At 50.6% G+C, this 275253-nt stretch overlaps 10 protein-coding genes and 1 pseudogene across 41 annotated transcripts; 5 read left to right on the top strand and 6 right to left on the bottom strand.

Moving 5' to 3' along the window:
• The first annotated feature begins 39031 nt into the window (after positions 1–39031).
• C1QL1 (complement C1q like 1) lies at positions 39032–47137 on the top strand. Its single transcript, XM_045888028.2, has 2 exons — positions 39032–39892; positions 45751–47137. The coding sequence occupies exons 1-2, from the start codon at positions 39296–39298 to the stop codon at positions 45928–45930; spliced, it is 777 nt and encodes a 258-aa protein (XP_045743984.1). The 5' UTR covers positions 39032–39295; the 3' UTR covers positions 45931–47137.
• Positions 47138–55856: 8719 nt separating this feature from the next.
• KIF18B (kinesin family member 18B) lies at positions 55857–75386 on the top strand. 11 transcript variants are annotated; one of them, XM_064583729.1, is made up of 20 exons: positions 55857–55941; positions 61307–61376; positions 64160–64486; positions 65099–65256; positions 65555–65659; positions 65832–65942; positions 66024–66221; positions 66379–66555; positions 67128–67202; positions 67343–67443; positions 67919–68108; positions 68456–68583; positions 68920–68985; positions 71164–71363; positions 71601–72132; positions 72540–72653; positions 73074–73163; positions 73649–73752; positions 73963–74066; positions 75208–75351. In XM_064583729.1, exons 2-20 carry the CDS (start codon positions 61334–61336, stop codon positions 75214–75216), a joined length of 2832 nt encoding a protein of 943 aa, XP_064439799.1. In that variant the 5' UTR covers positions 55857–55941; positions 61307–61333; the 3' UTR covers positions 75217–75351. The 11 variants fall into 11 exon arrangements, 7 of the variants coding, with proteins under 7 accessions (XP_064439799.1, XP_064439800.1, XP_064439798.1 ...); XM_064583728.1 differs by lacking the exon at positions 75208–75351 and having other exon boundaries at positions 55858–55941; positions 73963–75161; XM_064583730.1 differs by lacking the exons at positions 73649–73752; positions 73963–74066 and having other exon boundaries at positions 75208–75386.
• Positions 75387–82470: 7084 nt separating this feature from the next.
• Positions 82471–92279, top strand: GFAP (glial fibrillary acidic protein). Of its 2 annotated transcripts, XM_045888029.3 has the most exons (10): positions 82471–82931; positions 84164–84224; positions 84420–84515; positions 85265–85426; positions 86860–86985; positions 87178–87398; positions 87957–88000; positions 88389–88508; positions 89797–89882; positions 90710–92279. In XM_045888029.3, the coding sequence occupies exons 1-10, from the start codon at positions 82471–82473 to the stop codon at positions 90749–90751; spliced, it is 1419 nt and encodes a 472-aa protein (XP_045743985.1). In that variant the 3' UTR covers positions 90752–92279. The 2 variants fall into 2 exon arrangements, with proteins under 2 accessions (XP_045743985.1, XP_064439535.1); XM_064583465.1 differs by lacking the exon at positions 88389–88508.
• A 483-nt stretch (positions 92280–92762) lies between these two features.
• FAM187A (family with sequence similarity 187 member A) lies at positions 92763–94224 on the bottom strand. Its single transcript, XM_045888031.2, has one exon. It carries the CDS (start codon positions 94222–94224, stop codon positions 92983–92985), a length of 1242 nt encoding a protein of 413 aa, XP_045743987.2. The 3' UTR covers positions 92763–92982.
• Positions 94091–99341, bottom strand: CCDC103 (coiled-coil domain containing 103). 2 transcript variants are annotated; one of them, XM_064583181.1, is made up of 4 exons: positions 99155–99341; positions 97896–98047; positions 97338–97470; positions 94091–94226 (listed from the first exon to the last, which is right to left on the bottom strand). In XM_064583181.1, the coding sequence occupies exons 2-4, from the start codon at positions 98036–98038 to the stop codon at positions 94221–94223; spliced, it is 282 nt and encodes a 93-aa protein (XP_064439251.1). In that variant the 5' UTR covers positions 98039–98047; positions 99155–99341; the 3' UTR covers positions 94091–94220. The 2 variants fall into 2 exon arrangements, with proteins under 2 accessions (XP_064439251.1, XP_045743988.1); XM_045888032.3 differs by lacking the exon at positions 94091–94226 and adding an exon at positions 94243–95915.
• A 132-nt stretch (positions 99342–99473) lies between these two features.
• On the top strand, positions 99474–141384 carry EFTUD2 (elongation factor Tu GTP binding domain containing 2). The gene is made up of 28 exons (XM_045888757.2): positions 99474–99610; positions 102445–102553; positions 109921–110086; positions 111553–111631; positions 113076–113151; positions 113632–113697; positions 114490–114525; positions 116572–116662; positions 117845–117927; positions 120730–120896; positions 123126–123250; positions 128404–128467; positions 128846–128936; positions 131045–131180; positions 132303–132430; positions 133319–133512; positions 134717–134828; positions 135215–135355; positions 135985–136086; positions 137025–137107; positions 137685–137771; positions 137958–138084; positions 138282–138369; positions 139013–139131; positions 139287–139381; positions 140088–140241; positions 140383–140490; positions 140818–141384. Exons 2-28 carry the CDS (start codon positions 102449–102451, stop codon positions 140911–140913), a joined length of 2919 nt encoding a protein of 972 aa, XP_045744713.1. The 5' UTR covers positions 99474–99610; positions 102445–102448; the 3' UTR covers positions 140914–141384.
• Positions 115791–116175, bottom strand: LOC123854662 (large ribosomal subunit protein eL22-like; annotated as a pseudogene).
• A 437-nt stretch (positions 141385–141821) lies between the features above and the next one.
• Positions 141822–143420, bottom strand: HIGD1B (HIG1 hypoxia inducible domain family member 1B). Its single transcript, XM_045888758.2, has 3 exons — positions 143280–143420; positions 142521–142655; positions 141822–141886 (listed from the first exon to the last, which is right to left on the bottom strand). The coding sequence occupies exons 1-3, from the start codon at positions 143377–143379 to the stop codon at positions 141822–141824; spliced, it is 300 nt and encodes a 99-aa protein (XP_045744714.1). The 5' UTR covers positions 143380–143420.
• A 7976-nt stretch (positions 143421–151396) lies between these two features.
• On the top strand, positions 151397–194255 carry GJC1 (gap junction protein gamma 1). 10 transcript variants are annotated; one of them, XM_064583122.1, is made up of 4 exons: positions 151397–151755; positions 190030–190200; positions 191449–191524; positions 192650–194255. In XM_064583122.1, exon 4 carries the CDS (start codon positions 192670–192672, stop codon positions 193858–193860), a length of 1191 nt encoding a protein of 396 aa, XP_064439192.1. In that variant the 5' UTR covers positions 151397–151755; positions 190030–190200; positions 191449–191524; positions 192650–192669; the 3' UTR covers positions 193861–194255. The 10 variants fall into 10 exon arrangements, with proteins under 10 accessions (XP_064439192.1, XP_045744716.1, XP_045744719.1 ...); XM_054510784.2 differs by lacking the exon at positions 151397–151755 and adding an exon at positions 152535–152782; XM_064583123.1 differs by lacking the exons at positions 151397–151755; positions 190030–190200 and adding exons at positions 152535–152782; positions 153267–153308.
• An 18082-nt stretch (positions 194256–212337) lies between these two features.
• Positions 212338–230473, bottom strand: ADAM11 (ADAM metallopeptidase domain 11). Of its 4 annotated transcripts, none has more exons than XM_064583373.1 (26): positions 229768–230157; positions 221546–221622; positions 221285–221351; positions 219973–220058; positions 219808–219883; positions 219333–219399; positions 219197–219264; positions 218778–218852; positions 218629–218700; positions 218264–218430; positions 217654–217738; positions 217454–217544; positions 217270–217321; positions 216671–216770; positions 216518–216589; positions 216315–216407; positions 215821–215901; positions 215227–215277; positions 215023–215086; positions 214694–214793; positions 214352–214471; positions 214091–214259; positions 213887–214001; positions 213709–213799; positions 213047–213064; positions 212338–212524 (listed from the first exon to the last, which is right to left on the bottom strand). In XM_064583373.1, the coding sequence occupies exons 1-26, from the start codon at positions 230020–230022 to the stop codon at positions 212509–212511; spliced, it is 2328 nt and encodes a 775-aa protein (XP_064439443.1). In that variant the 5' UTR covers positions 230023–230157; the 3' UTR covers positions 212338–212508. The 4 variants fall into 4 exon arrangements, with proteins under 4 accessions (XP_064439443.1, XP_045744721.1, XP_064439442.1 ...); XM_045888765.3 differs by lacking the exon at positions 212338–212524 and adding an exon at positions 230392–230473 and having other exon boundaries at positions 212868–213064; positions 229768–229943; XM_064583372.1 differs by lacking the exon at positions 212338–212524 and having other exon boundaries at positions 212868–213064.
• Positions 230474–235614: 5141 nt separating this feature from the next.
• Positions 235615–268475, bottom strand: DBF4B (DBF4B-CDC7 kinase regulatory subunit). Of its 8 annotated transcripts, none has more exons than XM_064583375.1 (13): positions 268203–268475; positions 267690–267755; positions 257835–257989; positions 252599–252784; positions 251937–251987; positions 251112–251199; positions 248941–249083; positions 247282–247315; positions 245297–245342; positions 242738–242854; positions 239321–239429; positions 239069–239193; positions 235615–238229 (listed from the first exon to the last, which is right to left on the bottom strand). In XM_064583375.1, exons 1-13 carry the CDS (start codon positions 268222–268224, stop codon positions 237608–237610), a joined length of 1764 nt encoding a protein of 587 aa, XP_064439445.1. In that variant the 5' UTR covers positions 268225–268475; the 3' UTR covers positions 235615–237607. The 8 variants fall into 8 exon arrangements, with proteins under 8 accessions (XP_064439445.1, XP_064439447.1, XP_064439446.1 ...); XM_064583377.1 differs by having other exon boundaries at positions 268195–268474; XM_064583376.1 differs by having other exon boundaries at positions 268231–268473.
• Between the last annotated feature and the right edge of the window lie 6778 nt (positions 268476–275253).

Genomic DNA, 275253 nt, shown 5'->3' with positions numbered 1-275253 from the left:
GAATGGCACCCAGGTCTCCCTGGCCCAGAGGAGCACCGCAGAGCCATCTGAGGGCCTGGAAGCTGGGCACAGAGGGAGAGCCTGTGATTCCACACCCAGCCATGAGCCAAGGGGATCCTGGGAGGGCAGGAGAGGGGGCTTGACGGGGAGGATGGGAGGAAAGGGGCTGCATCCTGCAGCTGAGTGGACCAGCAGCAGCCTCACTTGGTGAAGGGGTAAGTCTGGAAGCCACCCTTTTACCCCAGAAGGTGAGGCCCAGCAATGTGGGAGGCGGCAGGGCTTCTTCCTCACTTACCTTCCAGGCCCTCTGCCTTACTTCCCACTGCTGGGTCTCCAGAAGCATCCACTCCAATGGAAGGACCCCAACTACCCTCCACTGTTAATCCATCTGAACTTACCCCTACCCTCCACACTGACGTGGATGTCTCTTTGCCACCCCCACCTCCAACCCTCATCACATCTTTCCGAGAACTGTCTTAACCCACCCCCCAGGCTGCCCCACCCAGCCGACCCTGAGATCCCTCTGCTTTGCAACACCCAGTGATTGATTAGCAACCCTTCCCAGCCTCTAGGGTCTCTCCCCCCAAAGAAATGAAGGATCACTGAGGGACAGAAACTTTCCTGAGGACTAACTTGCCCAGGGGGTGACTATTGTTGCTATGTTCCTCTTGAACCCTAAAAGAAGGCAACTGTGACCCAAAGATCCTTTCCCTGCCCCAAAGATCCTTTCCCTGCCCCAGGCTGTAGCCCCCTCCCTAGGACCCCTCCCCAATTCCCCAGCATCTCACTGCTCCTCCCAGTTCCAAACCCTCTCCTTCAGACCCCGCCAGGGGTGGGGCGTGGGTTGGATTCACCCTCAGCACTTAGGCCAACCCAAGGGTGGACAAATGGGCAGACATAGGAGAGGAGATGGACCTCGGAGTCCGGGCACCAGGCACGCAGCGGCGCCCGGGGAAGACGCTGAGTGAACGCTGTTGAAGGGCAAGGCCATCATCAAAGTACCTCGGTGGGCGCGCTGGGAGAGGGGGTCAGCGCCCTGGGACCCCTCCTTCCCCGGATCCCTGCCCGAGTACACAGGCTTGGACGTTCGGAGTGGGGTGTCCAGGCTGGCCCTATTCGTGTCCCCCGCTTGGCACACAGTGGGCGGCCCGCGCTCAGCGGAGCTGATTAAGCCGCCGCTCCGGGCTCGAAGCACCGCCTCCGCCTGCCCTCCCTCGGCTCTGCCTCTCGCGGCCGGGCTCCCGGTGCTCGGCGATCCGGAAGGGGGCGCCCGCCCCGCCCGCGTCCGCGGTGCCCCTCGCCCGGCGCGCCGCGCTCGCAGCCCGCAGGCTCCGCGCCATCGATCTGGCCGCGGCGACCCGGGCGCACCGCCCCTCCACCCCTCGCTTTTCGCTTTTAATTGAAGTTTGTTTGAGCAGAGTGCGGAGCGGGCAGAGGCAGAAACCAAATATTTAGTTGCTGCAAATTGGCACCTCCAGATCAATTACCCGGCCCGTGTCAGGGCCCGCGCCGCCCCCCGCGCCCCGCGGAATCTCAATGCCGCGCAGACCCCGCCCGCGCCGCCTGCCTCCGTTCCGCGGCACGTTTCTCATCAGCTCCAGCCATACATCACCCGTGGCCGCGAGGGGAACAGATTTTCAATGGGAAAAGTTCCCCGGGAGGGTGCTCGTTGCTGATTCCCGCCGCGCCCCGCGCTGTCTGGCCCCCCGCCCTCACCCAGCCTGTCTGATGGGGACAGCCCCCGAGTAGGAGTGAGCTAAAGAGTGAGCTCAATAAAAAAAAAAAGAGTGAGCTCCAAAGCAAGGACTTTGGGTCACACGAACTTGACCCCATCCTAACTCCTCTTACCCTCTGGGTGACCTAGGAGAAGTTACTTATGCTCCCTGAGCCTCAGTTTCCCCAACTGTAATGGAAGGCTCAACCTTCACCTCGCAATGTTACTGTGGAGGTCAACAAGCACTGGGGGGAGCACATGGTGGCTCTCCATAGATCGCAGTTCTCAGCCCTGCTAGGGGGTAAAATAAGTTCCAGAATGAAGTGAGAAACACCGGGTTGGAAGTGACTCAATCAAGCCACTGGGAAATACCAGAGGGAAAGCAGGGGCCAGCCAGCCTCTCAGGGTCCCCAACAAAGGCTGAGCAGGCAGCTGGACCCCATCAGGCTCCATCAGGGAAGGGTTTGACACCCCCTCCCCCAGCCCAGGTGCATCTGGGTACAACCAGAAGAGGAACTGCTCCTCACTGTCAAGGACAGAGAGTTAGCTGGGCCTGGAGTGAGCAGACAGAGCCATGACCCCAAGGCTGGGCCAGGGAAAGAAAGAAGCTGGGAGGGTTCTGAAGGTCACAGAAGGCTGAGTGCCAGGAGGCTATGCCCCCATGGCTGAGGGCGAGGCAGTGAGCCCTGGGAACAGTCAGGAAGCGGGGCTGTAGCTGGGGCCTGCCTTTTCCCAGCTATATGACCCCGGGCAAGTTCCTTAACCCCAGTTTCCCCATGTGTAAGATGGGGCCAACACTCTCTACCTCCCAGAGCAGTTGTGAAGAATAAAGGAGACAAGGTGTATGAGGGGGCAGGAAACTCACCGACAGGCATTAAGAAGATGGTGCTGGGGCAACTGGCTGGCTCGGTTGGTGGAGCACACGACTCTTGATCTCAGGGTTGTGAATTCAAGCGTCATGTTGGGTGTAGAAATTACTTAAAAAAATAAAATGGGGGCGCCTGGGTGGCTCAGTTGGTTAAGTGTCTGCCTTTGGCTCAGGTCATGATCCCAGTGTCCTGGGAAGCTTCCTGGGATCGAGCCCCACATCGGGCTCCCTAATCACTTCTCCCTCTTCCTCTGCCTCTGCCTACCTGTCTGCCTACTTGTGATCTCCCTCTCTCTGTCAAATAAATGAATAAAATCTTAAAAAATAAATCAAATGAAATCTTAAAAAAAAAAGAAGATGGTGCTGGGTTCGTGAGTTCTCATGCTCAACGTTGTTTCCATTCCAAGAGCCCCTTGAGGGAACTGGAGTCAAATAGTTTGGCATTTTTAAATGGCTGCCTTGCCAGACAGAGTGACAGGCATTCTGGATGGGAGGAGAGGTGTGGAGAGGCTGTGGGGCCCAGGCTTAGGGCTCTGAGAGCCTTTCCTTCCCCCATCCTACCTTAAAGAATGAGAATCTCCAGACTGTCTCTCCTCCCCCTGGCTTCCAACACCAGCACCTTCTTCCAGGCAGAGATCTATGCGCCCACCTTGAGTCCTCAGGGCAGGGGTCACCCGTGCCTGGAAGAAAGGTTCTTTCCCATCAACTTCCAGAGTCCGGATGGAAAGCCGAGGCTGATCTGGACTCTGGAGCCCCAGTGGGAAGTCAACTCACTCCCCAGCCTCTCGATTTTCCCAACTGTGAGACGGGACCGCAAATGTCGAGCCACTAATTACCAGGTGCTATTTGGACTGGTGGGTGACCTCTAGGAGTTACCGAATCCGTTGCCCCACCTTCCACACAGGCTCCTACCCATCTCTTTCCCCACCTGCAACAGGACTATCTCTGCTGGCAGGACAACTCCCCCAGCCTCCTTGGGGATGGCAGCCACTGTCAAGACAGGAAGTCCTTCTGACAGTCTGTCTTAAATCCCTCACTGCCTCCTTCAGGGAGAAGTTAAAGAACAAACAACAAAAGATAAATGTTTATGGATAGGCAACACCACACTATTTTTTTAAAAAAATACCCTCAAAGAGGGCAGGGGGTGGGAATTAGCTTCGGACACAATGCTCTTTACACTAAACATCTTGGTGATAAATATAGCTGTGTAATTCTTTTTTTCTCCTTGGCAGAGAGAAAGGCTGAGGCTGGGCAGAAAGGCAGAGGGACCCAAAAATATAAATCAATATGTGACTTTAATATATGTGCTCTCGGTGTCTGTGTGTGCTGGGGGATTATTAGTAACCTTGATTCCAGCTCAGTGTCCATGTGAGGCGGGGAGACGCGCGGCCCCCAGGGAGGAGAAGAGAAATTAGGAAGCCAAATTCTTCTCCTGATTGACACCTGGGTAAACATTATCCCCGGCAGAAGGGGAAGAAAAAAAGATCAATGCCGGGTATTTTTATCACGTTCCAGGGACGGACAGGGGGGAAATTAAAGATACAGTCCCCTCGCCTCATTGAATATGCTCATCTCCGAGGAGAAGGCAGACCGGGTGGAACCCAGGTGGACAGGCGTCAGCAGAGGACCAGGATCACAATGGGGAGAGAAAGTGGGTGCGCCCCAGGGAGCAGTGCCCGCTGCTTCCTCTGCCCTGGGGGCACTTCTGTGAGCGGCAGCAGGTACAAAAGAGCACGTTCTTAATGGTAGGGCAAAGGCACCAGCTTTGCTGGCGAGAATCACAGGCCACGGAGTCTAATGTGAAATAAGACTCTGGCTTCAGGGGCGCCTGGGTGGCTCAGTTGTTAAGCGTCTGCCTTCAGCTCAGGTCGTGATCCCAGGGTCCTGGGATTGAGCCCCGCATCGGGCTCCCTGCTTGGCAGGAAGCCTGCTTCTCCCTCTCCCACTCCCCCTGCTTGTGTTCTCTCTCGTGCTATCTCTGTCAAATAAATAAAAAAAAATTAAAACAAAAAAAGACTCTGGCTTCAGTGGAGGGCCAAGAGGCATCTGTCTTCATGGGGTTACCAGGGGGATGTTTCTAGTGGGAGGTTCCCGTAGCATGGGGAGGGGAGAGTGGTGTCAGCAGGGGCCTGGGGAGAGGGAGGGGGGTGGGGGAGGGTCAGCGCCAATGTGGAGAGAGGGGCATCTTTCTGGATTGTCTTGGGAAATGGGTCTCAGTTCTAGAGTCAGGAAAACCTGGGTTGGTGTCTGGCCTCCACCCCTTCCTGGCTGTATATGACCTTGGCGAAGTCATTTGACCTCGTGGGGTCTTACTTTCCTTACCTGTCAAACAGAGGCAGGTCGCCCCCACTCCTCTCTCACAGCTGTCAGTGAGATTATACAAAATGCTGCACAGGGGTGAGGGGGCTATTGCTATCTAGAGTAGCACTGTCCGGAAGAAACATAAGGCAAGACACACATGTGCTTTTCAATGTTCTAGTAGCCACGTTGAAAGAGTCCAAAGAAATGGGTGAAATTAACTTGAATCATTTTTTAAACAATGTAACCCAATATATCCAAAATATGATCATTTCAACCTGTGGCACCAGTCACATTCCAAGGGCTCCATCCCCACGTGTGGCGAGAGGCTACCACATTGGACCAGCACAGATCTAGAATAAGAACCACAGGGTAGGGACTTTTGCTTCTATGACAGTGTGGGGGCAGAGGGAAAAGTGTGCCCCTATGATCTAGGAAAGAAATTGACGGCTGCTGGAGGGGAGGGGAGTGGGAGGGAAAGGATACTTGGGTGATGGGCGTTAAGGAGGCACTTGACCGTAATGAGCACTGGGTGTTCTATTCACCTGATGAATCACTAAATTCTACCTCTGAAATGAATAAAAAAATAACAACATAAAACAAAAATATTGTACCGATAGGATAATTCAGTAAAGTCATCAAAAGCATATAAAATAAAACTTCTATTTATGATCTTAAAAAATGCAGACTGCCCCTTTGTGGCCCCAGCACCCCAGCAGGAGGCTCTCTGGGGGGAGGCCGACTGATGGCAGCATCTTCCTTCGGTGGGTCACCACAGGTCCCCGGCTCCCCTGGGCAGGACCTGGTGCCGGGTGGATGCCGAGCTTCCTGGCATCCCTGGGCACCTGGGGCAGCCTGGTGTGGAGGGACAAGCCTGCCAGCTGAACTTGGAAACTCTTGTCATTCCTGGTGCCTCTGCTTCCTGGGGGCGGGATCTAAGGCAAGGCCCCTCCCTGAGCTTGACCGGCTATCAGTGGGGATGGTCCTGAGCAGCTCCACTTCAGCCAAAAAAGAATGTATACTCTGTAGGCCATGAGCCTGTGTGAGGAGAGGAGAAAGTGGGGAGGATGGGCCGCCCCTTCCGTGGTGGCTATTGCTGGGCACGTTCTCAGGGTCTGCAGGGGGCCACCCTACTCCTGGGGGAGTCAGGATCCAGCTGGAGGAAGAGGGTAGCGGCAGAGGCCCAGGAAGGGTGTGATTCTCCAGGAGCCACACAGCAAACCCAGAAACGGCTTAGCGGAAGCTTCCAGGTTTGGAACCAGGACACCTGGGTCCTGCTTCTCAGCTGTTCTCAACACTAGGATTTGTGGGAAGGAGTGAACGGGGCTTATTTCAGGGCAATGCAAAGGGTGCTCGGTGCTGGCAGGGAGGCAGCCCTCCTGGGTCCAGCCTGACATTTTCTGCGGATGCTGGGAGCTAGGGAAGGGGAACCAGCAGCCTGGAGCTCTCACGCCTGGGCTGGCTGGGCCTGAGCCCGAGGGGCCCCTGCCCTATTGCCCAGCGGTACTCCCAGTCCTGGATGCAGAATTGTCCTGCCGGGGGACAGGTGTGGGGAGAGGCACCCAGCTGCCCAGGACCAAGTGCCCCCCGCACTCCCGCGGGGTCCCGAGAGCCATGCTAAGCTCTCAATTATACCTTTTGCAGACTCTGCAGCGAAGGGGAAGAGCTGGGATTTGGGGAGATCTAAACCCTAGGAGGTCCAGCACGTGGACTTCAGAAGATTCAAGGGCACGCCTCCCGTCCCCTTCATCAAAAGCAAAACCTTGAGTATGTGCACTTTTCTAAGCTAAGGGTCTAAACTTCTGTGACGGCTTAGAAGGGTCTGTGAGTGCGAAAAGGGTAAGAACTAGTCTAGACACACACTCACAAATACACACACACATGATATAAACAGACTCATGCAGACACACAAATGCATATACATATCCACACACACACACGTACACACACACACTCTCTCTCTTTCTTCCTATTTCAGGTTTCTTCCATCTTTCCATCCTGCACAGAACTTCCTCCACATACATCCTCTCTGCAAAACTGCTTCGAGCCCATTCTTCCCAGGGAGAGACTCGTGGTGATCCCTAGTGCCCACCAAATGCATTTCAGGCGTGTTGGTTTGGCATTCAAAGGGCCCTCCACCATAAGGCCCTCTCTCCCGGACACAGACGGGAGCCTCATTTCCAGGCCGGCTTGCGAGGCTCACGGACCCTGCCGTGTGTGCCGTCCACGCTCCCTGCCTTTCCCCGGGCGATTTTCCCTCCCTGCCATAGCTGTCCTCTCCTTGCTCACCTCCACTTGCTACGGTCCCACCCACCTGCGGGTCCCCCCGCTCACAGGCCACCTCTTAGGACAGCCTTTCACAGCCTCATCTGAAATGCCTGCCTTCCGCGCATTCATCCCGCAGAGTCCCTTGCGTGTCCCCAGCCCTGGACCCTTATCTCTCAAAGCCTCACACTCTGGGTCTCCGGGGACTGCACCCAGCTTGCCACCCTGTGCAAACTAAGCCCGTGAGGGGGCAGGGTCTGTCGGGGGTGTCCGTGAGTCTTCTCTGAATCCATATCCCACCATCACCCTTCCTGCACTGAAACCCCCACCCCCCAAGGTAATACCAAGGTCAGATATAAGAAAAAATAGAGGAAACAACATTTTGCAAATCACGGGGTAAACTCCATTCAAGTGCTCCCTCCTTCCCAGTATTCTTCCTGGACTCCTGCCTGCCCTTGGCTCTGGTTCCCCTGGCCTCTCCCCATCCCCCCGGTCCAGATGTCCAGAGCCTGACTCAACTCTCAGCCTGGGTCTCTGTCTGTGTCTCCAGACATCTGGTCTCCCCCATCAGACTGGGATCACTGGGAATGTGAGGACCTACCTTTTTTTTTTTTTTTTTTTGGTCTTGTTTTTTCTTTCTTTCTTTCCCCCACTCCATTCAAATAAGGATTTCAAATAGCTTTCAGACACACGTGACAAGATAAAAAATGAGAGAGGAAGCCAGGGGTGGAAGAGGTCCTGCCTTCCCCTTCCCCAGGCTCTGTCTCTGGCACCCAATGAAGGGCACCTTCCAGAGCAGCGCCTCCTGGGCCTCTACTGAGCCCATTCATCCACCTTTGCAGGGACCTCTGGTGTGGCCTCGGCCAGCGCCCTCCTCCCTCACCAAACCACCAGGCTCTGCCGCCAGCCACCGCTCACCTGACCCGGACCTTCATGCTCTGGCTCTTTCTCTCCGGCCTCCATCTGCAACCACAGCACATCCCAGCTGTCTGATTAACTCAATTGATTAATTAAGCTCTAATGGGAGCTGTGACTCACCCCTGCAGCTGCTCACCAGGAGGCCAGCCATGCCAGGAAGGGCTTGGGGGCCACAGGCACGGGCCTCGGAGGGCCCAGGTGACAGGAAGCTCCATGGCAGGTGCCACTGGTGAGGGAGGCACAAAGCTCGCCCGTGGCTGGGTCTCCTCCAGAGCCCTCGTGGGCGAGGGGGTTCTGTGGGCTCTCTGGGCCAGCCAGTCAGCTCCGGAATGACATATCTAGCACCGAGCCTGCTGAAGGCAGGGAGGGCAGAGCAGGGATCGACTGGCGGAGAGGTGCAGGGAGACGACTAGATCCCCTCAGTCTCACTGTGACTCCCCGGGGCCTGGACTGCCCAAGGGCCCAAGGGCCAGAAGGCACTGGCCACGTGGAAGCTGGCCCACCGACCACAGAGGCCAGGCCCAGCCCCGCTGGGAGCCACCAGCTCGGCAGTTTCTGGCCCCCACAACTCCCAGCCGGGTGATCTCCTGGCTCCCAGTCCCAGGTAACCTCGAGGGCTCTGCAGGGCAAGTCCTGAATTCCAGTCCCCCCCCACCTCTAACCTGCCCACCAGGCCTTACCCCTGACCGACCCTCCCCCAGGGTTCTGCCCCCTTGTCTGGGGTGGGGGACAAATGCCCCCCATTAACAACAATAGTCATCTCATCATCATTTTCCATCTCACAAAGAACATCCATATCCATTCTTCTCCAGAAGCCTGTGAGGCAAACAGAGCAGGGAGCCCATTCTAGAGATGAGGAAACTGAGGCCTCCGCCTGCCCAAGATGATACCTGGCTTTTTCTTGCTCCTCGGCATTGGCATTCATTGTGAGAAAACACTCCTCTTCAGCTTGGAGACCTCGGCTTCGGGGTCACTTCAACCAGGAAGCCGCCTGTCTCCCCGGCTGCAGGAAGGGACTTCCTATCACGTCCCACTTGGGAAGTTGTTCATGTTGGCCATCAAGCCATGAGGGCAGCTGCCAGTCTGTCCATCCCGACTTATCCCTGCGCCCTGCTCAGGGCCTCACGTGCCATGAGGCATCATGAATATTTTCGGGAGGAAGCAGAGAAGGAAGAAATGAATGAGCCACCACAAATGACAGATACTCTGATCCCCAGCCTAGGGCTGGGAGAAAGAATGCTGCAGAGGACAGGCAAGTCCGACTGCTGTGGGCATTTCAGCTGAGGGTGTGCAGGGAAATCACAGCAAGCTGCCCCCAGGACCAGGGAGCAAGCTCAGAAGCCCTTCCACTCCACCCCCTCCCCCGGAGAGAGAATGTGGTGGGGCCTGGGGTGGGGGATGGGAGATGGTAGGTGCAGGGCAGGAGAGGGTGGGGAACGGAGTAGCTCTGGGGCACTGGAGCTTCCTTCAGGGGAGAAGGAAACCTGGGGTGGAGACAGAGCACTGGCCGGAGAGGAAGACCAGGTTGGAGTCCTCGCTTTGCTTGACCCCCCCCCCCCCCGGGTGACTTTGGGCATGTGGCCTCCCTCGCTAGACCTGTGAATTGAGAAAGTCCCATGACATGGGCTCAGGATCTGTCGTCCTCCCCTGGTCTGGGAGCCCTGCAGCCGCAAGAGGCATCCGTGACCAGGGGAAGCGAGTGAATGGTGATGGGCAGTAGGAGCGGGGGTTGTGACACAGCCAGGAGCCTCTGATCCCCACCAAGGACCCCCTCCACTCCTCCCAGCTCCTCTGATTCAATTACCAGCTCAGCTTTCAAATCGGGCTCCAGCCAGTAACTTTACTAGAGAAAATGACTATGTGATTATTGCAACCTTGCTCCAAACACCATTTTAATTGGATCTGGGAAAAGGCTATTTGGGTACGGACGGGCCATTTGCGGGCAGGAGCAGAGCAGCACGGGAATGTCAAGGAGGGGCCCGCTAGCCCCTGAGCCTTAAGCAGCAGTGGATGCTTCTGAGCCACTCTTCCCAGACCCCCACCCTTTCCCTGATCTTCATCCTGGACCTGGGTTTAGCTTTAGCAGGAAAGAAAAAGTTGGTGGTGGTAGTGGGGGGGCTTCACAGGCAAGCAGGTTGGGAGCGGGGGACGATTCCAGCAACTGAGTTTCCTGCCCAAAGCAGTCCTCAGCACCTTAGGAAACTGCTTTTCTGCCAATCTCCTTTCTCTGCCTTCAGCCCCAGCCCATCTGGGAGCAAACTTTTGCTCCAACACTAGCCCTGAGGAAGCAGAATTGGAAAGAACATCTGATTTTCCAGAATCCTGCAGAGGCTTCTAGAGGGATTTGGGATTATCTGCTCTGGGGATCACTCTGCCAGCTTTCTCCCTATTAGGCAGATAATTGGGATTTGACTACATACTAATCTTTCTGAGCTTCAGCTTCCCCAGCTGTCAAAGGGACAGCTGGTCCTAGGTGACCCGGAAGGCGCCCTCCCAACTCAGAAGGAAGCCGTTTCAGCTGATTCCCCATGTGTCCTCCACGGAGGACTGGAGAAGCCCAACCCCAACTGCTCAGTGGCCAGTTCTGCGGACGGGCTCCAAGCCTTGCATGGTCCATCGACCCGGGCAGCTAAGATATCCCTCCCCACCCCTGAATCGGAGCTCGGCCAGGGGCAGGGGGAGCAGGCGGGGCGGCGGGGGTAGCGTGAGCCTGGGATTGGGGCAGGAGGGCAGGCATGGGCTGTACCCCAGAGGTTGAAGCGTTGGGAGGAAGGACCCAAGAAAGGACCCCCACACACATCTTGACTCCATCTTCATGTGTCTCCAGGTCTGGCCTTCCCAGGGCTCTCTCTAATGACTTTTTCCCATTTCCTTAACGAACACTGTGTCAACGCTTTTTAAAAAATTGCTTAAGGGCGCCTGGGTGGCTCCGTCGTTCAGCGTCTGCCTTCAGTTCAGGTCATGATCCCGGGGTCCTGGGATCGAGCCCCGCATCAGGCTCCCTGCTCCACGGGAAGCCTGCTTCTCCCTCTCCCACTCCCCCTGCTTGTGTTCCCTCTCTCGCTATGTCTCTCTCTGTGTCAAATAAATAAATAAAATCTTAAAATAAATAAATAAATAAATAAATAAAAATTGCTTAAAAGCCGCCATTTTGGTGAATGGCTCCAGGAAGCTACTCACAGCAGGAGTGAATGCGCCCCTCTGCACCTCCCACCAAGACATGGATGCTGGGACTGCAGGACAGACTGGCTGGGCCCTGGCACACCCCAGCAACAGCCAGCCACCAGCAAGCACTTACAGGGTACCTGGTGGGCATGGGTGGAGGCACAGTGGGGCAGGTACAAAGGGAATAGAAAATGTTGGTTAAATTCATCCACCTGAATTTAGCACCTCGTCGTGGTGCCAGGGATGGGGCCAGTGTGGCCCCAGGGAAGTCGACAATCTTGTCTGAGAGGCAGGATACGCCTTTCCTGGAATAACCTGGAACTTCAAGACATGGCAGAAAAGAGGGCAAACTTAGGAGCCATCAGTGTCCCTAGGATGAAACCCAGGAGGACTTCCTGCAGGAAAGAGGTCTGGGCGTGATTTGGCCACGGGGACATTGGTGGGCATTCCGGAGGACCACACAGCTGGGGTGCACAGGGAGAAGAAGCCAAGTGGGAGAAAAGCAAGCAAGCAAGCACCCTGGTTGTGTATTGTGCCTCGCAACACCCGAGAGAGGGGGCAATGGTTATCTCCATCTTAGAGACCAGCATCCAGAGATGAAGAGAGGCTCACACACTTGCTGGGGCCACGTACCGCCAGAAGGGACAGAAAGAAGGTCTGCCTGCACCTCTCCCGGAGCCCCAAGCGGGTCGGCCTCATGCCGAGAGCACCAGCTAGCAGAAGCCCAAGGCTCCGCTGGGAATTCGGAGGCCAGTGCCCTGGGGATGTCTGGGATCCACAGGATCCAGGAATGAGATCTGAGACAAACAGGACCCCAGCCCTCCAGGCGAGTGCCTGCTTGGAGTAGGGGGGTTCAAAGGCACGGATGAGGGGAAAATTATACTGTCGAAGAGGAAAGCTGGGGCTGCCATCCCTCTTTCACTCATTAATTTCTGGGGAAGTATTAGCTGTCAGCAAGTAGCGGCCCTCCAATTCAAATTACAGAATTTGAATTCTTAATTTCTCCTAATCCATCAGTGAGCTGCCTTCCCTGGGCTAATATTAGCAGCACTGGAGAGGCTCATAGGACCGTCATCAATGTCTCCCCCACCCCCAAGAAAGCCCTAATCGATAGGGCTGGGCTTGGGGTGGGCCCTCGGCAGCAGGGACCCCCTCCCTACTCCTCAGCTGCCTCCAGTCCCAGGAAGAGTGCGGAGTTTGGGGGAGGTCCCTGGAGAGACAGGAGAGCAAAGGAGAGATAGGGAAGGCAGAATCAGAGCCTGAGAGACTTGGAACAAGAGAGGGAGGGAGGCTGAGACCAGGGTGGGGCCAGGGGGAGAGACAAAATTAGCGAAACTAAGAGAGGTGGAGGCAAAGTGATGGGGAGATTGGGCCAGAGGCCCAAGGAGATGGATGGAGATGAGGTGGAAGAGGAGGGAGGGAGTCCTTCAGAATCTAGGGTTGGAGCAACCCACACACTGACTTTGTTCACAGGAAAACCAAAGCCCTGTGGGACCCCACAGGATCATGAGAGTATTCTGTCCCATAGATAACATGGAGCCCATAGTCCACTTTGCCTATAGATGTTCTGGAGTCAGTCACTTGGAATCAAATCATAGCTCAAAGGCCTCCTCTGCCAGGAAGCCCTCCTGCTTTCCATCTGGCAGCACTACCTCCCTACCTTCGGGCAGTAGCGCCCTCTCCTGGTCAGCTATCTGGGTCCTGGAGACACTCTGTAAGGATGCTTCTTTGCACAGGTGGATTGAGAAAGACAAGACAGGTGGGATGGCTGCTAGGCAAAGCACCTTATGTGCATTTCTATCTCTCTCTTCAACAAGGCCATGAAGTAGGAACTATTCTTTCCCCCATTTAATAGGTGAGGAAACAGGTGTTAAGTCACTTGCCCAAGGTCATGCAAGTGTTGGGATTTGAACCCAAGCAGGCTGACTCCAAAACAAGATGTTTAACACCATATGACAGAATCTTGAGGGAAACCTCCAGGGGATTGTACATGGTGCAGTCAGTCCCTGTCCTTGTTGAACTATGGAAGGGTGAAGGACACGTCAGGCCAGCCCCATGATTTCCTCACATGACCCTGCTTCCATCAGCCAGTCTTATTAACATTCAGATAGTCTTGTACCTTCCAGCCCCCTCACCCAGCTCACACCTCTCTTTCCTGCTTTTCCATCTCCCCAGATCCGACCCTTCATCCAGACAGGCCTGGTTCAAATCAGGCCTTCAGCTGGAAGCCTTCCCGTAGCCCCATCTCTGACCTCCACAGCCTGTCCCTCCCTGGCCCAGTCTTCCTCCTTTCTGTGAATGTTCTGCCTCCTCAGCAAGTTGTGAGGCTCCCTGTGCACAACCCAGTTGCCCTCTGATGTCCTAGGAACTCAGCCTTGCCCAGGCGAGTGCTCGTAAATATTTGTGGACTTTTCTACTGATTGGGGAATAAAGGAAGGAGGCTTGGGACAAAGACATCTCAACTGAGCAGTGTCCCTCCCATCCTGAGTCCCAGGGAAGTGTTCGGGAGCTGGAGACACACAGATGGGGACTCCAGGCCCCCGCACCTGTAAATGGCCCAATGTGGGCCATGCAGCTCTCCAGACTACTCTCCCAGCTGCCCCTTGAGGGATCATGTCCCCCCAGGCTGAAGGATTTGGGAATATGAGTGGGGAAGGGAGAAAGAGGGGCCCATCAGCTTGGGAAGGGAGCCCTGCAGGTGGCTCTTAAAGCTCCTCTTTCCTCCCCAGGCTCTTCCCAGGCACCCGAGCTAAAGGCCGACTCCAGGATCTCCCCCAGGGTTGAGGTCACTGCCCCCACTCCCTTTGCTGCCCTGGCTATTCCTCCTTCCCTGTCTGAGAGGCTGGGCCCGAACAGAACTATTTCAGGCCAAACCTCTGAATTATACATGCTCTGGCCAGTGAGGCCATCACTCCTGATCCATGGCAGTGGGGGTTGGGAGTAGGCGATCACTGCGTTTCACTTTGGGCTCAAGTGTTCTATGTTTGTGCCCATACCAGAAGGAACGTGATGGGGTTGCATGCATGTCTAATGTAAAGTTTGTGACCAAAGGATTGTGGGTGTGCATGAATAATTGTGCGTTTGCGGGTAGGACGTATAGATTCTCTCTCTCCGAAGCTCCAGGATGGTGCTGGCCCAGCACCTTGTGGTCTTCCAATCTGTTGTTGAGGCCAACATACAGGATGAATGGAGGCCCAGATTCACATGGGATGATACCACAAGTCATTCTGCCTTGGCTGGTGGTGGGATCCTCAGGAGCCAGCTAGACAGAAAGGATATATTACCTCATCAGGACCAGACACAGGAGAAGTGAAGGATAGGCCTTTAACTGCCTGAGAATAATGGCAGTAATGGCCACTATGAGTGGAGGGCCTCCTCTGGGTTCAGACATTTTACATATAGGAACTGCATTAAAAGTCACAACATCTCTGTACCATACATACTATTATCCCCATTCTACTGATAAGGAAGTAAGGGTCAGAAAGGCTAAGCAAAGGGGCGCCTGGGTGGCTCAGTCGTTAAGCGTCTGCCTTCAGCTCAGGTCATGATCCCAAGGTCCTGGGATCGAGCCCCGCATCAGGCTCCCTGCTCAGCGGGAAGCCTGCTTCTCCCTCCCTCACTCCCCCTGCTTGTGTTCCCTCTCTCGCTGTCTCTCTGTCAAATAAATAAATAAAATCTTTAAAAAAAAGAAAGAAAGAAAGGCTAAGCAACTAGCTCAAGATTGCACACAAGGAACTAGCAGAATCAAAATTAAGACAGCTAAGAAAATAATAGGGCGAGCCACAGCCTGGGAGAAATTATTTACCATACCTATATCTGACAAAGGAATTGGATGTAGCAAACTCTTACAACTCAATAACAAGAAGACAACCTGGGGCGCCTGGGTGGTTCAGTTGGTTAAGCTCAGGTCTTGATTCCACGGTCCTGGGATTGAGCCCTGCATCAGGCTCCCTGCTCAGCAATGAGCCTGCTTCTTTCTCTCCACCCCCAACCCCCTGCTTGTGTTCTTGCTCTCTCTCTTAAATAAATAAATAAATAAATAAATAAATAAATAAATAAATAAATAAATAAATAAATAAATAAAAATAAGAAGATAACCTAACTTTTTAAATGGTTGGGAGAAGATAGAGAATGACTGATATGCACAGGAAAAAGATTTTCAACATCATTCATTCATTCATCATTCAGGAAAATACAAATTAAAACTACCACGACACACCCCTTAGAAGTCTGACCACGCTAAGTGTTGGTGAGGTTGTGGAGCAGCTAGAACTCTCATACACCGAAGGCAGAAATGAACAAGGGTGCAACTACTTTAGAAAGCAGTCTGTCAGTTTCTTAAAAAGTTCAACATACGGGCGCCTGGGTGGCTCAGTCATTAAGCGTCTGCCTCTGGCTCAGGTCATGATCCCGGGGTCCTGCGATCAAGCCCCACATCGGGCTCCCTGCTCCGCGGGAGGCCTGCTTCTCCCCCTCCCACTCCCCCTGCTTGTGTTCCTGCTCTCACTCTCTCTCTCTCTGTCAAATAAATAAATAAAATCTTAAAAAAAAAGTTCAACATTCAATGACCATAGGACCCAGTCGTTCCACTCTTAGGTATTTACCCCAGAAAAATGAAAATATACATTCATGCAAAGACTTGTACACACACGTTCACAGCAGCTTTATTCACAAACAACCCAAACCTGAAAACAACACGAATGTCCATCAACAGGTGGCCAAATTATCACATATTCATACAGTGGACTCCAACTTGGCGATAAAAAGGTATAAACCACTGACAAAACAGCAACACGGATGAATCTCATAAACATTATGAAAAGTGAAAAGCAGCAGACACCAAAGAGTACATATTACATAATCCCATTTATATGAAACTCTAGAAGAGACAAACCTAATCTATACTGACAGAAAGCAGATCAGTTGTTGCCTGGGGCTGGGGGAAGGCTAGGGATCGACTGGGAAGGGGCATGAGGGAGCTTTTGGGGATGATGGAAATGATCTATATCCTGATTGTAGTGGTGGTTATATGTGCGTAAAAATTTGTCAAGACTCATCAAACTGAATACTTAAAATGTGTGCATTTCGTTGTATGTAAATTATACTTCAACAAAATTGAAAAGAGAAACCCAGGTAAGCTGAGCTGAAATCCACACCTGTAACTATGATGTTCTGTGTCTCTTGAGATAGTGGCAGGTGAGTAGTGGGCAGGCGGGTGAGTAGGAGGAAGAGAAAGACCTGGAGATCTAGAATTGATTACCTGCCCCCACCAGGAGGAAGTTTCGAGCTTTCCTTTGCCTTACTGCCCCCTACCACTCAGGCTGTCTGTGGCTTTCCCAGGATCTGGGGAACTGACCACCTGGGGGTGTCTAGTCTCCTGCCAGGGGTCCCCTCTTTGACTCACAGCATCCTGTTTGGTGGGTCAGGAATCCCCAGGGGAGTCAGTATTTTGTTTCCTTCGACCTCTAAGGATCAAGTCTAATCTGCGTATCCCCCCTGAGAGGCCTCTCCTCCCCACCACCCAGGGGACTGGTTGGTGCTGGGCCTCCAGTGCTATGGGAGGGGGCATGGGCACTCTGCACTGGGGCAGGCATCAGGCTCACCTACCCAGGAACCCCCAGGAGAGGCGAGCGTGCCTGTGCTCAGAGCCCTTGGTCCTTGCTATTATCATCAAACGTTTCTTTTTTTAAAGATTTTATTTATCCATTTGACAGAGAGAGAGCACGTGCATAAGCAGGGGGAGGGGAGAGAAGCAGGCTCCCTGCTCAGCAGGGAGCCGAACTTGGGGTTCAATCCCAGGACCCTGGGATCATGACCTGAGCCGAAGGCAGACGCTTAACTGACTGAGCCACCCAGGTGCTCCTCATCAATTGTTTCTTGAATGCCTATTGGGTGCTAGGCTTTGAATTAAGCCTTATGCCTGCGTTTTCTCCAGTAATCCCCTGGGCAACCCTAGGAGGCTAAAGCTGTTACTGCCCTCGTGTTACAGACGAGGATGCTGAAGCACAGAGAAGGTAAGTAAGGGCACACAGCCAGCGGGTGGAAGGAAAGCTGACAGCAGCCAATGCATTTCATCTCCCAGCCACACCTGCACCAGCCCCATTCGGATCCCCTGAAGGGTTGTTTTTTTTTTTTAAATACAGATTCCTGGGACGCCTGGGTGGCTCTGTCAGTTAAATGTCTGCCCTTAGCTCAGGTCATGAGCCCAGGGTCCTGGGATCGAGTCCCACGTCGGGCTCCTTGCTCAGCGGGGAGTCTGCTTCTCCTTCTGTCTGCCGCTCCCCCTGCTCATGCTCTCTCTCATTCTCTCTGACAAATAAAATCTTTTTTAAAAAAATACAGATTCCTGGACTGATGCTTTGCCTTGTCCTTATTTCCTCTAGATTCTCGGGAGTGTACCCAGGTAGAGGATCAGCGCTGGCCCCTCCGGGCCGAGACACCCCCCACCCCCAGGTAATGAAAACTAAGCTCCGTTTGGCTGGGTGCAGTGCCAGTCCATTTGACTGGGGAGGGAGGCAGGGCCGAACCTGGTCAGGATGGACTAGGGTTGGGGGCTGGCAGGGAAGGAAGGTCTACAAATAGCAGCAAATTGCTCATTGATTTCTGTCCTGTTGGGGGGAGCCCTGGGACCAGCAAGAATGGGATTGGGTTTTAACTAGGGAAATGGAAAGGGCAGGCGTGCAAAGTTAGCAGGCAAGATACCGGGGCCCCTGTGCCCCTTAGGTACCAGGGCCCCACCCCCACCCACCCCTGAGGATGAAGGATCCTGGAGGCTGGCCCCAGAATCCAACTGGTATGATCTGTAACTGGGGAACAGGTGAGGAAAATGCAAGAGTTGCCCAAATGTTCCACTGCCCCAAATACCCGCTTTTCCAAGATGACCCATATTTCAAACATCCGCCCTATCAGACCCTTAAGCACACAGACCAGTCACACCAAATGCCCAGATTTGGGGATCAGAAAATAACCTGCATGCCTGGAAAGAGCATTGGAGAGGTCCTCTAAGTCTTCCACGTCCTGCCAGCACTCCAGGCTCCTTGGAGTTGGTTACATGTTCCACATGCCTCCCCCACCCCAACCCCTCCGTGTCTCTGCACAGGCTCTTCCTTCTGCCTGGAACATCTTCTCCATCTCCTCTCCACCAATTCATGCCCTGGGCCATCCTGAAGACCCAGACTAACTCTGCTTCCCGCCCAAACCTCCCTAGCGGTCAGTAGCCTTCTGGAGTACTTCCTCCCCTGAAGAACCTCACACCTGCTGTCTCCTTTGTGTGCATGTGTGCGTATGTGTGTGTGCGCGTGTGCGTGTGTGTGTGTGTACAAGAGGAGGCTCAGTGAATGCTGCACTCCTGGGGTTTCTTGGGCAGGAGTCCCATTTCCCCCACTGGACAGTAGGGGCCTGGGCACCAGGAGCTATGCCTTAACCATCCCCATCATGCCCCCTCCCACAGCAGACAGAACAGCACACAGATGCTGCCTGGTCAGCCTTAGACTCATGACCTCAGAAACCCCTGCAGCTGGAAGGAACCACAGCAGCATCTTGTCCCCTTACCCCTGCTCAGAAAGTTCTAGCAATGGAGGGCTGTCCTTGCATCACTCCAGGAATTTCTGCCCTGTCATCTGGGATTGACAGATATCTTGACCTTGGTCTGCCTTTCATCTCCTCCATCTCCAATTCCTTCAGCTCCCAAGGCCCCCTATGATTCCCCTGACCCGTCCTCTGTCATGACCCAGTGGGCCCCAATCTCACCCTGCCTCTGTGCTTCAGGAGGATGGTGACTCTCCTTGGATCCCTGAGATGGGGCTAGAGAGCAGAAAAGGGTAGGAGAAGCCAGGAGAAGCCACTGCCATCAGGCTCAGCCTTGTTTTCAGCTCGGGACAAGTTATGGGCCCTCTGGCCAGGCCCAGGAGAGGAGAGGAGCCCAGACATCACCCCTCGGGGCAGTGGGGGCAGCAGCCTTCCTCCTTGGAATGATGGGGAAACTGAGGCCTGGGGAAGGGACATGACTTGACCCCGGACGCACATGTTGGAGTCCAATCCAGGAGCCAGTTTCCCACCTAGGGTGTGGGGTCTGCCGCGCCCCAGCTCCAAGGTCGGCAGCAGTCCGTGTATCACGACGGCAGGTGCAGCTCCCTGGGCAAGCCCCACAGAGGATAAGGGTGGACAGAAAGCCTCCCGACAGAGCTTTCCCAGACAGACTGATTTCCTGTCACTTGGCCCCTAGGCCCAGAGCCCCTGCTCCCTCGTCTAATTAATGGCCCTGGTTCCGAGTCCTTGATGAAGGGGGATCATAAGCAGTCACTCTCTATGAGCCTCCATGGAGCCTTCCATTAAGCAGGGAACCAAGAGGGACCGGGAGCAGCCGAGGCAGCGCACAGGCCCACCATGCCGAGGACTGCACCCCCTTCCCGCCTCTCATCCTCTTCTCTGCCCCTGCCATTCCTCAGCTCCTCACTCCCTCCTCCCCTTGGCCATGCTGCCATCCATCCGGGGCCCTTACAGGCCTCCTCTGCTTCCAGTTCACCTTAGCACCTGCCCCCCCTCAGAGCCTGCCCCTAACTCCTTCACCTTGAGCCCCCCCCTCCCCCCCTGCCTGGCTTCAGGAAGGGAGTGGGCAGGGAGAGGTGTCACCTTCTACCCAGAGCTCACATAGAGAGCAGAAGTCTAGGGGCTTTCCCTGTGAGATCAGCCCAGGCCAGAGCCATGATCCTCCATAGACTGTCACTCCTAACAACGAACACCCTGGCTTGGGGGTGGGGGGTGGGGTGATGGAAGCATCCAGCAAGCAGCAACCAAACTTTTCTGGGCACAGCCCAGAGACAGTGAGGAAAACCCTCCCAGCCAAACTGCAGCTGGTCGGTGCCTGCTGGGAGGAGTCCTCAGGGCCTGGTCAGATGAAAAGGAGCAAGACCAGAGATCCAACAGTCCACCACTGGCTGACAGGACAGGTCCCAGGAGCCAGAAGAAGTTTAGATTAGTGCCCAGTCAGGGTTAGGGCAGTCCAGCTGTGACCAGCAGACATCTGAAGAGTGGTAGGTAAAGCACAGGATCCAGCAGAAAGCAACAGGTGACAGTCAGTGACTAAGGGGTAGGGTCCTTGTTGGATACAATCTTAGATGGCCAGTGGAGAGTGGGTTGGAGTGGTTAGTCTGGGGAGCTCTGTATTTGAGGGTCACGACTGGATGTTGGGGTAAAGAGGTTGGTACGGGCGGCCAGTGCTGAAAGGATGTATTAACATACTGATGTTGGGCCATTAGGTGTGGCTGGTCAGTGATGGATTGTTGACATTGGAGAGCTGGTTGGGCTGGGCCACCAGGGTTGGGAGGTTGGGCTGGGTGAAAGGGTGGTCAGGACTGCTGGAGATAGTCACTTGGCTAGTCAGTGTTAAGAGGTAGACATGGAATGGTCAGTATTTGGAGGCTGGGGCATGGCACCCCCTTTCCCACTCTGCATGATGCATAATAAAGCAACTCTGAGCTCAGCCCCTGGTTCCCTGCCCCAGGGCTTCCTCCAGTCCCAGGCTACATTCCTGCCTTTGTCAAAGCAAAGCTGTCCTGGGGCTGAGGTGGGGGCTTAGTGTCAGAAGGCAGGTCCAGGTCCCGAGAAGTGATGGGGGGTGGGGGGGGCATGGGGGGAGGGCAGGGAGCTGAAGTGCTTAGAGATGCAGCAAAGCTCCACAAGGGCTGTGGGCCTCAAGGCCAGGATGCTCATTGATGAATTGATTCCCATTATTGATGCTGCTTGGAGAAGTTTCAAAAGATGGAGCTGAGGGAGAGGATGGAGTTCTCCCGGAGAAAACCATAGCACCGCCTGGCTACTCAGAATACAAATAAGGCCCATCTGCTCACCTGGCCCTACACGGCTGCCCCCAGTGGTGCTGATGAGAGGCGGGGGCATGCACTGAACTGCAGACGGGGGTGCCGGGGGATCCAAGGTCAGCAGTGGGCTACAGCTCTGGGGGGCAGCACCCCAGCTCTGGGCAAGCTGCAGACTTGCAGGCAGATGTGTGGGGAGCATCAGGTTTGCATGCAGCTGTCACAGGGGATGGAGTTCAACCGCCTGTCAGAAGTTTTTCTAAAAAGCAAGTCGTTCTCTGTAAGAGAAAGCTTCCCTACTTCCAGACTCATGGAGTGCCCTGGACTGAGTGTCCAGCAGAGTTTGGAAGACCCCACTCAAGAGCCCCCAAGTCTAAAGGGAAAGAAAGACTGTGCCTGCCCTGAGTGTATTCACAAGGAAACAAGGAAACAAGAAAGACTGTGCCTGCCCCGAGGAAAACAAGACGCAGGTTGTCCCCAGGCACCGGGCTGGGTCAGTAGGTGGAGCCGGCGACTCTTGATCTCAAGGTTGTCAGTTTAAGCCCCACCATGGGTGTAGAGATTACTTAAAAATAAAATCTTTGGGGGAAAAAAAAAAAGAGGCAGGTTGTCCTGATTGGAGGAGGTGGTGGAGCCCCAGACCTGGGACTGGAGGCAGGAATGTGGAGGCCGGCCTGGTGCCGAGTCTGTAGGGAGAGGGGCGGGCTGAGGACCCAAGCACGCTGACTTGCTGTCTCCAACTTCCCGGGGCTGGCCTCAATTCACCACCACCTGCTGTGACACTCTCTACCCCCCCTTCTGCTTGCTGTTCCCAGCTCCTCTCTGTCCCTGATGAATTATTGAATATACTCAAACCAGCAAGAGGCCGGGGCTGCCCCTCCCTGGCAGAGAGGTGGCCTTCTCTCTGTGTGCCTCCCTCCGCCGTGCACCCTGCCCGCTCTGGCTCCACACCACCTCCCAGGAGGCCCGACTTGTCCACCTAGTCACCCCTCACCCAAGCACCCCACCCACAGGAAGTCTCCAGGGGGATTTCGGCTCAGAAGGTGCCGCAGACCTGAATCTGCAGCTGAATTCTGGCAACTTGTTTTGGGACTTTGGACAAGTCCCTTTTGCTGTGTCCCTCTGGACAATGAGTGGGTTGGCCTCCCAGATCCCTGCAAGCACAAACCCTCTCTGAGCAGGAGTGATTAGGAGTCGTCTCTGCTTGAGGTTCTACCTGAGCAACCTGTGACCTCGGACAGTGACTTAACCTCCCAGAGCCCCTGTTCCCTGTAAAATGGGCACAAGGGGGAAAAAGTGGGCCCAAGAGCTGCATTTGCCTCTTGGAATCATGGTGAAGAACAATGAGATAAAAGCAGGAAAGTACTTGGTACAGGGCCTGCCATGTGGTCACCTGCTTGATAAACGTTGTATTTATGGCTCTTGTTGTTGTTATGATTCTCCTGCCAGGAGTAGTAATATCTCTGACCACTCTTCTTTGGATCCCGTTCCCCTTCTCCAGGCAGCTCGGCCACGGCTGGGCCTTCTGCCCAATTCTTGTCCCACGTGATCAGCGCCCGCACAGCCTACCGTCCCGTTTCCGTAAGTGCCACCTTCACCCAGCTCCCCTTCCCAGGGACAAGGCTGCGCAGCCCCCTCCCTATGCACCTGCTACCACTCCTACCACGCGGAGGGCCCCCTCCTGGCCCCCCTCTCCTGCAATTATGTAGAGCAAACAAGAGCAGCTGATGGGAAAGTAGCTGCTATTAGCTTAACCTTTTGGGACTGGAGCTGCTGGGACGATGTGGGGAGGCCCATGGAGAGGGGGCTCCTGGAGCAGGTGGGGCCGGGAGAGGGAAGGCAGAGGAAGGGAGGCCGGGGGGGCTGGCACACTTACTCTGAACTACTAATGGGCAGGGCGCAGGCCCAGAAAAAGCAAGAAAAGGGACAGAGAACAAAAAGAAGACATGGAAGTAGAATGAAGGAGACTGAAGCAAGGAAATAGGTATGGAGAGTGGGAGGCTGAGAGAGGCTAGGAAAATAAAGCCCAGAGCTGTGCTGTAAGCTCCTCAAGGGGGTCAGAGCACAGTGCCCCTTCGCACAGTCAGATGGGACGTCAGAAGTCACAGGCAGGTTTTCTCCATCTGTCACCGTGGAGAGTTGTAGAATGAGGATTGCAGAGCTGCAACAGGCCTTGGACACCACATGGCCCAGCTCTCCCACTTTACAGATAGGGAAACTGAGACCCAGAGAGGGCTTTTGCCTCTCCCAAAGTCACAGCAAATGCTCACAGAAACCAGGTGAGCATTTAGGTTCCTGACCTCATGATGCTGAGCTCTTCCCTCTATATCACTTCCCATCCATCCTTCTGTCTCTGCATCCATCCATCCATCCGTCCGTCCATCCATCCAACCACCTATCCATCCAATCCATCCATCCATCCACCTATCCATCCATCCACCTATCCATCCATCCATCCATCCATCTATCTATCCATCCATCCATCCACCTATCCATCCATCCATCCACCTATCCATCCATCCATCCACCTATCCATCCATCCATCTATCTATCCATCCATCCATCCATCCATCTATCTCTCTAAGCAGACCAGCCAGCCAGGTTCCCAGTCTGAAGGAATTAGGATATGGTTGGGGCGACACCACAAGGAAACAAAATACAGGATGGAGAGAGTCCCACAGAGAGACAAAGTTCCCACCAGGCATGATTGCCTCTCCTCTGTAAATTTAATATTATGAAAGTGTGTCAATATGTACTGTGAACAAATACCTCCTGCCGTGTGCATCAGGGCGGCTTTGGGGAGGAGGTGACTTTGGTGCGAGGCCTGAGGGATGAATCAGAGGAAGCTGTGACAATTGCAACTTTCCCGGCAGAGCCAGGCTCGGGTGCTGCTAGAAGCGGGGGTTTCAGGGAGGCCCTTCCTCCTTTCTCCTCTGAGTTCTGGGTGGGAGAATGAAGCAGGTGTTCACGGAGCTCGGACCTTGGCTACATGCAGGCCTCTCCATCCAGGCGGGCAGGATGGTGGATGGGACCGTCGATGTGAAATTGGTCAGGAGCTGGGGGTGGGGGCGTTGCTGAGGGTGGTCAGGTAGCAGAAGGGACTTCTCTGCCTTTCTTCCTGCTCCCACCCGTGTCTCATTCCCAGCTCAGGTGGGCCAGCTGAGGCGGGGGTGGTGAGTCAGAGACCTGTGGAGCCTGGGCAAGAGGCTTCCACCTGACCTGAACTTAGCCAAGCACTGAGCCTGGCTGCGACCCCTTCATCCCGCAGCCCACTCAGGGGGCCAAGGCAGGGGCGGGGGAGGGGGTGGGAGGCTTGACTCACACTTAGCCCACAGCCTCGTCGAGACAGCAAGGAATATTTTTAGGAGCTCATTAAACAGGGAAGAAAGAAAGGGAAGGGAAGGAAGGAAGACGAGGATTATGCATTATTTTTCATCCAAGTGACAGCTCTGAGCATCTCCACTGGAACTGTCATGCAAAAGAAATGGCATGTCTAATATTATTACAGAATGGGTGTGCGTGTGCGTGTGTGTGTGTGTGTGCACGTTAGTGAGTGTGCCCGGGTGTGCAACCCTGTGGGGGGGGGCCTCCGGTGAACCTGGTGAGCCCACGTGGGTGACACCGGCCAGCGTGCTCGTGTGTGCAAGCAGCGGGGGGCGGCTGTGTGTGTGTGAAGGCGGCGTGTGCACTGCGTGAGGGGACAGGAGCCCCGTGACTGTCACTGTGGGGGAGACTCTGCGGAACTGTGTCTAATGGGGCATGCACACTGTGTACAACTCTGTGTAATTGGGTGTGTATAACTCTGGGTGCGTGAGATGGTGCTGTGAAGCTTGTATCTCCCCACCACGAGAGCTGTGTGGGGTGGGCATGGGGGTGAGGGAGGGCACAGCATCCCAGCTAAGGGGGCAATGAGGATGTCCGGCAGGGTGGGGGTGCGCAGATTGGGGGGGAGAACGGGTGCAGAGGGGATTCAGAGTCACGCCCCCCAAAAGGTGATGGGGAAACAGGAGAAATGAGGGGGACACTGGGCCCACCTGCCCTGTCCCCGGTTGACCTGGCTGACTATGCAGATGGAGGGTCCCTGCCCCACTGGTGCCAACCTCAGCGCTTTGGTAGGCACCGCGGGAGATCTCCTTGGCTTTCCGCCGCCTTCTGGTGAGGCAGGGACTATCATCCTTTCTATTTCATGAGTGAAGTGCTCACAAGGTAGCTGAGGCTCAGAGGGGTTCAAAAGCATCCCTGACCTCCCAGAAGCCGGCAGGGAGCTGAGCTGGGATTTGAACCGGCCTCTGCTGAGTCTCCATGTGCTTGTGGTCTCCAGAGTTTGCAGAGCTGAGCCCGTGGTCTGGGTCAGTGGGAAGGGGTCAGCCAGGGAGGCTGGGACCATGAGCTGGGAGTTTAGAGAGATTTGCAGGGCTTTTTTGGGGTTCTCAGGGGTCTATCTGGATGACAGGTGCCCAGCAGGGGGAGGCCCCCCCCCCCCACCCTGGGAGAGCTGGTGGGACGCACAGAGCAGCAGGCCTGGTGGGGTGTGAGAGCTTTGCTGCTGTCAGCGGCTGAGCTGTGGCGCGGGCCCTGCCGACTCGGTAACTAAAGCCAACCTCGTAAGTGGCTAATTGATTTCTGTTCCCTGATTAAATGTGCGGCACTTTACATGGCAGCAGAAGGAGGTCAGCGCTCCCCCCACTTCCCCAGCGCCGCGTGCGGAGAGACAAAGAAATTGATTTTCCAATCGATGCTCTGAGCAATGATTAAATGTTCTCTGCACAGCGGGCCTAATGAGTCCCCGAGGGGCGTGCCGGTCCTTTAATTAGAGACTCCCATGGGGGCCTGGGGTAGGGACTGCCCTGGAGTGAGTGGGGTCCAGCCAGGAAGCAGACCTCACCCCCAGGGGCTGGTGGCCGGGGTCTCTAGGGGAGCACCCTGGTCTAAGAGATGCTATCTAGGGGCCCCTGGGCCTAGAGACCCCGTGGAGGGGTCCCTGGGGGCACAGGCCCATGCCAAGGCCTCTCGGCCCCCTGACCCCAGCATCCAGGTAGCCAGCAGTTCTCCCTTCGGTGGGTCAGTCCTGCTCCCCCGTGGCGGGGGTGCTGGTGACGGTGGTGGTGGCAGCGACGGTAGCCGTCATCAGACCGGACAGGAAATGAATCCCCTGTAAGCAGCTGCGTTTTCATTACCTGGCTGCCCCATTGGAGGCCTAAAGACTTTAGAAATTCAAATGAGGCTCTCCGGGGAGAGCGGGGCTTAAACATTCCCCTGCGCAGGCGGCTTTATTGAAGGAATAAACTATATTTGCAAAGTAAGATATCGAGGCTGTCAGTATCTCTTAGGGATATAATGAGATCCTGGGAAGGAGGGAGGCCAGCAGGATGGAGCTCCCGAGGGTGGGAGGCCTAGGCAGGAACTGGGGTGAGCTGCCAGCCGTGGGCCAGGAAAAGTGGCCCCCCCATTCTGTGACCACCAACTGGTGGGACCTAGACTTCTTCCACAGATCCATGATCCCCACCTCCCATCAGAGCTCCGAAGAGAGATGAAGGGAAGAAGATAGTCAGATGGCACTGCTTGGCCATAGAAACCTCAAGATAGTGGAGCCCCTTAAAGTACCCCCCTCCACACACACACACACACACACACATACCAGCTCTCTTGTATGTATAGAGTTCTGCCTCTGGAGTCAAGACTCTGGTGTGGGGCTGTGGCTGAGTCTGAGTCTAGGTTCTGCTACTTGCTAGCTGCATGACCGCAGGCAAGTTACTTAACCTCTCTGTGCCTCAACTATATTATCTCTAAAATATTCGTGCCTGCCTCACTGGGCTGTTGGGAGGATTAAATAAATGATTACGTATAAAGTACTGAGCATGCACTTGTTTTATGGGCAACATGCAATAAATAGTAGCTGTTATTAAAGAGGTGGGGAAAGAGGTAGAGGAAGGTAGTGATCAGCCAAGCTCCCCTTCTCCCTCCAGGAGGCCTTACCTTATTCTAATCATCCAAGAGCTACTATCACAGGCCCTACAGCACCACCATCACTGCCATCTCCATCACCTCTACCACCTCCATCATAACCACCATCTCCACAACCAACAACATCACCACCAACCCCACGACCCTGCACTCACCGCCACCACCACCACCTCCAACATCATCATCACCATGACTCAAGACTTAGAGTCAGATAGATAGTTTTGAGATGGAAGGAATGGTCAGAGGAGTCAGAGGGAATGGAACTGTGGGATGAACCCCGGAAGGCTTCCTGGGGGAAGAAGTTTGTGAACGGTGTGCAACCTAGGCACAATTCTTCTGCTCTTCTTCCTTTTTTCACTAACTCCTGGTGGGTCAAGGTGCGTCCTTATCTGTAAAAGGAGATCGTAATCTCTGTGCATTGCTATGAAGATGATGCAAGTACCACAGGACCTGGCACACAGTAGGCCCTCAGTGGATCAGCTAGAACTGAGCTCTCCCCTAGCTCTCAAAATCTGAGCCTAGGATTCTGAACTGAGCTCCTACACCACCATCATCTACCCCAGCCATACCATCATCACATCCATCACGACCTTCGCTGTCATCATCACTACCTCCATCACCATCAACACCACCTCCACCATCACCACCTTCACCACCACCAATACCATCAACACCTCCACCATCACCTCCATCAACACCTCTGTATCACCACCACGCACTCACAATAATGCTTTCTTAAACTTGAGAGCCAGAGAGAGGCGAAATAGGATGAAGAAAAGGGCTGTTTCTCTGGAATGTTCAGATAGTCCAGGAGGCAAAGCCAGGCCTCTCCACCCTCTTCCCCTCAAATAAGAGGCTCCCCTCAGAGCAGAACTGGACTTCCTGGGAGGATGGCATGAAGCATCGACTCATAGTGCATGGACCCCCGGGTTCTCCTGCACGCCCCCCACCCCAGCTTCTTCCCCCTGCCAGTGAGGAGAGATGCAGTGTATAACACTGGAAAAGGGCCGGTGGGGGGGGGGGGGCGGCTAGTATAAGCTGAGGTCCTACTGTATGCCAGGCACCATCTTTGGTGCTTTATATACTTAATCTTATTTGATGCTGATGGTACCACTGTGATGGGTACTAGTTACTGTCTTTTAACAGAGAAGGACACTGCAACTGGGAGGGATGAATGATTTGCCTGAGGTTACCCGGGCAGTTGAGATTCAGTCTCACCTTCACACTCTGTCCACCATCCTCAGATGGTCTGGCTGCCCAGGAGGCCAGACCTGTAGATGCAGGAGATGTGGGGCAGGGATGGGGGGAGGGATGTTGACCCTGGGATGAGAGAAGGATTCTGAGTCACTTTCAAGCATTCAGCTGGAAGAACAGGACATCTGGGTCCCCAGGCAGGGCACTTGGACACGGCTCCCTGGCCTCCTGGGGGCATGATGCTTTGTTGTGCATTTGTTTGTCTTCTTCGATCAACTCTAAATACCGCACAGACAAGAGCCCTGGCTGGCTTTTGCAATGGCTCCCAGGACGCAGCACAGAGCCTGGCACCTGGATGATTCATGGCCGTTGAGCAAATATATGAATGAACCCGTGAAAGCATGAATCAATCAGGACGTCAAAACCTGGGTGGAAGGCTGCACCGACGATTGAAAAACAGGAAAACGGCAGCCAGTGCAATTTCCCCTGCTTTTTATTATTACTATTATTTGTTTGCCTTTCTGATTTTATAGAAATGGTCATTCCCAGATTTCAGAGCACACAGTGACTGATTGATGCCCCAGAACTAATATCCTGAGACAGACCCGAGGCAAGAGGGATGATTATTTAACACAGCACCCAGAGGCCCAGAGTATAAAGACATCATTCTGGTGCATGGTAAAGCAGATGAAATAAAAAGTTTATACCAAAAATATGTTTGGTTCCTCATAGTGGCTTTCTTCCCCAACCCCCTCCTCAAGCCCCTGCCTGACGCACAGGTTCCTGTCCGTGTCTGGTGGGTCCTGGGTGCCTGGGAGCAGAGAGCTCACGGTTCCCAAGCTCAGATTCAGTGGCCAGGGGGCCTGGGCAAGGTCTTTTGGAGAGGAGGGTCCAGTTGCCTCCCTCCCCCTGCTGTGGTCCAGTGAGGTAAGGGCGGCTGGGCCGGTCACTGGTCTCAGCTGGACCCCTGTGGGTGATGAGATGGGCGCTGATGGGTGAGATGGCAAGCGGGCCAGAGTGGCACAGCCAGCCGCCCTGGGCACTGTCTTCTCTACTTGTCACCACTCCCGGCTGCCCAAGCAGCAAAGCAAAGCCACAGTGACAAGATCCAGAGGGGAGAGGCTCCAGCTGGGGGGCTGGTGCTGGTCTCACAGGCCACTGGAGCAAGAATGTGACAGCTTTTCATCCAGGGGGACCCTCTGTCCCCAGTTCCTGTCCCATTTGTCCTGATCCCACTCAGTCTCCATTTCTCTGTCTTGCTTCTGTTCCAGGCTGATACCAGCTTTGAATGGCTCTTGGTCCACACCTCTATCCACGCCTCCTCCCTCTTCCTCACCCCCTGACCTCAGGGCTGATGCCCCCACTGCTCTCTACACACACACACACACACACACACAGCCCACCTCACACAGGAAGCAGGAGGTTCCCTCCCAGGACCCGTGACTAAGACCTGTGGGGAGTGGCTGGGACCTGGGAATCCGGTGGTATCGTAAGTGTGAGTTGGTGTGCGTGCAAAAGTGTGAGCACGTGTGTGTGAGAGATCAGTGTGGATGTTAGAAAGCGTGTGTGTACACGTGTGAGCGTGACAGCGAATGTACATGAGTGCTGAAAGAGTGTGTGTGAGGGCGGGTCAGTGTGGCGATGGGTGTGTGAGCACGCGGGAGCTGGGCTGGGGCTGGAAGGAGGAGAACGACTCTCCGTGTGGAAGCAGAGCCCAGTGGTGGAGAGACAAATGCATCTTTTGAGCCTGTGGTTCTGAATGTGGAGGCTGCCGGCCCCATGCCCTGCTTGATCACCCCCATCTCTGTCATCCTGGGCTCCCTCAAATCAGGTCAGGGTGTGGGGAAGGGGGGGGATGAAGCTACTGAGCTCCAGGCAGGGCCCCTGACTGCTCCTTGGGCCTGTCAGCCACTGATCTTTCCCTGTTCCTATAAATATTTACAAATCCCAGCTGCTGAGGAGCAAGACATCCTCCACCAGCTGGGGCTCCCAGCCTGGAAGCTGAAAGGGAGGGAACGTGGGGGACGGAAAGGCGGGGCTGCACTGGAGGGGCCGGCGGCCGGGACTCCTGGGTTCAGCTCCTAGTTTCGCCAAAGGTGAGCCTGTGTGCCCCAGTGTGTCCCCATCAGGAACCGTGGAGCCAGAAATCTCCTCAATCTCCTCAGTGCCTCTGCTTCAGGAAGCCGGCACCACCCCTAACTGACAGGAGGGGCGGCGGGGGGGCCCTCCTTTATAGCCAACCTCCTGCCTCCTATTAATGTCTCTCAATTAGGGGTAAAAGGAGGGGGTCTTACTTTTTAAAAGATACAGAATTCTCCCTGAGTCCCTGGAGGGTGTAGTCTCTCTGAACTCAAAATCTTCCCCAGGACACCTTGATAAATCTATCTGGATCTTTCTAAACTGGAGGCTGAGGACTTGCAGCTTGGGGACTCCAATCACAAGAGTCCCTTCTGTAGACCCCGCAGGAGCTAAGGCATTTCCATCTGACCTCACGCTCCACCCCAGCCAGCCCTGTCGCTTCAGGAGCTGGGCTCGCTGCGGGACCTGGAGGAGGCTATGTTAGGTGAGACCTGGGGGGAAAGTATCCCTTCTCGGGCAGAGATTATCAATTATTGATCCTCTATGCCTGGTGTCCGGCCGTATCAGGGCATAACATAGGCCCTGGAGCATTGGTGTGAGATTATCAGCCATATGCCAGGATCTCCAAGTCAAGGTTTCCTAATGGCACTTGGTGGCAACTTCCAACGCCTTCCAACCCAGAAGGCATTGTGCCTGTGGGATGGCACCAAAGTCCAAGGTGACCCGGGTCTCCCAGCTCAGACAGGCCCAGCACAGACACAGGAATCCCCAGCACCAAGTGAGCTGAGATCTCTTCCCCTATCTTAACTAGAATTTCAGATTGATTGATTGATTGATTGATTGATTTTTTTAGAATGTCAGATTTATTAATGGTGGACCTTCCTGGGCCCCAGTGGGACTACCTTTGGCCTTGCCCAGGTAATGCCTGTATTTTGGCCTAGATTTGTCCAAGAAGCCAGGCATTGGAGTGCGAGAAAAAAGTAGAGAGTGGGAACCCCATGACATTGTGGGGTTCTGGCTGCTTGTGTGGGACACCCAACTGGAAACTTGGCCCTCATGGGGCGTTAAAGTCAAGCAGGCAGGGGCCTGCCAGGGGGGAGAGGCCATGACTGTGGTTTCCTGTCTTCACCCAGGGGCCCAGGTCAGCTGTTCTCACTATGGCCGGGGAGCCTAACCATCCCAATTGCATAGGGTGAGAAGAAGGAGCTGGAGAAATGCTAAAATCTGCCAGTCTCCTTAGGCCAGAGCCACGATGAAGGGGAGAGGGAGAAGACACAGGGCAGGGCAAAAAGGGGAGCTCAGGGGGCCAGAGATGGGAGCTTTCCTTGGAGAAAAGCATCTGGCCTCACATCGGAGAAAACTGTGACCTTCTCAGCTGCCAGAGAGGAAAAGCAGGGACGGGGGGGGAGGAGGGATCAGGAGGAGAACGGTCTGGAGCTGGCAGAGAGGCCTGGTGATGGCAGTGGCATGGGAAGAGTTAAGAATATTCCTAAAATAGCCCAGCCAGAGCCTAAACCAGCCGGCTAGTGCCTCTCCTGGAGAGCAGATCTATAGCGGGGAAAAGTCAGCCTGCTCTGCGCCCACCGCCCGCTGCCTGGCTCAAGCTGCTAATTAAGCCTCGCAGCCCACCCCACCCCGCGCCAGCCCCTTCTGCCCTAGCGGGGGCCGGGTGCACACCAGCAGAGGGCCCATGTCTCCCCAGGGGCCAGGGAACTCCAGCTGGGACCAGGAGTTCTGTGTCTTGGCACCCACCTCCATACACCCCGCCCCCCGCCCCCCGCCGGGGTCAGGGATGGGCAAGCGGATGGACAGACGGGCAAAGTGCAGGCCTATGGATGAGAGGGAGACTGACAGGTCAGAGCAGCCAGGTTCTCCCAAGGCCCCCCCACCGCACCATGCACAGTCCGCCGTTGTAGGGTGGGGGCCCTCAAGTGCCCTCAAACGCCAGCTTCCCCTAGCTCTGTGCTCCCCTCCGCTTGGGACACCCTGCGGTGAGGTTGGGGCAGGGAGAAGCCAGGGGAGCCCCTCCGAGAATAAACCACATCTCTGCTTCTGTGGCGGGAGCAGCTGTGTAATTTACAGGACCCAGGCTGAGAGGACACTGTGGAGCCCCTGTTCAAAAAGGAGCTTCGACACAGTGACAGCAAAGCATAAAAGCAAGCGCGGGTCCCTTCTGAGCGCAGGGCCTTTGTCAGCGCACAGGTCGCACGTCCTCGGAGCTGGGCCTGTTTCGGGGGTTTGGTTTAATGAGCATTTACTAAGCACCCGCTGCTCTGCTCTCTGCTCTACGGGCTCTGACACCTCGGAGCTCCGGTCTCAGTCACTCAGAGACATGGAGGCGAGGCGCTCCAGTATGAGCACCCGAATATGAAAGTGGGACAGGGCCACCTCTCACCCTGGCCCTCCAAGGATAGAGTTCCAACCGCCACACCCAGCTGCCAGACCTCTCTGAGCTGCACCCTCCAGGACTCCCCTCAGAGGATCTGTGGGGACCGCCTACTACGGGGGTGAGCGATCAGCCCCTCTTCCCCTTGCCTCCTGACCCCCACCAGTGGGGTCCTGAAAAGAGCTCAAGGGGCTCCCATCTGGCTCTGCCTCAGATAGATATGACTTTGGGCAAGCCACTTCTCCTCTCCGGGACTCAGTTTCCCTGTCTGTCAAAGGAGAGGTCTCTAAGACCTTTCCAGACCTTAAGTTCTAAGTCTCCTGGGGTAAGAATGCGGGGAAGGCTTTTCCTAGAAGAGACAGGGCTTCCAAAGAAAAGGCCCTCCCCAGTCAATGTGGGGAGTAGGAGGCTTTCTCCCCAGAACCCAGGAAAACCAGCTGCCCCCCCATTAGCCCAGGTCCTCCTCCACTGCCCTCTCCCCAGTCCTTCTCTTCCTCCCTGCCTTCTACTACCCGGACTGGGAGCTGGGGGTTCTGGAATAGTAGATGCCTGCAGGAGGAGGCGAGAAGCATGTGGACCCTGCTGGCCAGGCAGGGGCCTTCTCCCTGCTGCCTCTGCAAGAGGCTCAGCATAATTGCACTGCCTGTCACTCCCGCGTCCTGCTATCTGTCTCTCAGGCTGACCCTGCGCACCCGCCATTATATTGGTTCCTGTTGGGGCTGCAGAGCCTCATTACTTATACATGCAGCTGGGAGATGCAGGCTGGGTGGAGGGGAGATGCACCTCCTCTCGGGTCTCCTGTCCCACAGCTGGGGCCTTTTCAGAGCTGCCTCCCCAGTGTTGGGTTGGGATGGACAGCAGGCAACTGCTGGTCTGAGGTGGGAAGAGAAGGAGGTCCAGGGCTGAGCAGGTCTCTGGAGCCCCCAGGCACAAAGCCCAGGCTTCTCTGGAGAGGGAACATGTGAAAACCCATGACTTGGGTACTTGGGCTCTGCCCCCCTTAATCCCATTCACTCCTCATCCGGATATGGGGCTGGGGGAGGGGCTCCTAAAGAAGGTTCCTCACCAGCCTCTGAGACCCAGCCAGACGGAGGAATTCTGAGTCCCAGCCTGGTTCAGCCCACAGAGGTGTGTCCTGGCTCTTCACCCCAGATCACGACACAACCTGCATTCTCCCACACTTTCTGACCAAATGTACCCTCTCCAAAGGGGGCTGAAATTATGGAGGCTTTTCTCATGGAGGATCTGGAAAAGTGAGTTAAAATGTCATAAAGGGATTTTAAATATTTGAATGGATGGCAATGGGGAGTTTTCTTCAATATGAGAATCACAGGCTCTCAGAGCTGCCCTGGACAATTCTCCAGCCCAGAGAAAGAAATGAAAGCCCTAAAATGTGATGAGACTTCCCCAAACACACACAGCAAGTAGACGGCCTAACAGCTTGGAGAGCCAGTCTCTTCCTCTTGCTACCTGGCTCTCCAGCCTGCCCAAGCCAGGGCCGTAGGCCAGTGGCGTTCAACCCAAAACCAAAAATATGCCTTTTATACACTGGACCTTGATCCAAACTGTTCTTTCTCACTCAAGTGCCTTTCCTTGATTTTCCTACCAGGTATGTACCTGTTGGGCCTGTGATAAAGAGCCCCTACCTGGGGTCAAGCTGACTTGAGTTCTAATCCTGACTCTCTCTCTTACCAGTTGTGTGACCCCAAGCAAGTTACTTAACTTCTCTGAGCCTCCACATCCTCATCTCCAACGTGAAGATGATCATGCTTATTCCCTAGCCTTCCAGTGAAGATTAAATGAAATAGAGTAGGTACATCAGTACCCAGGTAATGACAGAAACATTCATCCATCTTCACTCATTTCATAAAATTTCAAGATCCTTCTAGAAGCCTGGAAATCTCCTGCTCCCCACCCCACTCCCATCCCATCCAGATCAGGCCCCATCAGCTCTCACCTGGATCGCTGCAACTACCTCCTACCTAATCTGCCTGTGATACTCTTACTTGATTTTAACCCCTCCACCTCACGGTAGCCAGAGTGAGCCTTCTAGTCTGAAAAATCTGATTGTATCACTCACTCAACGCCTTTCAGTAGTTTCTAATGGCCCTTAGGATGAATGCAAGCTTGTCCTTAGCCCATGCTGTTCCCTAGGCCTGGAATAATCTTCACACCCTCCCTCTTAGCTCCACCTCTGGTGGCCTTCCTCTTCACCTTGCCATCCTTCCATCAGGGCTTAACTTACATATCACCTCCTCCAGGAAGCTTCCCATGATTCTCTCCCTCCAGATGAATTTAGCCGACCCTGCTGCATGCTCCTACGGCACCCCACATATTCCCAGGCAGCTTGTCAAGCTACACAGCAGTTGCTTGTGTAATTGTCCAGGTTCCTGCCATACAGTGTAAACTACGAAGGGTCAGAAGCCTTTGCATGCTCATCACTGTGTCCTGTGATAACAAGAGATGTGGGGGACAGTCAGTTAATATGAACTTACAGAATGGATGGAGGATGGATGCATGGGTGGATAGACAGATGGAAAAAAGTGACACCTCCCCTGTGAAGTCTTCCTGGAGTCCTCTGGGCAGGGAATTTTTCATCTGTGCTTCCTAACAGTGCAAACCTCCTCCCAAGCCTTACTTTTTCCTCAGCTATAAAATGGGGAAAATAACACTGCCTACCTCATGGGGTTACCGATATTAAATGATATAAGCCATGTAATAGTTTTAAGTCCAGGATAATAGGTTGTTAAATTTAAATAAGATAATCCACTTAAAGTGCTTAGAACAAGATCTCGCCCTTAGTAAGTGCTCAAAGAACGTTAATAACTATCATAACATTTACCATTGCTTGCCGCCTAAGTCACCTGTCAAAGAGTGAGCTCCTCAGGGGTATGGTTTAGGGCTTCCTCATTCGGGAGACACCAGCACGACCACATCACAGTGCCTAGCTCGATGTTTGCAATAAGGGGACAAATGAATGCAGATTTGCCAGCCGATGATTCAGGGCACAGCACCCTCGTCATCACTCACAAACCCAGACACACGCTAACACAGACCGTCTCTTACACATTCACACCCACTCACATTCATTCAAAGAACCCCAAAATACCACGGAGCAGCCACCTGGTTTCCTAAAATCCGCCATGTGTAAATGAAGAGTCTTACTCATTATACTGCACCCTCCACACACCACCACAATGCCCAGCAGCCCCCTCCCCCAAAATGATAGGGACTGTAGGAGTGAGGGGGGCGGAAAGGAGGGAAAGCAAAGCTGGGTCCTCAGCCCCCAGCATGGCAACATCCCAGCCAGGGAGAGTGCTGCTCTCCCCCTCTTCCATCAGGGCTCACCTCTTCCCGATTCTGTAAACCTGGGTGCCTGGCCTTGGCAGGTGGTTGAGGAAGAGGCCAAAAAGCCAGAACACAAGGGGTCCTTCTTCACTCATCTAGTCTTGTCTCTGAACCTGGATGCACAGGCCATTGTATCCCTATCCTAGCGCCAAGCACAGCAACCTGTAGGAGGAAGTCTGGAGGAGACCCAAGGCCTAGGGTGGTAGAAAGGACTTCTTAGCCTGGGGGTGAAATAATTATATGAGCCACCATTTACTGGGTGCATAACCAGATACCGAGCCCAGTGCTTTACATACATCATGTCTCATTGAATTCTCACATCCCTTTTTCCGGAGGGGGACACTTGAAGCGGTCCAGGTTAGACCATCCTCAAATCACCAGCTGGGACTGGCACGCAGGTATCTAATTCCAGAATCCTCAACCACCAAGCTCTAGAGAATTTGGGGTGGGTGGAGTGGGAGGGCTGGGGGGGTCCTCAGTCAGTAAACTGGGGGACTTCCCCCAAGGCAGCGCCCGCCCCCCAATCGGCCAAGTCCTGACTTCCCCACGGAAAAGGGACGCCGCGGTGGGGGTTCGTTTCCCTCGGGGGACCTGGGCGGGGCCGAGGCGGGGCCTGGGGGGCCCGGGGTGGTGGTGGGGGAGGCGGGAGCCGGTGGCCCAGGCTCACAGGCCAAGATGGCTGTTAATTAAAGTGCTGGCACCAACTCCTCTCTGCAAAGTTTGAAGCCGTTATTTTCCACTCCAGCGAAGCGGGGAGAATCCGGCTGGGCTGACAGAGACGCCACACCGCGCCAGGGAGCGGGCGCTCTTTCGGGGGGCGGGGGGCAGGCAGCCTCGCGGCGCTGAGCGCGCCCCACGGACGCGGCGAGAGCTGCGGGGGGGCGCACCCGCCTAGTCCTCGGCCTGGGGCGTCCGCCGCACTTTCCCGGCGGGTCCTGGGAGGGCTGCGGGTGACAGCCGAGTCCCAGCTGCACAGCAGGGGAGAGACCCATGTGCCTGAGAACCTGGGGAAGGGGGACGTGCAAATCACACGCTAAAGACCGCGCATTTGTCCCTCGGGTCACTAGCCCTGTCACTCTTCGAAGAGACATATTGAGGGAGACCAAGGTGGGAGACAGTAGGCAGACTGACAGCTGAAGATGACTCTTTCTGAGCCTGGGAGGTCTAGCTGCTCAGCCTAGCGCCCCCTCCTCCCGGACTTAACACTTTCCTCCCTTTGGACATTGAATAGTACCTAGAGACACAATCGCGCCCGGGGTTGGAAGAGCCTGGAGGCGGGCTGACGGTTTGAATCCCGACTCTACCACTTACTAGTTGTGTGACTTTGCACAAACCTTTTAACTTGCCAAAGCCCCGGTTTTCCATCTGTAAAATGAGAAAAATGATGGGTTTTACCTCTAGGGCTTGATGTGAAGATCCAGTGTGATCATGTATGTAAAGCATTCAATACAGGACCTGGCACACAGTAAGCCCAGAAGAAATGCTATTTATTGAATTGGTTTAGCTCCCTCCTTGGTGGTTGGGGGTCCCTCCAACTGGGCTCTGCCATCGGTGCTTGGAAGGTCCTCTCTCGTAGCCCCTCATTTGATATTCTCATGTCCCTTTCCTCCTCCCAGCTCTGGGTGGGGGTAAGCAGTCTCATCCTAAGGTAGAGAAAGCGCCAGAGAATCATAAGGACAGTTGTGACCAGTCAGCATGGGGCGGGGGAGGGGGGGGGAGGGGGGAGGGTGGCTCTCAGGAGAAAAGAAAGAGGCTGAAGGGTCATCCTTTAGCAGCGGCCAGAGGACCCCCAAAGCAGAGCCCTCCCCAGTGGGCTGCATAAAGCAGGGTGAAGGAGGAGCAGTGGGGCAGCACGAGCGAGGCCTCAAATAATGTGACAAATATTTTGATGGAAGCAGACACATTTCCGTTTATGCAACCTAAACACTTCACTGCACTTGAGGAAGAGGATTGCCTCACGCAACCTGATGGGGAGAAGAGTTAGGGGGCTGCTGAGGAGGCTAGGGTGGAGGAGGAGCTGAGGGCCTGGGTGAGACCAATCTCCCCTCTTGGAGGCTGGAAAAGGGAGCTACCACCCAAGGACTGTTTGTATTGGCCGGAATGAAGAAATGAGGTGGGATGCCCACTTTCTTAGGGCCCTCATTTCTCCCTGATCTAAAAGCAGGGATAAGGGGAGTGATCAGAGGAAAATGGAGGACCTCCCCACCCCTAGGAATAAGCAGCCTTGTCTGGCCTGGAGCTCGGTGAGGAAGAAGCAGGGGCAAGAAGGTATGGGTAGAAGATCCCGCCCGTCCCGGGGGAAGACGGGGCCAGGGAACAGCCAGGAGCCAGAAAAGAGGAGGAGCAGCTGCTGTCAGTTGTTGGGGAACTCGCCGGGCACTCCGACAAGCACGCGATCCCCAGATCTCCTGGACGGGTGGTCTGCGAGGATTGGGCGCAGAATGGCCCCCTCCCCCATTTTCCTTTTGCCTTCCTCTCATCTTCCCTTTCACCGTCTTCCTTGTCCCTTTTGTGCTCCCCACTCCATACTCCCCTCAATTGCTCTTTGTCCCCAGCAGACTGGGGAACGTCCACCCCGGCCTCCGCCCCTGCGTGCGGTGGCCCCTAGAGCCTCCCTCTCAGCTTTCTTTGCAACCGACCCTCGAGGCCTCTCGTCTCAGTCTCCCTCGGCGCTCCCTAGCTCTCCCTGTGGCCCTCTCTTCCATTCGGTCTTTGGTCCCTACTCTCCCCTTCCCTATTGGAGACTCGACTGTTTCTCAGACTCCAGCATCCTCCCCATTTCCGAATCTCAGTCTCTATAGAGCTCCCGGAGTCTGGCCTTCATCTCCGCGGCCCCGCCCTCAGTGGGCGGAGCCCTACAGCCCGCGGCCCAATTAGGTGCCGCCCCGCCCGCAGCCCCACCCCTCGCGGGCGCCGAGCGGCCCGGAGCTGGTGGGGCGGGGCGGGGCGGGGCGGGGCGGAGGGGGCGGCGGCCCGAGAGCTAGGAGGCGGGAGGAGCGGGGCAGGACGCGGCGGCCGCGGCTCTCAGTCCGGCCGCGCAGCGGGAGGGAGGCGCGAGGCAGGAGCCGGCGGCTGGGCTCGGCAGCGCATCCAGCGCAGCGCGGCGCTCCGGGCCCGGCCCCATGCCCGCAGCCCCGCCGGACCGCCCTTGAGCGCGGGCGCCCTGCCCGCGCCCCCCGCCCGCCGGCACCATTGCCCCGACGGCGCGGCCGGGCGGCCCGGCGCTCCCCAGGCTCCGCGCCGGCCGGAAAACGCTGCTGGCGGCCGCTGCGGGCGTGGTGATGCTGCTGGTGCTGGTGGTGCTCATCCCCGTGCTGGTGAGCTCGGGTGGCCCGGACGGCCACTACGAGATGCTGGGCACCTGCCGCATGGTATGCGACCCCTACCCCGCGCGGGGCCCCGGCGCCGGCGCGCGGCCCGACGGCGGCGACGCCCTGAGCGAGCAGAGCGGCGCGCCCCCGCCTTCCACGCTGGTGCAGGGCCCCCAGGGGAAGCCGGGCCGCACAGGCAAGCCGGGCCCCCCCGGGCCCCCCGGAGACCCGGGTCCTCCCGGTCCTGTGGGGCCACCGGGGGAGAAGGGTGAGCCGGGCAAGACCGGCCCCCCCGGGCTGCCGGGTGCGGGGGGCAGCGGCGCCGTCAGCACGGCCACCTACACCACGGTGCCACGCGTGGCCTTCTACGCCGGCCTCAAGAACCCTCACGAGGGTTACGAGGTGCTCAAGTTCGACGACGTGGTCACCAACCTGGGCAACAACTACGACGCGACCAGCGGCAAGTTTACGTGCAACATTCCCGGCACCTACTTTTTCACCTACCACGTCCTCATGCGCGGCGGCGACGGCACCAGTATGTGGGCGGACCTCTGCAAGAACGGCCAGGTGGGCCCGGCGGGGGCATGCGGCTGGCCTGGGGGCGGGGCACCGGGGAGCCCGGGGCGTAAGGGTGCCGGCGGGCACAGGTGGACACCCTACCGCGGCCCCGCTTAGGCGTCCCATGCGGGATGGTGGACCGGTTGGCGCCAACTCCTCGGTTCCTGGGCCCTGGCTGCCAGGCCGACGCTGCTGGGCACCCGCGCGCCGCATGGAAATGCGGGAGATAAAACCAAAGAGCCAGAGCGCAGGGCTCCCAGGCGCGCGGACTGGTCCTTGGGGGCTTGGCCCTCGGGAAGCGCTCTCTGAGAGCCGGGGTTGTGGTTGATACCAGCGGGCGCTTAGGGGAGGGCAAAGATGGGCTCTGGGGGAAGGCAGCCTCGGGCGCCCGCGGGCGTCCAGGCGCACCGCTCCGCCCGCCAGCCGAGAAGGCGAGCTGTAGGAGACGTTTGGGGCACAGAGGCAAAGGGGGCCAGGGGCGCAAAGCCTTAGCCGCAATATATCCTCGGTCCCTGAGAAGGGTCCACTGGGCCGACCTGACACCCTTGCAAAACCCGGGACATCCCAGTCGCTTCCCACGGTGTCAGAGCTGCAGGCGCAAAAAGGTGGCCTGGGGCGGCGAGGGGCGGCGGGGGTGGGGGTGGGGGGGGAGTTTTTCCTCCTGAGGCGGGGCAAAGAGATGGAAACTCCCCCTCCCTGGATCTTGCAGCTGCAGCTCCTGACTCCTGGAGTGTCAGGGGATCCTCTTCGTTCCCTAGCCCCATTGCAGAGACCCAGGCTGGCGCCAAGCTGGTGGTACCGGGAGGGTAGTGCATGGTGTTCTTTCTGGAACTGCTGCCCCTGGACCAACCTCGACCAAACTCTGCCCCAGGGTGACAGTTTTGCCCAGCTCCCTTCCCTTTTTTTTTTTTTTTAAGATTTTATTTATTTATTTGAGAGAGAGCACATGAGAGGGGGGAGGGCCAGAGGGAGAAGCAGACTCCCCGCTGAGCAGGGAGCCCGATGTGGGACTCGATCCCGGGACTCCAGGATCATGACCTGAGCCGAAGGCAGTCGCCTAACCAACTGAGCCACCCAGGCGCCCTCCCTTCCCTTTTGATACACCCTCCCTTTCCAGTGCTCCCAGACCACAGTGGCCTAAGGCACCCCCACCCCCCAGTGCGGATGGGGGTTGGTGAGGCCTCGAATTCCTGTGGAAGAAGGAGACCAGCAGGGGTCCCAAGTAAAGCTGGGATGGTGGGAGTTGGCAAGGAATCTCCTACGCCTGGTACCCAAGACCCTGTTGGATCCCTTCCTACTGCAGTATTACCCTGAGGTAGAACCTGGCTTGGAGGTGGGGGAAAGGACAGGCCTGGGAGTCAGCACAAAGACTACCAGGCACTTGTAAGTCTACCCCCTCTTCTTTCTCTCCTGCCTGCCTCTTTTTGCTACTCTGTCTCTTGTCCGTCTCTCTCCTGTGTCCACCAGTCCTACCTGCCTCTCCGGGGTTTCTGGCCTCTCTCCCCTGAGCTTCACACCCCTCTTTATTCCCTGAGTGTCTCTCTCCCACTTTTATCTGTCAGGCTTCCTGCATCTCTCCTCTTTGTCCTTGGTTCCTGACCAAATGAGAGGCCTCAGTATCCAGTGAGGGCTCATTCTGCAGACAGCCCCACGATTCCCCTTATTAATCACCAATAAGGGATGAAGCAATGTCACCTTCATCAATGGAATGTCTTCCTTTCCCAAAGAAAGTTTGGGCTGGTCCTGAGCTGGGGTTTCAGGGGGCCGGGGGCCCATTTTGCCTGGATAGGGAGCTAGTCACCAGACGCCCAGTGGGCCCTAGACCTTGCACCAGCTCAGGAGGTTGAAGCAGGGCCCCAGAGATGAGGCCCGAGGCTGCCCCGAAGGTGATGTGTGCTCAGGCAGGGACACTAGCTTTAGTCACTGGGAGGTGAAACTGTCTCAGAGCTTCTCCTTTCCCCTTCAGCAGGGGCAGGGCATTGGCAGAGCCTGACGAGGAGGAACTCAGTAGAGGTGGGACCACAGGCTAGTAGATAAAAAGAGGCAGCTTTAACTAAGGGCTTCACAGACCCAGCATTTTAACAGTTACTCAGACCATTCTCCCTCACAAAAAAGTGGGGCCTATACCCCTCTCCCCTACATCCTCCGTGACTTCTCTTTCCAGATTGCTCAAGAGACTCATTAAATCTCACAAGTCATTCCACATATTCATTTTGAACCCCTACTAGGAGCCAGGTATGGAGCTAGGTAGCAGGGGTTTGATCCACCTGCCTTCCAGGACCTCACAGTCCATGAAGGGGAGACAGTAGTAACCACAGGACAACACACCCCAGCGATTAGTGTGTTAGAGGAGGACCAGGAGCCCAGGGGCTACTCCTGTCCCCAGATGTGTTAGCTGGAGGGAATGATTCGGGAGGGAACGATTGCCCCAACTCTGACCAACCTGGTCAGGGGAGAGGTGAACCCGGGTCGACGTGGGAAGACATGGCTAGGGAGAAAATAAAAAGATCAAGTGTAGGGGCGCCTGGGTGGCTCAGTTGGTTAAGCGACTGCCTTCAGCTCCGGTCATGATCTTAGGGTCCTGGGATCGAGCCCCGCATCGGGTTCCCTGCTCGGTGGGAAGCCTGCTTATCTCTTTCCTACTCCCCCTGCTTGTGTTCCCTCTCTCACTGTGCCTCTACCTCTCTCTGTCAAATAAATAAATAAAATCTTAAAAAAAAAAAAAAAGATCAAATGTAGGAAAAGGCTGCCCTAGAGGTAGAAGAGGACATTCAAGTGAGCAGAGAAAGAATGATGGCCCTGGGCCATGGACTGGAACAGAACAGAGGGGCTTCTGCCTCCCCTGACTTCAAGACCAGGGCCAATGCTGGGCTCTGCGCTTTTCCTCTCTGGCTTCCTGCCTGCAGAAAGGCTTCCAGAATTTCCTCAGGAAGGCTGAGCTGCAATTGCTCCCTGGCCTTTCCCTGGGCAAGACGGGGGGAGGTTGCACTACCTTCCTGCCTGGTACGGAGGCCCCCCTCTCTGTCCTTGCCTGAGGCCCACCACCAGTCCCTCTCCCTAAGGGGGCCTGGAGTCACCACTGCCCAGCCTGATGGCCCCAAGCTCTGGTCATTGGGACATGGGGATCTGAGGAGCCTGAGGAAGGGCCTCTAGATTGGGGGTGGTGCCCTGAGTGAGGTAAGCCCCCTGAGGCTGTCTCGAAGGCCCCCAGTTCAGATGGGTCAAGGAAGACATGAAATTAAGAAACTGGGCCGGGAGAGAGGGGTGGGAATGGGCCAGGGCCCATGGCCAGAGTGCCAACTGTCCAGGGCAGGGGCTTTGGGAAGGTGAGTGTATTACAAATGGGGAAGGGCTCAGACAACAGAGCCTGAGTGCGGTGAGAGGTGGGGTAGTGTATAAACTGAGACTCCTGTGGAAAGGCCTCACTGGACCCCGGAGAGGGGCTCCTGCCGTCCTTTTCTCGCCTTGAATACCTTTCATGGCACAGAGCGCAGTGCCTAGCACAGTAGGGACCCAGTCAATATGTGACAGCATGAGTGTCCCCAGTGGGCCCAGCTGGCTGCCTGTGGGAGCCACTCCTGCACATCTGCCACCCCCCATTGACCTGGGGGCAGGGGTATGCTTCCTGGGTTCTCCCCCCCTCCTCCTTCCAGGGCCCTGGTCAGACCACTGCCTCAGTTTCCCTTCCAGCCGCACTCATGGAGGTGACTCTACAGCGCCCCCTCGTGACAAGTCCCAGACTTGCTTTCCTGCTTCCACGGCAACCTCAATTCCCCAAATTTCCCCTTGGCCCCCAGGAGGAGTTGGATGCTCAACTATTTCCAGTCTCGGGCAGAGAATCAGGATGCCTGGGTTCCGTTCCTGGATCCCCCACCGTCTAAGGATGGAAGGGCGTAAATTCTCCCTGCCTCCATTGATAATTAGGATAATCACAGCAACAATCATGGTGATGAATAAATAATAAACATAAGCATAACAGTTCTGATGCCTGTCACATCACCAGGAGATTCCTGATGACAGATGACTGTATTCGAATGGATTTGGCTATTAAGAAGCACACTGTTTTAATGAGTCAAGGCTAAATTAATCTGGGTAATAAAAATAATTGTTATTAGTAGTAATTTATTAGCAAAGATAATGAAATGCATGCGTATTAATAAATGCTACGAGGATTAGGGCCCAGGGAACAATACAGAAGTTGGCTGCTTGCTTTGAACACTTGCCTAGTAGCACAACGCCCCATCAAGATTAAAATTCTTTTTCTTCACCATGGAAAGGCTTTTATAAAGGTTGTAGTGGTGAGGCAGGATCTTCTTATCCATCTTCTAAACAGAGAAACTGAGCTTCTTGACAGACAGCATCTTCCCCTCATTTGATTTTCTCTACCTTTAGCTGAACTATGGGTTTTCCCAACTAAGTGCCCCCCCAAACAGTGCCTTCCCTGGGGGGAGGGAAGGGGCTAGAAGGATCTGGACTTTAAATGGCAGACAGCATGCAAATGCTTTGGGTCCTCCTATTGCAGTCTTGCTGCTGAGCCAGCGGCTGTGGGACAGCTGAGCTGCAATTCTGCCTCCCACCCAGGAAGGAGAAGGGGCCCTTCCCCTAATTTGGCTTGGGCCAGCCCAGACCATCAGCCCTTGGGAGAGCTGCCTTCGGGGAAGGGCCAGGATGGAGAGGGGCTGTTGAGGAGCCCGGCTGAGAGAACCCCACTCAATGCAGCCTACCCCCCGCAACACAAGCCTGCACCTTGGAGATGGCCCCTGTCTTCCCGTTCTCCACCCAGGCTATCCAGGAGAGGCCCCAGATCCTATGGCTCAGGCCTTGTGTTGCCTCAGTTGTTGGCGAGGCATGCCTGAAGGGAATTTGCCCACCACCACCCACTCTCAATATCTTATGATTATAAACAGAGCCCCCAAAAGTGACAGCAGGCTTCATATCCAAATGCTGGTGCTCTCTTGCTTCATCGTCCTGCCAGTCCCTCCCCTCCCCCAACAAAACAAGGACCAGCAAGGATAGCAGATCAGACTGAGGATCACAGAAAGATGTAAAGCCTGGATTCTCTTCTTCCCACCTCCTTCCTTTCTACCACCCTGGGGCAAGATAGGGGGAGGCAGCAGTCCTCTTGGAGTGGGGTAACAGTCACAGGTAGAGGTACAGCTCTTTGGAGGCCAGTATGCAGGCTCACTCTGAGCCTTGGGAGGGGAAGTAATTACCAGGACTTCCATCTCCACTGCTCCACTGTGAAAGACTCCAGAATGAACTACAGACAAGGAGTCTAAATATTGGTTTCTGGTACTAGGTGGTTGCTTAGTAGCAGCCTGGCGCTAGTCTACCACCTGACCTTTGGGGCCAAGGTGCACCCTTGTGTCCATCCACTGACGTAAGAACAGGTGGGTATGGCTGAAATGTAAGGCATTATTGTCACAATTAAAGCAGAGAGGAAGGAATGATAAGGAGGGAAGGGATGGCCCTCCATCCCCTGGTATTCCAGAGAATTCCTCTTTGCAAGGAGGGGAGTTCCAGGCTGGGACATCCTGGAGGCATTGTTGAGGTCGTCTAGGTTAGACCTAGAGGCGTTAAGGAGGCCAACTCCACCTTGATTCCTAATTCAGACCCAGATTACACCTGCCCTAGAAATCCAGGGCTCCTCTATAACCGGGTCCCAAAACACACAGTTAGGATTGGAAAGGGTGGGGGGATGACGGGAGAGAAGCCAGCTGAGAGCTGAAGGCGGGGCTTTTAGGGCCCCCAAGATCCTCCCCAGGTGACTGCCTTTACCTCTGACAGTCCCCCTCCCTCCCCGACCCTACTTCTCTCCCTCCTCCCCCCTACCCTCTCACACACCCCACCCCCTAACCCCCCCGCAGGTGCGGGCCAGCGCCATAGCCCAGGACGCAGACCAGAACTACGACTACGCCAGCAACAGCGTGATCCTGCACCTGGACGCGGGCGACGAGGTCTTCATCAAGCTCGACGGAGGCAAAGCTCACGGCGGCAACAGCAACAAATACAGCACATTCTCCGGCTTCATCATCTACTCCGACTGAGCGCCCCGCGTCCCCCTCCATCCCGATCCACCCGCCCACCCCACCCCCACCCCGGGGCGCTCCCCTCCGGACGGGCTGAGGACCACCCAACCCCTCGCTGCCCAGCCCCGGCTGCTGGCCCTCCCCGGCTATGACGCCCCCGGCCCGCCTCACCACCACCCGCAGGCTAGGCTCTCCCGCCCGCTCGCCGCAGAGCCGGGTCCAGAGCGCGCCTGTCCCGGTCTCCGGGAGGCGGTGTCGACCGCCCCGCCGCCCCGGCCCGCGCTGTATATTTGTACTATAGGACTGTTCACTGCCCACCCTGCTCGCCAGCCGGCCCCAGGCTGGGGACAGGTCTCGGCGGGGGCCCTTCCCGTGCTCGGATGCGCTGCCCTCCCGCTCCTGGGAGAGGGGTGGATTGGGGCTGGATAGCGTCCCAGCACCTGCTAAAGCCCCAGGCCGGCTGCGCCCCCCGTCTGACCAAAGCTCTAATAAAAACACTTCCACCCCGCTGGCTTTGGGTCTGTGCCCTGGAGAGGAGTTGCAGAAGGGGTCCATGAGCCCTGCCTTCTTCCAGAAAGGAAAGGGGTCTGCTGGAAGTTTCCCGTGAATCTGGGGGCAGGCAGCCAGGTGCCAGAATCAGAGCTGCTCCAGGAGGAGGTGGGCCAAGGGGCTGATGCTCACCACAGCCCAAGGGGGCCTGGGCAGCAGAAATGGGAGCCCAGTTCCATCATCACCTTCCATGGTGGAAAAGTTCCATTTGTTTGTCCTTGAAAGTGGCATCAGCAAGGTTTAAACTGCGACACACAGGCTCTCAATCCAGTACCACTGTGTATGATCTTGGGCAAGTCACTCCTCCTTCAGTTCTGGGTTAGTGACAGCAATGACAGGAACACACTTTGCACTAAAAACTGGTTGACTTTGGCCCAAGTGCTTCAACTCTGGGCCTCAGTGTTCTCATCTTATAAAATGTGACAAGACCTACCTCGCTTGAATGAGGATTCAAGAGGTATCATGTTAAGTGTCCAATAAACACAGCTTTTATTATTTATACATCATTGAAAGTTTGCACAACGGTATGGCATCTGGCTCAAGCCTCCCGAGAGCCTGAGAGGTTGGGTGAGTAGATTTTCTTCTTCTCTCAGGGAGGTGAAATATCTTGCTTCATGTGACATAGTCACTAAGTTCTGTGATTGCACTTGAATCCAAGAAGACCACTCCTTGAAGACAACACACTGAGTCTCCTTGTCCTGCCTCTGCCTCCCTTACCTTCTATAACTGGGACCCTTGACAGTTGCAGTTACAGCATTCCTAAATAGTAATAGCTAATATTCAGGGGCGCCTGGTGGGGGGGGGCACAGTCAGTTAAGCATCCGACTCTTGGTTTCAGCTCAGGTCATGATCTCGGGATCCTGAGATCGAGCCCCACATTAGGTCCTGGGTGTGGAGGCTGCTTGGGATTCTCTCTCTCCCTCTCCCCTGCCCCTCTCCTCCCCCCACTCTTGCTCATGTGCGCTCTCTCTCAAATAAATAAAATAAATAAATCTTTAAAAAAATAAGAGTTAAGATTTAGAGAGCACCACTCTGTGTCAGGCACCACATGAGAACTTTATAAATACTATCTCACCGATATGTGGGTGGGGTGCGGTGGGGTGGACTGGCAGGAAATGCTCACGCGCCCTATAACATGGGCACTGTTATTTTATCCATTTCAGATGGGGAAACTGAGATTCAGAGAGGTTAATAACTTGCCAGGGTCACAGAGCTAGGAAAAGGCAAATGTCAGTATTTGAACCAAAGACCTTGCTCTTAGCCCGGATGCCCTATTTCCTAAAGATTTGGGATCTCTAAAGCAGAGCTGCGAAGGCTCTGAGGCAGCTCCGTCCCTGCTGTGCCCAGCCCTCCCACTCCCATCCCTGCCCTGCAGAGGCTTGATGTACTTACAAGCATCTGCCCTGGGCAGCAACCCTGGGGTGAGCCTCTTGGAGAGTCCCAAGGCTCTATATTGAGGAAGGGTCCCATCTGGCCTCCCCTCCGCCAGCCGGCTCAGCTGGAGAGACAGGAAGGAGGGGTGGCCTCCTTCCCAGTCAGGCCCCATGTATGGACCCTTGTCATGGCTGACAGCCTTGAATGGCTTTCTTTATTCTCCCTTCTCTCCCCTACTTCCCCTAACTGCCAGCTGTGGCCATTTAATAAAATTAGCTTAATGCTTGTTCCTTCCCTGTGGGGTCTGGAGATTGAAATCCGCGGGTCCCCACAAACCCAATAAAACCCCTGGCAGGTCTGGCTGGAATGAGAGTTTCCTCGGGAAAAGCGATTAGATTAGAAGGAGCTTTCCCCTGCCCCCAGTGCCACCCACAGCCCTCTGTGATTCTTTAATGGCCACATTGGCCTGGAATCACCCAGCCACACACCTGGGGGGCTCCCCACCCCTCCCCAGAGACCACAGGGACTGGGGTCTGGGACCTCGGCTACAATAAAAAAGCATGTTAATCATTTCTGTAGGGAGTGCCTGGCTGGCTTGTTTGCTTTTGCTTCTGGTGACCAGACGATCCTCATGTCATTTTGAGAGATGGGCCTAATACTCCATTTTGCAGATGAGCAAATCATAGTCTGATGAAAATTCGTGACTTGCCCATGGTCATGCAGCAAGTGTGTGGCATAACTAGGACTGGACTGAAGCCAAGGACTTCTTTTTTTTTTTTTTTTTTCCTTTGCAGGGCACCCGGGGTATCCTGCAGTCACTCAGGCAGCTGGGGAAACTGTTGGGAAAGTGTCTCCCCCGTCAGACAGGGATACCTGAGGGCAAGGACTGTGTCTCCACCATCAGAATGGGAAGCTTCCTGAAGGCAAGATCTTTGTGTCCTCCATCAGACTGGGTGGGGGTCCTCAAAGACAGTGTTTTGAGTAAGTTGAGGTTACGGTACGTATCTCCACTGAGACCAGGATTGGGGGGTTCCTAGATGCAGAGATTGTGACTCTCCTCTCAGGAGGGTAGATTGAAGGTAGATACTGCTTTTTCTATTAAACTGGGGCATTCTAAGACCAGCCCCTGGGACTGGGGGTACCCTGAAGGACAGACTCTATCTCTCCATCTAACTGGGGGGATCTCTGAGAGCAAGAGCTGTGTCTCCCCTCAGACTGGAGGCTCCCTAAAAGCAGGGCATGTGTCTCTCCTCCCCCTCCGTCAAGGGCTTTCTGGCACAAGAACATTCCAGGGGGTAGGACTGGCTGGGTGGTAGAAAGGAGGCTGGCCAGGCAGAATGGCAGTCCCACTCTGGAGGAAGGAAGGACGAAAGCTCCCCAGACTGCCTCCCCTTTAGAAAGATGTGTGATTAATTAATGAATAATGTCCCTGCCAGGGGGCTCTTAGGATGGAGGTGGTCCTGGAGCTCACCCACACAAGGAACGGTAGGCCATCCTGTGCCCAGGCAGCTGCTAGCCCTAAGGGCTAGAGCTGCCCTGCTTTCTGGGGTCATGGGCACCAGAGGGGACAGCAGGAACCCACCGCTGGGGACTGTCTTAATTGGATGACTTTGCAGGATGGCCAGGCAGGTGCGCTCAGCTCGCCGCTTCAGCTCGCTACAAACACATCTGCCACGGCGAGGTCTGGGGGTTAATTGCCTCCCGTCTCACTCCTGGTAACCGATATTCCATTTACTGCTCGGAGGGGAAGCTGCCCCGAGAATCAATCCCGGACAAGCACCCAGGAGACAGGGGAGCTGCGGAGGCATGGGAGCTGTTTCCCCGGAGGATCTCTGAACGCCAGAGGAGGAGGCAGGAGGCAAAGGCCCAGAGAAAGCAGTCAATTGCTCCAGGCTACTGGGGCCTCACCTGCGTTCTCTTGACCCGGACAGGACCCCACGGGTCAGGAGAAAATCCCAGGGACCCAGAGGCTGTCCTACCCCAGCTACCTGTGCTTTCTCGCCTGCCCTGGTTCCCTCTGCATTTATTTATCCGAGTGTCCCCATAAGCTGTAGCAGGTTAGATGCTGTTAATAAGGTTCTTTTCACAAGCAATGAAGGTATATTTGAAAAGCGGAACTGGAGGTGTGAGCTCCTGACTCCCTTCCAGGTAACAAACCTTAAAATCCTACAAATGAGGTGATAATAAAGTGGAAGCGAAAAGTCTACACATGTTGGGAACTGGGAGGAGGTGATAGGGTTACTGAGAGGTGGCAGCTGGGGGCTGGAGGGAAAAAGGGAGGGGGGTTACCCTGCATGCTTTCAACATGCTCACCATTTGTTCCATCCACCAAAACTGAGACTCTAAACCACTGAATGGGTAACTCCCGTTACACAGCTGGGAAAACTGAGACCCAGAGAGGGAGCCAAGGTTGCTCAGGTTGGTTCAGAGACAGCAGAACCCAGTAGACATGCAGCAAGTGGAGATGGAAGAAGTGGGTTCAAGTCCTGGCCATGCTTGGCGTTTCAGGAAAAGACACGTGACCTCTCTGAGCCTCAGGTTCTTCATCTATATAACGGGGCCAATCAAAATATCTACTTGGAGGGCTGTTGTGAGGCAGTGCGTAAGAACTTGTTTTGTAAGTTATAAAGCAAAATGCAAATGCATTATTAGTATGACCACCCAAGTCTCCCGAGCCCCGTGATTTAAACATCCTTTGGTTGCACTTCAAAGCCTGGGATGGTCATGATGCTCATCGAAGAAGATGAAGATTCCTGGGGTGTTCTCCCACCCTGGTAACCCCAAAATGAATGTGGGGCACTAGGGAAAGGGTCAGTTTGGTGTACCCAAGATGTGGAGCTGTTGAGAATAGGCACACTGAGTCCTCCCATGTCCAACGTGGACCCCCTCTTCTGTTCTACAGCCTCCAATTTGGGATGAGAGCACAGGGATACCCCGAGACCGTGGTCCACCTGTCTCTACTTGCTCTGCTTGTTTCAACATTACTGAACATCTTCAATGGGTCAGGCCCTAGCTTGTGTGGATTCAGAAATGCCTAAGAAACCATCCAGAGATTCAAGATACCCATAGGGATCAAACAGACACATCCTACACAGTGCTACTGGAGGGGCAGGGAGGTCTCTCAAACTGTCAGGAGGGCTTACTCTGAGGGAGCTCGACTGAGTGGAGGCTTACAGTTTTACTTACATAATGTTTGGAAAGGTTTTACAAACTGTCTATCCCTTCGAAATCTGAGCCCTGCCCCCCCCCCCACAGGTGCCCCTTTCCCAAGTTGTTGCTGAAGCTGTCCTCTTGGTGATGGGGTTGGTGGGGATAAAACCCAGGGAGCCGAGCGTTTTCTCTTCTCTTGTCCAAGGACTTGGGAAATAATGGAGCTGGAGGAATGACATATGCCCTCATCTCTGTATCAACCCCTAAGTTATAAGAACAGCTTATGTACTATCCTAAGAATTTTTTTTAAAGATTTTATTTATTTATTTGTCAGAGAGAGAGAGCACAAGCAGGGGGAGCGGCAGGCAGAGGGAGAAGCAGGCTCCATGTGGAGCAAAGAGCCCGATGCCAGGCTCGATCCCAGGACGCGGGATCATGACCTGAGCTGCCCAGGTGCCCCCTATTCTAAGAATTTTGAATGCATTCATTCATTTAAACCTCACAGTGATCCCACAAGGTAGTTACCATTGTCACACCCATTTTGGGGAGGAGAAAACTGAGGCACAGAGAGGTGAATTAATTCACCCAAGGTCACATGGCTTACCCTCCCGGAACAGCCCTCTTGACTGGCCATTCTCTGGAGTAGGAGAGGGGTTGAATCTTGCTCCCTCCAGCCAGAGCCGTCTCCCCAACCAGCTCACCTGGCACCCCTTTCCCCAATGCTTGCTGCCTGGCCGGCTTGTGCAGGGGCAGGGCTCCTGCCTTTCCCCAGATGGTGAAGGGCAAATTTGAGGGTCCCTTCCCAGGACCCCAGGGCACAGGCCCCTTTGCTCCCTGAGTGAGGACCCCAGCCTGGACGTGACAGACCTCTCCTGCCTGTCCACAGCCAAGGATGGGTCCTCTAGGCCCTGGGCTACTTCCACGGCATGCAGAACACCTGCTCATTATTCAAAGCCCAGGTCCCTTGCCCGCTCTTCCATGAAGCTTCCTGAACTCCCCTGGCAGGCATCTGCTGGTCTCCAAGGCCCTACTGAGAGCATCTTCCACATAACAATGGCTGACTCGGGCGCATAACACTGTGCCCACCACACAATAACCACTCTACCACAACAGCAGCTATTCGAACATCTGTGACACTTCTACCTCCTGATGATGGACGCTGTGATGCACTGTTCAGGTCTCCTTCAGGACCAGAAATCCCCGGCTGCTGAGAGTGCTGCCAGCAGGTGGCTCTCAGCTAGCAGCCCCCTTCAGGGATGGCGTCTGCTGATGGGAGCTGCCTTGCCCAGTGTCCCGGCCACTTCTCAGGGCAGCCTGTTTCCAGTGACAGATCCACATGGGGGTTTAAAGGCCTGGTCCCCTAGCAGGGCCCTTACACTCAGGACAACTCTGAAGACTCTCCCCAGCTTCAGAGCTCCCAGCTCAATTTCCCTCTCTGCCCAGTCCTGCCTCCCTTCCTTCTCTTCCATGCATGTTCGTTCCAAGAGCACACCCCAGTAAACTTCCTGCACACTGATCCCCACCTCAGAGTCTGCTCCACAGAGTACCCAATCTGTGACACCTACTCCCGATCTCTTCCATTCACTGATTCCTTCAGCCTGTTTTCTTGAGTACCTATTATGTGTCAGGCCTGGCAGCAAAGGCAGGAGATGGAGCGTGAAGCTAACTATCCAATGGGTAATCATATCTCCTACCTCCCACCAACCTCTACCGTAAAATCCACAAACTTCTCTGCATCTGGGCCTCTCCTCTCCTCCTTTGTGTCTCCATGGGAGAGCTATCCCCCTCTTCCAGGGCCCAGTCTGCCACTGTGCTCTGCATCCAAGGCCCTCCCACCAGGATGACCAAATCTGTCCTTGTTTGCCCAAGACTGTCCTGGTTTTCAAACTGAAAGTCTCATATTCCGGTAAACCCCTCAGTCCCAGCTGGGCTAACAGGTGTGGTTGATCACTGTATCTCCCACCTTCTTGGGGACTTCACCTAATTGCTAATCACACCTCTCCTTACTCTTCAGCTGCTCACTCACTATCAGCTCCCTCCCATCATTTAAATCTCTCCTTAAAAATCCTCCCTTGACCCCACCTCTCCATCCAGCCTCTACCTCCTTCCTCTGCTCCCCTTGACAGCCAGATGCCTTAAAAGAGTAGTTACTACTTTCTCACCTCCCACTCTGGCTGTTGTCTCTTTATTGCAACTGCTCCTGCCAAGGCCACCCACAACCTCCTTGTTGATAAACCGAGGGGACACTTTTCCGTCTTCATTGCGCTTGACTTCTGTGCTAGACCAGACCGTGAACGAGGTCTTGGATTTGGTTGAAGGATCTTTTAAAATCGCTCTAGGGCGCCTGAGTGGCTCAGTTGGTTAAGGGTCTGCCTTCAGCTCAGATCATGATCCCGGGGTACTGGCATGGAGCCCCACATCGGGCTCCCTGCTCCGCGGAGATCCTGCTTCCCCCTCTCCCTCTGCCTACCGCTCCCCCTGTTATGCTCTCTCTCTGTGTCAAATACATTTTCAAAAAAATCTTTTAAAAAACCCAAATAAATAAAATCACTATATCTGAAGCAGCAAATGCCCTACTTGGGTGCAAGGGATGTGCAGTGAGAAGTGTGCAGGTGAGAGAACGTGCCCCCCCTCCTCTGAGCACCTAGGGTCGGGGATCTTGCCAGTTGCGGATTGTGAGATATCCACAACATATTGGCCGTATCAGCTCAAAAATATCTGCCACCATACAAGGCAAAAATTCTTCACCTAACCCTTACATCTGGGTTCTAGGCCTTGAAATTCTGATTAGGTCAATGCCAGGCTAATCCCCCTTTATTGACATCGGTAGTGTAGGGTCCACGGGTTTTCCATTTGTGTCCACTAAGGTGGGCCTGGCCACGTCCTACCAAAACTTCTCAGCGTCATGGGCTCCTTTGACTCTCCTGCAAAATTCCTTTTCCTTGGCTTCTGAGATCCAAGGAACAGCTCCTTTTGCTCCAACTTGCATGCCAATTCCTCCTGACCCCCTTTACTGTTCTCATGATAGCCCATATATCACATCGTTTTTAGTACTTGCTTAATTGTCTATTTTCTCCCATAGAGTGCAAGCTCTGTGAAGGTAGGAGGTGGCATTTATCACTCACCACTCTATCTTCTGGGTCCACCAATAAATACTTATTGGATGAATGAACACAAGAACACCTAGGACCATTTCACCGAATGTCCGCAATGTGCCACACTTACATTATTTCTAATCTTTGTAACAAGCTAAGTGTCCCCTTCCCGTTGCCCACAGCTGGGACAGCCTCAGCTCCCTGCCTCATCTCACTTTCTCCAGCTAATTGTCCAAACCAGAAGTGGATCAAGGCAAGACCTGGCTGACAAGGACACAAGAGGAATTTGTTCCCCTGGTGGCTCCTCAACCACACCCCTAACTTCTGTTAAAATGCATACCCCTGGGTGCCTGGGTGGCTCAGATGGTTAAGCGTCTGCCTTCGGCTCAGGTCATGATCCCAGGGTCCTGGGATCGAGTCCCGCATCGGGCTCCCTGCTCGGTGGGGAGCCTGCTTCTCCCTCTGCCTCTCGCTCTGTCTCTTATGAATAAATAAATAAAATCTTAATAAAATAAAATAAAATGCATACCCCTGTGAGAGGGAAGGGGCCCCTAAGCTGGAATCCATTCTTTAACAGTTATATTTCTCTTGGGTAGTGCAGATGGCAAGAATACCCTAGTTTTCTTGTAGCTTTACAGTGACAGCACCTTTGCATCATTTTCTCATTTTATTCTCCCCCCAAACAACAATGCTATCCCACTGTATAGCAGGCGAGGGAGGTCCAGGAAGGTGAATGAAGAGTTTGAGTCAAATCAACCAGGTATTAAATAGTGACTCCACTATCTTGATGTCAGGTCCAGGGAAGTTTGCCTCTTGCCCTCTTGCATGCCTGTTCATTGTCCCAGTGTGGGGACAGATCGGGTGAATGAAACTGGTGAGCAACGGGCTTCCTGGCAGCCACCACCCGTTTCCTCCTGATCAGATTCATACAAAGCTATCCCCTTACAAATGCTGGTGGTTTGGAGGGCTTTCACATCCAGGCTGTGTTAGGTGAGTGGGAAGGGCAGGATATTTACCCCATTTTATGGATGAGGAAACTGAGGGCAGCAGTGGCTTCCGCAGTCTCAGCACTGATTGGTGATTCAGCCACTAGTGACTGGAATCAGGCTCCCTGATTTCAGTGCAGGGCTCTCTTTGACCTCCACAACCTCCAGCGTTGAGGATCAATATGAGGTTGGCCCACCAGAATCCATGCAGCGAGCGGTTATGAAGGATGGAGGCCGAGCCTCGTATTCAACAATCAGTCCAGGATATTCCTGACACCGCTGAAAGGGTGGAATTGCCATTCTCTGTCTCCGCCGGCTTTTCCACACCAAGGTTGTTCTCAAAGTTCATTCTTGAGATGGTCGCGGAGCGAGAAGAGCCCCTGGACAACGGCTAAAAAGTTCCTCTTGAATCAGTAGATGCCGTCTTAGCCCACAGAAAAAGATCTGAAAATGTATTTGATATCTGGTTGCTGCAGCTGGTGATGAACCCAGCCCCAGGTACGACAGGGTGGGCCGCGCCTTCCCGGTACCCCAGCCCCCTACAGGTTTCTGCGGGTCTGGTGCAGGACAGCCCCGGAGACAGTCTCAAAACCAGCAAACGGGGAGGGGAAGTGCGCAGGCGCACAGTTGACTGCACCCGCCCCCTCGGAGCTGTACTTGGTTACTTAGGAAACAGCCAATCAGCGATCCGGACGGGGACCAATGGGAAGCGCGGATGAGCCGACCCGGCTAATTTGAACGCGCGGCGCGGGGCCCAGGTTGGCGCGGGTGGGGAGGAGGGTGTGGGGCGCGCTTTCGGGTGGTCTGGGGCTCCGGACTGCGGCGGAGGGACCCGGCTGCGAGCGGCGACAGCAGCGGCGGGGAACCGACGAAGGGTAAGCTCTGGCCCACGGCGGAGTCTGCCCCGCGGGCTCCGGCGCTCAGGTGGATCCCGCCGCCCAGGGCGGAAGCAGCTTTTGTGCCAGACGCAAAGGTGCAGCGTGGAGACCGAGCCGGTTCTGGGTGGTTCCCTCTGAACAGGACGGGGGCGGTGCGGGGAGCAGGGCTCTTCCTTCCACATCTGCATGGAGATCGGGATCCCTCTGCTCATTTGTACCGGACCTGGACTGAGTCCACACAACCGCACGGGGTCCGGCCCTCTGTGCACCCGCTCTGTGGAAGGTCCTCCTCCTCGCTAGAACTGGAGACCTGGGACCCCTGCACATCTGTGTGGAGTAGCTAAGACCCTCTCCGCACATCCATACGGAAGAACTGATTGCAGAGCTGTGCCAGCGGCCGAAACTTAGTTATTGGGGCACTCAGTAAATATTTGATTGAATAAAGGAAGGAATGGAAAGACTACCCGTATGACAGAAAACCATGCCTTCTGCTACTGCTCCTAGGATGCCTCTCCTCTTAGCTTTGGCACTTTTGGCCCTTTAAGATAGAACAGAACAACAGAATACATGTGTAGGAAATTTTTAAAAAGGAGTTCGAAGAAACTAATGAAATAGAATTTTACTATGTAATAGAATTAACTTAACCAAAAGCTGTATCTTGGAAAAGACTAGTAAAAGAAGCCAAACCTCTGGCAATATTGATTATGAAATAAGGAAAAGAAACAGAATGATCTTAGGAATGACAATAGGGGCATAGCTTAAGTTACTTGGAGACTAAAGAGAAAGAGGGACTTCAGTGGAACACCCTTTTGACAATGCTTTTGGACAATTTTCTAGAAAAAAAACAACAGGAAACTGACTCAAGAAGTTATGGAAATTTTGAACACACCTAGGACCATTGAGGAATTGAATTCATTTAAAATATCCCCATTAAACAAAACAAAAAACCAAATAAGCAATTGGAAGAAATTATTCTAATCTTACACAACCTCTCCCTTAAAAAAAGAGAAAACAGTTCCAGTCTATTTTGTGATACCAATAATCAGACAGAAAGTTACCAGCCAGTCTTCCTTTATAAATGTAGTTGTGAAAATCTCAAATAAAATATTAGCAATCAGAAGCTAGCAATATATATATAAAAAATATATCATGACCTTTTATCTCAGGAATATGAAAATGGCTTAAGATTAGAAAATCTAATACAATTTACAGATTAAAGGAGGAAAATATCCCATTAGGCGCAGAAATAGAATTCAATAAAATTCAGTACCCATCCATGAATTTTTAAAAATTTGATAAACTAGGGGCACCTGGGTGGCTCAGATGGCTGAATGTCTGGCTCTTGATTTCAGCTCAGGTCATGATCTCAGGGTCGTGAGATCGATCTCCGCCTCAGGCTCCAAGTGGAGTCTGCTTGAGATTCTTTCCCTCTGGTCCTGCTCACTCACGCTCTCTCTCTCTCTCTCAAAATAAATAAATAAAATCTTTAAGGGGTGCCTGGGTGGCTCAGTTGGTTAAGCGTCTGCCTTCAGCTCAGGTCATGATCCCAGGGTCCTGGAATGGAGCTCTGTGTCGGGCCCCCTGCTCAGCAAGGAGCCACCTTCTCCTTCTCCCTCTGCCGCTCCCCCTGCTTGTGCTCACTCACTCTTTCTCTCAAATAAATAAATAAATAAATAAAATCTTAAAAAAATTTTTTTTGGTAAACTAGAAACAGAGGTAAATTTCCTTAAACCAACAGAAAGTGAAATAACAGGAGCATCCCCTATGCAATTAGGAAAAAGATGATTGTTTACTATTGTTGCCGCCATTCAAGGTTGTACTGAAGGTCCTAGCTAGAACCATAAGACAGGAGAAAGAAATACAAATAAAGTTAGAAAGAAATAAACAAAATTATCATCAGTTACAGCCTTATGATTGTCTATTTAAAAAGCAAAAGAATACAGCTCCTTCCTCAGAACGACACCCGTAGAAAGAACCAGTGGTCTTTGGATAGTGCCCTGTGGGTGCTAAAGTAAGGGGAGGTAGGAATTGCAAAAGCCAGGCTACAGGGCAGAATAGCCTAGGATGACTGATGAGTAATGTCTCTGGTGACAGTCAGAACAAGGTCAGGCTCTGGCCTTGCTACTTACCATCCCTGTGACAAGTTCCTTCCTGAGCCTCAGTTTCCCTTGTACAGTAGGATTGTAACAATTGTATCAGCAACTACAGAATGAGATTGTTGTGGAAGTTAAATGACACCATTTGTAAAGCAGTTAGCATAGTGCCTGATGCATAGTTATGTGCTCAATAAATGGTAGCTATAGTAGTAATTATTTTTAAACTTTTGGATTCAGACCCTGCTCTTCTCTGGCTTTTATTCATTCCTAGGACAAACACCATACAGCATCTACTGTGTGCTGGGTCTGGTGCCTAGTTATCTGGGGTGCACAGACTACATCAGAAGGGGGTCCTGCTCTCTTGAAGCTTGAGGACAAGACACACACACGTGAGAGATGTAAGGGAGTGAGGAAGGGGGCTGCAGCAACCCCTATGAAAACAGAACATCCACCTTCACCTTCCCAGCTCCCAATGTCTGCAGGCAGATCCCAAGTCCTCAGAAATTCTCCAGGGGCTTCTAGGGAGGTGGGGCTTGTTCAGCCTGTCCCTAAGAGAGTGGGCAGAGGAGCCTACCCCGAAAACAACTGAATCTCGGCTTCCCAGCCCCAGCTCAGCAGCGAACTAGCCTCTGGGTTTTAATGAGCTGCCCTGGGTTAGAAACAGGACGTGACTGTGGCTGGCTCAGACCCTGAAGATCTTATTAAAGAATCATCTCCCTTGTACTTTGGGCTGAAATGCTCTTTCCAACCGGGGATCAAAGCAAACTTGACAAACGTTCTCTCATTAATCTCCCCATCCCCCTGGGGTGGGAGCAGATCGGTAGCTGTTCTCTCTGGCTCTCAAAGCGGGGAAGCTGAGGTGACATTGACGTGGTGTGGCTGGTGGAAAGAGCTCCTCACTGGTCAGATGCAGAGCCGACACCAGGACCCAGGCGTCCCAGCTGCAGCCCTGCCAAGTGTCACCCTACCCACCCCACCCCCACCCTGTGCCCCCAGCGCAGTCTCAGGAAGAAGGAAAACATCTCATTAGGCAAACAGTCTGCCTCACTGGCCCTCAGGAGGCGGAGAGGAGAGGACTGTAAAGGTTATGCGCACTCCGTTGCCAGTGCCCTTTTTAATTTCCTGCTTAGAATGTTAGGCTGCTCTGTGGCTCCTCCTCAGCTCAAACCCTCCCCGTGGGGAGCTTGGCACTGCCATTAAGCCACACAGCGTAGCCCTAGATGGTGGGGCCAGGCACCACCCTCCGCCCTCACTTCTCTGGGTACAAGAGTGGGGCTCCCTGGGGGCAGGAATGCAAAGATGGGAGACAGGGACTCTCTCCGGGTGTTGAAAATTAGGTACAGTCCATATATCTGAAAGTGTTTGCAGAATACGTAATGCCAGTTGCATAAAAGGGATTATAATTATTATACAAACATATGGGAATATTACAACAATGTGATCATGAGGACGTAATATATAATATCATTATAAGGCAGAGTAGAGCAGGTTCTGCAGTCAGACTGCCTGGGTTGGAACCAAGCTCCATCACTTACTAGCCCTGGGATCTTGGGAAAGTTGCTTACCCCTCTCTGTCTCAATTTTCTCGTTGAAAAATGAGTCTAATAATAGTATCTGTCTTGTGGGATTGCGATGGAGCTGAAAAGGAGATGGTACGCATAAGGTGCTTAAAACAGCCCCTGCCATAGAGAGCACTTAGCTCTTCTGTTTATTGTGGCAATCCGATGGCTGGGACAGGGAAAGAAATACGCAATGTAACAAGATGATTATTGGTTGATATCTTTCCCTTATTCTGCTTGAGGAAGAAATTAAGACGTGTGGGGGTAGGGGACAAGAGTTTCAAATCAGCTCAATTCTGCCTCATTCTCAAAGGAAAACCCAAGTTACTTACTGGAGTATTAGGGAGAAATCTCACTTTTCTTTGCTGAATGACCTGGGTCCTATCAGTGGGATCTAATCTTTCCCGGGAAAACATTCATCTATTCATATCCCTCAGAAACAGCCCCTGTTCCTTAGCGCTGTTAATATATCCCAAGAGTTGGGCTGAACTTTTCCAGGATAGCCATGACTCCTGCATTCCAGAAATTCCATCTCTACCCTTGGTAGGCTGGCTTGAAAGAGAAATGAAAAAAGCAGGGAGAGAGGTGTGAGGGGGATACAAGAGGGAATAGATAAATGTTTGGAAATATTACCAGGTCAACATTAGGAAATCTGTCTATGTCACCCCCTGTATTAACAGATTAAAGGATGGAGCACCTGGCTGGCTCAGTTGGTGGAGCATGGGACTCTTGATCTCAGGGTCGAGAGTTTGAGCCCCACATTGGGTATAGAGCCTACAAAAAACAAAAAGAAAAACAACCCCCCCAAAAAAACAGATTAAAGGAGAAGCACTGTTATCATCTCAGCCCACGCCAAAAAAGCATTTGATAAAATTTAATGCCCATTCCTAATGGGCAGTGGAGGGTAGGGAACTAAATAAAGAAGAGCTAAAAATAGAAAGTAACTGTCATTATTTGCAAACTACAAAATCATTTAATTGAAAAACCTAAGCGAATCAATGACAATCTATTAGATCAGTTATGTGGCCAGATACAAGATCTGCATCCAGAAAGCAGTTGCTTTCCTATATTCTGGCAAATAAAAAAATGAATTAGAAAATGTAATTTTATTTATTTTTTAAAGATTTTATTTTTTTTAAGATTTATTTATTTTATTTTGAGAGAGAGCATGTGTGTGTGTGTGAGAGAGAGAGCAGGGGGAGGGGCAGAGGGAGAGGAGAATCCCAAGCAGACATGCTGCTAAGCAGGGAGCCTGACACAGGGCTCAACCCTGAGATCACAGCCTGAGCCAAAGTCAAGAGTCAGACACTCAACCAACTGAGCCACCCAGGCGCCCCATTAAAGATTTAAATTTTAAGTAATCTCTACAGCCAGTGTGGGGCTCGAACCCACAGCCCTGAGATTAAGGGTCGCACGTTCCACTGACTGAGCCAGCCAGGCTCCCCTGAAAATGCAATTTTAACAAAGGGCCTATTCACAATATAATAAAGACTAGACAATAACCAGTAATAAACCTATCAAGAAATAGACAAAACTCATGTGAGGAAAGCTATGAAATTTTACTAAGGATTATAAAGGGAATAATGAAAAGAGATACAATGTTCCTAGATAGAAAGGCTTGATATTGTAAAGATGTCAGTTGTCCTCATATTAATTTATAAATTCAAAATAATCCTAATTAAAATCTTAAGCAGGTTTTTTTCACAGAATTCTGTAAGCTGATTCCAAAATCATATGCAAGACCAGATGCCCAAGAACAGTCAAGAAAAAGAACAAGGTGATGTGTAATAGAACTACAGCAAGTTCCTGCAAAAGGAACATATCAGTAGAGAAGAATGGAGCGCCCAGAAATAAATTCATGTTCATATGAGAATTTAGTTTTGTTAAATGTGCCATTTGAAACGGGTAGAGAAAGAATGCATTTTAATAAAAGATAAAATCGATGGGGTGCCTGGGTGGCTCAGTCGGTTAAGCGGCTGCCTTCAGCTCAGGTCATGATCCCAGGGTCCTGGGATCAAGCCCCGCATCAGGCTCCCTGCTCAGTGGGGAGCCTGCTTCTCCCTCTCCCTCTGCCTGCTGCTCTGCCTACTTGTGCTCTCGATCTCTCTGTCAAATAAATAAAATCTTTAAAAAAATAAATAAAATAAATGATATAATTGCTTATCATTTGGAAAGAAAAGATATTTAGAAACCTCATTCATAAAAAGATGAATGCCATCTGGATAAAGACCTAAATGTAAGAAAGAAAAAGTGTCAGACAGAAATATAAGAAAATTACCCTGGGGAAGGAATGTCTTCTTAAATATGACATAAGAACCATAAAAGAGAAGGTTGACGCATTTAGCCATTTAAAAATGGAAAACTTCAGTATGGCCAGGGTAGGATTTTTTCCCAAGAATGCATGGTTGGTTTGATGCCAAAAATAATATCAAAAAGTTTACCACATCAACAAAATAAAGGAGAAAAAAAAACAAACCCACATAAACATGTCAGGAGATGCTGAAAGCTCATTAAATAAAATTCTAGACATTCCTGATAACAAGTCTAAGTTAAATAAGAGTGGAGGACATTCCTATGATGATAATTAACTATTTGTCCAAAATTAATTTCTAATTAGTGAAGCACTAACGCCAGTTCCTTTAAGATCAAGAGCAAGACAGGATGCCCGTTATCATTATTCAACATTGTTTTGGAAGTTCTAGGGAGTGCAATACATAAGAAATAAAACAGTTGGTATAACCATGGAGAAGAAAAGGTAAAAAAAGAAGGGTTTTTTTTTTCCCTGATATATAATTGTGTACTCAGAAACCCCAATAAGCTTTAATAAAAAAACAATTGGAATTAATCAGGAAGTTTAAGAGTGGTGGGTTGAAGGCAAATGTATAATTATCAATTGTGTTTCTCCATACTAGCAATCAGTATGGAAATGGGGAAAGGTGCTCCGTTCATAAGAGCAATTAAACTACTTGGAAATTATATTAAAAAGACAATTACAGAACCTATCTAAAGAGATGAAAAACTATAAAATCTTAGGAGGTGCCTGGGTGGCTCCGTCCTTAAGCATCTGCCTTTGGCTCAGGTCATGATTCCAGGTCCTGGGATGGAGCCCCATATCGGGCTCCCTGCTCCACGGGGAGCCTGCTTCTCTCTCTCCCACTCCCCCTGCTTGTGTTCCCTCTCTCACTGTCTCTCTCTGTCAAATAAATAAATAAAATCTTAAAAAAAAAACTATAAAATCTTAGGGACATAAGAAATATCTAGGGCGTCTGTGTGGCTCAGTCAGTTAAGCGACTGCCTTCGGCTCAGGTCATGATCCTGGAGTCCCTGGATCGAGTCCCGCATCGGGCTTCCTGCTTGGCAGGGAGTCTGCTTCTCCCTCTGACCCTCCCCTCTCTCATGTGCTCTCTCTCATTCTCTCTCTCTCAAATAAATAAATAAAATCTTTATTTTATTTTTTTTTAAAAGATTTTATTCATTTATTTGACAGAGAGAGACACAGCGAGAGAGGGAACACAAGCAGGGGGAGTGGGGGAGGGCGAAGCAGGCTTCCCGTGGAGCAGGGAGCCCAACGCGGGGTTCGATCCCAGGATCCTGGGATCATGACCTGAGCCGAAGGCAGACACTTAATGATTGAGCCACCCAGGCGCCCCAAAGAGTGATTTATTTATTTTGCGGGGAGGGGCAGAGGGAGAGGGAGAGAGAATCCCAAGCAGACTCCCCACTGAGTGTGGAGCCTGACATGGGGCTCAATCCCATGACCCTAAAATCATGGACCCGAGCCAACATCAAGAGTCGGCTGCCTAACCGACTGAGGCACCTAGGCACCCTGCGTGAAAAGTTTTAATATAAAATAAATATGTAAACAATACTATTCTGCTTGTAATTCCAATAGGGTGGGAGGGGGTGGTGTTCTGGGTTGGGGATAGAATTGATAACATTTTCTTAAAGGCAAGTAGAACAATAAATGCCTGAAAATAGTTAAGAAAATTATGAGAAAGAGGGGCACCTGGGTGGCTCAGTCATTAAGCGTCTGACTTCGGCTCAGGTCGTGATCCCAGGGTCCTGGGATTAAGCCCCGCATCGGGCTCCCTGCTCTGCGGGAAGCCTGCTTCTCCCTCTCCCTTTCCCCCTGCTTGTGCTCCCTCTCTCGCTTTGTCTCTTTCTGTCAAATAAATAAATAAAATCTGAAAAAAAGAAAAAATTATGAGAAAGACTAACGGTGGTGGTTGGGAGGGGAGGCAGTTCTTGTCTCACTGGATAAGAAGCATACTGTCAAGGACTGGAACAGAAAGAGTGTGGCACAGGAGTAGACAGATCAGTGGAACATAATAGCCCAGCCATTCGCCTCTGGAAAAATTCAAGTCATCTGGATATGACAAAGGTGGCATTTCGAGTGAGAAAGAGATTTATTAATAATATTCTTATTCTCTTGAGGTATCACATGGAGATCGGCTGTTGGGGAGGGAGTGGGAGAAGGTTCTTGAACACTAGGTAGGCTGAGGGCGCACCTCGTCAGGGCTGGGGTCAGATCGGTCCTCCTCTCTGTTGTGTGTCCCCCAGGTGTCGCCATGGTGACGCTGGTGGAGGACAGCAAGGTGCGGGTGGTGGTGCGGGTCCGGCCCCCCACCCCGCGGGAGCTGGAGAGTCAGCGGCGGCCTGTGGTTCAGGTGGTGGATGAGCGGGTGCTGGTGTTTGACCCTGAGGAGCCCGACAGGGGCTTCCTTGGCCTGAAGTGGGGCAGCACCCATGATGGCCCCAAGAAGAAGGGCAAAGACCTGACGTTTGTCTTTGACCGGGTCTTTGGTGAGGCGGCCACCCAACAGGACGTGTTCCAGCACACCACCCACAGCGTTCTGGACAGCTTCCTCCAGGGCTACAACTGCTCAGGTGAGAGCCGGGGCAGGGAGGAGGCAAAGCCCCGCTGGGAGCGGCCCTGCCTCCCTGCTTCCCTCTGAGGGCTTCATGCGTCACGTCACCGTGCCCTCCTTCCCCTCAGCTGGGCACTTGCTGACGAGGGTGCTGGCCCTTTCGTTCTCCCGTGTATGACACACCCTCCTGGGCTCTAGAAGCGCATCACACAGATGTGGTTCCTGTCCTCCTGATGCTTGTATTCTAGAGGGGGGAGAAGATACTAATCACAAATCACCCCCACAAATGTGTGACTGTAAACTGAGGTCAGTGAAATGAGGGACAGAACGGCAGGCCTTCGTCAGAGGAAGCTGCCTAGCCTGGAGAAGGCTCCCCCTGGGGAGGGAGAAGCTCCCTCAGGCCCCCGGAATCCACAGGTCCACGGGGAGCCAGGCCAGAGGCACGGGGCACTGCAAAGCTGCAGTGTGAACGCAGCGGGATGCGAGTGGGTAGGAGCCGTGGAACTGCACACAGGAAGGCAAAGGAAGGGGCCTGGGGAGAAGGGGGGGCTGGGCTGGGTGGCACAGGGGGACCCCTGGGGAAGGCGGATCCGGCCCTGCCACCACCCTCCCCCGACTCTGTCCTCCGCAGTGTTTGCCTATGGGGCCACGGGGGCTGGGAAGACCCACACCATGCTGGGAAGAGAGGGGGACCCCGGCATCATGTACCTGACGACCATGGAACTCTACAGGCGGCTTGAGGCCCACCAGGAGGAGAAGCGGTTCGAGGTGCTCATCAGCTACCAGGAGGTAGGGCTGGTCCCTCCCAGGCGTGGGCGGCCCCACTCCTCATTCTCAGCGCCCCTGAAGATGCGGGGAGGAGAGGAGAGCGGGCAGAGAGGGTGGGAGGAAGTAGGCGGACGGGCCCGCTGAGAGCCCAGGGGCCCAGATGAGGCTCTGAGAGAGCCTGCGTTGGGACCAAGCCTGCCTGTCCCGCTCTCACCGCATACCATTGTCCTGCAGAGGGCCACCCCTGGCACGGCGTCCTGCCATGCTTCCCTGTCTGCACCTCAGCCCTCGCCCGGCCTCTTGCCTCCTTCCTCCTCAGGTGTACAATGAGCAGATCCACGACCTCCTGGAGCCCAAGGGGCCCCTTGCCATCCGGGAGGACCCCGACAAGGGTGTGGTGGTGCAAGGACTCTCCTTCCACCAGGTGAGAGATTGGGCCCGGGTGGCAGGAGCAGCGTTGGTTCCCAGGGTTCTCTCACCAGGCAGTTTGGGGGTGCCCTGGATCCAGGGGTGGTTCTGAAGAGCAGCTCTTCCGGTTGGGGGAAAAGCCCTGGCTGGGGAGACCACAGCGCCCTGCCTGGGCATCTCCTCTGCAGCCCACCTCAGCTGAGCAGCTGCTGGAGCTGCTGACCAGGGGGAACCGCAACCGCACGCAGCACCCGACCGACGCCAACGCTACTTCGTCCCGCTCCCACGCCATCTTCCAGGTGAGAGCAGTCGCAGGTCGGAGCCTGAAGCTGGGGCTCCTGATGCCCGGCACCCCCTCACCCCTGCTATCTGCCCCCCAGATCTTCGTGAAGCAGCAGGACCGGGTTCCAGGCCTGACTCAGGCCCTTCGAGTGGCCAAGATGAGCCTGATTGACCTGGCCGGTTCGGAGCGGGCCTCCAGCACCCATGCAAAGGGGGAGCGGCTGCGGGAGGGTGCCAACATCAACCGTTCCCTGCTGGCCCTCATCAATGTCCTCAATGCCCTGGCCGACGCGAAGGTAAAACTGCACAGACCCAGGGGCCTGCCCGGGACAGCAACTGAGTGCCCGAAGCCTGCGGTCCTTCCCTCCAGCCCTGGGCCAACGGCTGCCAGGTCTCAGCCTGGATCTGTCTGGTCCAGCCACCTCCCCCCATGCCCTCTTGCTGTCGCCCCAGGGCCGCAAGACTCACGTGCCCTACCGGGACAGCAAGCTGACCCGTCTGCTCAAGGACTCCATTGGGGGCAACTGCCACACGGTCATGATCGCTACCGTCAGCCCCTCCAGTCTGACCTACGAGGACACCTACAACACCCTCAAGTATGCCGACCGCGCCAAGGAGATCAAGCTCGCGGTGTGTCCCGGCCAGAAATGGCCAACCTGGTGTGGGGGACAGGAGAAGGAAGGGACAGGACCCACACAGCGTCCTCCGATACCTGGAGCAAGCATTCCCCCAAGGCAGAGGGAAGAAGTTCCCTAGCCTCCGTCATCAGGGAAATTTTTTATGATAGAAGCGACGCAGTCCCCATCCTTGGGAAGACTCCAGCTCGGGGGGGAGAGGCAGGACAGTCTGCAGACTTGACAAAAAGAGTAAGATATCATAGCAGTGGGCTGCCTGGGACAGAATCGTCTCAAGAGGGTGACAACAGAAGGGGGTGGCCAAGCGCTGGCTGGTGAGAGTTGCCCTGGTCTAGGGAGGGTGTATTGGTCAGGGAGTCAGGGGTCTTGGGTTCAAAAGCATCCTTCTGCCTCTTGCTGTGGTGTCAGGCAAGCCACTCACTGCCCTTCCCCAGTCTGTTCCCCCTCGGGAGGGTGAGTCTAGGGAATGTGAGGGAAGCGCCCCGCACAGTGCCTGGCCATTGGAAGTGGTTGCCAAAAGCCGCTGTGAATGAACCCACGAAACTCTCCCCTGTGCCGCCATCTCAGCTTAAGAGCAACGTGATCAGCCTGGACTGTCACATCAGCCAGTATGCCACCATCTGTCAGCAGCTGCAGGCTGAGGTGAGGAGCCCGCCTGGAGAGCTTGACCGGGAGGCGGGGCACCCGGCTCAGGGACAGGAGAGCCGGAGACGAGCCGTGGGGCGCGGCCAGGGCTCTGCACCCACCTGGGGCTCTGAGGGGCTGCGTTGCTTTGATTGCAGGTGGCCGCCCTGAGGGAGAAGCTCCAAGTATATGAGGCGAGAGCCGGAGCCCCACCGCAGGACCTCCTGAAATCCCCCAAATCGGGCCCTTCCCAGCAACTGTGAGTCCTGCAGCCATTCTTGCCCCTTCAGCCAATCTTGCCCCTTCAGCTCAGCAGGGAAAGCCCCCCTTCTCCAGCTCTGTGCTGCCACCCAGGGTCCGGGCTTTCCAGCCCGTGTCCAGCACACTGATTGTCACTCTCGGTGACACTAGGTGACAAGACACTGATTGTCACTGCTAGTTGCTCTCATGTGACACAGTGCACTCTAGACAGTAACATCAAAATAGAAAAAAATCCTCCATGTCAGATGAGGACGTGACACCCCCAGCCCATGTAAGCAGCATATACTACTTAAAGGAAGGTGTAGTTAAGGGGGAGGCATCATTGTTTCCTAAACCAGGAAATCACCAACTCCTCCCACCCTCTGCTACTGCCCCCTTGTTACCCAAGCTGGGCCCTATACCACCTCGTGCCACAGAGACCCTGCCCCTCTCTGCTTTCCCACCTCTCAACATCCCCCTCCTGTCCCCCCTAGGCTTCCCAGCTGCCCCTCACCATCCCGCCTTTCCAGCCAGCCCTGCACCCCAGAGCTCCACCCAGGGTCTGCCGTCCTTCAAGAGGAGAGCCTGGGGCTAGAGACCCAGGTAGGGAGGGTCGTGGAAGGGAACTCTCCAGACCAGGAGCTGCCCCAAGAAGATAAGGACAAAGGCCCAGTGGAGGAGGAGGTAGGACTTGAAGGTGGTAGAATGTTGGAGGCAATGGCCCTCCCCAACTCGTAGACTCCCTTCAGTTCTGGGTTCCCTACCTGGATGTCTTGCATCTTAGTCATTAGGGGGCTTTCAGATCCTGTGCAGGAAGGGGAACTCCTCTGTGTCTGCAGTGAGGGGCAAACCTGTTACCAGAAGGAAAGCGGGGAGGAGGGTGGGGCCTGGGAAAGAGATTCTCAGCTAGGACCCAGTCAGTCCAAGAGCCATCATTCCCACTCTTGGAGGAGGAAAAGATTTTAAGATCTGCTTATGTAGGGGAGGGTGGTCATCCTGGGCCCTCTAACTGTGACTTCCTTCCTCCTTAGGTTCCAATCCAGGTACCAGAGCAGACCCTCAGACACTCACTGCCAAGGTCCCCTGGCCTGAGCCTGCAGCCCAAGCCAGATGTGGGCTGCCTCTCACCACAGAACTTGGACAGGGACCATTCTAAGCAGTAGGTGTCTTCTTCTCTGGGGTTCAAGGTGGGAGGTGATGGCTTCCATCCTCCTGGGGTAGGAGCTGGTGCTAAGTACATCAAAAAAGCTCTGGTTCTGCCCTAGTTAAGAGCTGCGTCTTCTTTTCCTCAACATCGTCCCTTATCTGCTTTCAATCAACTGGAGATTATCACCTACTCTGTCTACTTACTGTCCTTTCTATTCTTCCACATAACTGGCAAGCAAAACACCCAATTCCATCCCAAATTTGGCTCGCAAGCCCCGAGTTAGCACGGGGCTGCCCAGGCTAGCACTTTGCCTCCCGGTCTGGGGGCTGAGCTGCCTGTCCTCTGCAGGGAGGAACCAAGCAGCCAAGAGAAGTTGGATGGCAGGCTGAGGAAGGGACCGCCCTCCCAAGCCAGGTATTTATCATGTGTCTTCACCAACAGATTATGGCCATTTCTTCTCAGAAGTAAATACAGACCACCACCCAAAGCCAGAGAGAAATGGATTCTGGATCCTTCTTTCTGTGCTTAATAGAGAGGTGCTGCTAGTATGTTTTCCCTTGGCCCCTAGAACATAAATCCCCTGCCACTTAGCTTTGCTGCTGCCGGGCCCACTCTTGCCTCCCCAGCACGCTTCACACGAGGCAGTATATTTAAAGCTTCCGGACAGAAGGGCCTGTTTAATTTTATTTCTTGTTGGGGAGTGTCTGTTCCCGACTCAGCAAAAATGTTGCAGCCTGAATAATCAGCAGCTCATTATCTGTCTCCTGCTGCTGACTCCCCGGGGCCCTGGAGTGGCAGGGATACACTGGCGGGATGTCCCCTTGGCCCCAGGGCTTCCACCGATGAGTCAGGGTCTCTGTGCCCTGGTGTCTCCCCCATTGTGAGGACAGAGGACACCAGGGTTCTCGTTCCCGCTTTGCCTCTGGTTTTATGGTCCCTGACAAGGTGCTTCAGTCTTAGCTATGATTTGGGGATTATAGTCTTCATTCTCCCTACTTCTTAGAGCTAATAATAGATACTAATAAAATGTGACAGAAGACCCCATGTATCAGAGGCTGCAGAACATGCTAGATCATCTCCATACTTGGAGACACCCTAACAATCAGATAATGGAAAATCATTTCTCTTTGGCTTTAGACTTCAGAATCTTTAGACCACTGGGGCACTGAGTGGATCTTAGATTTTCCAGTTCAGCGGATTTTTCAGAATTTTTTTAGCTACAAAGTCCTTTCTTCAAATGGAATCTTATGCTGAAGTTTAATATGTAGAACAGATAAAGCAGAGCAACTCCATTTTCAATGTCCTCTGATGGGTTTCTTGAAACCTAATTTGGAAACCCCTGGTATAGACCCGCTCCCTGTTCGCCAGATTGGGTCCTGAGGCGTTCGCCCAGGGCCACACGGCCAGAGGGACAGGGCGAGGCCTGGGTCACCCGACATCCAGGCCAGTGCCTTTCTCCCTAGACACCTACTTCTCTCAGTGGTCTAATCTTCTTATAATGTGTGGCTCAGGCAGACATCGAATGAGTTTCTGCTATGTCCTTTTTAATTTATATCCTGCCTTCTTTCAGAGAGGCCTGGAGGCTGCTTTATAAAATACGTTTGGATTCCCTGAGCACACACTGAAGGCAGAGGAGGGGGCTCAGGGATGTCCAGGCAGGTAGTGCTACCTGAGGATAAATTATTGGCCATGAATAATCCCCACCAAGATAATTGTGTTCATTTTTTTATCATAGGTGTGCCTCACAGGAAGGAAATTTGCTTTATTAGAATCTAAATTTATACCATCAATAATCACATTACCCTCATAATTCCCTTTAAATAGCCCCTCGGTGCATGTGAAGTGTGCATTGATTCACACGGGCTCTTTCGGGGTCCCAACCGCTAAGTAGGGAGTGCAGACTGCGTGCGATTTTGAGGGGCCTCTCAGAACCAGGACCGACACGGCCTATCTCATTCCATCTCCTCTTGCCCTCGCAAGGTTGATGTTTTCATTTTACAGAAAATAATTAATCTTACAATGCTTCTTATGTGTCAGGTACTCTTTAAACACTGTATATATCAAATAATTCATTTCATCTTCCCACAACCCTCAGACGTGGGTGCATTGGTTTTCCCCATTTTAAGGATGTGGAGACTGAGGTTAAGGAGTGCTTCCAAGATCACACAGCGGGAAGTGTCGGAGCCTGGATTTGAGCCGGCAGGCTGACTTGAGCCTAGCTCTTCCCTGCTCCTACCTTTCGTTGCCCCTTGGGTCAACGAACTTACTCAAGATCACAGTGCCAGTGATTGGCAGGGCTGAGAGGAGATGCAGACCTTCTGGTCTGAGGCCATTTAGTGCCCTTTCTGTACTTCCCAGGTCCCTCTCTTTGTTGGGGGGCATATTTAGGGACAAAGCCCCCCCACCTTACTTGTGGTCGTCTCTGCCGGCCTTGGGCTTCAGCAGGGGCCTGGCAGAGCAGGAACCGCAGTTGGGAAGGCGGAGGGAGGCCCGGCAGGAGGGAGCTGGGGGGCCCACCCTTGCGTGCTCCTCACCGCACCTGGAGCAATGGGGCTGGGTCTGAGGAGGGCCGGGCCCTTCCCTCTCCTCCAGGTTGGCCCTGAAGGTGCTGTGCCTGGCACGGCGACAGCAGTCCCTGCTTCAAGCGGCCAAGCTGCTGACCCCCGACATGATCGCAGAGTTTGAGACCCTGCAGCAGCTGGTGCAGGAGGGAAAAGCTGAACCGGGTGCAAAGGCCTCAGGCGCACCTGGCCAGGCCAGGGAGGCACCTCTGGAGCCGTGTCCTGAGTCAGGTGAGTCTCACCCCTGCTCTGTCTCTAGCAGTGCCCTCTCGAAGGCCCAGCTGGCACCCAGGGGCGGCTGGGGCCTCCGATGCTGGGTCGTGCTGTGGTACACAGGACTCGCGGCCCACCTATGGAGTTAGGGGCTCCTGCGTGTCTCCCGTGTCTCTCTCCCCAAATTCTCCAGATTCGCCTTCCTTCTGGCCAGTCCCTGATCTCCCCTCAGCACCCGCCTTCTCTGTGCCCCAGATTCTCCAGGCTATTCTGGCCCCGTGACCCGGACCATGGCAAGGCGACTGAGTGGCCTCATGCACACCCTGGGGGTCCTACCAGGGCCTGACTGCACCCCAGCCCAGGTATCCCGGCGGCCCACAGAGAAGAAGAGGAGGAGGAGACCAAGCCCCTCGGAGCCTGACAGCCCCCCAGCCCCGAAGCCGGGGACCAAGCGCCAGCGCCAGTCCTTCCTGCCCTGCCTGAGGAGGGGGTCCCTGCCTGAGGCTCAGCCTTCACTCGGGCCCACCCCCCCCAAAGGGGGAAAGGCCTCCTCCTCGTCCTGCCACTCCCCTCGCGTCTGCCCAGCCACAGTCATCAGAAGCCGGGTGCCCCTGGGCCCCTCTGCTGTGCAGAACTGCTCCACCCCTCTGGCCCTGTCTGCTCGGGACCTCAACACCACTTTTGATCTCTCAGAGGAGGCCCCCTTGAAGCTGGGTTTCCACGAATGTGCTGGCTGGGAGAATGCCCCCCAAGAGCTGAACAGGCTGGATCAGCCCTTCATCCCCAGGTGGGTCTCCCAGCCTCCCTCCCAGCCCTCCAGGCAGGGGCTCCCTGGGGTCAGCGAGGGACAGAGGTGCTGCCAAGAGGAGTGGAAGCCGGCCTGACTCTCGGAGCCATGTTTGCTGTCTCCCTGCCTTCGGCCTGACTGGTGTCAGTCCCCAGGCCCGGGAGGGCTGCCCCTCTCGGGGGCCCTGCCTTGTCTGTCCGTCTCCAAAGCCGCCAGCTCTGGGTGGTTTGTGACATGCCCACGAGTGGCTAACAGGACCTCCCCCCCCACCTCAGGGAGGGTCAGCAGGAGCAGGAATAAGGAGGGGGCCTAGTCTTCTCTATTCCTCTGCATCACTCACACCCTCTGGCCCAGTCTTAGTTTCATGTCCCACTGAGAAATGCATATTTCTGCCATTTCCACCCCAGATTTTACCCTCCAGTCCAGCATCTGGAACTGGGAAGGGGAGCCTCGGAACTTTGTTCAGCATTTTTCGGTGAGAAGATGAAGCTCTCACCTTCGCCTTCCACCCACCTGCCAGGGTAGGGGAACAGTGACCAGCTCAGGACAGTCCAAGGCCAAGAACAATCAGCAGACTGACCTGTACTTGTGAGGCTGAGGGCAGCAGGCTGCCCACCGCACCCCCGGCCCCTCCTACGGCCTAAACCACCTCTCAGTAACAAGCTCACAGCCGAGCAGGTGGAAGGGTCAAATCGTTTGAACTCCAGTTCCCTGAACATTCCAGAAACTGACATCTGGATGTTCTCCCAGAATAAGCCTGTCACTCAGCTGTCAGCCCAGGCCGAGTGAGGCAGGGAGAGGAATCCACCTCTAAGTAGGAAGAAACCTCAGAGGTCATCTTGTCCAACCTCCCCACCCGCCAAGCTGGGGGCTGGAGGGAGGAGGTGCCCTTTTCTGGTTCCCTCCTGATCTGCCTCCTTTCACCTTCCTCCCTCTCGCAGTGGACCTGAGTCCCTGTTCACCGTGAAAGGCCCCAAACCAACATCTTCCTTCCCTGGGACCTCAGCCCGCAAGAAGAGGCGAGCTGCCAGGTGAGGCTGGGGCAGTAGACCGGGAAAGACAGAGCTTTCACCAGCATAGTGGGCACTGAGCTAGCTACAGGCCTCGGCTGTGTCTCTGGACCCCTCGGGGCAGGTAGCAGGGGTCTCATGAGCAGGGCCAGCATCGGGTTCCTGGACTGAAGGAGGTTCCTTTCGCCCTTGCTAGTACAGGGTTATACCAGAGGGAACCGTATCTCCCTTCTTCAGTGAAAGGCTACAGGCTCCCTCTCCTTGAGGGGGACATTCGGTGTTCACTGGTTAAACTGGGGGACAGACCACCCACCCTTCACCTCTACTTCCCTCCCACAGCCCACTAAGCTCTCTCCCCACTGCTTCTCCTGCCCTCAGATCTGGCCTTGGTGCTTAGCCTCACCCTGCTCTCACGGCTTAGTTTCGAGCTGTACCCCCTACCCCTACCTGTATCCCCAGGCATGACTGTGACCTTCCTACCTTCCATCCTTCCTTCCCTCCCTCAGTTCCTCAGTCTCCCGCTCACTGGGAGTGGCCCGAGGTCGCAGCCGCATCGCGCGCCTCCCCAGCAGTACCTTGAAGAGACCAGCTGGGCCCCTCTTGATCCCAGGTGACTGGCACTGGGGACCGGGATGTCCGGGGCCCTGGTGGCAGATGAAGACAGGAAGTAGGAGGGGAGAGGGTGGGCCAAGACCCAGGTGAAAGGAGGGCCTGGGGTATTTCCCAGCATCGCAGGGACCCTGATGAGAGAGGTGGGGGAGGGGTGGGGGAGGGGAGCAGCGGGACAGAGCCTCACTGTCTTCCTCCCTGCCTGCCCCAGCCAACTGGCCTGCAGAGCCCCCTTCCAGTCCCCGCTGCCCTGGCAACCAGCAGGAACTGATGGGGATTGGGGGAGCCCTGTCATCTGGGAGCTGTGTCGCCAAGGTATCCTGACCCAGCGGCCCCTCATGGCCCCCAGAACTGCCTGCACCAGGAGCCCTGGCTCGGAGCAGTTAATGCCAATACCCTCTTCTTTTATTAACATTCGTCGCCAGCCATTCATCCTGCTACCTGCCCTCTTTATCAATCTCTTGTTATACTCAGCTTCTCAGCATGTATGTATTCATCTCGAATGGTAACATTTTAAAGGTGCAGCCATCGGGACGCCTGGGTGGCTCAGTCATTAAGCGGCTGCCTTCAGCTCAGGTCATGATCCTGGGGTCCTGGGATCAAGCCCCGCGTGGGGCTCCCTGCTCAGCGGAGAGCCTGCTTCTCCCTCTCCCTCTGCCTGCCACTCCCCCTGCTTGTGCTCTCTCTCTCTGTGTCCAATAAATAAATAAAATCTTTTTAAAAATAAAGAAAAGAAAAAAGAAAAAAATAAAGGTGCAGCCATCATACCCCCCTTCCCCCAGTTCACAATGCTCTCCATGCAAGCAGGTGGCTTTGGGGGTCTTTGCTCCCCACCTCCCATCTGACAGAGGGCTCTGTGCACTCATGGCCTCTGTGCAGTGCGGAAGGGATGCGGACGTGGCGGGGGCTCCCAGCTCGACTCTCCCTGGTTGATGAGAGAGGGAGGCACCTTCAGCCTCATCCCTGCAGCCTGGAGCAGGGGCCCCAGCCCCAGGTCACCATCCTGGTGATGATGCAGATGATAGTAGTGTCTTGATTTCCAAATGAAGACAGCTTTATTGTTTTTGCCCTATTGTGAGCAGGATGCATACTCTGTGTAAAAAGAAGTATAAAGGGGCGCCTGGGTGGCTCAGTTGGTTAAGCGACTGCCTTCGGCTCAGGTCATGATCCTGGAGTCCCTGGATCGAGTCCCGCATCGGGCTCCCTGCTCGGCAGGGAGTCTGCTTCTCCCTCTGACCCTCCCCCTTCTCATGTACTCGCTCTCTCTCATTCTCTCTCTCTCAAATAAAAATAAATAAATAAATCTTTTTAAAAAAAAAAAGTATAAAGAAGAAAGGGACATTCAGCTTTAATGCTCCCACCTGGATGTCAGCGCTGTTAATACTCGGGTTTCTATCCTCTGATCCTTTATTTCTTTTTTTTTTTTTAAAGATTTTATTTATTTATTTGAGAGCAGGGAGCCTGATGCGGGACTCGATCCAGGGACTCCAGGATCATGACCTGAGCCGAAAGCAGTCGCTTAACCAACTGAGCCACCCAGGCGCCCTGATCCTATATTTCTGCATATATACATATATATGTACATGTAGATATAGATATATTTTTTTTATTATAATGATTAATAAACCATCTCCAACCTCAGTGTATGTGTCTTTCTGTGTACCTACGCGGGAGAGCAACACCTCCCCACTCTTCCAGACTTCAAGAAACTTCTGAGTATAGAAAACGTCCCCCACCGCCTCCTCCCAGGGCCTTAGGCTGGGGCCTAAGGGGTGAGCCCTGCTCTCTACTCTGCGGCCCCATCTTCCTCTAAGGGCCTCTGTTCCTGAGCGGGTGAAGAAGCCATCCCACTGACAGGCCTGCTCCATCCTTCTGCGGCCTTGGGCGTAGGTCGCTGTCAGAGACAGTGTCGAGGGGCCCTGGGTCTCAGGTGAGGCCCTCGGCTAAGCCCTGACCGCTGGAACCTCGCGCAGTCTTCTTCCCCGCAGCTCCGGAAGCCCCACTCCCCACCCAGGTTCAGTTCGTGGCTTCCCTCTGCACCCGTTTGGATTGTGAGGGTTCAACCCAAGTTTACCTCTGTCTCTCTAGGAAGATGCGGCTGCCTGAATGAATTAGCAGTGTCAACAGGATGATAGGAGTCTGTGTTTAGCTTGCTTCAGAAAACAAACATGTTAAAGGTATTTAGCACATTGTGAGCTGTGTGTAAATAATGCTGCTAATTTCAAATGAGTCCTCGCTGTGCTGGGGGAGCAGCCTCCCCTTCTACCTGGTGAGCCCTGCCCCATCCAGTTTTGCCTCCTTTTTGGAGGAGAGAGAAGAACACACAAGAGGAGCCTTGGGTCCCTCCCTGCTGCAGGCAGCGCACAAAACTTGGCGACCTTACGAGGTATAACGAGGAGAGGGACTCGAGAAGGTCCACGGAACGCACCCAGGGTTAGACAGCAAGTGGCGGCGCCAGGATTCAGACCAGGGTCTGGTTCTTCACGTGACACCGAGCTGCTTCCCTTTGGAAGCGAACAGGCATCTTTCCTTTCCGCGTGCCTGGGGTTCCCGCCTCTCCAATTAGTCTTGATGAGGTTTTTTTTCCCCGGTGCGCCGTGATTCCCACAGAAGCCGCTACGGCCTCCCATCTGTAGCCCCCAGCGGCCTGGCGTGGTGCCTTGACCTTCGGAGGCCTCGGCGAGCGCTGGTCGGATTCAAATTGAATAACTTGCCCATTTCCTGGGGCGCTCACATACATTATCTCATTTGATGGTCACCATCACCCCTGCAAGCACCGAGGCAGCAGGCACAGGGCAAGGAGGCTGGTAACGAGGGCCAAAAGGGCAAGCCTCTCGCAACGGGGTCTGGTGCACGAGGCAGAACTCGCCTAGGCTGGGGGGCAGCTTGCCAGTGGCAGGGGTCACTCTTGACAAGGCTGTTCTGCAACCGGCCATTGGCTCAGCAAACATCTGTGGCTCCGTGGTGCAAAATGTGCTCTCGGGTGACCCATTAAATGTACAAAGACTCTGCCAATGGAGTTAAGGACGTGTGGCTCCTGCCCTCAATCACAGGAGGTCGGGCTGCGAGTGCTCACAGCATGGTGTCCTGCAGGCCAGGAGGCAGCCTGGCTGGCCCCAGCTTCTCAATGAGTTGGCAGGGGCTGAGGGGGCCGCGAGCTGACAGCCAGCTCCCCGCTGACCTCCGTGGGCAGCGACGAGGCTGAGATTGGATTGTTCTTACATAAAGAGAGTCATCCCCCACCCACTGCAGGCCCAGCCCGATCTAAGGCCCCTCTTCCTGCTTCACCCGGCCTCTCCTACCTTGGGGGGTCTGCACAGGGTCCCTCACTCCACGTCTGGGAGTTCAGAAGTACTCTCTTCCCAGGCCCTTTGCGCTCACCTCCTTGCCCACCTCCGGCCCGAAGCTTGTGTCTGGACCCCACCCTGGAGTCCAAAGTCCTGCCCAGTTCAGAGAACCAGACTCAGTGCCAGGAGCTGCAGACACAGAGAACGAGACACTGTCCCTTCATGCGGGGAGTCGGGACAGCGGCTGTCTCTGTCACCTGAGGGTAAGCCCAAACCTCCTTCGGTGTTGGGATCTGTCAAGGGCAAGGGGACTGGGCTTTCCTTTCTGGGTCCTCCCACCCTCAGCCATCAGCTCTTTCTCCCCTCCCCACACACAGGGGACTCTGTCACCACATGGGGTGCCCCTTGGCAGCTGCTAACTCTGGAGTCCTCCCTCTCACACCCCTGCTCGTCTATCTCCAGGTTTTCCCAGGAATGTCCCTCTGGCTCTTAGCTAAGTTTGGGGGATCCTGGTTCCCAGACAGAATCTAGTTCGTGGTTGTCTTCCCCTCCTCCATGGTTCTTTTGTGAAGAGGGATCTCAGATGGCTTGGGATGGAGGCTGTGGGGAGAGAAAGGGACCAGAGCCACCCCATGGGGCCTGGAGACCATGGCTGTGGTTTCCGGCTCCCCCGAAACATTCCCCCCCAGCTCGCCTGCAGCCTTTCCACCCCTGTTCCCTGGTTCATCCTGTCCATTTGGAGGACCACTGTATTGGAAATAACAGGCTGCCCGCCAGCCCTCTCCTCCCACCAGGGACACATCTGCCCCCCCCCCACCCTCCCGGAGGGATGCAGTCAGGCAGGGAGAAGGAGGGGAGCAGAAAGCAGAACAGATCAGGGAAAGCAATTAAAAAGCAGGTCTCAGGGTTAGAGGCTGGAAAGTAGGGGGCAGGCTGGAGCGCCCAGGAGGGTGGGGAGAGGGGGGTTGGAGAGAAAGGGACCGCGCTTATTAACCCCAATGAAGCACCCTGGCCCCTGGCTGTGTGAAGGTAAGCAAATTGATGCCTACAACAGCGTGCCGACAGAGGCCAGGAAGGAGGAAGGGGAAAGAGTCTGGGGGTTCACCCAGGAACCCTTCTACAGCCACAGGAGCTGGGCACTTCTCACCAGGAGCTGGCTCAGCACAAGCTGACGGATGAGAGGAGAGGGAACCAAGCCTGGCCTGAGGCAACCCTCCTCCAGGCTGAGAGGGGGAGAGAGCCCTGCCCTCAAGGGGCTCCCATCTGACAGTGAACCATGGGTGCTCGCATCAGGGAGCTCCTACAGAAGAGAGGGTGTCCTGAGGGACCCTATCCTTAGGGAGACTCCATTCTGATGGGAGGACATAGGTCATAACATCAGGAAGTCCCTATTCATGGGGGCCCTTCTCCTGGGGAAGCCTCAGGCTGAGGGGCAGGAGAGACCCCCTCCCAAGGTACATGATAACACACCAAGAGCTTCTCAAACTGATGGAGACGTGGGCCTCAAGTCTGCCGCTGGGGAAGGGCAAGGATGGACAGACAGTGCCCCAGGGGGAGTCAGGGAGGTGAGAAAGCAGGCTGGGAAACAGGCTCTACTCTGAGTCTCCTCCAGGGCAGGTAGAGATGACTCACGCATGGTCCCTGGCAGACCCAGCTAGTGGTCTGGGGGCAAACGGTGCCGCCTCCCACCCTCTCTCCCCTGGCGGCTGCCCCCTGCATCCTGTCCACACTCCCAGGTAACTGTCCTGGGGAGGTTCCTATACGCTGTCCCCTGCCCGCCCCCAGTGGGGTCAACAAGACACGGCAGCGCCCCCCAGGCAGGCCCAGCTCCTGCCCCTCCAGGCCCAGGCCATCGTTAACGCAGATTAGGTAAAGCACCAGGTGGGTGTTGTTAAATGGAAGCTGTGATTTGTCGAGCAGCTGCTGTGTCCGGCTTTCCCTGAATTTATCCTCACCGCTACCTTGGACGTAAGTGTTGTGAGTCCCCATTTTACAGGTGTGCAAATGGAGACTCAGAGAAGTTCCCGAAGTCGTCAAAGATCATGTAGCTATTGAATGGCCGTGGCCCCTCTCTCCTCTAGAGGGCACTGTCAGAGCAGTCCGAAGCAACTCTAGAGCATACATGGGGTGATCCCTCTGGGGGACAGAAAACCGGGTTTTAGAAAGCCTGCCTGCCCCTGAGACCCACTCTATCCCCTCTGCGGGACCCTGCGGCCGCTGGGACCTGGGCAGCTGAGCACTGCCATCTAGTGGCCACCAGGGCCCAGTTCCCTTCCTCAGGGAGGGGGCCCATGTCGGGTGGATGGACTCGGTGGTAGCCAAGGAGTCCACCGGAGAGTCCCAACTTTCATCCCACCCCCGCATGCGGACCACCATGCTGCGCAGGCAATGGGAACGGGGCCGGGGCATAAGGCGAGCCAGTGGGCAGCAGTCTAGTGGCTTGAATTAGAGGCTGGCAAATTTAGAAAATGCTGGGCACCCTTGTGTGTGCGTTGAGGCCAGGTGTGGTACTGATCTGTCCCAGGAGGCAGGAGGGCATCCTGGTGGATTCTGACGTGGGGGCGGGGCATGGGGGTGGGAGACCATCTTGTCTCCACCTCGGCTTGAAGTGGGGCATGGCTTGGCTGAAGGCCCTTCGGAGAGGCATCCAGGCATCCTCTCTCCAAGCCCGGCAGCTTTCTGCTGTCTATTGAGAAGTCAGTCTAGGGATTGGCTTGAGGCTTTGGACATCGAGACCCTTAGATTAGGGAAGCAGGAGAGGAGGGACCACTTAGATGGGGCCTGAGCCAGGCCAGCAGGATGGGAGTAGTCGTGGAGGCTGGGAGCTGCATCTGCCTGAGGCAACTGTGCAGCATAGTGTGATCTAGAACAGAGAGAGAGAGGGAGGGAGGCGGGGGGGGGGGGGGCAACTGTGTGTCTAACAATAGGCCTTGGGTAAATTAATGCATACAGTGGAAAACCATGCAGCTGTTAAAATGATGATGTAGATAAATATTTATTGATATGGAAAGATGTTCACAACATATTGCTGAGTGGAAAAAACAAATTACAAAATAATTTGTGCAGCATGAGACCACTTGTAAAAAAAATGAACTTATATATATGGGGGGAAATCTGGTAGTGTTTATCTCCAGGTGGTGAAATCATGGCTAATTAAATTTTTTCGTTTTGCTTATCTATATTTTCTGATTTTTCTACAGCGAATGTGTCATACAAAATAATGAAAGTTTGGCAAATAACCATGACCATGTCTGTCTACCTCTCTGGCTCTTGTGTGGACATCTTTGGATAGTTAAGGGCTGAGCGTGGGGAATGGGTCTAGGGTCTGATGGAGGTTGAGGATGGAGCCAAGGAGCCTGGGTGACACTGGTCCAGAGAGGTGGCTGAAGGGGGTGAAGGGGGGACCTCTCTCTGCTGCTGCTGAAATAAGCCTGGGTCACACACACAGAGGAACCAGTCACTGAACCTCACTGACAAGCCCTTCCTGCTCTCGTTCCATCTCTCCTGCCCACCCCCTCCCAAGACTGCTTTACCCTCATTTCAACTAGATTTCACTGGAACAAAGAGAGAAGCCTGCAAACTGTGACTTGCCCGGCGAGCTAGAAGGACAGCCACTCCTCGTCAGAGAGTAGTTGGGACGAGGGTTTGTCCCTTTTTCTTCTTTTAATGCCCCCTGACTTTCCCAGCTCCCCCACCCATAGCAGAATCAAAAGTCATGGGGCATCCCTTCCCTTAGAGTTCCCTCCCCAAGTTACTGCTCAGGTCCAGGGTCAAGTGTGGCTGAAGACCTCGAGACCCTCACCTTCCCTCTTTGTGCTGGGATTCACCAGGGAAAACCTCGGCAGGCAGCCCATAACATGCCCAAATGGAGTGTGTCTCCCCAGCGTGGGGTAAGAGGCATTGCCCCGTCTGGAGCTCAGGGGTGTGAGCTGGCTCTGGGAGCTGGGGAGGGGGCAAGCAGCCAGGCCTTGTCTGCAGAGCCAGAGACCTAGCAGTGCCGGGCTGGCCACCCCCCCCCCAGGCCTTCCCCTTGTGCCCACTCACCTTGGCACAGACACAATGGTCGGGGTGGGCACAGAGCCTGCCCCCCACTGCACCCCGGCCCCCTCAGAGGCTTCCGAGAAGCTCTTTGAGCTGGGGGCTTGGGCTGTACTCTGCCTAACAGCCTGGCATCTTGGGATAAAAACAGCACAGCCCCCCAGGGGCTGCCCTCTCCGTGTGGCGCCCTGACCAGCGGTGGAAAACAAGGCTCTATTCAGCAAGTGTCCAGGAGAAGGGGATCAGAGGCCCAAGCACGGGCAGCAGGGGGGTGGGGAGAGGAGGGCTTCCCAGAAGTCCAAGGACACAGATGCGAGAGGGACCTGGGTGAGGCTCTGGCCCCCCGTGGAATCAGAACAGAAGGGTGGATGGATCTGAAGGGTGAGGCTACAGGACGCCCGGCCCTGGGCTCCTAGTATGGACCCAGTGGTTCCTGGGTTCCCACACTGACCCATCCCCAGAGGCCTTTCCGTCCTCTCAGCCTGATGTGTGGGAACTCAAAGGAGATAAATCTCCAGTGTGAAAGTGAGGTGAGGGGTGGCCGGGGAGACAGGGTGATGCGGGAACAAAGATGGGAGCCAGGACAGCCACTCATCCATAACTGCTTTTGTGTGGCTGTCGAGGCCCGGCTCCAGACGGGCCTGCAGAGAGGCTGGGCAAGGGGCAAGCGAGCCCCCGGGGACTGGGGTCCAGGGAGAAGGCCAGGGAGTTCAGCGCCTGCCCCTCTTGCCCCCTCAAAGCTTCCGTGTTCCTTCCTTCATCCTCCCCCCCTCCCCACTAGACAGAGGCCTCAACTGACCCTCTAGACAAAGGGCTGGTGTTCAGTTGCAGCCCACAGCCCCAGACCTCCGGCGAAGGGGGAGAAAGCAGGAATGCAGGACGCCCGTGTTCGGGGGGGAAGAGTCCAACAGTCTGCTGGGAATGCGGCTCAGCAGGGAGCTGTAACGTGGGCTGCTTCTTGAGAGTATGGAACACGTTTGTTCTTTGCAAGTTCCCAGCACTCAGCAGGCCCTCGAAGGAGGAGTGCTGTCATGGGCTCTAAGAGGTGGAAAGCAGGTCGGAGGTCATCTGATCCAGACCTTTCCTGGCCCACCTTCCCCGGGAAAGGGCCTCCCTGCCCAGTGGTCAGGGCCGCAGACTGAGCATCGGGCCCCAGGCACCAGGAGGGTCTCGGTCTGTGGCCAGGCTGGGGCTGGTGTGCCCGGGAGGCCCTGCCTCTGGGCACAGGGACCTCGGTGGGGTGAGAAGGGCTCTCCCCATGGCTGAGCTTTGGCCCGGCCCCTCCCCCTCAGGCCATGCCAGGGGCCGTTGCCCGCGGCGGCTGGGGCAGCGCCAGGCCGGCCCACGCCTCCATAAAGGCCTCGCTTCCCGGGAGCTGCCGGAGCCCGGCCAGCATGGAGAGGAGACGGGTCACCTCAGCGGCTCGCCGCTCCTACGGCTCCTCCTCGGACATGGTGGGGGGAGGCCTGCTCGCCGGCCGCCGCCTGGGCCCGGGCACCCGCCTCTCCCTGGCCAGGATGCCGCTTCCTGTCCCGGCCCGCGTGGACTTCTCGCTGGCCGGGGCCCTCAACACTGGCTTCAGGGAGACGCGGGCCAGTGAGCGGGCAGAGATGATGGAGCTCAACGACCGCTTTGCCAGCTACATCGAGAAGGTGCGCTTCCTGGAGCAGCGGAACAAGGCGCTGGCTGCGGAGCTGAACCAGCTGCAGGCCAAGGAGCCCACCAAGCTGGCCGATGTCTACCAGGCTGAGCTGCGTGAGCTAAGGCTGCGGCTCGACCAGCTCACAGCCAGCAGCACCCGGCTCGAGGTTGAGAGAGACAATCTGGCGCAGGACCTGGGCACCCTGAGGCAGAAGTGAGGAGGGGGCCCGGGGAGAGGGGCCTCTTGAACAGGGATGATGCCCCCCACCCCCACCCGCAGACCCGCAGGATGTCGGGCAGGGGGCTTTGCCTCCATGATCCTTGGCTCCTCTGTCTCCCCATCTCTGGGAGGGGAGGGCTGTCCTTGCTCCCCCAACATGATGGGAGGGACTGGGAGGAGGCCCAGAGTCTCAGCGATCTGAATCCCGAAGACCTCTGGCCAAGGAGCCAGCGTACTCTCAGCGTACTCACAGCTCTCCTAAGAGGTGGAAAGCAGGTCAGAGGTCATCTGATCCAGATCTTTCCTGGCCCACCTTCCCAGGGAAAGGGCCTCCCTGCCCAGTGGTCAGGGCCGCAGACTGAGCATCGGGCCCCAGGCACCAGGAGGGTCTCTGTCTGTGGCCAAGCTGGGGCTGGTGTGCCCAGGAGGCCTTGCCTCCTGGGCACAGGGACCTCGGTGGGGTGAGAAGGGCTCTCCCCATGGCTGAGCTTTGGCCCGGCCCCTCCCCCTCAGGCCATGCCAGGGGGCGTTGGGGAGAGCTGTGCGGGGAGAGTCAGGGACCCCGCAGGCAGGGACCCCACAGGCAGGGTCTTCGCATTTCATTCACTGCAGGGCCTGGTGGCCTTGTGGGTCCGTAGATAGGAGGAATGGGAAGAGGAGATTGGTGGGCACTAAGAGGACGGGGCTCCGGGGGAAAGGAGGTGAGGGAAAGAGCAGGCCTGGCTTCGGGAACACAGGTGATGCTGCCTGTCACCAGCTTATGACCCTGGCCAAGCCACTTCAGCCTGCAGAGCTGTGAAGCAGAGATTCCAATAAAACCCATTTCCAAAGGTCAGAGGAAACCCCAGGGACAGGGTGTTTTGCTGAGCTGGCAGGGCACACGCACGCGCGCGCGCGCGTGTGTGTGCTCGCGCCCTCCAGTGCAGGAGGATGAGTGTGCTTGTGCATGCAGCGGTGAGTGTATGTTGGTGAAAGCACCTGTGTGAGTAGGAGCAGGGGCACCAGCCTTGATAAAGCACCTTAGTAATGAGTTAAAGCAAAGGCCCTTGTCTGCTCACCCTCCTGGCCAAGGCTCTGTCTGAGACCCTCTGCCCTTCACTCCTCCTGCCATTCCACTGGTCCTGGGGGGCGGGGGTTCTCTCTGGCAGCCACCTCCAGGGAGATTGGGGCAGGGGTCCAAGATCCTCAGAAGAGCCTGGACCCAGGAATGTGTCCCCCTACCCCAGGCTCCAGGATGAAACCAACCTGAGGCTGGAGGCTGAGAACAACCTGGCCACCTATCGACAGGTCAGGGAGATGGAGGGGAGGGGAAGGGGTGGGGGGGTAAAGGGTTGATGGCAGGTCACACAAACAGCCCCCAAGCCCAGCCCTCCAGAGCAATGTGCTGCTCTCCCCAGCCACAGAAGGAGGGATCAAACAAGGCTAGGGAGAGGGGAGGAGGAGTCTGGGGTCAGAGCATCCTTTTGCCCCTCCTTGCTCCAGGAGGCAGATGAAGCCACCCTAGCCCGTCTGGATCTGGAGAGGAAGATTGAGTCTCTAGGGGAGGAAATCCGGTTTTTGAGGAAGATCCATGAGGAGGTAAGGCCGACATAGAGACTGGAATGGATAGAGACAGAGAGCCTGAGATTGAGAAATACTCAGAGACAGACAGAAAAAAAATGAGAGAGAGAAACTGAGGGAGACAGACATAGAGACGACAGAGCATCCTCAGCCCCTGGTGAAATTCGCACAGACACACACCACTTACTAAGCATTATAACAGACCTTGTTGCCCCATTTTTTATTTCACTACAGCCTTGTGAGTTAGGGACCCTCACAGTATGATCTTCCAGTATGATCTCTGTGAAACAGAGGACACCGAAGCCCAGACAGGTTAAAGAACTTACTAAGGTCACATAGTTAGTCTCTCTGACATCACCCCCACTGCCACCTGTCTCTATTTAAATGAGAGCCCTTCATTTTAAAAAGACACCACTGAGCTCTCTGACTTCAGATTATGGATTCAGAGTCCATGATGCCAAGGAACCTGGGAACCCGCAGACACACCCACACCACAGGGACTCGGTCACTCTCCCACAAGAACACAGGCATGCATTCAGTAGTACTCCTGCCTGGCCGAACTTGGGAGGAGGACACCATGAAGCCCCCAAACGACCCTCTGCTCCCCTAGCCTGGGCCATGCCGCTTCCTCTAACTAGAACTGCCCCATTTCCCTTAGCCAACGTCAGCATCCAAGGGGCAGGCAGACAAGGGCAGAATACTGTGGGGAAACCCCAGTGGCAGCCCAGGCCCCCGGTCCTGGCATCACCTTCTCTCATCCTGGCCAGGAGGTGCAGGAGCTCCAGGAGCAGCTAGCCCGGCAGCAGGTCCACGTGGAGCTGGATGTGGCCAAGCCGGACCTCACGGCGGCCCTGAGAGAGATCCGCACGCAGTACGAGGCCATGGCGTCCAGCAACATGCATGAGGCCGAGGAGTGGTACCGGTCCAAGGTAGCCCTGACTGTGGGCCAGCCTGCCTCCTCCAGGCAGCCCTACTGGCTCCATACAAGAGAATTGGGGAACAAGGATGGAGGAAGCTGGGAGAGGATCCTCTCCGGGTGATTGTCCTTCACCAGAGAAATGAGGTGGCTTGCCCAGGGTCACACAGCCACCATTACTTCCAATGAGTATTTCTTTCTTTCTTTTTTTTTTTTAAGATTTTATTTATTTTAGAGAGATAGAGAGAAAGCATGAGCAGGGGGAGGAGCCGAGGGGGAGGGAGACGGAGGGGGAAAAGTCTCAAGCAGACTCCCATGCTGAGCATGGAGCCCCATGCAGGGCTCAATCTCACCACCCTGAGCTCATGACCTGAGCTGAAACCAAGAGTCAGACGCTTAACCGGCTGAGCCACCCAGGTGCCCCTCCAATAAGTACTTCTTATTACTATTATTGTCATTATTATTGTTACTATTACTGTTATTATTAGCCAACATTGTTGTTTGCCAGGCCCTGTGCTTTACATGCATTATCTATCTTACTTACTATGAAGAAAGTACTGTTCTTTGACAGATGAGAGAACTGAAGTCCAGAGAGGTTAACTAGTTTGCCCAAAGTCACACAGTTCCTAAACGGTAGAGCCGGACATCTAATCCCAGCCGTCGCACTTCCTGATGCTTCAGCTGTTTGTGTCCTGGGTTACTGAGCCCCCACTGCATGCCAGCACTGCCCAGGATCCAGAGACCTGTCCCAGCAAGGAGACGTGATGTGCACCCAAATACATTGTCTAAAGAGAACACTGCTGGGTGGGGTTTATATAGATGTAATGTGGGGGATGGGGAGGGTATCGTAGAAGGGAGGGCTAGGGGCTTAGGGGCTAGGTGAGACTGGCAGCCAAAGAACATGAAGAGAAGAGGCAAGGGGCATTTGGGGTGCAAGAAAGCAGAGGGCAGGGGCCCTGAGATGCCAGCCCAGGGGCCGAGCTGAGTTGCGAGAGTGGCAGAAGCTGGTGATGACTCTGAGCAGGTCAAGGCCGGATGGAGCCACGAGAGCTGCACTGCAAGCTGCGGGAGAGAGAACGATTAGAACCCAGGGTACTGCTCACCAGAACCCCCTCGCCACGGTGGTGGAGGCCAGGGTTCAGGCTCCTGGATAGAGCTGCCAGTGCAGAAGATTCTGGATTCTGTGGCAAACATCATTTGGTCCTTCATTCCCTGCCCAGGCACTGTGCTAGGTGCTGGAGACGTGGCAGGGGCCTTCTGTGCCCTCTGCCCATGGGTCACAGTCGCTGGGACTAATCCCAGCCAGGGCCAGAGTCCTGGGCAGACCTGGACACCAAGCCCGGGGTCCTGCCCATCTCCCTGAGTTCCCAGAGACCCATCGGCCCCACGCGGCTCCCGAGAGGTGGGGCCCAGCCGCCCCTGAGCGTAGGGCCCTCTCGCCCCTAGTTTGCCGACCTGAACGACGCAGCCGCCCGCAACGCCGAGCTGCTCCGCCAGGCCAAGCACGAGGCCAACGACTACCGGCGCCAGCTGCAGGCCTTGACCTGCGACCTGGAGTCCTTGCGCGGCACGGTGAGCGCGGGCGGGGCCGCAGCGGGGCGGACGCGGGTGCGCGCGAGCTGGAGCCCCGGGGGACACGCAAGCCAGGGACGGGGACCGGGACGGCGGGCGGGGGCCAGAGGGGAGGCCGGGACAGGCCGGGGGTGGGGTGGGGGCCGGGCAGTGTGACCCCGCCCCGAGGCACCTGCCGGCTCCACCCTACAGAACGAGTCCCTGGAGAGGCAGATGCGGGAGCAGGAGGAGCGCCACGCGCGGGAGGCGGCGAGTTACCAGGAGGCGCTGGCCCGGCTGGAGGAGGAGGGGCAGAGCCTCAAAGACGAGATGGCCCGCCATCTGCAGGAGTACCAGGACCTGCTAAACGTCAAGCTGGCCCTGGACATCGAGATCGCCACCTACAGGAAGCTGCTGGAGGGCGAGGAGAACCGGTGAGCTGCCACCGTGGCCCTGGGGAGTCCTCCCTGCTGCCCTTCCCTGGAGTCTCCTTGGTCCCTTCAGGGACTGTCATATTCAGCTTGTGTCCTGCCCCCTCCTATCCCAGTGCTCAGCACAGTGCTCGCCTAACACACAGTAGGTATTCAATAAACGTTTGGTGAATAAATGAATGGATTCGATTCAAGCAATGTTGATGAGGTCGCAGAGCGAGGACTTGGGTCACCCCCCAAACTAAGAGGCTCACTCCCCACCCTCCCAATGAAGATTGGACTTCTTTTCCCCTGACCCATCTCTTTTGTCTTGGAACTTTCTTCACCACTTCCTCCTCCCCTCTGCCATCCTTCAGGCCTCCACGCTTTCAAATAGAGATGCTCCCCTGGCGGACAACACCCAAGCCCCTTGCAGACTCTTGGAGCCCCAGGGAGCATGTTGGCTGCTGGAGAAAGCCAAGAGATGGGCTCTGAGGCTGTCATGATAACCCTGGACCAGGGCCTGGCCTCGGGGATGTCCCTGGGCTGCCCAGTCACTCTTCTGCCTTTGCTGTCTTTCAGCATCACCATTCCCGTGCAGACCTTCTCCAACCTGCAGATCCGAGGTCAGTAGAGCAGGGCCTTGTGGGCAGAGTGTTGGATTCCTGCCCTCTCCCCCAGGTGGGCTGATGCTCTGGCCTGGGGCCGAGGACCAGGGCAAAGGGGTCCGGTCCAGGGCAAAGGGGTCCGGTCCAGGGCTCGCCTTGGGGACCTTCATAATTCACTGCCGAGCTTCCAGCCAGAACACAGCAGCCCGGGGCATTCCAGGTGGGGCTTGCGGCTGCTCCTGCCCTGCTCTGCCCTGTGCCCCCTTCCCTAACCCTGCACCCCCTCCTATAGCAGAACTGGGTGAAGATTTCAACCTCTGCCCTGCCCGCAGAGCTCTGAGCAAGCTCAGCTCATCTGAGTGTTTTATGTTTTTGTGTTTTTTTTTTTAACTGCTTGTCACTACAGGGGGCAAACGCACCAAAGAAGGGGAAAGTCACAAGGTCACAAGACATCTCAAAAGCCTCACAATACAAGTTATACCAATACAGGCTCACCAGATTGTAAATGGAGCCCCGCCGGCTCTCGGTTAGCAGCCTGCCTCTCAGACTCGCAGACACAGTGCTTTTCTCAGCTTGGCAGGGAGTGAGCCTCACCAAGCCCATTTTCCCTGCCCTCCTGGGCTCCTTTCTCCCAGCTTTCCCTAAAGGGCCAAGCTTGTGTCATTTTCCCAGCGACCTCAGTGCCCAGCCCAGGACCTGGCACAGGGTAAATGTAGGTTAAACTAGCAGAGCTGGTTGGTATTCAAAGTGATGTGTCCTCTGGTGCTCAGATGAGAGGCTCTGGGGCCCCTGGGCAAATGCCAGCCTCCACCTCACCTTCTCTCCATCACTGGGAGGGCCCTTTGGGGCTTGCCGTGCCTGGTGGCCAGGTTCTCTGCTCAGTTCTTCTGTCCCCGAGGATCCACGGCTCAGCTCAGTGCTGATTCAGCCCAGAGGATTATTTCCCCCTGGACTGCAGCTCTTGTAGTGAATAAAGTTTTATACTCCCTGCTCTTAATTTTAAGTATTAGTGAATGTGACATGTTACATTTTTCTCTCTGAGCGGGGGAAAAACTAAATTACTTCTGACTTGGATGTGGCCCTCAAATGATTCTTATCTAAGGGGGGAAAAAAAAACCTTCTTCTGCTCTAGAAATTTAGGAACATGAGCTATACATGTCCTGGGGCTTAGTTCAGCATCAGAAGTTTAACCAGGCAGAGCAGGTTGAGGTAATACTGCCAAGTGCCAAATAGTAAAGGGTCAGTAGAGCCCAGAGAAGTGGCAGAGAGAAGTAAGGGAGGGGCAGGGGAACAGGAGAGGGACCCACGTGTATTGGGCACTAATATGTGCTAGGCACTTAACATGTATTATTTCAGTGAACTGACTCCTTGCTCGCACCTAGAGAAGTAGACACCATCATCCCCATTTTGCAGATAGGAAACTGAAGCTGGGAGAGATAAATTAACTTGCCCACAGCCTTGTGGCTGAGCTGAGACTCAAGCTCTGGCCTGCCCGATTTCAAAGCCCATGTGCTCCTTCCTTGGCACATCGCTGGGGTGTCAGAAAGCCAGGGGCCAGGCGAGAGCTTGCAGAGGGACTGAAATGCAGCCAGGCCAGGAAAGTGAGCGAAGCACTGGATGGAGCAGCCAGGTCTTACCTAGCACCATGGGGACTTGGGGGTCTCCAGCCCCTTTGAAAGAGCCTAGGCCCTCTCTGCCTAGTCGGATAGACTTTCAATCCCTATGACTGTGGGTTTCATGGGGAAGCTGGGGGTGGGGAAGGATGTTTAGTGGCCCAGGAGCCAACAGGAGGCCTCCTGTCCCCATGCCTGCAGAAACCAGCCTGGACACCAAGTCCGTGTCAGAAGGCCACCTCAAGAGAAACATCGTGGTAAAGACCGTGGAGATGCGGGACGGGGAGGTAAGGAGAGCAGACCTGAGATTCTGGCCCCGGCAGAACTGAGACAAGGCTTTGGAAGGAAGCCTAAACTGCACATAGAAGGTTCTCAATCACTCGGAAGAGCTTCCCAGGGAGGGTCTGGAAGAGGGGAAGGAACCTGGACATAATTCAACTCCCTATCCCCTCCGCTGGCCGTTCCAGGGAGCCTGGGTGCCCAGGCCACTGGATGGAGTCCTGATTTGGACTTTCTCCCTGTCTCACCCTCAGATGCAGGCGCCCCCAGCACCAGGCCTGGGGAGAGAGAGAAAGAAAATTATAGTAGCTGGGCGCCTGGGTGGCTCAGATGGTTAAGCGTCTGCCTTCGGCTCAGGTCATGATCCCAGGGTCCTGGGATCGAGTCCCGCATCGGGCTCCCTGCTCCTTGGGAGCCTGCTTCTCCCTCTGCCTCTCTCTCTCTCTCTCTCTCTGTCTCTCATGAATAAATAAATAAAATCTTTAAAAAAAAAATTATAGTAGCTTTCACTCCCAACTTTCAATTTCCGGCTTGAGAAAAGGAACCTGCTGGAGTAATAGGAAGGGGGGATTTGGCATAAGCCCTCCCCGTCACACCTGCAACAGTACTAGCTAATCTTACCACATCAGCTCGCCAGGTGCCAGGCCCCGTGCTAAATGCTTATGACTGTTACCTCATTTCCTGGCAGTTTCATGGGGGGGAGTGCTGGTTGCTCTCATAGAGAAGAAAGACCTGGGAAGGCTGGGGACTTCGAAGTGGTGGGCCTCGAAGTGGTGGGCCTGATATCTGTGTGAGTCCCTAACTATTGCGCTGTGTACTTCTATGCCCCCTGCAGGTCATAAAGGAGTCCAAGCAGGAGCACAAGGACGTGGTGTGAGGCAGGACCCACCTGGTGGCCCCTGTCCCACAGTGTGAGGGGCCTGAGCAGATGGGATTGTTGCCCCTCCTCTGATGGCGGACTCCCCCAGACCCGAGTTCCCACTCACCCCGGCTGCTCCCCTCATCCCTCCACCTCTACACCAGCTTGCTGCCCTAGGCTCCGTGGGCACCAGACCTGCCAGACAGCACCCACCCTACACCCAGTAACTCTAACTAACAAGGCGCTTACCCCAAAGGGGCGGCCTGGAGGGGCATGGCCAGCAGCTTGGGTTAGAACTGGAAGGAAGGAGAGAAGTTGGGGAGGGCCAGGGACCCAATAAATTGCCCTCCTCAATATCCCTAACCCCCATTGTCATGGCAACTATTGCCAGAGCTGGAGGTCCCTGGGGGTAAGTGGGAAGTGGGCCTTGGAGTTTCCTCAGGCTGCTGGAGGAAAACCAAGACTCTGAGACAGGAACACCCACAGGCAAGATTGTCCTGGCCAGAGGTTTCTTCTTCTAGACTGACCCTGAACAGTCTGAGAGCAGGTGGGGACATCCTGCCACTTGGAGTGGTCCCCAGACAGAATGCCTGGCCTGCCCAGATCCCAGAGGGGCCTTCTGAGTGATGATTCAAATGTCTCAGTCCCACAGAGCTGACATGTGGGCACGCTGTGGGCATGCCATGGGCATGTGGGAGCTTGATTCTCAGCACTTGCGGGATCTATAGCGTAAGTGGAGAGGGAATGGGTGCTGGGAAGGAGTAGAGGGGAGCTGCCTGGCCCCTAGGTTGGATACAGACAGGTCAAGCCCAGGAGTCGACCCTCCATAAGGCTGGAGGGGAGGCAGGTGGAGATGGTAGGGGAGGCAGTTGGGATGATGCTAGATATCAGAGTTGGGGGTTGTGGGCAACCAGGTACACCTGGCCTCTGGGTCATGGGAATCAAGGAAGTGACTCATCCTCTTGAAGATGCTGAAACAGGAGAGAGGGGCAGCTGTCCCTGGGGGCAGGGCACACTTTGTCCCATGCTAAAGGCCCCTTCCTTGCTGCATAATCCCTCCACCCAGGCCTCGGAGCCACTGTAGCTGCTGCCTCGAGACCCCAGCAGACACTGCTGGGCGAAGCCACCCCCATTCATCTGACACTCTCCGCCCTACAGTGACCTGCTGCTTTTCCCTAACCAAGGGCCCTTGTGGTTCTCCTCTTACTCAAATACAAAGTGTACCCTCATATTGTAGGTAGCACTCTATTTTATCATTTGGGAAATGGAGGCATGAACAGAGTGAAGGCTCTGGTTTGAGCTCTGCTTTCCACGGGAAGACTGTGGGGGGCAGGCACAGGACTATCTGTGCCCAGAAGTAGGGCTGAAAGGGCCCGCTCCAGGGTCCCCCTCGCCCCTCTAAAGCCAGAGAGGTGAGAGTCCCTCCCTCTTTCCAAGACCTGGTGCCCTTTCCCCCACTCCCTCCTGCCACCCACTGCTGCTAACCTTCAGGGCACCACTGCAGCCTTTACTCACTAAGGTAAATAAAGACAATTGCCGTGGCCTTCCCCAGAGTGGACTCTGATCTGTTCAGGAGAGGCTGGGGCTGGGGGAGAGGGCAGGAAGTGGCCTGGGACAAGACTCAACTTGCTTCTTATCGCCGATCATCTTGGTACCCCAAGCCCCCCAGCAAACCCAAACTCCAGCCCTGCTCCACATGGCAGCCCCGTGCCCCGCAGGCCCTCTTCTCACCCAGTCCCCAGCCCTGGGGAAAGCCCTGACCTTGACCTCCACTTCCCTTACCCATTTCCCCTGTTCTAGTCTTTACCTTTATCCCAGACCAGCCATTCCAGAGACGAGGACATATACTAGGCTCCCCTACTCCCCCTTCCTCTCCCTGCTGCCCCCCAATTCAACCAGCGCCCACTCGGCAATCCTCCAAGGCAAGAAAATAAAGCACCTCAAACCCTGTTCCAACATCACAAAGGTCACTTGAGAAATATTAGGTTCATTTCTTCCTTCTCCGAGCGTGAAGGTGGAAGATGCGCTCTCTGGCTGCTTCCGTACTGGCCCCAGTGCCCCATCTCCCGCCCGCCTCAGGCTACTCCACCCGCCAGCGGCAGGTTGTAACTAACAGATCTGTCCACACACCACCACCCGCCCCCCTTGCCGCACAGCCCAGCCCGGGAGGCCCACCCAGACGCATCCGGCATCATTTAACAAACACATCTGAGCACAACAGGTCTTCCGAGCCGGGAAGGCGGGGGGCGCTAGGGCGAGAAGTTGGGGCAACAGCGAAACAAGTAACAGCAGCACCGACAGAGGTGAATGGTGACAAAGACCACTGTGATGAACAGGTAGCCTACCAGGGTGAGCTCCACGGCGGAGCGAGTCTCGGGGTCCGAGAGCGAGGCCCGGGAGCGGCCTCGAGACATGACGCCCAGCCGCAAGCCGGCGACGCGCACCCCCTGCCGCCAGCAATAGTAGATGCCCCGGTCACTCAGCTGGGTGAAGCGGATGTGGAGGTGGTTGCCGTGGTCGATGAACACCCTCATGGACCTGTTGACGCCCCTCAGGTACTGCGTGCGGTAGAAGTACTCGCGGTCCTTGTCCCAGGCCACGGCGTGCTCCGGCCGCGCCCCGGGACAGGAGATGATGAGTCCGTGGCCCAGCCCCTGCTGGTGGAACTGGATGGGCACCTGAGGCAACCAGGGCCGGCTGCCCACCTTGGACACGTAGCTGAGGATGGCCATCACGCCCTCGCTGACCTTCCTCTTCTCACACGGCACCACGCAGCTCCGAACCAGCAGTTCGGGGGTGTGCCCCCTGGCCTGGGCCCGAAGCTTCCTGGGCACGGCCCGCGACCCACAGGACACCACCTCGGGCAGCGTCGTGCGGTAGCGCGGGGAGAGCCCCGGGCTCCGCAGGTAGCACAGGCCGATGCGCCACTGCTCTCCTCGGACCCCGCAGCGGTCGCAAGGGGTCCACTCCCAGAAGGTGGTGAAGATGTGGAGGCTCCCGTGGTGCTCGTCGGCAAAGGGCTCCTGGCCCTGGTCCTTGAAGGTGGCCACCATTCCCTCGCCGCTCTGGATGTCCACATCGTAGGCATAAAAGTAGTCCCCCTTGCGGGTGCCACAAAAATACAAGCCCGAGTCCTCGGGCTGGGCCCGGAAAACCAACAGGCTGAACATGCGGATGCTGAAGCGAACCAGCATGTCGCTGCCCACGTGCACCTGGGACTCCTCTGTCAGCACCCGCCCGTCGAAGTCCGTCAGCACTTTGGTGTGGCTGCTACCCAAGTGCTTCTGATAGTACCAGACGACGGCAGACACCTCCTCGGGCTTGCAGTGGCAGGGAAGTTCGAAGCTCATGTCTGCCAGGTAGGCTGCGTTGTCAAACATCAGAAAGGCTGGGCAGGGGGTCCTCTGAAAAATGTTCTCCTTCTCCACAATTTCGAAGGCCTGGAGACTCCCCCACACCCACAGGAGCACAGTGGTGTGGGCCAGGTTCATGCCTGCAAGAGGCAATGGTCAGAGGGGGCGGGGCGAAACCAAGGCACTCAAGGCCTCACGGGGCTTCTAGAGATCACTGCCAAGAGCAGGTATCTATAGGAGAAAGGTTTGAGCAGCCAGAAGAGAAGCAAGAATCTGCAGAGGACGCGGCCAAAGGCAAGGCAACTTATTCCCACCTGATGTACAAGATGCCCTTCTCATGCTCCAGATGTGATCTTGAGGGAAAAACCATTCTAGAACCTGGCCCTCTCTCTCCTTTCTAGAACACTGGCACTCACCCAAGAATGGGTCAGGGGAAACTGGAATGAGAAGCAAGGGCACAGGGGCTAGAGCAGGAAAATCTCTGCCTTCCTGCTTCAGGCCCTGCCTGCCTGCTTGGTGGAAAGGTCTTCCCTTTGGTTAATCCAGGAATCGAAGAAGACCCACCTGCCTGCACATCTGGCCGTCTGAAGCCTGGGAGGCTGGCCAGACCGAAGCTGATGGCTTGGGGCTTTCCCAGACACAACCTGCCCAGGAATTCAGCCCCTGAGGAAAATACTACACCTCAATGAGGTAGCATTTGATTATTTGTCAATTAAATATGCATTCATTGGGGCGCCTGGGTGGCTCAGTCGTTAAGCGTCTGCCTTTGGCTCAGGTCATGATCCCGGGGTCCTGGGATCGAGCCCCGCATCGGGCTCCCTGCTCCGCAGGAAGCCTGCTTCTCCCTCTCCCACTCCCCCTGCTTGTGTTCCCTCTCTCACTGTGTCTCTCTCTGTCAAATAAATAAAATAAAATCTTAAAAAAAAAAATGCATTCATTGATTTGGGGTATTCTTGTTAAGAGCTATGGAGATCAGTATTTGTTTGTCATGGAAGACTGATGATTTTTCTTTTCTATTTTTATTTATTTATTTATTTATGAGTAGAGGCTTTAACTGGTAATAGCCAGCATTTGGTTGGGTACACACTCATCTCTCAGGGCCACGGGCTAGAGGCTTGGCAGACTCTAAGGGTGGGAAGCAAAACTCAGGTTCTTGGGCCCTTGACCATCCTGTTGATCTACACAGTTCAGAATATTGAGCAACCAAGGTGGCTGGAGAAGTGAGGAAGATTCGATTCCTGCATATGTTCTGCCAATTCCAAGTTGAGAAGGGAATTAGGTGTGGGCTTCTCATTACAGTCCTGCAGAGGCCCCAGGACAACAAGCAAAAAATGCCTCCAGTGGCCACTGGGGGCCTCTGAAGGTAAATGGTCCTGTCAATCCACCTGGTACAGCCCTAGCAGCTCTTGCAGGAGCCTCTCCTCCTCCTGGAGCCCACCAGGCTGCTCCTCCAGACCCCGCTCCTTCTGGCTGAGCCCCTCCTTTGTGGGTCTGGGAGCACTCGTGGCCTGCAGCTTCTGAAACAGGCCTCTGCAGCTCTCTCTCTCCGCATGGCTCAGCAGGCTCAGGTTCAGGGTGAAGCGCCCAGTGCTGGCCAAGCTGTGCAGGATCCCTAGCACCACCAACCGGTCGGCTGGCCTCACATGATCCGCCAGTGCCACCAGCAGCTCCCCTAGAAGTCCAAACCCCACGTCCGTCTGGAAGAGGTGACCCAGCTTTGGACCTCCGAGCTGCAGCAGGGCCTGGTAGCGCTCTGGCCCGCTCCGCAAGTACCGCCGCCAATCACGGTAGAACTCTGCAGAGGTCTCTGGCTGGAAAAGTGTTTTCTCCTGCATCACAAGGAAGGGAAGAAAGTCCCGAGCTCTTCCAGCTGCTCTGCGGCAGGAAGAGAGTGACAGCGAGGGGAGCCTGTGGGTTTTCATCTTAGCTCTAGTGTTGCTCTCGGAGCACTAGGTAGGCTGTGGTCCCTGTGGGCCTGGTTTTCAGATCAGGGAACTGGGAATGGGACAGGGAGGGAGGGCCCCAAGGAACCCAGGCCATGATTTGAGAATCTCAGTTGCACTAGGATTTTCCCACTGATGAATGTGCACATATGTGCACTGCTCTATGAGAGTAAGTCAGGGGATGACTGGAAACCTCAGAAAGAGAGAAAGGAATTCAAGGTGAGTGTTAGAAATCTCGGGGTGCCTGGGTGGCTCAGTCGTTAAGCGTCTGCCTTCGGCTCAGGTCATGATTCCAGGTCCTGGGATCTAGCCCCATATTAGGCTCCCTGCTCGGCGGGAAGCCTGCTTCTCCCTCTCCCACTCCCCCTGCTTGTGTTCCCTCTCTCGCTGTGTCTCTCTCTGTCAAATAAATAAATAAAATCTTAAAAAAAAAAAAAAAAAGAAAGAAAAAAAAAAAGAAGAAGAAGAAGAAGAAGGTAGCGAGAGGGGAAGAATGAAGCGGGGGAAATCGGAGGGGTAGACGAACCATGAGAGACGATGGACTCTGAAAAACAAACAGGGTTCTGGAGGGGAGGGGGGTGGGAGGATGGGTTAGCCTGGTGGTGGGTATTTAGGAGGGCACATTCTGCATGGAGCACTGGGTGTTGTGCACAAACAATGAATCATGGAACACTTCATCTAAAACTAATGTTGTAATGTAAGGGGATTAACATAAGAATAAAAAAATTAAAAAAAAAAAAAAAAGAAAGAAATCTGACAGGCTGGGTTTCTCTCCCAACGCTGCCACAGTATCATTACACTATATACCATATAACCTGGGGGCAGAGTAACTCAAATCTGATCTGGGAGTGCAAGCCAACGGACTGAGTGAAGAAGACCTGCCTAGGCCACCTTTCTGACTGGTTCTGCCCAGCTTAACTCGCCCTCACCGTCTGCTGGTTGCTTTTCTCTCTGGGATTGGAGGCAGAAACCTGCCTCTGTCAGTTTAACGTGAGAAAGAAGGAAGAAGTATGTGTCGTAAGAAGACAGGATTGGAGGGGCGCCTGGGTGGCTCAGTCGGTTAAGCGGCTGCCTTCGGCTCAGGTCATGATCCCAGGGTCCTGGGATCGAGCCCCGCATCGGGCTCCCTGCTCGGCGGGAAGCCTGCTTCTCCCTCTCTCACTCCCCCTGCTTGTGTTCCCTCTCTCCCTGTGTCTCTCTCTGTCAAATAAATAAATAAAATCTTAAAAAAAAAAAAAAAAAAGAAGACAGGATTGGAGGTTTAGGGCAGAGAATCCTACTGGGCTGAAGAGTCTGGGCCTCACCTACCTGGGAGATTTCAGTGGTCTCGTCCTGAGAGGTCCCTCTCTGAGTAGTGTGACAGTTCCAGGCCACAGTCCTCTTCCCTCCCATCTTGTCCTTCCGCTCCAGTGGCTTCAGATGTGATGCAAGGACAATACCCCTGTGGGCAAAGGACAGAGATTGGAGGATAGACTTCATGCTATCTGTGGATGTGAGGTGGCTGTACTTTGCATGATAGAGGCGAAACCTACCAGCAAGCCAATATGACAATAATAATAACAGCAACAATGGCTGACAGCTTTTGAGCACGTCCCATGTGCCAGACACTGTGCTCAAAATCTTACATGTAACAATTTCTTTAATCGTAACAATAGTCACTCTCTTTTACAGATGAGGAATAGAGGTTCAGAGAGGTTAAATAACTTGCATAAGATCACACAGGTAGCAGACGGTAGGGCCAGGACTGAGCCCAGAATTGTCTGACTTCAAAGCACATGCTCTTATCCACTATAGTCCACCATAACAGGAGGGTCTGAGAAAAATTGCATTAAGCTGAAAAAAAGAAAGAAATTGCATTAAGCCAACCTGAACTCCTCGTAGGAAGCCACCCTCTGCTCCACGGCCCGTAACTTGGCAGCATTCTCCCGTTTGTATTTTTCATCAGCACTGAGTGCAGCCTGCAGCTCTTTCTCCAAAGCCTTGAAGTCAATGATGTCATTCCTTTCCATGGTCTGTTTCTAGGAAGGCAAAGGGAATGGACGTCAGTGGAGGATCAATATCAGGGAGGAGGATGTGTCTGCCTTCTTTGCCAGCCTACAAAACGACCCCAAAGCGCTCTGGATATCTTTCTACTTATCTTGGAGGGTGTTACAACAATCTAGTTCTCTATAGAGGGGAGCTGAGTTGCACAGTGAGGACTTGCTTAAGACTTGTCAGTGAAAATAGAACACAGAGTCTGACTTTCAGTTTGGAACCCTGTCTTTTTTTTTTTTATGTTATGTTAATCACCATACATTATATCATTAGTTTTTGATGTAGTGTTCCATGATTCATTGTTTGCGTATAACACCCAGTGCTCCATGCAAAACGTGCCCTCTTTAATACCCATCACCATGGAGCCCTGTCTTAATTTTGTTCTCTACCTCTAAAAGTATTTTAATTCTGGTGCTTCTGCTGAGGAGACATTTGGATCTCAGAATTCAGTCCCTTCACTCTTTCATGTGGGTTCACTCTATAGCAAGTGACAGAGGACCTCCCACAAAAGCAGAACTGTTGTTAACTATACTCCTGAGTCCAGGAATAAAATTTCACCCATCATTCAGTGTTTTCAATGGGAAATGATACTTTTCACCCAGACCAGATGCAATGACTGAGTAGGAAATCAAGCAGAAGTGGCAGAGGAAGGGGTTCAGGGATCTCTGTTCCCAAATCCCTCCGTCCAGACCAGGGCTGGAGCACAGGTCTGTAGGTACTTGAGCAACCTCTTTAGCTCTGCCGCTGTACTTCTGCAGCCTCTGCGTATGTGAGGCTGATTGATCCATTCTACCGGGAAATCATCTATATGGGTTCTAGTAGTGGTTCTGGCATTTACTTGCTGTGAGACCTCTCTGAACCTCAGACTTGTGGTGCGTTGAGCTAGGTTCTGTGGCGATGTCATCATCAACAGCCCTAGGGCAGGGAAGCAGGAGGTCTGCGACCAACCCCACAGCCCCTTTCCCTCCACCCCAGCGTGGGTAAACCGAACACCGAGAAAGGGGCGGGCGGGGCAGGAACTGAACTCAGGTGTCCCGGCTCCTGTCCAGTTCTGTGCCCTCCCCAGTCATTGAAGAGAGAGAACAACTAACCCTTCCGCTCCCCAGCCCTTCACCCCAGGACCTCAGGCCTAGGTTTCCTTGCTTTCTTTGGGAATACCCAGATGTGCCGGAACCGCACAGCTCACGGTGGAGCAGCTGTGGTTGCTCAGCAACTGCTCCAACAGCCTGACCACGTGATCGTCCAGAAGGCCCCCTTTCAGGGTGGCTCCGAGGCGCCTGACCAGATTCATGCCTCCTCCGGCCTTAGCCTCTTTGGAGCAGCCCACGCCTTGGTTTGGGGGCTCTCGACTCCACGTCGCTGGTTCCTGGGTCCGCGGCCGGCATTCCTCCCAGCCGGTCCTCAGGCAGAGGGCCGTCCTCGGGGCAGAAACGCGACGGCGGCGTCGGCGGGGTCCTTCCGGACGGCGGGCGCAGCGGAGCGGCGGCGTGGGGCGGAAGCGCGGTCTCGGGCGGCGGGCTTGGAGCTTCAGGCTGAGCGGGCGGCAGGTGAGCTGGCGCGGGTCAACGGCAGGAGAAAGTTGCTGGGATGGGAAATTAAATAATGTCAGATCTGGAAGAGACGTTGTAGGTTTTCTGCCCCCTTTCACTTTACAGATGGGTAAACTGAAGCGTGGAGCGGGAAAGGGAATGAAAGACACCCCCCACACAGCACATACCTCGATTCCGGGGTTCCCTCAGTGTCGACCATCCGTAAAATCCCTTCCCTGGGCAAGGGTCGTTGTCTTACTCCCTCTTCCATCTGTGCCTTCTTCATCCCTTCTCTACCAAGCTCCCTCCGTCCTTACTCTGTATTCGTTTGGGAGCCTGCGTTATAGCGGGAAGCTACAATGAGGTTTGGCCACTAGTTTTGTGCAGCTGTGGGCAGTCTTCTGCCTTCTCTGTGCCTTGTAGGAGTTATTCTGTCATCTTTCAACAAATACTTATCGAGGTCTTGTTTTGTGCCAGCACAGTTCTAAGTGGGGGAAAAAAAAGTATTTGCTTAAATTTTAGGTGGGGAGATGATAGTGAAAGTGACGTGAATAGATATATAGGAGCTAGGGGCTAGTACTACTACCAATAAAATAATAATAAAACAGTGAAAGTAGGGATTGGAGAGTGTGTGTAGGGAGGACTGTTTTAGAGTGACATTTTCAGGGGTGACATTTTAGTAGGGACCTGAGTGAAATGAAGGAACAAGGTATAAATATCCAAGGGAAGAGCATTTCGGAAGAGAATTTCAAGTGTAAAGGCCCTGGGGCAGAAATGAGCTTGATTTGTTCCACGAGCAGCCTTTTATAAAAATGTGTGCAGGCACTTCATGGATCTTGGGAGAATGAAATGAGCACAGATGTGATAGCTCTTGGGAAATAAAAAGAATCTCTATGCATATGAAAGTTTCCATTGTAATTTACATTTAATTACAAGTCCCTGGAGCTAGTCCTTTACTTGAGATAAATACCGCTATCTCAAAATAAAATATTCCATTCCGTTAACATCGCGTTCCCGCTTATGCAAGGTGCTATGTTGGGCATTGGCAGGAAGGCACAAGGAACATAGGGTTCCTGTATTCAAGAAGAGCCAAAAAATAATGCTTGCTGACATTTATTGAGCCGGGGACTTTGATAAATTGTTTTACACAGACTATTTTGTTTAAATCTCATAACTTCACGCAATGGGGATTACTCACTCCATTTTCCAGTTGAGGAAATAGATTTGGAGAAGTGAAGTAACTAACCTGAAAGTACCTAGTTAGTAAGTAACAAAATTAGGATTCAAATATAGGCCTTTCAACCCCAGCACCCTAACCCTTACACCACCTCTGGTTTGTTATTACTTATAAACTGTAGGGTTGTTGGGGAGGTTAATTAGTAGTTAACTGCCATTCAAGGCAGAGTTAAATGCTGATTAAGGTACAAAAGGCTATAGCAGTGTAGGGGAGTGAGAAATTGAGGATCTAGAAAAGCTTGAAGGAGGTGGCATTTGAATTGTTACTTTGAAGGGAATTTCAGTAATTGGAGAAAACCACGGAATACTTATTAATTACAAAGAGAAAACAAGAACTTTACATTGGAAAAGCCTGGCAGACACCACCATCATCAAGTAATTAGATGAACATCGTAACTAATGGGACAGATTAAAATCTTGTACCACCTGATAGGAGATGCACTGAAAAGAACACCACATTGCTTCTGAGATATTCCTGCTAAAAATGCAAAACCTGACTCCAATCGTGAGGAAACATCAGATGTACCCAAATTAAGGGACATTATACAAAAACCAGTCGCCTGTAATCTTCAAAAGCACCAGGTTGTAAAAGTCAAGGAGAGACTGAGGAGCTGTTCCTGAGTGCAGGAGACTAGACACATGACCATTAAATGCAAACATGTGATCCTGGATTGAATCCTTTGCTGTGCAGGACATTATTAAAACAGTTTGTTCCAGGGGCCCTTGGGTGGCTCTGTCAGTTAAGTGTCCAACTCTTGATCTCAGCTCAGGTCTTGATCTCAGGGTCATGAGTTCAAGCCTGGCGTTGAGCTCCACGCTGGGCGTGCAGAACCTACTTAAAAAAAAAAAAAAAAGTACAGTTTGTTCTAATAATGGAGGTCTGTGGATTAGGTGGTAGTAATGTCTCACTATTAATTTTCTGATTTTGACTGTCATATTGTGGTTATGTAGGAAAATGTCCTTGTTTGTAGGAATCACACACACTAAAGCAGGGGTTGGCAAACTTTCTATCAAGGGCCAAATAGTAAATATTTTAGGCTTTGTGGGCCATATAGTCTCAGTTAGAATTACTCAACTTTGCTGTTACAGTGTGAAAGCAGCCACAGATATTATAAATGTATGAGCCTGGCTGTGTTCCAATAAAGCTGTTTTTATAGACACTGAAATTTGAATTTTATATAATTTGCACATATCATGAAATATTCTTTTGATATTTTTCAACTATTTAAAAATGTAAAAGACATTTCTAGCTTGGGGGCTGTATGAAAACAGGCAACAGGCCAGGTTGGCCCCAGGCCATAGTTTGCCAACTCCTGCATTCAGGTATTAGGAGGTGATGAAGCACTGTGTCAGCACCTTATCCTCAAGTAATTTAGGAAAAAGAAAAATACTTGTGCTACTTTGCAACTTTCTGGTATTTTAAGTTAAAACTTTTTAGTATAATAAGAGTGGGAGAAGAGAACATAAACAGTGAGGAGGAGCAGTCAGTAGGTTGGTCTAACTGGAGAGATGTGTTGAAGGGATATGGTCAACCATAAGGTTAGAAATGTGGGGCCGTGTTGTGGAGGCCTTGGTTACCTCGCTAGAATCTAACGCCTCTTTTCCTTGAATTTTAGCATCATGGATACTGACTTGTATGATGAGTTTGGGAATTATATTGGACCAGAGCTTGATTCTGATGAAGATGATGATGAATTGGGCAGAGAGACCAAAGATCTTGATGAGGTAAAACAAAGATATTGCTGTTTTCATCTCTCTATTTAAAAAAAAATGGGGGCAGTGAATCCTCTGTGCTCCCATAATATTCTGTGTACATCTCTCACATTGCACCTTTTAAATAGATGACTTGTTGGGGTCTTATGCTGCCCTTAAGAAAGCTTAGCTACGGGGGTGCCTGGGTGGCTCAGATGGTTAAGCGTCTGCCTTTGGCTCAGGTCATGATCCCGGGGTCCTGGGATCAAGTCCCACATCGGGCTTTCCGCTCAGCGGGGAGCCTGCTTCTCCCTCTGCCTCTCTCTGTCTCTTATGAATAAATAAATAAAATCTTAAAAAAAAAAAAAAAAAAAAAAAGCTTAGCTACGGAAGTTCCAAAAGGGAATATAAGGTAGTTTCATGGGTGGTTGTGGTTTTATAATACGAGCTCTGGTTTATCTGGTAGTAGCTCTCCTTCCATTTACCTGAAGTTCTTTTTGACAGTTATGAGTAATAGGAACTTAGAAAAGGTGGTCAGTTTTTCCAGGTGCAGCTGCACTGCAACTCCCTCATAAGCTTGGGTTTTGAAAGGTGAATAAAAGCAATAGAAAGGGAAGATACAGGGGCGCCTGGGTGGCTCAGTCACCTAAACGTTTACCTTCAGCTCAGGTCATGATCCCGGGGTCCTGGGATCAAGCCCCATGTCGGGCTCCCTGCTCAGCGGGGAGTCTGCTTCTCCCTCTGCCCACCCCCTTACGCTCACACTCTCTCTCTAATAAAAAAAGGGGGGGTACACATTCTTATGACTCCCTTCAGGAGAGCTATGGAGGATGGGTCCAGAGGGGTCTGAGGCTTGCAAAAGACATCAAAGGTGGCTTTCATGTGTTAGCAATGTCCAGAACAAGATGAACAAGAGTTAGATGGGCCCACTGCTTATCAATGGAGGTGTGATATTAACAGGACGGCAGGAAAGTAGAACAGTCCGTCTGCTCCATTAGGGAAAATGTCCTTCAAATTAGAAAAAATAGAATAAACACTGGAAGAAGAAAATTGAAGCCTTCTAGGTGAGGTGAAAAGAGAGCATCTTGCAGTTTTAGGTGTGTTCAAGTCTTCAGGTTCAGATGAATTATATCCTGGGTCGGTGTGGTGGGGGAGACCTGGTAGAGTGAAGCCGAGAGAGCCATTGTGGCCATCTTTAATGAACTGGGGAATGGCTGTGGTGCTAGCAAGTGAATCAGGCAACTTTTCTACTTTTCAAAGATGAAGGTAATGGCACTACATTTCAGAAACTACCGACTAGTATGTGTGGATGTAAAAATGATGGAAGGAATTTTAAAACAAGTGATTGTTAAACTCTTAGGAAGCTCATGTGAGTTTTATAAAAATGATTTTCTCGGGGCGCCTGGGTGGCTCAGTCGTTAAGCGTCTGCCTTCGGCTCAGGTCATGGTCCCAGGGTCCTGGGATCAAGCCCCACATCGGGCTCCCTGCTCGGCGGGAAGCCTGCTTCTCCCTCTCCCACTCCCGCTGCTTGTGTTCCCTCTCTCGCTGTATCTCTCTGTCAAATAAATAAAATCTTAAAAAAAAAAAAAATGATTTTCTCGATATGATTACTAGATTGAGTTATAGGTTGGGTATGCTGTGGACATTATCTTGATTTGAATAAGGCATTTGAAGTTTTTAATTTTTTTTATAAACCAGGTTTTTCTTTTTAAAAATACTTTAAAGTAGTTTTCATTTTATAAGCAATTTGTGAATACATTCTCATGCAGATCAAATAGATAGAAAGTCTTCTTGGTCCTTATTCCATTTCACTTTTCGTAAGGTAATCATTGTAACTCATGATGTCCCTGTGGAAAGAATAGGGGTTGGGTCATAATAAAGTTAGGAGAGGTCACAGCTGATAGAACAGTGAGACCCAAAGAGTGTTGATTAATGGATCACCACCAGAGGTGACATGCCCCAGGCATCCATGCTTGGTCCCATTCTTTTCAACCTTTTTGTTGTTGTTTATTTTTTTTTTTTTAAGATTTTGTTTATTTATTTGACAGAGACAAAGTGAGAGAAGGAACACAAGCAGGGGGAGTGGGAGAGGGAGAAGCAGGCTTCCTGCTGAACAGGGAGCCCAGTGCAGGGCTCGATCCCACCCACCCTGGGATCACGACCTGAGCCGAAGGCAGACGCTTGACTACTGAGCCAACCAGGCGCCCCTCTTTTCAACCTTTTTATCGATGGTGTAGGTGAAGATAGAGAAGGGAAGTTTATAAAATTCACACATGACATAAGCTAACACACTGGATAAGGGATTCTAAATTCAGAGTGATCTCAACATACTTGAATTCCAGGCTAAGTAAATAAATTCATTCATTCATTAAGTATTTGTAATCACTTGTATTTGTAATCACTTACTATTTCCAAGGAATCATGATACAGAGAGAGCCAAGGCACTATCTCTGCCCTCCAGGAACCTACTGCTCACCAGGGGAGATGAAGTACAAAAAAATATTTATAGTATGAAGCAGGGAAGGACAAGTACCATTTAGATTATTTTATCATCTTATTTTTATGTTTTTCTTCAAGATTTTATTTTTAAGTAATCTCCACACCCAGCGTGGGACTCACACTCACAATCCGGAGTCAAGAGTTGTGTGCTCCACCAACCCAACCAGTCAGGTGCCCCATTCAGATCATTTCAACTTAGTAATACAGTAATAGTTAATAAGGGGGGATCATTTCTGGCTGGGATGACTGAGAAGGGTATCTGAGGAAGTGACATTCATAGTGGAGCCGAAGACTGACTAGGCATCTGTAGGGATAGGAAGTGGAGTGATTAATGGTTGCCTTCGTTTTGGGGCATGGAATTGGGGAGTGATGGCCAAAGGGTACAGGGTTTCTTTTTGGGGTGACAATCTGACATCGTTTGTGGTGATGGTTGCACAGCTCTGAATATACTAAAAACCACTGGATTGTGCATTGAAAATGGATGAATTGTGTGAAGTGTGAATTCTGTTTCACTAAAGCTGTTAGAAATCCTTTAAAGCAAAAGGACCACCTAGGCCCTGTGTGAACATTTTCAGCTCAGTACCGAGTGTTGAGTTCATCCCACTCTGGTTCATGCTTCTCGGTATTGTTGCTTGTGCAGGGCTCTGCTCTTGTTTCATTAACTTACTAATTCCTTTGTATCTCTTCCTCATGCTATTACTATAGTAATTGTAGCATGTGCGTGTGAATTTTTGTATGAGCTACAGAATGTGAATGGTTGCATTATTAATGTAAATACTGTAAGTGGTAGTGGCTTGTCTGCATCTTTCTGCTTCTCACTTTTGCCACCCAGCATTGTGGTAAGTGTTGTGGTTTAGGATCCATCTCTGGTGCTGTGTGTCTGTCTGGTCTGGCTTTGGACTGCTGCTCAGTAATCCCTGGTGTGCATTACTTTCTTATCGATGGGCACCAGGGTGACCTGCCACCAGCCTCCCCTCATACAAATAACGCTGTAGTGGATATTTGCAGATATGTCCCTCCCACACCATGTGAAAATGTCTTTGAGTTACCTTCCCAAAAGCAGAGTTGCTGATCACGGGATCATGTACATACTGAATGTGTTTATACTTAGTTAAGGGGTTTTTACTAAGTGCAATCAGATTGTTCCTCCACTTACCAGCACTAGTCCATACTCCTCCCAGCAGAGTGAGAGTTCCTGTGGCCTCCCAGTCCACATGGAAGATTTGCATGCACAGATTTTTTTATTTTTTTATGTTTACCTTTTTTTAAGATTTTATTTATTTGAGAGAGATAGAGCATGAGCAGCGGGGAGAGGGAGAAGCAGGCTCGGATGTGGGACTCAGTCCCAGGACCCTGGGATCACAACCCGAGCCAAAGGCAGACACTTAACCAACTGAGCCACCCAGGCACCCAGCACAGATTTTTTTTAAAACATTGTTTTTTAAAGATTTTATAAAAACATTGTTTTTAAAGATTTTATTTATTTGAGAGAGAGCAAAAGCAAGAGAGATCACAGAGGAAGAGGGAGAAGCAGACTCACCGCCAAGCAGAGAGCCCGATGCAGGGCCCGATCCCAGGGCCCTGAGATCATGACCTGAGCCAAAGGCAGATACCCAACCATCTAAGCCACCCAGGTGCCCTTAAAAACATTTTTTATTGAAGTATATAATAGTAAAGAGATGTGTAGGATTTTGATAATGGAGACAGGAGAGAAAGAAGGACATTCTTTTTTTTTTTTAAAGATTTTATTTATTTATTTGAGACAGAGAATGAGATAGAGCATGAGAGGGTCAGAGGGAGAAGCAGACTCCCTGCCGAGCAGGGAGCCCGATGTGGGACTCGATCCAGGGACTCCAGGATCATGACCTGAGCCGAAGGCAGTCGCTTAACCAACTGAGCCACCCAGGTGCCCAAAGAAGGACATTCTTGAAAGGAGTGCAGTGAGCAGGGGCCCAGAGGTAGCACGTTAAGAGGAAATGATTCCTCCTCCCAATTGCCAAAGCACAGTCCCTGGAGGACGGCTGTAGGAGTGAAGCACAGAGGAGGGACCAGACGCTAAGGCCTCGAGTGGAGAACGGGGAGGAAGGGGTAACATGATCAAAGCAACATCCTGGGACCTTTCCTTTAGTGAAGGGAGAGTCAGGAGGCCAGGAGCTCATCACAGTGGAAGGGTGCACAGGTGTGGAGTTAGAGGGGAGAAATTGGGGTGGGTGGGATGATGAGCAGAACACTGGTTATTAACAGACAAATAGAAATGAGGAAAAGACACTTGCATAGTTTTATTTTAGACTTGTCAAGTTTGAGTTACCAACAGGACACCCAGCTAGAAATAATTACAGGTAGTTGGAAATTATTACATAAAATCCTACAATTAGATGCAAAATGCATTCAGCAGTATGGGCCAGGAGGAAACTGGCTTGATAGCTGTTTTGGGGCCCCCGTGAGTAGGATATGTACGGCTATCCAAAGAGCTAATGTAACGTCAGACTGCGTTAATTGAAGAAGAGCGTAAGGATGGTAGGAGGTAGCCAGTCAGAACACCACTGGAGAGGTTTTTGTTCTTTTTTTTTTTTTTTTTAAAGATTTTATTTATTTATTTGATAGCGAGAGACACAGCGAGAGAGGGAACACAAGCAGGGGGAGTGGGAGAGGGAGAAGCAGGCTTCCTGCAGAGCAAGGAGCCCGATGCGGGGCTCGATCCCAGGACCCTGGGATCATGACCTGAGCCGAAGGCAGATGCTTAACAACTGAGCCACCCAGGCGCCCCTTTTTTGTTCTTTTTAAGAAAGCATTTGACATGCTGGGATTTGTGTGAAGGAAAACGGGCTCCCACCAGTACCTCTACCTGCCTCCCTGCATCTGTGCCATATGCCTTCCCTCCTGTTCTTAGGGATGGTTTGTTTGTGTTGTTATCTACTAGAAACTAGGTCCCACCCCTTCTCACCTGCACGAGACCAGCACCCCAGCAGTCCGTCCCCCCATCCCCCCCGCCCCCCCCCCCCCCGCTCCTGTGTCAGTTTTCCCTCTGCTCGATCATCCCCGTCAGCATACAGACATGCTGGTATTTCTCTGAATTCATCCCATTACCCTGCTTCTCACTGCAGCATGCCTCAAAACAGTTTTTGATACTTGCTGTCTCCACATCCTCTCAAACCCATTTCTGTCCTCTGCCTCTCCCGTTCCACAGCGCCAGTGACCTCGGCCCCAGGCCCCATCCTCCTCTTACTTGACCTGTCTGCAGCCTTTGACCGACCTGGCTGATCACTCCCTCCTTAAAATCTCCTCTTCCATTGGCTTCCATGGAACCCCCCTGGTTTTCCTTCTCCTCATTGGCCCGTTCCTTCTCCATCTTTGCTGCTGGGGACTCCTCATCTCCCTGGCCTCTAAATGTCAACAGACCCCAAGGCTCCATTCCTCATACCTCTTCTCTTAGTACGCTCACTCCCTGGTGATCTCATCCACTCTATCAGATGCATTCTGTTCACTAAGGACTCTCAAACTTCTATGCTGTTCTCCTCTTCCTTGCTAATCCTTTTGGGCCAGGTCCTTCGCATTTGTTGTTCCAGTCAACTAGAATGCTCTTCCTCAGCCATTTGTGGAGCTTCTCTCTTCCTTCAGAGTTTTACTCAAATGTCATCACCTCTTTTTTTTCCATTGCTATATTATCAACACTAGAGCAGCGTCTGGTACATAGTAAGTGCCCAGGAGGTATTTGTTGAGGGGAGCCGGGGTGTCGCAGTCGGTTAAGCTCTGACTCTTGGTTTTGGCTCAGGTCATGATCTCACAAGTGATCTCAGCGTTGTGAGATTGAGCCTCTCGTCAGGCTTCACACGGAGTCTGCTTCGGACTATCTCTCCTCCTCCCTTTGCCCCTCCACCTGCTCGCTTACCCTCACTCACTCTCTCTCAAATAAATAAATCTTTTTTTAAAAAAAGGTATTTGGAGCGCCTGGGTGGCTCAGTCATTGGGCATCTGCCTTCGGCTCAGGTCATGATCCCAGGGTCCTGGGATCGAGCCCCGCGTCGGGCTCCCTGCTCCGCGGAAAGCCTGCTTCTCCCTCTCCCACTCCCCCTGCTTGTGTTCCCTCTCTTGCTGTGTGTCTGTCAAATAAATAAATAAAATCTTTAAAAAAGAAAGAAAGAAAGAAAGAAAAAAAGTGCCTGCATGTGGTCGATGGCTGTTAACTATTTACTGAGTGAATGATTGGACAATCAGGCTACGTTTCCTCTCATCTAATTCCCAACTGTGTTGTGCTCTCGTGCGCTGCCCACGTGAGCACTGAGGAGACATCGCTGCAGAGCAGACATGTAGCAGAACCTTGAAGTATTCAGACCCTTCAGCCCAGCAGTTTTGCTAATAGAAATTATCCTAAAGAAATAAGGATTGATGTTTCAATACGGGCGTGCAAAAAGTGGTTCATTATGGGCGCCTAGGTGGCTCAGTCGGTTGAGCGTCTGCCTTTGGCTCGGGTCATGATCTCAGGGCTTGGGATCGAGTCCCACGTCGGGCTGCTTGCTCAGCGGGGGGTCTGCCTCTCCCTCTGCCTGCAGCTCCCCTTGCTTGTGCTCTCTCTCTCTCTGTGTCAAATGAATAAATAAAATCTTAAAAAAAAAGGATATGCTATGATAAGCCATTTGTTTTCTCCAGTCTCGATCCACTTGTGACCGGTGGCCCACATTTAAGAAGGGGCTAGCTTGAAGCCAGAGAGCCGTCGGTAGCCATGGCTTACTGTGAAGGATCACATAAGAGCAGGACCTGCCCTGCTGACTCTTTGGCACAGAACTCAAAATAAGAAGCTGCCAAGCCTGGGGAGTCATTGCTCTTAACTCGTATAACGTAGACAGTCACTGAGAAGGAAGGTGCACACCTCTCCTGCCCTCCTCCCCTCTCTTGCTCTTAGATGGATGATGACGATGACGACGATGATGTAGGAGACCATGATGAGGACCACCCTGGGATGGAGGTCGTGCTACACGAGGACAAGAAGTACTACCCCACAGCTGAGGAGGTGTACGGCCCTGAGGTGGAGACCATCGTTCAGGAAGAAGACACCCAGCCTCTCACCGGTAAGTCCGGAGGCACCGGGTTGGGAGAGGTGAGATGGAGTCTGGAAAACCTCAGGTCATAGCTGTCAGCAGTGTTGAAAGTTCAGTGAATGATTCGCTTCTCTCTACTATTTTCAGGTACTGCTTCTGGATTGAGATTCCTTTTACCCTGTTTTAATATTCAGTACAACTTGTAGCTTGTTACAAAGCAAATGGGAGTTACTTCTTTATTTACTGAATATCTGTTTAGGTGCTTAAAGACTATTTTTGTTTGTTTTGTTTTGAGGTTTTGGGTTTTTGTTTTGTTTATTATTTGTTTTTAAAGATTTTATTTATTTCTTTGTCAGAGAGCACAAGCAGGGGGAATGGCTGAGCAGGGAGCCTGATGCGGGACTTGATCCCCGGACGCTGGGATCATGACCTGAACCAAAGGCAGACACTTAATTAACTGAGCCACCCAGACGCCCCTGTTTTGTTTTTTATGCAGGCTCCATGCCCGGCATGGAACCCAACAACGGGCTTGAGCTTACGACCCCGAGATTAAGACCTGAGCTGAGATCAAGAGTTGGACACTTAACCGACTGAGCCACCCAGGTGCCCCAACTTAAAGACTATTTTTAAGTATTTTTAAGTTCTCCCTCTGGTGTGATCTGTTTTTCCATCGAAATCATCCTAACTCCTAGGGACGCCTGGGTGGCTCAGTCGTTAAGCATCTGCCTTCGGCTCAGGTCATGATCCCAGGGTCCTGGGATCGAGCCCCACATCGGGCTCCTTGCTCAGCGGGGAGTCTGCTTCTCCCTCTCCCACTCCCCCCCTCTTGTGCTCTCTCTCTCTCACTCTCTCTCTGAAATAAAATAAAATAAAATATTAAAAAAAAAAAAAAGAAATCATCCTGACTCCTTTAACCAGTCCTCACAGTGCCAGTTTTCTACTTCTTATATCCATTTCATTGATCTTCTGAGAAGTGGTTAGATTTTATAAATGCAAGGAGAGGTTTTGAACTGACATTGACCTCAGCCTATATCCAGTCCCTCTCCCTTCCTCCCACAAAATGAAGTGCAAACTTCTCAGTCCACAGTTCCAGATCCTTCACTGTCTAGTGCCAAACAGCATTTCCAGAACTTGTTTCAACATATGAGTAGTCCTTGAGAATAACATAAATTGATGTCACATATACATTATGAAAACTCAGTCTAGGGGCGCCTGCGTGGCTTAGTCGGTTGAGCATCCGACTTTTGGTTTTGGCTCAGGTCATGGCCTCAGGGTCGTGAGATCAAGCCCTGCATCAGGCTCCATACTCAGCGGGGAGTCTGCTTGAGAGTCTCTTTCTCCTTCCTCAGCCCTTCCCCCTGCACGCTCTCTCTCCCTCTCAAATAAATAAATATTTAAAAAAATAAAATGAAAGTTTAGTCTAATGGAATGGGGCTCTGTATTTTTATGTTTTATGCCAACCTGCACATCACTACTTTTTTTTCCCCCCCCGCTAGAACCTATTATTAAGCCAGTGAAAACCAAGAAATTCACTCTGATGGAGCAGACATTACCTGTCACGGTGTATGAAATGGAGTAAGTTATAAGGTCTCTCTGCCTCTCTGCACAAATAGTGTGGGTTCATTTTTCTGTGGATGTAGGATGTGGTTTGTGGTTGAAGTAGCTAGTGAATTGAAAAAGCAAAAATCCTCTCCTACAATTTGTCAGAATTTTCCTTGAGCATACAGTTGCTGGAAAAGTTAAGCCAATCTTAAATTTTCTTTTGGATCTCATTTAGATCTCGGCCTTTTCTCTTCCAATCCTTTAGTTGGGTATTAGAAGCCGGCCTTTGAGGCAGAACTGGGTATTGTAATCATCAGTGTTGGGGCCACCAGAGCCTATTTTGACTTGGTAAGATTGCTTAGTGTTTGGGGAATATAACAACTCTTTATTTTGGAGAGGAGGGTATAAGTAGGTGGATACATGTGTAGAGTAGTTTAGACTCTTCATACTGCAGGCTTTCTGAAAATATTTTCATTGATGAAATGCACTTGTAAGGTCCTCCTATATTGAAGTGCTTGGGACTCATTATTAGGTAATGAAACTCCTTTTTTTTTTTTTTTAAATATTGACATTTAGTATGTCCGAAAGAGTGGGATCTCTTCTGAATGGTCAGCTCACCTGCCAACATTCAGCCATTTTTTAAACAACTTTTCAGTTGGCTTTAGAACTTTCTTCAGCTTCCCTTGTGTTCTCAATGGTGATTTTTTTTTTTAAATCTCAAATCTTTGAAAGCGTCCTAGATGTTTCAAAGAGCCAAAGTCCTCTGAAGGCTACTTGCCATGAGTTAATGTGGGTGATAAGCAAGAAAGACAGTGCTGGTTTTGATCAAGTTGGAACTCCTCAGCATCATTAATGAGATGGAGTTTTCTGAAAAGTTTTGTTAACTAGCTCTGAGGGCAATTTCAAAAGAGAAGCTGGGGTGCCTGGGTGGCTCAGTTGGTTAAGCGTTCCACTCTTGATTTTGGCTCAGGTCGTGATCTCAGAGTTGCGGGATTGAGCCCTACGTCAGACTCTGCGCTCAGCACGGAGTCTGCTTATCCCTCTCTCTCTGCTCCTCCCTCCCTCACCCCCTCTTCTCTCTATCTCTAAAATTTTTTAGATCTTAAAAAGAGAAGCTCTCAAAGTAATTTTAAGTCCCCTTTGCATTAATAGAATAAATGCATAAATGGAATAAATGTAACCTGAGGATTTTGAAAGGAACAGTGCTTGTGTATGTGTGTGCATGCATGCTGGTATTTGGTTTTGCTTTTCTTGTTTGCTTTTGAAATCTCTTTTCGTGGGTTGTGTTACTTCATGGAAAAGTGTCTTCCATTTCCAGAGCCAGACCAGTGTAGATACAGAAATTCATGTCTGCCTCTGAGCATTCTCCAGTTGGTCTGAAAGTTGTTCCTGACAAAATACGTGAAACCCCTTTGCACCACTTCCCATTTGGAAGCTTTTGCCAAAGTCCCTTTTCTCTTTTCCTTTCTCCTTTCAGTTTCTTGGCAGATCTGATGGATAACTCGGAACTCATCAGAAATGTGACCCTCTGTGGCCATCTCCACCATGGCAAGGTGAGAGAATTTTCAGCTACTGGGAACAGGATTTCTCTTCGTTCCTGCTCATTTTTTCAGCCCTCAGAGTCACAGGTTGGGGTTTGAGGCCATAATGCTGGATCTCCTGACTCTGGGGGGCCTCCGTGCCTAGTGGGAAACCTGCTGTGAAATTCTAGCTTTTCCTGAGCAGCAGATGGAGCCTGTTTCTAAGCCACTTGCAGCCTTGTGTCTACATCTGGACAGAAGAGGGGAAATTGAGCCTTACTCTGATTTTATAAGTTTTCATTTCCTAGGGGAATGTTTGTCCAAGGAAGATTTCATCTTTCATTTGAAAATAATCCTATGGCTTCACTGTTAATCCCTTGATGTCCCATAATCCTCCTTGCTCTCCTCTTCCTCTCCTTATCCCTAAATTATGTGGTATATTGGGCACTGAGAGAAGGGTAGAGTAGATTTTCCTTTGTGCTTAACATATCTTAACCTTCTCTTCCCTTTCAGACATGTTTTGTAGATTGTTTAATAGAGCAGACTCACCCGGAAATCAGGAAGCGCTATGACCAAGATGTAAGTAGAAAATCTGTGGAAGGAACAAAAAAAAAAAAAGAAAATCTGTAGAAGGTTTAGGATGAACCATTCATAATATACAGAGGTGTCTCTCTCCTTCCCCTTCCTTCCACCTTCCCACTCTCATAAATAATGACGCCTACAAAGTGCTGCTTTATAATTGTAATCTCTATTCATAGCTTTAAAGAAAGTAATTTTAACTTTCTTAGGAGCATAGAGAATATTAACCTGCAGTATTTTGGGATGATCTGTTCTGCACTTGGGATCTTTCCTCTGTTCTGATATGTCCTGACTTTTATAGCCTATTCTTTCCTGTCATGGTATTTATAGCCTACTCTATAAATATAATACAATTGGACCTTGTTGTTTCCATGATAAATTTAAATGCCAGTGAATGAGGCCAAATGTGGCTACAAGTCTCAGTGCAATAAATGCTCCATGTCTGCTAGATTGAGTGTTTTGACATGCGGGGGGTTCCATAAAGGCTGCATGTGTCTCCCTTCACCACTTCAGAATTCAGTGCATTTGATAAAATTTAGCTCTCCAGCCATACCTGGTCCTCATTGATCACCCTAACCGCCCCCAAAAACACCCATCCAGGAACATTTTCCATCTGAGAGGGCACTGGTTTTATTGTCTGGAATTTCTGTAGGATACCCTTCTGTCTTCCGTGTATCCTCCTGAGGCAGAAAGCCTTGAGTTGGGGGCTGGTGGAGGAAGGCGATTAATGGTTTGTGTGGGAGAGGAGTCTGGAGTCAGGTGGTAATAGCGCTTCTTTTTTTTTTTTTAAAGCTGTGCTATACTGACATTCTCTTCACAGAGCAAGAGGTAAGTGTGCCTGGGGAAATCTGACTGTTGCCCACATTGGACCCAGCGGGTCCGGCTCTTCAGGGAATGTGGGGGAGCCTTTATGTTAACACTTTGCTCTGTACTGCACCCCCCCTCTCTTTCCCGTCTCACACCTCTTTATCTCGTAGCTTCTGCCGGTCATCCCCTGATCTAGTACTTGAAAGAGAGCAGGGCAGGCAAGCGGTAGGGTAGGTGGAGGGACCTTCCTACCCTTGACTGGATTTAATTTGGCCTAGGAGGGCAAATGCTAAGAGGTGATGTCTACATTAATGCTCTCAGTTATATAGAAACAACAGAATTTTTTAAATGACATCATCCTTAAATCTGTACGATGATTCCATCCACATGATGATCTCTTTCTAGGAGTAGTTTCTCTTTGAGAGTGGCTTCCTCTGTCTTTGTGCTTCTCTTCTATGTAAAGCAGTGAGCATACATCGCTGTCTTTCCCATTCCAGCTGGTGGGTGTTTCTTCCCTGGATCTTTCCCCTACTCTCTGACCCCTCTCTTTTCTCTCTCCTTTATTTCTGTCTCTTTTTCTTAGCCATATGGAGAGCTCAAGTTCGTAAGTGTGATTTACTAAAGGAACTTTGAGCAGTGCAGGCTTATGATAAGCAATCAACATATGTTAGCTATTATTGTTTTTTAATATGTTTGGCTAGATTTTTTTATACTTCTTGTTATAACTTTTTTTTTTAAAGTAGGCTCCACCCCCAGCATGGAGCCCAACTCTGCGCTTGAACTCTCAACCCTGAGTCAAGAGTTGGATACTTAGGGCGCCTGGATGGCTCAGTTGGCTGAGCAACTGCCTTTGGCTCAGGTCATGGTCCCGGAGTCCTGGGATCAAGTCCCACGTCGGGCTGCCCCTGCTCTGCGGGGAGCCTGCTTCTCCCTCTGCCTGCTACTCCCCCTACTTGTGCTCTCTCTGTCAAATAAATAAATAAAATCTTAAAAAAAAAAATCCATTAAAAAAGAAAAGTTGGATACTTAACCAGCTGAGCCACCCAGGCGCCCCTAGCTTTTTTTTTTTTACATAGATTTTTTTTTTTTTCTTTTTAAAGTAATCTTCACAACCAATGTGGGGCTCGTACTCACATCCCCAAGGTAAAGAGTCGCATGCTCTACTGACTGAGCCAGCCAGGAGCCCCTCTTGTTATAGCTTTTATATGTGTGTGTGTAATTTTTTTTTTTTTTGGTTCCCAAGGTTTAATCAAGAACTCATATAAAATATTTCAGATAAATGCATTTTAATCTTCCTGTTCATCCTGGTTAATCTGGAAACAACACAATTCATAACTGTCTTTGCAGTTGGCAACTGCTCGCAGTCACATAGATTATTCTTCTTCACATATTTTTTGGGGAGATATTTTAAATACCTTTTGGAAAAAGGCACTTCGGAAGTTACAGTAATCTTGCTCTTGCACCTTTCAATGGTTACAACCCCTCCACCAAGATTCCTAACTTTGCCATTCACTTTGATTCTCTCTTGAAGAAACTGTTCAAAAATGGTGGCATCCATGATCCCATCTTCCACTGAGTGGGGGCAGTCAAGGTAAAGTCCAGAACTTGCTTTTTTTTTTTTTTTGGTCCCCTCTTTGCCACAAGCTTTTTCATGGGCACCACGAGGCAGCAGGGGCAGAAAGGGCATCATGGTTTTTTAAACCCTAAAATGCCCCAGGGTGTTTCTTTTTACTTACATGATGCTTCAGTTATTGTTTTTGTTAGCAGTGTATGAAGGTAAGATTGTAGGATGCTGGATTTTCTGTTAGGTTTAATCCTGCTTTACTTGCTTGTTCAGTTTTATTTTTACTTTTTTTTTTGTATTTGAACCAAAACCCCGCAAAAATGATGTTTAACACCAAGATATTTCATCTTCAAGGGTCATTCTGGTTAGAGGCTTAGATAAAAATCACACTCAAGGAGAGACATCAGTGTAACTTACTAGCAGCCAGCAAGCCCCAAGAGCAGAAGGAAGCCCTCTTGCGTAGGAAGAAGTCTTGACTGCTCTCTCTTCTTTGTGACTTTCAGAGAGGTGTTGGCATCAAAAGCACTCCTGTGACGGTGGTCTTGCCAGATACCAAAGGAAAATCTTACCTCTTCAATATCATGGACACTCCAGGTAGGACATTCCTTTTTCTATCAGAACATTACCCTCTTTGGGGCGCCTGGGTGGCTCAGTCGTTAAGCGTCTGCCTTTGGCTCAGGTCATGATTCCAGGGTCCTGGGATCGAGCCCCGCATCAGGCTCCCCGCTCGGCGGGAAGCCTGCTTCTCCCTCTCCCACTCCCCCTGCTTGTGTTCCCTCTCTCGCTGTGTCTCTCTCTGTCAAATAAATAAATAAAATCTTTAAAAAAAAAAAAAGAACCTTACCCTCTTTGTTTTTTTGTGTTCTCGTTCTTCCAGAACAGAATAGAGCACTTCATCTTTGTGTTTACATTCCCTTCACTTCCCCTTTCATTGAGATCCATGGTCTCCTGTTTTCCACGGTCTCCTTTGCTGTTTTCCACGGTCTCCTTTGCTCCTGACTAGTTAATTCGCAGACACTGTGAGCCAGGCTTTCTGTTTCGCCCCTCTCTTTGCCCTAAAATATTTAAATATTGGGGAATCTCATTCATTGACTCATTTCAGCCTGTGTCAGGCCCCATGCTAGGCGCTTGGTAACAAGGGTGAGTCAGACAAGGCCCTGGCCTCAGGCGCTCTCAGTCCTTTGGAGGAGGCCAGGGGGTCAACACAACCAACAGGTCATCGTAGGAGCAGCGTACCTTGCCCTGTGGCTGACTCTGTCTTCATCTTACGGAAAGGACCAACTCAGGGCAGAGTTTTAAATAGAAACATTGGAGTTTTGACAAATTGACCTTCTCAGCCTCAGGTGCCCAGTGCCCTGATACCTCTGAGCCCCTTCCACCACCAGCAGCACCTTGCCAGGAATTGTCTCCTGTGCCCCAGGCCTTTCTTGCCCTTTCTCCTGCCTCTGAATGATCCTCTGCCCCCACAGAACTCTGCTTACTGCTGTTGAGGCTGAGCTGGTGTATGAATGTAGAGATGTTACGCCCTCCTAGGGCATACAGAACACTTCATTCTTTTTGTGTTTGGGGACCTGCTGTATGAAAGTTTAATCCAAGCATGTAACTCTAACTGGTGGAATTTTATACACGGCGGGGAGCTGTGGGAAGAAGGGAAAGGGCATATTTGGGGGTTCACATGCTTTGCAGTGTTCCCTCAGACCACCTGCAAGTTAATTGTGCCTCATCCTGGCACCTGGCACCACGCAGGTAGTGACTTACTTGGTATTTGTCTTACAGGACATGTGAATTTTTCTGATGAGGTCACGGCTGGCTTGCGCATCTCAGATGGAGTTGTCCTTTTTATCGATGCTGCTGAAGGCGTGAGTCTGCCTTTACTCTCTTAGGACCCCTCCTCCCTGTTAGGTTTGCCCCACGCGATTAAATGTCTGTGGGATTAAGGCTCACATTTGCTTTGAAATTAAGGCAGCATATGAAGTTCAAAATTAGTTCTCAAGGGGTGCCTGGGTAGCTCCATCATTAAGCGTCTGCCTTCGGCTCAGGTCATAATCCCAGGGTCCTGGGATCGAGCCCCGCATCGGGCTCTCTGCTCCGTGGGAGGCCTGCTTCTCCCTCTCACTCCCCCTGCTTGTGTTCCCTCTCTTGCTGTGTCTCTCTCTGTCAAATAAATAACTAAAATCTATTTAAAAAAAAAAAAAAGACAAAATTAGTTCTCAGTATGAGTCCCTCACTCCCTGTTCAGTGAGGCTCAAAATGATAGGACCCAAAATAAAATGACTAATGTAATTAAAAAGAGAAGGAGGAGAGTATATTCATGTAAATGGATTTTAAATGTTAATGCGTTTTTCTAAACTAGAGAGATTAGAGTTAAAAGACCCAAGATGTCTTATGTATTTCTAAACTGAAAGATTAGGTAATTTGGCTAACTTTATTCATGTGGTCATTGATGAGATAGCCAGCAGAGGGAGCCAGAGTTGCTCCCTCCCCTCTCCCCCATTTGACTTCATTTTGGAATAATTTCAAATTTATTGGAAAGTTGCAAAAACAGTACAGGAGTACACTGTCATTTGCTTTGTAATTCTTTTTCTGTACATGTACCCACGCATATGTGAGTGTGTGCATATTTTCCCCTTGAATTGTTTGAAAGTGAAATATTTCAACATGTTACCTCAGAACAAGGGCATTTACTTACATGACCAGAATACAGTTCCCAGAATCAGGGAATTTAACACTGATACAATATGCTGTGTAGATCTTTTTCTCTAGACCTTATTGCATGTCACTAACTATCCCAGTAGTGTCCTTTATAGAATTTTTTTTTCCTGGGGCACCTGGGTGGCTCATTCGGTTAAGTGTCTGCCTTCAGCTTAGGTCATGATCCCAGGGTCCTAGGATCGAGCCCCGCATCGGGCTCTCTGTTCCACGGGAAGCCTGCTTCTCCCTCTCCCTCTGCCACTCCCCCTGCTTGGGCTTATACTCTCTCTCTCTGTCAAATTAATAGATAAAATCTTAAAAAAAAAAAAAAGAAGAATTTTTTTTTTTCCTGATCAAGGATGCTGCCTAGCATTCAGTCTTCATGTCTACCTTAGTCTCTTAATTAGAACTGTTCAATAGGTTTTCTTGGTCCTTTATGACGGCATTTTTGAAGAGTATAAGCTATATTTGTTTTGTAGAATGTCTCCATTTGGGTTTGTTGAATGTTTGCTCATGGTTATGTTCAGGTTATTTTTGGCAGGAATGCTACATGAACGTAGTTGTGTTCTTCTTAGTCCATCACATCAGGAGGCCCTGGGTGTCACCTTATCGCATTACTGGTGATACTAACTTTGGTTGCTTGGTTAAGGTGGGTTTGCCAGGTTTCCCCAGTGTAAAGTTACTATTTTCCCTTAGTAATAAATAATTTGTGGAGATATACCTTGAGTCTATATATACATTATACTCCTTTGCAAACTTTGCATGCTGGTTTTATCATCTATTACTTTTTTTTAAGATTTATTTATTCATTTGAGAGAAAGAGTGGGTGCAAGTCGGGGGAAGGGTAGAGGGAGCGAATCTCAAACAGATTCCCCACTGAGTGCAGAGGCCGATGCTAGGCCCAGTCCCATGACTCATGAGTTCACAACCTGAGCCGAAACCAAGAGTCAGATGCTTAACTGATGGAGCCACCCAGGCGCCCCACATTTTTTTAATCTCTACACCCAACGTGGGGCTCAAAATCATGACCCCAGGACCAAGAATCGCACACTCCACCAACTGAGCCAGTCTGGCACTCCCAAGTTTTATCCTCCATTAAGCATTCCTAGTTTATTTCCGTAGTAGTTGCAAATGGTGATTTTATAACTTTTATAATTCCTTCTATATTTTTTGGTTGGAATTCTATTGTGAGGAAGGACTTCCTCTTCTCCCTCATTGCTTAACTTATCACATGTGTGGATACATGGATTTTTTTTTCATTCAATGAGTTATAATCCATCACTATCCTTACATATCTTGATCCTCTAGCTATCCCAGATTCAGTTAGATAGAGCTCCTTCAGGTTGGCTTCTTTGTCCTTTTGACATGTCCCATCTTTTTTTAAGTACTTTCTTACTCTTCGGCACCCAATGTTTTAGACTCATTTTGTGCTTTCTCTGCCCCAATCCTGGAATCAGCCATTTCTTCAAGGAGTTCTGGATCCTTGTAATGGGGACTGGTATTTAGAAACAAAGGTCAGGGTGTGTTCACTGCTTTGGGGTCCATTACTTCTAGACCCTTGCACTGAACACAGACAGTGCATCCTCGCACACATCCATCACTATTTCTACACATGTATATGAAACGTGATTAACAATAAAAAAAGAAGAAATCATGTGTCCATCCTAATACCCACACTTCCATCCAGCACCACAGGTGCTTCCTGAGCCTGCCTCCGCCCCTTCTCCAGCACTGGGAGACCTGGCTCCCAGCATCATCCATGTGTTTATCCATGTCTCAGTCCTGCCAGATGCCCTCTTCAAGGTCCTGAATCAGCCTTTAGCCAAGATACCCTCTGCTTCCACCCAACAATCTATTTCCCCAGGTCCTCTTTTCCTCATACTTCATATTTTCAAATAGTACCCTCTTTGGCTCTGCTCTGGACTTTTCTGCCCTTTGTTCTTCTCACACCTTCTGGGCCTTTGTGTCAGGTGATGCTGAACACCGAGCGACTGATCAAGCACGCAGTGCAGGAGAGGCTGGCGGTCACCGTGTGCATCAACAAGATTGACCGGCTGATCCTGGAGCTCAAACTGCCTCCCACCGATGCTTATTACAAGCTGCGGCACATCGTAGATGAGGTCAATGGGCTCATAAGGTATAAGATGCCGGGTGTGGATTTCCTGTCCTTAAGAACTCTGTGTTTTATAAATCTTAACCTTGAACACCTTTGGGAGGCAACTCAGATTTCTTGGGGTGCATAATGAGCTTTTTGGACCAGGCGAGGGGCACGTTCCAGGGCCCTGCAGGGTTTTACTCCACAGCCTTGGCCTCATTGACCCCGGGCCTTAACCAGCTGTGCAGCTTAAGACACATCTTCACTTCTGCGTTGTGCTTAATACCTGGGCCTCTAGAATTGGTCTCACTTTCACCCCATACCAAGTGTGTGAACCTGGGCAAGTAACTTACGCTCCTAGAACCTCAGCTTCCACCTCTTTGAAAGGGGAATAATAATGTTTGCCTAATGGGATGTTACAAGAAATTAGATAGATATTTGAGGCAACACAGTTAGCACGCTGCTTGGCATATAGAACCTGCTCAGTGAATAGTGTTAGTTGCTGTTACCTTCTAATGCAGACTCAGTAAATGAAGGAACTGTTGGCTGTTGTTTCTGTGGACGTAGTTGCTTTTCAGCAAGATCTATCGTGGGCTTATATTAATAAGTATGAGTGATGGCTGGGAGACCTTAGAATACGGTATCAAGGTGACTTGGAAGAATAGGTTAAATATATCCTAATCACGGTCTTATCTGCAGGCTGACAGATGGACTGGATGACTTCTTGAGACCCCTCAAAGGGCCCAGGACAAGGGTGTCCTTTTGAGAGAACACCTCTCCAGTTAAGGATAGTATCCCCATGGCCAGAGACAGATTTACCTTCAGGAGCCTCCTCGGTGTGTAGCCCTAATTCTCAACAGCCCAGAAGGGCTAAAAATGACTGGAAACTAACATAACATCAGGAGCCCCCAAAATGAAATGTCAGACTTCTTTATGTATCCCCTTTAAAGTGGGGGGTGCGACGAAATCCTGATCACCAAAATAGGAAGTCAGATCTCAGCCTCTAGACAAGTAACAGCAACATAAACATTTTCTTTAGGAATATGGGACAAATGAACTACAAGTTTTAAAAAAGTTGAAAGCAGTTACCTCAGGGGAGCATAACTTGAGAGAGGGTAGAATAGGTAGGGGACTGCTCTTTATAAGCCAATACTTTCACTTCTAAATTAAATTCTGGGGGCGCCTGGGTGACTCAGTCATTAAGCGTCTGCTTTCGGCTCAGGTAGTGATCCCAGGGTCCTGGGACCGAGCCCTGCATCGGGCTCCCTGCTCAGCGGGAAGCCTGCTTCTCCCTCTCTCACTCCCTCTGCTTGTGTTCCCTCTCTCGCTATATCTCTGTCAAATAAATAAATAAAATCTTTTTAAAAAATTAATTAAGAAATTCTGTAAAGCAGGGCACCTGGGTGGCTCAGTCGGTTAAGTGTCTGCCTTTGGCTCAGGTTGTGATCCTGAGGTCCTGGGATCGAGCCCTCCATCGGGTTCGCTGCTTGGAGAGGCTCCTTCTCTCCCTCCCTCTGCCTGCCGCTCCCCCTGCTTGCGCGCGCGCTCGCTCTCTCTCTCTCTCTCTCTCTCTCTCTCCCTCCCCCTCCCTCTCTGTCAAATAGATAAATAAAATCTTAAAGGGGAGAAAAATTCTGTAAAACAATCTGTCCGTAAGGTTAGGGTTGTGGATTGGATTCCTATGTACGACTGGTTTTCTTCTAAATATTAGTGAACTTGGGATGCTGTGGCTTCTGCATGCATGGCTTTTAAGACAAAATTTTAACATGAATTTGTATAGCAAAGCTAAACAAAACAATAAAGGAGAACAGGGCAATGAGAGTGGGGAGCAAAGTTACCCTTATCTTTTGTTATTTATCCATTTCTAGTGTTTATGTCTGCTTGTATTTGTGAAATTGAGATTTCTCTAAAATGCACTCCTCTTTCACATTAGATTCATTTCTTGTGTTCCAAGATCTTTGTCTCTGACCTCCAAATTTCCCCTTGTCTGTTTGGTGTGGTTAACTTCTCCAGGATCTTCTCCAGGATCGTGCATGAAGTTCCCAGCTCTGGGAAATCAGCTCGTTATTGGGAGTTAGGGGACAACTCCACCGTGTCACTTTCTTGGGCCAGGCCTCTGGCAAAGCTGAGTGTGTGATGCAAGCATGTGCTGAGGGCGAGGGCTGGAGAGAGGCTGGGACCCTGAGTCCCTGCCCTTCCCCCCAGGCGTTGTGTCGGTGTTGCTGCTCGGCCTGGCTCTGCGCTCACGACTCTGTTTCATCTCTGTTTCAGCATGTATTCCACGGATGAGAACCTGATCCTTTCCCCGCTCCTGGGCAACGTCTGCTTCTCCAGCTCCCAGTACAGCATCTGCTTCACGCTGGGCTCCTTTGCCAAGATCTATGCTGACACCTTTGGTAAGCTCTGGCTGGCAGTCTGCCTCCCAGCTTCCCCAGAGTCATGTGTGCCTTTCCTGCTGAAGAGTTTAGAAGTGGCTTCATGCCAGAGTCCCCTGTTGGGAGCATTTTATCAACTGTTATTGTCAGAACCATTATTGTCACTCTCTTTGGCCCCTAACCCTTTCTTTTGGCTAAGTGGTTTCTAAAGAATAGAAAAATAAAGGTACCTGTGGAAGAAGCGGGTGAAGGGGGAGCTCATTTTAGGAATAAGAATCTCTCCCAGTGCGAGACAGATACCATCGGAAAGGAACGATCCACGCCCACCACACAGCTCTTTCAGACCTCTTCCTCAAAGGTGGGATCTCTCACTCGTGGTGCTTCTAGCTGTCTTTCCGACCGTATCTAGGCACATCGACATTTTATAGGCCTACTCGAGAGCTCACGTTGGATTTGAGTCTGCTGGGATGCCCGGCTGAGTGATTTTACAGCTCCCTGGAGCCTTGACACCAGAGCCCTGGGACCCGCTTCCCAACTCAAGAGACTCTGGTGCTCTCCGCCTTTGTGCTTCCCAGTTCCCTCAGATTCCGATGATAACAACCATGTCCTGAGTGTCAAACTCTGTGCCCCCTTGGGGGGTCATGATCACCCGTTTTGAGAGCTGAGGAGAGGCTCTGTGAGAGGTCTCGCTGCTGACAGGTGCTGCAGCTCCAGTGTTTCTGTTCTCCCCACTCAGTTGTCCTTCGCTTGCTCTTGTGAAAGAAATGGGCAAATACAACTTTTTTTTTTTTTAAATATGTACATATTTACTGCATCCTCATTGTAGAGAACTGGAAAATACAGTAAAATCTAGTCAAGAACACAGATTCACCCGTAACCTCATTACCATAACCATTGCAGATATTTGTTAGAGTCCTTTCTTTGTTTGGTTTTCTACATAAATGAGATCACATTTTATAGAGAAAGATATAACAGATATAAAATATATAATAACACAAAATAAATTTTCACTCAGTATTGGATTATAAGCATTTGCCTATTTTATTAAAGTTCATTCCTAAAAATTATTTTCTGTAATTGCCTAGTGCTCCATGTATAGATAGATGTATTATAACTTAGCCACTTTATCATTAGACATATATTTTAGTTGTCTGTAGCTGGCTCTTTTAAAGATTTTATTTATTCATTTGAGACACAGAGATACAGAGAGAGAGAGAGAGAGCATGAGCAGGGGGAGAGGCAGAGGGAGAGGGAGGAGCAGGCTCCCCGCTGAGCCAGCAGCCCAGTGTGGGGCTCCATCCCAAGACCCTGGGATCATGACCTGAGCCGAAGGCAGACGCTTAACCATCTGAGCCACCCAGGCGCCCCTGTAGCTGGCTCTTTTAAAGGGGAAATAAGGGCACCTGGGTGGCTCAGTCATTAAGCGTTTGCCTTCGGCTCAGGTCATGATCCCCGGGTCCTGGGATCAAGTCCCGCATCGGGCTCCCTGCTCAGCAGAAGCCTGCTTCTCGCTCTCCCCCTGCTTGTGTTCCCTCTCTCGCTGCCTCTCTCTCTCAAATAAATAAATAAAAATCTTGGGGCGCCTGGGTGGCTCAGTTGGTTAAGCGGCTGCCTTCGGCTCAGGTCATGATCCCAGGGTCCTGGGATCAAGCCCCACATCGGGCTCTCTGCTCAGCGGGAAGTCGCTTCTCCCTCTCCCACTCCCCCTGCTTGTGTTCCTGCTCTCGCTCTCTCTCTCTCTGTCAAATAAATAAATAAAATCTTTAAAAAAAAAAAAAAAGGGAGAAATAGATGGACAATAAATGAAACTCATCTGAGCAGGGTTTTAGTTTATAGGTTTCTGAATGTTCTTTGTAACAGCATGTGAAGCAAAGCCCAAGACCGTTTCTGTAACTACAATGTATTAATGATTCAGTTTCTGATTGAAGGTAGCCCTAAGCCTCAGGAGAGTATTACCCATGCTTGGAACCCACTGTTCATTTAGAGGAGCCAGCTGAGGGCTCTGTCATCATCATCATGAAAAGCCATATACGGACTTGTATAAAGTCAGCTCTGGAAGGAACATCAGAGATACTGAGTCCTTCCCCTTAATTTCATATATGGGAAACTATGCCCAGGGTTCCAGAACCTCCTGATGGGCTTGGGACTGGAATCTACTTGGGGTTTTTTCTATCACACCGTACTACCACAGTTGATGCCCTGTCATCTTAACTAGGAATCTGGCAGGGCGTGGAAACAATCTGTGACTTGTAGAAACACTGTCTGGGGATAGACAGAAATCCACAGAGTGATGAACAACAATGTATAGCATCAACTTGGGCAGGAGGAGATAGGGTTTGGTGGACAGGTGGGGAGTGGGGAACTGGGCATTCCAGACTCACAGCATTGGGCAAGGAGGCACAGAGGCAGGTGGTTTGGACCCATGGCCTGCTTAATAATGGTGGACCGTCTCACCAAGGAGAAGAGTTGAAGTAAAACTGGGCAGGCAAGGGTGGGACCACATCGAGGAGGGTTTGGAATGCCAGATTAAGGAATTTTGACTTTATTCTGTAGGCAGTTGGGAGCTATTAAAGATTGGGGTGAGCTGTAGGCCACGTGGTCTCTGTCACAACTATTTAACTTACCTGATAGAGCACAAAAGCAGCCACAGACGATATGTAGATGAATGAGTGTGACCATGTTCTTATAAGACTTTATTTATGAGCAGTGAAATACGAGCTGCACGTGTCACAAAATACTCTTCTTTTGGTTTAGCCAACCATTTAAACGTGCGGACAGGGGCACCTGGGTGGCTCAGTTGGTTAAACGTCTGCCTTCAGCCCAGGTCATGATCCCAGGGTCCTGGGATCGAGTCCCACATCGGGCTCCCTGCTCAGCGGGGAACCTTCTTCTCCCTCTCCTTCTGCCCCTTCCCCCTGCTTGTGCTCTTTCGCTCTCTCTCAAATAAAGTATTTTAAAAAATAAAATAAAAAATAAATAAACCTGCGGGCAGAACCTGTGCTTTGCTAGAAGGACATGCATAGGCTATGGGCTGAACTTAACCCTCAGGGGCAGTACCTGCATAAGGCTACCCCGCAGCAGCCTGAGGCACTGACCCTACTTTGCCAAACATCCAGAGAATGCTCTGAGGTGGGACAGGGACGATTTCTTGCATAAATCAACTACCTCAACTAATTCTCCTTTTCCAGGAGCTAGACTTCCTGCATGGTGGCTAACCTAAAACTTCCTGACTGTGTGCTTTGGCAACGTACCCTCCACCCTGTTTCCCGTATTCACACACCTACCGCAAAAGTCCTTGAGTAAGAACTGTGCTCCTGGGCAGAACAAAAACCTGTGTCCCAGGATGGCTTCCTTCCACAGGCAGTCTCAAGCAAACAAAATATGAAATTCATGTCCCAAGGCCACTTTCCCAGCCCCTGTAGTATCCTGGGGTCTATAGGTGTTTCCCAGGATCCAAGTTCTCTCTCACAACCTGCTTAAGAAAGATACATATATGGGGCGCCTGGGTGGCTCAGATGGTTGAGCATCTGCCTTCGGCTCAGGTCATGATTCCAGGGTCCTGGGATCGAGCCCCACATCGGGCTGCTGGCTCAGCAGGGAGCCTGTTTTTCCTCTCCCTCTGCCTCTCTCCCTGCTCGTGCTCTCTCTCTCTGTGTGTCTCAAGTGAATAAATAAAATCTTTAAAAAGAAAAAGAAAGAATCACATATAAAATAAATGAAAAAATGTCACAAAGTTATGTTTAAAAAATTGATAAATGAAAATAAAAATGGGGGTGGGCTGTGCAAAGCTGATGGAAGGTAGGCCAGAGAGAGGAGAGAGTGCAGGAAGGAACACCCATTTAGACGTTTTTACCAATATTCAGATACAGGATTGCAAATATTGGATTCTTGTTATCTGTGAGATCAAAAAGGAGGAGATGGGTTGGAGAGATGTTCACCCCTTCTTTCAGTGAGCGTTTATTACACTTCTGTAGCACGCTAGGCCTGGTTCTTGTGAGTACCGTGAGTATGCTATACCATACATTAAGTGCAGTATTAGAGGTGCGTGATAGACATAGGGATTCAGAGGAGAAAACTTCACTAATGTGGGAAAGAAGGGAAGAATTTGGTAATTAAAGTGGGGACGAAAAAGATTGTGAGCTTGGATAAAGTGCCAAGGGTAGCCTCACTGAAAGAGAGAACAGTCTGAAGGGGAACATAGCTGTAGGGAAAAGGTGATGAATTCCCTGTTTGCCATCTTGAGTGAGAGAGAACAGTCTGACATCTGGATAGAAATACTCATGAGCTAGTTGGTGACGTCAGTGATCCAATTGACTGTCACAGGAGCTCTTGACTGAGAAGATCTTGAATTTTAAAAGCCCCCATTGCTTGGCTCAGTCTGACCAGGATTAAGGGTTACAGTCAAACTAAAAAGATTAATTGGTAAAAGATGAGACAAAGGTTGGCTTTGGTGTTTTCTCTCCAGAGGACTAGATGTCTGCCTTCCAGAGGCTTAGGGCTAGTCGGAGCTTTAGCATGGCACTGCAGCTGGTAGATTGCCACACTGGCAGCAGAGAGCTTCTGTAGATCAAGAAAGAATGAAGGAGCCATCAAGTTTCACTTCTAGAAGGAACTGGGTTGCAGAGCATAACATATGGGCAGTTGAGCCTGTTTTGTTTTTTTGTTTTTTTTTTTAAGATTTTATTTATTTGACAGAGAGAGACACAGTGAGAGAGGGAACACAAGAAGGGGGAGTGAGAGAGGGAGAAGCAGGCTTCCCGCCGAGCAGGGAGCCCGATGCGGGGCTCGATCCCAGGACTCCAGGATCATGACCTGAGCCGAAGGCAGATGCTTAACGACTGAGCCACCCAGGTGTCCCCAGTTGAGCCTGTTTTATCAAAGGAAAGAGTATAAACCATACCCTTGTCCATAGCTCAGTTTTTTGTTTGCTAGACACGGAGCTAGACATAGAGCCACCTCTAGGTGCTTGTTTTGGCTCCAGCATAGTCTTGTCAACTTTGGGCCAGTCCTATCCTTGTCTGTGCCTCAATATCCTTGTCTGCCTGCCTGGGTAGAAGAAAATGTCCGGACCTTGGAAAGGAAGATGCTAGAATTCCTCAGCTGTAAACCACCTATGCACCTGGATCAGACTTTCAAACAGTGCTTAGAGTATAATCGTATGTCTTCTCTTACAGGTGACATTAACTACCAGGAATTTGCTAAAAGACTCTGGGGTGACATTTATTTCAACCCCAAAACGTAAGTGGAATGGAGAAATGACTCTTTAGAGGGGGGATCCATTTTCCCAGGAAGTGAAGACAGAGAAAGAGTTCCTAAGATTAAAACCTACTTTTTTATTAGCCATGACAGTCATCTTTCCTCCTCTAAGTGGATTGGCTTCATGAGCTCTTAACAGGATGAGGCTGTTTCTCTTGACGTCTTCACAGCTCAGCTTAGGCGTGCATGCAAGTCATAACCATGTACCCTCTCAGGAATCTCTCTTTGGAAATACGATCACATACACGTTCCTTCCCCTTGACCCTGCTCAGATTCAGAACTTAGGAGATTCACCCTTGGGGTCAGTGACATGCCTTCTCCCTGCTGGCTCACCCATAACTCTTTTTTTTTCCTCTTTAGACGAAAGTTCACCAAAAAGGCCCCAACCAGCAGCTCCCAGAGGAGCTTTGTGGAGTTTATCTTGGAGCCCCTTTATAAGATCCTTGCTCAGGTGAGTGTCAGGCTGCCTGATTCAGGTCTGCCCTTATAAGCATGAGGTGGAAAAGCTAGTGAACTCACACTTCCCCTTGTCCCTAAACCTGCTCAGTTTCATATTACTTAACTATGAGAATAGTTGATCACCAGTCTTCTAGATCTAGGACACTACAGTTGTCTAAGTGCTGTTGAATTCAGAGTGAAGGGAGAAGATACAGAAGAAGGAAAAGGCCCTGGAGAAATTTGTGTAAAGATTTTGTCTATTCAAAAGAATATGACTCTTGAGGGGCGCCTGGGTGGCTCAGTCCTTGAGCGTCTGCCTTTGGCTCAGGTCATGATCCCAGGGTCCTGGGATTGAGCCCCTCATCGGGCTCCCTACTCAGCAGGTTGCTTGCTTCTCCCTCACCCTCTCCTGTTCCCCCTGCTTGTGCACTCTCTCTGTCAGATAAATAAATAAAATAGTTTTTAAAAATCAAAAGAATGTCGGGCGCCTGGGTGGCTCAGTTGGTTAAGCGACTGCCTTCGACTCAGGTCATGATCCTGCAGTCCCGGGATCGAGTCCCGCATGGGGCTCCCTGCTCGGCGGGAAGCCTGCTTCTCTCTCTCCCACTCCCCCTGCTTGTGTTCCCTCTCTCGCTTTGTCTCTCTCTGTCAAATAAATAAAATCTTAAAAAAGAAAAAAATGACACTTGAGAACTAATAATTTTAGTTGTGGGGATTTGATTTACAGATCAAATTGAGAAAGTACTCCAGGTTTAACATATATATAACATATATGTTAAAACATTATTTACAACACCAGGGGGAAAAAACTGGAAATAAGTTAAATGTTTACCAATAAGAATCTGATTAAATGAATTATGGTACTTCTCAAATGAAGTATTTTGCATCCATTAACAGAATGGCTATATGAGCTTGCTTTTAATGACTTTTCCGGGCGTGTATGTACGTGATGTTTGTCAGATTGAAAAGGATGCATCATGGGGCACCTGGCTGGCTCAGTTGGTAGAGAATGCGACTCTTGATCTCTGGGTCATGAGTTCAAGCCCCATGTTGGGCATAGAGCTTACTTGAAAAAAGAAAAAAGGATGCATCAGACAGTGGTAAGGATGTAGTTAAACATGTGGGATGCTTCAAAGAAAAGAGCATAGCATTGCGTTTACATGAATCTGTGCTACCTAAAAGGCAGAGGTAAAAGGGTAACATTGTATGGGAATTTTCATAGATCTTTTTTCCAAGACAGTTATAAAATATTCAAGTGTTTAATAAGCCCTGGACACAGTGAACACACACATACACAGAATGTGTGTGGCCATTCCAACTGACAAAAAAATAAAACATAGCAACAAGACAAAATAGCATGATTAAAATTTATTAGTGCTGAAAAATACTTAGTATCTTGTGTCAGACTGGAATGGATTAATAAAAGAAATTTATAGAATCTGTCTCGGTAGAGACCTTGAGTCTGCTAAGGATGATTTAGCTTGGCCTTGCCCTACCAGTGGATGGACTGCTAGGTGACCTTTTTTGGTTCCTTCCGGTGCAGTGATCCTCTAAATCTGAGAAGTCTCTAAAATAGGGAAGGGTAGGGCGCCTGGGTGGCTCAGTTGGTTAAGCGACTGCCTTCGGCTCAGGTCGTGATCCTGGAGTCCCGGGATCGAGTCCCGCATCAGGCTCCCTGCTCAGCGGGGAGTCTGCTTCTCCCTCTGACCCTCCCCCCTCTCATGCTCTCTCTCCCTCATTCTCTCTCTCAAATAAATAAATAAATAAAATCTTTAAAAAAAAAAATTAAAATAAAATAGGGAAGGGTAGGGTAAGGATTTCCTGAGTGGGATGAGATGCTTCTTTTCAGACATCAGGGGGCAGCACTGAAGGTCCATTTGAGAGGTCCAGGTTTATTGGCTGGTGTGGGCATTCAACCAAGCCCTTTTCACCCGGGGTTGGTTTGAAGAGTAGGTACCAAAGATTTCCGGGAAATCAAATAGTTGTCCTTGCCAAGAGCTCTTCCTATAGAAGAGAACTTAGTGCAGCGACCCTTCAAATTGCCCTCTGCCCTTGCCCTCTGTGGCAGGCACCACACCGGGGCTGTAACTACAGCCAACGTGGTGTCTGGTACCCACACAGGTTGTGGGTGACGTGGACACCAGCCTCCCCAGGACTCTGGACGAGCTTGGCATTCACCTGACCAAGGAGGAGCTGAAGCTGAACATCCGCCCCCTGCTCAGGCTGGTCTGCAAAAAATTCTTTGGCGAGTTCACAGGTAACAAAAGAGCTCACGGCCCCTTTCCCATCCCCATCATCATGTTCTGCCACACGTATGGTGTGGAGCTTTTCCTCATCCCACAGCGGTGTTCAGAGATGTGAGGCTCTTTTAAAGAAACTGCAAGTCAGGATGTCCAGCACCTGGATTTTCTTCCTAGCTGTCTTCTTCAGTGGATGGTACCAAGAAGTCTCTCTTGGAAAACAAGCAATTAAATTTCCCTACCAGGAGGAGGGTGCATTTAAATAAAGGAGATGGGGGAGCAGATTCTGAGGTTCTAATATTTTTGCCAGGGGGCGGTCAGGAAGATTAGACTCATGAGTTATGGGAAGTAGTGGGGAAAACACCAAGCCCGGATTTCTCTTTCCTCCGAGCTCCTGTCTCCTCTATTTGAGTGGCAGGGAAGGCAGGTGATACAGTAGAACAAGACCCGGACCAGTTGAGAAAAGACCTGAGTCTTGCTCCTGTTGTGGCCCTGACCCTTCCATGTGGTGAGACCCTGGGGCAGCCACCCAATTCTTCTGTGACTCGATTTCTCATCTGTAAAATAAGTGAGGCGGGAAAGGTAATGTCTAAGGGCCCCCTCAGCAGTCTGGTGGCAATTAGGTGTCTGAATCCTCCAAGTACATAATTTTAGTAGTTCATTATGGGCTGGCCATCAGTCTGACCTAGGAGATACCAACTGAAAACAGATCTGCCTTCCCCAAGGTGCTAATGGAGGTCCTCTCTTGCATGGCTCATTAGCCATTAGAAAAGCAGGATCGTGTATAGAACGGAAACGTGTGCAATGTTTCCCAAAGGCAAAGAGTCAATTTAGGGATTGTTCTAAGTAGATCTAAAGAGAGAGGGTACTTATTTAGTGTAAGCGCTCAGTAAGTGCTTATATTCAATAAAAGATCGTGGATTGGTAGAGATACTTGAAAATTTTTGTCAGCTGAGTTCCAAGAAACCACTGAGCCCTGCTGCTTGCTCTTCTGACATAAGTGTGGCGCCATAACTTTTAGACCCGAACATCAGTCCTCTGGCTTTTAGCGCTCTGGCTATCACAAGTAGATCCATAACTCACCGCTCACTTCCCCCTGTGAGAGTGTATGGTAATGGCTTGCTCTCCTCCCTCCACAGGCTTTGTGGACATGTGTGTGCAGCACATCCCCTCTCCAAAGGTGGGCGCCAAGCCCAAGATAGAGCACACCTACACCGGTGGTGTGGATTCTGATCTCGGCGAGGCCATGAGCGACTGTGACCCCGACGTAAGGGAAAGCCCCCATTTCTCTTGATTTTTTTCCCTCATGTATGGGGATGCTGTTGTCTGGTCATAGGAAGAATGCCTTCTTTCCATCCTTGTTTGCCACTCACTCCCCATGAGCAAAGTCAAACAGACCTGAGTTCAAAGCCTAGTGGTATGATCTTGGGAACATTATTCAATCTTTCTAAGAATCTTGGTCTATAAAATGAAGGTAATAATACATATGTGATTGTTACAAGAATTGAATAAGATAGAGGAAGTATTACAGTTGTGTTCAGCATGGTGCCTGACAGATAGTGAAGATTCAACAAATGGTAGCTAACCTTGTCAGCCTTGGGCTTTAAAAAGATCTTTCCCAGGGGCGCCTGACTGGCTCCATCAGTAGAGCGTGTGACTGTTGATCTTGGGGTCATGAGTTCAAGTTCCACATTGAGTGTACAGCTTACTTTAAAAATAAGTAAATAAATAAAACTAAAAATTAAAAAATAGAACAGTCTTTCCCAGCCATTCCTAAGTCAGTCTAGTTTCTTGGTATAAACATACAACCAGTTGAGAATTGTGTTAGGTCTTCGGAGGGAATTTGGGGCAAGCAAGTCTTGTAATCTTGCAAGTTAACAGTGCCAGTCTGCCATCCTAAACCTACTTTTCTTTGCCATTGCCCTCATCCCCCTAGAGAAAAGGAAAAGAGTTTTTTTGCTATGCCTTTGACATTTATTAACTAAGCAGGGGGTAGGGCGTGATTTGGGATTTTCCCCGGAGATTGACGTATCTTCCTCCAGGTCTGGGCAGCCTCTTCCCGGAGCTCATGTCATTGCTGTCAAGGGAGGTAGAGACCGTGGTATTTACCATGGGAATATGTGTGGTGGAGCCTGCACTCTGTCCCCATCTCCAGGGTCCCCTGATGTGCCACACTACCAAGATGTACAGCACAGATGATGGAGTTCAGTTTCATGCCTTCGGCCGGGTGCTAAGTGGCACCATCCACGCTGGGCAGCCTGTGAAGGTATTGGGGGAGAACTACACCCTGGAGGATGAGGAAGACTCCCAGATATGCACCGTGGGCCGCCTCTGGATCTCTGTGGCCAGGTACTGCCCACCACAGCCTAGGAGGCATGCCTTGGCCTTGTCACTGGAGCTGCCACAAGGAGCTGGAAGGAGTAGTCCTCCTTGGAAGCACAGAGGCTGCATGGCCCCCTACAATAGATCAGTGGACCCTCCCTCACATCTGTTGACTTCTAGTTCTTACTACCCAGAGTTGCTAGGGCCAAAAGGCAGCTACTGTTGGGATAATGCCAAGAGCCTTGCTTTCGCGTTTTGAATGGCTTGTGTAAACTTTTGAAACAGGATTTCTATTTTTACTCTTAATTCTCTCTTCCTTTTCTGTGTTCCTAAGTCATAACCTTTATGTTTCTTCCCAAAAGAAGTTGTCTCCCAGCCTCCACTGACTATTCTTTGACAAAGACAGAAGATTTTGCTGGATCCCTTGTAGCTTCCCCATCTTCAGAATCAGAGTTATCTTGGGCCTCTGGGCTGCTTGTGAGTTCCTAAGTTTGGCTTCTCAGCTAGCAAGCAGAGCGGAGGCAGTCCTGTCCCTGCTGTTGCTGCCACACCTTGCCGCCGGCCCCCGGCCCCTCCCCCGGATTCAGCTGTTCCCTAGAAGGCAGAAGACTGATGAGCTAGGGCAGTCACAGTGTCTTCTAGGATGCTTCTGGCATCTCCTTACCTTCTACCCCTTGGGCAGGGCCTTGCTGACCACTACTATCCAACTGGAACTGGGTTTTCCTGTTTTGTCCTCTGACAATACCATGCACTTTTCTTTCATGTGCTAATCAGTTTGTGACTCCAGTTGACCCTTGAACAGCACAGGTTTGAGCTACGTGGGTCCACTTTAATGTGGGTAATTTTCTTTTTTTTCTTTAAATACACTATAGTCCTATAAACATATTTTCTCTTCTTTAGGACTTAGTATTTTTTTAGCTTATTTTATTATAAGAATACAGTGTAGAATACATATAACACACAGAATATGTGTTATCGGTAAGGCTTCCAGCCAACAGTAGGCTGTTAGTAGTTAAGTTTTGGGAGGAGTCAGGACATAGACGGAAGTTTCAACTGCATGGGGGGTCGGCGCCCCTAACCTCCACATTGTTCAAGAGTCACCTGTACATATATGTGAGGTTATATGATTGGTTGTTTATTGTGTCCTTCCCTGCTGGAATATGTCTGGTTCACCCCTGCGCCTGGCTCAGTGCCTGGCACCCCTCCTTATTTCGCTTATCTGTTGCTCCAGGTACCATATTGAGGTGAATCGTGTTCCTGCTGGCAACTGGGTTCTGATTGAAGGTGTTGATCAACCAATTGTGAAGACAGCGACCATAACTGAACCCCGGGGCAATGAGGAGGTAGAGTTTTTTGAAAAAGCAACTGGATTAGTTTAACCTAGAGGGTCACACAGAGCCAGACCACACACGAGCAACCAGCAACAGAACTCACGGGGTACTAACCCAGAGTCATGACCACTTCCTGGTTCCGGGCCTCGGCAGTGTTCTCGATCTGACCCTGCTCAATTCTCCCTGCACTCTGCTCGGATGCTAGGAATTAGGGGGAGTTCCTTTATCTTTCCCTCTCTCTTTATTCTGCCAAAATGCACGGAATAAACGGCCTTCAGGCTGCTTCCAAGCAGCACTGTGGCTTCTGGTGGGGGGAATGGTCTGCTCCTCTCTGACCTCCGCATCTTTGGTGCCTAATCAGTCCGGGTGCCCTCATTCTTCTGCATTTTGAATCTCAGGCTCAGATTTTCCGGCCCCTGAAGTTCAACACCACATCTGTTATCAAGATTGCTGTGGAACCGGTCAACCCCTCAGAGCTGCCCAAGATGCTGGACGGTCTGCGCAAGGTCAACAAGAGCTATCCATCCCTTACCACCAAGGTATGCTCAGGGCATGTGGGAGCTGCCAGGCCCCGTTGCCCGGCTTACAGCTCTGTGCTGCCCACGGCCTCATGTCCACCAGGTCTGTCTGATCTGCTTCCAGCAGCCTATGTCGGGAGCAAGTATCCCCGTCTGCCGTTATCATTTCAAAGCAGGACATGGGGGTGGGGGGCAGTGAGTGCACGTGCGTGTGTTCATATCCCACAGTATCTTTCAATGGGAAAGAGATGTGTCTTGGAGAGTACACTTTGAATTGATTTTTCCAGAAAAGTGAGTCATTCTGATTCTTCTACATTCTTGAGCCTTCTAGCATACTTTTCTGAGTAGTTGGCCAGGGCTAAAGGGTCAATTTATGTCTGTAGACATAGGGCAGTGTGTTCCCTAAACGGTTGTGACGGAAATAAGTTGGTGACCTTATGCCCAGTAGCACTATTGCTGAATGGTCCAGATGTCTTGAGGATTAACTCATAGGTCCCTGTTCCCCAGTGGTCCTTCTTGAAGAGGCTAGAACTGATGCTGAGCAGTGGCTTTCCATAGTGGGTTCGGGTGCCGCCTCCTGGGCTCTCATGTTGATTCTGGTGCTGGCACAGGAGGTCCAGGCTGTGACTGCCAGAGCTGTTGCGTTTCAGGTGGAAGAGTCTGGGGAGCACGTGATTCTGGGTACTGGGGAGCTCTACTTGGACTGTGTGATGCACGACTTGCGGAAGATGTACTCAGAGATCGACATCAAGGTAAATCAGCGTCCCCTTTCTTGAGCGCCTGCCCAGCCAGGAGCTTGGCTCACGGCTCCAGACTGATTTTACAAGCAGCCAAACCCTTGATTCGCCTGGAAGGCCTGAGGGAAGAGGGGGGCACTAGGAGAGGAGACGTGTTTGGGAAAAGTATGACCTGTTGCTCCCTATATGGGAAGGTATTTGAGATCTGGTTTGCCCCTTCCGGCAGGGTTATTCTCAATGTCATACGTTTAAAGTCAAGGCTCCCAAGCCAAAGTGATTCTTGGTCTTCTGTTAAGAACCCATCTTTGGTGATTAGGGCTCAGTGGATCGTTTTAGGGAGTGAGGACTGGCCCTCCTGGGTTTGCTGTCAGGTCATGCTGTGGCCCCTCAGTTCAAGTGCGCCTTCTTGGTACACATATTTTCTCCTAGCTCCTGTGGTGGTGGGAGTGAGTGCCCTCACGTACCTGTCTTAGACGCTCCTCCTGATGTGCCGAGGACTGGTGCTCTAGAAGATACTGAGTTCCCCGGTAGCCGGCCGTGTGGGAGCCTCAGGGAGGAGCTGTGCTACCCAGAGGCAGGGGTTCAGAATGGAACGGGGACCTGCCAGGCAGTCCCTAGTGCCCGCTGTGACAGAGCCACGGGAGCTGTTCAGTGAGCGGTGGGATGGCTGAACAGATGTTGGAAGAGACCTTGGGGGACTATCATTTAGCCCCAGGTTCGACTCGCACTTAACTCTTGGCTGAGGAACACAAACTCCGCACTCGGCTAAGCTTTCTCAGGCTGCTTAGTGCTGGTACGCGCTTTTAGCCCGCTATGGTACTTGTTGTTGATGCTGGTTAAGAACAAGCTGTTACTGCAGAGGTGGTGCCAAGGGGACCTCAGAATTCCCTTTGGCAGAAGATTGTCCTTCCAACAAATTGAGACTTTGCCTAACAATTTATTCTGTTTCCCAGGTGGCTGACCCTGTTGTCACGTTTTGTGAGACGGTGGTGGAAACATCTTCCCTCAAGTGCTTTGCTGAAACGCCCAATAAGAAGTGAGCTGGGGGTCTGAGTGACCCTGGGACTGACAGGGGACACTCTTCTCTGCCCGCGCCACTCCGCCCAAATCACAAGCGCTGTGGAAACAGACTCCCTGAGTCTTAGGATGGGGTCTTAGGATGCTGGAGTTTTACCCCAGCACTCTCATCCCTTAGGCCTGTAGACATGATACTGTGGGATTCTTTGCCAGAAGTACCCCAAGGATGAGTGTCCGCATTGCCACTTCTTTCTGTATATGATCATCTTAAAATTTTGCCCTAGCAGCAGCTCCACTGTTTTTTGTTTTTTTAAGATTCTATTTTTAAGTAATCCCCAGCCCCAGCATGGGGCTCAAACTCATGACCCTGAGATCAAGAGCCACATGCTCCACTGAGGGAGCCGGCCAGGCGCCCTGAGACCTCACTTTTTTAAAGAGTGGTAGATTTGAATGAAGAAGACAGAAGATGAACCTTTTTGCTCTACTCTGGCCCATCTGGCTTCTACTGGCGTCACTGCCTTGCCAGCCTTTTCTTAGGAATGCGCCTTCTGTGAGTCCTGCTGATCCTCATCATTACCCGTTTCCTGTCTGACTAGGAACAAGATCACCATGATTGCCGAGCCACTTGAGAAGGGCCTCGCCGAGGACATAGAGAACGAGGTGGTCCAGATTACCTGGAACAGGTGAGAACGTGGCTGTGGTTCCAAGACTTGAAAGGAGACGAGGCGCCACAGCCTGCCCGCCCAGTCTCTAATGCCACCTGTTCTGGGAAGTGAACTGTCCTCCAGGAAGGCAGGATCTGTGACCCCAGCAGGCAATAACTGCAGAGCTGCCAGATACCTCCATTGTCTCATCCTTCCCCCTCCCAGGAAGAAACTGGGAGAATTCTTTCAGACCAAGTACGATTGGGATCTGCTGGCTGCACGTTCCATCTGGGCTTTCGGCCCTGATGCCACCGGCCCCAACATCCTGGTGGATGATACCCTGCCCTCTGAGGTACAGCAGAACTAATGGGAGCCATAGAGGTGGTTTCTTCGCTGTAGAGTGGAAGAAACTATGAAGTGTACTTCTTTTCCCCAAAGTATTTTGTGGTTTCTGGTGAATCTTCTTACCAGTATACCTACCTTCTACTCCCTCTAAACTCTGGTTGTTGCCAGGGTCGCTGCTCACATGTGCCCTCGTGTTTTGTGCAGGTAGACAAGGCTCTTCTTGGTTCAGTGAAGGACAGCATCGTTCAAGGTTTCCAGTGGGGAACCCGGGAGGGGCCCCTCTGTGATGAGCGTAAGTTCCACCCATGCCTCGGCCTCCCCTGCCCAGACCTCTAGGGTCCTCGAGCCTGGGCGTGTGGGGTGGGCTAGGCTCATCTATGGGCGCTGGCAGGAGAAGCAGCTCGGGGCACACGGGGCCATCCCGTGTCCTGGGGCAGCATCCTCTCCTCCCCTCCCTCCCTGTCCTAGTGCTATTGCTCGGGACATCCGAAATGAAGTTATTTCTAGGCTGACATTTGCTCCTCAGTCCTGAGAAGGAATGTGTTCAAGGAAAGGTATTAGGAGGGAGGTGGGATCAGAGTGGTTTATAGACCACGGTTGGATTTAGTGGGAAGAAATGTGCAATTCCTAGAACTTACTCTGCATTCAAACATAATTAAATATCTGTAAGAAAAACACATAAACATCTAGGAAGGCTTTACGATGCCTGAGCATGACCTGAAACCAACACAAAGAACGTGTGCTTAACTTCCGTCCTCTGCTGTAGGCCTTGGCATCCTATCAGAACACTCATCTGCAGGGTGGTTGTGAGCCGTATCTTTTGTGGCCTCAAGACAGCTGCCATGCAGCTAGAGGCCCCTTGCTGCTCTGCCCTTGGGCCCTTGACTAGCCCTGCAACTGCTCCTCACTCAGCAGCTCCCCCATCTCTGTTTCAGTGATTCGAAATGTCAAGTTTAAGATCCTCGATGCAGTGGTTGCCCAGGAGCCCCTGCACCGGGGCGGGGGCCAGATCATCCCCACGGCAAGGAGAGTCGTCTATTCTGCCTTCCTCATGGTGAGTGGTGGGGCTGACCTGCTCCAGGGCATTGAGTGGAGGTCCAGCCTTTGGGGGCATCAGGACTGCAGTCCCTCCGGCCTTTTCTTTACCTGGATCCTCAGTCCTCAGCCTTCCCCAAGCTGAGCAAGCCTTTCTTCTTGCCCCCACTGCAGGCCACTCCTCGCCTGATGGAGCCTTACTACTTTGTGGAGGTCCAGGCCCCTGCGGATTGTGTCTCTGCTGTGTACACTGTCCTGGCCAGGCGCAGGTGAGCCACCAGCGGGGCATGTTAGGGCGGGTGCAGAGAGCAGGAGCACAGCGGGAAGTTATGGGCTCCCGTGGGGAAGGAGATGGGCCTCCTACACAGTTTCTGCTCCTAAAAACCAACTGAGCTGGGTTTTCAGAAGGAAGTAGGAAAGATTGGAGGAAATGCCCAGCTTCACTGCAGATAAAAATTTTGAGATTCTTTTTTGGGCCCTCTCTCCTTGGAGAGTCCTTGGGGAAAGGACTGAAATGTGTAGTGGGGGGAGTGTCTATAGGACCTTGTCTCGTCAGTGTTTCCACTCTTTTTTTTTTTTTTTTAAAGATTTTATTTATTTGACAGAGAGACACAGCGAGAGAGGGAACACAAGCAGGGGGAGTGACAGAGGGAGAAGCAGGCTCCCCGCCTAGCAAGGAGCCCAACGCGGGGCTCGATCCCAGGACCCTGGGATCATGACCTGAGCCGAAGGCAGACTCTTAACGACTGAGCCACCCAGGCGCCCCAGTGTTTCCACTCTTGCCTAGAGGTCACTGCCCCTTTGACAGCCACAGGAAATGACACTGAGGGCCCCAAGCCTTTTCTGCCCACTATAGCATGATTGTGGTTATTCTTTCCTTGATGGTAACTGTGTTGTGGTACATTTGGGGCCAGATTCTTCTCTGCTTTTGGTCTCTGTAGGACAAGGAACTCACCCTTTCTTTTTCTCTCACAGGGGGCACGTGACTCAGGATGCACCCATCCCAGGCTCCCCTCTCTACACCATCAAAGCTTTCATCCCTGCCATTGATTCTTTTGGCTTTGAGACTGATCTGCGGACTCACACCCAAGGGCAGGCCTTTTCCTTGTCTGTCTTCCACCATTGGCAGGTGAGAAAATGATGCAGGCTGGCCAGTGTGCCCTCCCACCTGTTCAAAGCCAGTCCCCTCTGGCCTGTTCCCCTTCCCAGGTGAGATTTCCAGTATCCTAGAGAAGAGTCCTAGACCATCTGAAATCACTTTACCTTTCAGATTGTACCTGGCGATCCTCTGGACAAGAGCATTGTCATCCGCCCCCTGGAGCCACAGCCTGCTCCTCACCTGGCCCGGGAATTCATGATCAAAACCCGTCGCAGGAAGGTATGCGTCCCTGGGGCCCATGGCCAACCCTCAGTCCCCAGGGCTCTTGGCAGGAGTTGGATCTCTTTTCATTTCTTGCTTTGGGACCTTTCTCCCAAAGACTGAGAGCAGTTCACTGCACGGTGCAGAGAGGTGCAGTCTGTACAGGCCTTGGGCCACCAGTCTGGCCGGCAAGGGAGCATCTTCTCCCCAGTGGCGATTCCTGAAATAGCTGGACCAAAGTTCCACCCCCATCAGCCTCCCCCTCCAGCACAGGTCTTGGACGGCCTTTCAGCTCTGTTGGTGACCACATAGGGCTCTTTCCTGCATCGCTCCCACTCTTTGCAGGGCCTGAGTGAGGATGTAAGCATCAGCAAGTTCTTCGATGATCCCATGTTGCTGGAACTCGCCAAGCAGGATGTTGTGCTCAATTACCCCATGTGAGTGCTGGGACTCCTGGCAGCCCTGCTCCCTGCAGCGGGCTGTATCCTGGACTTGAAGCTGGGACCTGGTGTGACCCGGACTCCATGTTGTCAGAGAGCGTCTGAGAGCTGCTGTGGCCATTTTTAACACCCCAAACCCTCCAACCCAGAGTCCCAGCAAGGGAGGAGTATTTGGCCTCCTAGTTCCTCTGCGGCCTCTGCCTGGCTCCATTCCCAGGGAACAGAGTGGAGCTTGGACTCCGAGAAGAAGAAGGGGACGAAGTGTTTAACCCCAAGGGGCCCTGTCTTCAGGATTTACATGGAATTTTTTCTTTTTTTTTTTTTACAAGTTTGACCTTAGACATGGTTTTTAAGTGAACAGAACAGTCTGACCTCTGCCTTGCTCTGTTCCTTTCATCCCCACCCCCATCCCCTTCCCTCCAGCACAGTCTGGCCCTGGTACTTGGGTTCTGAATATATGTTGTCTCCTGTGTCTCTTCTCCCAGCTGCAGTCTTCCTGCCTGCGTCCCCAGGGCAGCAGCCTGTGGTGGGAGGGATGCCTGCCTCTCAATTCAGTGCTCCCGTGAACGTTGAGGCCACTTTCTTGCCTCCACCTTCCTGCCTCTCTGCTCTGCTTCTTCTGGGTGGGACCTGGGCTGGCTTGGGAGGTGTTAGGCTTTTGGGACCAGAAGCTGTTGCCTCTGGAGAACCTTCCTTGCCCTGGAGCTGGGGGCCAGAGCTCTGATTTCTAGCCCTTTCTCTAAAACACACACACACACACACACACCACCCCCCACCCCGAGCCACTACCGGTCCCTTACTCTGCTGTCCCCCATGTGAAGAGACTTGATTTTCCTCAGAACTGCTTTATTAGGAACGTACCAGGGATTGATGGAAGAGGCTCTGGTGGCCCCAGGCTCTACAGGAGTCCTACTTCTCCCCAGGATCCTGTGCTATTCTCTTGATGTAGTCTCTATACATTGTGTACACAGCACCTGCAGGAAGGAGAAGGGAAAACATCCCATAACACCGAACCCTGCACCCATCCTCTGGCTCTCCCAGGAGTCTGACTCCAGCCGTTCCCCTGAGAGTCCAGCTTCTCTGCTCATCTTTTTGCTCTGGGTCTCAACAGGTGCCGTGAGCACCTGACCACACGGCCTAGGGAAACACCCCATTGACAGTTCACAAAGCCCTTCCACACAGATTACCTATCTGAGAAACCTCACAGCAGCCTGCAAGGTAGGCAAGCCAGGGTGCTTATCATCATGTTGGACACAAACTGAGGCTCAGAGAAGGATTTGTCCACGGTCACACAGCTAGTCCGTAGCTGCCTGCCTCTTGACCCAGAGAGGAAGAGAAGTTCAGCATATGTTCTGCTGTGTGATTTTTCTCACATCTAGAACAAACTGTCACGAAACCAACTGCACCATCCCCACAGGCCCTGGGACAGGAGATAAAACAAGGAATCCTGAAAATGGCTTGGTTTGGGAGTGTCACCCAAGACTTGCTGTGGAGCTTACTATAGGGAACAGGGACTAAAATTACCATCCCTTAACTGTCAGGACTCACAGCCAGATTTTGCCTCATCAGCTCTGTTCTTATTCTCCTGGGACCCTGGCAGCCACTCACCTAGCATGACTGCACCCACAGCACAGGCCTGCGCCGCCACTCGGGTGTGAATCAGGTGTATGGACATCTTGGTGGAACCACGGGCCTTCAGCCGATAAATCCGGTAGGCTGCCACTGCCAGGCAGCCTCCTAAGCCTATAGGCAGAGAACATGACCGTTGGGCCTCAGTCACCAATCACGTGGTTCCCCTAATGAGAGACCCCCTCACTTAGGTAGCCTGGGCATCTGGATAAACCCCTACTTTCCTGCCACTTCATGGCGGGAGAGGGGGGACCATCATCAGAATATTGAGTTGTTTCCTCTTGGTGGCATTTTCAAAGTGGCTGCCTCCCTCCAGTGAGGCCTCCTCTATGTACAAATAGCCCATCCTGAGCCCCCTACCCCCATTGGCTCTGCTCAGGCCCTTCTCCAACCGCTGTTGGCTCCCACAGCTACTTTACTACTCTCCCAAGACCTTGAGGAAGGAAGCCCTGGGAGACCCCAAACTGCTCCTCCCTCTCCTCACACAGGTGTTGATGCCCCATGTTTCCCCACACCCCAAGCCCTCGGCCACCACCTCCACCCATCCAGACTCCCTTATTTCATTGTCAGGCGTGTCCCTTCTTCCCTTGGCACCTTTGCTGCTGGTTCACTCCTTTCCTGGCTGGCAACTGCTCAGTGGGTATGACACTTGAGTTCCTGCTTCATTTGAAAAGACTAGGAGACCTGTTCTCTGAGGGAAGGCCCCTCCTCGCCCTCTTTCCTTACTTTCCTACTCACCTACAGGCACCAGCGGAGACTCCCTGGTCTTCCTCAGGAACTTCTGAGACACACTGTCTTCGCCCTCAGGTGGTACCCACCAGCCTTTGTTAGCTGACATGATCTGGCCCCAGGGTTATCAGCTGGGGCTCTGAGGCTTCAGCCCAGTCCTAGAAAGAGGCACCCCACAATAACTCCCGATTCTCCTCAGTCTGGGAGAGAGAGGAAGGAGTTGCCTGCTAAGACCTTCTCTTACCATGCCCCAACACACCGCTACTTGAAAAGTCCCAAGTGTCCTGTCTCAGATAGCTGGACCATTAGTGCCATTTCTCCCATCTCTTCTTCCACAGCTCAGTCTGACTTCACTGTTTTCCCTGCCCTCCTCCCCCCCCATCAGTATCCCTATGTTATGCTTAGGTTGAGAAAAGCAGCTGGAAAAATCCACAGATGAGGGTGGGAGGAACAGGCATTGAGGCTTGGGCCCTCCACTGGTCTTGAATCTGTGACCGTTCCCTGAGGGAGCCACAGAATAGGATCTGGCCCCAGAGAGCCAGAGCCATCCAGTGTCCCAGCACTGGCTACTGAATCACCAGAGCCAAAGATTAAGATGACTGGACATTGATTTGTGAATAATTTAGCATAGATTTTGGACATTAGTACTAATGGAACTAATTCTGGTTCCTGAACTGCTCGCATTTCCATCTCTTGGCAGGTTCTTTGCCATTGCCGAACCCCTGCCTTCCTCTCTGGGCAGGTGACCCTTATTGCTCTACTTGCTAACCCCAGTAAACATCTGCTCTGATCACAAACTAGACGGAGCCCCAGAGTCCTGGTCCATAGACCAGGGCTTCTGCCTACGCGGTGCCTTCTGGGTCCGACCGTGAGACAGACTCCCTGCATGAGGTGACCTCTATTCCTAGTTGCCTCTTCTCTCCTGGAGGAGCAAGGACTGTCAGCCCCACAGGTTCTCAGCATGCTGGTGCTTACCCTAGGAGATGGCTAGAAAGTAGAGTGCAAGCAGCCCGGCCAGGGCTCAGCATCTGCTGTTTTGAACCGGCCAGGAGCTGATGATGGAGCTGCCACTGTGGGGTCAGGGAAGCAAGCTTTAATGGGGACTTTGAAGTCAGGAATGGAGAGGGGAGGAGATAGGCCAGGACATCAGTCTTAACCCCCCATTTGCTGAGTTCCAGGCCAGAGCTTCAAGCACCGGAAGGTAATGAAAGATCAGATGGTGGGAGCACTTAACTAGATTCAGTGTGTTAATTCCCATGGATGTAAGGGGCTGGATCAGACAGGGACTTGCTACAGAGAACTGAGCTGGAAATACAGAGCCAAGAAACGAGAGAGATCCTTGGTTCTCCCGCAAGCTATACTGCTTCGAACACTCACGAACAATGTGGGATGTAAATAAAATGCCCCTATTCCCAACTGTGGTCTTGATCCTTTCAAGGATGCTTTCTAGACCAAGGAGATTCATCCAGTTTATAACCACTAGGACTTTGTCACATCTCCAGCGCTCCTTATAGTGCCTACGGGGGTGAGATGCTCACTCATGCTCATTCAGGACAGAGATGACAATTGACCTGCATTATCACCTAATATGAGGTATTTACATTTCAGGCCTTTCAGTTGTTTTATACAGTAAGTAGTAGTTTGTTCATAGACTGGGAACTGAGCTTCTGAGAGGCTAAAAGACTTATCCAAGGGTGCACAGCTAGTAAATGGCAATGTCATGATCTGAATCTAGGTCTGACTGGCTCCAGAGTTTGTACTTGTAGCCTGCTTCCCATAGGCTGGCCAAGCAGAACCTCTCCATCCAGGCTGAAGCTTAGGAATGCTAATCAATCGTGGCACCCTGGATTCAGAGAAGAGGAGGAAAGAACCTTCTTGCTAATAAGCAAGTGGAGAAAGATTGGAGTACACTATGGAGAGGCCCACTCCATCCCAGGCCTTGTTCCTTCCCTACATCCTCAGCCCCATGTGTCTATCCGAACGGGGCTTTTCAGCACTGGAAATCTGTCCAGCAGCTGAAGTCTTTCTTTTCTCTCCCCAGCACTCACTGCCCTAGGAAAAGACCCAGGGTCACAGCAGCTCCCCAGGGCCTTCACATATCCCCAGCGTCCATGGGAACTCTCCTCCCAGTCATTCACACACACTCTCCCGGGCTGCCTCTCCTGGTCCCAGTGGTGGCCTGAATTCTCAAGAGATGGATGGTCTGGGCCAGAGGCAGGGGGATGAAATGCCTGGCTGAGACAGAGCAAGAATCAGGATCAACTCCAAACCCTTTGGAGAATAGGGTCCAAGCTATGGAGAGCGAAGTTCAAAGAGGTTCTCCCTTATTGGGCTTCTGTTGATGCTCCTATAACATCTCAGCCCAGAATTGAGAAAAGAATACGATTTTCTGAGTACCCATGGGACAAGAAATGTGCTAATTGCTTTAAGTAGGTTATTTTTATTTAATCCTCACAATTCTGTAAGGTAGGTACTATTCTCCCCATTTCACAGATGAAAAACTGAGGCTTGGGTTAAATGTCTTGCCCCGGGTCACAGTAAGTGACACAAGAAAGAACCAGACTAATAACTGTCCCTAAAATCAAATCTCACTGCTCTGGACTAATGGGAGAAGGATTGTAAACTGGAGGGAAAGTCTCTTGAAATAGAAGAAATAAAATTCCTTTTTACTTCTGAGAACACAGTAAAACTTCAAGAACAGATTTCTGTAGACTACCGCTTCAGTAAACAGCTAAGATAAATTATGATAATATTTTTGTTACTATGCCAAGTCTTCAATAATTATTTCTATTTAAGCAATTCTACATTAGTAATTTGCTTAGTAAACCCTTTCTCCTTCCAGGTCATGTCACACTCATAGAAATTCTAATTTAGAAGGGTCTAATTGAGTGATGCAGACAGACTTAATGGATCCGGAGCGTAGGCCACAGGCAGACATGGGATCAGTTAGCTGCTTGAATGACCACTCTCTGAATACTTGGTCTTTTGCCACTCAACATCTTTTGAGTCTATGCCATCATCTGTAAAATGGAGGTAGCATCTCCCCATAGGATCATTGTAAGAGTTAAATAAGATGATTGTTAGAATTCCCCTGCACATGGCCTGCTCCTCTTCCTTCCAGAATGAGCAAGTGTCAGGAAACGGGTAGCAGGCTGGGGGAGAAGTAGAAAGTCCCTGACAATAGATGAAAAGGTTGCCACGTTCTGGGTGGTCCCAGTTCAGCACACCCTTGTCCCTCTTCAACCTTCTTCAGGCTGCTTCTCCCTATTGTGTGGGAGGGGGTGGCCAGGACTTGAAGCGCTACACAAATCAAGGCATTGCTATGCTATATGTAGCCCAAGGGAGCTGAGGGACCAGGCAGGGAAAGGAGGGCCAGCAACTCTTTTGCCTTGAGCTAAAGGAGTGCTGTGAGTGAGGAGATGCTGAAGAATGAACTGGACAAGGAACAGAAGATGCTTGAATTGGGGTTGGAATGAGGAGGACCCAGGCTGAAGGGCTGGGGGAATCACAGGAGAGGAAACATTAGGCCATATATAGTAGTGTCTCAGGGACTGGAGGTGCCAGGAGTGGGGGGGAACAGGAGCAGGCTGGGGCTGGAAGTTTCCAAATAACAGGGCTAGGCTGAGGCAGCCTCTAGAAGGTGCCTGGGGTAGGGAGGGTAAGACATCCCCTCCCCTAAAAGCAGGCAGTAAGTTCTAATGACCCTGCAGTTTTTGTCCAAGGACAGCCCCAAGAGCAACAGGCCTGGGGCCAGGAAAGTGCCTTTGTTACCACTTATCTTTCTGGGGAGACTACTCACACATTTAAAAAGCTTCTAAGAGGGTGTGGATGGTAGCGATTGGAAGGCTGCATCCGACTGTAGTAATGCTGACGTCGTAGGATCACGTCTTGTGAAGGACCAATTTTGAGCTGCGTATTGAGACACACCTGTCTCAGATGATGAATGGATGCGCAGGGATTTGAAATGTTTTGCCAAGATCCTTGTGGTGGGTGCTTTTGAATACCCAAATTACCTGGCTTCCTCCAAAGAACACTGTGGGAGGGGACTAATGCCTTTGGAGCCTACACGTTTTAGGCACTTCACATATTTTATTTCATCTTCACAAAGTCCCAACAGATGGATCTCATCCCCATTTTACAGATGAGGAAACCATGGCTCAGAGAGGGGAAGTAACAGCCAGATGGCACAGCAAGTAAATGGCTGAGCTATCCAACCAATAATGTTAACCGCTATAGACCAGCTTACAGTGGAAAGTTAACATAGCAAGTAATAATGGGACTTCATGTACATTTCACCATCACATTCTCACACCATCACATTCTCACACCATCGTAGAAATATGAGTAAACAAGTACAAACAGCTGGGCAGAGAGAACTTCCAGAAATTCAAAGACTGCACCTACTGCACTGCTTCTCACTAACGCAGGGTAGTTCCTGAGCCAGCACAGAATGGGTCCTCTCCCATATGCGTCCCCCCACCCCCATCTCCTGCACACACTTCACCTATCCCTCATTTGCAAGTAAATTGACCTTAATTTAAAATTCTGCCTTAATACAAGGAACTGCTAACTGGGCTCCGGGAACACTGGTGAGGGTCATCCTACTGTTCTTCCTTATACTACTTGTGTTAACATATTCAAAAAAATTTTTGACAACAACAAAAAATCTGCCTCACCCACCATCCCTGTGACAGAGAGAAACAGTATAATGTGTCCCACAGGTCAACTAAAACTGCTGGGGGTTCTGGAGAAAGGGGTGTGCTACTCATACCTGCCTCCCCATTAGCACATGCAATCAAGAGCTGCTTTAACGAGACGCTTCCTCACTATCCAGCCAGTCTGGGGCCCACAGGGCTTCCTGTTGCCAACAGGGAGCTTTCCGAAAATCCTACCTCTCTGAGCCTTTGCTCCCATCCCCCAGGACACAGCAATCTACTCTGAGTTTATCAGCCAAGTGGGGACCCTGGAAAATGTGTAATGGAAATAGTGACACACTGGAGTCTTCAAGTTGACCTTGCAGTTCCCAAACCACAGAGCCCCAGGGTGACTCTCAAGTTCTCAAACTGGGTTTTGATCCTTTCCTGCCTGGGCCCCATGTGAATAAAAAATGATGCAGTTCTCACAGCACCGGCCTCCACCACTCTGTGCCAGAGGCTTGGAAACCAGACCCCTTCCCTGTTTGAAGCCTGGGACTCTTTTTTTTTTTTTCCTTCCCTCGGGTAGCCTGTCTTTTTGTGCTAGCCATGGCAAGCTCTCAGTCACTCATTCACTCGGCGTGTACTTGCTAAGTACCTACCATGTGCGGCACTCTGCTCTAGAAGCTGACAGGCAATGGTCCTGCCTTCAGGGAACTCACATTCTAGGGGTTGCTAGATCCTGGTTGATGAGGAAGCAGAAGGCAAGCTGAGGACAAAGCACAAGCTGACACCCAACAACCCCCTCCCCCTCAGGTGGGATATATGTGACATTCCTCAGCCCTAAAGCTAAGGGAATGAAAAACAAACAGTTAACTTACAGAGATTACACTCCTTCAAGGCAGGAGTCTCCCTCAGTTTACCAATGTCTTAGTGATTTACAAGAAAAAAGCATTCTTACCAATAACCTAGCTTCCAGGAGAAAATGTAGATAAAATTAAATGTCCTTATAACGTGCAGCCCATTGACCAATACTTGAGGCAGGCATAGTATAATGTTCTTCCAGGAAGCTCCCAACTGTCTTAATGTTAATGCCTTGCTAGAGGGAAAAACAACCTTAACTTGACAAGGGCAAGGCCTCCAGTATCTCGTAGGTCCTGTTTAGCATATGAAAGTTCTGAAAACCTCCCTTTTCCCTTACCTCCCCCAACTCCAAGTATATCATCAATTGCTCCTCACAACCCCAGTGCCCCTCTTTCTGCCCATGGGTCCCGTCCCAGTACTTTAATAAAACCATCTATTTGCACCAGAGACATCTCAAGAATTCTTTCTTGGCCGTCGGCTTCAAACCCTAACATCTTTCCTACATCACTGGTGACTGTATCAGAGATCCTCTGGCTTAGGTTTCTGGCTTCAGTTTACCACCTATAACTGGATTAAAAGATGTCACTAGCTGGCAAGGTGATAAAAGAAGAGTTATATTTCTGGTTTTTTTTTTTGTTTTTTTTTTTTTAACTATCTGCAGGTTAAACAGCTTAGCTTCCATGGGTCTTATTATTTCCCTTTTTTCTTTTTTTTTAAGATTTCATGTTTTTATTTTAGAGAGAGAATGAGCAAGAGACAGAGAGGGCATGAGCGGGGGTTTGGGCAGAGGGAAGGGGAGAAGCAGACTCTCCTGCTGAGCAGGGAGCCTGACGTGGGGCTCGATGATCCCAGGACTCTGGGATCATGACCTGAGCCAAAGACAGACGCTTAACTGACTGAGCCACCCAGGCACCTCATTATTTCCATCTTTAAAAGGTTTCTCTACCAGAAGAGAGACAGGGCTACAGGCTTGGTAGTAAGGTAACAAATACAGAAAGAGTATTGTTCCCAATCTCCATGAAGAATGGTCAATGCTAAAAGATAGGAAGCCTTCCTCAGCAGTTTCATCCATGAACTTATAGGAAAATAATACCTAATGAACATTTATATGTGTTATTAATATATGAAATATACATATATAATCAAATGTTTTGACACCACTTTAAAGTTTTGTGGGTTTTTTTTTTTAAGATTTATTTATTTGAGAGAGGGTGTGGGACAAGGGGCAGAGGGGGAGAATGTCATGCAGACTCCCTGCCCAGCGCAGAGCCTGACGCAGGGCTCGATTCCACAACCCTGAGATCATGACCTGAGCAGAAACCAAGAGTCGGACGCCAACCGAGCCACCCAGGTGCTCCACCACTTTAAAGGTTTTTGTTGAAATCTTAATATGCCGCACAAAAATGCACTATCAAAAGTGTACAGCTCAGATGTGGTAACTGAACACATCTGTGTATTCAACCTCCAGATCAAGAAAAGAACAGGACCAGTTCCCCAGAAGCCCCCTCATATTCCCCATGACTAATCTTAGCTCTAGGTAACCACTATCCTTACTCAAGAGCACAGGACACTTTAGCCTGTTTTTGAACTTCATATAAATGGAAAGTTTTGTGAGATTCATCTATCTTGTGTGTGATTGTAGATGGTTCATTCTCATTGCTGCATTAGGTACCATTGTGTGACTAGAACATTTCATCTATCCTTTCTATAGTTGTTGGACATTTGGGGGCTTTCCAGTTCTCTGGCTATTACAAATAGTGCTGCTATGAACACATTAATACATGTAGTTTGTGTACATCTGTACACATTTCTGTGGAATTTCCATGGAATTGCAGTCACAGCGTAGGCATGGGTTTGGCTTTAGTAGATATTGCCATTTTCTAAAGCAATTTGTACCAATATAGAATTGCACTAGCAGGATGTTAGTTTTAATATTTTAATCAGCATATGTAGTAATGTTGTCTCCTGTGTTATTTTAGCTTGATGTGTTATCATATTTTCATATATTTACAAGGTCATCACACTTGTCATTTTAAATACATTTGTAGAGAGGGAATGTGATAAGGAAGGGGTTGGGGATGAATGGGGCACTGCGAGTTCAGCGGGGGGAGAGGGGAGGAGAACTTAAATACAGAGGCCAAGCAGGTAATGAAAATGATTCAAGCAGCTAAGTGGGAACAGTGCCTGCCCTGCACAAACAAATATTACTCAGAAGTAGCCGCCGATGAAACTAGAGGCTCAAAGGGAGGATTTTTTTTTTTTTTCACTATTTAGAGAGAAGCCAAAGATCTGGATTTTAAACTTTTGGCAATTAATGCATACTTTTAGAAAACATCCTACCGGCCAAACAAAACTTCTGTCAGTGGGCCAGATGGCCAGCCCTCTGGACTAGCAGTTAGTTCCGGCCTGGCTTTCGGGGTAGGAGGGTTTGACCTGTAGCAAGTCACCTCATTTGTTAGAGCTTAATTTCCTGTGGTCAAAAGAGTAAAATAGAAGCCTATCCTTTTGTACAGTGATGGTCAAATGAGATAATTCAGGAGTACAGGAGTTGTCAAACACCATACAAAGTAAAGTACTCTCCCATCTCCTTGGGACGCCTTCCGTTGTAATGCACGGACTCCCTGTACTTAAAGCATTTGAGGTGTTTCCAGATTCCTTCGAGGCGAGGCAGTTTAAGGCTGGACATTCCCATGCATACAAATTCTCCAGAAAGTCCTTTGAAGGGGATCCTGCTGGGATGCAAGGGGTTAAGAGGAAATAGCCTATTAGGGTTTTGCTAATCTGAGAAGTCCAGGACTTCAAAAGTATCTAAAATGCCACTAACAGCCAAGACTCAAAGGAGGTAGGATGATTAACCCGACGAGGGGCAGTAGGAGCAGAACCTAGAACGGGGCGTCAGCATCCTGATGTGTCACACTGGACCCAGGCCTCGGCGGCGCGCACAGAAGACAACTCCGGGGCTCGTAGGACAGACCTAGGATGCTCAGGTAAGGCGTGTCCTCGCGGCGCCGTTGGTAGCCCGCCCAAACCGAGGCACTGGCCGCGGGGGCCTGCTGTCCCGAGAACCAAGCTGGAGGGATGAATTGTCCCGGGGGCGAGGTCTGCGCCCACCCACGTCCAGACTCCACGCGGGTGGCACCGACACAGTCGGCGCCCCCGGGACCGCCCGGGAGCGCGCGAGGGCCCGACCGTAGAAAGTTGGACGCCCGCGCCGCCGCCCGCGCGCTCCGGGGCGCCCCCTCCCACCCGGGCGCCACGTGCCGCGCGCCCCCTGCTCCCAGGCCGCGGCGGGACGCCCCCGCCCCCACCGCGGCGCGTAGTGCGCAGGCGCCTCCCCGCGGGTCCGGGCGGCGGGAGCGGGAGGCGGCGGCGGGAGCGGCTTCGGCCTCGGCTGGAGACTCAGGCGAGGGCGGCGGCGCCGAGAGTTGGAGGAGAGGTGCGGGTGGCGGCGCAGGCGATGGCGACGCGGGGCACATGAGGCGGCGGCCGGTGGGACGGGCCGAGGCCCGGCGGAGGAGGCGGCTCCGGGGGAACACGCCGCCCGGTGAGGGGCGGCCGCAGGGCGGGCTGAGGAGCGGGCAAAGGGCGGGGCCCGGGGGGGCGGGAGAACTTGTGGGGAGGCCGGAGGGGGGGGGCGCGGGGGACGGGGGTCCCGGGAAGAGTGCGGCGGGGGGGGCGGGAGGGGCTGCTGCTGAGACTTCCCGCCAACCCCGGAGGGGCGTCTGGCCGGCGGCTCGCCGCTGCCCCCTGCGCTCCCTCCCCCTTTGTCCCTGGGCGCGCGGTTCCCAAATTGGGAGGGAAACGGCCGGGGGGTGGGCCCGGGCGGCGGCGGCCGCGCCGGGCGGGCGAGGACCCCGGGCGCGCACTTGGGCGGCGCTCGGCGGTGCTCGCAACTCCTCGGGGCGGTTAGGGGCGCAGGGCCGCGCCGGGGCCGCCCCTCGCCGCCGGGGCGCTTCGCGGGCTGGTCTTTGTCTCCCGACGCTCGGCCCCTGACATCTCTCCGGGCGGCGTGCGGTTCGTTTGACTCCTTCCTCTAACAGCGCTGCCGGGACTCCTGCCTCCCGTCCGTGTTGGAGACAAGATTTAGTTCGAGGGCTGGAAGGAGGGAAACGGGGGGCGGGGGGGAATGGCGCGGTCGCCTCTTCATTAACATGTTTCCTTTACCTAAAATGATTTTCTTCCACTTCGTGAAACTTTGGACAATTATTTTGTTTTCCCTTCGGTCTGCAGATTCAAAATGAAGAGAAGGCGCTAAAGCTGCGACTGTGGCCAATTGTGTGGTTGGTGGCTGCGTTTGGAGCTTTGAGTTGAAAGGATTTACGTGAATGTGTGGTTTAGCATTTGCGTTGTTTTCCTTCCCTTGTGATTGTTTCTTAAGATTGGGATTACTTTTTCTTTGCGAAGTGGGCGAGTTCGGATTTATGATTTGAAGGAATGTTTGTTCATTGAGAACCTGCAATGGTGCAGATTTCATTGTGCTCACGCTTTATTTTGTTAGCCTCAAGACCGTACTTTGTGGAATCGAGTAAATCAACATAGAGTAAGTTCTGGATAAGCATTATCTTGTGCCTGATTAGTCTAAAACTGTTACACGTTCGTGTTGTGTATACTTTGAAGTGAGTATGTGGGAAAGCGCTATAAAAACCAAGCAGTCTAAATGAAGGGGACTTTAATTCCTAATAAACGGAGAACAGCATATCGCGACTACATCACATATCTGTAGAAAAGGGGATTAATAATGTAATTTAGGGATCAAATCCTTTACCTCCTAAAGAGGGTTTAGGTATTATTCAGAGTAAGAATGCAGAAAAGTAAGCTTAATTCCAGAGCTTCTGACTAAATATATTGTGAATTGTGGTTACCACGTTTCCTGGAGTTTTGTTGGTTTTATTTTTTTTGGAATTTAGCATAGTATGTTGCAGTTGCTTTAGATTTCTTAAGTGCTATGTAATGGCAGAATTAAAGAAATGAACTGACTCTTCTGGGTAAAAGGTAAAAAGCTGTGGTAAACCCCATCTTAGGGTGAGCCAGATATTTGTGAGCAGAGTATTGTAAGGAAAGGACATTTTGGAGAGAATACATAGGAGCCATACAGAAGTTCTACCTGTCTTATTTGTCCTGATTTGTAATGGTTTGATACTGTTTACTGCTTGTCTTAAACTGTTGTGCGCTTTTCCAAAGCATTTCAAACATCCTTTCTAAAAGTCAGCGCTTTTAGCTTCTTTTTTAGGTTGTGTGACTTCAGAATTGGTTTTTTATCTGTGCTAGGTAGCCACCACGGTTCTCTCAAAAAGGAGCGAAGGACCCAGAGACCTTCAATTCAGTTCATGAAGATAGAATTGACTTTTAGCCTTAAGTCCAAAGGATTTAAGAAGCTAACATACCTTCAGCATAACAGTTTTACTTAAATACTGTTACCCTTAATAATTATTTTTATTCCTATTTTATATTTGTATAAATTAGCAAAAGGGAAGGACTAGAGGGTCTGTCTCTGATTAGCTGCACCACCACCCTAGCTCCAGGCTCTTCTATTAAGTCAGTAATTGGGATCCTAGAATACAAAATACATAATTAAAATCTAGAGTATCATTCTCTTAATAAATGCATAGTTTCTTCTATGCCTAATGCAGTGCAAAGAGAGGAGTTCCAAAATGCTGGGCTTTTTATTTGAGGTTTGTTCACATTTCAAAATAAATGAGTTGTGTTCCCTTCTTTTTTTCATTATTAGTCTGGATAGTTAGTGGAACTGGGAGTATACTTCTTTATTTCCAAATTGGTGCTTTTTTTTTTTTTTTAACTTGCAAATGTATGTATTTATTTTTACTAATTGGTGCTTTTCTTGTAGCATAAAAACGTGTGGCTCCTACCCAAAATATCTGATAGAAATTTAGGCAAAGAAAAATGGGATTACTTTTTTTTTTTAGACCATTTCTTTGAGAATACATAGGATAATAGATTTTAGTTGGTATCATTAACCTACAACACAGTTCTGCACTGTTAATATCAGCTAAGTGCCAACAATTTTCAGACCTACTGCCGCAACTGATGGGTTTAGTTTTTGTGGAAATAAGAAGGACCTATTCTTTTATCTCTGAGCATTGCTATTTTATCCAGCTCTTTAGAATGAATGACCAGACAGTACTGGGCTGCCATACAGGAGTAGTACATTCTTGAATTTTGCAAACACTGTAGGGGTTGACAACCTTCAAGTTTGTCTTTGAAGCCTGTGTGTGGAATGTGTTGCCCAAAGAATTTCTCGCCCCCCCGCAGGACAGGGATGAGATCTCTTTGCAGATACCATTTTATTTCTAAGAAAAGAAGTGTTCTGTGGAATGAGTAGAACCCTCAGAGTTTGTATTTTTGAGCTATACCGCTTTTTGCACCAGCACAATTTGGACATGGTACTGTGGTGGCCGTTCATTCATGTAGTGAATTTTTTTTTTTTTCATTCAGTTATTTGCTAGAATGCTAGATGCTGAAGATGAATACTGTATGGTTTTTGCTCTCAAAATGCTTACAGCTTAACATGCTGAAAGATTTAGCAATTTGGAAATTCTCTGAAATCTTTGAAACAAAAGAATGTACAGGATTTTGGAGTAAGTTTTTGTGTTTTTTCGCTATAGAAATGAAATAAACTTCATTCTTATTATCCTCTAATCTCTAAACTGGATATTCTAGTCTCATATAGTTGCAAAGATTATTTTCATCTGTCTCTGTATGATTTATCAGTTTTGACTGAATTTATTGTTACTTAACTGAGTTATAACATTTCTTTTGGGAATGTTCAGAATAAGGTAGATCTGGACTTTCTGTTTTTAGGGAATTCCCTTTGACTCATTCTTGGACCTCAGATTCCTAAATGCCCATTTCAGAATAGGTGTTTATTTTATTTTTATTTATTTATTTATTTGGGAGAGACAGAGATGGTGAGAGAGAGCTCAAGCAGGAAGGAGGGGGAGAAGCAGACACCCCGCGGAGCCGGGAGCCCGATGCGGGGCCCCGGGATCATGACCCGAGCCGAAGGCAGACAGACGCCCAACCATCTGAGCCACCCAGGCGCCCCTATTTTTATATTTTTTAAGATTTTATTTATTGGGACGCCTGGGTGGCGCAATTGGTTAAGTGTCTGCCTTCAGCTCAGGTCACGATCCCAGGGCCCTGGGATCAAGTCCCACATTGGGCTCCTTGCTCAGTGGGTAGCCTGCTTCTCCCTCTGCCTGCTCTACCTGCTACTCCCCTTGCTTGTGCTCTCTGACAAATAAATAAAATCTTAGAAAGATTTTATTTTTTTATTTGAGAGAGAAAGAGGGCGCATAAGCGCAAGGGGGGAGGGGCAGAGGGAGAAGCAGACTCCCCGCTGAGTAGGGAGCCAGACATAGGGCTCAGTCCCGGGACCCTGAGATCATGACCTGAACCAAAGGCAAACGCTCAACCAGCTGAGCCACCCAGGCACCCCAGTAGGTGTTTATTTCAGTTCAAAAATTTCCTTCCTGAAGTACTCTTTTCTCCTGGCTTCTGATTTCCCCCACTTACTCTCTGGCTGTTCCTTCAGGTTTTTCCCCCCCATCCTCTTCTGCCAGATCTTTATTTTATTTTTTTTTAATATTTTATTTTATTTATTCATGAGAGAGGCAGAGGCAGAGGGAGAAGCGGGCTCCCCGCAGAGCAGGGAGCCAGATGCTGGACTCATGACCTGAGCTGAAGGCAGATGCTTAACCGACAGAGCCACTCAGGTGCCCCTCTACCAGGTCTTTAATTGATGGTCTTTCTCAAGTCTTGGTCCTCTAATTTCATCCATTCTGTGGCTTCAGTTACAATATGTATTTTGAATACTCCCCGATTTTTGTCTGCCTTCCAGACTTCTTTTCTGATCCCAGCTGCCTACTCAACATCTCTGCTTAGCTTTGGGGATACTTTGAGTTGAGATGCCCAGACTGACCTCAATCGTGGCTCCAAACCTAGACCTTCACTGTACCATTTCATTAAGTGGCTCTACCAACAACTTACTGAGGCCAGACTTGTGTTTCTCTACCTTTAGTCTCCCCATCCTAGTCTAGGTCAACTTTTCCTAAGATTATTATAGTCAGTTATAAATGGTCTTTCCACATTCGATCTTATTTTTAAAAGGGAGGGTAGTATGAGATATTTAAGACAGAAAAAGTAATGAATAATACTATAATAAATACTTAACTACCTTGCAGCTTAGGAAAATAAAATATTACCAGTAAAGGTCAGGTGTTTCCCCACCTGATTGTATCCTCCTTCCCCCAACCTCCATTGTAGACCTCCTTGCCAGAGGTAATCACTAATTGAATTTATTATTCCTTTGCACTTCTTTATACTTTTACTATATACATACATACCCTAAGCAGTATATCCTCATCTAGTCTTCTCACAGCAGCTAGAATTGTCTTGTCTTATAAAACAAATTTAACCAAGTCACTTACCTGAAAACTTGTTTTCCTTTTAAGGCCTTCCCTCTTCATTTAACAAGGTGTGATCTGGCCTTCCCTAGCATCATGTCTTTGTACTTACTTTTCTTGTTATGAGTGGTGTGGCTTGCTGATCTTTTTTTTTTTCCTTTTTTCTTTCTTCCCCCCCCCCCTCTATTCCTTAAAGGCTCAGAGCTCACCCAAAGCCTTTGTACATGCTGTAGCTAATTATTCTGCCTGGAAAGCAGCCCCTCAATTCTTCAAAATATGCTTAAATATCACTTTTGTGGAGAAATCTTTCCTGATCCTCCTAGATTCAGTTAGAGAACTCAATAACATACTCTTACAGCACCCTGCACTTCTGTTACAGTTTTGATTAATTATTTGTATAATGCCTATTTCACCATTAGACTGTTCTGTATATTTCATTAAGTCAGGAGTAATATCTAACTTGGGCAGCCCAGTATCACAGCACCTAGCTCATAGTTCATTTCTTTCTTTCTTTCTTTCTTTTTTTTTTTTTTTTAAGATTTTATTTATTCATCTGAAACACAGATACAGAGAGAGATCATGAGCAGGGGGGAGAGGCAGGCTCCCAACAGAGCCAGGAGCCGGATGTCGGCCTCCATCCCACTTGAGCTGAAGGCAGACGCTTAACCATCTGAGCCACCCAGGCGCCCTCATAGTTCATTTCTGTATTCAACAATTACTTGAGTGCTTACTAGTTTCTCTTTTATTTATAATTGATGATTGTAGCAAAGTAACTTCTTTTTTTTTTTTTTTTAAGATTTTTCTTATTTATTTGACAGAGAGAGACACAGCGAGAGAGGGAACACAAGCAGGGGGAGTGGGAGAGGGAGAAGCAGGCTTCCTGCAGAGCAGGGAGCCCGATGCGGGGCTCGATCCCAGGACGCTGGGATCATGACCTGAGCCGAAGGCAGATGCTTAACGACTGAATCCTATTCTTGGTTTTGGCTCAGGTCATGATCAGGTTGTAAGATTGAGCCTCACGTCACTTCGGGCTCTGAGCTCAATGCAGAGATGCTTGAGTTTCTCTCTCCCCCTCTCCCTCTGCCCCTTACCTGCTGGCTCGCTCGCTCTCAAATAAATAAATAAATAAAATCTTTATTTAAAAAAAGAAGCCTCATTATTTTATGTTTTTTGCACTATTGGTCTTATATGCCGATACAGTGCTAGTTCTTGGTAAATACTTACTGATGTAAACTTGCTAATAGCCATGGCCTGAGCAATCTTCAGTAGTTTTAATAGACCAAAAATACAGTGGTCACCAATGAATGGTATAGTATACACAATGGGTACACTTGCCTCCCAGGAAAATAATCATAGCTGGCTTAGGCAGGCTGTTAGATGTAATAAAGAAATTGAAGATTAGGTTTTTTCTTTGACATCCTATACCTAGTTCCGATTTTCATTTCTTCTATTTGTGGGCCAAGCTTCAGTATAATTAATATCCAAAAAAACTGGGACAGTTTATATACATTAAGGCCAGTGTTGATAGTTTTGCACTTCAGTATTTTACTTTGTAGACTTTTTTGGGGTAGGTAATGTATTAGGTATTATAAAATCCTAAAGATATGAAAGGAATTGCTTTTTGGGGTAGGTAATGTATTAGGTATTATAAAATCCTAAAGGTATGAAAGGATTTGCAGTGAAAAGTAAGTCTTCCTTTATTCTCTTCCCACTCACTCATTTTTTTTCTGCTGAAGCAATTACTGTTTACCTTTTTTTGTGAATTCTAGAGGTATCCATGGATTCAGTAATTCTCCACATATATACATAAATGGTAGGATACTTACATGTACTGTTCTACAGACTGCATTGTTCGCTAATGTATCTTAGTTTATTTCATATCTTCAGAGATAGAGCTCTCTCATACTTTTTAACTACCAGATGTGCTGTCATTTGTTTACCCAGTCCCTTCCTGATAGACTTTTTTTTTTTTTTTTAAGATTTTATTTATTTATTTGACAGAGACACAGCGAGAGAGGGAACACAAGCAGGGGGAGTGGGAGAGGGAGAAGCAGGCTCCCCGTGGAGCAGGGAGCCGGATGCGGGGCTCGATCCCAGGACCCTGGGATCATGACCCAAGCCGAAGGCAGGCGCTTAACGACTGAGCCACCCACCGCCCCCCTGATAAACTTTTAAATTGTTTCCAGCACATTATCAACAGTGTTTCATTGAATATTCTTCTACATTATTTTCTATGTCTGTGAACATATTTGTTAGATAAACACTGAGAATTGGAACTGCTGGGTCAAAAGGTGTGTGCATTTCATATAACCAGTTCACCCCACCACTTGCAGTAAAGCACAAAGAATGTCTCTTTCTGTACACCCTTCCTTGTCAATGATCTCAGTTCTTAAATCTTTTCCAATTGGATAAATGAAAATGAAAAGTAGTATGGTGCTATAGTTTTAATTTGTAATTCCTTAATTACAAGTGATACTATATATCTGTTCATATTGTTAAAAACTATATTTCTTTTTCTGAGACCTCTCCATATCCATTGCAGATTTTTCTATTGAGTGGTCTTATTATTGATGTTAAGAGTTCTTTATGTGTTAGAGAAATTAGCCTTTTATTCTGAGAGCTGCAAATCGTTTTAAGCATTCAGTATATCTTTTGAGTTATTAACAGTATTATTTTTTTGCTTTCCAAAAATTATACTGTGTATTATTGAATTTGTCATTTCTTTCATTTGACCTCTAGGTTTTGTATCATTTTAAAAGTCTTCCATACTCAGATTATTAAGAAAAACATGTCCATGGTTTTGTCTAACTTCCATTGTTTTGTTTTTAATTTAATTTTTTTTTTAAGAATGCTTGGCATATAGTAAGTCCTCAGTACCTGTTAATTCTTTTTTTTTTTTTTTTTAAGATTTTATTCGTTCATTTGAGATAGAGAGAGAGCGCGCATGAGTAGGGGGGAGGCAGAGGGAGAGGGAGAAGCAGACTCCCCGCTGAGCTGGGAGCCCGATGCGGGGCTCGATCCCAGGACCCTGGCATCATGACCTGAGCCAAAGGCAGTCGCTTAACCAACTGAGCCACCCAGGTGCCCCGCACTGTCACCTTTCTGCATGGTCTGAAAATGAAATTAAACACTAAACCCACATAGTACAGTAAAAAAATCACTAGGTCTCAAATTGTATTCTAGGCTTTGCACCTAATTAATTGTGTGATCTTTTTTTGTTTGTTTGTTTTTTAAAGATTTTATTTATTTATTTATTTGACAGAGAGAGGGAGAGGGAGAAGCCGGCTTCCCGCTGAACAGGGACCCTGATGCAGGGCTCAATCCCAGGACCCTGGGATCATGACCTAAGTTGAAGGCAGATGTTTAACCAATGAGCCACCCAGGCGCCCCTAGTTGTGTGATCTTCAGCACATCATCATGATCTTTAGTATCCTCTTCAGTAAAATAAGGATATTAGTCTCATACTCTGATACCAAACAATCGGCCACTACAGAATAATTGATTGAAAATTAACCTTAGAATCCATGCAGGTATTATCTGTAAACTGTATAAATAGTATTTTACAAATATGTATGGCCTTGTCAAATGTATGTGTAGATGATACTATGATAAATAAACTACAAGTTTATTTTAAAACTTTACCAGTGTATGATAGAGTTTTAATCTTTTTCTTTTTTCTACAAAGACAAATACTGTATGCATAGCCACTATTATTTAGGGCTCCAGAAAATCTCTTGCAATTATTACATAAAGGCCTTAAGACCCTAAAAGTTGGGGGTGTTCCTGGGATATGTCTCTGTCTCTCTCTCTCTTGCTCTCTTTTTTTTTAACTTTAATTTTTTTTTTTTTTTTTAAGATTTTATTTATTCATTTGACAGAGAGAGATCACAAGCAGGGGGCGGGGGCAGAGGGAGAGGGAGAAGCAGGCTCCCTGCTGAGCAGGGAGCCCTATGCGGGGCTCCATCCCAGGCACCCCTAGATTTTAATTTTAAGTAATCTCTACACCCAACGTGGGGCTCAAACTCACAACCTCGAGATCAAGTGTTCCGTGCTCTGCTGACTGAGCCAGCCAGGTACCCCTTGGGATCTCTTTTTAAGAGACCTGATTGATTAGCCTGTCTAGATTTGTCTAAAGAATGTTTTGTGAGAGAAACCATATAATACTTTATGAAAGGGGATTTGTTGTTTTTGTGTCTAACTCAACTAGCTTGCTTTGACCTTACATTCCAATTCAGTAGTAGATGTTCATGTTATTCAGAGTGAAAGCTTTGTATTTATTGAAGGTTGAGCAGGTCAACCTGCACTTCTCAGATTCACTTAGGAAAGTTTTTTAGTGTCTCAGTTCTTTTACTGAATTGTGTATCTGAAGCCATTGTATCCTATTACACTCAAACTCAGAAAAAAGGATGGAAAAATATGTTACGATTTGTAATATATCCTGGGAAGGAAATTATGTATACATAGCTTGCAAAGCATTCTACTGAAGAGATTTATTTTGATTACTAGTTCATTATGGTTACTAGTTCAGTGAGAAATTTAAATCAACCTTAGCAATTTTTTTTAAAGATTTTTATTTATTTATTTGACAGAGACACAGCGAGAAAGGGAACACAAGCAGGGGGAGTGGGAGAGGGAGAAGCAAGCTTCCCGCTGAGCAGGGAGCCTGACATGGGACTGCAGCCCAACGTGGGGCCCGATCCCAGGACCCTGGGATCATGACCTGAGCCAAAGGCAGACACCTAACGACTGAGCCACCCAGGCGCCCCAACCTTAGCATTTTTTTTTAAGTAAGCTCTACACCCAGTGTGGGGCTTGAACTCACTATCCCAAGATCAAGAGTCCCACACTCCACCAGCCAACACCCCCCCACCATCTTAGCATTTTGAATCCCTGGTAAAATGCTCTTCTTCTTTTTTTTCTTCTTCATTTGAGAGAGAGAGAGTACAAGCTGGGGGGAAGGGCAGAGGGAGAAGGAGAAGCGGTCTCCCCACTGAGGGAGCCCCACATGGGGCTCGATTCCAAGACCCTGGGATCATGACCTGAGCCGAAAGGCAAACGCTTAACCGACTGAGCCACCCAGGCACCCCTAGAATGCTTTTAATAGAAGTTTATTTCCTACTGGGGTACCTGGCTGGCTCAGTCAGTGAGACATGAGACCCTTGATTTTGGAGTTGTGAGTTCAAGCCCCATGATGGGTGTAGAGCTTACTTTAAAAAAAAAAAAGAAGAAAGTTCCTGTTGCATTTTATTTGCCTCAGAAAACCATTGGTTTTTTTCTTTGTGGTTTGAAATAACATACACATCAGCATGGTTTTTTGAGGTAGGAAAATAGAGATGAGATCTGTGCTCAGAATAGTGGTCTTACTAGATTCCCGTTTAGCTAATCTTCAAAGCCTTAAAGTAATAGATTATTTTGTTTTAAATAATTCAGCATGTTAACATTTAGTATTTTCTCTCAGGAGAAATCTCTTGGGTTTGTACTGAATCTCATGGGCATATTCTTATCCCAACAGAAGAATCCTTGATATGAAGGAGAAAAAAATGAAATGGAGTGATTAGGACAGAAAGTATGAATTTTGTAACATTTTCACATGTCAAAGATTTACTTTCTAGGAAATCTTACAATGGAGACTGGGAGGCGCCTGGGTGGCTCGATGGGTTAAGCAGCTGACTTCGGCTCTGGACATCATCTCAGGGTCCTAGGATCAAGCCCTGAGTTGGCTCAGTCTGCTTGTTCCTCTCCGACTCTGTGCCTTTCCCTGCTTGTGTTCATGCATGTGCTCTCTCTCTCTTGATCTCTCTCTCAAATAAATAAAATCTTAAAAAAAAAATAATGGAGACTGGTTAAGTTTTTGGTGGCTATTTTAATTACCATTTTCTCAAATAAAGGTAACTCTTTCCAAATACTCAGTATCAGACATTTAGTAAACAGCAGGTAGCAGTGGCAACAACTAGGTATTTCAAGGGAATATTGGATATGTTCATTTTCTCTGTTGTTTCTGGACCATTTTTAAAGGTATTTATTTAAAGAGAGAGAGAACACGAGCAGGGGGGAGGGTTGGAGGGAGAGGGAGAAGCAGACTCCCCGCTGAGCAGGGAGCCTGATGCAGGGCTCAATCCCAGGACTCCTGAATCATGACCCAAGCTGAAGGCAGACGCTTAACTGACTAAGCCACCCAGGCACCCCCGGACCATTTTATAGTGAGTTTCTAAAGGAATGTAAAGAGCAACATTATGATAGTAAGCTGCTATATATGACATCATGTCAGAATACTACTCTTGTGGGGTGCCTGGCTGGCTCAGTTGGTGGAGCATCTGACTCTTGATCTCAGGGTCATGAGTTTGAGCCCCATTTTGGATGTGGAGATTGCTTAAATAAATAAACTCTTTTAAAAACTTCTAAAAAAAAGAACACTACTATCTTTTGATATATCCTTACAAATTACGAATTACCCTCTAGACTCTGTTTTACTCTGGAGTGGAATTTTATGTAAGTTCTGTCTTGGACCCCTTTATGCAGGGGGGGTGTAGTAACTATCAGGTTTTATGAGATGGTTATACCTTTCTGTGATATATCCATTACTTAATTAGGTCTTTATGAGTATATGCAAATATGAAATTTGTGCCCCGACCTACTTTTTAAATTTCCCTCAGGGCTTTTGTTGCATAGGAAAGCTTTGCCAACTCCTTTATTACATGTTTATTGTAGGAAATACTGAAAAGCAAAATAGAAACCGTTCAAAAGCCATTGTCAATGTTCGTGTATTTCCATTCAGACAGACTATCTTACTGGAGGGTTTTTGTTTGGTTGGTTTTTGTCTCTTTACAACATAGGAGAATTTTCTCACATAATGAAATATTCTCTTTTTTTTTAATTAATATTTTATTTATTTAGTTGACAGCACAAGCAGGGGGAGCAGCAGGCAGAGGGAGAGGGAGAAGCAGGCTCCCCGCTGAGCAAGGAGCCCGATGTGGGACTCGATCCCAGGACCCTGGGATCATGACCTGAGCCGAAGGCAGACACTTAACCGACTGAGCCACCCAGGTGCCCCTGAAATATTCTTCTTAAACGGGTCACAAATTGGCAGGCTTTATTCAGCCAATAAGATTATCTGGCTCAATATTATTTAAATGTTGGATAAAAATAAAATATTTAAATGCCTGGGTGGCGCAGTCAGTTAAGTGTCCAACTCTGGATTTCTGCTCAGGGCATGATCTCAGGGTTTTGAGATCGGGCTCTGCACTGGGCATGGAGCCTGCTTAAGATTCTCTCTCTCCCTCTGCATTCCCCACCACCCCCCCTGCATTTTATTATATATTTTATATTTTATTATATATATATTGTAACTTATATATATTATATTTAGTTGCTAATGTGAAATAAAAGGAGACAGGTAGGAATGTAAATTGTTACAACCCTCTTTGGAAAAGTACTGACCTACCGAAGCTGACATGACAGTTTGCTTCTAGGTATTCAACAGGAAGTCATACACATATTCACCAGAAGACATATATGGAATGTTATGGTAGCATTATTCATAATATTCAAAACTGGAAATTGCTCAAATGCCCATCAGCAGTAGAATGGATAAATTATGGTATATTCACACAACAGCAATATAGTAAAGCAAAGAGAATGAACAGACTAGAACTAAATGCAGCAAAATTGGTGACTCTCAACAGATGCTGAACAAAGGAAGTCAGGCACAAAAGAGTTTATTCTTTCTGATACAAGAAACTCCATTTTGTATTTATATTAAGTTCAAGAACAGGTAAACCAGTGGGTCTCAATGTGGTATAATATTGTTCCCCAAGGGGGATTTGGCAATGTCTGAAGTCCTCTTTGGTTGCTATAACTGGAAGAGACCAGGGATGCTGCAAATCACCCCCTATGGTGCAAAGGACAGTCCCTCACAACAAAGAACTATCCCTGGGCTAAACTAATCTGTACTGTTGGAGGAAGGATGGTGGTTTCCCTTGGGTAGGAAGGGGTGTGATTGTGGCTCTGGTGGGTGGTAATGTTTTGTTCTTGATTTTAGTGCTGGTTACAGGGTCTGTTCAGTTTGTGACAATTCATTGAACTGCATGCTTATATTTATGCAGCTTTCTGTAGGTATTTTCCATTTCAATGAAAATTTGTAGGGACGCCTGGGTGGCTCAGTCGGTTAAGTGTCTGCCTTCAGCTCAGGTCATGATCCCAGGGTCCTGGGATCGAGTCCCGCATCGGGCTCCCTGCTCTGCGGGGAGCCTGCTTCTCCCTCTGCCTCTGCCTCTCTATCTCTCATGAATAAATAAATAAAATCTTAAAAAAAAAAAAATTTGTAGGGGCGCCTGGGCAGCTCAGTTGGTTAAGCGACTGCCTTCGGCTCAGGTCATGATCCTGGAGTCCCTGGATCGAGTCCCGCATCAGGCTCCCTGCTCGGCAGGGAGTCTGCTTCTCCCTCTGACCCTCCCCCTCTCATGCTCTCTCTCTCTCTCTCATTCTCGCTCTCAAATAAATAAATAAAATCTTTAAAAAAAAAAAATTTGTGAAAAAAAAAAAAGAAAGAAAGGGCACCTGGGTGGCTCAGTCGGTTGAGCGTCTGCCTTCGGCTCGGGTCATGATCCCGGGGTCCTGGGATCGAGCCCCGCATCAGGCTCCCTGCTCGGTGGGAGGCCTGCTTCTTCCTCTCCCACTACCCCTGCTTGTGTTCCCTCTCTCGCTGTGTCTCTCTCTGTCAAATAAATAAATAAAATTAAAAAAAAAAAAATTCTGTAAAAAAAAAAAATCAGGGCACCTGGGTGACTCAGTTAAGCATCTGCCTTTGGCTCAGGTCATGATCCCAGGGTCCTGGGATTGAGCCCTACATCGGGCTCCCTGCTCAGTGGGGAGCCTGCTTCTCCCTCTCCTGCTCCCCTTGCTTGTGTTCCCTCTCTTCACTGTTTCTCTCTCTGTCAAATAAAGAAAATCTTTAAAAAGAAAAATAAATAGGGGCACCTGGGTGGCTCAGTCAGTTAAGCGTCTGCCTTCAGCAAAATCTTTAAAATAAATAAAGATATGAAAGTCTTGGGGCACCTGGGTGGCTCAGCTGGTTGAGCGTCCCAACTCTTGGTTTCGGCTCAGATCAGGATTCAAGAGTTCTGAGTTCCATGGGCGCCTGGGTGGCTCAGTCGTTGAGCATCTGCCTTCAGCTCAGGTCATGATCCCAGGGTCCTGGGATCGGGCCCAACGTCGGGCTCCCTGCTCCGCGGGAGGCCTGCTTCTCCCTCTCCCAGTCACCCTGCTTGTGTTCCCTCTCTCGCTGTGTCTCTCTCTCTCAAATAAATAAATAAAATCTTAAAAAAAAAAAAAAAGTGTGAGTTCCATCCCCAGGTTAGCCTCCGCACTCAGCAGGAAGTGTACTTGAAGATTCTCTCCCTCTGCCCCTTCCCCCATTTGCACATGCATGCTCTCTCTCCCCGCCCCACCAAATAAATAAATAATTTTTTTTTTTTTTTTTTTAAGATACGACAGTTTGGTAACTCCATAGCTGTAGCTAATAAGCAATAGCCCCCGCTTTGGTTGGAATGTTTTCCAGGCCCCATTTTCCTATTTCCGTTACTTGTATCTCCTCACTGGTATCTAGACATATAAAAAATGTCTTAAACAGCTTGAGTGAGATATAATTCATACACCGTACAGTTAACTTTTTTAAAGTGTACAATTTGAAATTTTCAGTATATTAACAGGATTGTGTAGCCATCACCACAATTTAATTTTAGAATGTTTTCATTCCTCCAAAAAGAAATCCCCTACTTATTAGCAGTCACTCCCTGTTTCCCCCTGCCCCATCCCTTTCAGGTCTAGGCAACCACTAGTCTATTTTTTTGTCTTTAGATAATTGTATGCATTTGAATTTTGTAATCTCTGTTCTAAAACAGGATTTATAGTAGTTGTGCAGTATTTTGTCATGAGGTTATATCCTAAATTGCATAAAATTTCTTATATTGGTCATTTATTTTAGACAAATTACTAGATGTGAAATTACTGATCGAAGGATATAAACACTTTAATATTCTCTTCTTTTTTACTAAGATTTTTTTTTTTTTTAAAGATATTATTTGTTTATTTGACAGAGAGAGAGCACAAGTAGGCAGAGAGAGAGGGAGAGGGAGAAGCAGGCTCTCTGCTGAGCAGGGAACGTGATGCGGGGCTCGATCCCAGGACCCCGGGACCATGACCTGAGCCGAAGGCAGCCACTTAACCAACTGAGCCACCCAGGTGCATGAGTGATAAAATAGATCAAATCTAAGATTTTATTTATTTATTTGACAGAGACACAGTGAGAGAGGGAACACAAGCAGGGGGAGTAGGAGAGGGAGAAGCAGGCTCCTGGCTGAGCAGGGAGCCAGATGTGGGGCTTGATCCCAGGATCCCGGGATCATGACCTGAGCCGAAGGCAGACGCTTAACGACTGAGCCACCCAGGCGCCCCAGTAAATAAAATCTTAAAAAAAAAAAAAAAAAAGGGACGCCTGGGTGGCTCAGTTGGTTAAGCAACTGCCTTCGGCTCAGGTCATGATCCTGGAGTCCCGGGATCGAGCCCCACATCGGGCTCCCTGCTCAGCAAGGGAGTCTGCTTCTCCCTCTGACCCTCCCCCCTCATGTGCTCTCTCTCTCTCTCTCTCATTCTCTCTCTCAAATAAATAAATAAAAATAAAAAAATAAATAAAAGGTGAGGGCGCCTGGGTGGCTCAGTTGGTTAAGCGACTGCCTTCGGCTCAGGTCATGATCCTGGAGTCCCGGGATCGAGTCCCACATCGGGCTCCCTGCTCGGCGGGGAGTCTGCTTCTCTCTCTGACCCTAACCCCTCTCATGTGCTCTCTCTCATTCTCTCCCTCTCAAATAAATTTTTAAAAATCTTTAAAAAAAAAAAAAAAGTGGTTTAAAAAAATAATCTCTATACCCAGCCTGGGACTCGAACCCATGACCCCAAGATCAAGAGTCGCATGCTCTTCTGACTGAGCCAGCCAGGCCCCCCAGGATATAAACACTTTAAAGTTCCTGATAAATGTTAACCACAGTACCTCCCGGAGAGCTTGTACTAGACTGCCCTCACCATCAGTGGATGATCGTATTTTTTTGCAAATTTTATGTTGTGAACCTAGTCATACTGGAAATGTTACACATTTTTTATTTTGCCTTAGACGTGTTTATTCTCCTAGACAGATAATTATTCAGACAGTTGATTTGACCTAAACTCAGGCTATTTTGGAAAAGTGTACCAATACTGTCCTTTTTTACATGAAGACAGTACCACTTAGGATATGAATGAATGCATTATCCCAGGTTCCTCATACTTCTCCAGCTGGTTCCTGAAGGTTCTTAGATTCAAATAGAGTGGCTTTTTGCCAGCACAAATTGACACTTCACCCCACAGTGATGTATTTTGTTTCCTTGTTGGTTAATAGAGCCAAGATTTCAAACTACTTTCTCTCCACTAGGTTTTATAATTTGACTTAAAACAAATTATATTGTATTTCTCAAATACTGTCCATAGCCAAGAGCTCTTTTGAAAACAAGTTGTTTTTATGTTTGTAATACATAGATTACTGTTTGCTAGTGAGCTGCCAAAATGCTTTTGCTTAGAAATTGTCACTAGGTAGTTATTAAACATCTATTATCACTCATGCAGAATTAACTTCCACTTAAAACATTCCAGTTAAACAAAACTTCATTGTAAACCCTTTAATTGATTCCTTGTCTCTGCACATGAAGCGATCTCATTCAGGAGTGTGAGTCACTAGCGGGATTCTTAGTGGATTGCTCGGCTTATGATCTGGGATACCCAGATGGTGAGTCAATATTGAAATCTTTTAGCTTGATTCAACCACAGATTTCTGGGATGGCTGTTTGGGAAGTGCGTTTTTGACAATTGGACATCTTATTGCTGTATTTCACTGCAGTTATCTCCCCTCTTTCCTTCTCCCACAGGGTTCTGAATTCCACTTAATTTGTTGCTTGTTTTTATGAATTTTATTCTGCCTGAGGTGATTTCCATCAAATGTTAATAGACGGGACCTTAGAAATCATTTGATATTCTCCACTTATTTTACAAATGAAAAAATGGAAAGAAATACTTATTCCTGAAGTGCCTGTTAGAATCTCTTGGCTCCTAGTTCAGTGCTTACTTCATCTTGGTTTCATAAAATTCAAGGTTAGGAATGACTATTCTAGAAAATTAATTTTAGTTCATCCTGGACTTTGTTTTTATAAAAAAAAAAGAAATTAAGATTTTTAAAATCTGTATATGATAGGTTTGGGGTATTATTTGTTTTTTTAATTAGAAGGAGATTAAAACTTGGCTCTGACCCATTTGGACTTGGTTGTTGGATTTGCAAAACATTTAGAATAGCACTACCTACCTTAAAATTTCTCATTTCCTGGTTATAATACTTTAGTAAGATTAAAAATTGACGAGGGACAAGTTACTGGGTTTTTTAGTTGTTGATCTGGAACCCTTGGGAGCTTTGTTAACATGAGTACTAGAGAGTCATTTCCAAAGATACATATATGAAAGTGATATTTTTGGATTAACGGTTGTTTTTGTGGCCCACATAATAGTAAAGAGCTTGCAGTGGAAAAAATGAGATAAACTGAAAAGTAAAGCATTTCCCTGTAGTGTCACTACACTATAAAATGTTTAAACTTTAACAGATGATTGTAGTTAGCTTCCTCTCGTCCTCTGTTGCTTAGCATATATAACTGCACATTAACTACCTCTTGAATACAACTATAGTTTAAAAAAATGTTTTTTGAAAATTTAAAAACTATAGTTTGTAAATTTCCTATAAACTACTAGATTGCGAGCTTCTTGATGGTAGGTAAGTACCAATTGCATGAATGAATTTTAGTCTAAAATTTTTTTTTTTAAGATTTGATTTATTTATTTGAGGGAGAGGGAAAAGAAGGCTCCCCACTGAGCAGGGAGCCCAACTAGGGTTGGATTCCAGGATCCCAGGATCATGACCTGAGCTGAAGGCAGATCCTTAACCCACTGAACCACTTAGGTACCCCATAGTCTAAAACTTTTTTATCCTTTTTTATTGTGGTAAAATATACTTAACATAAAATTTATCATTTTAACCGTTTTTTTAAGTGTACAGTTCTGTGGCATTAAGTAAATTTACATCGTTGTGCAACCATCTCCTGAACTTCAGAATCTTCCCTACAGAAACTGTACCTATTAAACATAGTTCCCCGTTCCTCTCAGCTTCTGGCAATCACCATTTTTTTCTGTTTCTATGAATTTGCTTATTATAGCTATTTCATGTAAGTGGAATCATATAACATTTGTCCTGTTGTGACTGACTTCTTTCACTTAGCATAATGTTGTCAGGGTTCATCCATGCATCAGAATTTCCTTCCTTTCAAAGCTGAAGAATATTCCATTGTATATTAACAAAATGTCCTATTTTGTTTATTCATCTGGCAGTGGACACTTGGGTTGCTTCTACCTTTTTTTGGCTCTTGTGAATAATTCTGTGAATATGAATCTACAGAATCGAGTCCCTGCTTTTGTTTCTTTGGGTATATACCCTGAAGGAGAATTGCTGGATCATATGGTAATTGTATATTTAATATTTTGAGGAAATTGTAACCATACTATTTTCTCTGGAGCAACTGCACCATTTTAGATTCCCACCAGCAAGGCCCAACAAAGGTTTCACTTTCTCCACAACTTTGTCAGCACTTGTTCTTTTCTTGTTGTATAATATACATCTTGGTGCGCCTGGGTGGCTCAGTCGTTAGGCGTCTGCCTTCAGCTCAGGTCATGATCCCAGGGTGCTGGGATCGAGTCCCACATCGGGCTCTCTGCTCAGCGGGAAACCTGCTTCTCCCTCTCCCACTCCCCCTGCTTGTGTTCCCTCTCTTGCTGTGTCTCTCTCTGTCAAATAAATAAATAAGATCTTTAAAAATATATATATAATATACATCTTGATGGGTGTGATGTGGTATCTTATGGGTTGCTGGGTTTTTTAAAGATTTTATTTATTTATTTGTCAGAGAGAGCACAAGCAGTGGGGGAGCGCCAGGCAGAGGGAGACGCCAGCTCCTCACTGAGCAGGGAGCCCGATGTGGATTCCATCCCAGAACCCTGGGGTCATGACCAGAGCCTAAGGCAGAGACTTAACCATGTGAGCCACCCAGGCGCCCCAGTATCTCGTGTTTTTATTTGTGTTCCCCTAGTGATTGTGGTAGTCTAAAACTTCTTACAGTTTAAACTCCTATTAACCCAAGCTTTGTTTCTTAAAAAATACATTGAAATCATTGGTGAGGGAGTGAGGAAACTAGCATTCTCATACTCTGATAGTGGAAATATAAATAGGTACCAGCTTTTTGGAGGGGTAATTTGGTAATACAGATCAAAAGCTCTAGAATTTTTATGGGGCCCCTGGGTGGATCAGTCTGTTAAGTGTCTGCCTTTGGCTCAGGTGGGATCGAGTCCCACATCAGGCTCCCTGCTCAGCGCGAACCCTGCTTCTCCCTCTCTTCTGCCCGCCACTCACCCTGCTTGTGCTCTCTCTCTCTCTCTCTCTCTGTCAAATAAATAAATAAAAATCTTAGGGGAAAAAAAAAAGGCTTTAGAATTTTTGGAGATATAGTAGGCAAAGAAGTTGACCTTTTCTTGTAAACACACACAATTTCCACAATCTTTACAACTGTTGACTAGCAATTCTTTTAGAAATGTATCCTAAGTGTATAAGTGGGTTTGTGTACAAAGTTATGAGTATTATAACAAACCACTGCGAACAACCTAATGTTCAACCATAGAAGATTAGTTAGATTCTGAATCTGTGAGCCTGGGAGTGGGAGTTGTAAGTAGGACGTGGGAATCAGCACTTTGAACATTGCCTTCTGGATAATTCTGATGAAGGTGGTCTGTGGACAACATCTGAAGTAGTGATACTTACATGCTTTAATTTCAGGTTCTGTGGTATGCTAAGACCCTCTGCAAACAGACGTCTGACTTCCCTGTTCAGCCTTCTCTACAACTACTTTCCAAGCATCCTCCCTCATATTTCAGTCTAAGAGGCTTCTTAGGCAACTTCTCACTCACACCATTTTCTCCAGTATAATTGAAAGCTTGTACCTTTTAATTCATAGGAATTAGTCTCTTTCCCTTCTCTGAGGTTTTGGTTTTTTGTGGGGTTTTTTTTAAGATTTTATTTACTTATTTGACAGAGAGAGAGAGCACAAAGAAGGGGAGCTGTAGGGAGAGGGAGAAGCAGGCTCGCCGCAAAGCAGAGAGCCCGATGTGGGACTCCATCCCAGGACCCCAGGATCATGACCCGAGCCAAAGGCAGACACTTAGCAGACTGAACCACCCAGGCACCCGCTGTCTGAGTATTTTCAGATTTTGTACTTTCATACCATTCATTGTATTCTGTTCTGAAATAGTATATTAGTAAACATGTTTTACATTTTCTACTTTGTACAAATTCATTCAAATCTTCTGTTTAATACAACACATATTCATTGAGTGCTTTTTGTTTCCTGGCCAGCATACTAGGAGCTAAGTGTCCAGAAAATTTAAAGAAACCTGGACTTTCCAGACATCAGGGAACTCATATTTAAGTAGAAGAAACCAGTATCACTAATGTTGATTTAATAGAGTAAGTCCTGATATTGGGGGAATGAAGAATTATTATGGACTTTCGGTGGGGAGGGATTAATTGAGGAGGTTAAGGAAACTTGAAGTGACCTTGAGCTAGATCTTAAAGGATGAACTTTTTCCAGGTAGGAAATTGTGGAAAGACAATTTAAAGCAGAGGAGGGGTGCCTGGCTGTCTTAGTTGGTAGAGCATGCAATTCTTGATGTCAGAGTTGTAAGTTCAAGTCCCACGGTGGGAATAGAGAATACTTAAAAAGAAAGTTGAGGAAAATCAATGAGCAGAGATTCAAATTTATTAAGTCATTCAGTGAATAGTTACTGAGCACTTATTGAGGTGCTCACTGTTCTAAGTGCCAGGGATACAAGAACAAAGCCCTTATAATGAACAAATGAACAAATAAAAAATATGTTAGGTAGTGTTGATAAATAAAGGAAAAAGGCAGGGTGAAGGTATAGAAAGTGATGGATGGGGGTGCCTGGGTGGCTAAGTCGTTAAGCATCTGCCTTCGGCTCAGGTCATGGGATCAAGCCCCGCATCGGGTGCGGGGCTCCCTGCTCTGCAGGAGGCCTTCTTCTCCCTCCCACTCCCCCTTTTTATTTATTTATTTGACAGAGAGAGACACAGCGAGAGAGGGAATCTTTAAAAAAAAAAGAAAGAAAATGCATAGTGTAAATTAATGTAAATAATGAATTTTTCAATTTGAAGTAAAACAAATTAAGATGAACGCATAAAACATTGGATTTTTGAAGAAAAATTTGTTTACAATAGGATTTTTTTAAAAATCTCAAGCCTAGTTTATTCAGTAGGGCACGGAATGAATGCCTTTAGAGGTTGTTTTTTTTTTTTTAAGATTTTATTTATTTATTTGAGAGAGAGAGACACAGCGAGAGAGGGAACACAAGTAGGGGGAGTGGAAGAGGGAGAAGCAGGCTTCCCGCGGAGCAGGGAGCCCGATGCGGGCTCAATCCCAGGACCCTGGGATCATGACCTGAGCCGAAGGCAGATGCTTAACCAACTGAGCCACCCAGGCGCCCCTAGAGGTATTTTCTTTTAAAAGCTAGTATATTGGGGCACCTGGGTGGCTCAGTCAGTTAAGCATCTGCCTTTGGCTCGGGTGTGATCCCAGGGTCCTTCGGATGGAACCCCATGTTGGGCTCCCTGCTCAGTGGGGAGCCTGCTTCTCCCTCTCCCTTTGCCCCTCCCTTGGCTCGTGCTTTCTCTCTCACTCTCTCGATTTTTTTTTTTTAAAGATTTTATTTATTTGAGAGAGAGTGCGAGCGAGCATGAGCAGGAGTGAGGGGGGAGGCACAGAGAGAAGCAGACTCCCAAGACCCTGAGATCGTGACCTGAGCCGAAGGCAGATGCTTAACCAACTGAGCCACCCAGACGCCCCACACTCTCTCAATTAAGTAAATAAAATCTTAAAAAAATAAATAAATAAAAGCTAGTACATTCATTTGGTTCAAAAAACCCACAAAATATAAAAAGATATATAGGGGCACATGGGTGGCTCAGTCAGTTTGAGACTGACTTGGTTTCAGCTCAAGCCATGATCTCAGGGGCTGAGATCAAGTCCCATGTTGGGTTCCACCCTCAGTGGGGAGTCTGAGATTCTCTCCCTTTTACTCTGCCCCTACCCTTGCATGTGCTCTCTCTCTCAAAAATTTTTTATTTTCTTTTTTGTTTTAAGATATATAGGGCACCTGGGTGGCTCAGTCGGTTAAGCGTCTTGCCTTAGGCCCAGGTCATGACCCCAGCTTCCTGGGATCAAGTCCCACATTGCACTCCCTGCTCATTGGGGAGCCTGCTTCTCTCTCTCAACCCCTCCCCCTGCTCATGTGTGCACACACGCTTTCTCTCTGTCTCTCAAATAAATCTTTAAAAAAATAAAAAGATACATGATCAGAAGTGTTGATCCCTACCCTATCCTCCTTACTCTCCTCTTGTACTTTTATTAGTTTTTTTGTGTGTCCTTTTAGGCTCTCTCTTTTTTTTTTTTTAAGTTTGTTTATTCATTTAAGTAATCTCTACACCCAATGTGGGGCTCGAACTCACAACCCGGAAATCAAGAGTCCCATGCCCTTCCAACTGAGCCAGCCCATCCCCCCCTTGTGTTTCTTTATACAAATAAAAGCAAAAACACATTGCTATTTTTTTCCTCCCTACATAAAAGGTATGCCTAAATATACACTTATATACGTTGCTATTTTCAGTTTAAATGTCTTGGATGTTTCTATACAGGGAGAGCATTCTTCATTATTTGTATAGATAGACCATAGTGAATATAACCATTCCCTAGACAGTGGACATTTGAGTCCATTATAGAAATAATGTGATTGTTCCCAAAAGTGAGATTCCAGGTCAAAGGACAGGTGTATTTATAATTTTGTTAGATATTGCCAAATTGCCATCCGAGGTTGTACCACTTCCAACAACAATGTATGAGAACATCTGTTTCTCCATAGCCTTCCCAGCTGTTTTATTTTTGCCAACATGATAGAATTCTATCTCAAAGTAGTTTTATTTTTGAGATATAATTCACATGCCTTAAATTTCATCCTTTTAAAGTGTACAATTCATTGGTTTTCAGTATATTCAGAAGCTTTTGTAGCTATCACCACTGTCAAATTTTCATCATCCCAAAGAGATACCCTGTAATCCATTAATAGTCACATTCTATTTCTCAAAGCCCCAGACAACCACTAATCTTTCTGTCTCTGGATTTGCATGTTCCAGACATTTCATATAAATGGAATCGTATAAAGTATGGCTTTTTTTGTGTTTGATTTATTTCATTTAGTATTTTTTCAAGGTTCATCCATGTTGTGCATCTTTATTAGGGGAACTTATAGGGGATTTTGCCATGGAATGTCTGTTTGTGTCCCTTGCCTGTTTTCTCTTGGATTATTGGATGGGGTTTTTGTTTGTTTTTTGTAGGTTTTGGTTGTTGTTTTTTTCCTTTGGTTTTTTTTTTTTTGTAACTCTTTATATAGTAGGGAGATTCAGTCTTTACCTATAAAAGAGTTACCAAAGGGCACCTGGCTGGCTTAGTGGAGTGTGCAGTTCTTGATCTCAGGGTTGTGAATTTGAGCCCCACATTGGGTGTAGAGATTGCTTAGAAATAAAATTTTTTTTTTAAGATTTTATTTATTTGGCAGAAGGAGAGGGAGAAGCAGGCTCCCTGCACAGCAGGGAGCCCAATACAGGGCTCCATCCCAGGACTCCAGGATCATGACCGGAGCCAAAGGCAGACGCTTAACCGACTGAGCCACCTAGGCGTCCCTCTTCTAAGATTTTTTAATGCATATATTTATTTGTTTTCACAAATTTGGGATAACTCTGTTTTGTATCCTATATTTTTTGATTAATATATCATGGACGTTTTATTTTTCCAAATGTTTGAATTTATTTATTTATTTATTTATTTAATTTTTTTTTAAGATTTTATTTATTTATTTATTTGAGAGAGAGAGAGAGAGAGAGAAACAGCATGAGAGGGGATAGGGTCAGAGGGAGAAGCAGGCTCCCTGCTGAGCCGGGAGCCCGATGTGGGACTCGATCCCAGGACTCCGGGATCATGACCTGAGCCGAAGGCAGTCGCTTAACCAACTGAGCCACCCAGGCGCCCTGTTTGAATTTATTTATTGAACAAATATTTATTGAGAGCCTACTACCCTTTGCCAGGCCATAGGGTTTTAGATACTGGGGATAAAGGAACAAAATTCTACCCTCAGGGAGCTTACATTCTATAAACAACAAAATTTTGAAATAAGAATTATATAGGGGTGCCTGGGTGGCTCAGTCGTTAAGTGTCTGCCTTCGGCTCAGGTCATGATCCCAGGGCCCTGGGATCGAGCCCTGCGTTGGGCTCCCTCCTCTTCAGGAGGCCTGCTTCTCCCTCTCCCACTCCCCCTGCTTGTGTTCCTTCTCTCACTGTGTCTCTGTCAAATAAATAAAATCTTAAAAAAAAAAAAATTACATATATTATTTGAGAGTTAAGTGCTTATAAAGAAAATTGAAGGGTGCCTGGGTGGCTCAGTTGGTTAAGCGACTGCCTTCGGCTCAGGTCACGATCCTGGAGTCCCTGGATCGAGTCCCGCATAGGGCTCCCTGCTCAGCAAGGAGTCTGCTTCTCCCTCTGACCCTACCCCCTCTCATGTGCTCTCTCTCTCTCAAATAAATAAATCTTAAAAAAAAAAAATTGAAGCTGAGTAAAGTGTCTGGTCTGGGGTAGGTTTCTTTTTATTATTTAAAAAGAAACTCTTTTTAAGTAATCTGTATGACCAACATGAGGCTTGAACTCAACCCCAAAATCAAGAGTGGCATGTTCTACTGACTGAACCAACCAGGTGCCCCTGGGGGACATTTCATTAAGGAGGTGACATTTGAGCAGACTTGAATGAGACAGTCCTGCCACTAGCTATGAAAACAGTGTTCAAAGCAATGAACATAGCAAGTGCAGAAGACTTGAGGCAAAATCATGGCATATTTGATGTGATCTGAGGAACACTGAGGATAGGATGCAGGTATTCCTGAGTCAGAATGAGCAAAAGGGAGAATGGAAGGAGTATGAGACCAGAAAGTGAATTGTGGCTATATGATAGGGGTGTTGTAGACTGTGGTAAAGATTTTTGGTTTTATTCCAAGAGTTTTGAGCAGAAAAGGGAAATGATCTGACTTTTTAAAACCTTTACTCTGGGGGCGCCTGGGTGGCTCAGCTGGTTAAGCGACTGCCTTCGGTTCAGGTCATGATCCTGGAGTCGCAGGATTGAGTCCCGCATCGGGCTTCCTGCTCAGCAGGGAGTCTGCTTCTCCCTCTGACCCTCCCCCTCTCATGCTCTCTATCTCATTCTCTCTCTGAAATAAATAAAAATTTTTTTTTTTTTTAGATTTTATTTATTTATTTGAGAGAGAGAGAATGAGAGACAGCAACAGAGGGAAGAGGGTCAGAGGGAGAAGCAGACCCCCCGCTGAGCAGGGAGCCTGATATGGGACTCGATCCCAGGACTCCAGGACCAGGACCCGAGCCGAAGGCAGTCGCTTAACCAACTGAGCCACCCAGGCGCCCTAAATAAAAATCTTTTAAAAAATAAATAAAAGCTTTACTCTGGTTGCTTTTTGGAGAATAGATTTGAAAGGGATAAGAGCATAAGCTAGGAGACCAGTTAGAAGACTTTTGCTTTTACAGTAGTCTTTGATAGAAATGAGATGGCTTGGATCAGAGTTGTAGTAATGGAGGTGGTAATAAGTGGTTGGACTGTGGATCTATTTTGAAGTGACAAAAGGAGTGAGGCTGACTTAAAGATTTTTTACTAGAGGAACTACATGAATGGTGGAGCCATTTATTTAGATTTGGATAACTGAAGACGGAGTAGGCCTTCAGAGGATGGGAGGATTGGTTTGGGGTATTTTAAATTTGGTGCCTATTAGACATCCAAGAGAAGATGTCGAGTAGCAGTTGAATTTCCAGCCTGAAGTTCAAGGGAGATGTTGAAACAAATGTGACATCATTTACAGCTTGAATTCTGGTGGAGGAACCCACAAAGAACACTGAAGAGGTTAGGGTAATAAGATAGGATAAAGATGAGAATATGTATTTAGAAGTTTGCATAGGAGAAGTTAGACTGAAATAGAAACTGAAAAATAATAGCCAGAGGACTACGAGATCAGGGAAGCCAAGGTGGCAGGGTGGGCGGTAGTATTTCAGAGAGGAAGGAGTGATCAGGTGTATCAAATATAGCTTAAAAGGTTGAATAAGAGAATTGACCATTGAATTTGGCACTGTAGAAGTTATCTTTGGTAAGTCGTTTTGGTGTATTGGTGGTATGTGTACTGTATTCACCACTCATCAATTATTAGCCATTTAGGTAGTTTTCAATTCTTGAGATACTTTAGATATTTAAATTCAGATGTGTATGATGTATTTGAGAGCATTGTGAAGTAATAATTTATAAATTAATGGTTTATTGGATATTAGAGTTAAGAAAATACTACATAGCAAAAATAGAAGATTTTGGTGTCAGGGGGCCTGGGTGGCTCAGTTGGTTGAGCATCTATGCCTTCGGCTCAAGTCATGATCTCAGGGTCCTCGGATCAGGCCCTGCATCGGGCTCCCTGCTTGGTGGGGAGTCTGCTTCTTCCTCTCCCTCTGCGCCTTCCCCCGATCACGTGCTGTCTCTCTCAAATAAATAAAATCTAAGAAAAAGACTACTTTGGAGTTAAACCAGCCTATTTGAACGAATCTGTGCCAGTAGTTGTGACTTTGACCACACTACTTAACTTTCATGAACCTGATTCTTATTTAAAAGATATAATTTTAGGGGCTCCTGGATGGCTCGGTCATTGGGCATCTGCCTTCGGCTCAGGTCATGATCCCAGGGTCCTGGGGTCGAGCCCCACACCGGCCTCCCTGCTCAGTGGGAAGCCTCCTTCTCCCTCTCCCACTCCCCCTGCTTGTGTTCCCTCTCTCACTGTCTCTCTCAAATAAATAAATAAAATCTTAAAAAAAAAAAAGATATAATTTTATGAGAACTAAAATAAATGAACAGCCTTTATGGTTCCTGGCACATAAGTGTTCAGTGAATCCTAAATTGTGTCTTGTTTTTTATAGGGAAAATAAAGATTGCTTTCTGAAAAAAGTCACAATTAATTGGTCATGGAAATGTAGGAGGTAAATTTTGAGGATAGAGGGGAAGAGGAAAAGAAAATCGTTCTTTTCAGGCATCCATATGGAGATTTTTCAGTGTTTAGAGAGAATAGGAATTAGCTAAATTTGAGTGATTGCTAATTTAATTCCATTGTGATCAGAGCACAGACTTTGTATGATTTGAATAATTTTTTAAAGATTTTATTTATTTATAGAGAGAGGAAGCAGGGAAAGGGGCAGAGGGAGAGAGAATCTCCAGCAGATTCTGTGTTGACCATGGAGCCTGACGCAGAGCTCTATCCCCCGACCCAAGACCATGACTTAAGCCGAAACAGAGTCAGATGCTTAACTGACAGCCACCCAGGCACCCCTGATTTGAATAATTTTAAATGTATTGAGACTTTTGTTAATGACCCAGAATATGGTCTGTCTCAGTAAATGTTCTCTGTGTCTTTGAAAAAATTGTGAATTCTTTTGCCGTTGGGTGGAGTGTTCTTTAAATGTCAGTGGTTTAGTGGTTAATAGTAAGTAATGTTTGTTATATGTGTACTGTTTGTTTGTTTTTTTCTCTGTTCTCTGAATTATTGAGTGAGGGGTGCTGAAATCTCTTAACTGTTAATTGTGGGTTTGTCAATTGCTTTATCAGTCTTTGCTTCATCTCTTTTGAAGCTCTGTTAATATGTGTATAAACATGTAGAAATGTTTTTTTTAAGATTTATTTTTAGAGAGAGAAGGAGAAAGAATCTCAAGCAGACTCCCCGCTGAGTCAGGGCTTGATCTCATGACCCTGAGATCATGACCTGAGCCAAAATCAGGAGTTGGACACGCAACCAACTGAGCTACCCAGTTGCCCCTAAAAATGTAGAAATTTTATGTCCTATTGATGCATCGATCTCCTTATCATTATGAAAGGACCTTCTTTATTTCAGGTTATTCCTTGCTCTGAAATACACTTTTTCTGGGGGCGCCTGGGTGGCTCAGTTGTTAAGCATCTGCCTTCGGCTCAGGTCATGATCCCAGGGTACTGGGATCGAGCCCCGCATCCGGCTCCCTGTTCCGCGGGAAGCCTGCTTCTCCCTCTCCCACTCACCCTGCTTGTGTTCCCTCTCTCACTGTCAAATAAATAAATAAATCTTTAAAAATATATATATATACTTTTTCTGATATTAATATATAGTCTTTTTTTTTAATATTTTATTTATTTATTTGAGACAGAGTGAGAGAGAGAGAGCACATGAGAGCGGGGAGGGTCAGAGGGAGAAGCAGGCTCCCTGCCGAGCAAGGAGCCTGATGCGGGACTCGATCCAGGACTCGATCCAGGGACTCCAGGATCATGACCTGAGCCGAAAGCAGCCGCTTAACCAACTGAGCCACCCAGGCGCCCTACTCTTTTTTTTTTTTTTAAGATTTTATTTATTTATTTGACAGAGAGAGCATAAGCAGGGGGAGGAGCAGAGGGAGAGGGAAAAGAAGCAAGCTCCCTGCTGAGCGGGGAGCCTGATGTAGGGCTGATCCCAGTACCCTGGGATCATGACCCATGCTGAAGGCAGATAGATGCTCAACCTACTGAGCCACCAAGGTACCCCTGTTCTTTTCATTATTGTTAACGTGTTACATCTTTCTCTGTAGTTTTGCTTTTAATTGCTTTGTGGCTTTATACTTAAAGTGGATTTCTATATAGGCAACATATAGTTAGATCTTGCTTATTTAATCCAGTCTGACAATCTCTGCCTTTTAATTGACTATTAGACCATTTACATTTAATGTGATTATTGATATCATAGGGTTTAAATCCACAATATTCCTATTTGTTCACTTTGTCTCATTTGCTTTTTATGATTCCATATTATCTCCTTTGTTGGTTTATTAGGTATAACATTGTTTTGTTATTTTAATGGTTGATTTGGGGTTTACTGTAGCCATCTTTAATTTATCATAGTCTGCATTTAGGTAATATTAAATCACTTCTTGAATTATAACCTTACAATGGTATATTTCCATTCCCTTTGCCTTGTTTTTTTTGTGGTATTATTTTCATACTTTTATCTCTAAGAAAAAGAAGTGTGATAAGAAATATAAATTCCAGGGGCACCTGAGTGGCTTAGTCGGTTAAGCGCCTGCCATCGGCTCAGGTCATGATCCCAGGGTCCTTGGATCAAGTCCCACATTGGGCTCCCTGATCAGTGGGGAGCCTGCTTCTTCCTCTCCCTCAGTCTCCCAGCTCGTGCTCTTGCCCTCACTATCTCAAATAAATAAAATATTTGGAGGGAAAAAAAAAAGAGAAAGAAATATAAATTCTACAATAAATTGTTACCATTTTTGCTTTAAAAAGCCAATTACCTTTTTAAAAATTTTTTAAATAACAAAAGGTCAGAAGTCTTTTATACTTGTGTCCTTCATTCCTTTGTGTAGATTAAAATTTCCATCTTCTGTTAGGATTTTTGTTTGTTTTTTAGCTTGTCAAAAGAGTGGGTTTCTGGTTTTTGTTTTGTTCTTTCAATTTGAGTATAGTTGACCCATGGTGTTACATTAGTTTCAGGTTACAACATAGTGATATACCTTATGCTGTGTTCACAAGTGTAGCTATCATCTGTTACCATGCAACATTATTACAGTACCACTGATTATATTCCCTGTGCTGTACCTTTTATTCTTGTGCCTTATTCCATAACAGGAAGCCTGTGTATCCTACTCCCCTTCACCCATTTTGCTCATCCCCTTCCCCGCTGATGTCATTATTTTTTTGCCTGAAAGACTTAATTTTAGGAGCACCTGACAACAGTCAGTTCAGCGTTCGACTCTTGGTTTCAGCTCAGGTTGTGATCTCGGGGTCGTGGGATCAAGCCCCGTTTGGGCTTCCCCCTTCGTGCGGAGTCTGCTGGAGATTCTCTCTCCCTCTGCCCTCCCCTCCCCCCCCGACTTGTGCTCATTCTTTCTCTCTCCCTCTCAAATAAATAAAATCTTTGAATAAATAAATCTTAAGAAAAAAACTTAATTTTAACATCTTTTGTAGTGCTGGCTTGCTGAGGATGACTTCTTTCAGCTTTTGCATATTTGACTTAAGTTTTGAACAGTTTTGAGGGTATATAGTTGACATAACAACAAATTACAGATTTTTTTTTTTTTAAGATTTATTTATTTATTTGACAGAGAGAGACTCAGCGAGAGAGGGAACACAAGCAGGGGGAGTGGGCGAGGGAGAAGCAGGCTTCCCGCCGAGCAGGGAGCCTGACGCGGGGCTCAATCCCAGGACCCTGGGATCATGACCTGAACCGAAGGGAGACGCTCATTGACTGAGCCACCCAGGCGCCCCTAAATTACACATCTTTGAAGTATACAGTTTGGTGAGTTATTATGACATGTATACACCTGTAGAACCATCATCACAATTATCATCATTATAAGAATGAACATATTCATCTTACCCAAAAGATTTCTCATACGCTTTTGTAATCCCTCCTTCTTACCCCCCACCCTGCACTCCACCCCCAACTCATCCTTAGGCAACCAACCACTGGTTTCCTTTCTGTCATTACAGATTAGTTTGCATTTTCTAGAATTTTATATAAATGGAGTCATACAGTGTTTACTCTTTTTTTGCCTGATTCTCATTTGGCCTAATTACTTTGAGATTCACCCGTGCAGTACGTATCAATAGTTTATTCTTTTTATTGCTGAGTACTATTCTACTTTATGAGTATACCGCAATTTATTTATTCATTACTCTGCTGATAGGCATTTGTGTTGTTTCTAGGTTTGTGCTATTAGAAATAAAATTGTTGTGAGCGTTTATATGCAAGTGATTTTATTTTTTTAAGATCTTATTTATTTATTTGACAGACACAGCGAGAGAGGGAACACAAGCAGGGGGAGTAGGAGAGGAAGAAACAGGCTTCCCACTGAGCAGGGAGCCTGATGTGGGGCTCAATCCCAGGACCCTGGGATCATGACCTGAGCCGAAGGCAGATACTTAACAACTGAGCCACCCAGGCGCCCCTAATTCCTGAAGGATCTTTTCATTGGATATAGAATTCTTATTGACAGTTCTTTTCCTAAAGCCCTTGAAAAATGTACCACTACCACTACCTTCTAGCCTCTGTGGTTTTTTTTTTTTTTTTTTTTTTTTAAGATTTATTTATTTATTTGAGAGAGCGAGAATGAGAGAGAGAGAGTACATGAGAGAGGGGAGGGTTAGAGGGAGAAGCAGGCTCCTCGCCGAGCAGGGAGCCCGATGCGGGACTCGATCCAGGGACTCCAGGATCATGACCTGAGCCGAAGGCAGTCGCTTAACCAACTGAGCCACCCAGGCGCCCCTCTCTGTGGTTTTTTTAAGGGAGAGACAGAATGGGTGGCGGGGAGGGAGAGGGAGAAGCAGACTTCCCGCTGAGCAGGGAGCCCAACACGGGAGCTCCATCCCAGGAACCTGGGACCACGACCTGAGCCGAACGCAGGCAGTTAACCGACTGGGCCACCCAGGTGCCCCAACCCTTTGCCCATTTAAAAAATAATTTTTTAATTTAAATTCCATTAATTAACATATAATATATTATTAGTTTCAGAGGTAGAGGTCAGTGATTCATCAGTCTTATATAATACCCAGTGCTCATTTCATCGCATGCCCTCCTTAATGTCCATCACCCAGTTACCCCATCCCCACACGCCCCTCCCCTCCAGCAACCCTGTTTGTTTCCTATGATTAAGAGTCTCTGATGGTTTGTCTCCTTCTCTGATTTCTTCTTTATTTTTTCCTCTCTTCTCCTATGATCCTCTGTTTTGTTTCTTAAATTCCACATATCAGTGAGATCATATGATAATTGTCTTTCTCTGATTGGCTTATTTCGCTTAGCATAATACCCTCTAGTTCCATCCACGTCATTGCAAATGGCAAGATTTCGTATTCTTTTTTGATGGCTGAGTAGTATTCCTCTGTGTGTGTGTGTGTGTGTGTGTATACTATGTTTTCTTTATCCATATATATATATATATATACACAAACACACTACATTGTGTTTATCTGTTGATGGATATATGGGCTCTTTCCATAGTTTGGCTATTGTGGACATTGTATAACAGCTGCTTTAAGAATTTCTCCTAGTTCTAGATGTATCATTTCTGGGTTTGTATCTGTTGATTTTTCTCCTTATGGATCATATTTTCCCGTATGCCTGGTAATTTTCTATTGGATGCCAAATATTATGAATTGTTGGGTTCTGGTTTTTGGTTTTTTGATCATTTAAATATTTTTGAGATTTGTGCTGGATACTTTTAACTTCTGAACAGTTTGAGTTTTCAGGGCTTGCTTTTGCTTGCTTTTAAACTTTATTGAGGGGAACTTTGTTTTTAAGTAATCTCTGCACCCCATGTGGAACTTGAACTCACAACCCTGAGATCAAGAGTCACACGCTCCTCCAACTGAGCCAGCCAGGCATCCATGTTGAGGGGAACTTTAAGGTTTGGTCTATAACTAATTATGCCCCACTTCTGAGGTATTACCTTTCTGAGTACTCTATGTAATGCCCCATGTGTTAGGATGTCTTTCCAGTCTGGCTAGTAGGAACACAAATTATTTCTGCCCTATGTGATATCTGGGGGTCGGTCTACATATCTTCTAGTTGATATCCCTTCTTTGGGTAATTTCCTTACTGGTCAGTACTCAGCTAAAGACTGAGGAGAATCCAGTGCTGATCTCCAGAGCTTGCTCTCTGTAGCTTTCTCCTTTCCAGTACTCTGCCCTGGGAATTCTAGCTACATTGGCCTCTCCAAATTGTGTACTCTGTCTCCTCAATTCAGTGAATCAGCCAGGTCCTCTGGGTTCCCTCCTCCCTGCTCTGCAGCCTGGAAACTCTCTCCATGCAGTAAGCTAGAACAATCAAAGGGCTCACCTGTTAGTTTCCCTTCTTGGGGATCCCTGTCTTGTACTGCCTGTTGTCTAATGTCTGAGAGCTATTGTTTCACATATTTGGTCTGGTTTTTAAATATGAAGAGAAGAAAGTTGAGAGCATTTCCATCTGTTGGCACTTATTTTCCTCAGTGAAGAGGAATATAAGAGCATCTGAAAATTTGGAATTGGGCTAGGATTTGGGAATCTGAGGTAGATTTTGAAGAGAAATTTGAAGAGAAATGGGAAAGGGAGACAGCTATGGAAAAGTAAGCAAATGGTTTTCTGAAAGGTAATGAACCAAGATTAAAAACAGGTTTCGGGGCGCCTGGGTGGCTCAGTCAGTTAAGCATCTGCCTTCAACTCAGGTCATGATCCCAGGGTCCTGGGACTGAGCTCTGCTTTGGGCTCCCTGTTTAGTGGGGGGTCTGCTTCTGCCTCAGCCCTTCCCTTCTGCTCATGCTTTCTCTCTGTCTCGCTCTCTCTCTCTCAAATAAATAAATAAAATTTTTTTTAATTAAAAAAAAATACAGGGCGCCTGGGTGGCTCAGTTGGTTAAGCAACTGCCTTTGGCTCGGGTCATGATCTTGGAGTCCCTGGATTGAGTCCCGCATCAGGCTTCCTGCTTGTCAGGGAGTCTGCTTCTCCCTCTGACCCTCCCCCCTCTCATGTGCTTTCTCTCTCTCTCATTCTCTCTCTCTCTCAAATAAATAAATAAAATCTTTTAAATAAAAAAATATATATATAACCAAAAACTTCGAAGTGAAACTCTTCATTTCTTGCCTAGTGTTTTGCCTAACACCTGACTCCATACAGCAGTCCATTTTCTGCTTAAACTGTTTTGTGAACCAAGGTTCATTGCTTCATGAGGCTGCTTATTTTAAAAAAAGGAAGAAAAAAGATTTATTTATTTTAGAGTGTGTATGCACATGTATGAGCAGAGGGAGAGGAAGAGAGAGAATCTCAAGCAGACTCTTGAGCATGGAGCCCCACACAGGGCTAGATCCCACAACCCTGAGATCATGACTTGAGCTGAAATCGAGTCGGACACCCAACCAGTTGAGCCATCCAGCACCCTGAAGCTGCTTATTCTTTTTATGGACAGGCTGATGCAGTGGGAATCTAGGAGAAAAATACAGAAGAGATTGTAATAAGTATAAAACAGGTCCCGTAGGAATGTATTTATTCGTTTGTCAGTCAGTTAATTTAGCACTTAACATGTGCCAGTTACTGGGTTAGATGCTAAGGAAGCAGAGGTGAAAGATGTGTAACTTTTGGGGCTCCCAGTTCAGATACGGTGACAAGTCTGAAAGTTGCAACAGCACTGGGAGTAATGGTGCTTGCGGTGAGGTCGGGCACAGCTCTTAGCTCCGTATATGTATACAATTATCCTAGTAACTCCCCTTTAACAAAGTTTTCGCATCTCAGACTGGTGTCTCCCGAACTGAGTTTACCAACTTCTCTTGTCCCTATTCTCAATGCCCAAATAAGTAATTAAACTTGTAAACTTATTAATTAAATAAGTAATTAAACCATTTGTTGGAGATACCACTCTTCCAGTTTTATTCCCTCCCTCCTCCAACTGCCAGGAAACTTTTGCGTTCTTTCTGGTTTTGTTTTTGTTTTGACTTAAATTCATTCTGCAAATAAGGTCTTAAACTCTGAAATTTCCCCTTTTGATCTTTGTGAATTTATTTTATTATTTAGTTTAATTCTGATGCCAAAGATTGGGATTAGGTCCCGCCTTCTGTGTTCACATGGAACCTGTACATAGTTCCATCAGTAATGTAATTCTTTATTAGTGGTTAAGAGCCTGGCTTCACCACTTTGATAACTGTATGATCTTGGGCAAATTTTATATGCTTTCTAGATCTCATTTCTTCATTTTTAGAAGGGATCTAGTCATATATCTACCTCCTGGGATAATCCAAATAATATGCTTTGTATTTAATCTTGAAAAATCCTATGAGTTTCTTTTTTTACAGAAAAACGTGGTAAACTTTGACTTGATCCTGTTAGGGTACAATGGTAGAAACTTCAAATACGAAGAATTTGAGAGGGAATTATGTAATTTATTACCATGTTTATGCCAACTAATTTTGAAAATTCTATTTTCTAGTACAAGACAAGGTAGATTTGTAATTTTAGTTATTTGGAAATGGACTAAAAATAGCACATTTGGTTTCTGTCCAATAAATGTTATATAAGCAAACCATAATTTTCGTGTGTGTGTGTGTGTGTGTGTGAGTCCTTTTGAATTATGGGCTACCATGAATTGCAGTATTCTTTACGTAAAAAGTCATCCTAGAAGAGATAACTTTTCCACCTTTGAATTTATTCAAGAAATTGACCAATGTGACTATATAAAAATAAGAAAATGTGAAGGAATGGGCGCCTGGGTGGCTCAGTTGTTAAGCATCTGCCTTCAGCTCAGGTCATGATCCCGGGGTCCTGGGATCGAGCCCTGCATCGGGCTCTCTGCTCCATGGGAAGCCTGTTTCTCCCTCTCCTGCTCCCCCTGCTTGTGTTCCCTCTCTTGCTGTGTCTCTCTCTGTCAAATAAATAAATAAAATCTTAAAAAAAAAAAAAAATATTTTTTAAAAATGTGAAGGAAGACCATAAACAAGTATTTATATTAAAGGTCAAGTGGTTAATGTCTGCACTATGTTGAGAATACATTCTGCAAATAAATGGGCAGAAGGCTAGAAATAGTCTGTGAAGGGGGGGGTATGGGAGAACCGTGTCCTGGTATATTAAAAACAAAAACTGAGGGGCGCCTGGCTGACTCAGTTGGTAGAGCATGCAACTCTCAATATTGGGGTTGTGAGTTTGAGCCTCATGTTGGGTGTAGGAATTACTTTAAAATAAAATGTTAAAAAAAAAAAAAAATACCGGGACGCCCAGGTGGCTCAGTCGGTTAAGCATCTGCCTTTGACTCAGGTCATGTTCCCTCTCTTGCTGTGTCTCTGTCAAATAAATAAAATCTTTAAGAAAAAAAAAAGTACATATAAGTCGATTGGGGCTTTCTTAGCAAAAAACTTAGGTATTTGCCATCCCCCCCTCCTCTCACCACCACTCATCACATGCTCCCCTGTCACTTTCCCTTCATAGATGGAGAGTATGAAAACGATTCTTATTTTTTCATGAGAGCCATTCACAGGTTAATTGCACACTGTCACTCCCCCATTCCTTATCCATTCTGTTTGCTGAAACAGGGAAGTCAGAGAAGACTATGTCCTGAATTTTATTTTTATTTTTTATTTTTAAAGATTTTATTTATTTGACAGAGTCACAGGAAGAGAGGGAACACAAGCAGGGGTAGTGGGAGAGGGAGAAGCAGGCTTCCCGTGGAGCAGGAGCCTGATGCGGGGCTCGATCCCAGGACCCTGGGATCATGACCTGAGCTGAAGGCAGACACTTAACGACTGAGCCACCCAGGTGCCCCTGTGTCCTGAATTTTAGGCTTCTGATAGGAGAGCAAAAAATGGCAGAGGAGAGGGAACTGTAGTGGAGCAAGAAGACAATGAGACCACACTTGGCAATGACGTGTTCTGCTTAGAAATGTCAATTCCAGAACCCACCCTTCTACTCATTCTGTTTTCTCTCTCTCTCTCTCTCATTGCCTCCCTCCCCCCCCCCCCCACACCCTTGGAGTAGTGTAGTCTGATATTTAAGCCATTCTCCTAATACTTGCAGGGAAAGGAAAGGGATTTGGAAAGAATATCAAAGAAAAATCTATTGACTCCTCAGTAGATAAAAACAATGGTGATGCTGCCATTCATTTTAGGAAGCCCATGGTTATTTTAGAAAGAAAATCTCCCAGCACCCATTTTATGAGATGCTGGAATTAAGTTACTAAACACAACACTGTTTATATGGTAGATATGGGTATGGGGTGCTGTAGCATTTATGAATGCCCATGGGAAACCAGGTTCTAAGAGTTGAGCATTTTCTAGGCCTAGCGTACAGTGCCTACTTCTGGGTGTGTTTCACTGCTTTATAACTTATATAAGCTTTGAAGGACATACCACCATTCCTCCTACCCCAAGGAAGTTAGATTATTATATGAGATGCTGAACTGTTGAGAAATTCTTTCATAGCAATAATTACTAAAAAGATACTTGTTTGGGTGGCACAGTCAGTTAAGCGTCTGACTGTTAATTTCAGCTCAGGTCATGATCTTAGGCTCATGAGATTGAGCCCCATGTCAGGCTTCACACTCAGCATGGGGTCTGCTTCAGATTCTCTCTCCCTCTGCCCCTCCCACTCATTCTCTCTCTTTCAAATTCTAAAAATCTTTTTTAAAATGATACTCGTTTGTCTTTGGTGTGGAGGAAGGTGTAGAGGATGAATTTTCTAACTAACAATTGTACTTTGATGATTTTGACTTATGGGAATAAATAGAATTTCAGGCTTCAGGGGAGATGCTTTATATGGGGTATTTGGGAACAATCTGAACTTGGGAATGTGAATCATGACAGGAGTTCCATATTGGAAACTTGACTTATGTCACCATTTAAAGATTGTATATTCCTCTTTTATGGTTTTATAACTTGTGTATTCAGTGAGAGAAGTGCTGAGCTCATTTAGACATTAGGCCTGGGAATGTCTTGAAGTCCTATGGTGAGATGCTTGTGTATTCAGATTCTTTTTTTTTTTTTTTTTTTTTTTTTTTTTAAGATTTTCTTTATTTGACAGAGAATGAGAGAGAGAGAGCACATGAGAGGGGGGAGGATCAGAGGGAGAAGCAGACTCCCTGCCGAGCAGGGAGCCCGATGTGGGACTCGATCCCGGGACTCCAGGATCATGACCTGAGCCGAAGGCAGTCACTTAACCAACTGAGCCACCCAGGTGCCCTCAGATTCTGTACATAATGTGACTCTTGAATGTTTTGTAGGTGCCTGCTACTGTCTTTTCTTATTTTCACTGACCTTTTGGAAATTGTTCTAGGTTTTTTCCCTGTATCTTAACCCCCTCCCCAGATTTTTCTTAAGTTACTATGAACATGTTAACACTTATGGATTGTTTTATTTATTTATTTATTTATTTATTTATTTATTTATTTATTTATTATTTATTTTTTTAAGATTTTATTTATTTATTCTACAGAGAGACAGACAGTGAGAACAGGAACACAAGCAAGGGGAGCGGGAGAGGGAGAAGCAGGCTTCCCGTGGAGCAGGGAGCCTGATGCGGGGCTCGATCCCAGGACCCTGGGATCATGACCTGAGCCGAAGGCAGATGCTTAACGCCTGAGCCACCCAGGCGCCCCTGTTTTATTTATTTAATTAAATGATAGCAAATGAACAAAGTTGGCACCTTATGGATGCCTCTTGGCCACAGCTATTCAGAGTTGGTACAACTTGATAATAAGCAATAATTTATCCAGGATTTTTTTTTAAGATTTCATTTTTAAGTAATCTCTACACCCAGCGTGGCACAACCCTGAGATCAGGAGTTGCCCGCTCCACCAACTGAGCCAGCCATGCATGCCCCCCCCCCGATTTTTTTTTTTTTTTTTTTTAAACCACAATACAGATGCAGGTGTTTTCTTTCCTTGAGCAGTTTCTTTGTGTGAATTTATAAATCACCTCATGTGGATTCGGGTGTCCCAGTGACTGAGAGCCAGCTGTTGGGTGTTTGAACTAAACAGCTTGCTCCCAGTTGGCTGCTTAAATCCCAGTGAGAGGTATTAGCTGCTCCAGGGAATAGAACGGGAATAGAGCATCCAGGGTGAAGATTTTCACAAGGCCTTTAGTGACCCGGTTTAAATTTATTGAGATTTTTTTGCTTTGGCTTTTTCCTATAGGTGCCAGAGTTGATCTGCTTCACATTTTCACAAATGACTCATCTTCCTGTCATATTTTCTTAGACTACAATGACTTAAGATTATCTTTGGGTTATTGTTAAACATAGTTTTTTCTACCACATGCATTGGGAATGGAATAAACAGTGGTACTCAAGCCTGCTTCTACCTCATGCTGATTGATTCCTGTGCTCCATAGAAAACTTCGTTTCTTCCTGAAAATGACATTTTAATGATTCATCGTTTTCTGTGGGAGGAAGCTTGTGACCTTCTCTTGTCTTTTTTCCTTCCAGAGGGAATCTGGAAAAATTGGAAGCAAAACATCATTTCTCTAAGAAAATTTTGGATAACAGAAGTTCCGGATAACAGGTAAAGCATATTTAAACTTCAGTCATGCTGATAATCACTGATAATCTGCAAAAGTAAACTGGGAGAGAGAAGGAGAGAGAAGTGTGCTTTGTGTCAGGGGTTGCATTAGGGATTTTATATACATCACCTCATTTCGATGATTTTTAGCAGAATTCTGGGCATAGATTTAAGAATCTCAGAATAAAACTGTCCTTCAAAATGCTGTTTTGTTTTTGTTTTTTTAAGATTTATTCATTTGACAGAGAGAGTGAGAGGGAACACAAGCAGGGGGAGTGGGAGAGGGAGAAGCAGGCTCCCCGCTGAGCAAGGAGCCCGATGCGGGACTTGATCCCAGGACCCCAGGACCATGACCTGAGCCGAAGGCAGACGCTCAACGACTGAGCCACCCAGGCGCCCCTCAAAATGCTATTTTAAATGGATTTGCCTATTGATTAGATTCAATGTCCTCACAGTTCAGTTTGGAAACATTTTTAACATCTACCATAAACAAAGTACAGCAATATATAGAATCCTGGAACCTGCTATGCTGTGCAATCCAGCTAGGGAGTGTCTTCCTAGTTCCTTCTGTCTTTTGTTTTAGTTCTTGATCATTGCCAGTTATTTGCAGCTGTATCATCTCCTTAATTCTTTTTAATACTTTGTCACCAGGTCCAAAATTTAAATTTCCTCATACAGTGCCTCTTCACAATGGAGTCCAGCCTAAGTGTCCCCATTATGTTCTTAGTGATAGTCTCACCATGACTGAACAGAATAAGCTATGCCTTGTTCTGTTTTCATATTTACATCTCACAAAGAAGTCTTATGAAATAAAAGTACACATAAAGAATCCAGTATGCTGGGTCTGAGAAATACATCTCAGATGATAGCTACAATTTTACCTTTGGGACTAGGTAACCAGACTTCCTAGGATTCTGCAGGCCCAAACAAGTGCTCATAGCCTGAGGTGAATTGTCCTACCTGAGGTAGTAGAGCGTGAGATGCTCTTTATTCTGTCATTCTAACATGAGCCTTGAAGTTAGATTTCAAGTATTCAGAAAAGTAGTTCCTAGAGATATCATCAAGAAAAAATTGTTTCAGATTTTAGTATTTGTTGATTTTCCTTTGGCATTTTTCCATTTTTGTCAGGGCAAACCAATTCAATCACCATGAGTTGGAGCTTCCTGACTCGCCTGCTAGAGGAGATCCACAACCATTCCACATTTGTGGGGAAGATCTGGCTCACTGTATTGATTGTCTTCCGGATTGTCCTTACAGCTGTAGGAGGGGAGTCCATCTATTATGATGAGCAAAGCAAATTTGTATGTAACACAGAGCAGCCAGGTTGCGAGAACGTCTGCTATGATGCCTTTGCACCCCTGTCCCATGTGCGCTTCTGGGTATTCCAGATTATCCTGGTGGCAACCCCCTCGGTGATGTACCTGGGCTATGCCATTCATAAGATTGCCAAAATGGAGCATGGCGAAGCAGACAAGAAGACAGCTCGAAGCAAACCCTATGCAATGCGTTGGAAACAGCACCGGGCTCTGGAAGAAACAGAAGAGGACCATGAAGAGGATCCCATGATGTATCCAGAAATGGAATTGGAGAGTGAAAAAGAAAATAAGGAGCAGAACCAACCTAAACCCAAGCATGATGGCCGAAGGCGGATTCGAGAGGATGGGCTTATGAAGATCTACGTGCTGCAGTTGCTGGCAAGGACCGTTTTTGAGGTGGGTTTTCTGATAGGGCAGTATTTTCTGTACGGCTTCCAAGTCCATCCATTTTATGTGTGCAGCAGACTTCCCTGCCCTCATAAAATAGACTGCTTTATTTCTAGACCCACTGAAAAAACCATCTTCCTTCTAATAATGTATGGTGTTACAGGCCTTTGCCTACTGCTTAACATTTGGGAAATGCTTCATTTAGGGTTTGGGACAATTCGAGACTCGCTGAACAGTAAAAGGAGGGAACTGGAAGATCCGGGTGCTTATAATTATCCTTTCACTTGGAATACACCATCTGCTCCCCCTGGCTATAACATTGCCGTCAAACCAGATCAAATCCAGTACACCGAACTGTCCAACGCTAAGATTGCCTACAAGCAAAACAAGGCCAACATCGCCCAGGAACAGCAGTATGGCAGCCATGAGGAGAACCTCCCAGCTGACCTGGAGACTCTGCAGCGAGAGATCAGAATGGCTCAGGAACGCCTGGATCTAGCAATCCAGGCCTACAGTCACCAAAACAACCCCCATGGACCCCGGGAAAAAAAAGCCAAAGTGGGGTCCAAAGCTGGGTCCAGCAAGAGCAGTGCTAGTAGTAAATCAGGGGATGGGAAGACCTCCGTCTGGATTTAATCTTGGCTTAAAACTTGTGCTTTTCATAGTTTATGGTAAGCAGCGGCTCACTGAATAATGACTTCCATTGAGTAAACATTTGGCTCTGGTTATCTTCAGGGATGCTGTTGGCTCATGGTCCAAGCTCAGGCGACTCTGAAAGCGGGGCTGGGACAAGGGGGAGAAAAGGGGAAAACACAGTGTTCCTGGGCACATATTCCAGCAATAATACAGTTATGGAACTTTACATTTGTGTCTTCCAGATCTGGAAAAGAACAGATATATTTAAATCATTCTTGTTGAAAAGTTTTTGTATGTACAGTATTATGGTACATTTTTTTAGTACGAGAATTTTTTTTGTATTTGTATATTGGACCACTGTAGTTATACTTTTATATTAAAGGAAAAAAAAAATCCTTAAGGTAATGCTATTACTTTTGTTCAGCAAATGCCACCCTGGGTTTAAAGTTTTAATAGATGCCACACCTCATAAAAGTGCCCCTTGTGTTGCCGGGAAGATTTAGATACCTAAGGAGCCAGGGGAGGAAGCATCAATTTTCAGTCTTGGACAGAAAGTCCTCAATAGGGGGAGGTTGAGGTTTTTTCTCCTTTACTTAAGAAATCCTTGAATCTCATTCATGTACCCAGACTTATATCCAATCTTTGAAAACCTATTTGTATTTTCAAAGGATATAAATGATTCACTGCAGGATTCCTGTGATTATCAAGCATTACCAGTATATGCCTTGATGGTGTGTATATAGTTTAAGTTCTTTCAAAAGGCTGATATACAGAGGTGCCCCCAGTCTGGTGGCAGTGCGGGGACCCTGACCAGAGTTGTGACGAAGATTCCTCTATTGCACATTAGAGCCACGCCTGGAAAACGAGCCCCACTACACCAGTGAGTTGTGAACCTTAAATCTCTACCCGGAAACCTGCCTCTCCCAGCAATGGATATTTTCTTTACATGTTAACATTAGAAATACAAAAATTCAGGGCGCCTGGGTGGCTCAGTCGTTAAGCATCTGCCTTCGGCTCAGGTCATGATCCCAGGGCCCTGGGATCGAGCCCCGAATCGGGCTCCCTGCTCAGCCAGGAGCCTGCTTCTCCCTCTCCCACTGCCCCTGCTTGTGTTCCTTCTCCTCTCTGTCAAATAAATAAATAAAATCTTTAAAAAAAAAAAGAAAAGAAAAGAAAGCAAGCCACCTCTGACTTTGAAATTCCAAAATACTACTTTTTATGTCTTAGTTTTAGAACATTAGTTCTTTATTATTTAGGAGAATCCTGGAACAGCACCCTTTGGTCATTTCTTTTTCATTTCTTTCTTTGTTCTACTCAGTAGAAAATTTAAGATGATCTTCTAGCCGTGCGTTAACCTTTATTCTGCTTTTCTTTTTTCCTTTTTTTTTTAATCTATAAATTTTAGGCTAGAGAAGCTTATTAGAATCTCTAAATATCTTAAGCAGAAAGGAAACTCAGGTGAGACTAAAAGGGAAATTTCGGAGAACAAGAGACCTGATGTGTCCTGGATGATTAGTAGACACGCATAATTTCCTTCATACCATATGTTTTATAAGGAAATTCAAGTGATTCTTCTTAGAAAACAAGCAAGATTTTAAACACCAAAGCTTAGCTAAGATGAAGAGCTATCAGTTCATTGTTGTGTCTCTAGAGCTTCAAGGAGATTTCTTAATCAAAGGACAGAAAACACACAGACACTCGCATCCATCTACACAGAGCCTGAAGGAGAACAGAGTGGCTTCACCAGCGGAAAAGCTGGGGACTCGGGAGGGACCAAGAGGGAAAGGAGTTGAGCAGAAATGCCAGGCAAAGACGTGTGGCGCCAGGAGCGTCCACTTAGTTCCTACACACAGTGCCCTTGGCGTTTCCTCTCAGCTTGTTCTGAGAATATTTTGTGTCTGGATAATTTCTTCAACATCTTAAAATATATAGAAAGATACTCTGAGTCACTTCACATGTGCACACACTTTAAAAACCTATTTTTTTATTCTCTTGCCGAAGCTTGAAGTATGACATGGAGTTCCCAACTCTCACTGCTTTCCTGGTGCATTTCTTTCAGCCTTTGAACATGGGAGTTTGCCAAAGCCATTTTCCCCTCGTGTCATGGACCTCCATTAGGAAGATGGCCCTACCAGTGTCTAGCTTAACCCATTAATGGGTCTACATTGAATCTATAAAAATATTGTTCTGGTTATTCTGGAACATGCAGGTATTAGTATAAAAAGCCTGTGATTTTTTTTCCTATCAAAGTCCTATTCCTTTGGATTGCTGCATCGACCTGCTCTGTCATGTGACGTTTACTTTTCTAAATAGTTGAGTGCTTAAGTCCTCACATACTGGAACCAGGGTATGGTCAATAGGTTTATATTTCTTTAACATAGTATTGGATTTATTCAGATGTGTGTCTTTTGCTCATCATCTGTGTTAAAATCTATTATTCAGAAGAGATTTATAAAACAGGCTTTTTTCTTAGTCAAATTGGAAGGGAGAATTAGAGAACATTTTCCCCTAAAGAAATGTTAATGTTCACTTTGTGGCTTCATCTTTGCTTTATGACTTCGTTTTTCCTGTTTCTGTATTTGCTTACTTAAAACCACAAGTGTGTTACCTCATTTGAAGTCGTTTTTCTGGGGATTTTCCTTGACTAATGTCTATAGAACTACTTTTGATAAAAATGAACTTTGCCATCTAAAATGTGTTTCACAGCCCAACAACTCTCACACGTCTGTCTTTCAGAAGGACACCTATGTCTTTAAAGAGAAAAAAATGTCATCATTTGGTACCTTAACTCTTGTCATTTCTTCATGGTGTGATAGTAGTTTTCGTGACTTTTCCAAGTTTTAGGAGCTACCTACTTCTCCAAAATGTTATGAAGTAGTTAGAGCCTCTGGTAAAAGGTATTAAAAAACCAACCATTGGTCATTTGTCTGAACTTGGAGCTCCAAGAAAAAAATAGTTGACAGAACTACACGATGGTAGTAAGATGTCCCTCAGTGCTCTCCATCACAGCAATCAGCGATGGTTTGAAACACTTGCTTTAAGCAGTTGATACCAAGAATGGACTTCAGTGTTGTTCCTGTTAGTCATACCAGTGCTTTACCCTTTCGGCTTATAAATGTCCATGCTTTATTCTTTCTGTCTCATTTAAGAGACAGTACACCTCTAAAAATAGCATCTATAGTTTATGATAAATTTTTGGCCAGCCAGCTCTCAGTAAAAGGCAAGTATGTTATACTTGAACCTACTTCAAGAAATGCCTTTTTATAAAGGAAGGGTCTTGGGCGCCTGGGTGGCTCAGTTGGTTAAGCGACTGCCTTCGGCTCAGGTCGTGATCCCGGAGTCCCGGGATCGAGTCCCGCATCGGGCTCCCTGCTCGGCAGGGAGTCTGCTTCTCCCTCTGACCCTCCTCCCTCTCATGCTCTCTGTCTCTCATTCTCTCTCTCAAATAAATAAAAAGTTAAAAAAAAAAAAAAAAAAAAAGGAAGGGTCTTTCCTGACTGAAGAAAAGTACCTGAAGTCAAAGATACAGAGTTGCTGGTCATTTTGATTGAAAGATTCCAGGTATTAGATCTATATAAAATCATGTAATCTCATGAAGAGCCTTACCACCTAAAAATAAGAAAGCCCCAACACCTATACAGAGTTTGGAAATAAAATTTCAACTCACCTATATATCCTAAATCTAATAATTCATAGTCACCATCAAATGTTAGAATCATTAGGTTGAATTGCATACTTGTTACTCATTCTGGCCACACATCATGGAGAGATTAAAAGATTTTATTTGTTGTCCCTGATGTGTTGTTTTTCATAATGTTAAGTGAGTTTGGTTCATGCACATTCTACCTTAATAATCATACTTTTTTTTAAAGATTTTATTTATTGACAGAGAGAGAGCGCAAGTGTAGGCAGAGCAGTAGGCAGAGGGAGAGGGAGAAGCAGGCTCTCCGCCGAGCAAGGAGCCCAATGTGGGGCTTGATCCCAGGACCCCGGGATCATGACCCGAGCCGAAGGCAGCCGCTCAACCGACTGAGCCACCCAGGCGCCCCAATAATCATACTTTTTAAAGAGACAGTCCATAGTATTCCAAAATCCAGGAGTCCAGACAAAAAATCTTTATTCCCATGCAAAATCTCTACAGAAATAAAAGGAGTGTTTTGCATTTCACGGTTTGCTTGTTGAACCAGCAAAGACATTTGGCTATATGCTTCCAAGATGGAAAATGTTTTTTCTTTATTGTACTCTCAATTGTGTTTTCTTTAATAAAGCTCTTACAGAAGTCTCTACCTTAGGCACCAAGTATTAGATGTGGTTAGCATACTGGTACTGAAAAATGTAGCTAGGACATCCAGTTTTTTAAGATAATTTAAATGTAAAATTCAACTGCTAACCAGCAATGTCATGTGGTGTGCAGCTTGGATGTTGTATGAACAGCTAAGGAATTGCCCATTCTAGTGCCAGAGATCACCCATTGCTAATTCTTTTTTTTTTTTTTTTTAAGATTTTATTTATTTATTTGACAGAGCGAGACAGCGAGAGCAGGAACACAAGCAGGGGGAGTGGGAGAGAGAGGAGCAGGCTTCCCGCCGAGGAGGGAGCCTGATGTGGGGCTTGATCCCAGGACCCTGGGATCATGACCTGAGCCGAAGGCAGACGCATAACAACTGAGCCACCCAGGCGCCCACCCATTGCTAATTCTGTTCTGTACATTGATGTAAAACTTAGTGGTGGGGAGAGACTGCTCAGGGCCTCGTCTCAGGAAGACTGGTCATTGCCACATACAGTTGAGAAAATTCATTTGTGGTCTGTGCATCTTTTCCCAAACTTGAAAACTCAGCTGTCAGTAAGTATCATATTGAGGATTTTACCCCATTCTTTGTGTGAAATAGTACCTGAGAGCTTAATGGTTTGTATGGAAAACCTGATATGAAAACCTCTCCTAGTACATTCACCTGTAAATTGATCTCAGTGGGAATGCAGGAGCAGGAAAATTTCCAAGTAGATGTTTGGGCTCAAAGCATGCCCTTTTTCTTTTTTCTTTTCTTTTTTTAAAGATTTTATTTATTTGACAGAGTTAGCGAGAACAGGAACACAAGCAGGGGGAGTGGGAGAGGGAGAAGCGGGCCTCCCACAGAGCAGGACCCTGGGATCATGACCCGAGCCAAAGGCAGATGCCCAATGACTGAGCCACCCAGGCGCCCCTAAAACATGCTCTTTTTCAACAGCTGAGTTACAACTCCTGGCAGTGCTGTGGCTGCATGGATGGGCATATTTCTGGCATCCTAATGTGGGAAGGGTGTGTGGCCTTGTGTAGGAGTGGGAAGGCCAAAGAAACTGGGATCACACCCTGTCTCGGGCTCCCTTTGGTTCTCAGGGCCTTTTCTCCAAGAGGAGCGCCTTCTGGGAGGGCTGTTCCAGCAGACCCGGCCCAATCTTGGTATGGCTAATCTGCCTTCTGGGGGGAAGTGCAGGAGAGGGTAGCATCTGTTGCAAAAATGCTGTTTCCCCCAGACACGAGGCTGGCTGGTAGGTCATGCACAGAGCGTGCCCTCAGCAGCACAGATTGTAAACCAGTCAGCCAACCATATTTGGTAATGACTTGTGGGCTGTTCGAAAGCTGTCTGGGCAGTGAAGGCCCGCTCTTCCTTCTGAAAGTGGATTCTTTGGCAGATTTGCCATCAGCACAGAGACTAATACCTGGAAAAGATATCATCATCAAAGTTAAAATCTTTGCTACATGGAGTGTAAAACTTCCTAGGGCTTACGTGAAACATACCATATTTTTAGGGTTTTCTCTCCTTCAGTTACCTCAAATTGGAAGCATGTTACCAGGGGCATGAAGAATGTGGAGGTTGAGGCAGAGCTGAGAACAGAATCAAGTCTGCACAGTGGCTCACTCCAGCACCCCCGGAGCTTTTCCTGGAGGGGTGTGCAGCAGCTGCTGGTGGGGCAGAGGCAGGCGGGTCTGTGGATCTTTGCTGGGGGGACCTTGCTGTGTCTACAGCGTGTTTTCCAAATGTGACCATTGTGCCGCCAGTGGGAGAAGTGACGGGAATGCCTATTAAAATGTAGGTTCCTGGGGCACCTGGGTGGCTCAGTCGTTAAGCGTCTGCCTTCGGCTCGGGTCGTGATCCCAGGGTCCTGGGATTGAGCCCCGCATCGGGCTCCCTACTCAGTGGGAAGCCTGCTTCTCCCTCTCCCACTCCGCCTGCTTGTGTTCCCTCTCTCGCTGTGTCTTTCTCTGTCAAATAAATAAAATCTTAAAAAAAAAAAAAAATGTAGGTTCCTTGGATGCATCTCAGGCCTACGTAACCACAACTAAGTTCCCTAGGTGATTGTTGAAAAATCTTTTGTTAAGGTGTAATTTTACATGTGGTAAAATTCACCCTTTTTATTTAGTATATAGTTGCAAATGCATACAGTTGAGTAACCACCACTGGAAGGTACAGATAGTTGCATCGCCCAACAATTTTCTGTATGTAATTATCACATTAAGTTTTGAGAACCACTGATCTTAGGAAAAAGAAATGAAAACTGGAAGTGTGTGCCAGGGTGAAAGGGGAAGAGGGATTATTTTGAATGGTCTCGTTTCGAGGCGGTTTAGACCTGGCCTAGCACAGGAGCCCAGAATGACTGATGGCCTGGAGTGGAGGACTGTAGAGGGATGGGCAGAATAATCCATAAGTGATTTGCTGGGGGTGGGTGCTGGGAAGCAGGCCGGCCTGGACTAGATGTGTTGCATAAGTTTTTAAAACATGCAATACGGATTCGGACTTCCACTTTCCGACTGTGACCAGCCCCATGTAAGGAGAACCATCTCACCTTCTAGGTCATGAGTTGTGTCGTTACTTAGAAATTTCTCCACCCTACTTTGAATGACATCTTTGAGGAAATTAGTAATGGGAAGTGACTCAGGAGTGGAAAACAAGAAAAGAAGATGACATGGTGACAGGCATTCGCTCTGTTGGCTTTCTCCTGCCCTCTCAATCTGAGGAAATGGCACAGCATTTCCTTGCCCTGCCCTTGACACACTAGGCCTATTTTCTCCTAGATTCGGGGACTGTGAGAGAAAACCCAAGGAAGCCCTCTGCTAATGCCTGGAGGAAAAGCTGACCGGGTTCCCTCTTTACCCTCAGCCGAACCTTCCACAAGTATCCTTGTCTGCTCTGCTCTCTGGGGCCATCACAGAGGGCACGGCTGGCTGACAGCCTTAAACCCCAGGCAAGGCAGAGCCAAGCAACTGTTCATAACCGATTTCCCTGCACAGCCAGTGACCTGAATGGGACCTGACCATGGGGAAAAATGATACAGAACTAGATCGCTTTTTTTTTCTTTTTTTTCAATTTTATTTTTAGTTTGTGTGGTCCTGTGAAAGCGGAATTTTACCTTTGCACTGGGGACATTGAAAAGCACTGACAGGGAGCCCGTGGCCTGGCCCATTTTTCTGAAAGCACGTTGCAGCTGTGGCTTGTGCCCAGCAGGCAGGGCCTGATATTCAGTCCTGTACCCAGGTGCTGTCGACAGCAGTGACAGGCCCCAGCCTCTGCAGAATGATCTGCATGAGGACTTGGGCTCCTGGCGATGCTTTTAAAGGCAAAAGCCCTGGAAATAGGGTAAGTGCAAACTGTCAGTGGATTGTTTATTTCACATTCCGATGCGAAAATGATCATGGACGAAGTCTGCAGCGTTTGGCCCCGTCTCGATTATAGACCAGCTTGTGATTATGCTGTTTGATTCCCGTGGTCTGCTTTTGGGGACTTGTTGGCCTAGAAGAAACAGGGTGGGGTGGGGACTGCTTTTCCTCTTATTTATCTCATTGCCCCCAGAAGGCAGCTCCTCTGAGTAGTCTCTACGAACCTGGGAAATAGGAGAGGGAAGGGCCGAGCTTTCAGCATGGGGCCGGGGGGGCGGCTGGGGGGGTTCTTGTGTGGTCAGGAGGGATGTGATGTGCCAGAGCACAACCAGGGACTGCCAGAGAAGGCTGTGAATAGATCAACATAGGTTCGCCTGGAAAACATGGCCTGGGCCAGAACCCATGACCTTTGATTTAGGGTTGCCAGATAAAATACAAATGCCTGGTTAAATTTGAAGTTCAAATCAACAACGGATCGTTTTTTATATACTGTATCTTATATTTGGGAAATACTGATATATTCAAAATTATTTGTCGTTTATCCAAAATTCAAATGTAACTGAGTGTCCTATGTTATTTGCTAAAACTAGCAACCTCACCTTGACTGGCCTCAGACATGGGTTCTGAGGCCTGGTAACAGAGGATGGAAAAGGCTTTAGTCAACTATTAGAAAAACCATGAGCCTAAACTCTGTGCCAAGTCTGAGCCACTTTGTGCAGAAAGGTAAGAAATCATGCTCCCAGTGTGGAATGTGTTTTGGGCTTCCCTGTTTATAGCAATTCTCTAATGCAAACCATTTTTTGGTTCTATAATTTTAATCACAATTTAATAGCCATATCAACCCAAACTCAGGCCAGCAGCCAGCCTGCTTCTTTAAAAACTCATTTATCAGGGCACCTGGCTGGCTCAGTAAGTAGAGCATGCGACTCTTGATCTGGGGATTGTGAACTCGAGCCCCATGCTGGGCAGAGAGCTTACTTTAAAAAAAAAAAATGGGGGGGGCACCTGAGTGGCTCAGTCTGTTAAGCATTCAACTCCTGATTTTGGCTCAGGTTGTGATCTCAGGGTCACGAGATCAAGCCCCACGTCAGGCTCTGCACTGAGTGTGGAGCCTGCTTAAGATTCTTTCCCTCAAAAAAAAAAAAAAAAAAATTCTCTCCCTCACCCTCTGCCCCTCCCCTGCTTGCACTTGCTCTCTCTCTAAAAATAAAAATAAAAAATAAACTTACAGGGGCGCCTGGGTGGCTCAGTCGTTAAGCGTCTGCCTTCGGCTCAGGTCATGATCCCAGGATCCTGGGATCGGGCCCCTCATCAGGCTCCCTGCTCCACGGGAAGCCTGCTTCTCCCTCTCCCACTCCCCCGACTTGTGTTCCCTCTCTCACTGTGTCTCTCTCTGTTGAATAAATAAATAAAAATCTTTTTTTTGTTTAAGAGAGAGGGAACACAAGCAGGGGGAGTGGGAGAGGGAGAAGCAGGCCTCCCACGGAGGGGGAGCCCCATGCGGGGCCCGATCCCAGGACTCTGGGATCATGACCTGAGCCGAAGGCAGACACTTAACGACTGAGCCACCCAGGCGCCCCAATAAATAAAAATATTTTTAAAAAATAAAAATAAATAAACTTACTAAAACGAAATAATAAAAGCATCTTGATCAATACTAAAAGATAGAAGACAGTAAAAGTCCCCCTCACATTCCTTCCTATTACTATTCTTCAGAGCTAATCACTGTTAGCAGAAATATTTATGCACACACAAGCATTACACATTTGTTCTTTGCTTACACCATTTATTTGTATTTTTTGTTGTTGTTAAAAGTTTTATTTATTTAAGTAATCGCTGCACCCAATGTGGGGCTCAAACTCATGACCCAGAGATTAAGAGTTGCATGCTCTTCCAACTGAGCCTGGCAGGCGCCCCATTAAGCAACTGTTTATTCAGCAGAATTACAATTGTCATCTTTAGTAATAGGCTACAGGACCCCAAAATTAGAGAGCTTTAATTAATTGTCTTGAAAGGGGGCACTTAGAAATTTAATAGGAGCGTCTACTGCTGGTGTACATGAATTTACTCTCCATGAAGATGATAAGTTCTTCACTACAACATAGACTGCTTAAAATGAAATGTAAGAGCTCTAAAGCTTTTTAAAATTTCTTAAGATGAACTTTATGGCGGGGGGGCGCCTGGGTGGCTCAGTCGTTAAGCGTCTGCCTTTGGCTCAGGTCATGATCCCAGGGTCCTGAGATCCAGCCCCAAGTCGGGCTCTTGGTCTCCCTGCTCATCAGGGAGCCTGCTTCTCCCTCTGTGCCTGCCGCTCCCCCTGCTTGTGCTCTGTCTTTCTCTCTCAAATAAATCTTAAAAAAAAACTTTGTGGGGCATAATTTGCAGACAGTAAATGTGCCCTTTTCTGGTGTATAGTTCAATGACTTTTGTGAGTTTTTTTAATATATATATATATATAAATACCATTGCCTGCTGGGGTTTTTTGCTTTGTTGGTTATTCTACTTTAATGACATATTTTCTGGTTATGAAGATATTATTACATGCTCCTTATAAAAGACTTGGAAAATTCAGGAACGAATAAAGAGAAAACAAAAGACATCAATAATTGCCCCCTCCCTAAAAAGCCCTTCTTAGCAGTGTCTCTTGTTCAAAGCACACATGCATTTATTCACCTTCAAACACATAAAAGTATGTGGGGAATAAAAATGGCCACACCTTCCACACTCAGATAACCCTTGCTGATACTTGAAAGGTAATTAATACACACGCATGTCTTTTTTTTTTTTTTAAGATTTTAGTTATTCATTTGACAGCACAAGCAGGCAGAGTGGCAGCCAGAGGGAAGGGGAGAAGCAGGGTTCCTGCTGAGCAGGGAGCCCCATGCGGGGCTCCATCCCAGGACCCCGGGATCATGACCTGAACCAAAGGCAGATGCTTGATGACTGAGCCACCCAGGTGCCCGGACCATAAGATTCTTAATGGTGGGTCCTCAGGTGTCTCTCTAAGCACAACTTCTAGCATCTCCATGTAGTAACTTCTTTGAAAAGGGATTGACATGCAGTTTCTGGTACCTTCGTAAAAATGAAATGCTATATTAAATTTAGTTCAAAGAACTTTCTCAAGGGTGCTTGGCTGGCTCAGTGGAGCACGTGACTCTTGATCTTGGGGTTATGGGTTTGAGCCCCACGGGTGTAGAGATTATTTAAAAATAAAATCTTAAAAAATAATAACTTTCTCAGATTTCATGTCTACAGATTTAGGCCAAATCATGGTTAAGATGAAGGTCAAAAAATACACATTGCTGATGTGGTCTGATCGGGGCACAGTTACTACTTCGGTAGAAATAAGATTTCCTCATCCACGAAAGTGACAGACCCACGGCTCCGGCTCCGCTGGGCACATTGTGCTGGGGTTCTCTCTATTTCTGGGCAGGTGGGGTGTGCCCAGAAGGCAATGGCCGCACAGGTAAGACAGGGAGGAGCACTTGAATCCGAAGGAACTTGAGCCTGAGGAAGAGAAGGCTTGCACCCGCGATCTTCACATACTTAAAGGACTGTCCCAGGGAGAGGACACCGGTGTGGGGAGATGGAAGGGAGGACGAACTTGGTTGCAGCTTCAGTGTTCGGATCAAGAATCTGTTGCCTTTTTTTTTTTTTTTTTAAGATTTTATTTATACATTTGAGACACAGAGATACAGAGAGAGGGAGCATGAGTAGGGGGAGAGGCAGAGGGAGAGGGAGGGGCAGAAGCAGACTCCCCACCGAGCAGGGAGCCCGACGCGGGGCTCAATCCCAGGACCCTGGGATCATGACCTGAGCCGAAAGCAGACGCTTAACGACTGAGCCACCCAGGTGCCCCAAGAATCTGTTGCTTCTTGAGGTGTGTGTGTTCCCCATCATTGTAGGAATTTATACAGGCCACACTGGGGGGCTTTGCAGGGAGGAGTCGGGTAGGAAGTTGGACAGATACTTTCTTCAGTTCCTTGTCTCCAGATTCTGCAGTTCTGTCTGAATAAGCAGGATTTCAGTCTCCATCCCCTTTGCAACAACACTGGTCCCCAGATTTTCTTCTTCACATCTTTTATTCTTTCTCCTTAAGCTCCTAGAGATGCTGGGCAAGTATTTTCGCCAATAAACACTATAAATCTTTGACATTTAGGAAAGACTCAGAAAGGGGCAGAACCCATAAAAGTCCTTGGAAGGGAGTGGTTGGCCCTTGTGTTGGAACCGCAGACCTGTTGTCCCTCGGGCTCTGCCGCCTCCTCTCTGGGCCACAGGGACAGCGCAGAGTGTCGCATCCTCACGCACGAGGTTGTGTGAGGTGGTCCCGTGAGGAGACGCTCTGGGGAAGATGCAAGAAAATGAGACTCGGGGGGGGCTTTAGAGAGTTGCAGAAAATAGGACCTTTACATAAAAGCAACAGCGTCAGATGAGTGCTCAGAAACAGTGAGTTCAAGGGGGCGCGTCCTCTAAGGCTGGGTGTCCTTATCTGAGCAGTGGGGCTAGTGATGGCGAGTGAGGATCACGGGACATGCTGCCCCAGGGCCTGGCCCCCGGTGAGCACTCGGCTGGGGCCTCATAGACAGGGGGTGCCTGGTGCTGGATGCATGATGCTTCCACTGATCCATCTGGAAAGGCTAAGGAGGGAAGCTAGTTGGGGAGGGGGTGGATTTGTGAATATACTCCTAATTCTCTTTTTTACAGCAGCAAGTCAATTCTTGTTTCTATCGTGCATTGGGAAAGACATTTCCACCATGATGGGACGCCTGTGTGGCTCAGTCCATTAGGCTCAGGTCATGATCCCAGGGTCCTGGGATCCATAGAATCCCACATCTGGATCCCTGCTCAGTGGGGAGTCTGCTTCTGCCTCTGCCCCTCCCCCCTGCTTGTGCTTGCTCTCTCTTGCAAAAATACATAGAATCTTTCAAAAAATAAATAAAATAAAATAAATTGAGAGCTAAAGATAGAATAAGAATTAGCCAGATGAAGTGAGGGATGAGGCTGTAAATGGGGAGAAGGTCCAAGGGCAAGAATTTTCAAGGAACCGAAAGACACTGGAGCCGAGAAGGGAGCATGGCCCTGAGAGGAGCTGTAGAGGGAGTAGGGGGCAAACAGGTGAGCCAGGGCTCAGGGGTTCAGGCAGGACTGGAGAGGACAGGGCCAGAGGTGGCCGTTGCCAGGATCTGGATGATGGGGTGGAGAAGGAGATGGATTCGGAGTTGGCAACGTCCACTGTTTGGTCCGAGGACTGGATGGGTGGTGAGGAAATGGGGCAGTGGGAGCAGGTGGTTCTATCAACAGGTGTGGCTGTGAAGACCTGGGGCTGGTGGCCAGGGGCTGGTTTTGGTCGGGGTGGTCTTGTTTTTAAGGATGGAAAAGGATGGAGTTTCCTAGACTCCAGGATCATGACCTGAGCCGAAGGCAGTCGCTTAACCAACTGAGCCACCCAGGCGCCCCAATAATAAATAAATCTTTAAACAAAACAAAACACTCCAGAGCCCAACTGAAGCATCGCCCAAGAAGGAGTCGGCGGCCAGCGAGTATACTGAACGCGGCTGTCATCCCTGAACTTGGCGGGGGAGGGGTTCAGGCTTGGTCTCGGAGGTCAGATGGACCACGTGAATAGCTGTGTGCAAGAGCAAAGGGCCGTCAAGCATTAGGGGCGTTCTTTTTTTTTTCCCCAAAGATTCTTATTATTTATTACTTATTTGAGAGAGAGAGAGAGCACAAGCAGGGGGAGTGACAGAGAGGGAGAAGCAGGCTTCCCACCGAGCAGGGAGCCCGATGCGGGGCTCGATTCCAGGACCCCGCGATCATGACCTGAACCAAAGGCAGACGCTTAACCGACTCAGCCACCCAGGCGTCCCTACTAGGGGCGTTCTGTCAGCATTCTGGAGGACCCGGGCAGCACTTTGTCCCCTCCCAGCGGACCTGGGGGTGAGTGGGACCAAGCAGGGGGCTGTCGCGGCGCGCGGCGCGGCCGATGTTACCGGTGGCTTCCCGGCCTCGTCAGTCTCCCAGAGCAGGGAGAAGACACTTCTCTCCCAAGGGCCCAGGTGACCTTTGCAAGGGCTGCCGGGGCGCTGTCACCAGGGACGGACTTCAGGCTGCAAGATCTCAGACCTCTCGCGGGACACCCTAGCAGTCGCTGAGGCTTGGCGGGGACGTCGCCTGTTCCCTGTTTTTGCTTTCAACCCCAGGAGGCCTGTGGCGCCCCCAGGGCTACTAGAGCCCCCCGCCAGGGGCGCCGGGGTTTCAGGGTCTGGGGGGAGGGGTGGGGTGCAGATCTCACTCCCCGACTGTGTCTGAATCTCCAGCTTCAAAGGCCAGAAGTTGGTTGAAGCTGGAGCTGCTGCTGATGCGCCCCCCCCACCCCGGCCGCCCACCTGCAAAGTGCTTTTGGCAAGAGGCTTCCTGGGCACCGAGCCTCAGGACCGGGCTGCCGCTGGGCCTCCGCTGCCCTTCTGAAAAGCGTGATAGAAATTGCACTTTATCCGCAGCACATCCCGGGGCCAGAGCCACTTTCAGGGCAGGACGCATCTAGCTCTCTCATGCTAGATCAAGTTAAAATCGCCCAGTCCCGCCAAGGTCATCCTAGCTCCTCCCTCACCTCCTAGGAAGGCACAGGCAGATACCCTCTGAGCTTGAAGGAGGTCTTGTCCTCTGCAGCCCATCCTGGTCTCTCCTGCCCTCGTTCATTTCCTCTCTTCTGGCCTTGCCTTCTTTCAGAGTTTCCTGGACTGAGATAGCGCAATTTAGCACTTCTTGTCTAGACCTGAGCCGTCCAATATGGTAGCCACTGGCCACATGTGGCTCTTGAAATGTGGCTAGTCCAGATTGACGTGCACTCTCAGTCCAAAATATACTCCTGATTTCTAAAACTTAGTACCAAAGACAAACAAACCCCATTTCATTTTCAATGATCATTTTATGTTGATTACATGTTGAAATGAGAATATTTGGGGTATATTTGATTTGATAAGTTGTATTAATATTAACTTTACCTGTTTCTTTTTTTTAATGAGGTTACTAGAAAACTTAAAGATACATATGTAGCTTGCCTCTATGGACCACGCACTTTATTCTATTGGACAACACTGGTCTAGACACTGGGATGAACCATGATGAATTTATAATCTTTCCTTCAACTCAACAAATACACTCTGAGCACCTGCCTGGTGCAGAGTGGACTTAGTGACCCCAGCTGTCCCTCGTGGCCACCTTCAACTCAGAAGGGCACTGAGGAGGCCACACATAGAACTGGGAATTGAAATCTGGATCCACGATCCATCCAGAAATTCTGAACAGGTGAGTGCTGGGTTAGGGAGGGTGACCCAGGGACAGCCTGGGGTGGTGATCTTATCAAAGGATCTGGGAGCAGACTATATCAAAAACATATACCTGGGAATTCTCACAATAGTGGCCTTCACAGCAATTTTGAGTTTCTGGTCCCACTCCACACTCTTTGGAAAACACTCTGCCAGAACGGCCTGTGACAAGTTCTGAAGCCAAAGTAAGTACTTTTCCAGATGATCTGTTTGGACCAGGTCTGGTGTTCATTGCAGCCCACAGAGCCTTCCACTTGGGCAGATGGGAGAGATGTGCTGCAGAGGGCTGAGGCCACCTCCCTGACATCCCCCCCGCCAGGCCCCCTCTGCTCTGCAGCTTCCTGCTCCTCTGGGCGCTCACACAGCCAACTCCTGGGGCTCCGGGGTTCAGCCTGAGGCTGAGAAGCAGGTGTCAAGAGTGACTGAGCACCGACCTTCACGAGTCACCTGTGATAAGTCTCACCCATGCCCTCCGCCAGAAGCCACGTTTTTCACCCCCTGAAGCCTCAGCTGTGTGACCCATCAGAGTCTGAAGGTCAGGACAGACCCAGAAGCGAGGAAGGGGTGGGCATGAGGAAGGGCAGCTGCAATGGGAAAAGTTAAGAAGGTTTCCCACCCAGAGCAGATGCGGCAAGCCTAGAGGGCAGGCAGTGACTGTGGATTGGAGAAGGATTCCGGCTGGGCTGCCTGGTCTGCCAGGGTGGGGAGAATGCGGGGTGGATGTTCCCGATATCCTGGGGGACTCAGAACAGGGCGCAGACCAGGAACCTACGCTGGCGCTGCCCTGAGTCCTGCTCTCTCTGCATGTGAACTAGGGTGGTCCTGGGAGACCCACCCCTTTGGGAATGGGGCTACGATTCCGGAGCTTCCAGCATCTCATTCTCTCCAGGCCCTTGACCGGGGCTCTTTCTTGTTCCCATTAATCTCTAGTTTACCTTGCTTTCATGCTTGGCCCCGCCTCTTATCTTTCCCCTGAGCCAGATACCTCCAGGCCCAAAGCCTCTGAAGGGGAAGATGGGAAGAATAGGCTCCCCTGGCATGGGAGGGGCTCTGAGCCTTGGCCAAGCTCAGTCCCTTCCTGCCCCAGGCCTGGTGGGGGAGGGCAGAGATGAGAAAGGGCAAATTCTCTGCAGGCCGAAGAGCAGGTGCCCTGGGACCAGATTAGCGGTTTTATCCAGCTTTCTGGAATCTCTTGGGAGGCGAGGAGAGGCTTCTCCGGGCTGTAACCATAAAAGGGAAGTTGGGTCTCCCGCCTTTGAGTAGGATGCTTTCTATTCACCTCCCCTTCTGCTTTGCCAAAGCCAAAGGAAGGCGCTTATCTTTGCTGGGAGAGCCGAGGGAGCGGAAGGGCTGGCCCTCCACCCATGAGCGCGTATTTCCTGGCCAGGAACGGAAAAGTACACCCCTTAGTCCCAGTCTCCCAGCGCCCAGTCCTGGGTGCTCACTTCCCACCTCCAGTGCCACAGTCATCATGTTCCCTCCAGGCAAGGGGAGGACAGGGAAGGGTCCCTAGTCACGGCGCGGTCATTTACAGAAAGGAGAGAAGCAGGTTGGTGTGAGCTCCATGGAAGCCCCAGGACATGATCTTTAATTGATGTTCTTGTCCCTGCCTCCCCGCCCCGAGCCCCAGATGACATATGTACAGGATGCTGTATGGAGCCATTTCCAGACCCGGCCCAGTGCAGCCTACACTCCTCCCTGGGCACTTCCAGGGTGGGCGCTGCTGGGGGGGGGGGGGGCGGGGGGGGAGGATGCAGACAGCTGGGAGCCAGGTGGACTGGTCACAGGAAGTCTGGAGTCCTCCACATCCTCACGCCCACCCCCACGCTCGCGCACACGCAGCCTGTCCGCATGTGCAGAGGTATTCACACTTGTGCGGAGATGGGGATCCAAACGTTTGTGCCAGATGCATCACCCAGCTGTGTGCACGTGGATTGGCGAAGAAGGCCTTAAAGAACCGCGGCGGCAGCGCCAGGCCCAGCCCTTTCCCTCCTGCCCCCCCTCCAGCGTGTGGCGCTGGCGGAGCAGGACTGGCCAGGGGGCGCCCCACCCACCCCCTTCCCTTGGGCAGTGCCAGCTGGAGCGCGGTATTGAGGACCCCACTGTAGCCGCATCCGGCCACCCAAAAGGGTGTCAGTGGGTCTCAGTCCCCAGTTTGCCCTGAGGGGTGGTGCAGATAAACAGGGAGCCATTTCCTCCTCAAAGATGCCCCCAGAAACAGAGGGACTGAATGAAACAGGCCGTTCAAAGGCCCTGGGGGTGTCCAGAAACCCCTGCTGAGTCTGGGTGGGGTATTCCTGGGGAGAGGGGCTCTGCTCCTTTGTGGCTTTCTTCCATAAGGGAGCTTGACCCTCATCTTGCCCTTGCCGGCTGGTTTGTAGCAGTCGAGCCAAGGCTCCACTGTCCCATGGGTCATGAGGGAAGGCCAGGGGCAGGACTGAGGCACCCCGCTTGGCCTCAGCCCCTCTGTCAGGCTCAGCTGCAGTGGGGATCAGAGGATGGAATGGGAGAACAACTGTAAACTTACTACTCAGCCCTGGAATGGGGGTAAGGAGCAGAGTGGGTTTGACAGGGCCTTGAGGACTTTTTTAGAAGCTGAGGATCATATCTGAGACCTGCCTTTTTTCTTACCTCCTCTTGTACATCACAGGCAAAACCCCTAACCCTCCAGTCACTGGGCCACCCCTGGCCTTTCCTGCTTGGGAGAGTCCTCCCTGGGAAGATGGCCCAGCCTGGGACCCCCTAGGCTATGCTGGGGGGGCACCTAAGCCCTGAGTCAGCCCCAGAATCATCCTTCTTGAAAGGGGGGGAAGGTGCCATTTTATTTCAGGGACTGGATTTTCTAGACCCCCAAATACACGTGTCCTGGCAGGGACAACAGGGTGGTCATTTTGAAATTGAAGACAATCTGGGATGTGTGGTCGTTGTACCCATAACCTAGGCCTTGGGCACAGAACAGGCAGCTTTGGTTTGAATCAGCACTCATTCTTCTCTCCAAGTTCAGCAGGGCCGGGCCGAGGGGCACGCAAGTCCACCCTGCCCCTGCCTGGCTTGGGGAGGGCTCTGTTCAACGAGAGGACTTGGGATGTGATCGTCCCAGGGGAGGGCCCCAGGGGATGGCCATGCCTTGGTTCCTCTGGTTCCTCCCACAAATGTCAAAATATCCCCATAACTTCCCTCGCCCCAGCACCCCCAAAGTTACATTCATAGTTAAGATTCAGTACAAAAAAAAAAAAAAAAAAGTAGATGTCAGCCCCCTCCCCCGAAGTCCCAGAGAGTTAAAACCCTGGTCCCAGCTGCCTGGTTTTGAGGAGGGGCCATCCCAGGCCCTGCCCACTGGGGGGCATCCCTCTCACCCCCCCACCCTTGAGCTGTGGCAATCCGTGATGATGGAAGCTACATTCACACAGGGAGAGTTGGTGTGCGAGGCCAAAGCCGCATGGGGGGCGGTGGGGGACCATGAGGGGAATGCCCCAGGCCTGGTCCACCCTGGTGGAGTGAAGGGCAGGGCCACAGCCCCCCACCCCACTGCCAAGCCCTCCCCTCCCACCCGTGGGGCCAGGAGTTGAAGGGCTTGGGCCCGGAAGACATTTGCATGGTGCCTCCCTCCGTGGCTGGGCAGGGGCAGCCTTGTGGTTCAGGGCGGAGAGACGGTGGACGCCAGGCTCGGAGGGAGGGGGGTGGCACTTAGGCCCCTCCGGACCTGGAACGGAGAGGGGGCGTCAGGGGAGGAGGTGAGGCAGGGCCCAGAGGGAGAGCCCCTGAGCCGGGCCCTGGGAGGTCAGTGCTGGGCCCTAGAGGCGGCAAGTTACAGGCTGGCCAGGGAGGGGATCTGGTGGGAAGTTCAGACAGCGGTGACATGGAAGACAAAACAGATGGGACGCAGAGGTAGGCTCCCCTCCCGGGAGAAGGGGGCTGCAGGGGACACAGCTCCAGGACCCATCTGGCCAGGGGTGGTCTGGCCATAGGAAGGGCAGGAGGAAATGGACCAACGCCTGGGGGGGCAGGTGGGCGGGAGGAAGGGACAAGGGCAGGCTGAGGACTTCCTTCCCGGAGCGGGGCTCTCCCACCCCTGTAGCGACAGCAGTGACAGCAGGGGTGGGGGAATCAGCCCCCAGCTCCCCATCAACAGAATGTGAGGTGACGAATGAGATGGAGGAGACAGGGACAGTGGGAGGGATGACGTGGCCGGCATCACACTGCCCCCTGCTGGGTCGGGTCGTACCTTCCCCGGCGGATGTTTCTTCAAGAGCCAAGGAGAGAGCAGGCAGGGAGAGAAAGGAAAAGGAGCCATCGGTGACCTTGCCCTTCTCTCAGGGAGGGCCTTCCTGGCTCCCATGAGACCCCTGGCATGGGCCAGGATCCCCAGGACCGGGTCACTAATGATGGGCCTAGGAAGAGATGCCTGGGTTTGAGTCCTGTCTCAGCAACTAACTCATCAAGTGACCCTGGGCCTCAGGTCCCTCCCCTGCACGGTGCAGGCGTTAGACCAGCTCGAGGGCCCCAGGCCCAGATGCCCACAGGACACCGTGGGCTACGTGGGGCCTAGGGACGGAGGACATGGCCGGTTTCCAGCAGCCCCTGCTGGGCTCCACTCCACGGCCATGCTGGGAGGCACTGAGGCCCAGTCTTCTCCTTTTGCAAGAAAAGCTGGGAATCAGGATTGTTAATGTAAAATTTTTTGTGTTTTTGGTTCGTCTGTTTTTGTTTTTGTTTTTTTAATCTCTTGGAAATGTGAGCAAAGCAAGACCGTGTGGCTGACTGACTCCGACTGTGATGTGTGAGCTTAGCTAACTTCACAGGGAGGCCCCTCAGCTTCAACGGTCTGGGGTTCTGACACCCCCCAAGAACGCCAAGGGATGGGGGGGGCGTGTGTGTGTCTCTTACTTAAATCCCCAGCCCGTGCCTCCCAGGACGATGGCTGCGAGCAGGACAGCCCCCGCGATGGAGCCGATGATGATGTTGGTGCCGCTGGGACCTGGGGAGGAGGGCAGGGCTCGGTTGGCGGGGACAGGCATGGAGAAGGGGAGAGACAGAGACCCACCCCAGCCAGCTCCAGCCTCACCCTTGTATCTCTCCGTCTCCCCCGTGGGGGGAGACGTGGGCAGGGGGTTGTGAATGCTGCAGTCTTTGCCTGTCCAGTCTGGCTGACAGATGCACTTGCCTTCGTTGCTGCAGACCTAGAGGTGGGGTGGGGCCAGTAGAGGTGAGCGGGGGCCCTGTTCCCTCTGGGAGCCCCTCCCGGCATCCCTGGCCTCCAGGCACCCACCCCATGGTGGGAGCAGATCCGGCGCGCCCCGCTGCCAGGGCAGGTGCTGAAGTTGAAGGTAGAGGCTGGTAGGCACCGATGATCCAGACACAGCATGTTGGGCCCGCAGGCTGTGCCATCCTCCACGTAACTCAGGTCGGAGCCATCAGCCAGTTGTACGTGGCCACCCCTGGGGAACCGGCGAAGCCAGCCTCAGCCCTTGCCACCCACCCCCATCACGGCTGCAACCCGCCCTTCCCCAGACAAGGTCTCAGCCCGTACCTGCAGTCCAGCTCCTTGCCCTGGTGGTAGAAGGTAACACTGTTGATGTCTCCCCCTAGGTCCCCCAGACGAGGAGCTCCAGAGATGTTGACGCAGAGGAGGAAGCCACAGAGCACATCCCTGTTGGGGCAGCATGGAGACAGTGAGCCCCAGGTCTGACCTCCAACCCAACTGCTACTACTACTACTGAACTTGAATCTGCCCTCTCCCCACCACCTGATTTTTCACATATTCTCCGCTGGGACTCATAGGCTCATCCAGGAACCTGCTGTCCCAACTCTGAAAAAAAACCCTCCTGGGTCCCAGAGCTGGGGAGGCCAACCAGGAGCCTTGGCAACTCACTGTTTATTGCACTGGACCCAGCCTGACCCCTTGCGCCCACAGTTCCCGCGCTCTGTCCCTTCCACGTTCAGCTTCTCATAGCAGAAGCGATCAGCAGCCGCTGTAAGGAGATGACGCCAGGCGTCACCCACTCACCCCAGAACCCGCCCCAGGACCTCAGGCCTGCACCTCCAACACTCTGGCCTGACCCCCAACCCAGCTGGGTTCACTGAGATCCTGGAGAGCCACACACTCGGTAGAGGGCATATTTAGCCAGAACTTACCCCTCCCCAGCCGCTTGATTCTGGGTCCTTGGGAGTCCCCTCTCCCATTCCTAGCCAAAGACTCACCATGGCCCCAGAGGGCCTGGCACTGCCGGTCCCGGGTTTTGCAGCGACCTCCGTAGCAGCGGCCCTAAGGAGCAAACAGGAGACAAGGACTGAGACACTGAGTGGTCGGAATGGATATAAAACAAAAGACCGTAGTGAGCCAGAGGCCCCGAGGGGGACGGCCCCACCCCCCACCTCCCATCCCCCACCCCAACCCAGCATTACCTGTTCCTGATCGCAGTAGTAACCATCCAGCTTGTGCAGGTTAGGGGGACACTGTGGACAGAGGGGCTGGGCTGAGCAGAGCAGCCCCAGGACTGAGAGTTGAAGAATGAAGGGGTGTCAAATGCCCCCTCAAGGGGCTTACAGTAGTACAGGGCTCTTCCAAGTCAGGAACAAGAGGTCTCGCTCAGAACTCAGACCACACAAATTGGCAAGTCCCATAGCCTCTCCAATCTCCCTGTTTCCTGTAACTACTTCACAGGGCTCGGAGAGCTTAATGGAACTAAATACCTGGCACGTAATGAGGACTTAAGAGATGTTAACTAATACTATTATACACTCTCATCCTGAACACACACCAACCCCGCGCCAGGCCCTTGGAACCCCTGCCAGACTATACTGATTTAATGACGGAAGGAGCAAAACCAGGAGGCATGAAGAACCCGTTTCACAGGCGAGGAAAACGAGGCTGACCAGCGGCGGCGACGCCAGCAGCGGAGCGGAGGGGCGCAGATAACAACAGCCCCGCGGAGCCAAACCTATAAGAATAGGAGTTGCCTCCCATTGGGGCCCTCGGGGCGGCTGGACTGGACGGACCTGGCTCGAGTCCCCGGTGCAGGTCTCCGCGATGTCGCACTCGTTCACGGCCTCTCGACAGGACACACCCCGCGGCTCGTACTGGGAAAGGAGGCGTTTCGCTGCTCAGCCCAGAACCCGGACTCCGCGCCCGCCTTCCCCGAGGCCCCGCCCCCCGGCCTGGGCCCTCGGCCCCTCCTCGCCCCGCCCCCCGGCCGCTCCCAGCCCAGTCAGCACCGCCCCCAAGCCGGCTCACGTTCCGCCCCTCTCACCGCCTCTGGGTAGGTGCCCCGCCCCGCTCCTCGTAGCCCCGCCTTCAACAGGCCCTTGGGGGCGCACGCCCGCCCTTCTCCCTCTCCATTGGCGCTTTCTTCGCCTCAAGTCCCGCCCCTACATTTGCCCCGCCTCCAGCGGCTCCTCCTCCCCGAGTCCGGTCCCTTATCCGGCTGTCCTGTTCGCAGCCTGGTCCCTCCTGGTGCCGCCTCCATCCCGCCCCGGCGGTAGGTGCCCCTCACCTTGCAGCGGCGACAGCAGAGTCCGTCGCTGCACATGGCGTCGTGAGTCAGGGTGCATTTCTTGCAGCAGTTCCCGCCCGCACGGCTGCACTCCTGAGGGACGCAGGGACAAGGGGAGGGAGGTGGGTAAGCCCTGACCTTCCCCACCCACACCTTCTCTGGCGCGCCCCCGTCCCGCACCTGGCGCCGCACCAGTCTCTCACCTGCACCGAGCCACAGTCGCACTCCTCCCCTGCCTCCACGAAGCCGTTCCCACACTCAGGCGGGTCCAGGAGCTGGACGGGGAAGGGGTGTCGGGAGTCTGGCCGGGACCTTGCCCAAGCCTCGCCCCCACATCCCCGCCCTGGGGCTGCTACCTTGAGGGGCTTGTTGAAGAGACAGCTCCCGCCTCCCTCCTGCAGAAACTGGTTGTACTCGTCGATACTGCAGCGCGAGAACTTGCGGGGCAGGTAGAACCTGGGCAGCGGGCAGGGGACGGAGCCGCTGAGTCCCCGCCGCGCCTCCCCTCCAGCCCACTCTCGCCCCTTCTCAAGACTGGGGATGGGGTGCACGGGGGGACTCGGTGACCATCTCGAGGAGGCTGAGGATCTACGTGCCAGGAGAGGGCACGGTCATCCTCCTGCCTGCCCATCAAGCGGAAGTGGGCAGCGGACGTTGCTCCTGTCCCCTTCCCGAAACCTCAGGACGGCTCAGAGCTGGAGGTTGGAGAGCTAAGAGGGGAAGGTGCCTCCACACGAGGCTTTGGCGGCTCCCAGTGGCCACAGCGCGCAGTACAGGCTGCCAGTTTGTGGCCGGCTAGGGAATGTGGGTCTCCTTGGGCAGTGTCCTCAGAAAACTGGGCTTTTTGAAATCCTAAGTGGGCCCAATAGCTGGGCCTCTTGAGCACTGCCGCTCAGTGCTCCCTATGGTTCTCCCTCGCCCAAGACCCTCCCCTAGCTTGTCCCCAAGAACTCACCCAGTGTCTTCCATGATGCAGCCCAGCCAGTTGTCTGGACATTTGCAGTCCCCTGAGAGGTAAGCGGGTGGATATAAGGGAGGGTGGAGGACTGCCCCCCTCCCACAGTCACCCCCTTCACTTCTAGAGCTGCTGGGAGTGGGTCTGGGCTGGTTGTGGGGCGACATGGGGTCTTCTTTGATACCTGCGGAGCTCCGGTGTTTATTCCACATCATGCCCAGGTTCTGCCCCAGCGTCTGGGCCAGGGTCACTGCCATGGCGCCCATGTTGTCATACTTGGGGTGAGGAAGACGGAGCACACAAATGTCTACATCCCTCGTGCCCTTCACAGCCCCTCTCCCTTTAACCCCCACCGCCATCCCAGCCATGCCCCACACAGCTCACCTCGTTCACACCTCCACCCCTGGACAGGGAGCAGATGCCCCCCACGTAGGCAGCCCCGCTACTGGTGCTCTGGAAAGTCCTGCCCCTGGAAGGGAGAGGGTTATCAGGAGAAACCCCTGCCTTGCCCACGGTGGCTTCCCTAGGCTGTCAGGGGCAGACTGGGGAGACTCGCACACTAGAGCCCTCCCTCAGGGAGGGGAGCCCGTCCTCATGTCAGCCTCTGTGACCTCGGCAAACCCCTTCTTCTCTTTGGGTTTGTTAGCCCATGAGCCACATGACAGGCTCCTATGAGATCATCTCTAACTGCAGATTTTTTTCTTTCTATCCGAGCACTGAGTTCCTGAGGAAAGGATGCTGGGACAGTTTGAGAGGAGAAGAGGGGACAAAAGGGGAGCTGATAGGCAGAGGAAGATCAGTGGGGACCGGAAAAGGAGGCATCAGCCTAAGATACAGGGAAGATGCCCAGCCTATGGCAAATGGCTGGGGGGCTGGTGCAAGGTGAGCCCAGGTCCCAGACCCCGCAGGAGCCCCTGGCGCTGAGCAAGCGTCCAGCAACCCCACTCGGCAGCAAGCAGCTGAGCCTGACAGGACATGTGGGGCGGGGACTCACGAGAAGAGATGGGTGGCATCACTGGGCTCAGGCAGGCCCTCCCGCCGATAGACCATGAGCCGGGCCAGGGTCTCCAGGAGGTCATCCTGCACCTGGATCTTGTCCCCATCTGCCCACGTTTCCATGGCAACCAGCACGATGCGGGTATTGAGCTGCTCCTTGTACATCTGGGCCCGGAGGGAAGAAGATGAGGGTGGGGCTGGAGGGTAGGAGAGGGTGGGGGCACAGGGCTGGAGGAGGGCCTCAGTTTGTCTCTTCAGGAAGTGGGGATCAGAGGCTGATAGGGCCCTGCCGAGCTCACCCCAAGCATGTGTGCAGCAGGCCAGTGGTGAGGGAGGAGAGGGAAGGGAAGGGGGGTGGCTCACCACATCTGCCAGGTTCACAACGGACTTGGCAAAGTTGCTGGTGAGGACCACCGACTGGCGCATCTGCTCGAACTGGCAGGAAAGAGAGTGGGAGAGGGCCAGGCTGCTTTGGGCGCCCCCTCCGAATTGCCCCCAGGCTGGGAACTTACCAGCTGGTGGTCGTTGACCACGATCAGCTCCACGTACTTGGTTTCACTGTGCACGGTAGGGTGGCCCCGGCGGACCTGGGCGGTGGGTGGGCACTTGGGATCAGTCCCCTCCAGGCCCGGCGTCGGGGCCAAGCCATGGGCAGACTCGGGGGTGCTGAACTCCAGTCAGGGATAATGCTGGTCCCCCCACTGGTGGGGGTCCCCTCCCTCCCCAGCCTTGGTAAGAGGGCAGTCAGCCTCAGTTTGTCCATAATTCGGGCAGGTGCAGACACGGGTGTTAGGAAATGGGGTGGGGGGCTTCCTCTCAAGCGTGGTGCCCTGGCCCCCAGCCACATCAGTCTGAGCCCTCCTTTGCCCCCGTCATGGATGGACCACAGCCCGAGGTCTCTGCAGCCCGAGGTCTGTGCGGGCCCCCGTACCTGCCTTTTCCTTCTCAGCCTCGGCCGGTTCACAGGGGCAGAATGAGCAGGGGCAGCAAATAGGCAGCCTGGGGGGAGGGGCCAGGTGAGGGGAGCACAGCTGGCCCCCTCCCCAGCCCCACTTTCCCTCCCTTACCTGGTTCCCTGCATCCGAGGGGGACTGGGAGGAGAGGGGTCCGGTAAATGAGGTGGGGAAGGGGTCCCTGAAATGAGGGGGAATTAGTTTTTGGCGGGGGGGGTGACCAGGTCTGCTCTTGAGCCCAGATGGGGGACAGCTCCAGCCCTCACCCCCACCCCACCCCAGGGTGACCCAGAACTGGCCAGAGCTCCCATGTCGGATCTGATCTCCCAGATGCTCAGATTCCGGGGTCAAGACCTGGGGGCGCCCTGAGAGATAGGGGCAAAGGACACTGGAGCCCGATGGGAGGTTACTTGGGGGACAGAGGGGACATTGGAGCTGAGGGCACAGGGGGAGGGAACCAGAGCTGGGGTGACTGAGGAGGGCAGTAAGGCTGAGGTCACCAAGGGAGGAGGCAGCGACAGCCATTGGGACAAGCCACGAGGGTGTGCGTGCGCACCAGGGCTGTCAGAGGGAACCGTGAGGGGCTCACCTGGGGGGGTTCCTGAGGCCTGGCCATCTCACGGGGCTCCACGATGTAGGTGAAGTTCCCATCAGAGAAGACCCCACTGCAGAGACAGAGGTGCAGGTCCCCACCTGCATCCCCAGGCCAGGGACGAAGGCTCTTCCCCCTTCTCCCGCCCCTGCCCGTACTCACTGCAGCCCCTGGCAGGTGGACAGGGCAGCAAAGGATTGGGGGTTCCCCCGGAGCTTCCCCTGGTAGTAGCAGTGGTCCCCGGCCCCCTGGAGGAGGAGCAGAACATGAGCAGACATGCCCCCGGCCCCGGTGTGAAGGCAGGAGGAGCGAGGAGGGGCCCCGCGGCTGCTGGGTGTGCAGCTGGCCATGGGCCCTGGGTACACCTGGGGATCTGGAGCCTGGTCCTACTCTGGATGTGCTCCTAATTTGCTCTTTCACCTGGGCGGGTGCCTAGTCCTCCCTGGGCCCCCATCACCTCACCTACAAGATGAGGAAGTTGGGCTACCTCAGTGGTTCTTTTTTTTTTTTTTAAAGATTTTATTTATTTATTTGAGAGAGAGAGAATGAGAAAGAGAGCACATGAGACGGGGGAGGGTCAGAGGGAGAAGCAGACTCCCCGCTGAGCAGGGAGCCCGACGCGGGACTCGATCCCGGGACTCCAGGATCACGACCTGAGCCGAAGGCAGTCGCTCAACCAGCTGAGCCACCCAGGAGCCCTACCTCAGTGGTTCTTAGCCACTTGGGAGGGGCAGGTGCATGGTTCATAGACTCCTCTGAGGAGAGCTAGCACTCGGGCCAGGCACGGCTCTAAGCACTCACCACTGAGGGGCTCACTTAATCAGATGGAAGCTGTGGACTCAGCCCCAGCACACACACACGTGCACCCACAGTGGATTCACAGAGACCACCGCCTCGGCGGACACGGTCTGCGGCTGAGGAACTGTGAGCAGCGTGTGTCCTCTTGGCCTGGGCTCTCGGGTCAGAGGGGACAAGCACCCCCCTCCCTGCTCCTGCAGAATTACTTGTGCTCCAGTTCCTGAACTGGCTGGTTGGGGGTGGGGGGACGGGGAGGAGGCTATTTATAGACACTCATTCATCTCTGCTCAAGCCCCTGGGCCTCTGGGGCTGGGACCCTGGTGTCCCGGGCAGCCAGGAATTTCCAAGGCCTTGGTGTTGAGTAAGAAGGGCATTTCCCCAACGGCCACCTCCTAGAAAAGTCTGGGCAGGGGGCAGGGAGGGTCCTTGAAGGCCTCCATGTCAGGCAGAGAGGCCGGCTGGGAGTCAGACCTTGGGAGCTGCGTGAAGGGAGCTCAGGCTCCACGCCATTCAATACGCCACACTGACTCCGACCCTTGGACCCTCCATGGTGGGGAGAGATGGAGGGCCCCAAGGGGCTGGGCCCACCCAAGTATAGAAGATACCTTGGACCCCATCTCCACTGACCACCTGTCCCTTCATTCCATCTCCCCTGTCCCCTTCCGAAGGCACTCACGGTGTTGTGCTGGGTTGTCCCCTCCCGGCTAAAATGGCGCTCCACATATTGCGAGGAGAGGAGGTGACTGAAACAGACAGAGGGGGCCAGGAGGAAGGAGGGGGGGTCGCTGCTGGGGCTGGATCAGACTTGGGTCCCACCGCAGCTCAGATCCAGGTCCCCTGCCCCAGCCCTGCCCCCGGCTCCCCACCCAGCCAAGTCAAGACCATGCCTTGCCCACCCGCCTGCTGCCCTTCCTTCCAGGCTCAAGGCCACACTCACTGGTTCAGCTCCAGGTCCAGAGTGAAGTTTGAGTTGAAGGCTGGGATGACGAAACTCACTTGGGCCAGGTGGACAGGCTGGGGGTGGGGGGAGGGCGGAGGGGAATCAATCTGGGGAACCTCAGAACAAGGAGTAGCGCTGGGGAGGGGATGGCGCAGCCCAGCAGCCAAGGGGACCATTGATTTGGGGGGAAAGAGCTCATCTTCCTCCAAGGCCCTGTTCCCTTCCTGGGGACAGGGGCAGGAGTATGCACCCCGGCACACAGCCCACCCTCTGGGCCAGGGCTCGGTGAGCAGCATAGGGGGCACGTGCCAGCCCACCCTCTCTGGTGTAGGCGCCCCCTAGGGCCAGGCTACCTGAGCAGCAGGGATGGAAGGCAGTTCAGCCTGCCCACTGCTTCATGCCAGGCCCTCCCTGCTGTTGGCAGGGCCAGCCCCGCCCTCAAGTGGACTAAAGAGAGCCCCGCAGAAGTACCATGGGAAAGGGGCAAACTGGAGATGGGGGAGCAGTGTGACCCCCGGGCCCTGCAAACCAGGCCCCTCCCTTCCTGCATCCTGGCCCCAGCCTCAATTGATGGAGGAGTCTCAGACTCTACAGACAGTGTAGCGTGGGTTAGAACTGGAAGCTGGGGTGATGGGCAGATGCCATCCTGTCAGGAGGAGGGAACTTGGCTCCTCCACCCCCAAGTCCATTGCCCTCTGCCTTGCCCAAAGCAGCTCATCTTTAATATTTCAATCCCATGGTTAATTTTTAAACACGGAAGTTTTCCTGATAAATTTTTCAGAGGGGCCTTTGCAGTGGGGCTGGGACGCTCCAGGTTGTCATGGCGACGTACCAGGCCTGAGCAAGATGGCTGCCCTACCCGCTCTGGGCGCCCAGCTTCTGCGGGGAGTGGGGACTCCAGACCTGAAGCTAGTGTGCCTGGAGGAACAGTGACCTCAAGAGAAGGGGCAGGAGAGTCTGTGCTAAGGGGCTGAGGGGGACTCTCACGTCCCCACTCCAAGCGTCAGGTGTCACAAAAGACCCGGAAGCAAAGCAAGGGCCTGAGAGGGACTAGAGCTTTTTTCACACCCCTATCCATTTAAGAAGACTGAAACCCAGACCCCCAGGTGAGGGTCCCACCACTGGGCCATGCAGGTGTGAGGCTTTTCTCCTGGGCTGCAGGGTAGAAGGGAGCCCCAAGGTCACGAAATCTCATAGCCTGGTGCTAGTCGGCTTTCTTATCAACCACCTAGACTTCTCATTTTTACTGAGTGCTTATTATGTGCCAGGCACTGTTCTAAATACAAGCATTATCATATTTGATCTTCACAACGAGCCAGTGGGGTAGAAGCCACGGCTACCCTCCTCTGACAGATGGGGAGCCTGAAGGACAGAGAGGCTAACTAAGTTGCTCAAAGTCACACAGCTAAGAAGTGGTGCAGCTGGGATTCAAGCCTACAGAATCAGCTTCCAAGGCCTTCTCACCCCAAAGGTGAAGTAAGATAGAAAGGGCCCATGAGAGGCCCCAGGAGAGGGGGGTTGAGGTGGGGTGAAGGGCCAGCGCCCAGGTAGGCAGCCCTCTGAGCTCCAAGGACACTGACTCACCCTATCCCAGGCTGACTGAGCTCAAGCTCTATCCCAAGCCCCTAGAACGTCAATCAGACTTGAAATAGAACGTCAAGGACAAGGAGTCACTGCTTTCCTCTTCCTGCCCTGGCCTGGATCATCTCTGCTTTCTCCCTGCCCCTGGGCCTGGACTACCTGTACCCCTCCCACCCCACGCCCTTGGCTTAGACTATCCCTGCCCTCCCTCTCCTCTCCTGGTTTTGGTCTATCTCTGCCTTCCCCATCCATCCCTGCCCGAACTACCTCTGCCCTCCCCTGTCCTCAGGTCTGTATCCACTTGTTCTTTCTGCCCCCCACCCCCACTGATAAGCCCCTATCTCTGCCCCTACGGGCCCCCCAGAGGAGCAGCCCTTCCAGGCCCCTTGGCCCAAGCCCGCTCCCTCAGGCTGTGCAGCTTCAGGGATGAGCCAGCAGCCTCCCTGAGCCTCAGATTCTCCCACTGAAAATGGTACGATGAGCCCAGATAGATGCAAGGCTGTGAAGTTGGCTTTGTGTGGTGGGGGTCGTCTTGGGCCAGGAGAATTCTGGCAGCGTCGGCCCTGGTGCTAGCAGAATGTCCACCACTCAGGAAGTCAGCAAGCTCACCCATCTGGCCTCCCCCATCTCTGTGCAGACCAAGCTGACCCCCACTCTGGGGAAAGCCCAGACTGGTGGAAGAGCAGACACTAGGTCCTTTCTGTCCCCACTACCTCCTGCAGCCTCATTCTTCCCCACCTGCTCAGGCCTACCCTGGGCTGGGCTGCCCCTTCCCCAGCAGGACCCAGGGCCCAGGCCAGATAAGGGCAAGGGCAGCTGCTGGGGCTGGGGGCTGGGCCTGAAAGGAGGCAGCCCAGGGAGGACTAGGGAGCCACCAAAAGTGCTGGAGGAAGGGGAGGGAAATCAGAGAGCTGGGCAGGGCCTACATGAGGACAACCCCTGTCTGCAGGAAGTGAAAGTTAAGGCAAGCCCACCTCAGTCGCCAGGAACTCTGTACCCCAGGCACCTGGGGTGGGGGCTCCTGCTGGCCCCAGACTCCTAAGATGGCCCCCCCACCCCCACCAGCCAAGCTTTAGGCCTGAGTTCTATCAAAGCCAAACAGCTCCTTACTTGGTCTGCCTCCTGCCCCTGACCTGCCCCTGACCTCTTCCATTATCCCTCAGTTCCTCCCCTGGGAGCCCCTTCTGTCCCCTGCCACCCGCCCGCCCTCCTCCGTGCCCAGCTCAGTGCTGTTGGTGACCGGCCGGCCAGGCCTCGACCCCGTGCCCTGCTCTTGCCTCTCACTCCCCGGCCATCCGGCTCTCACGTGCCCTGGCTTATTTGATCCCAACCTGCCCAGGTCATCTGGTGCTCATTTTACAAATGGCAGGCCAAGGCTCAGGGAGAGACACTCGGAGGTGACTGGCCCAGGGCCATGCTGGGGAGGTGCGGGGTCAGATCTCAGCCTGGGGCTGGGGTTCATGTTTGTCACAGCAGCTCGGCCACCTGGCTTCGGTGACTGCCCTCCCCGAGGCTCCCTTGTTACCAGCCCGTCCACCCCCTCGGCTTGGGCTTATGCCCCGTGTCAGGCTCAACCAGATTCAGGGGGCAGAAGGAAGGAGGCAAAAATCCCAGTGAAGTCCCCGAATCACAAATACAGACGCCAGGCCTCCAGCCTAGACCCATAGAATCACAGTCTTGGGAAGGGGGAGACTGAGGGTCTTGGGGGGTTCTCAGATGCTCCAGTAAATTTGAGTGTCCAAGCACTGCCCTTCAAACTGTCACCCCAAATCCCTCCACCGGAACCCCCGTCTCCTCCCATGGCTTTCTCCTCCTCACCCTCATCTGCAAAGCCCACACCCCCCAACCCACGAGTGCTGTGGATCCTCTACTCCTGAGCTGGCCCTTCACCCCACCTCAACCCCCCTCTCCTAGGGCCTCAGCTCTGGACATCTCTGATCACTGATTCAACTTTTCACACGGCCACCTTTAGTCCCCTGAGCACACAACACGCCCATCTTTTTTTCAACACTCATGTTGAATGGAAAGGCATCAGAAGGCCTGAGCCTCAGTTTCCCCATCGGTAAGATGGGGTTGTCATGAGGGTCAGATGGAAGCCCTTCTTAATGTGTTATTATCACAAGGATTAGTAATCATAATCATAACAGTTGAAGAACGAAGTGTAAATGTTCCCGCTGAACAGGGCTTTGAGGAACTAGCCGAACCACATGGGCTGGGTGGCGGCAGACGGCAAGGAGCCAGAGACGCAGGGGCCCCACCGGCGGGGGGAGACATCCCCTCCCCACGGCAGCTGTCGCCCACGATGTGCTGAGGCTCAACTGATCAGCAGGACTGTGGGAATCCCAGACGGAACAGTTGAACAAATTTCTGATAATGGGATTTTACCTATATTTTTGAGGACAGAGTCACTTCCTTAGAGGGTCATGAGTCCCTCTGGGGACAGACTCTAGGCAACTGGGTCCCTCTCGGCAACCAGGAGGGGGTGATCAGGCAAGGCCAAGCCCACAGGCCAGAGTCTGGGGAGGACTCAAGACTCCTGCCGCATTGTCCCCACCCCCACCAGCACCGCCCGGAGCCTGATAGGTAGCCCCCAAATGCCCAGGCTTCTGTCTCGGACACCAGCCCTCATGCTAGTCCAGCTGCCCGCACCCCGCCCCGGACGCTCGGGAGCGAGGGCAGGCCTCACAGATGTTGAACATCTGTTCTTGCCAGATCCCAGGCAGGACACCTGACAAACTTCATCGCCTCTGATCCTCCAAGCAGCCTGGCAAGATGGAGACGACTCTTAGCCCCATTTTATGGATGAGGAAGGTGGGATTCAGAGGCAGCAGAACCAGGAGCCGCCAAGGCTGCTCCCCCCACTCTCACCCCCAAAGCCTTTCAGACCCAAGCTTAGTCTCATGCGTGAACAATCTCTCCGCCCAACCTCAGGCCGGGGCTCAGTTCACGGCCCTTGCCTTTGCAGAGCAAGCCTGGGTGGGGAGGGGCCAGCACAAGTCCCAGGGGCGGCTTCCGGCCACCAGCCCCCTCCCGGCAACCATCTCCTACCTCCAATCCCAGGACAGAGCTGCAACCTTGGCTGTAAAGACCAAGCCTGGCCATGGCCCTAGTAGGGTACGAGGGCTCCAGGCCCAAGGCCCTGTGGCTCCCTGCCGAGGACTGCCATCTAGTAAGGGCTGGGGACTGAGCCTTGCCAGACTGTCCCCCACCCCCTACAGCAAGAAAACACAAACCCGCCGAGGGCTTCGGGGTTAGCATTTCCAGTAAACGCTGGTCTGGACAGCTTTCATAGGAGCTCAGCCCAGTGACTGGGGTCCCCCCTCCTCCAGCTGGCTCTGGTATGTCTGTCTCCAAGGCCTGGAGCCTGGAACCTCTCCCCCCTCAATTCTGTTTGCTTCCCCACATCTTGCCCTTGTCTTGGTTCTAAAGGAGTCTGGGTTTCCCTAGGGGGCAGACATGACCCACACAGCAGCTCTGTGTGGATTAGAAAAAGGTTCCCCTCAAAGACATGTAGCCTCATGAGCCCACAGATTTCATTCAGTCCACTTGCCCGGGCACTCTTGTGCAGTGAACAACCAGCCCAACTGCACGTGGTGGCCCTGCTTGTTCTTCTGTCTCAATCTTCAGCTTCAGGCTCCCTTTGACCACAGGTTTCTGCACTTCCAGAAACTCCCCCACCTCTCTGGGCCTCAGGCCCAGCCTGCTTCCAAACTGGACAAAAGCGAGGTGTTGAGAGCAGTGGGTCCCCCGTGGCCCCCCTCACTCACTATACCCTGAGCGGGAGGCAGGCAGACTCAGAGCATCAATCTTGGGCCTCAGTCTTGACTCCGCTACTTAAGTGATGTGTGACCTGGCTTGTTACTTCACCTCTCTGTGCCCGTCTCCCCACCTGTAGAACGGGAATAACAACAGCCCCATCTCCTACAGCTGCGACGATCATTACCTCAGTACGTGGAAAGGCATAACACTGCCCCAGTAAGGGCCCAGTAAATTGTCATTTCTCTAGCTTCTAATTCCTTCCTGGCCACCTTCCTCCCCCCGCACCCCCGCGCTCCCCCCCCCACAAAAGCCAGGAGCCCTCAGCACACAAAACCCTTTCCTATCACCACCTCCGGGAGGTGGATGAGGCTGAGATGAATATTATCATCATCCCGATTTTAGGGATCAGGAAGCTAGACCTCAGACAGGTGATGTGACCAGGCCAGAGCAGGTGAGCACCCAAGCTCCCCCCACCCTAGTCCCACTGGGTGCTCCCTCCAGACTCGCCACCTGACCCACAGCAAATAGAGATCTTGCTGCTGCCCCAACACCTCGCTGGGCCTGAGGTCCCAAGCCGATGCAGTAATTTTGCCCTGAACCCAACAGCGCCAGGGTGTGGCACTTCCTGTGGGGACCCGGGCTCAGTGCTGCACGGGCTCCGTCATCAGCCCCGACGGTCCAACGCCAGAAAGGCCTCAGGGAGAAATGCCAGGTGGGAGGAGAGGGTTGCAATGTCTCCTTCCGGTCAGGGGGAGCTATTTTGGACATGTCCCTTTGTCTCCCTCGGCCTTCTTCCATCTCGCTGGGTGGCACTGCCCTGGTGCCAAAATGGAGAGTCCCTGGAGGCAGAATGGTGCAGTGGGAAGCACCTGGTCTTGGAGAGAATCATTCCGCTGCTTGAGATCTGATTGACTTTGAGCAAGTTACTCAACCTCTCTGAGCCTCAGTTTGCTCATCTGTAAAATGGGCAGGCAAAAGTCACCTTCCTTACGGAGCTGTGAGAAATCCACCTCAGGGGAGACCGAGGTACAGGTGGGGCAGGGCTACGAGTATGTCCCCTGGGGAGGCTGCAGGGAGGTCCCTAGAAAGGCTCAATGCTGGAGAGGCCCCCACTGGAGGTGAGCACCGCCTCACAGATCCACGAACCCTCCACTCCTACCCTCACCCCCTCAGACACCCCGTTAGGCACATTCAGACTTAGTTGCTCACACACATCACACAGCAGAACGACACCTGTCGTCTGCATACCCAACTCATCAAGTCCAGCTACACCCGTTCTGGTCCCCCCCCAACACAGTCCCAGGCGCCATCATAGCCCAGGACCCGCCCCCCACTCTCCCTCCAGGAAGGACTAGGCTGAGGAAGCACTCCATTCTTCATCCCTACCTGGCCCCCACGCCTTCTGCCCGCAATGTCCTCTGACCACACCACGGCATCACCCCATCCTCCATCTGGACGTCCCCTGAAGCACCCACCAGGGGCCCCAGCATCAGGCTGGGCAGTCAACTCCCAGCCAACACAGGCTTGGGGTGAACAGTTCTCGGGGGGTGACCCCAAGGAAGAAAGCTGGACCAAGGACCAAACCCAGCCAGGACACCCCATCCCTGGCCTTGGGATCATCCTATGGCCCATCTCCCACCTCCCAAGGAGCCTGGGCAGACACTGAAGGCAGCCTCCAACCGCTTTCCTCTCACCCCTGCCCCACTGCCACCCCCATCCACCCCCACCCCCACCCTGCCTGCCCGGGACCATTAAGCAGCCCCTCCCCCTCCCTGCCTTGAGTGATGGTCCATCTATTATGCATGCTGCCTTCCTGCTCCATTCCATTTCCCGAGTATCCCCCCTGAACCCCCCCACACAAACCCCTCCACCCCCCCTAAGGGCTTTTAACCAAGTACATTAGGCAGGGCCAGATGCCAGTCTGACAGATGTCCGTTTCCCTCCTTCCTCTCTCTGCCCAGCCCAATTTACCTCCCACCATTCCCAGCTGCCAAAACTTCCCAGACCTCCGCTGTACCCCTCCTCTGAGTCTCTCCTCTACACCTCCTATTTCTGCCAGGCCTTCGCCATCCCTCCCTCCGCCCCCCCCCCACCGCCCCCCCATTGGCCTGGCTAACTTTCAGCTTCCAGCTCCGGGAGAGCCGAGGCGTGCTGAATGAATATTCCATCTGGGTAATTATTATTCACATGATATTAATTAATTATTAATTGCAATTAATCTCCTTCATTCCTAACCTTCCTTTGGGAGGCAGGAGGGGTCTGGCAGCTGAAAGGGATGGGGCGGGGGGAGGGGGCGGGGAATGGGGCCGATGGAGCTGGCATTTGTGGGTGAGCTTGGGGCCTCCAACCTTTTTCCGGGACCCCACCCTCAGCAAGGACAGGAAGAAAGACAAGCCTATCGGTGCACAGAGGGAAACTGAGGCAGGAGCAAGCACTGAGCCGTTCCAAGAAAGCCCGCTGAGGGTGGCTGTGAGGAGAAACGGGAGCCCTACCTAATCGGTGCCTGGGCTCTTAGCGGCCTCTCCCTGTCCCCTACTGCCCTGGCCAAGCCCCATTTGAGGTAGAACCACTTGCTTTGGCAGGATGGGAGTGGGGGCGGGTGGAAGGCTGACCCGAGGCTGCATGAGTCCTGGGCATTCCAGGGTCCACGGAGGGCAGGGGATCCCCATGATGATTGGAGGGGTCCTGGAATGAGGCCAGGGCTCCCCACTAGTGGGCTCCAGCACCCATCAGGTGGGTAGCCCATTGTGCAGAAGGAGAAGCTGCAGGAGCCAGCGTGTGTGGTGGGGTGGGGGGACCCAAACCCTGGCTGCCCGGTGGCCTTCCTTGGGCTCCCGGTCTGCTTCAGCCCCCTGGCCTCGCCACCCAACCCCACTCACCGGACCCCCTGGTGGCTCCTGGCGGACCCTGGTGTCCAACTGCCGCTTTCGGACCTCTCCCCCGGAGCTCTCCCCCACCAGACGGCTGGGCTCTGTGACCTCAGGGGCTCCCGGACGCCCCAGCTGGGGTGAGACCCGCCAGCGCAGAGCTCCGAAGGGACCCCGGGTCCCGAGACCTGGGGAGACAAGGCCAGAGCTGCAGGCGGATGCCCACCGAGGGGCAGGAGACTTGGGACTGGGGTGAGCACACCTCATCCCCCGCTCTGCTGTGGGCCTTGGACCCCTGGGGGAGGGGGATCTGCGCGGGAGGATCTGCTCCCCTGCGGAGGGAAGAGCCCGATGGAGAGGGGGCCAGGAGCTGCCCTCCCGCCGGCCCGTCACGACTGCCCCCCCCCCGCAGAGACCTGCAGAGTCCGCCGGCCGGCGGCAGGGGGCTGGCCGCGCTGGGGCGGGCCAGATGGGGACAGGTGGGTGCACGCGCCCTCCCTCCTACCCCGCTCCCCCGCCGCCCCGCGCCCGGACCTGCTGTCACCCCGAGCACTGCAGGAAACTGTGGCCGCAGCAGAAAGCGCCGCAAAAGCCGGGGCGGGGGCCGGGGGGGGCGGCGGGGCCGGGGGCACTCACCCGGCGGGGGGAGCAGCGGCAGCAGCAGCAGGAGCGCCGCGAACGCCCAGCGCCGCAGCCGCCTCATGGCTCGCTCATAATCCTCCGGCTCCGGGGGCTGCGGCTGCGAGCGGCGCGGCGCGGGCGGGGGGAGGCGCGGGCGGGAGGCGCGGCTGCGGGAGGCGCGGGGCGGGGGCGCCGGCCGGGCGGGGGGCGAGGCTGACGGCGGCGGCGGGGCGGGCGCCCGGCTCAGCGCGCTCCGGCCGCGGCCATCCCGGCGGGCCGGCGGGCCGGGTTAAGAGCCGAGCGGCGAGCACGTGAGCCCAGGGCCCGCCCCCGGCCCCCCCTCCCCGAGCCGGGCAGGGCCGGGGCCGCCGCGACGGGAGGACAAAAGAGGCGCCGCCCGGAGACCCGCCTGCCCGCGACTCCTCGGGCCCCTTCGGCAGGTGCAGGGCAGAGCGCGCCCGTTCCCCCCCCCCGCCCCCACCCCTCGTTGGGGAGCCCCGAGGACCCGCGGGTTGGTAGGGGAAGGGAGGCAGGGAACACGGGGACCCCGGGCTCTGACCCGGTGACGGCCCGTCGGGGGGGCCCGCGCGGTCGAGGTGCGGGGGCGTGGCTGTCCGGCTCCCCTTTGCCCCTCCGGCGCGGTACCCAGGACGGGCTTTCCCTGTACCCAGCCACGAGGGCCCGGGTCGACCGCAGGCTTAGGTGGAGCTGGGAAGGTCGGAGGACCAGGGGCGGGACCGAAGGGGTCTCTCACCCACCCGCAGCAGAGCAGGTCACTGCGGAGTTCTCCCACACCCCGGGTCCAGACCCCTTTCCATCCTGCAGGCTCGTTTTCCAGGCCAAAGATGTCCTCTGCCTCCAGGAGGGCTGCGGGGATTGCTGTCACCAGAGCCACCAGAAAGGGCGGGCCTACTGCCTCTGGGCTCCTGAATTCCTCCCCTAAATATATCAACTAGCCAGGTCATTTACATGCTGTTAGTATACCCCATTCCTGCCCCTCCCTTGCAGCCCAAATCTTTGAGGAGCAGAAGACACCTCTGGAGCCCCCCAGCTTCCCCTCTCTGGCCAGACTAGGTTGCCCTGTCTGCAAACCAACTAACCTTCCAACCTTCCTCTCTCCCTGTGCCGCCTCGCTTAGCTCGTGGGCTCCTGGGTAAGATGGGTCCCCATACTGGGGGCTGGGATCTCTGATCTCTGCTAGGGATCCCAAGAACCAGAGACCTGAGATGGATGGGGGGTGGTAGGGCTTGCACACGGCTGGTGAGGTCCCACATGACCTTGTGCCCAAGGCCAGAGCATCCTCGAAGTCATACTGGGCTGAGGAGCAGGAGTGGAGGCAGGGAACCCTTTCCTGGGTCCTCTCCTTCCTTAGGGACCCAGGGACTGCCAGGGACGGGGAAGCTGTCTCTGGCTCGTGACAGTCGTTCCCCCCCACCCCTCGCGCTCTATTTTAGGCCCAGAAGAGGTGAGAAGGCAATTTCCCAGGAGGTGCTGATGCTGGGACTGGGGTAACTACCCCCAACCACCACCTGCCACTCCAGACCCAGATGCTCAGCAAGGCTGAGCCAACTGGTCCTTCACTCTGGAGACACCTTGGAAACCTCTTCCGGGGTGTAGGGGTGAGGGGGCTCCCAGGAATGAGGACCTACTATGGGATATTCCCTAGAAACTCAATTAGTCAGGAGGGAGAGATTGTGCTCCTCATTTCAGAAGGGGAAACGGAGGCTCCCAAAAAGAGGTGCCCATGTGAGCTTCCCGAAGTCCCAGAGCTGGCAGTGAGAGGCCGTCTATCCCATCCGCTCCCCAGGCCCCCCAGGGCGAGTTCCCCTTGGCCTGCGTGTTCTGGGCCACAGCAGTGATTCGCGATCCCGTGTGCCTCCCAAAAGGACAGGCGGGGTTTGTCGTTTCACAAGGGGGGGCACTGGGCCTGGGGGAGTCTGGACCCCTCTCCTGACATGACCAAGACCACACGGCATGCCCAGTCTGTGGCCTGGGCCTCTTCGGTTGAGGGGCATTGCTGTGATTTCTGTGGCTCTGGTTCTTTGGTGTTCCTGTTGAGAGTCCTTCCTGGCCCCCAGACTGACTCCTCTCTGGTGGCATCCTGAGGCAGCTCTGGTGGCGGCTCCACTGCATGGCCCTGTGACCCCCAACAGCCCCTCATCTCCCTGGGTGGCAGCCTTAAGCAGGCCCAGCTGCGATCCTGACCCTCCTTTGACCACGCCTCACTCCTGAGCCCGAGGTCCCACCTCCCCTCTCTTGTCCCCTCTCTTGTCGGCCGCGCCTCGCCCCAGCAGGAGCCTGCTTGTTTCTCTCCCCCACCTTCTCCCCTGAGGGCAGGAGCTGTAGAGCCAGCCTCTCTTCAAAGCAGGGGCTCCCTGGGAGGATGCTTACCCCAGGGCCACAGCTATGGCGGGCTCCTTTGGCCCCTTCTGCCCATTGCTTGTCTGCCCCACGAGGAGGACTCTGGAAATCAGAGGCTCGGGCCACTGTTCTGTCCTGATGCCACCCTCTGGGTCACCCCCTGCTGAGGGAGCTGTTAGGCTCTGGTCCCCACCCCCAGCCCTCCCTCAGGAGCCTCTGCCACCAAGAGGCCTGGGGCCGCCTTCCCTGAAGTCCTGCCCTTCAGCCAAGTTCTTCCCTCAAATTTTCCTGCCCGGGGGCCAAAGTGGGCCGATGCGGGGCCAAGATGTAGTCCCAGCAGCTGCAGGTAAGGGAGGGGTGTCTGCTGCCCCGGCCCCTCTCCTTCTCTCTGCCCCAAAACTCCATCCTGGAAGACATGGTGGGCGGGGATTCCTGCCAAAGGAGGCCGTCCAGGCCCCGTGCCCAGGCTGCGAGGCCGGTAGCAGAGACCATGCCAGGCGAGGGGCAGGGGGGTGCCCTGCGAACAGCAGGAATTAGGACTCCAGGCGACCAGCTGGTGTCCCAGTCCTGGTTAAGGGCTGTGTGACCTTGAACCAGTCTCCCAGCCTCTCTGAGCCTGTTTCCTTCTCTGTGAAATGGGGGTGGGCAAGGCCCTTCCTGGCCGTGCTGCTGGGGGCTGGAGTGGCTGGCCTCAAGCGCTCGGGACAGCCCCTGGTGCATGTGCACGTGCACGGGACGCTCCCTGGCCCCAGGCTCGCACTGCCCCTGGGGCCCCAGACGCGCCAAGGAGAAAACCAGCTTTGTGGCCCTTGTGCTGGACCCAAGGGGCTGTTTAGTGGCTGGGGGCTTCGGGGCCCTCTACCCAGCACTTGGGGAGACTGCTCGCTGACATGCTGTTGAGGGGTGGAGCGCAGAGAAAATGCCCCGAGCATCAGGACCAGGAGTGCCTTCTGCTCCCTCCCAGATCCCAGCCCGGCGCCCTGTCCTCCCCACCGGGAGAGAGCCACCCCTCTGACTGGCTAGCTCTCCCGAGGGAGGCTTAGTTCTCCCCGCTCTCGGTCGTCCTTGTGAACCCTTCCTTAGAAATCTGAAGCCCAGGGAGGAATTGGAGGCGCCGGGGGTCCCAGGGACGCCCATCCTTTGAGAGGTTTGTAGTCATGCCCCCAAGGGCCAACATGCTGGGGTGGGGAAGGTGTGGCACCCACCACCGTCCCCTTTCCCCCACGCATGGCATCCTCCTCAGGTTCTGGGGAACCAGCTGTAGGAAAGTGGGGGGGCCTGGGGTCAGGGTGTCTCACAGAGCCCCTCAGCTTCAGCCACAAATACATACTGGGGATGGGGCTGCGGGTCACCAGATGGGAGATCAGTGAAAATAAGCTCTACTGAAGGGTTTGGAGGAGCCTCACAGGTACGGGTTGGGGCAGGGGGAGGGGGAGAGCCGATGAAAAGTTTGCTGAGGGTTTATAATATGTTAGTGTTTAGAACCTCACAAACAGATCTCATTGTTGCAACTTTCTAGTGAGGCAGAAACTGCCATTACCTCTGTTTTTCAGATTAGGAAGTGTCTCCGGATCCTTGCCAAAGGTCAGTTATGGGCAGGACCCGGATGTGAACTCGGGCCTGTGTAGCCTGAAGGCATACACTATGGGGTTTTCGGGGAATATGGAACCGGGCCTTGAAGAGCAGGGTATTCTTGCTGTCGTTGAGGGGCATTCCAGGTCAGTGACCGAGAGCAGCCTCAGGGCTGGAGTGCCCGCGGTGGCCAGACAAGGGACCAGGAGGTGGCAGAGAGCGGGGAGGAGGCAGGGTGGCTGTAAGGAGAGGCCGGGCAGCAGGGAGAGTGACCAGGAGGACCAGAGTCTGGTGGGAGGGGCTGAGGGGCTGAGGGAGAGGACGCCAGGAGAGGCGCAGGAAGGGGAGCCGGTCCTGGCTGGAGGGACGAGTTTCTAGGTAAGTAGGTCTGTGGTAGTGGCAGGACAGAGGGATACAAGGGACCTGTTGGCCATTAGGTATTTTATTACTGGAAAGAGGGACCCTTGAAGTCATCTCATCCAAGCCCCTCACCGAAACATGAAGAAACCAAGGCCCAGAGTAGTCAAGGGCCTCGCCGGAAGTCACAGTGGGAGCCGGGCTGGGGCTAGGCCCCCTGCATTCCCACCCAGCTGGGGGAAGAGGAGAATTCAGAAGGGAGCCAGGGGCCGAGCTACCAATTCAGGTCCCATCTGCGAAGGGAGAGAGCAGTGCACAGGGCTGAGGACGAAGGTCCCACGTTGGGGAAGTAGGGGTGCCGGAGGGCGGGTCAGGGTTCCAGGAACTGACTCAGGCCCGTGCTAAGTGAGGCTGGTACAGAGGGCAGAGGCTGGGGGAGGGAAGGACCAGGCTGGTGGGGGGTCATGGAGCAGGAGAGCCAGGTTTCAAGGTGGAAAAGGAGAGAAGGAAGACGACTTTGGTAATTCTCGGGTTATCCAGTGACCTTGGACTGGCCGAGGCCCGTGGAGCACTTCAGGCAGAGCCTCGGCGGCTTTGGGAGGGAGACGAGGTGCAGACATGGAGGCAGCAGCTGCAGACCGCAGGAAGTGGCTGGAGAAGGGGTGGGGGGGCTGCCGAATCAAGGAGTGGAGTTTTAGGGCAGAGGGAAGAAGACATGGCAAATCCGAAGAGGAATCTGACAAGGCTGGCCAGGGTGGACCAGAGAGCAGGGACAGTGACAGGAAGGACACGGCTCCCTCCCCAAGAGTCAGATGTGGGAAGGGGACGGAGAGCAGGGGGAGGCGGTGCCTGCACAGTCTGAGTCAAGGTCATCTGCAGAGGAGCGGAAGGGGGTTCCAATAGTCAAGGAGCCACTGAGGGCCACACGTGAGGGCCAGCACCCATCTGTCCGAGCTCAGGTCTCCTTCGGTCCCCTCTAAATTTATTTCCTGGAAGCTGGAACGGAGACATGGATAGGGAGAGACAGCCCTGGGCCTTGGCCTGGCTGAGAGGTGATGTCCAAGGTCACAACGGTGGAGATGGGAGGGGAAGGCCAGCCGGCTGTGAGGTCCTGGGCAGATGGCAAGGAGGGTGTTGGCACTGGGTGTGTTGGTCTCTGAGCAGCACGGGAGGATATCCCAGGGGTCTGAGAAAGGGGTGGGGGAAACTTCTCATCCAGAGCAGCGGTGTTGTGGGAGAGGCAACGGGGCACAAGGGAGAGGGCCCCTAGCAGGAGAGCTCATTAGGGCCGAGGAGTTTCCTTGGCAGTGGGCATGCCCTCTGTAGGCGACCGCTTGGCAGGCAGCAGAACCAAGTCGGTGACCAGAGGAGACAGGACAGATGCAGCCCCCGCCCCCTGCAGCCCTCAGGGACTGGGCCGGGGAGGGTGGTGGCTAACGTATGCTCTCCCACTCGCAGGGTGCTCCCATCCTGCTGGCCACTTACTCTGCCCATGTCTGCTGGGCCCGTGGCCCTGCTCTGGGTCACTGGAGGGGACATTGAGGCCTGACACACTGCACTCCAGCCCTATCCCTTTGCTATTTGTTATTAACAAATTTATTTACAGTTCCTGAACCAAGATTAATTGTGAAATTTAACAGGAATGGCATAAAAAGGCCAAACATGACCTCTATGCGGGTTGTACACAGAGTTGCTCTATTTCCAAAGTAACAACTCAGGTCCTCACCCGCAGCTAGGCCCCCCTTTCCTCCTCCAAAATGTGCCACAGAATAGCACCAGGCTTCTTGTAGCTCCAACATTTAAAGAAACAAACGCACTGAGGCAGAGAAGGGTGAGAAGAACCACAGCACAAAATGCAATAAAAAAAAAAGTGGCCAGAGGATCGATAGCAAACCCATCTCTGTCTCCAGATTAATGGCTTGGCTAAAAGAAATGAGGGGAGGTCCTTGGGGAAGGAGGGAGGGAGGGAAGAGGGTGATGCAGAAGTTGGCAGGTGAACCGCTGACCCTGGAATAGCAGAAATGGGGGGGCAGCCAGGGAAGAGCGGGGTGGGGGGGTCTGGCCATCCCCAGACTCAAGGGAAAGGTCCATTCAGTGCTGGGCTCCCACCAAACGCAGGGGCGAGGAAGCTCTGGGGGCACCGCAGCCAGCCCCTCCTCTGCTTCATATGTTCCTGAGGATCTGTGTGTGTGAGCGTGGGGGGCTGGGGGAGGGACACACAGGCATTTCAGACAGCAGGGGAGCCACATGCTCCTGGGAAAGGAGGCTGGGGTGGGGGTGGGTAACACCGGGCGCAGCAAGAGGCAAGTGCCTCCAGAGGGACAGGAAGCCGGGCCACGGCTCCTGCTGTGGTGGCTTCTTTGCGGCCCCTCCCTCTGCCCCTCCCCCCCCGCCCCCTGCCTCCTGGAGTGGGCAGCTGGCAGGGACAAGCAGGGACAAGCAGGGATGAGCGCGCCATAGCGGGCCGCCCAGTCGGGACACGGCTGGAGGTAGGGGCAGAGAGCAGCCCCCAGCCCAGACTCTCTTGGCACGCCCCCAAGACCCGGCGAGTGGGTGGACTGGCTCTGTCGACCCCACAGAGCTCAGCCGGCTGTTCACCTGGACTTCAAAGGCCAGGCCCCGGGCTCTTCCGGCGGGGAGGCCTGAGGCGCTCCCCTCCCCGGGCGGTGTGCAGTGCTCGGCAGAGGTAGCACTAGGATCTGCGTCTCTGGCCCTCAGGCTGGGGGCTGCTGCGGCCCCAGGGCCCCAGGGAACTCCGGGGAGCAGTCCTCTGCGGGTGCTGGGAGACCGGGGGGGGGGGGGGGGGGCAGGACCACTGGGAGCAGCTGGCTCCTCCACTGGGGCCTGCATGTCCACTGCTGAGTGCAGGTGGCTGACAGCTGGCCTGGAGCCAGCCGGCCGCGGACAGGGCCGGGGATGGGGGGCTGCACGCTCAGACTCCTCAGATCCCGGGGGGCCATCCTCCCCCAGGCCAAGGGGGCTCTGCTGGCCTCTCCGTGGGCTGCCAGGGGAGGGGCTCTGGGACGGGGAGGAGGGAGGCCAAGGGCCTGTGCTCGCAGCCTGGAAGGGGAAGGCAGAGGAGAGGCCTGCCACTGGTTGTCCTGGTGCCACAGGGGCTGCTGGCTCTCGGGACGAAGGAGGAGGCCTGTGGCTGGGAGACCCCTGACCTCTTCTCGGGATTGCCACCGGGGAGCTGAACCTTCCGCTTGTGGCCAACAGGGGCCACGTCCAGGCCGGAGAATTCCGCAGAACCAGAGCGTGTTGGGAGGCACTGGTGTACAGGGCTCTTGGACCCTGGTGTCCCTGAGGGGTCTGCAATGACATCCGTTGAGTCCCCCAGCTCCCGGCAGCTTGCTACTGGTCCTGGCACGTGGCCAGCCCCCATGGGTTCGGCGGGTGGCTTCACGCTGCCCTCTGAGCCGGCTCGCTCTGGGGCGCCCGGGACCGGGAGCTCGTCTTCCTGTCTCATCCCGGGACACGCGGCCCGGGGCCGGGAGGGCTGGCCGGGAGGCAGAGTCTCAGGCCACAGAGGGTCACCATCTGAAGACGGGGAGCCCGGCTGCCTGTGGGGACAGACACCGCCAGTGGGCCTCAGGGCTCAACTCCAGAGCAGGCGGCAAGTTGGGGTCTTCCCGGGCCGGGGCTGGGGGCGCGCGGGGGTGCGGCCCGCAGGCGCTACCCTGGGTTTGCTGTGCTGAAGCGAGCGGCCCACTCTGGGGCTCGGCGGAAGGCCCGTTCTCGGGCTGCCCCTGCAGCGGCGGCCAGGGCTGGCTGCGCCCCTCTCGGCTCTGTGGCCTGTGGTCAGGGCTGGCCGGAGGAACAGGTTAGAGGCTGTTCCATTTAATAACTTCGCAGCGGAGGCTGTGCCCTTTGGCGGCCGGAGAATGCAGCACCAAGCCTGGCTCTCCAAACTGAGCTCAGGGAGCTGAGGACTGGGCTCGAGAGGGGAAGCCACAGCTCCGTGGTGGGCAGCAGGGGAAGCTGGGCTCAGAGGAACCTGGGATTCCAGAACACCTCCTGCAGTCCTCTCTGGGGGTAACTTCTAGAAAGGCAGAGAGATCTTACTCTTTACCCGTCTGAGAGGGACCCAGGAACCCCCCTCTCTACTTCCAGAAGGCCACACGGGCACACCACCAGGGACATGCCAGGAGCAGCAACTGCTCAACCGTGCTCCCCACCCCACAAACCATGGAAGCAGCCGCGTGCTGGTGGGGGCCGTCCCCGTCAGCTGGAGCCACAAATGGAGGGCTCCCAACCCCCACCAAACCCCGAGAGAACCAGGACAGAAGCTGGTGGGAAAGAGAAAAGCGCCACAGTCTGGTCCCCACTGTCACCAGCCTGAGGGCTCCTTCCCATCTAGAGCGGGGGGCAGCAGGAGAGCGAGGATGGGCGGGGCGCTCACCTGGGGAGGCCGGCCCGGGAGGGGGCGTCAGCAAAGCTGTGGCCGAGCTGGGCAATGACCCGATCGACTTCTGCGTACGGGTGGGCTTCTAGGGCGAAGCCCCGGTGCCGGGTGCTCTGGAGATGCTGCCCGGGGTGAGAGGGGCACAGGGCATTAGACAAGAGCAGGGGGGGATGCGAACGGGGTGGAGGCCGGGGGGCAAGGGTGCCGTCAGAGCAGCCCGGGAGAAGCTGCTCGGCAGGGAGGGCTCACCGCGTGGAGCTCCTCAAAGTCCTCCTGGCAGCACTCACAGAAGCCCTTCCTCCTCCTGGGCAGGGTGCGGGCGGCCGATCGCAGGCTTGGCTCGCGGTCCTTGGGTTCTCTGGGGAAAGCGCGGGGTAGGGGTGGGGGAAGCGATCAGGACTGGGCCCTCAGGGGGCGGACCAAGACAGCTGGGCAGGCACGCACAGGCCTGCCCCCACTTGGGTGGCAGGAGAGGCAACAAGGAAGGTGAGAGCTCCCGGTGGGCACCCCGTCCCGTCCCTGCCCCCACAGGGCAAAGCACAGGTGAGGCCGGGTGCCGGCGCCAGCAGGAACGCCTCCCAGGACAGTTGCAGCTCGAGCTCACACCCAAACCCACATCCCTCTGCCCTGCACGAGGCAAGGGGCAAGGCCTCAGTGGCAGCGAGGGGCCTCTGCTGCTCCCGCCCTCCCCTCCCGAGGGTCGCCTTCCCCAGGCTCAGGCAGTCTCCTCCCTCTCGCCGGCTTGCCCCCTGCACAGCTGCCACCTTCACCAAGGACTCGCCAGTCTCCTTCTCGAACCTGACTTCTCGTCTTAATTTCAGGCCCGTATTTTTAGTGGCTGCTTGGCTGGCTGAGCAAACTCAACAAAGTCCAAAATAGTCTCCTTTCAGGACTTTTCTGAGCATGATGCAAAATCCAGAAAACAGAAAAAAGCTGATAAATTCAACTACATGCAATCTCAAAGAATGTATGCGTGGCAGAAAATGTAAACAACAGACAAATCACAGACAGGGGTGGGGGGTATTTATAACTAATAACACAGAGGGCTCATTCCCAAATATGTGGAGGGTTCCACAAATCAATAAGAAAAGCAAACAGTGGGGCGCCTGGGTGGCTCAGTCATTAAGCGTCTGCCTTCGGCTCAGGTCATGATCCCAGGGTCCTGGGATCAAGCCCCACATTGGGCTCCCTGCTCTGCGGGAAGGCTGCTTCTCCCTCTCCCACTCCCCCTGCTTGTGTTCCCTCTCTCGCTGTGTCTCTGTCAAATAAATAAATAAAATCTTAAAAAAAAAAAAAAGAAAAGCAAACAGTGACCGAAAAGAAAAATGGACGATGGACATAAAGAAGGTTCACACAGAAAGAAATTCAAATGATCAAACATACGAATGTACTTAACCTCATTCATAATGAGAAAAAATGACAATGCAAATCACACCAAGAGACAGTTTTTAACCTAGCAGGCTGGCAGAGGTCGGCATGCGGGACAGCCCAGGTTGGGGAGGGGGGGGCAGCTGGGCGCGGGCCAAGGTGCATGAGTGCACACGGGCATCACCCCCACGAGAAGCAATTTGGCCATGTTTATCAACATTATAAATGCAGGAACCCTTTGACCCAGCACCTCCACTTTTAGGAATTTATTCCACAAATTTACAGAGTGAGACTATTCACTGCAGCATTATTTATAACAGCAAAAGCCTGGAAACAATCTAAGTACCCATCAAGAAGAGACTAGTTAAAGAAAATACAGTAAGACCATATGATGGGGGCGCCTGGGTGGCTCAGTCGTTAAGCGTCTGCCTTCCGCTCAGGTCATGATCCCAGGGTCCTGGGATCGAGCCCCACATCGGGCTCCTTGCTCTGCAGGAAGCCTGCTTCTCCCTCTCCCACTCCCCCTGCCTGTGTTTCCTCTCTCACTGTGTCTCTCTTTGTCAAATAAATAAAATCTTAAAAACAAAACAACAACAAAAAAACCCCACCATATGATGGAAGACCCTGAATCCATAAAAGGGAATGAAGATGCTTTCTAGGGACTAATAGGAAATTAATCTAGAATACATTAAGTGGAAAAGGCTAGATCCAGCTCAGTCAATGTTATCCTACTCTTTACAGAAGAGGAGTGAAGGATACATGATGTACTTCTGTCAACACACACAAACTATCTCTGGACAGACCCACAATCTGGAGATTGGTGGGTAGGTGTGGAATATAGACTTTCACTTTATTTTTTAAAAAAAGATTTGATTTATTCATTTAAGACAAAGACAGAGAGAGAGAGAGAGCATGAGCAGGGGAAGCAGCAGAGGGAGAGGGAAAAGCAGACTCCCTGCTGAGCCAGGAGCCCTATGCGGGGCTTGATCCCAGGACCCAGAGATCATGACCTGAGCCAAAGGCAGATGCTTAACCATCTGAGCCACCCAGGTACCCCCAGACTTTTCACTTTAAGCCCTCTGTAACTCTTGGGACACCTGAGTGGCTCAGTGGGTCGAGCGTCTGCCTTTGGCTCAGGTCATGATCCCAGGGCGCTGCGATCGAGTCCCGCATTGGGCTCCTTACTCGGCGGGGAGCCTGCTTCTCCCTCTGCCTGCCGCTCCCCCTGCTTGTGCTCTCTGACAAATAAATAAAAATCTAAAAAAACCCAAAAAACAAAAAAAACCCCTCTGTAACTCTCTAATTTGGAACCAAAATATAATAATTTTTAAATGAAAAAAATTAAACATTTCCTCACAGATTTTCTCCACGCCCCCCCAACCAATCTTGCCCCCCGAGCCTGGGCCACTCTTTCCCTATATTCCTCCCATGCAGACACCAATGCTTCACCATCTCTCCCTCACCACCTCTGCTCCTCTGTAATTGGCAGCCATCCCAGGCCTGGCACCGCCTACTGGTACCCCTTGCACCTCCTGGAAAGGGATGCAGGGCACCGGGCTGTCACTTCGGCTTGCTCATGGTCTCTGTCCACTGGGAGGACCCACAGGCCCTCCTTGGCCCTGGGAACTCTCATGCGGGGAGTCTGCCTGTCCTGGTCTCCTGGTCTGTGGACTAACCCTGTGACGCAGAGGTTAGAAGAAGGTCCAAGAAGGCATCTGTCCGTCTCCCGAACCACATCCCTTCTGCACTCCACTCGGGGAAGGTTCAAATTCTCACCCACAGAAAGGAGGAACAACCCTACAAGCCCACATGCCTACAAGCTACTCTGGGCCACACAATGTGGCAGGTCCCTGGATTCCCTGCCCCCTAAGTTATTCCTGATGTTTAGCCCCAGAGGCCTCCAACTCTGACGTGCATAAAGGTCACCTGGGGAGCCACTCACAAGAATGCAGTTTTGGGGGTTCCATCATCAGAGACTGTGGTTCTGTAGGTGTGGAGTCTGAGAACCTGCATTTTTAATGGGAGCCGAGGGCCCTGTGATGAAGATGGAGTGTAGATCTGAGTTTCAGAAACCAGCCTATTGCCCTCTGGACACAAGTCAAATTCCTTAGTAGGGATGGAGAACACCAAGTAAAACGGATGAAGACTCCTAGTATCTCTCTTCTCTGGGCGAAGTTCCCAGAACAGACTTTGCCTCAGGAGCGAACACATGGCCATTCCCAAATGGGACCAGCAGGCTCCCTGGGGGAAGGGCCGTGCCTGCTGCTGGCCCTTGGTACTCAGACCAGCAACACCCACCTGGTATGATGCGAGCTGCCCAGGGTCATCGCGGCCTCAAAGGGACTTGCATCTTTGGGTCCCAGAAAAGAAACTTCAGGAAAGGACTTAAATTGATGGTGGAAGGGACGAAACTTCCTGAAACACAGAGAACTTCCATTTTGAATACCGTGGGTGGCAGGGAAGGGGGAAGGGGGGCCCGCCCAACCCCCCAGAATCCCAGTCCTGATAAAGTGGCCTCTCCCCCATACAACTCCTCAGTTCTAAAACCAGACCTTCCCCAGCCTTCCTTGTGAGACTGATAACGCTCCCCCTGGCTACTCATCAAGCCCATTTACCCTCCCTGCCTCGTCTGAGCAAAGCGGAACATGTGGTATTAGCCCATTTGACAGAAGAGGAAACGAAGCCCAAAATGTTCTGTGACTTGCCCAAGGGCTCACGACTGGTAAGTGGTCGAGACCAGGCAACAAGCCAAATCTCCTGACTCCTGATCCATCTTTCCACTTTGCTTCCTGACCCTGACCACCTCTGAGGACTCTAGCCTGGCAGGCCTAAATGGAGGAATGTTTAGATGAGAACAATGACTTTCCTATTCCGCGAAGAGGAACGTCTTTGCTCTGGGCTGCTCCTCGGTACCACCCGAGGGGAGGTATTCTGAATGGAAGAGAGAAGCACAGTGAAGGTTCTGGGTAGTCAGACCTATACTGAATGGTTCTGGTGGCTTGCCTCAAGTTGCTCATATTCAAGAGACTTCCAGAGCCAGGGCTGGTGACCTGGGGACCCCGAGCAAAGCCTGATGCGGTAGCTGGGAGGCACGCCGTGTTTGGCGGCAGTAGCCTGTGCGCAAGAGGGGAGTGAGGGCCACGGGCCTCTGGGGGCGGGGGGGGGGCCCACGGTGAGAGCCCTGTGGCCTCGGGGTGGATTAATACATGTGTCTCCTTGGGCCCTTAAGGAGAGGGAGGTGCCCTTCACGGCCCCGGTACCCCGCTTTCTTCCTCTTCAATGGTCTGTTTCTGCCCAGAAGGCTGCAGAGTTGAGGCCGGAGAGGTTTTGGGCTTCAAGAGAGCTCGTAAACAGAAGCATAAGAAAGCTCGTCTCCACTCTTGCCTACGCTGCCAGGGGTGCCCCGACACGTGTACGCCCCCCCATAAGTGACGCGTGCCAGCCACATGCAGTGTGACGCTGGGGCACTGGCATGTGTACGAGCCAGGACCACGGTGTTTAACTGGTAGTGAAGGGGCTGGGGTGGAGGACGTGCACCCCCTCACCCCACTGGAACTGGAGAACAGAGTACCTCATTATCTCCCTGCGTCCCCTCCACTCATTTCTGGGCCACCAAAGCTGAGTCTCTCCTGTGTTCAGGCGCCAAGAAGGAAACCTAGGTCCACCTGGAGGACAGGCAGGCACGCCAGGCTTCCGGCATCGGGCCTTTCAGCTGCCCTGCCTGAGGCTAAAGGACCCAGAAAGCTCTGGTCCCAGGAGTCTCTGCTGGGTTCACATGGGCTTCTTCTTTAAAAACAAAACAAAACAAAGCCCAAACCCAAAACCAACTTTTAATTTTGAGGTCACTACAGATTCACAGTTTTTGAACTAGTACTTATTGAAGAGTCAGTGATAACCAAGATGACTAACAGCTCATAGGTTATCACCCATGTGCCCCTCCTGCTCTAGAAAGAAGGGGCCCTACTGGGGGACAGACAGGGCAGAGCGGGGAGGACACCAGGCAGGACAGGCAGGACACCTGGATTCTGGCCTTGGGCTGAGCTTCATGGGCAACATGGCTGTATACAAGTCCCTTAATTTCTCTGACCTCAGTTTCCCCACTAGGAAAAGGATGGGCTCTCCTCATGCCAGTCTTTCCCAGGCCCTCACGAGATAACAGGTGTCAGCAAAGGGTTTTGCACAGCCAAACAGAAAGGCTTCCAGTAGGGGCGCCTGGGTGGCTCAGATGGTTAAGCGTCTGCCTTCGGCTCAGGTCATGATCCCAGGGTCCTGGGATCGAGTCCCCCATCGGGCTCCCTGCTAGGCGGGGAGCCTGCTTCTCCTTCTGCCTCTGCCCCTCTCTCTCTCTCTTTCATGAATAAATAAATAAAACATTAAAAAAAAAAAAAAAAAAGAAAGCCTTCCAGTACAAGATGGTTTGACAAGGGACTCGCCAACACCAGCCCGAGCACCCTGGCTTCAGCCAAGATGACGGTTACTGGCGCCGTCCGGGGCCAGCACGGATTCGGTAGTGAGGGTCAGTGTGTGCCCAGGGGCAAAGGAGGAGCAATGAGCCTGGGTGGGACACGGGCGCTCCTAAAAGCAGAGCATTAAAAGGAGGTAATGCACACTCAGGGTCACTAACCTCTGACTCACGACCAAGAGGAGGGCCAACTGTGCAATGTCACCTTCAGAGGCTCCTCCTGGTCTGTGGGAGACTTCTCCGTGACAGAGGGAGAGAGCGGCTTCTGGGGAAGATGAAGGTGGAGGGCTGAGGGGCTCCATGACCCCCACATCAGCTTGGGGCCCCTGAGTGCCTGTCCTCCGTGCAGGCCTGGTGGGGCTGAGGGGAGAGAGAGGGGGCCCCCCACCACTCACCTGCTCTCATCTTCGATTTTGAGGAACGGTGCCTTCAGCCTGGCCACTGGAAAGGAAACGCGCACACATGAGCCATCTGTCGGCTCCTATGCAGGGCCCGCACCACACGCACAGGAAACGCTCAGAGAGGCGAGGCTCTGCCGAGGTCTAAGAGCCACGCGGAACCAGAGCCCACGCCACCCCGAAGTGCGCCTTTCCGTTTGGCTGAGGTCAGGCACCCACCCCCATCTCCTCTGGCCTCTACCTAGGGTGCGAGAGGGAGGTCCCCTACTGGGGAGAGGCCGCAGGGTGCCATCCACCCCACAGCAGGGCACAGGACCCTGCCGTGTGTGGGTTCTGGAGGCCGTCAGCCGAGGGTTAGAAACCTGCCCACAGGGCAGAACTCAGCCCCAGCTCGTTTCCGCTAAATGCCTTCGGTCCTTCCCTGACCTTCCCTCCTGCTGTCTCAGAATCCCAAGGGGCCTGAGAACACTCCCAGGAGGAACACTCCAGGAGAATCCTGGGCTTTTTGCGGGAAAGCAGGGAGGAAGAGAGCTGAAGAGTGTTTACGGATCATAGCAGGAGGGCAGTTAAAAAAAAAATACCAAAGGTGAAATCTGGATCCTGGATAACAGGGCAAAGGGCTGCTGGGAAGACGAACTTGCTCAGTTAATCAAGAAATTTATCCGCTATGAGCTAGTTATTCACAGTTTACAAGATCTCTTAGGTATTAAGAACCATTTCTACTTCTCACAGAAGGCCTGTCAGAAGGGCAGCCAAAGGGGAGAGGGGTGGAAGGATGGGTTAGTCTGGTGATGGGTATTAAAGAGGGCATGTTCTGCATGGAGCACTGGGTGTTATGCACAAACAATGAATCACGGAACACTACATCAAAAACTAATGATGTAAGTAAGGTATGGTGATTAACATAACAATATTTTTTTTTTTTTTTAAAGGGAGGATAAACTCTATTTAGTGATCAGGAAGCTTCCATAAAGGACGTGCCCTCTCTCCAGAAGGCATCTTTAGGAGGCAGTAATAGGTGGTATAACCATTTTTCTGTGCTTGATGCCAGCCATCTTCTGCTTCCCTGTTGACTGACTCCCAGGGTAGAGGAGGAAAAAATGTGGTTTTCTAACCTAGGCTAGTTTTCTTGGCAGTATACTCTGAACTTTTAAGGTAATAAGAAATAAAAACACAAATACTGGATGCTTTGAAAAAAAAAAAAAGAAGGGCAGCCAAGGCAGGTTGGGAGCCCTGGGCGGCCCCAGCAGCCCCTGGACAACCCCCCCAACCACCCCGCCCCCCCCGAGGCTGGCGCCTCCTGCCTCAGACCCACTCACGGCTCCGCCAGCGCCCAAGCAAAAAGCAGCCTCGCTCCTCGCAAGGCATCAGCCCCCATTAATTACTTTTTGGGGGCGATTTCTTGTCTTTCTAATTAACTGAGACAGTGATTAAAATCAATTCCCCCACAGATTTCCTTGAATTTTGAACACGAGAGGTGCCAAGTGACTTTTCTTAGCTCCTGCTTGTGCATGAATAAATGTCACTTAAAGAGCATCTTTGGGAGAAACATCCAGGGGGAGAAACTCTCTTGCGGTCCAAGAGGGGCCGGGAGCCGGGCTGTCAATCTGCCGGTTTGTCAATTTCAGGGAGTCTGGCATTTGGGAGAGTGGTAGGCAGCTGTCACACTGCCCACCCCAAACCGCTCCTGAATCAGAGGAAAAGGAAGGCAAACTTCACTCAGCGCCCAGGAAGTGGCAGCGGCTGCATGAGCTCTTGGCACGAAGGAAAAGCTCCGGCCGGGCAGCTCTGGGCTTGCTCACCGATACCCTCCTCCCGCCCTCTCCTCTCCAAAGCTCAGGCCCTGCAAACACAACAGGGCAACACAACCTGGACTCACTTCCTGCCGAAGAAAAGCGAGCAGATGCTGCCACAGAGGGAGCCGTGGGGAAGCGTTTAGGAGGGAGGGACTGCAATTAGATGAGCAGAGCTACGACACTGACCTTTTCGCGTTCTTGACTCTGCTGGACACGTTCCCTAAATGGAAAGGGAAAATAGGTTAAGGATTCGAGGAAGCTAGAGGGTCGAGGAAGCGGGCCTGGGGAGGCGAGTCGCTGTGAGTCTGCCCCACTTCGCTTCCTGCGGTCGGCTGGGCCCTGAGCAAGGGCAGACCTGACACAATGGCTCCCTCTGCCTCCCCAGGGACGCGATGGGTGGCGAGCCCTGTGTGCGCATCTCAGTGGCAGCTGACTTTGTGGAGGGAGCGCAGGGCACAGCGAAGAGCAAGAGCTCCAGGGCCCCCGGGCCTGGGTGCAGACTGGCGCTGTGCCGCCTGGACTGCGAGCGGCACCCACGCGCCTCGCCGACGTAGCCACGATGTACAGACAAATGCAAGGGGAGGAGGTAATAGACCTGACGCACAGCAGGTGCCCAGACACCTTGCATTTTCTAGGCACTGCTGCTGTTCCAGGTCAGCTTACAGGACAAGCGTGAAGAGCACGCCTCTCGCTTTCCTGTGCCCTGTGTTGTGTATTTGGACCCCGTTGGTCAAAACCAATGTTTAGGTCAAGGTCAAACAAAGCTAGTATTACAAACTAAATGGAAAAAAAATAAGAAATCAGGTAGAGTTCGGGGAGGGGGGTGGCAGAGATCCAGTAGGTCCATGACTATGTGTACCCCTGGGCCCACAGAGGTTCTGGATTCTCCTCCAGGCCACACCTCCAGGGCCAACATGACCCAAAGAAGCTTTCCCTATCTCCTTGCATATCAGCAGACTGCACCCAGAACTCACTCTGGAAGACCCCTAAGTACCTATAAAATAGATTATTAAGTGAACAAAGCAAAGTAAAAATACCGTGCATTTGCGTAAAAGGGAGGAACTTCTGACCCATCTGCTCATATATGCATGGACCCTGGGAGGATACCTGAGAAACTGTTCATACTGCTTATCTCAGGGAGGGAGCTTGGTTGCTGGGGAAGAGAAGAAGTTGCAGGGGAGAGAGACTTTCATTGTACAGCCTTTTGAATGGTGAATAATGCAAATCTAGTTAACAGCAGCAGCAGAAACCCAAAGACTCCCAGACCAGAGGGTGCGGAGCAAGGGGGCGCTGAGGCAGGGGGCTCCATGTGGTAGAGCGGTTCGCTCCCATGGTTGGTCCTGCTCCTGGGTGCCAGGCCCTCAGTGGACCTGGAAGGCTTAATCCTTCCTTAGATTCAGGCTGGGTGGATACCGTGGCTTGATAAATCAGCCTGGGCTCTCTTGATGTATGGTACACACAGTTCTAACTCCAGCAAAGGAAGGAAAAGCCAAATAAGAATTTGGAAGGTGACAGCTCTTTTAAACCGCAACATCCCCTGCCCCCACCGATGCAATCTGCAGGCTCATTCCTGGGCCAAGAGCTGGCCCCAGAACGGCAGCCTGGCCAGCAGGCTGTGAACACTGCTGTTTTATCTAGGCCAGGACTATCCACAGGCAGTCCACGGCCCAGGCCACGGTGCATGCCTCAGTGGACCATGGGAGATTTGCAGGTAGCACAGGAGGAGAGGACAGGGCAATGAGAGGCTGTGGACCCAAGGGCCGTGCTGATGACGGAGAGGCCGCACTCCTCGTACTTTCTCCAGGATGGCCAATTAGACATGGCTCGCCTGGGTCGGGGATTTACCGAAGCTGTCACAGACTTCACCACTGCAGACTGTCCGTTTCCCTTCAGTTCAGCAGGACGCCCTACCTCTGGCTTCTCCTTTGGCCCTTGTTTCTTCACACACACAGTATCGAGAGACAGCTGCTGCACGTGCATCAGCATTTCTGTGGAGGAAACAAGGGCTGTGGCCAAAGGCTCCCACTCCTCCTCTCCCCAGCACGGCCCCTTCCTGGGGCTGGGGGCTCAACGTCTCACGGACCTGGCCCACTGGATCACACCAGCCTTGCCTGCCACCTTCTGGCTATGTGTCACCTCTGCACCTGCTGATAATAAAGAAAGGGCTGGGTCCTCTATCCTTGGAGAAGTACGTAAGCTGGCTTCACGCTATTTTGTGGCACTGAGTACAACTCTCAAACAGCAGCTGCCTTACGGCTCTCAAGGGCTTTATGGTACCACTGAAGAGCTGCTCCCGAGGGGGGACACCAGCCATGTGATTTACTCAGACGCAGCCTTAGATGCAAGGCCCAGCAGGAGCTTCCCTAATACACAGGAAGGCAGGAAATTAGACCACGTCAGAAATGGCTGATTTTCCAGTGACGATGGAGCCTCCCACATCCCAGGCCAGGACCTTCCTGAGCGCAGTTCTCAAAGGCCCTCACAGATCTCAGGCTGGATCTGGATCAGCCCCCTACACTGTTATTAGGAGAAAACCCTAGACTCAGAGTGGAGCTGGGTATGAGGGCCAGTCACTGCCGCCAATTCAGGACAGCTCTTCTAATGTAAATTTATGACAACCTGCAAATAGGTGGTTACAGTGTGAGACAACCCTACATAAAAGAAAGAACATGAAAAAAAATTTTTTTTAAAGATTTTATTTTTGGGGCACCTGGCTGGCTTGGTCAGTGGAGCATGCGACTCTTGATCTTGGAGTTGTAAGTTCAAGCCCCACACTGGGTGCAGAGATTTCTTAAAATAAAATCTTTTATTATTTTTTATTTTATTTTATTTTTTTAAAGATTTTATTTATTTATTTGAGAGAGAGAGAGAGAGCATGAGAAGGGGGAATGGCAGAGGGAGAGGGAGAAGCAGGCTCCCTGTTGAGCAGGGAGCCCGACAAGGGGCTCGATCCCAGGACCCTGAGATCATGACCTAAGCCGAAGGCAGACGCCTAACTGACTGAGCCACCCAGGCGCCCCTATTTTTATTTACTTTTTTAAAAGATTTTATTTTAGGAGGTGCCTGGGTGGCTCAGTCGTTAAGCGTCTGCCTTCGGCTCAGGTCATGATCCTAGGGTCCTGGGATCGAGCCCCACATCGGGCTCCCTGCTCTGCGGGAAGCCTGCTTCCTCCCTCTTCTACCACCCCTGCTTGTGTTCCCTCCCTCGCTGTGTCTCTCTCTGTCAAATAAATAAATAAAATCTTTAAAAAATAAAAAATAAGGGGCGCCTGGGTGGCTCAGTCATTAAGCGTCTGCCTTCGGCCCAGGTCATGATCCCAGGGTCCTGGGATCGAGCCCCGCATCGGGCTCCCTGCTCGGCGGGAAGCCTGCTTCTCCCTCTCCCACTCCCCGCTTGTGTTCCTTCTCTAGCTGTCTCTCTCTCTGTCAAATAAATAAATAAAATCTTTAAAAAAAATAAAAATAAAAATAAAAATAAAAAATAAAAAATAAAATGAGGATTTTATTTTAGGAGTGCCTGGGTGGCTCAGTCAGTTAGGCGTCTGCCTTCAGCTCAGGTCATGATCCCAGAGTCCTGGGATCGAGCCCCACATCAGGCTCCCTGCCCAGTGGGGAAGTCTGCCTCTCCCTCTCCAACTGCCTCTCTCCCCCGCTCATGCTCTCTCTTACTCTCTCTCAAATAAATAAAACCTTTAAATAATAAGAAGCAGAAAAAGAAAAAGAAAAAGAAAAAAGATTTGGGACACCTGGGTGGATTCCTGTATTTGTGAAACAGGATCACGACACCAGCTGGAGAGCTGTAGCTCAGGCAAACAAAGCAAACAAAGCAGCATCTCCCAGCACCCGCGCCCTGCTATCACCACTGCTGGTCCACGCCCCCCACCTTTGTGGGTCAACACAGCGAGTGAGCGCATTTGGTTTTCAGCTAGCTTACACTGGCTGACGTCCCTCGAAGAGCGGATGCTCCCAGTCCGTCGCCAAGTCCCCCCCACAGAAGCCCTGGGCAGAAACGGTACCGTCCACATGCAGGATCCTCACTCCCCAGGCGCGGGCACTGGTCAGGAGACTGCTGCTTCTCCCGCCACCTCCCCTGCTGCCACTCTCCTGGAAAAATGACGCAGTCAGGCAGGAGCGAGAGACCCCCCAAAGCCTGACTGGCTCCGGGTCACCCCACGAAGGGACATCGTGGGAGAGTCTACCCCTGTTCTCGCCGGAGGGGCAGACCGCTGCTTCAGCCACTTGTGACCTGGAAGCAACAGAGGCTTCTCAGAGAGCCATCCGTCAGGAGGTCCTCTGTGAGCCATGTGCTCAGCACACAGCAAGGGCCCGAGAGACAGCAGCGACAGTCGCCGTCCTCAAGCAGGAAGCCGTGCCCGCCTCAGGCTGTCCCTGCCCCGCCGCCGCAGGGCAGCAGCACCACCTTCCCCTGCCGCAGCCGCTTCTCCGTGTCACTTTACCCGCTTCTCTCACAAGATCACCCTAACTCCTCCTCCTGCTACTTAACTTTAATGGCTCTGGATCTCGCAAAAGGGGTAAACAGCTGCTTATAAAAGATGTGCGAAGTCTGGCTTATGTGCAGCGCAGACACGTCCCCCGGCATCCCTCCAAGGTGCTCTTGCTAGCTCTGGAGATGGAAGGATCGGGAAGTCAAATCCAGGCTCTACCACTGTCGCCCTGGGGGAACTCTGGACAAATTGCTTCACTTCTCTGAGCTCTACTTCCTCATTCGTAAGAAGGAAATAAGGACGATCCATGTCACAGTTGTGCATTTTGTGGCAGAACTGCAGAAGACCCTCGGGAGAAAGGTTACGTGCCAGAGGCGCCCGCCTCCCTCGGCTCACCTGGTTTCTGATGGCCTTCTGCAGTAGCTCCTTGCCTCTGCTCCTGGGCACCTGCCAGGAAGAGAAGAACCCTGAGGTGCGCTCTGCGGCCCCCCTGGGCACCGGAGTTCCACGCAGGCGCCGGTGAGGTCTTGGGAGTCCTGTCTCTCGGAAAGCTGGGAGCAGTGACAGCTGAGGAGCAGCAGAGTGAGAGCCTAGAGACCTTTTTGGAGGGAAGGTAAAGCCACACACAATTCCGGGTCGCCCACAGGTAGCTGCAGCTTGGACCCGGGTGGAGAAGGGCGTTCTGCATTTACCCAAGGTCAAAGTGTCGCCAGTGTTCTAAGACCTCTCTCTAAGAGTCTCCGCACCCCCAGCAGAGAAGCCTGGGCCAATTTCAACAAGTCCTCCCTGGTTTACAGAGGACCTTCCTATTGTTTTTGAACCTCTGACACGGAGGTCCCATAAAAAGCGAAACGTATCACAGAAGGGATAGCATGGGGATAACGAGTTGCTGAGGTTTTAGATCCAGAGCTATGATAAAATAGTTGCAGTCCCTGAATTCAAATGAGAGATTAAATTAAACCAGATGAAACTAAAGCCGGAGACTGCCCACAAGGGCTCACCAAGGCTTCCTTCCTTTGTTCAGAGAACACACCTTTCCTACCCAATGAGGTTCTTACCGAGTCTGCAGGCTTCTGTGAAGGCCTGGTGTGGCCGCCCTTCGGATGGGCCATGGATAGTGTCTGTCCTCTGACCTCGCTGGGGCTGGGGCAGCCTCTGGGGCTTGTCCCACTGCTCTCTGCTTTCGCCTCTCTGCGGCTGGACACGATGTAACTTACTTCTTTGCTCAGAAAACCCTCAATTACCTGAAACCAGATCACAGAGGTGGCTGAAAACCAAAATGCGGATGTAGAATCATCAATTTTGAGAGGTTGGGGAAGGAAATCTTGGCTGCTAGAAGTTTCAGAATCAATGTCTTTAAATAGACCAAATGCAGTTCTGTACTGAGCCCCTAAGAAGACATCATCTTGAAACATAATAGGGTTTATATATATATATTATACAGGTTTTTGTCTCCAGAACTGCTGCTCCTGACCCAGCATCAGAAGGCCACAGGCTTTGTTATTTGACCAGTTTGAGTCTGCACAGAGCAAGAGCTCCCTGATGGCGCCTGACAGGATTAGGGGTAGCTTAGTTAGGGGCGCCTGGGTGGCTCAGTCGGTTAAGCTTAGGTCATGATCCCAGGGTCCTAGGATTGAGTCTCACGTCGGGCTCCCTGCTTAGCAGGGAGCCTGCTTCTACCTCTCCTGCTCTGCCTGCTTGTACCCTCTCTCTCTTAAATAAATAAAATAAAATAAAATAAAAAGAGGGCACCTGGGTGGCTCAGTCGGTTAAGTGTCTGCCTTTGGCTCAGGTCATGATCCCAGGGTCCTGGGATCAAGTCCCGCATTGGGCTCCTTGCTCAGCGGGGAGTCTGCTTCTCTCTCTACCCCTCCTCCCTGCTCCTGATCTCTCACACACATAAATAAAATCTTTGAAAAAAGTTAAAAAGAGGGTGCCTGGATGGCTCAGTCGTTAAACATCTGCTTTCGGCTCAGGTCATGATCCCAGGGTCCTGGCATCGAGCCCCACATGGGGCTCCTTGCTCAGCGGGAAGCCTGCTTCTCCCTCTCCCACTCCCCTTCTCCCACTCCCCCCGCTCTCACTCCACCCTCTCCCACTCCCCCTGCTTGTGTTCCCTCTCTCGCTGTGTCTCTCTCTGTCAAATAAATAAATAAAATCTTTAAAAAAAATTAAATTTTTTTTTTAAAATTAGAAAGAGTAGCTTAGTTAGGCCATGGCTTTCCTGTGAAGACACACTGGGGCATTCAGACACTGCACCTGTGATCTTGACCACACTCCAAAAGGAGCAAAAATATGAAACAAGAAAGGGTCTGGCCACTACTCAGCTGCACAGGTATCTGCTCATCCTATCTGTAAGCTCCTCACAGGCACTGAGAGGGTCTGACTCATCTTTGTATCCCAAGGGCCCAATGTGGTGCCTGAGAAACAAGGATATTTAAGTCATGTGTGTGGGGAGTAGAAAAGAGGGACATAAACACGGGCGAGGTGGTGGATGCTTCATGACCCACTCTGTAGGGAAAAAGCCCTGCTTTGTAGCATGTGCCGATTTCTGGGGGGTAAACTCCCACCGAGGCTGATTTCAAGCTACCGACATGACGTACTGAATGTGGAACTAGAAGGAGATGCTGACAGTTGGCTCCACCTCCAGCGCACCACTAAAAATAAGGCTGGACGACGGCCCTCTCGAAAGGGTGACTGGATGGGAAACGTGGCACTGAACTTAAGAAAACAACAACAACAACAACAACAACAAATGTTTAGTTCCTCAAAAAGCTAAACAGGATCTACCACACCACCTGGCAATTCTGCTTCTAGGTATGCACCCCCAAGGAACTGGAAACAGGGACTTGACCAGATGCTTGTACACCCATGTTCAGTGCAGCATCATTTATAACAGCCAAAAAGCGGAAATAACCCAGGCAACCGACAGATGAATGGGTGAGCAAAATGTGATATATACATTCAGTGAAATATTGTTCAGCCAGGACATGAAGTTCTGGACACAGGCTACAACATGGATGAGCCTGGGAAAGATTATGCTGAGATAAGCCAGACACAAAAGGACGATTATTCGAGATTCCACTGATAGGAGGTCTCTTGAATAGGCAAGTTCAGAGAGACAGAATGTAGCTGTGAGTGGCAGGGGCTGCAGAAAAGGGAAGTGGGAAGTTCTTGCTTACTGGTTGCAGAGGGTCTGTGTGGCGTGATAAAAATTGGGGAAATGGTGGTGAAGGTCGCCCAGGCACGTGCACGTAATTCATGCTGAGAACCGTACACTTGCCAATGATTAAAATGGCCCATTTTATGCTATATACATTTACCACAATTAAAAAGAACCTTTAAAGGTATGGCTTGAGTGAGTGTATCTACCTTCTGTAACATGGCAAAAACAGACGTTAGAGGGTGGGAGGAGGGCAAGGATTTTCCTGTATAAACGTGGTCGATGGTTTCACGGCTGCACAGCAGTCCCACCCCAGTATACCTACTCCCGTCAGGAGGCAGAGCCCACTTTTTCATCACCTTGAATCAGACTCCTTTTGAACAATACAATGTAGGGAAAGATGCTGTAGAGCCTAAGCCTCAAGAGGCCTTGTAGCTTCTCCTTTCACCTTGGAAAGCTACATGAGATCGTCATGTAAACAGGCTGGTTCAGCTTCCCGAATCTACATATGATATTATACATTCCCACAACATACGTAAGAAGCTTCTCAAACGACACATGAGAAGCCATATAGAGGCAGCCAGCACCAACTATCAGATGTGTAAGCGAGGCCAGCTTTGGTCCTTCCAGCCCAGCTGACCCTCCACCCAAATGCAGCTGTAGGAGTGAGTCCCAATGACACGAGCAGAGAAACCGCCCAGCCAATCCACAGTGTCGTGAGAAATAAAAATTTTTTCTATCATGTCCATGGCTATTAAGGAAACCAGTTTTGTTTTGTTTAAGATTTTATTTATTTATTTGAGAGAGAGAGAGAGTGAGAGAGTGCTTTCATGCAAGCAGGTGGTGGGAGGGCAGGGGCAGAGGGAGAGAGAGAGAATCTTAAGCAGGCTCCATGCCCAGCATGGAGCACAATACAAGGCTTGACCTCACGACCCTGAAATCATGATCTGAGCCGAAATCAAGAGTTGGATGTTCAGGGCACCTGAGTGGCTCAGTCGTTTAAGTGTCCAACTCTTGATTTAGGCCCAGGTCATGATCTCAGTTGTGAGATCGAGCCCCGTGTTGGGTTCCCCACCCAGCTGGGAGTCAGCTTCTCTCCCTCTCCTTCTGCCCCTCCCCTGGTTCACGCTCATGCACTGCTCTCTCTCTAAAATAAATGAATCTTAAAAAAAAAGAGAGAGAGAGTTGGATGCTCAACCAACTAAGCCACCCAGGCGCCTCAATAACTTGTTTTATGCTCCAGTTCTAGGGTGGTTTTTTACACAGTAAAGGCTAAATGATAGAACAGACTAAAAGTTCAAAAGTTAATTTGGGGCCAGTTTGGGTGTATAATTGTCATTTGGTACATTCTCCACTGCTGAGTTTCCATATCCCTGAGCTTCTGTTCCTTTGACAATCCTCTGCATTCCAAGCTTATTCAAGTCATTTCCCCAGCTGCCCACCTCTTTGGGGCCAAGCACCATCATCCTATTTTCTAAACACTGCTTACTAAGAGTACTACAGGACACACATGCCTTAAAAATATTTTAAAGGACTCAAACACGGCAAAGGCTTTTTACCCAAAGTTTTTTTTACCAGTGTTATTTAAAAGAGCTAAAATTTAGAAATAATCTCAATGTCCATAGGGTAACAATTCAGTAAACTAATAATCCACTCAAAAATATTATATTCTCATTACAAATAATGTAAATGAGGGACAATAAAGATAGGACAGTGCGAATGCTTTAAGGTTGTGGGCAAAAAGCTGCTAATCAAACATGTATTCATGATCATAGCTACACAGAAAATGAGCATAAAAAATAAAGGAATGGGGCACCTGGATAGCTCTGTTGGTTCAGCGTCTGACTCTTGATTTCAGCTCAGGTCATGATCTCAGGGTTGGGAGATAGAGCCCGGTGTGGGGCTCTGGGCTGGCATGGAGTCTGCTTAAGATTCTTCCTCTCCCTCACCCTCTCTCCCACCCCACTCTAAAAAAATAAAAAATAAATAAATAAAAATAAAATTTTAAAAAGGGAAAAAGAATAGAGACAGAAGTAGATGAATGTTTACCCAGGTTGGGGGTGTTGAGGAAATTGGGAGTGACGGACAATGGGTAGGGCTTCTTTTTTGGGGTGATGAAAATGTTCTAAAATTGACTGTGGGGTGCCTGGGTGGCTCAGTGGGTTAAGCGACTGCCTTCGGCTCAGGTCATGATCCTGGAGTCCCAGGATCGAGTCCCACATCGGGCTCCCTGCTCTGCGGGGAGCCTGCTTCTCCCTCTCCCCCTCCCCCTGCTTGTGTTCGCTCTCTCGCTGTGTCTCTCTCTGTCAAATAAATAAATAAAATCTTTTAAAAAAAATAAATAAATAAAATAAAATTGACTGTGTATTCACATAGCTTACATATCTCTGTGAATACACTAAAAGCCACTAAAAAAACCCCATTTTATTTATTTGAGAGAGAAAGAGAGAGAGCACAAAGGGAGAAGGATAGGGACAAGCAGACTCCCCGCTGAGTGGGAGCCTGATGTGGGGCTGGATCTCAGGACCCCAAGATCATGACCAAGCTGAAGGCAGCTGCTTAACCGACTGAGCCACCCAGGTACCTCTCACTAAAAACCATTGAGTTGTACACTTTAAATGGGTGAACTGTATGGTATATGAATTACATCTCAGTAAAGCTGTGAAAGAAAGAGAGAGAGAAAAGAGTCCAGAAGAAAATACATCAAAATGATGGTTTTCACTTGGAGCAGTTCCATGTTCTGCAAAATTTCTACAATGAACAGATAATATTTTTTTAACTGGGAAAAAAATTTAACTTTATTTTACTTTTAAATTTTTATTTATTTATTTGAGAGAGAGTGAGAGCAAGAGAGATCACAGAGGGAGAGGGAGAAGCGGACTCGCCGCTGAGCAGGGAGCCTGATGTGGGGCTCGATCCCAGGACCCTGATATCACAACCCGAGCCAAAGGCAGAAGCTCAACCAACTGAGCCACCCAGGCGTCCCTAAATTATTTTTAAAAAGGGTGGCTTTGGTAAATGTAGCCGTCCCACTGAAAATACTTGGAAGTCACAGACAGAATCCCTGCCCAGCTCCTGCCCTATAACCCACAAAGGCACATGACATCACGGGTCAGATGCAGGTTACATACCCCACCCAGCTGCTGGATGGCCCTCGTCAAAAACTGGAGACTTTTGCCGGTAGGCAGATCCAGATAAAAGGACTTTCCAGAGAAGGGGTGCTTCCCAGTGTCTGGTGAACTCTTCCGGCATTTTTCCAGACAACTGGAAACTCCCAGCTGAGTCCCTAGAAAAGAAGGAGAAAAGGTACAAAGTGAGAAGCATGGGCTAAGAGAGTCCCGCGAGCCAAGTGATGCTCATCGACAGCCTCAGCATGGTGTGCCCCAGGTAGGCCCCAGGCACGTAAAGATGAATCTGAGACTAGCGTTCCCGCCCTCGTGAAGCTCAGATGTGGAGAAACCAGAACCCTCGTACGTGGATGGTGGGAATGTAAAATGGTGCAGCCACTTGCGAAAACAGTTCAGCAGTTTCTCAAAATGCTAAACATTAAGTTAACACATGACCCTGCAATTCCACTCCTAGGCATGTACCCTGAAGAAGTGAAAGCGTATGTTCAGATAAAAACTTATACAAGAAGGTTCATAGCAACATGGTTCATTTAGCCAATAGGAAATAATTCACATGTAAATAAAATGGTAAGTGGAAATGTGGTGTATCCATTCAATGTAATTTTATTGGGCAATAAAAAAAATTGAGCCACTGACACCGGCCACAACTAGGATGCTGAACCTCAAACACATGCTCAATTAGAAAAGCCAGATACAAAAGACCACATATGACTGCATTATTTTATTTTATTTTATTTTCTTAAAAGATGTTATTTATTTATTTGACAGAGAGAGACACAGTGAGAGAGGGAACACAAGCAGGGGGAGTGGGAGAGGGAGAAGCAGGCTTCCCGCGGAGCAGGGAGCCCGACGTGGGGCTCGATCCCAGGACCCCGGGACCATGACCTGAGCCGAAGGCAGACGCCCAACGACTGAGCCACCCAGGCGCCCGTATTTTTATAAATCTTCTAAAACTGTTTGATTCCACGAGTTCCTGCATCGCTGCTATCTATTGCCCTGTCAGACTCTCAGTTGGACCTGCTCAGTTAAACCCTGCTTGCCCTGGTAAGATGGTGTTTTTCTTTTTCTGAGTTCCAGATCACTTATTGTCTGTCCTCATGGTATTTTCAGCTTCATATTCTTGTTTATTCCTTCAGGGTGAACCTCTGGACTCCCCATTAGACTGGGAACTATTTAGGGAAGAGATTTTGACTTACGTATCAGTATCATTCCCATAAAACCAGAGCCTGCTCTCCCGTCCTCAGCCAGCGCCTGACCTTCAGGCACTTAACTTCTGGCCCCCTAAACCTCCCTCCTCCTGAAAGTCCTAGGTACAGAGCCAGAAAATACTGGAAAGTCAGCTTGGCATTTCACAGAGAAGACTTCTGTTGTGAGTCCCTGCCTCTGCTTCTTACTAGCTGTGTAACCCTGGGCAAGTCACAATCTCTCTTAGTGTCTCCAAATCTCTATCTCTTCACTTCTGAAATAGTGATAACAATTAGTACCCATCCCCCTTGGACAGTCCATACGGAGTAAATCCAATACTGCAAATTGTGTCAGGTAATGATATTGGGGGGGATATTCAAATACTTAACCTGCACCAACCACTCCGTATGGAGACTGGCCAGAATTATCTGATTTAGCCATAGGAGGAATACCCGCTGACTGTCAGCCCGTAGCATTATTCTAACTATAGCCATTCTGGATCCCTCCCCAATGCCAACTTCTCCAGAATGCTTGCTTTTCTTTTCTTTCTTTTTTTATTGAAGTATAAATAACATACAACATTGTTACTAGTTCCAGGTGTACAACCTAATTCCATACTTTTATAGAGAGCTCTCTCAGAATTAGTCCTTTAGACTTCTAAACAAGATGATAAACACACAAGGCCCACTGACTTTCTCCACAGAAACAAATCCTAGGGAAGCCATGGAAGTGAGAAGGAATGAGACGGATGCCAGACCCGGACACCGGGGGCTGGGCGGACAGCAAGCCCAGGGCAGAAGGGTGCCAGGATGTGAAGGTGGGTGAGAGACTGGGGAGTGCTTTCTACTTGTGCTGTATGGGTCACTGCCTGCCAGGGGCCAGTGCCAGGCAAGCAGCCCCGTACCCACCAGAGGCAACAGGGTCACATCGAGGCAGTGCCGGAGCCCAGCTCAGGGTGAATATGCACATGTGTATGAGAAACAGGTAACAAGAGGTCAAGGGGACCGTGAGCTGGCAGGCATCTGAATGAACCTCCCTCCCGACCCTCTATCTGTCTGGTGAGTTAAGTAATTACAACTCAAGGAGACAGCTCTTGACAACAAATAGCACAAGGCACTGTGTGTGAACTGGAAGGGCACAGACTTGCTGCAAACAGGGAGTGACTGAGCCCATGTTGGAACCAGGGGCTCTCCACCTAGGGGTCGTTTTTCTCTACTGTCCCACCCTCAGTCCCGACACTCAGCGGAGGGGCAGATGACAGGGTCGAGGCTTTTGCATCTGCGTCCCAGAAGCACGTTACCAATCAGAGTGGCTGTCTCCAGGGGACATGGGCTTATAAGAAAATATGAGGCAACTAAAGAAAGCAAGTACTATAAAAGATGTTTTCTCTGGTACAGGTTGTCTATCTGTCATAAGTAATGGATCAGACAAAGAATTTTAAAGTATAATAAATCACCTCAAAAAAGGGAGAATACTGGAGGGTGGAAGGATGGGTTAGCCCAATGATGGGTATTAAGGAGGGCACGTCTTGCATGGAGCACTGGGTGTTATACACAAACAATGAATCATGGAACACTACATCAAAAACTAATGATGTAATGAATGGTGACTAACATAATAAAAAAAAAAGGGAGAATACTTGAAATATAAAACAGGAACAGCAGGTAAAGAATTGGAGATAAATGACATGAAAAATACAATACTTAAAAAAACCCTCATATAATAAAAAGATAAATAATCCAACTAAGAATGAGCAATGAGGGGCACCCGGCTGGCTCAGCTGGTGGACAGTGCTGCTCTTGATCTCAAGGTCATGAATTCAAGCCCCATGTTGGGCATGTGCATACTTAAAAAATACATTAATTTAAAAAAGGGTGGGGCATTTGGGTGGTGCAGTTAGGTTAAGCGTCCTACTCTTGACTTTGGCTCAGGTCATGATCTTGGGGGGTTGTGAGATGGAGCCCCAAAACTGGCTGGGCATGGAGACTGCTTAAGATTCACTCTCCCTCTGTCCCACTGTCCCCCAACCCCTTGACTGTTTTTGAAATGTTTGTGTTAAGTCTGAAATTATTATTTTTATTAAATATTTATTTATTTGAGAAACGGAGTGTGAGCGGGGTGGTGGCAGGAGAGAATCTCAAGCAGGCTCCCCAATAAGTGTGGGGCCTGATGTGGGGCTCGATCTTATGACCCTGAAATCATGACCTGAGCCGAAACCAAGAGTCAGACACTCAACCCACTGAGCCACTCAGACGCCCCAGTATGAAATTATTTTAAAGTGAAGAATGAAAAAGAAAAAACCCAAACCCTCAATAGGTGAGTTAAATCTTGCAACGTAGTGTGAGTTGGTGGCTCAGGTGGAGGAACTCTTCCAGAAGGTATCAGGAAGAGATAAAAAAGTGGACAAGCAAGATATTAAGAAAGGCAGAGGACAGAAACAGAAGTGTGAGCAACATCACAGAGGGGCTGCAAAGGCAAAGAAAAAAAAAATAGAAGAAAGTATTTGAAGAAATAATGGTCCGGGTTTCTGAATGCATGTGGAGGGTGAATACAAGAACTTCTGTTCCCTCCCCAAATGCCGCTAAAACGACAGAGAAAGAATAAAACTGGACAAAGGCACTGGCAAGAAGATGACAATAGGCAAGAGGGAGGCCTCTGAATTGTGGAAGATGGAAAGCAGATGGATGAGTGGAAAGCAGGGAGGAGCCCAGAGAAAGTGGCATCTGAAGCCAGCAAGAAGCTGGAGCTGAAAGGCCCGCACCTGGAGGGACCAGAGAGAGAAGGCTAGAGTGCAAGACAGGGGCTGAGAGGGGCGCCTGGGTGGCTCAGTTGTTAAGCGTCTGACTTTGGCTCAGGTCATGATCCCAGGGTCCTGGGGTCGAGCCCCGCATCGGGCTCCCTGCTCTGCAGGAAGCCTGCCTCTCCCTCTCCCACTCCTCCTGCTTGTGTTCCCTCTCTCGCTGTTTCTCTCTCTGTCAAATAAATGAAGAAAAAAAAAAATCTTAAATAAAAAAAAAAAGGAAGAAGACAGGGGCTGAGAAAGAGGCTATCAGAAAGCCTTTACAACAACAACAACAACAACAACAACAACAAAGAAAGCCTTTACAAGGAATGGATAGCAGGACACCCAGAACCCTCTCCCACCCCAGCAGCAGACTCCAGCAAAGGTTCTTCGCTGGGGGAGATTTTGGTAGAAACATTTTTGGTGGAGTGGGTGTGCTTCTAGCCAGTAGAAGCCAGGAATGCAGCTTCACATCTTACAGGGCACAGGATAACCCCCTACAACAGAATTATCTGGCCCTAAATGTCAATAGCGCTGAGAATAAAGTTCCCTGGACTAGAGGAAATGGAACACAGGTGAGAGCAGGGATAAGCCAGTGAAAACACAGAAGATTAAGAGGATATCTATATACTGAGTGGTGAGACCTGTAAACCTCTTCCCCTATGGAGCTCCCAGAATGCTGACCACCATACTTATAACCCCCAGTGTGATAGTAGTAGGAGGTGTGGCCCTTGGAAGGTAGTTAGGTTTAGGTGAGATCATGAGGTAGAGTGTCCCGTCCCACCCCCCCCAACTAATGGGGCTGGTGTCCTTATAAGAGAGACCAGAGCTTTCGCTCTCTCCATCCATGAGTACATAAAGAAGAGGTTATGTGAACACGTATCGAGATGGTAGCCATGTGCAAGGCAGGAAGAGAGCCCTCACCAAGAACTGAATCTACTGGCACTTTGATCTTGGACCACCAGTCTCCAGTAATAGGAGAAATAAATGTCTGTTGTTTAAGCCACTCAGTCTGTGATGTTTTGTTATAGCAGCCTGAGCTATAAGACACCTGTCAGGGGCACCTGGGTGGCTCAGTCATTAAGCGTCTGCCTCCGGCTCAGGTCATGATCCCAGGGTCCTGGGATCGAGCCCCGCATCGGGCTCCCTGCTCGGCGGGAAGCCTGCTTCTCCCTCTCCCACTCCCCCTGCTTGTGTTCCCTCTCTCTGTCAAATAAATAAATAAAATCTTAAAAAAAGAAGAAGAAGAAAAATGAAAGCTTTTAACAAGAAATCTGACTACCAAACAAACGGAAAAAAGACCTTAGAGGAAACAGAGACAATACAGGAAAGCAGAAGAAAAGAGAAAAAAGAAATACCACAAACATCTCAGAGAGATAAAGGAATGCACTGCCTTCCATAAACACATAGGCAACTATAAAAAAGGAAACCACAAAGAAGAAAAACCTTTTAGGAACTGAGAAATCTTACAGAAATAAATTTCATATAATGATTGGAAGTTAAGCTGAAGAAATCCTCCAGAGAAGAGAACAAAAGACAAATAGGTGGAAAGTGGGAGAGAAAGACAGGAAAACCAAAGAATCAGTCCATAAGATCCAATATCTGAACAATACAAAGTTCCAGAAATAGAAAAGAAAGAAAATGGAGGGGATGAATCTCACAGAAATAATGTTAACAACTTCCAGAACGAAAGAAAATGAGTTTCCAGACTGAAAGTCTCCACCAAGTGCCCGCTCCATGAATGAAAAAAGTCCCACATCAGGGCACATTGTCAAGAAATTTCAGGATATTAAGGAGAAAGGATTTTGGCTTCATTTCAGGCCATATTGGAAACCAGTAATTTAAAAGCCTTCCTAATACAAAATATCTAAAAATACTGGCTATATTATAAACACAAAACCCATCTAACTGCTAAGTTCACAAAATAAATAAATAAGAGGACTCCACAAATGTCCCGAATGATGAGAAAACTGAAAACCACAGGGGTGAAAGCTAATGCTGACTGCCCTGAGGGAGTTTGTGGGCTTAAAAGAAAAGGGTTTGGGATTGATGAGTCAGATGGGCCCAGGAGATAAGGTTTTATACCTGCCTAAAGGGGGGAGTTAGAATTGAGAAATCCTGCATGAATCTAGGAGAAAAGGTAAATCAGAAAATAATCTACTCACTAAAAGAGACAAAAGGGGAATACTATCTATATTAGCCTGGGCTCTGCATGACAAAAGTCTTCTCTGAGAACTCATAACCATAGGCCTCCCAAGAATTTGGAATTCAAATTCACGTTACTTATGTGGTCTAAGAACCCATTACCACCACCATCAGAGAAATTAAAGTAAAAAATAATTCCAGCTTATAACATCTTTGGCATACTTCAAATAACCAAACGCAAAGCAATTCTAGAGGTTGACAGCTTAGCTCAGGGTTCCAAGAATTTCCTCAGATAAAGCATCATCAAACATTAACTCACCCTCCAACATTATAAAACACATGAAGGAAACAAACCACTGTGGGTCAGAATCAGCAGAAATAAGAGACAGCAAAATTAGATGCCCAGGAACTTCAAATAGAATGATCGGATATAGACTACAAAATAATTACTTAAATTATTAAATGCTTTATTTCACTAAAATCAGTATTTAAAATAAATGTCAACTTAGAATTTTATATCTGACTGAACAATTATTCAACAGTAAGGGCAAAATAAAGGCATCTTTCTTTCTTTTTTTTCTTTTCTTTCCTTTTTTTTTTGAGGGCAGGGGAGGGATTGAGGGAGAGGGAGTGAATCCTAAGCAGGATCCATACCCAGCATGGAGCCAGACACTGGGCTCGATCCCACAATCATGAGATCATGACCTCAGCTGAAACCAAGAGTCAAGAATCTAATGCTTAACCAACTGAGCCACCCGTTTTTCAACAAAGAACACTGAAGGCATTTTTCAAACAAAGAAAACCCATTTATCCCCAACCACTTCTTACTAAAGAACTTCGCAGAGGTGTACTTTGGGATGAAGGAAGCTAGACCCAGAAGGACTGAAATGCCAAAATTTGGCAAAAATATGTATAAATCTAAACAATCACTGACTGTATAAAACAACAATAACAATGACTAATTTGGAAGTAAAAAAAAAGACAATAATCATATTGTTGCTAGACGGGGGCAGCGGTGGTTCAGAGACAGACCAGTCTAGGTGCTTATTGTGTTCAGGAGGAAGGTAGAAATATTGACAGCATCAGACTTTGCCATAGTATACTGGAAGCTACAAGAAGTGGAAAGTGGTTGAATCACTGTATTGTACACTATACTGTACATTTGAAACTAATATAACACTGGATGTTAATTATACTGGAATTAAAAATTAAAACAAAACGATTTGTACACTTAAAATAAAAAAAGTGGAACATGTCTTCAAAATTCTGGGGAAAAATGATCTTTAGCTGAACCATCATTCAAATGTAAGGTAGAATAAAGAATTGTCAGGGCGCCTGGATATCAGTGGGTTAAGCGTTTGCCTTCGGCTCAGGTCTGATCTCAGGGTCCTGGGATCGAGTCCCGCATCGGGCTCCCTGGTCAGCGGGGAGCCTGCTTCTTCTTCTCCCTCTGCCCCTGCCCCCCCGCCCCGCCACCAGCCACTCGTGTTCTCTCTCCCTCTCTCAAATAAATAAATAAAATCTAAAAGAAAAAAAAAAAAGTGAAGAATTATCAGACCTGGAGGTCTTGAAAAATTTATCTGTCATGTACCCTTTCTCAGGAAGCTATATTAGATGTGCTCTACCAAAATGAGGAAGTAAATGAAGAGAGAAGAAAATAGGAATTTGGAATATAGGGGATCCTACACAGGAAAAAAGCAAAGGGAAGTCCACAGAATGATGAAGGGAGATTCTAGGATGAAATCAGTGCAACAAGCCTCAGCATAGCTGGACCAGACTGGAAGACTAAGACAAATGGTTTCAGAAGGTATGTCTTTCAGACAAAGAAGAAACTGATGGATTCTTTGATGAGCTTGAAGGTATTGAGGGAAGGTTTATAATTCTGGTAGAATCTGGACATGAATTAGTGATCATTCATAGAAAATGAAGCATATTTCCTACTTTACTATATGGGTCATCTGTAAATAACCATAATAATGATAATGCAAATAAATAAATGACCAATCAAAAATGACTATGTATAGGGGCGCTGGGGTGGCTCAGTGGGTTGATCTCAGCCCAGGTCTACCTGAGGGCCATGAGTTTGGGCCCATGTTGGGCTCCACTCTGGACGTAGAGCCTACTTAAAAAAACAAACAAACCAATCAAAACAGACTTCATATACACTGGGAGGAGAGAAGAGGAGGAAAATTGTGTTTGTGTGTGTGTGTGTGCGCTGCAGGTGAGTGGGGAGACAGAAAACATATTTTCCATGCTAGGAAGTCAATAGATATAATTTAAGTTGAAAACAACAAAAGCAGTATGAGCATGCTATTTAGAAATAAGTAGGTAAATATTAGAAGAATTAGTGAAAACAACTGTAAACAGTGGCACCCTAGGGAGTGGCAATCAGGAGGAACAACTCCAACTCTAGGTGTGTGAGAGAGAGAGGGGGAAGACCTGGCCTTTTAAAATTATGTAACCATCAAACTGTAACAAATAAATTTAAAAGCCCTCTAAAATTCACAGTCATACTACAGTGAATTTTAAGAACAAATATAAAGAGAATCATCTAAAATGTTCTAATGAAAAAAGCAGGTCATGAATTAGTGATCATTCATAGAATGATCAGTCAATACATATACAGTCAATGATTTTGTTTTAATTTTTAATCCAAAGGAACAAGAACCAGACCAACATCAATTATCAACAGGCTCTACTTTTTGCAGGAAGAAAATACCATTTTTCAGTGTGCTGAAGAAAAAGAACTTTGACTCAAGAATTTTAACACAACGGTGACATCAAAATATTCTCAGGCATACAAGCCTCAGAAAGTTTATCCCATAAAGCCCCCTTTTGAAAACACTCTTGGTGGGGCGCCTGGGTGGCTCAGTTGGTTGAGCGACTGCCTTCGGCTCAGGTCATGATCCTGGAGTCCCAGGATCGAGTCCCGCATCGGGCTCCCTGCTCAGCGGGGGTCTGCTTCTCCCTCTGACCCTCTTCCCGCTCGTGCTCTCTGTCTCTCATTCTCTCTCTCTCTCAAATAAATAAATAAAATCTTTAAAAAAAAAAAAAGAAAACACTCTTGGAGAAAAGTTCCCCCGCAAAGGAAGAGTAGGTAACTTAGTAAAGTACATTACCGGTTCAAAGGCAACAACCAAAGCCTGTTACCTGTAACAATCCAAAACTAAAACTAAAGATACTGAAAGCAGTGGGAGGGGGAGAGGGGCACCTGGGTGGCTCAGTCATTAGGCATCTGCCTTCGGCTCCGGTCATGGTCCCAGTATCCTGGGATCAAGTCCCACATCGGGCTCCCTGCTCAGTGGGAAGCCTGCTTCTCCCTCTCCCACTCCCCCTGCTTGTGTTCCCTTTCGCTATATCTCTGTCAAATAAATGAATAAAATCTTAAAAAAAAAAAAAAAGAAGTGGGAGAGGGAGTATTGAGGGAAGTGAGCATGTGCTGAAATACTTACCTATTTCGGTGAGTTTAGGTAAAAATAACCATGAATGTGGGCTTAATAAGGTACTCTATCCTGATTCCCCATCTGCTAATCTTGTTCATGATATCAGACTGAAAGCTCTTATTTGACCTTTAACATGAATTCCTAAATGATTTCATGACATCCCACCATCTACACACACTCAAAACCACTAAGAAATTAGAAAACCCCAATAGCGCTAACATTCTCGACCTTTCCATCCCAAGTGACTCTGCTGCAGGAGCAGCAACTTCGACCTCGCATCCCTAGTTCTGACCTGTTACCTACCTAGGTCCGGAGCCCGGAGCCTACTCTCCGCCATAGAACTCTGCAGCTCAGAGAATCTGCCGTCGCCTGAGAAAGGACAAAACAACAGAACCACCTTCATTAGCCTTCGACCTCTATCCTCCCCTCCCCCCCGCCTCCCAATTCCCGCACAATCCCCGGCGCGGCTCCCGGGTACAGCCTCGACTCCATCCAATCCGCATCCCATCTCACCTCCTGCGCCTCCTCCAAGGTTCTTGTCCCTCCGTCCCACCGCCCCCACTAGGACTCTGCGCCCTCAACTTCCACGGCCTCTTGGCCACCCTTGTACATTTCAGTTCCCGTGCCTCCCTCCAGGTTCTTGTCCGCTCAGTCCCCCCAGCCCCTTGAGACCTCGGCCTCCTCAATTCCTGGGAGCCCTTCCCGGCCCCTCTACCCGCCTCAGCTTCTGCACCTATCTGCTCCCCAATTCTCGTGCACCTTCCCCAGCCCTTATCCTCTCTACACTCTTATGACCCCTTCCGCCTACCTTCTTACCCCATCTTCCCCTTCCCGGCATCCGTACCCTTGCCTGGCTCCCTCCTCAAGTTCCCGGCTCCTTCGCGGCCTCCGTACTCCTTCCTCAAGGCCTCCGCGTTATATTCGCGGGCTCCATGAGCGATTTCAGACGGCCGCGTGCCGACGGGAACTGCACGAGTACCTTGTCAGTCTCCCGGCGCCGTCGGCCGCGGCTTCGGTTTAAATTTCCTGTCGGCTCCGCCCCCTAAACGAGCGCAGTAGCTGTGAGGGTCTGCCCTACGGTGGCCCTGCGAGGTCAATGTTAACTCAGCAAATCCTCCCTTTCCCTCTTCCTTTTCATTTCCGCTTTCTCCATCCGTCTCTTCATTTCTTGGCTTGTCTTTGCGTGGAGATACACTGCGCCTTAATAGACGGGAAGTTGGGGACTAGTGGTAGCCTGGTCTTAGTGATTCTTCACACTGAACAGGTTGGAAATTCCTGGGAGTTAGATAATAAATAACAAAACAAGACTATTACTTATAGAGCATTGACAATTTACAAAAAAAAAAAGAAAAGAAAAAGAAAGAAATTGACGTACACATTATTTCATCTTCACATCTTTGTTACCCACCCAACAAAAAAATTTCTCAAAAGAGGTGCTCCCTTCTTCACTTGCCCCAACTCCCATAATTAGCCTTTGATCCTCACCTCTCCACTAAAACTGTACTTGTCCAGGTCAGCTATAACTTCCATGTGCCCAAATCCTACGGTCATTTTGCTATACTCATCCTATCCGACTTCTAGAACACTGAAATAGACTATACCCCACTTCTTGAGCCAATTTCTTCATTCTGCTTCTATTTCTACCAGTTTTCACCTTCCCTCAATGGTTCCTCAATCTCCTTTGCTGGATCCAAAGCCACTGTTTCACCTATAAATGTTGCAGCATGCTGAGGCTTTAGCCCTTAGCCCTCTTCTCTTCCATATTAACACTTTCTCCCTAGGAGATCTCATTCAACTCCTTGGCTTTACTAGAGCTCTATGCTAATGCCTGCAGAATTTCTATCTCTATCTCTGACCTCTCCCTTGATCTCCAGACTTAGATACTCAGTGGCTACTGAACATTTCTATTTAGATGTCTAACGGGCACCTCAGGCTTAATATGTTCAAAACAGAACATTTGTTTCACTCACCCACCCCTCAAAAAACCCACCTATTCTCCATCTCTACATGTCATACAATCCACTCAGTTGCTCAAGACAAAAACCTAGAAGTTTTTTCAGTATTTGCCCTTATCCCCACCCCCACTCCAAAAACAAATTCTGCCAACTCCAAAGTATATATTGAATCAGACCACTGCTACTGGAGTGACTGGGTGGCTCAGTCGTTAAGCATCTGCCTTCGGCTCAGGTCATGATCCCAGGGCCCTGGGATCAAGTCCCGCATCGGGCTCCCTGCTCAGTGGGAAGCCTGCTTCTCTCTCTCCCACTCCCCCTGCCTGTGTTCCCTCTCTCGCTGTCTCTCTCTGACAAATAAATAAAATCTCAAAAAAAAAAAAAAGACCACTGCTACCATCTAGTTCAAGCCACCATACCTTCTGGCCCAAGCACTGTGTCAATTTCTAACACAACTTCTACATTTTTTTTTTAATTAAATAAACTCTACCCCTAATGTGGGGCTTGAACTCATGACCCTGAGATCAAGAGCTGCATGCTCTACTAACTGAGACAATCAGGTGGCCCAACACTACTTTTACTCTTGAGTATCTTCCTACATCTCCTCAAAGTAATCCATTCTCCATGCACAACTGGAATGATATTCCTTAAACACCATGGCACAGATATATATATATATCTCTCTGTATATTTTATATATATATATATTCCTTAAACACCATGGCACAGATATATATATATCTCTGTATATTTTATATATATATACACAAAATACATATATTTTGTATCCCCTCCAGCAGGGCCCCTCCCTACACTAGATTATACATACCAGTCCTGATGAACTAAAGCTTGCCCATGTGACTTGCTTTGGCTGATGAAAAAAGAAAAAAAATTGACATCACTTCCAAGCACAAGTTTTAAGAGACAGGATCATTTACCAAGTTCTTTTCACCCATCACAATGACTGGCAATGTCCTAGCTAGAGGCTGACCTGCCAGTTTGGGTTCCTCAGTGAAGATGACATAGAACAGAACCATGGGCAACCCCAAATGGATTTGTAGCATAGGCAAGAAATAAACTTTTGTTATTTTAAGCTACTGAGATTTGGGTATCATTTGTTACATCATATTCTAGTCCAAGGTTCCCAAAGTATAGCTCAGCCCTTTCAAAAGCTTCTTTGAAGTCAAAACTATTTTTACAATAACACAAAGACATTATTTTCCATTTTTTGTTCTCATTCTCTCACAAATAGTTTAGTGGAGTATGCAGAAGCAAAATTAAGAATCTAACACTCGGGCGCCTGGGTGGCTCAGTTGGTTAAGCGACTGCCTTCAGCTCAGGTCATGATCCTAGAGTCCTGGGATCGAGTCCCGCATCAGGCTCCCTGCTCAGTAGGGAGTCTGCTTCTCCCTCTGACCCTCCTCCCTCTCATGCTCTCTGTCTCTCATTCTCTCTCTCTAAAATAAATAAATAAAATCTTTAAAAAAAAAAAAGAATCTAACACTCTTCTGTCAAACCAGTTATTAAAAAGATTTGGAGAAATGTAAAACAATGTCATTCTTCTGATTATTTTTGTTTTGGAAAATATATATATATTTTAAAGTTTTATTTATTCATTTGAGAGAGAGAGAGTCCATAACGGGGGGCGGGGGCAGAGGGAGAGTGAGGCAAGCAGACTCCCTGCTGAGCCGGGAGCCAGACTCAGGGCTCAATCCCACGACCCTGAGATCATGACCTGAGCTGAAACCAAGAGTCAGATGCTTAACTGACTGAGCCACCCAGGTGCCCCAACAATATACATTTTTTTTAAAAGATTTTTTTATTCATTTGGGAGAGAGTGCAAGCAGTTGCACACGCGGTTGGGGGGCGGGCAGAGGGATAGAATCTTTAGGTAGACTCCCTGAGGAGCATGGATCTGGATTTGGGGCTCGATCTCAGGACCCTGAGATCATGACCTGCGCTGAACCCCGGAGCTGGATGCCCAACTCACTGAACCACCCAGGTGCCCCTATGAACAATATTTTTAAGCGTTAGTTTCTAATGTGGTAAATATCAAATATTTTATTTTCTAAATATATATACAAATATATAAAATATGTTTACATTTATAAACTCAAATTTAAAAATACCCACATTTGTGGTGTCTGTCCCCATTGGATGGGGGTCCCCAAATGTGGGGTGACTCAATCAGGTGGAAGCCAGTGGCGCGGGCAGTGACAGGATTCACGTGAGACAGAACAAAGGAGATAGAAATTTATCGAATACACCCCAAGGGAGCAGCGGGCAGGGCCACAAAGGAGAGACGGCCTGCAATGAGGCAATGGGTTGGGGCTGTTTTTCAAGAGGGAAGGTGAGCAGGTATGAGAACATATAGAATTTTCCATTTTTTGGTACCTGTGCCTGGTAGTAAGTAGCCCATTGGTTAGTTAGGGCCTATGGATAGTTTGAGGTGGGTGCCCTGGGCCTGTCTGTATTTACCCAGGGGGTTGGGGTCACTGTGGGCCCTTCTACCTTACTCAGGTTTCCACTGTTCAAGCCTGTTGCCTAAAAGCCACTGAAACATTGTGGTAGCCAGTCTCCCAAGATGGCCTGCAAGGGCATACATTTCCTGGCAGTCACGATCCCATCAAATAGGGCTATGTATCAGTAGAATATTGAGGAAAGAACAATGTGCCATTTCTGAGGCTGGGTTATAAAACATTTCAACATCTGTATTGCTGTTTCTTGGATCACTTGCTGTGGGGGAAGCCAGCAATCATGACATGAGGACTCTCAAGTATGCCTGTGGAGAGGCTCTTGTGGAGACGGAGAGGCATGGAGTCCTCCTGCTAACAGCCAGCACCAACTTAACCACTAATGTGATTGAGCCATCTTGCAAGGAGATTGTTCAGCCCTAGCCAAGCTTTCCGAAGACTGCAACCTCACAAGAGATACCGAGACAGAAAAGCCCAAGCGAGCTTCTCCCAAATTCCAGTACCACAGAAACCCAGTGAAATCAGTGATTGGTGGTAAGTCATTACATTTTGGGGTTAGACAGCAACAGATAACTGATATACACATCAACAAAAAAGCTGTTTGGGGTCCCCCATTATGGATCAAATTACCCTCCCTTTCAAAACGACCCAGTGGCTTTCCCTGTTAGCTCCTCCGACCAAACTTCCCGTGTCTTGAATGAGCCCAACTTGTTGCTGCCTTAGGGCCTTTATACCAACAGTTCCATTTCCCAGCTCTTCTCTTTCCTTTTAGGCATCAGATCAAATCTCATTTATTTGAGAGAGGGAGAGAGAACACGAGCGGCTTGGGGTGGGGGGGGACAGGGGCAGAGGGAGAAGAAGCAGGCTCCCCATTGACTCATTTTCAGATAGGACTTTGGAGACCACCCAACCTAACAGCAGCTCCCCCATTTCCTATTTTCTTCATAGCATTTACCACTGTCAGAAATTATCTTATTTGTGTACTGGTTTGTTGTCTATATTTCCCCAGCTAGAATGCAAGCCCATAAAAAGGACCTTTTCTGTTTCACTTACTAATATATCCCCAAAGTAAAGAACCCAGTGGGTGCTTACTAAATATTTGTTAAATGAGCAAATGACTGAATCTCTCTGATCTTCAGTTTTTTTATTTGTAAAATGAAGATAATATTATCTACCAGAAAGTGAGCTTTTAGGGGCGCCTGGGTGGCTCAGTTGGTTAAGCGACTGCCTTCGGCTCAGGTCATGATCCTGGAGTCCCGGGATCGAGTCCCGCATCCGGCTCCCTGCTCGGCGGGGAGTCTGCTTCTCCCTCTGACCCTCCCCCCTCTCATGTGCTCTCTCTCTCTCATTCTCTCTGTCAAATAATAAATAAAATCTTTAAAAAAAAAAAAAAAGAAAGAAAGAAAGTGAGCTTTTAAATATTAAACGTGTGGGGGCACCTGGGTGGCTCAGTCGTTAAGCGTCTGCCTTCAGCTCGGGTCATGGTCCCAGGGTCCTGGGATCGAGCCAGAGTCCTGGGATCGAGCCCCTCATCAGGCTCCCTGCTCAGCGGGAAGCCTGCTTCTCCCTCTCCCACTCCCCTTGCTTGTGTTCCCTCTCTCGCTGTGTCTCTCTCTGTCAAATAAATAAATAAAATCTTTTTAAATAAATAAATAAATAAATAAATATTAAACGTGTGTTTAGCACAAAGTCAGTGACCAGAAAAAGGTAGCTTTTACTACTTGGCAGAAAATGTTTTGAGATAGTATTCAAAATTTTCTTTCTCACCATTTTTCTCCATTCTTCAGGGGAAGTGCTTAAAATAAAAAAAAAAAAATCAGCTCATATCATCGAACAAGGACTGATTTTCCAATATCTAAAAAAAACCTTGTACAATGGGGCACCTGGGTGGCTCAGTCATTAAGCATCTGCCTTCGGCTCAGGTCATGATCCCAGGGTCCCGGGATCGAGCCCCTCATCAGGCTCCCTGCTCCGCGGGAAGCCTGCTTCTCCCTCTCCCGCTCCCCCTGCTTGTGTTCCCTCTCTCGCTGTGTCTCTCTCTGTCAAATAAATAAATAAAATCTTAAAAAAAAAAAAAACTTGTACAAATAGCACAGAAAAGAAGAACAACCCAGTTGAAAATGGGTAAGAGAATATTCATGGAAAAAGAAATACAAAGAACATTCAAATACACTCAACCTCACTTAAAATAAGAGAAATGCAAATTAAATCTGCTCTGAAATGCCACTTTTCATTTAACGGACTGGCAAAGGTCAATTTTGCTAGAGAGTGCCCAATTGCCTTACATCGGGGTTGTACCGGCCTCTATGTAGGGCAATTGGGCACTCTCTAGCAAAATTACAAATGTACATATCTTTCCACCCAGCAAGTTCATTTCTAGGAGTTACTCTACACATACACTCACACATATGTGCTAGGACTTACATAATATCTACTGCAGCACTGCAGTATCTACCAGCTCTATGGTGTTTAACCAGAGAAATACTTAAAAAATAATGACACAGAAAAGGGATGCAGATATATATATATATTTAATTACTTTATTTTATAAATCTTATGTAGTGCTTATTTATGATATTCAAAGCGCTTTCTAAAAAAGATTTTATTTATTTATTTGAGAGAGATAGAGTGATCGAGAGAGAGAGAGAGAGAGAGAACACAATTGGGGAGGAGCAGAGGGAGAGGAAAAAGCAGATTCCCTGCTGAGCTGGGAGCCTGACATGGGGCTTGATCCTGAGACTCCAGGATCACTCCAGGATCATGACCTGAGCTGAAGGCAGACGGTTAACCAACTGAGCCACCCAGGTGCCCCTTAAAATGCTTTAAATAGTAATTACTTTAATCCTCCTAAAACCCCTCTGAGGTGGGTAGTTAACTACACCCATTTTGTACATGGGGAAACTGAGGTTATAACTGACTTGAAGTCACACAGCCAGAAAGTGTCAGTGCTGGGATGTGAACCCAGGCAGTCTGACTTCAGACGCCATGCTCTTAACACTGCTCTGTGCTGCTTCTCGGTGTATGTTGACATGGACAAAGAAAACCGATACACCAATATTAGAATCTGACAAAATTGATTTTAAGAGGTAAAGAATTATTAGGGATATAGGTGTCATTGCTTGATGATAAACAATTCACCAGGAACTAAGTAACCTAGTATTTATACGAATCTAACAACATAACCTCAAAATATTTAAGGCAGAAATACAAGGGAAGGGGCACCCGGCTGGCTAAGTTTGTAGAGCATGCATATTCATTTAAGGTCATACAATTTCCCTCTAGTTACTTTAGCTGAATTTTACAGCTTTTTATTTTATTTTATTTATTTATTTTTTTTTTTTAAGGATCTTATTTATTTATTTGACAGAGAAAGACACAGCAAGAGAGGGAACACAAACGGGGAGTGGGAGAGGGAGAAGCAGACTCCCCGCCGAGCAGGGA

Source organism: Mirounga angustirostris, unplaced genomic scaffold (genome assembly GCF_029215605.1).
Source record: "Mirounga angustirostris isolate CCGP_5_RB_7025 unplaced genomic scaffold, mMirAng1.0.hap1 SCAF_17, whole genome shotgun sequence".
Taxonomy (NCBI): domain Eukaryota; kingdom Metazoa; phylum Chordata; class Mammalia; order Carnivora; family Phocidae; genus Mirounga; species Mirounga angustirostris.
The sequence above is the reverse complement of the archived record's forward strand: the minus strand, read 5'-3'. Positions and strand labels throughout refer to the sequence as shown.

What these genes read in the sequence shown, in the direction of transcription:
- DBF4B (XM_064583375.1), bottom strand. Translation starts at nt 268,224, where the DNA reads ATGCCGGGAAGGGGAAGATGGG. An exon ending in GAGGATCCTGCATGTGGACG is followed by an intron (nt 249,084 to 251,111) that starts GTACCGTTTCTG and finishes TTTCCTCCACAG; the next exon opens with AAATGCTGATGCACGTGCAG. An exon ending in AGAGTCAAGAACGCGAAAAG is followed by an intron (nt 245,343 to 247,281) that starts GTCAGTGTCGTA and finishes TTTCCTTTCCAG; the next exon opens with TGGCCAGGCTGAAGGCACCG.
- ADAM11 (XM_064583372.1), bottom strand. Translation starts at nt 230,022, where the DNA reads ATGAGGTGTGCTCACCCCAGTCCCAAGTCTCCTGCCCCTCGGTGGGCA. An exon ending in GGCCTCAGGAACCCCCCCAG is followed by an intron (nt 219,400 to 219,807) that starts GTGAGCCCCTCA and finishes CCCTCATTTCAG; the next exon opens with GGACCCCTTCCCCACCTCAT. An exon ending in GGCTGAGAAGGAAAAGGCAG is followed by an intron (nt 218,853 to 219,196) that starts GTACGGGGGCCC and finishes CCCACCGCCCAG; the next exon opens with GTCCGCCGGGGCCACCCTAC.
- KIF18B (XM_064583729.1), top strand. Translation starts at nt 61,334, where the DNA reads ATGCAAGACCAGATGCCCAAGAACAGTCAAGAAAAAGAACAAG. An exon ending in GTCAGCAGCTGCAGGCTGAG is followed by an intron (nt 67,203 to 67,342) that starts GTGAGGAGCCCG and finishes CTTTGATTGCAG; the next exon opens with GTGGCCGCCCTGAGGGAGAA. An exon ending in CCTTCCACCCACCTGCCAGG is followed by an intron (nt 72,654 to 73,073) that starts GTAGGGGAACAG and finishes TCCCTCTCGCAG; the next exon opens with TGGACCTGAGTCCCTGTTCA.
- GFAP (XM_045888029.3), top strand. Translation starts at nt 82,471, where the DNA reads ATGGAGAGGAGACGGGTCACCTCAGCGGCTCGCCGCTCCTACGGCTCC. An exon ending in ACCTGGCCACCTATCGACAG is followed by an intron (nt 84,225 to 84,419) that starts GTCAGGGAGATG and finishes TCCTTGCTCCAG; the next exon opens with GAGGCAGATGAAGCCACCCT. An exon ending in TGGAGTCCTTGCGCGGCACG is followed by an intron (nt 86,986 to 87,177) that starts GTGAGCGCGGGC and finishes TCCACCCTACAG; the next exon opens with AACGAGTCCCTGGAGAGGCA.
- EFTUD2 (XM_045888757.2), top strand. Translation starts at nt 102,449, where the DNA reads ATGGATACTGACTTGTATGATGAGTTTGGGAATTATATTGGACCAGAG. An exon ending in AGACCAAAGATCTTGATGAG is followed by an intron (nt 102,554 to 109,920) that starts GTAAAACAAAGA and finishes TCTTGCTCTTAG; the next exon opens with ATGGATGATGACGATGACGA. An exon ending in AGACACCCAGCCTCTCACCG is followed by an intron (nt 110,087 to 111,552) that starts GTAAGTCCGGAG and finishes CCCCCCCGCTAG; the next exon opens with AACCTATTATTAAGCCAGTG.
- C1QL1 (XM_045888028.2), top strand. Translation starts at nt 39,296, where the DNA reads ATGCTGCTGGTGCTGGTGGTGCTCATCCCCGTGCTGGTGAGCTCGGGT. An exon ending in ACCTCTGCAAGAACGGCCAG is followed by an intron (nt 39,893 to 45,750) that starts GTGGGCCCGGCG and finishes ACCCCCCCGCAG; the next exon opens with GTGCGGGCCAGCGCCATAGC.
- FAM187A (XM_045888031.2), bottom strand. Translation starts at nt 94,224, where the DNA reads ATGAACCTGGCCCACACCACTGTGCTCCTGTGGGTGTGGGGGAGTCTC.
- HIGD1B (XM_045888758.2), bottom strand. Translation starts at nt 143,379, where the DNA reads ATGTCAGCTAACAAAGGCTGGTGGGTACCACCTGAGGGCGAAGACAGT. An exon ending in GTCTCCGCTGGTGCCTGTAG is followed by an intron (nt 142,656 to 143,279) that starts GTGAGTAGGAAA and finishes CTCTGCCTATAG; the next exon opens with GCTTAGGAGGCTGCCTGGCA. An exon ending in TGTGGGTGCAGTCATGCTAG is followed by an intron (nt 141,887 to 142,520) that starts GTGAGTGGCTGC and finishes TCCTTCCTGCAG; the next exon opens with GTGCTGTGTACACAATGTAT.
- CCDC103 (XM_045888032.3), bottom strand. Translation starts at nt 98,038, where the DNA reads ATGGAAAGGAATGACATCATTGACTTCAAGGCTTTGGAGAAAGAGCTG. An exon ending in GCTTCCTACGAGGAGTTCAG is followed by an intron (nt 97,471 to 97,895) that starts GTTGGCTTAATG and finishes CTTTGCCCACAG; the next exon opens with GGGTATTGTCCTTGCATCAC. An exon ending in AGACCACTGAAATCTCCCAG is followed by an intron (nt 95,916 to 97,337) that starts GTAGGTGAGGCC and finishes CTTGTGATGCAG; the next exon opens with GAGAAAACACTTTTCCAGCC.
- GJC1 (XM_064583122.1), top strand. Translation starts at nt 192,670, where the DNA reads ATGAGTTGGAGCTTCCTGACTCGCCTGCTAGAGGAGATCCACAACCAT.